Raw genomic sequence first — 288358 nt, 5'->3', positions numbered from 1 at the left:
TGGCATTAAAGAAAATTGAATTATTTTTGTGGTGTAGATTTGTATGTTTAAACAGTAGATTTTGTGTTCTGATTTTTTTAGAGGTGAAATAAGCTGCAAATATTCAGATGATAAAATGACAGTTATAAGAAGAAATACAATATTCAAAATTCAATATAGAATTCAACATTCTAAAATTCAAAACACAGAAAGTAGGCCAGAGATCAAGCATCCGGGTTCCACAGGGAAAAGTAGAGGGTTACAGAAAAGTCGAACGGAGCATTTTGGCCAATCACAGAGCTACTACCTGTACTTTCTGCATTTTGAATTTTAGAATATTGAATTTCTTCACCAGCTGTAATTTTATAATCTTAATATTTACAGCTAATTTCACCTTTAAAAAATTCAGAACAAAATCTCTGCCGTTTAAAAATACAAATCGATAAAATACACCACAAAAACAATTACATTTTGTTAAATGACACGTCTAGAATTCAAATTTACGAAATTCAAATTCAATTTTTGTTCTTCTCATTAGTCTAGCTCTATAGTATCGTAAGTTAACAATGAACAAAACTTTTTACAGCGGTTAATAATCATGGTTAAATTTAATTTAATATATTTTATATTTGTATATATATTTAATATATTCATTGACTTTTTGAGGCTCTTGAAATTCAGACTTCATAAACTTTTAAAAACGACTTTGCTTGCGATGCGTGATGTTGCAACTACACTTATTTTCAGAAAGAGACATGTTTGCGTTCTTTTACTTTTATGCATGTAATAATGATGGTATTTCTCAACAATGGTGAAAGTGTTTTAGTTTATTGTAAGTTTACGTTTTGTGCTAAATCTAGCGATTTCTCAGGGAGCATTATATAAAAATAATAAGTGTCAGGTGTCAACGTTGAACTGCAATATTGATCAAAGTCGACAACATGAGATATTTAAGTCCTATGAGGTATAAAAGAGTCTACATTTCAATTATGAACACAAAAGTCACATCTACTTCTTTTAAAAAATGTTGTTGCTTGCCGTTATATTTACTGTCATTTCTCACTTATCTGTTTAAGCAGGAAGAGGAGGAGGAAGTCGTAGTGCAGTGTCGCGTGCGGTTCCTGTCGTTTATGGGTGTCGGTCGTGACGTCCACACGTTTGCATTCATCATGGACACGGGAAACCAGCACTTCCAGTGTCACGTGTTCTGGTGTGAACCCAATGCAGGGAGCGTGTCAGAGGCCGTGCAGTCAGCATGTGTGGTGAGGCTCTTAAACATAAACATATTTACACAATCCAGCTGCATGACAATGTAAATCACACATATTCTGGTTTAAATACAACTCTCCGTACCGCATCTGTCAGATGTTGTTAATTACCACACACTATAAAGACAGTAAACCTGGTAACTTTCGTACGATAAGCTCAAGGATACCAAAATCATCTGTCTTAACATAAAATCAATGATTTAGACACTTTACAGCTCAATAAAAACACATTTTACTGAGTTCATGAACTATTCCAGGTTCAGTACAAGTTAAGCTCAATCAACAGCATTTGTGGCATAATATCGTTTGTGGCAAAAATGTACTTTTATTGAACCAGGATCATTAATAATGTTTATAATGTAAAACATTAATCTTGAATAAAAATCTGAGCTTCACAATTCTGCTTTTAAACACTCTGGTACACTTGCCCCATAGACTTCTTTTGTAAGCAGGGTCTTAGGAACGAAACTGAAAACAAACTTCACTTTTTGCAAAATGTAACCAAGAATGGGAACAAAGTCCCTTTCAATTGTTCTGGCATGGAAACGTTATTTTTAAATGTTTGTAACTGTTTAATAAGCAGTTCTTGCTAAACGATAGTCTAAAGTCTAAACGATTCCTTCTGAAGAAAACCACTGCATCACACATTTCTTTTTCTTAAAGGAACAGTTCACCCAAAAATGAAAATTCTCTCATTATTCACTTACCCTGATGCCATCCCAGATGTGTATGACTGTCTTTCTTCAGCAGAACACAAATGAAGATTGTTAGAAGAAGATAGAGCTCTGTAGGTCCTTATAATGCAAGTAAACAGGTGCCATCCTTATAATGCAAGTAAACAGGTGCCATCAGGCTGCTGGCTGTTTGACGGTCCAAAAGTCACATTTAGGCAGCATAAAAGTAATCCACACGACTCCAGTCGATCAATTAATGTCTTCTGAAGCAAATCGATACATTAGTGTAAAAAATAAATCAATAATTAAAATATTAATAACTTTTAAAAAGCGCTTCCCGCCGGGGCCTGGGTAGCTCAGCGAGTAAAGACGCTGACTACCACCCCTGGAGTCACGACTTCGAATCCAGGGCGTGCTGAGTGACTCCAGCCAGGTCTCCTAAGCAACCAATTGGCCCGGTTACTAGGGAGGGTAGAGTCACATGGGATAACCTCCTTGTAGTTGCCATAATGTGGTTCTCGTTCTCGGTGGGGTGTGTGGTGAGTTGTGCGTGAATGCCGTGGAGAATAGCGTGAAGTCTCCACACGCACTACATCTCTGTGGTAATTTGGGGTGGATGGGACAAGCCACGTGATAAGATGTGCGGATTGACGGTCTCAGACATGGAGGCAACTGAGATTTGTCCTCCGTCACCCGGATTGAGACGAGTCACTATGCCACCACGAGGACTTAGAGCGCATTGGAAATTGGGCATTCCAAATTGGGGAGAAAAAAAAAAAAAAGCACTTTCTGCCAGCAGTTGACGCATCACGCAGCTGTCGCGTGACGTAAGCGCGTCGGTGATTCCCCGTGCGAATTCATAAGCGCCGCTTATTTACAACAGAAGAATGGACGTCACGCGAGAGTTCAGCCATTTCAAACAGCATCCGAGCCCTGGACGGAAGCATCGATTTAATGTTAAAAACATTTGGATTATAGACTTGTTTCTTACATAAACGTATTGATTTGCTTCTGAAGACATTAATCGATTGACTGGAGTCGTGTGGATTACTTTTATGCTGCCTAAATGTGACTTTTGGACCGTCAAACAGCCAGCAGCCAGATGGCACCTGTTTACTTGCATTATAAGGACCTACAGAGCTCTATCTTCTTCTAACAATCTTCATTTGTGTTCTGCTGAAGAAAGACAGTCATACACATCTGGGATGGCATCAGGGTAAGTAATGAATTTTCATTTTTGGGTGAACTATTCCTTTAATGCACATTGGGGATGAAGCCTTCCATGACATGCTGGAGACCTTTTAGACAACTATACAGTATATAATTACTACCTATACATGCACAGTTAATCCAGAAGCAAGAAACAATATCGATGTACAAATGACATTTCTCAGTTGTTTGCAAGTCTTTATTGAATTACTGTTAAATATGATGCACTAATACAGATTTGATGGTGCCAGGTTCTGACCAAGAAACAGATCTGTAATTAAAACATATAATTAAAATAAAATCATAAAATAATTATTACGTGTTTAAAAAAAAAAAAGATAATTCAGTCCACGTATGATGGCATATAGTCCAAATACACCCAAACAGTGTGTTGTGCATGCATGCACGAGAGAGATAGATTTGAGTTATTAATTGATTTGAGATGGCCAGATGTTTTTGTAGATATATTTAATATTAACAATGCATTTACTGAAAATACATAACTTCATATAGGCTGTTGTATACTTTGCTTGTTTTGATTTCTATGCTGATAATTCCCCCACATGGGGAAAAAATGTAATTGCTTATTATCACTTATTTTTAGAGATGTCCCAATACCGATGGAATCGGGTCCGATACTGCGCTCAAGTGCTCGTCCGTAAAACTGCTCTGATATCAAAAACCGATACCATCTGACATACGAATGTCTTTGCGTAAATATTCAATGAGTAAAAATTAAATGTCCTGGTATGATTATTAAACAGCAAAGGCTGCAATTTAATAAAATAAATATGTAGTGCACATGCAGGGTATATATTTAGTTAATTAAATCGCAGCTTTTTGTGGTTTAAAATCACACTGGGTCCTGCTCTTCCGGAGTGTGAAGCTGTCGTCACAAACCGGCTTCACTCGGTACCAAAATAAAAGCTCCATATAAATGGACAAAAATATGACAGAACTACATCACAATTGTACAGTTACGTAATATTCACTGTATTTGTGTACTGTAATTTCAAATCAGATGACTGCAACACACTCCAAAAAAGTTGAGACAGGGGCAATTTAAGACTAATAACAATTTGACGAGTTGAAATAACAAGGCGATGTGAAACAGGAGATGTTAAACAGGTGAGGCAATCGTGTTATAGTATATAAGGAGCCTCCAAAAACAGCCAAGTCCTTCATGAGCAAGGATCATTCGAGACTTGTTAATTTGCCAACAGCAAATAATCCAGCACTTTGAGAACAATGTTCCCCAAAGACAAATTGGAAGGATTTGGGGCATTTCACATTCTACAGTGCACAGTATAGTTAAAATATTCAAGGAATCTGGTCAAATCTCATTGCGTAAAGGGCCAGACGAAAACCACTTCTGAATGCGCGTGATCTCTGATCCCTCAGATGTCACTGTCTTAAAAAAAATGTCATTCATCTGTAATGGATATCATGAACATGGGCTTGGGATTACTTTAGTAAACCTTTATTAGTCAACACCACTCACCGCTGCATCCACAGATGCAAGTTAAGACTTTACTATGTAAAGGAGAAGCCATACATCAACACTGTCCAGAAGCGCTGCCGACTTCTCTGGGCTCGGTCTCATCTTAGATGGAAAGTAGAACAGTGGAACTGTGTTTTTTGGTCTGAAGAGTCCATATATCAAATAGTTTTTGAAAAATAGCCGTCGTGTTATACGGGCCAAAGAAGAAAACCACTTCTGAATGCGCGTGATCTCTGATCCCTCAGACATCACTGTCTTAAAAACATAATTCATCTGTAATGGATATCATGAACATGGGCTTGGGATTACTTTAGTAAACCTTTATTAGTCAACACCACTCACCGCTGCATCCACAGATGCAAGTTAAGACTTTACTATGTAAAGGAGAAGCCATACATCAACACTGTCCAGAAGCGCTGCCGACTTCTCTGGGCTCGGTCTCATCTTAGATGGAAAGTAGAACAGTGGAACTGTGTTTTTTGGTCTGAAGAGTCCATATATCAAATAGTTTTTGAAAAATAGCCGTCGTGTTATACGGGCCAAAGAAGAAAACCACTTCTGAATGCGCGTGATCTCTGATCCCTCAGACATCACTGTCTTAAAAACATAATTCATCTGTAATGGATATCATGAACATGGGCTTGGGATTACTTTAGTAAACCTTTATTAGTCAACACCACTCACCGCTGCATCCACAGATGCAAGTTAAGACTTTACTATGTAAAGGAGAAGCCATACATCAACACTGTCCAGAAGCGCTGCCGACTTCTCTGGGCTCGGTCTCATCTTAGATGGAAAGTAGAACAGTGGAACTGTGTTTTTTGGTCTGAAGAGTCCATATATCAAATAGTTTTTGAAAAATAGCCGTCGTGTTATACGGGCCAAAGACGAAAACCACTTCTGAATGCGCGTGATCTCTGATCCCTCAGACATCACTGTCTTAAAAAAACATCATTCATCTGTAATGGATATCATGAACATGGGCTTGGGATTACTTTAGTAAACCTTTGTTAGTCAACACCACTCACCGCTGCATCCACAGATGCAAGTTAAGACTTTACTATGCAAAGGAGAAGCCATACATCAACACTGTCCAGAAGCGCTGCCGACTTCTCTGGGCTCGCTCTCATCTTAGATGGAAAGTAGAACAGTGGAACTGTGTTTTTTGGTCTGAAGAGTCCACATTTAAAAAGGTTTTTGAAAAACAAAGCCGTCATGTTATCTGGGCCAAAAAGGAAAAGGACCATCCAAGCTGTTATCAGCGTCAGGTCGAATGGGGGAAAATTCCACTTTCCAAACTTAAACTGGTGTCTTCAGTGCCTAAATACTTAATAAGTGTTATTAGAAGAAATGGTGATGTTTCACACTGGTAAACACTCGACTGTCCCAATATTTTTGGAGGGTGTTGCAATCATCTGATTTGTAATTACTGTACATAAAATAAAATTAAAAAACAATGAAATTCACAAGGTAAAACATCATATAATGTGTAGTTGTAGTGCTTGCAATATAGCAAAGGGTGAATATAATTTACAAATCACTAATTTTTGTTGTTATTAGCATTTTTCATACTGTCCCAACTTTTTCGGAATTGGGGTTGTAATAACAATAATAAAATCACAGTTGTATTATATTTAAGCAATACTTCACATCTGTGATACTCTGTTGTGCAGCACTTTATTTGACACAAATAACATTAATATTGCATTTTGAGGATCTGTATAAAAGCACTTCATATGATTATATAGTAATTACTGGTAATTGTTCTATTTTCATTTGATAACAGTTTTATTGAGTTCAGTTATTTAAAATGGGATTAAACAGTCGAATATGGAATAATTTGAAAATAATAATAATAATATATAAAATAAATGGATTTCATAGGGCTATACATGTTAACATGCAGACATGCTTCTGGTCATGAAAAAGAATCTGTCTCTTAAATTTGCAAAATAATTCTGATTGATATAATCCTTATTAGCTCTATTTGTTGATAATGATAATATTTATAAATATATTTTTTCAGTGAAATTTTATACAGCATTGTAATTTGGAAACTGTAACATTCCCCAAAAAAAGAAAGAAGTATCGGTACTTGTACTCCAAAAATGGTATCGGGACGTCCCTACTTACAGTATTTTGGTTGAGGCAAGTCCCTTATTTTGAGCTGCAACTGGTACATCAGCCACTCTTAGCACAGAGTACTGTCATTTAAAACAAAACAAAAGAACATTATTAACCTTTCTTTAATTTCGCTCTAACCAGTTGGAAAGGAGGCTTCGGAACGCCGGAACCGGAACGCAAAAATACTTTTCCGGCTCAGAACATATCAATATATAAAAAAACATTTCATTTTTAATCCCTGATTGTTAGTGCATTCATTTTGACCAGTTTAGGAATGGGACAAAACCATTAGTCTGCGGCAGTGGACAGTATGCCACAAATGTTGTAGTGAAGTATTTCCAAGTAAATATGCCGTTCTGTAGTTATTTTAGAGTTACTGTATATTAAACCACTGTAATTATCTTTTTCATCAGTTGCGGTATCAGAAGTGTTTGGGGAAGAGCAGCTCCTTGTCTCCGCCCCCTTCTGACTCCGTCACACGCCGTATGACATCCAGCGTGAAGCGCGGCGTCCAATCAATTATAGACACTCTGAAAAAGAAGCCCGCCCCTGAAGTTCCCCACCAATGACAGAACAAAACAGCAGCGATGGACAGCAGGAGGGTGTGTGTACATTTACTGATGCAGCCAAGGAGAAACACACAATCCAACGTAAAGACGGCAACAAAAAATGACAAAAGATTAACGAGGAGCGCTTTACGAGAACACCTTCAGTCATATCAGTGTGCAGAATGAAGCATGCCTCTGCCTTACACCAACACATACATTTTCACAGTATTTTCAAAGTATTTTGGGGTGTCGGAGTGAAATGAAGTTCATGTCTTGCTGTTATCATCATGCTCATATCAATGTTATTTTCATGTGTGACCTGAATTCAGACTTGTGCCATAGTGTGTTTAATTTCAAAGCACTTGCTCATTAAAACGCAATTCACACACTTGGGAAATTGGATCCTTTGAAATTTTTCTGCTCTTTACCAAGAAATCTAGTGGAAATTTTCTGGTGCTGGGTAGCGAGCAGGGGTGGACTGGGAAGAGAAATCGGCCCAGGATTTTACATAGAAACTGGCCCAAAAGTTGTTGAGCAGGGGTGGGGTGGGGGTGGGGGGTTGTCGCTGTCCTTTTCTGCATATCGCTGCCCCCTACGGCATATCGCGGCGCCGTTTTGTGGCCCGTTCTGCATAATGTGGCGGCTCATTTCACCTTATGGAGGCCCATTCGGCCCGTTTCGCGGCAGGCCCAGTTCTCCCGATTTTCCAGTCCACCCATGATTGGCCCCAAAGTGCGTCGGCCAACCGGAAAAATGCCCGGTATGCCAGGTTACCAATCCAGCCCTGGTAGCAAGTGAGGAAAGGTTTGTGTAAAATGTCCAATTTTAGTTACAATTCACAGAGCTCACACATCATGATGATATAGAGATGCATTAATGTATGTTCTGCAGTTGGGAATATCATAATACACTGGAGTTTGTCTGTAATATCTGTGTGCTCAGCTTTATACTGTAACAGAGAACAAAATGGGGAATATGAACGTTTAATCTGATCACACACACACACTCCTTTAGTTAACACCACAGCTAGAAACATATTCTTCACAAGTATTCAATGTTTGCAAGCGCACAGTCCTGTTTTACACACTGAACGTGTGTTCTTGTGTTGCTGGGGCGGTAACACACTTTAGTACTAAGCTATTAAAAAAGATTATTTCAGTGTGATTAACTGCGAAAAAATGTACACAATTAATCATGTCCCTGGACCGTAATAAGGAATATTCCTGCCATCGGAGCAATTGGAGCTTGAGGTAGCGCGTGATTTCAGCAGGGGGCAGTAAGTGAAACTCCAGCTGTATAGACAACAAACACACTCAGACTTGACTGACACCAGCGACAGCACAAGAGGACGCGTTCTTGCATTCAAACATCTGGATGAAGCACAATTCTGAGTGCACGGATCTCCAGACGTTTAACTTGAAACAGTGAACTAAAAACACTGTGTTTATGAAACGACGCAACCAAAGTGAGACGCTCCAAAAAAGCATCCGTCTGCATTGACGCATTGCTTTATTATAAACCTACCACGGACTGACGAATTGAATTGCTAAATGGATTGCTGTGGACTGTAGGTCAATGATAGGTCTGTGATCAATAATATGGAAATAAACAATGTATTGCCTTCTAAAGCCACTTTTTGTATCGTCTAATCAATGCTTTACTTCTCTGCCATAATAATGTTATGCATTTTAATTGTCTGAATTATTATATTTAGAATATATTTTATATTTATAATTATATAAATACAACTATTTCTTATTATTTAATCATTATATATTAAATTATTGTTATTTGAAGGCAAATATTTATATATGTGATTAATTGCAATTTTGATCAATTGACAGCCTGTTATTCAGGTAGCTAACTCTAAACATTGCAGAAACACTTTACAATAAGGTTCCTTTTGTTAACATAAGTAAATGCATTAGGTATCATGGACTAACAATGAACTATATATATATATATATATATATATATATATATATATATATATATATATATATATATATATATATATAAATTACAGCATTTATTAACCTTTGTTAATGTTAAATAATAAAAATACAGTTGTTCATTGTTTGTTCATGTTAGTGCATTAACTGACCCTATTTTATTTTTTAATCAGTTAACATTATTCCAAAGAAAAGGTGTTTGTCTTCATAATCTTTCATCAAAATATAGTAACTTGCTCCGCCTCCGGCTGACGTCATCAAGACTTCTTATTTTTCAACCACCTGTCATTCCTGTTGAAAAGACCAGCATGGCCGTTCACCTACTTATGTTGTGTTTTGTGTCATGGGATGCTGGTTATCATGGTCCACGAGCTAGACCAGCTCCAAACCAGCACTAACCAGTATTAACAAGTTTAGACCACCATGGGAATTGCATGCTGGTTGAGCTGGTCTTTTTATCAGGGATATAGACAGGCATGTGATCGGCTAAGCAGTTACAGAAATACTCAAACCAGCCCGTCTGGCACCAACAATCATCCATGTGATTATCTAATCAGCCAATCGTGTGGCAGCAGTGCAGTGCATAAAATCATGCAGATTCGGGTCAGGAGCTTCAGTTAATGTTCACATCAACCATCAGAATGGGGAAAAAATGTGATCTCAGTGATTTGGATCGTGGCATGTTTGTTAGTGCCAGATGGGCTGGTTTGAGTATTTCTGGGATTTTCACACACAGCAGTCTCTAGAATTTACTCAGAATGGTGCCAAAGATAAAAAACATCCAGTGAGCGGCAGTTCTGTGGACGGAAACACCTTGTTGATGAGAGAGGTCAACAGAGAATGGCCAGACTGGTTCAAACTGACAAAGTCTACGGTAACTCAGATAACCACTCTGTACAATTGTGGTGAGAAGAATATCATCTCTGAATGCTATTCTGAGATGCAGGTTAGTGCTGTTTGGGACCTACACAATATTAGGCAGGTGGTTTTAATGTTGCTGATTGGTGTGTGTATATATATATATATATATACAGTACTGTGCAAAAGTTTTAGGCACTGGTGAAAAATGTTGCATAATGAGGATGTCTTTAAAAATAATGCCATAAATAGTTTTCATTTATCAATTAATATCATGCAAAGTCCAGTAAACATAAAAAAGCTAAATCAATATTTGGTGTGACCACCTTTGCCTTTAACAGCACCAATTCTCCAAGGTACACCTGGACACAGTTTTTCTTGGTTGTTGGCAGATAGGATGTTTCAAGCTTCTTGGAGAATTCACCACAGTTCTTCTGTCTGTTTAGGCTGTCTCAATTGCTCCTGTCTCTTTATGTAATCTCAGACTGACTCGATGTTCAGTGGGGGGCTCTGTGGGGGCAATGCCATCTGTTGCAAGGCTCCCTGTTCTTCTATTCTAATCTATTCAATTTGCAAAAGTAATGTTTGTGAGTCTAAAATAATGTAATGTTTCATTACAACACATTACACAATGCATAATAACAGTTTAAATTAATACACAGATAAATAAATAAAGTATATTAAATGCAGGGATGCCGCGGTGTGAGTTTGTGACAGATTACCATCTGAGAAAAAAAAAAAAAACGCGGTTAAACGGTTTTACGATTATTTGCACATTTTCTTATAATGCATATCATATAGCCTAACAATTGATGTCTAAGTGGACGTATTTCTGGGGGATATGTGGATGCCAAGGGATCCACATATCCAACATCCGTTGTCTTCAGTCAGTCATTTAAATGCTGCCAAACAGCCAATTTAAATCGCTTTTTTGGTGGATATGAGTCTGGTAGATCGAATTCCTCTGTTATATTTTGGAATTCGTGTGTTTAAGCTTCAGTTTCACGTGAATTGAAAGTTCACGTTCAGTTCGTGACACTTGGCAATTAAAGCACCACACGGCCACCGTCCGTATCCATAGCAACAGCTCCAGTACCCACACAGGCACAAGAGTTTTTCCATTTAGGCTTACAAAATCTTACGGAAAACTCTTTTATATTATATATCTATACATTATATATCATAATTTTGCCACATGTAAATTAAGCATTTCACGGTTTTAAACTGTGGATTTTAAATTCTTACGGTTAAATTAACCGTGATATTTTTAAGCACAGTTAATAGTCCCTAATCCCTAATTAAATGTTTCAGAAAAAATTTACCCTTACCTGCTCATCTGAAATGCCTGTCTGCTTTCCTCACCATGAAAAACAACTGATCATTTCTATGGATGCCTGTAACATCTTCACTGACTCCACATATGACTCATGTGATATATTTCATGTTTTCCACATTCATATGAAAGTTTTGTGAGGGTAACAGACCTACAGATCGAAATTGCACATTTTCAGCCACTGACTGTCTTGTGCTTTATTCCTGCAGGGGGCGCTTGACGCTCTGAAAACTGAATCCTCCATGCATCCGCATTTAAATCTAAGATCGCTTTATATCCATTTGGAGACATTTTACACTGTATAGTTATTTTTAATAAAAAAATTAAAATTGCAAGGATTCATACCTGTGAATGAAAATCCGCATTATCCATAAAAGCATTTTTAAAAATCCTCATCCGGGGGCCTGGGTAGCTCAGCAAGTATTGACGCTGACTACCACCCCTGGAGTCCTGCAAACCCTTCGAGTTGTGCGTGGATGCTGCGGGGAATAGCGTGAAGCCTCCGCGGTAACGCGCTCAACAAGACACGTGATAAGATGCGCGGATTGACGGTCTCAGACGCAAAGGGCAACTGAGGTTCGTCCTCCGCCACCCGGATTGAGGCGAGTCACTACGTCACCATGAGGACACAGAAGCAGCTGTGAAGTTTGTGAGTGAAGTTGTTCCGAGGGAAGGTTGAATGACACTTGTTTGTAAGAAAAATGCTGAATGCACCAGACAGGAAATTGTCAATAACATATGAACCCTGTTGAAACCCTTCTGCCTCAGCAAAATCCTCCTCAAACCAAAAAACGATGCCAACCATTGCACCCCTAGTGGCAAATGCTGAGAATGCAACTTGCGTTATGCAAAAAATGTGCAAACATCAGGAAAACTGTCAATAAAATATCCAACACCCAAGTCAATAATAAAAAAAGATTATTGTGACATTATTCTCAGTATACTTAAGCACATTTTACTCCCCAATTCTCATAACTGCAATGCATCTGGATGTTTTACGGTAGCACATTCCCATTGTTTTCAATGATGATCCTCAACTGGATGGTCCCCTTGCCTGCGGCCTCGTGCCTGCGGCCGAATCACAGCAGTGCTGATTTAAGGCCATATAGCACGATTGCGAGTGTGATAATGCTTATATACAACAGATCAATGAACAAGTAAATTTTTAAAAATGTGGAAAAACTGAGTACGGTCATAAAAATGCATTTGTGCATGGAACTACTTTCTTACGCAACAGATCAGAATCTGCCGTTGCTTGTTCAAACCAAATGATGCGTTCAAGCCTCCGTTAGTAATTCAGAAATTTCACTTCAGAAATAGTTTCTAACAAGTTATTGGATAAACAAGGATGGATGTGTGTGTGTGTGTGTGTGTGTGTGTGAGATTGAGAGAGAGAGTGTGAGTGTGTGTGAGAGAGAGAGAGAGAGAGAGAGATAGAGAGTGTGCGATCACCTGTTGCCACTCTCAAGCAGAGATGCAGTCAGCTTTCTGAAGATCAGCTTTCTCAGTGGAAAAACAGCCGTCCAAGTGGGGGTATTTTTTCCTATTTTCCGGTAGCCGGTGCGCAAGAGTCTTTCACTATAGAAACCGCAATCTTCTCCGCCATTTTGTCCTCTCCAATGTGGAAAGTCCGGTAAGAGGTAAGCACCTTGAGTTTGTGTAATTAATCAGTCTGTTGTGTCTCTCAGCTGTGATGAGTCTTAATGCAGAAGTTGTTCATTTAAAGCCGTTTAAAGCTATTTCCTAGCTTTAGTAGTGTAGTAGTAATACAAGCGATCATGGAGCGCTGTTGTATGTAAACACTGACTGATGCGGATTCACTTCACTTCACTTAACTGGCTCAAATTACACACAAAAACGATCTTTTGCCACCACCTGCTGGCTAACATATGTAATGTAAAAAAAATAATAATAATACATGTACAAAAGAGACACATACAGTAGCTCTTAACACATCTGCACTGCTCTTACACTTTAGTTTAGAACGGCATGAACACAAGCGGAGTGATACACACAGTTCAGCGTCCGAGTGCTGATGGTGTGAGACCATCAGTACACATGGAACATCTCTCGTCCAATCAGATTCGAGGACCAGAACTAACTGTTGTATATACAGTGGTGTGAAAAAGTGTTTGCCCCCTTCCTGATTTCTTATTTTTTTGCATGTTTGTCACACTTAAATGTTTCAGATCATCAAACAAGTTTAAATATTAGTCAAAGATAACACAAGTAAACACAAAATGCAGTTTTTAAATGAAGGTTGTTATTATTAAGAGAAAACAAAATCCAAACCTACATGGCCCTGTGTGAAAAAGTGATTGCCCCCTAAACCTAATAACTGGTTGGGCCATCCTTAGCAGCAACAACTGCAATCAAGCATTTGTGATAACTTGCAATGAGTCTTTTACAGCACTGTGGAGGAATTTTGGCCCACTCATCTTTGCAGAATTGTTGTAATTCAGCCACATTGGAGGGTTTTCGAGCATGAACTGCCTTTTTAAGGTCATGCCACAGCATCTCAATAGGATTCAGGTCAGGACTTTGACTAGGCCACTCCAAAGTCTTCATTTTGTTTTTCTTCAGCCATTCAGAGGTGGACTTGCTGGTGTGTTTTGGATCATTGTCCTGCTGCAGAACCCAAGTTTGCTTCAGCTTGAGGTCACGAACAGATGGCCGGACATTCTCCTTCAGGATTTTTTGGTAGACAGCAGAATTCATGGTTCCATTTATCACAGCAAGTCTTCCAGGTCCTGAAGCAGCAAAACAGCCCCAGACCATCACACTACCACCACCATATTTTACTGTTGGTATGATGTTCTTTTTCTGAAATGCGGTGTTACTTTTACGCCAGATGTAATGGGACACACACCTTCCAAAAAGTTCAACTTTTGTCTCGTCAGTCCACAGAGTATTTTCCCAAAAGTCTTGGGGATCATCAAGATGTTTTCTGGCAAAAATGAGACGAGCCTTAATGTTCTCTTTGCTCAGCAGTGGTTTTCGTCTTGGAACTCTGCCATGCAGGCCATTTTTGCCCAGTCTCTTTCTTATGGTGGAGTCATGAACACTGACCTTAACTGAGGCAAGTGAGGCCTGCAGTTCTTTGGATGTTGTTGTGGGGTCTTTTGTGACCTCTTGGATGAGTCGTCACTGCGCTCTTGGGGTAATTTTGGTCGGCCGGCCACTCCTGGGAAGGTTCACCACTGTTCCATGTTTTCGCCATTTGTGGATAATGGCTCTCACTGTGGTTCTCTGGAGTCCCAAAGCTTTAGAAATGGCTTTATAACCTTTTCCAGACTGATAGATTCTCAATTACTTTCTTTCTCATTTGTTCCTGAATTTCTTTGGATCTCGGCATGATGTCTAGCTTTTGAAGATCTTTTGGTCTACTTCAAACCTGCCTTTGTCAGGCAGGTCCTATTTAAGTGATTTCTTGATTGAGAACAGGTGTGGCGGTAATCAGGCCTGGGTGTGGCTAGAGAAATTGAACTCAGGAGTGATAAACCACAGTTAAGTTATGTTTTAACAGGTGGGGCAAACACTTTTTCATAATAATAACAACCTTCATTTAAAAACTGCATTTTGTGTTTACTTGTGCTATCTTTGACTAATATTTAAACTTGTTTGATGATCTGAAACATTTAAGTGTGACAAACATGCAAAAAAATAAGAAATCAGGAAGGGGGCAAACACTTTTTCACACCACTGTATATATATATATATATATATATATATATATATATATATATATATATATATATTACACATAATTATTATCAAGAAACATTTGCTATACTTTTTTGCTGAATGGGACACAGTCCAACTAACTCCACTTGAACATAAGAAGAACATAAGAACAAACACTTCTCAGAAATCACACAGAGTCTGATTCTTGCTGTTATTGTGTGTTGCATGTTAGTTCAGTGTGTGTGCGTGTGTGTGTATGTAGTTTGAGGACAAGAGGATTTGTCCTGTTGACGCTAACGCACTCAGACATGGGGGCTGAATTATTCAATAGATCCTGCCCATCCTGTGCCTCTGATGCAGCACCCGCCCCAGATTACAGTCATTATGTTTGTCCTTCCACTAAACATGAGGACACACACACACACACACCGAAACTGCCTCTCAGTCTACTGCCTCATGTCTCCTCTACAGTTTCAGGAGAGATCTCAACATTGTCTCAAACTGTGCTCTGATTTGCCAAGATAGCAAAGTCTGCAATCAAAAGTCAAAGATCTCAATATGAACTCAACTGACTCATTTGCATCTATTTTTTATTTCTCCTAAGGAATTTAAGAAGAAACATCCTTCAATCAGACATAACTGAGAACTCAATTAAGTGCTCTGAGTGATAAAAGAGCAACCTCTGAGCTTTAACATTTTCCTCTGAAAACTAGAAATCATCAACATGCAGCGATCGGACTGCAATTATAGAATTATAAGGTTAAGTTTATATGGTAGACTCTCCATTAGAGTCGAGGTTTGATTTGATCAGTGAAATGCAGTCGTGCAAATTGTTCTGCTCTCTTTATTGGTCCCAGGTGCAAGCGCACAGATGCATCATAACAGTCTTTACGGGCGAGGGCGGTAATATTCTCCACATGCATCTAATAGCCTTTTTATGAGCACTTCTTCAGCGACACACAATAATGTTTATAAGTGGCTTTTACTGGTGGAGACAGCCATCGAGGCAGAAGATATGGAGGGTTGATTATGTTTTTCTGACTGTCAGAGAAGATGTAAATATGACAGATTACTGTAATCTAACAGAGGAACCATCATCATATCACACACATGTATGAAGGTGAGGTTACATCATTGTTCTCACAGAAGTGTGCTCGAGATAATTTCTTGGGTTGTTTGGAGTTCTGACGTGCTAACCTTCTCATTTACATCTGTCTCGGGTGATCCAATCACAAGTAATATTAATGCGTTTGTGATCACATGTGATCGGACTTTGTCAACAGGCAGGAATCTGATTTTGTGTCTAGTTTAAATATATATGTATTTTTAATTATTAACAAATGTGAGCGAGTGCAACACTAATTTCACGTTATTTTGGTCAAGTGGCTGTATTAACTAAACTTCCAAAAAATAACTAACAACAATTGCATATTTATCATAAATATTTTATATATATATATGTACAGTATATATGATATTTTATTTAAATATTTGAAAATACATAAAAGAAAACACCAAGATGTGAATAAAATCTTCAAAATGCACATAAAAATATATATTAGACACATTAAAATTCATTTTAAAACATTTTTAAAAAACTATATAAAAATACATTTCATAAATATCATAAATAATTTTTTTATATACTGTACATGTAATTGTAGGACATTGAAAAAAATATTTAAAAATACATCAAAGAAAACACCAAAATGCAAATAAAATCTTCAAAATGTGCATAAAAGCGTATATCCTCACTTGAGGCAGATACATTTTATTAAATAAGACGACATGCATAAACTATGATGAAAATACAATTTAACAAAGGTGGACAGAAATTGGATTTTACCGATACCGATAAATAAAGGCCGGTGGTGGGAAATGCCGGTAACCGATGAATCGGCCGATAGTTTTTAAAATCTATTTTTAGAATGCCAAAAAAAAAAAAAAAAAAAAAAAATCGTATTCTTTCCTTACTACGACAGGCACAGACAAAGAGTCCTAAATGAATAAAATCTCAGATGCAGTTTATTGTTCAACCAAAATCCAAACAAATTACCAGAAATATTTGGTGCATAAAGCGGGACTTTTAAGTGTAAACAAGCCCAAAATACACTTATTTTGAAATTAAGAAAAGCTGAAAAATCTATCGGCAACCATCAGCACAGATTTTTGCCGATAATGATATTTCCAAAAAGCAACTATCGGCACCAATTAACCGATTAAAACCGATATATCGGTCTACCTCTACAATATAACACACACACACACACACACACACACACACACACATATATATATATATATATATATATATATATATATATATATATACAGTATATCCTCAATTAATAAATATTTTTTTGTTTTTTTTAGGAATACTGTATGTATATATATATATATATATATATATATATATATATATATATATATATATATAATTTGTACCTTAAATGGAATCTCGACATCTTATAATGTGAAACAATTTAAATTATTTAAAAGAACAGTTCTCACAAAAATGAAAATTCTGTCAACATTTACTCACACTCATGTTGTTCCAAACCCGCATGACTTTCCTTCTTCTGCGTAACATAAAAGGAGATGTTAGGCCCAATGTTAGCCTCATCCACCATTCACTCTCACTGCATCTTCTTTCCATACAATGACACTGAATGGTGTCTGAAGCTGCCATTCTGCCTAACATCTCCTTTTTTTTGGAATGACATGAGGGTGAGTAAATGATAACAGAATTTTCATTATTTGGTGAACTATCCCTTTAAATTGTCAAGTATTTATCCACAATTTAAGTGTTTGTTGTACTGCCTTTAATTTACTCTGATTGACTTTATCTGAAAAAATGTTTTATAATAATTGGAAATGATGATTTTCATTACTGTGTTAAGGGTGATTGATCACATCAGACCCTCATCCCTACAGTATGCCGTTTCAATCTGGACTGTAAAATGGATAAAAAAAAAAAAACATTATCAAGAGTATTCTCTCTCTCTTTCTCTTGACCGAGTTATTTTTAGCGTCAGATGAAAGCAGAGGGAGGGAAAGACGGGATTCCTCAACAGACGAGAGGGAATACTCAATGAGAACATGAATGAGAGAAAGAAACAAAGAGTGTGTAGATCAAACCACAGGAGAAAACTCTTCACAGCATGATTTCAAAAACACAAAAATAACCAATGGAAAAGCACAATATCTGCTCTCTAAGTGTTTAAAGTTTTGGATGTTAAAGTATTTTCTCATGTCCCAGTTTAATGATCAGATTCATCTATACTGTAAGTAAACAATTGGTAGTTTGACTTCCTGAAGAGTGTAAACACAGTGACATTTACGGATTGGCCCCATTCACTTCCATTGTAAGTGCCTCACTGTGACCACTTTATTTAACCACTTAAACTTAAATTTAAATGCTCACCTTAAACACATACAGTGGACTAATTGCAAAAATGGTCTCATTTTTTATTTCTTTTTTTTGTCCTAAATTTGTAAGCATGTAATTCTGGTTCTGTTTGCTCTATCTACCTGCAAAAAGTCTTATTTAATTACACTATATGACAGCAAGTGCTAGGAAAACATCCTTCACAATATACAGATCTGAAATGTAGGTGGCGCTCTAACGCAGCTGAGCACTCACACCATAGACATCCAGTCTATTTTGGATCCCATGCATGTTCCTCACTGTTTCATTGAATATCTCGGCCTCCGAGTGGACTAGAAGCTCAGTCTAGGGGTCACTGAAAAGCTGAGATAATCATTTCATCATCAGTAGTTGCTGATGATGTTTATTATGCTTTTTTAAAATGCTATATTGCATTTTTGTTCTGGACATCTGAGATATTACATTGAATTATTTTACCAAGCAAGCTCACAGACAATTAAACAATGGCTTATGTTAAAGAAAAAAGCCTAAGGTAAGAGTTGATATACAGTTTGTGGGGCTCACAGAAGCAGTGATCAGCAAAGAAATGAGATATTTGTCTTTGTTGTCTTATAGAGGTCATATTTCACTTTGTGATTCTTCGGAACAACACCGGACTACTTATAGACTACAGACTCATTATACAGGTACACACACACACACACACACACACACACAGTATTTCACACAGTAAAAGCTCTTAAACGGAGTTAATTAAAGCATTAAAACTTCTATAACAGCACTTGAGGGACACACACACACACAGTTATCACAAACTATTGTACAGCACTTTGACAAAACTGTAATAATCAGGACAGCAAAAGTGTTATTACATTTAAAGTTAAGTTCCCTGGCTTAATTTTTCTTATATTGTTAATATTTTTCCTGAAGGAAAAAGTCTAAAAAATCCCCTTTAAAAGGTTTCAGCATTATTATTTTTATTTGTGCACAGAGATATGTAGATCTATTACTCAAATCAGCTGACTGTAGCACCTCTTGTTGCAGTATATGCCAATGGCGTGAGTCCAAAAATGGAAAAAAACAATTTTTGCTGTTGTTTTTACAATGTTGGAGTGGCTATAACTCCAGGATTACTGCAGACAAGAGGATGATTATGGGAAACACCCAAAAACCAAGTTTATGATAACTGTGTGTGTGTGTGTGTGTGTGTGTGTGTGTGTGTGTGTGTCCCTCAAGTGCTGTTATTGAAGTTTTAATGTTTTAATTAACTCCGTTCAAGAGCTTTTATTGAGTGAAATCTCTGTGTGTGTGAGTGTGTGTGTACCTGTATAATGAGTCTGAAGTCTGTCGGTAGTCCGGTGTTGGTCAGTTCAGTTTTCACACTGTTGGGAAACACCAGCAGGTCATGACAGTGCGGGTCCTTACAGAAGCACCGCCCTTCCAACTGCCCGACAGATTTAACGCAAGAGAACCCTGATGTGTGTAACACACTGATGACCTCCACCAAACTACACACACAGATTAAATAAAGTGTCAAATGGAAGCCAAGAGCTACTCCGTGTGTGTGTGTGTGTGTGTGTGTGTGTGTGTGTCCTCTAGTGCTGGTGATTGGATCTGTCCTCAACTCAGTGAAATTTACAGCGCACAGTCAAACACACTGTTTGAAATAAGGCTCCAGAATGGAGGTTAAACGGGAGAGACAAAATAATGCAACATCAGAACTATAAATCACATTGGCACACATACACACACACACATCTTTGTACCTCATGAACAAATAATTGCCACTGAAAATCATATACAGAAGCAATATAAGGAAAGGAGATGTGTGTATGTGTGTGTGAGAGCGTTTCAGATTAGTTTTTGCATGACGGCAAGTGTTGTCGATGTATAATCATGCAGTGGCCAGTCTATTCATCTCATCACATTTAGTTCAGACTAGTGAAATATCATTCTGTTTGCCAGGGTACTTTCGATTCAGAATAGCGGTGCAGGAAACACTGATGTGTGTGTGTGTGTGTGTGTGTGTGTGTGCGCACCCGGTTTGGAGCGTGTTGACCCATGCGTATAGAGGCAGATGAGACGCTCTCTCTTGTCTGTGTCGTATGATCTCTGGCAGGATGTTGTCAATGGTCAGCAGATCATGTTTGATTCGACATCGAGCCAAAGATGCAATGAGTTTAGTCCTGCACCTGTCAAACATCAACAGTGAGTGCGGTTACATGCACTTTAACATGTCATGTAAATGCTTTAGTCCTACTGTATACACGTCAATGGGACTGCAACTGGCCTCGGTCTAATGCACAGGTACATTTGCATATTTACCATCCTCTGTGAGAGCTTTGGAGGGCTGAAAGGTTTGGGGCTCAACTGTAACGTTTATTCAGAACTCACCTTTTAATTCATTTTAATTGGAAATTCTGTTTGAAGCAATCTTACAGCATAGCTACTATGACTGTTCTCCCATCGAAGTGCCCTTCGGATGCTGATTTATCCCGTTTGTAAGGCAGGGACACATGGCGAACGCTAGACGCTGTGACTACGTATATGCATACTGGAAAAATAGGATGAGAAGTATGGTAGTATGTTATTTCAAATCCAACTGACCCAACTTTCCAGACACGCCTCCACCTGTCTGACCTCTCTGACCACTTCCTGCTCCTCCTGATTGGCTGGTCGCATACGTGTGAGAAACTTCCTGTCCAGCAGGTCAGTGAGCATGACTGCCACCAGACTCATCCAATCATCTGCCTTCAGGAAGAGAGAGAGAGAGAGAGAGAGAGAGAGAGAGAGAGAGAGAGAGTTTTCGTTCTATATTTTGGCATTGCCCCATGTTTACAACTGGCATAACAGTGTGGTCCACACTGCAGTTTATTCCAGCAAAGAACTGCCCACTTAAGGGGCATTCACAGTAGGCTTTGAGCATGCAATTTAAAAAAAAAAAAGATTTAGCATTGAAAACAAAACAAATAATGGCACAACAGTCTTCCTGAATGGTTGAACAAAAAACATTTAAATAAATAAGTAGCAGAAATGTGTGTAGAATTTGTAATTTCCCTCTTTTAAAAAGTTTAAATCTGGCAGTACTCAATCTTTGATGCTGTCAGTCAGCGTGCATTTTGCTTTCTGTCCGCCGTGCACGAGAATCAACATAAATATAGATTAGGGATGTGAATCTATATATATATATATACATATTTAACAGATTATTTGCACAGTTTTCTGTGATTAATCACAATTAATCATGGTACATTAAAACAAACATTAAAATATAATCATAAATATATTTACTGTATAATTTGTCTCAAAGATCTTGCAAAAACTGGTTAGTCACTTTTATTTATTTAAATATGCACGTTGTTAAAATGTTATTTTTGTGTTTTTTTTTTTTTTTTTTGGCAAATATAATTAATTTGACACTTTTACAGGTATAAATCCTTTTTGTTTGTTTTTTTTGTTTTTTTGGGGAGATTTTTCCCCTTTTTCTCCCAATTTGGAATGCCCAATTCCCAATGCGCTCATGGTCACATAGTGATTCGCCTCAGTCTGGGTGGCGGAGGACGAATCCCAGTTGCCTCCACGTCTGAGACAGTCAATCCACGCATCTTATCACGTGGCTTGTTGAGCACGTTGCCACGGAGACATAGCGCGTGTGGAGGCTTCATTGCATCCACCGCGGCAACCACGCTCAACTCACCACACGCCCCACTGAGAACAAACCACATTATAGTGACCACGAGGAGGTTACCCCATGTGACTCTACCCTCCCTAGCAACTGGGCCAATTTGGTTGCTTAGGAGACCTGGCTGGAGTCACTCAGCACACCCTGGGATTCGAACTGTGATAGCGAACTAGCGAACTCCAGGGGTGGTAGCCAGTGTATTTTACCAGTGAGCTACCCAGGCCCCCACAGGTATAAATCTTTGATAAAAGTACACTCACTGAGCACTTTATTAGGAACACCTACTTATTCATGCGATTATCTAATCAGCCAATAGTGTGGCAGCAGTGCAATGCATAAAGAAGCAGATACGGGTCAGGAGCTTCAGTTAATGTTCACATCAACCCCAGGAGTGGCGATGGTGTTGCTCGCATAACTAGCATTCCCTGCGAAACCAGAAAGTTTTCCTTATTTTCCCTTCTTTTACAGAGTTAACTGCAGTTGCTGAAGGGGTCCCCCCCCTCTCTCTCTCACTATCTCTGTTTCTTGTGTTTATCCTCGATGAATGTCACATTCAGGTCCTGTGAGATTCCTCACATGTCGCAGGGTAACCGTGTTCCTGATGGGCTGCAGAGTTCAGCTCGACAGAAATCTAATGACTGGAAACCATTAGAGAGGAACACACACACACACACACACACACACACACACTCACACACACAGACAGACAGGTTATGTCTGGAATAGCATACTAACATACTACTCTCACTATTTGTGCAGAATATAAAATGTTTGAAATGAAATGTTTATTGTTGCATAGTATATACTATTTCACACACTATTTTTTTTTTTATGTGGACTGTAATAAGGAATATTCCTGCCATCGGAGCAATTGGAGGTTGAGGTAGCACATGTATTCAGCAGGGGGCAGTAAGTGAAACTCCAGCTGTATAGACAACAAACACACTCAGACTTGACTGACACCAGCGACAGCACAAGAGAACGTGTTCTTGTGCTCAGAAACACATCTGGATGAAGCACAATTCTGAGTGCAGGGATCTCCAGATGTGTTTTTGTCATTTTCAAACTTACATTTACTTAACACAGAGACCCAAAAACACTGTGTTTATGACATGGTGTGACCAAAGTGAGACGCTCCAAAAGCGTCCGTCTGACGCAGGTGTACATTGACGTGTCCTTAGAAAAGCCCTTATTATAAATCTCTCTCGGACAGATCGACGGATTCAATTGCAAAATGGGTTGCTGTGGACTGTAGGCCAGTGACAGACTTATGTTCAATAATATGGGAAAAAATATATTATATTTATAATTATTTAATTTTAATTATTTAATCATTATATATTGAATTATTGTTATTTGTGGGGGGGGGGGGCTTTCTCAGCAAATATTTATATACGCAATAAATTTGATAAATTAATTGGCATGTCATGTAATTACTTGATTAATTTTTGTATTTAATTAGCTGTTTGTTTTTAATACGGTTTATCTAATTATATATCAGCAAGTGTTTGAGAAAGACTTGTTGGCGAATTTATTATTTTTAAGTAATTAAAATTGAAGGGCAACAGGAAAAATGGCATTGTTACATATTTTTAAGGTGAGATGAGTTGTTTTTAATTATTTCAGATTTGCATTGACTTGCTTGCATTTGTGTTTCGATACAGTTTGTCAACAGTGTTTTCTGTTCAAGTGACAGTGGCGTAACTACAGGATGGGCAGGGTGGGCAGCTGCCCTAGGGCCAGGGGTGAGATAGGTCCTGCGACGGTTTGACCAAAAGAGAACCATAAAAACAACAGCGTGCCCAACTGGCAATGAAAAACAACAGAGGGGAGCCACTGTGTGTGTGTGTGTGTGTTAATATGCTGATAAGCATTAGTGTCAGCTCATTAGAGGTCACTCTTTGTGTGTGTGTGTGTGTGTGTGTGTGTGTGTGTGTGTGTGTGTATGTGTGTGTTCCTGTGTGCGTTTGTGTGGTTCATTGTGTTCCGAGTTTATAGTCTCTCAGGATTCAGAGTAACGACCTGCCAAACCAGCAGTGCACAGACGATTCATCCTTTACAGCGGCTGTATTTCTCCCCTCTGGTGTGTGTGAAGTAAACGCATAGCTGAGCATTTGAAATGTGACTATTAGTGGCTATCATATTTACAATCTGCAGCGCTTTGGGGGAGATCTTAGTCATTTGGAGACTTTTTGTTTCATTACGAGGTCGTCTAGATAGACAGACAGACAGATATTAGCACACACACAATCAGTCCTCCCCTCATGGAGAAAATCAAGTCCTGGCAGGACAGTATTTTGTCTTGTTGAATATCTAGTTTAACTCAGTAATGCGTCACATTACAGAAGTCAAATTGTTTGTGAACGCTGTTTCTTGTTGACTTTAAAACGAGTCCACATACACAAAGATTAAATGAGTCACACTGAAAAAGACAAGTCTCATTAAAACACTTACTGCCTGCTGTGAAAAATTTTCAATGTTTTCATTAAACCTTAAAGGGGTCATGAAATGCAATTTTTTAAAATAATTTTATTATCTTCCCTGAGGTCCACTGATAATGTCAAAAATGTTTTTTGCAGGGCCTGGGTAGCTCAGCGAGTATTGACGCTGAATACCACCCCTGGAGTTGTGAGTTTGAATCCAGGGCGAGCTGAGTGACTCCAGCCAGGTCTCCTAAGCAACCAAATTGGCCCGGTTGTTAGGGAGGGTAGAGTCACATGGGGTAACATCCTCGCGGTCCTGATTAGTGGTTCTCTCTCTCAATGGGGCGTGTGGTAAGTTGTGCGTTGAGCGCAGAGAGTAGCATGAGCCTCCACATGCTGTGAGTCTCCGCGGTGTCATGCACAACGAGTCACGTGATAAGATGCGTGGATTGACGGTCTCAGAAGCGGAGGCAACTGAGACTTGTCCTCCACCACTCGGATTGAGGTGAGTAACCGCGCCACCATGAGGACCTACTAAGTAGTGTGAATTGGGCATTCCAAATTGGGAGAAAAGGGGATTAAAATTCAATAAAAAAAGAATACATCAAAATATGTTTTTTGCATGAAACTGTCATAGTTTAATAATAAGTGATCATTTTACGGTGTAATTGTATTATGACTGGTTCACAAGCAGTCCACGCTGATATTAGCCGCACATACACAATCCATAGCATGGTGAAACATGACGCACACACATAGTGCACTGAGGCGCAGATCACCAGAAATGTATCCAAACGGTCAAATACGGATTGTGCTTGTTTACATACACCAACAATTAAAAATAGCACAGATGGGTGCAAGAACAGCAAGACGCAGAGCAGCTGAATGAAGCCCAACAGAGTCTCCTTTTCTGAGTTGTAACTGACACTGCGTCTTTTAAAATTGGTGCGATAAACATGACAATGGTCAAAGACGTCTGTGTAATGCATGTTATATGCACAAAAAACTTCACAATTGTCCAGATGGGTCCCCTTTGGTGTTCAGGAATACTTGGTCACACTAGGCCTGTCTCTCTCCCTCTCTGTTTATGATACAAACTGAGCGCCAGTGGGCGGGGCCAAGGGTGTGATAACACATGTTGTGGGGTGTGTAAATACAACTGAGCAATGTCTCGTGATGTCACGAACACACAGTTTTGAAAATGAGACCTTTCAGCAGGGTGGGAACTATAGCTGCTCATTTTAGACGGAGGAAGAAGTTTTTAGTTCTGAAATTTACTGTAGGTTTTTAGTATATGTCTATGTATCAAGGAAAATTAGATTTTCCATTTCATGACTCCTTTAAACACATAACATCTCTCACATATTTAAAGATTCCCTCAGCTGCTGTGAACTGAACCTCAGAACCCTGATAAATTCCTATTTTGGCAAATTTTATTTTTGTGTACCATAAAATGGTTGAAATAAGAGGATGTGCAAATACATTTTATAGCTCGTTTTCCCTGCGTGAGTTAAGATTGTGGGCTTAATTCATTTTTAGTTCATTTCTCTAGAATAGCGCTTGGTTATTACATATCATAAAGAACGCATCTGTCTCCCTGAGTGGCGAGAGCAAGCGCTGGGAGTTTCCTGTATGTTAAAATTACATTGGGGACTTTGTATGTAGCTGTTTTTAACTCCTCCTGTGGGACCAAAATCACTATTACACACTGGAGGGTTTCAGGTTGAACAGCAGGTACAGAAATCTGTTGGAATGTTCTTGCAGTAATCTTGTAAATCATGCATGTGTGTTTGAGGATAAGACTCTTATCTTGATTGACAGGTGCTATCTTCCTCCCTAGCCATCACTGGACGGAGACAAGATGAAAAACAGTTTCCACGACAACTATAAACATCCCATACATCTGCCATGCCAGCGGAACATCAGTATAAAGCAAAGATCTTCTGCGGTGGAGTCCAACGTTTGGCTGAAGCTGTAGTTTTATGTTTTATAATCTGTAATATCTTTAATTTGTTGCGTTCATTTGCATGTTATAGCTTGCATCTTCAAGGAGTAGAACATCATAAGTCTAAACTCACATTTCTCAACAGCAATGCGGTTTATTTTTACACTTTGAAGTTTGTAGTTTGAGTCGTTCATGAGAATAATGACAACATAGACAGGTAAAATACAAAATATCTGAAGTAAAATGTCAAGTCATTTTTATTTGTATAGCGCTTTTCACAACACACATCGTTTCAAAGCAGCTGTACTGAAAATCATGCATGAACAGAAAATGAAACTGTAATATCTATAAAGTCTTCGAAAAGAATTCAAAGGCCTACTTGGCCCAGGAAGTAGAAGCGTTAACAGATTAAAATAATACAAATAATACAAAACAATACAAGACTTTATAGATATTACAGTTTCATTTTCTGTTCATGCAGAGATAGATTATTTTCCTATAATTTATTAAATAATTATAAGTCATCTTGTGGTCCCTTGGAAGATTGCTGAGGCATGAGTAAAGCCCATTCATAGACTTTTGTTTTATACTAGTATTAGGCAGTGCCACAAGGATTTCACTGCACATTGTCTTGATTATTGCGGCCCAAAATGACTGAATTTAATGCTGCTTTTCTCAAAAATGTAATTAAGTAGGATTAAGTGGAATTACCTGCAAATATTGTAGTGCATAATAACTGAATATGCAAAGTAAGCAAAAAATAAGAATGCATACAAAAATGCTACAAGTTATGCATAGCAATTTAAATGTATTTTGACTTGCCGAAAAGTAACACGTTCTACCTTAAGAAAGAGGCATTCCTGTGTTGCAACTGGAGACATTTTAATAGCAAATTCTGGTCATCAGAATGCATCACGAGAATGTAAAGTCAACTATGTGAACTGGTGTTAGAGGTCAAAAGATACACTATATTACCAAAAGTATTCGCTCACCCATCCAAATAATTGAATTCAGGTGTTCCAATCACTTCCATGGCCACAGGTGTATAAAATGAAGCACCTAGGCATGCAGACTGCTTCTACAAACATTTGTGAAAGAATGGGCCGCTCTCAGGAGCTCAGTGAATTCCAGCGTGGTACTGTGATAGGATGCCACCTGTGCAACAAGTCCAGTCATGAAAATTCCTCGCTACTAAATATTCCACAGTCAACTGTCAGTGGTATTATAACAAAGTGGAAACGATTGGGAATGACAGCAACTCAGCCACGAAGTGGTAGACCACGTAAAATGACAGAGCGTGGTCAGCGGATGCTGAGGCGCAGAGGTCGCCAACTTTCTGCAGAGTTAATCACTACAGACCTCCAAAGTTCATGTGGCCTTCAGATTAGCTCAAGAACAGTGCGTAGAGAGCTTCATGGAATGGGTTTCCATGGCCGAGCAGCTGCATCCAAGCCAAACATCACCAAGTGCAATGCAAAGCGTCGGATGCAGTGGTGTAAAGCACGCCACCACTGGACTCTAGAGCAGTGGAGACGCGTTCTCTGGAGTGACGAATCACGCTTCTCCATCTGGCAATCTGATGGACGAGTCTGGGTTTGGCGGTTGCCAGGAGAACGGTACTTGTCTGACTGCATTGTGCCAACTGTGAAGTTTGCTGGAGGGGGGATTATGGTGTGGGGTTGTTTTTCAGGAGCTGGGCTTGGCCCCTTAGTTCCAGTGAAAGGAACTCTGAATGCTTCAGCATACCAAGAGATTTTGGACAATTCCATGCTCCCAACTTTGTGGGAACAGTTTGGGGATGGCCCCTTCCTGTTCCAACATGACTGCGCACCAGTGCACAAAGCAAGGTCCATAAAGACATGGATGAGCGAGTTTGGTGTGGAAGAACTTGACTGGCCTGCACAGAGTCCTGACCTCAACCCGATAGAGCACCTTTGGGATGAATTAGAGCGAAGACTGCGAGCCAGGCCTTCTCGTCCAACATCAGTGTCTGACCTCACAAATGCACTTCTGGAAGAATGGTCAAAAATTCCCATAAACACACTCCTAAACCTTGTGGAAAGCCTTCCCAGAAGAGTTGAAGCTGTTATAGCTGCAAAGGGTGGGCCAACGTCATATTAAACCCTATGGATTAAGAATGGGATGTCACTTAAGTTCATATGTGTCTAAAGGCAGGTGAGCGAATACTTTTGGCAATATAGTGTATATCGGTTTTACTGATATCAGAATCGATAGGGACCCACTTTATATTAAGTGGCCTTAACTACTACTGTATGTACTTAACCATTTGATGCAATGTACTTATTATGTACATACATGTTGTTGCATTGTAATTACATTTAAAGTACCTGCATATAATTACATTTGTAGTTACACTGCTAACTTTACCCCTAACCCAGCCCTTACCTCTAAACCTAACTCTAACCCCTAATCCTAATCCTAACCCTACCCTTACTCCTAAACCTACCTGTACCTCAACCTCAGTAGCAGCAAATGTGGGAATTTTTCAGAACAACATGTAGTTACACAGTCAATACATAGTCTTGTATGTATTTAATGTAATTACATAGTAGTTAAGGCCACCTAATATAAAGTGTTGCTTTTATGAATCTATCAGTTATCATCAAAAATCACTGCTGATAGTTGCTGATTGTTTTATTATTATTCCTTCCTGCTGGAGGAATTTACAATTAAGGCTACATCCATATTAATCTGGATAAATACACTGTTTTCGTTTTAGTAACACTCTCCATCCACACTGCCGTTTTTCAAACGTTTTCCAAAAGTTGCTCGTCCACACTGAAACGTGTGAAAACGCTTAAATCCTCTTACTGCGCATACGAAAACAATGCAAGAAGCACGGCCATGCGTTCATGTATGGTCTGAGACACAATTGTCCTCGTGTTCCGCTGCCAGACAGCAATTCCTGTCACCTTTGAAAGAATGCAATGTGAAGTTTGTACAAAGTAACGTATACCTTTAACAACGCTCTTAAAGTAAATATCAGACACAACAACACCACTACAACGTGTGCCGCCGTTTTGATTGTTTTGTTTATCCACTTGGGAGAGCGTTTTCAAAAAGCTCCATTTTCGCTGGAAAAAAATCTTTGTTTTCCTTACATGAAGGATAATAATAATCATTCCATTCTTATAAAATGGTATACACAGTATATCTTAATTCTGTTTCTCATGTTTAACCCGTTACAATATATTTTCATAATTATTAAAATATCAGTACTGTTAAAAATGGCCATCAAGAATAAAAACGTGTACAGTGTATATTATTGCATCTATTTTTCTTATTTTACCATCTTGACACTCTCCCATCCAAACTTGGCAGCATTTCTGAGCACCGAGAAGACATGACATGTGCGCATAGCGCCCTCATACAACTGTAATACAGTACTAAAGTTATTAATAACAACATCCATTGGGGTCTGGGTATCTCAGCTAGTATAGACGCTGACTACCACACCTGGAGTCGCAAGTTCGAATCCAGCGCGTGCTGAGTGACTCCAGCCAGGTCTCCTAAGCAACCAAATTGACCCGGTTGCTAGGGAGGGTAGAGTCACATGGGATAACCTCCTCGTGGTCACTATAATGTGGTTCTTGCTCTCGGTGAGGTGCGTGGTGAGTTGTAGGAGCGTGTGGAGAATAGCGTGAAGCCTCCACACGCGCTACGTCTCCGCGTTAATGCACTCAACAAGCCACGTGATAAGATGCGTGGATTGACGGTCTCAGATGCGGAGACAACTAGTAAAACACTACAGCCAGCGTGAAATAAATCATTGCAGGAATGAAATGCACATCAGTCCTACCTGCGTTGCATTATGGGCAAGATCGTGTCGGCGAGTTTTCAGAAATCAGATTGCATTGTGGGTAAGAATGAGTGAACAAATGTAAGGAACGAGATGTAAGGAACGAATTCGGACACAACTACAAAATGGCAGACACCCAAAATAGTGCACTATATAGTGGATAGGGGGCGATTTCAGACACAGCAACTGACTCTTGATGAGTTTGATGTGCCACATCATCTGCAGAAAGGAACACTTGCTGACTGAATGATGATCGACTGTTGATGAATTACTGCTATTAGCCCCTATGACGGTGTTTACTTTATAGCGTTTACATTAAATTCATTGTAGATGATTGCTAGAGTGCATGTTTTGTTTTATCTGTTTGTGTGAGCTGGGAGAACAGACATTATAAAATAAGAGTCCCCAGTGTATTTTGGGCTTGTTAAAGGTCCCATGTTATTCACCATATCTTTTTTTTTTCTTTTCTGGTTATTATTATGATTTTAGTTGCACAATAAATTGCACATGGGATTTTAATTCATTTAGGACTCTTGTCATCACAGTAAGGAAAGACTAAGAAAATGTGTTACCATAAAATAAATCGATTTGAAAAACTATTGGCTGATTAATCGGTTATAGACCTTATCCACCAGCTTAGTTACTGGCAACAGGCCTGTGATGATGCAGGTACATTGCCAAATATTAAGTCATGAAATTACCAAAAAGTATGAATAAATTGTGTGTTAGCCGGGACACATTTAAGAGGTGCAAACCTATGTTTGCATTCATTCTTGCGATCGCAAGTTTGCAAAATCCTAGGGGGACTGATTAGGTTTTAATGCATAAATAAATTACGATTCTGTTGTTTATAAGCTCTGAAATTAATCTCTTTCTCTCACACACACCGAGGCTGTTGAATAAGTGTGAATCTGGGGAAATGTTTCTCTTACACTCGCAGCTGGTGTGATATATGACTTGGGTTCCACACCGCACTTTTTCAGTCATTAACCTGCTGATCTGAGACTCATTAAACAATTAATTGTGTTCAGCAGAAACACATACTGAACAGAGGAGAGAAATGACGTCCAGTGGTGCGCAGCCAGTAATAAAGCAATCACATGCACCTGGGCGTGGTCACGGGACAGTTTTAGCCAATAAGAAGAGACCTTAAGATGACGCTGTCACATCATGACAAGCTGAGACAAATGGCCCTGAAACTCCATTCAATAGTCATCACATACACCACTTTATTGCACATCTTCAGCCAAACTCAGTGTAGTAAACAACATCTGACTGTATAAATCTTCAACTCTACTGATGGTTTGGAACTTGAACAGAATGAAAATTGTGCTTCTTGCTTTACTTGTGATGGGCATATCTTTCATTATTACAACTTATTTTGCTTGATAATTCTTTATTGCATTGACAGTTTAATCTTTGTCCTTATGTCATCACTCAGGGTGGAGTCATGAAGCAGGACTGATGATGTCATCACTTTGGGTGGAGACATATGACACAGAGAGTTCAGTGATGGATGAGAGCAGAGAAACCAGCCAACGAATGGAAAAAGAAAAAACTTGACAGATGAACACAATGGATGGAGCTCCATTCCTCTTCTTTATCTCAGAACACACACAAACAAACTCTCTGTGTCACACACACACACACACACACACACACACACACACACACACACACACACACAAACAAACTCTCTGTGTCACACACACACACACTCATATATCAGGGGAGAAAGAGTCCAGCATGAGAAACAGCTAATTTTTGCCCAGCGTTTTAATCAGGTCATTTGGATGTGTCACTTGCTCTTTATCACCTGCAGGCTGACCGGTACTCTATCTGCAGCAGGGGGGTCATTCACCTTCTTAAGGACAAAAATCACAATGAACCCCGTGGATTTTCTGTTCAGCTAAAAGTCTTAATCTCCTCCAGTGAATTGCAGCAACTTGAACCAATTTAGCTGCAATCTCCTCTGGACGTGTTTCAGCGCACTGAAAACTGATCAACACAGATGAATTGACAAAGGAATTATGGGAGAATAATCAGCAGTTGCCCCTTCATGCCAGTAAGAGCAAAGTGAATGCTATCATGCCTCTGGGTGGAAAATGGACAGACTGCATGGTCATCGAACCAATCAAATCTGTGCCCTCTAGACCCACAACCACCTTAATTTGCACTAAGTGGGTTTTATCTGATATTCAGTGAGGAAGAGATATGAATAGAACTGATACCACTACAGAACCAAACCAGATTTACAAAACCAAACCAGATCTACTGAACCAAACCAGATTTACAGAACCAAACCAGATCTAGAGAACCAAACCAGATCTACTGAACCAAACCAGATTTACAGAACCAAACCAGATTTACAGAACCAAACCAGATTTACAGAACCAAACCTGATTTACAGAACCAAACCAGATCTACTAAACCAAACCAGATTTACAGATCCAAACCAGATTTACACATCCAAACCAGATCTACTGAACCAAACCTGATTTACAGATCCAAACCAGATTTAAAGAACCAAACCAGATCTACTGAACCAAACCAGATCTACTAAACCAAACCAGATTTACAGATCCAAACCAGATTTAAAGAACCAAACCAGATCTACTGAACCAAACCAGATCTACTAAACAAAACCAGATATACAAATCCAAACCAGATCTACTGAACCAAACCAGATTTACTGAACCAAACCAGATCTACAGAACCAAACCAGATATACTGAACCAAACCAGATTTACAGATCCAAACCAGATTTAAAGAACCAAACCAGATCTACTGAACCAAACCAGATCTACTAAACCAAACCAGATTTACAGATCCAAACCAGATTTAAAGAACCAAACCAGATCTACTGAACCAAACCAGATCTACTAAACAAAACCAGATATACAAATCCAAACCAGATCTACTGAACCAAACCAGATTTACTGAACCAAACCAGATCTACTGAACCAAACCTGATTTAGAGAACCAAACCAGATCTACTAAACAAAACCAGATTTACAAAACCAAACCAGATCTACTGAACCAAACCTGATTTAGAGAACCAAACCAGATCTACTAAACAAAACCAGATTTACAAAACCAAACCAGATCTACTGAACCAAACCTGATTTACTGAACCAAACCTGATTTACACATCCAAACCAGATCTACTGAACCAAACCTGATTTACAGAACCAAACCAGATCTACTGAACCAAACCTGATTTACAGAACCAAACCAGATCTACTAAACAAAACCAGATTTACAAATCCAAACCAGATCTACTGAACCAAACCTGATTTACAGAACCAAACCTGATTTACTGAACCAAACTTGATCTACTGAACCAAACCAGATTTACAAATCCAAACCAGATTTACTGAACCAAACCTGATTTACACATCCAAACCAGATTTACTGAACCAAACCAGATTTACACATCCAAACCAGATCTACTGAACCAAACCTGATTTACAGAACCAAACCAGATCTACTGAACCAAACCTGATCTACTGAACCAAACCAGATTTACAAATCCAAACCAGATCTACTGAACCAAACCTGATTTACAGAACCAAACCAGATCTATTAAACAAAACCAGATTTACAGATCCAAGCCAGATTTACTGAACCAAACCAGATCTACTAAACCAAACCTGATTTACAGAACCAAACCAGATCTACTAAACAAAACCAGATTTAAAGATCCAAACCAGATTTACTGAACCAAACCTGATTTACAGAACCAAACCAGATCTACTAAACAAAACCAGATTTAAAGATCCAAACCAGATTTACTGAACCAAACCTGATTTAAAGAACCAAACCAGATTTACAGATCCAAACCAGATCTACAGATCCAAACCAGATTTACTGAACCAAACCTGATTTACAGAACCAAACCAGATCTACTAAACAAAACCAGATTTAAAGATCCAAACCAGATTTACTGAACCAAACCTGATTTACAGAACCAAACCAGATCTATTAAACAAAACCAGATTTACAGATCCAAGCCAGATTTACTGAACCAAACCAGATCTACTAAACCAAACCTGATTTACAGAACCAAACCAGATCTACTAAACAAAACCAGATTTAAAGATCCAAACCAGATTTACTGAACCAAACCTGATTTACAGAACCAAACCAGATCTACTAAACAAAACCAGATTTAAAGATCCAAACCAGATTTACTGAACCAAACCTGATTTACAGAACCAAACCAGATTTACAGATCCAAACCAGATCTACAGATCCAAACCAGATTTACACATCAAAACAAGATCAAATCAAATCAAATCACTTTATTGTCACAGAGCCATATGCAATGGTGTGTGAAATTCTTGGGTGCAGTTCTGATTTACAGAAACAAACCAGATCTACTGAACCAAACCAGATTTACAGAACCAAACCAAACCAGATCTACTGAACAAAACCAGATTTAAAGATCCAAACCAGATTTACCATAACCAAACCTGATTTACAGAACCAAACCAGATTTACAGATCCAAACCAGATCTATTGAACAAAACCAGATTTACATATCCAAACCAGATTTACACATCCAAACCAGATTTACAGAACCAAACCAGATCTACAGATCCAAACCAGATTTACCATAACCAAACCTGATTTACAGAACCAAACCAGATTTACAGATCCAAACCAGATCTATTGAACAAAACCAGATTTACATATCCAAACCAGATTTACACATCCAAACCAGATTTACAGAACCAAACCAGATCTACAGATCCAAACCAGATTTACACATCCAAACCAGATTTACAGAAACAAACCAGATCTACTGAACCAAACCAGATTTACAGAACCAAACCAGATTTACACATCCAAACCAGATTTACAGAAACAAACCAGATCTACTGAACCAAACCAGATTTACAGAACCAAACCAGATTTACACATCCAAACCAGATTTACAGAAACAAACCAGATCTACTGAACCAAACCAGATTTACAGAACCAACCCAGATTTACACATCCAAACCAGATCTACAGATCCAAACCAGATTTACAGAACCAAACCAGATTTACACATCCAAACCAGATTTACAGAAACAAACCAGATTTACACATCCAAACCAGATCTACAGATCCAAACCAGATTTACACATCCAAACCAGATCTACAGATCCAAACCAGATCTACTGAACCAAACCAGATTTACAGAACCAACCCAGATTTACACATCCAAACCAGATCTACAGATCCAAACCAGATTTACACATCCAAACCAGATCTACAGATCCAAACCAGATTTACACATCCAAACCAGATCTACAGATCCAAACCAGATCTACAGATCCAAACCAGATTTACACATCCAAACCAGATTTACAGAACCAACCCAGATTTACACATCCAAACCAGATCTACAGATCCAAACCAGATTTACACATCCAAACCAGATTTACAGAACCAAACCAGATCTACAGAACCAAACCAGATCTACTGAACCAAACCAAATAAATTGGATCTGTTTCTGAATTCAATTCAATTTGACTTCATTGAAGCTTCTACACACATTTCCCACATTTATTATGTGACCAACCCCAAAAAATGCATTTAAGATCTTTTGTCTTTGATGTGTGAATACAGCCAAAGTGTGTTTGAGTATGTGAAGGACAACTGGCCAAAAGGGTATAAATCAGCATGAAAAGCAGACTGCGTATGTGAAGTGAAAGAACTAGTGTGTATGTGAGACACGTTTGTGTATGAGTATATTGATTTTGGAGCGTGGTTCTGCCCAGTGCAGAGTAAAGACAGATTAAAGCAGGTTTTCCAAGGAGAGTAATTTTATCTGAAACACACTCACCAAACCAAAACAGCCACATAGATATCACACGTTTTATTCTCATTGACCTCAAACACGAGTGATCTCCCAGCTTCCTCTAACTGTGATGCTCTCAGAAATCACTGATATAAAAATCAGCTTTTAAATATGCACAACCAGAATATTTCCTTAATATTATACAGCCTTCAAGTTGTAAAGTGTGAATATTTAGTGGTGTTTGCCAAGTCAAGCGTGACTATTACTAGCTAATATCTCATAGTGATTTAATCAAACCTCAATACTAAGTATTTAAAGTTCAATGTGTTAGTGGTCCTGCAGAGTTTGTGCTTCAGACATGAATGACAGCTCAAATCATGAGTCATGTTGAGGAGAGTGCTGTTTTTGGCAAGCTGATTTGACTTTTAATAATGTGCAGCATATGAATTATAGATATCTATCATCAAAATACTAAATTATGATATCATTAATAACATTTAAACTAGTAAAAATGTTTATTCCTTATATAAAAATGTGTCATTACTCATGGAAATATCCATTCTTGATATCAAAAATGTAATTTCAACTAATAAAAGCGGTATTTTTTTTTATATTGTACCTATGACATCATTTTCACTAGTATAATTTCACAGTGATCTGTCATTCACTCCTGTTCCAAATACAATTACAGATATCAATAATTTATTTCTCTCTAGCTGAAATTCCAAATACACATATCAGCAATGTACTTCTTACTAGTAAAAACGATCATTTTCTATATCAATAATTACATAGTGTCTAGCGCAGACGTCCATTCCTATGGCAAGCAGTTTTAGCTTTTAATGCTCCCTAACTCATTGTAATTGTATTTTTACTACTAATATTCCAATAAGAGAGCTCTACAATGGATTTTCTACTAGTAAGAAGTCAATGGAAACATATGGCAAGTAAATATTCAATTGTTGAGCTCTTTAATTGTAATTCTTATTTATGATGAGTAATGCTGGGATCATTAAAAGATAATTTGGCCTTCCATACATTCCTGATATCGACAATTGAATTACAACTATTAAAAATGCTCATTTTTAATATCTGGTATTTGGTTTTCAGTAGCTGCAATGATAATTTCAGATACGTATCTGTAATGTGATTGTAACCAGTAAGAAAGCCTTTTAGGATATTGTTACTTATACTTTAATTTAATGATATATGAAATCCATTTCCAGATATCTGAAATTAACATGACCATTTTTACTAGTTTTCTAGCTGACATTTGCTCCATTAAAACAATATTCTTTTATTTTTTATTTTTCATTGCTGAAATGTGCAACTGGAATTCAACTAGTAAGAAATTAATAATAGATATCAGTAATTGTGTTTTGAAAAGGAGTGAATGACAGATCATTGTAAAATTTTACTAGAGAAAATGCAGTTACTGATATCAATAAATATTATTTTTTTTTACCAGCTTTGATAAAGACAGTGTATTTCCACAAGTAATTACTTAGGTTTATATAATGCTCATTGTTTTTATTAGTGCAAGTATCAAAAATGACCATTTTAACTAGTGAAAAGTAAATTCACCTATAATGAATTTCCTGCATGTGATTAAATGCTGAAAGGGCTTGTGATAATGTTACCATACTAAGTAAACAAAGTGTCCAGTGGACGATAACAGTCTTACAACTGTAAATGAATCACAGCAGAATCTTTCTTTGAAATTAACGTTCAGCTTCACTACAAGCAGCTGCATGTCATTATCGTCTCTTTAATTTGTAAACACACAGAGACATTAGCGAGACATCTGTGATCATGTCTTTACACCTAGCGTTCTGCCTAATGAATGCTGATGAAGATCCCACACAGGTCCCTAAAAGCCAAAACGACACCAACACAGAAACTGAGAAAAATGTGCATAATAAAACAGACTCACTCTATTTTCTCTGATTCTGAGCATAGTTGATTCAAACCCAAAACAGCTCAATTTTGGTGCTAAAATCTCCACACAATGCAAACAGTATTACACAAATTTAAAAAACACAATTGATGATACAAACCTAATCTCCATATAGATACAACACAGACTATTTATGAAAAAAAATCCTGTTAAAATATTTTCAGCAAAGGTACAGCTGATACTTCTGATATTGTATCTCAATGACAATTTAGCGTGATTCGTATACACTTACATTTTGAAGGCGAGTTGGTATGCTAATCGCTGAGACGCTTCATCCCTGGTGGCAGGCATGCTGACCTCTGACCTATTCCCATAGCTGATGACCCTGTGAGCGGCGGGCTTCTCCAGGTGTGTGTTCTGGAAGATCGTGGCAGTGTGCAGGTAAACCCGGTCTGGGATGCCATCGGGAATCTCCTCTGGTTCAGAGGGGTTGGTCTGAAGGACTGCAGGTCCTGGAGGGGCCAGATCCAGCAGAGAGAGATGTTTAAGCCCAGAGATCTGAGAGACACTTAGACGAACGCAGGGCAGAACCTTTCCAGACCATTCTGATCACTGACACACACACACACACACACACACACACACACACACACACACATAGATTAAATAATTATTAAAATGCCCTATATACAAAGAACTCAGTGAATCTTAAAATCTGACTGAGCAGAGACTTATCTGTAAATACAGTGGGCCCTAAAATATTTGGACACTTACGTCACACTTAAAATTGTCTGAATGTCATTGCATTAGATCAGGGGCTTTCAAACTGGGGTCCAGGGAACTTCAGAGGGCTGCAAGGGGGTAACAGAGGCTCCACTTAAAATGTGAGAAAAAACGAATTATTTTACAAAATACATAACAGTAAAAAAACATTTATTTTTTAATTTTTAAGTGTTCATATTTCCTTCCTTGCAACGTAAATATGTTCATAAATAGGTATGACATGTATTGTCCATATTGTATATCTCCATGTCCATATTATCTTATAAGAGCTTTTTTCATTGCCACTGCATGTTGTTCTTAGCTTGTTTACTGGTTGAATGGCACTATTTCCAGCATAGTTGCTTTTGAACAATAATTACTGCAACAACAACAACAACAACAAAAAACACTATACAAATACAGCTCTGGAAAAACTTGAGACCACTGCAAAATTATCAGTTTCTCTGGATTTACTATTTATAGGTATATGTTTGAGTAAAATTAACTTTTTTGTTATATTAAAAACAGTGCTAGTAGTACCTCAGAAGTAATTGGAATCAAGAAATAACTACTGACCATGCCAAAAGAATTGAAAAGGAAAGATTTCAGTGAGGAAAAGAAGGGTTCAATTCTGACTTTACTAGCAGAGGGAGACAGTGAGCATCAGACTGCTTCCATCCTTAAAATTTCAAAGATGGAAGTTCATAAGAACAAGGTCAAGCAGCAGACATTGGGGACAACAAAGCTCGCAAAAACGACTCTCCACTGACCGGGATGACCGCCAACTCATGACATCAAGTACAAAAAGAATGGCATACGGCAGCTGGGGTGAAGTGCACGGCGAGGATGGTTCGAAACAGGCTCCTAGGGGCAGCGCTGAAGTCGTGCAAAGCTATAAAAAAGCCCATCATCAATGAGAAGCAAAGAAGAGCCAGGCTGAGGTTTGCAAAAGACCATAAGGAATGAACCGTAGAGGACTGGCGTAAGGTCATCTTCTCTGATGAATCCAATTTTCAGCTTTGCCCAACACCTGGTCATCTAATGGTTAGATGGAGACCTGGAGAGGCCTTCACGCCACAGTGTCTCGCGCCCACTGTGAAATTTGGTGGAGGATCAGTGATGATCCGGGGGTGCTTCAGCAAGGCTGGAATTGTGCAGATTTGTCTTTGTGAAGGACGCATGAATCAAGCCATGTACAAGGTTATCCTGGAAGAAAACTTGCTTCCTTCTGCTCTGACAATGTTCCCCAACTCTGAGGATTGGTTTTTCCGGCAGGACAATGCTCCATGCCACATAGTCAGGTCAATCAAGGTGTGAATGGAGGACCACCGGATCAAGACTCTGTCATGGCCAGCCCAATCTCCAGACCTGAACCCCATTGAAAACCTCTGGAATGTGATCAGGAGGAAGATGGATGGCCACAAACCATCAAACAAAGCCGAGATGCTTGAATTTTTGCTCCAGGAGTGGCATAAAGTCACCCAACAGCAATGTGAAAGACTGGTAGAGAGCAGGCCAAGACGCATGAAAGCTGTGATTGAAAATCAGGGTTATTCCAGCAAATATTGATTTCTGAACTCTTCCTAAGTTAAAACTTTAGTATTGTGCTGCTTAAAATGAATATGAACTTGTTTTCTTTGCATTATTCGAGGTCTGAAAACACGGCATCTTTTATGTTATTTTAACCAGTTGTCATTTTCTGCAAATAAATGCTCTAAATGACAATATTTTTATTTGGAATTTGGGAGAAATGTTGTCAGTACTTTATAGAATAAAACAAAAATGTTCATTTTACTCAAACACATACCTATAAACAGTAAATCCAGAGAAACTGATCATTTTGCAGTGGTCTCTTATTTTTTTCCTGAGCTGTATATATACTGTATATATTAAAAATTCACTAATATTCTTGTAGAGCTGAGAAGGGCGGGGCCGGGCTGGAATGAGACACACCCGGTCCCCAATCAGCCTGATGGGGCGCGCGAGGGATAAAGGCGGCCGGGGACGACAGTTCGAGAGAGAGAGAATTACAGACAGCTGTGCTGTGTTTTTAGTTGTGTGTTTTTGTTTGGGTTTTTGTTTAATAAATTATTATTTAAGTTGTCAAGCCGGTTCTCGCCTCCTCCTTTCCTCGAAACCCCCTTACACTGGTGCCGAAACCCGGGAAGGAGGAGGGATTCCCGTCGCAGAGTCCTCGACACTGCCGTCCACCCAGGGGAGCGCCGCTGCCGTCCGACGGGGGACGGAGTAGCCCGACTACCCGGACGCGGGGAACGGCCGCCGTCCGCGAGGCGAGTGGGGACGGGACTCCACGACCGCCTGGAGCGAGGGAGCCGCTGCCGGGGGCGGAGGAGTGCCCTGCCGTCCCCCGGGAACGCGGAGGGGTCGAGAGAAGACCGCCGTCCGCGGGGGAGGAGGGAAGTGACTCCCCGACCGCCTGGAGTGGTAGGGCCGCTGCCAGGGGCGGAGGAGAGTCTCCACGGGACGCCGGGAACGCGGAGGGGCGTTCTGTCCGCTGGGGGTCGGAGGTCTGACTCCGGTCCGCCCGGGGAGGAGCGGCTGCAGTCCGCCTGAGAGGGTGGAGTAGTGATCGAGGACCACGCGACGGCGCATCAGAGAACCGGTGAGTTTCTTTTTCTCTCTCTCCTCTCTCTCTCTCTGCCGCTCCGTGTTGGCCTTTCCCTCGCCATTTTGTGTTGTTGTTTTTTCTCCTCCCAGGTCGAGGAAGGCGGGGAGGACCCGCCGGCAGTCGGGGCATAAGGCACGCCCCCCCCACCCGGAGAGGAAGGGTGGGGGGGGATGTACGTCATGCCGGGGGCTCCCCGGCCTGAGGCAACGCCGGGAGGAGTGTAGAGCTGAGGAGGGCGGGGCCGGGCTGGAATGAGACACACCCGGTCCCCAATCAGCCTGATGGGGCGCGCGAGGGATAAAGGCGGCCAGGGACGACAGTTCGAGAGAGAGAGAATTACAGACAGCTGTGCTGTGTTTTTAGTTGTGTGTTTTTGTTTGGGTTTTTGTTTAATAAATTATTATTTAAGTTGTCAAGCCGGTTCTCGCCTCCTCCTTTCCTCGAAACCCCCTTACAATTCTATAAATAAATATTCTAATTTCGGAAACAACATTGAGAGTATAAATGGGCCAGTTTACATAAAAATGTTTATTGCAGCTGCCTCTATATTTTAGAAAGCTGGTCCCTCGAAAGGGAAACTTATTTGGGGGTCCTTGGCATTAAAAGTTTGAAAATCCCTGCATTAGGTAAAAGTGTCATTTATTTGGAAGAGATGTGGCACATGCTGTAACGTTGCTGGAAGTGACAGGCAGACGAAGAAGTGTGAAGAACCCAGAAGTGTGAAGTGCAGTTTATTTACAAGATGAGTGATAACCCAAAAACAGGAATCCAAAACAACAACAAACATAAACGACTTGACTTGACTTGACTTGACACAATGTTACATAAACACAATACCTGACAAAATACAATGGCACACATGAGGGCTTAAATTCATGGACATGGGCAAACACATGACAATGACAACCAATAACAAGACTAAACTAATAACAAGATAACAAGACTACCTCATATTACGCAAAAAAAACGAAATTTTTCTGGCTTGTATAGCTAATGCACATTTTAGAGCTGATTGACAGGTGATGTCTGTATCTTTTAACTGTAAGGCGGGACTTCCTATCTACATCCGTTGACCGTTTGGGCGCTCAGAGCTCCTTGGTTGAGCGTTTCAATTTCTCGCAATCATTTAACTAGAAGTGGCCCATCTCGGCTAAATAATCTCTGTTTATAGGTCATTTATTTTATTCGCTACAGTATTTTCAGCGAATGAAAGCGAAACCTTTGCCCTTTAACTTAATATTACGGTCAAAGTAAATGGAAAATATAAATATCTAACAAAACATTTCCCCCGTACCAACCTCGTCAACAGCCAACTGAAATTATAGTGACGTCGAGCACCTGAGCATGTTAGTGAAATTTAAACTAAACGTCTGGTTCTATTGATTTTTATTTATGCAAATGATTCTACAATTCCCTGTATATAACATATTGTTAGAAAGTCACCTTGGCTTCAGGTCGGGCCTGGGTGTTAGATGACAAATCCTCTCATGCAGCCAGGGGCGGTTCTAGAAGGGGGGCCCCTCTGACAGAATCTCCCATGTGCCCCCCCACTCACAGCCCCCCCTCAATCAGACGATATAACAATCGTACCCCGCCCCCCCCCCCACACACACACACACACACACACACACACCCCCTGTCAGATGATATAACATTTGCACCACCACCCCCTCCCACCCCCCGGTCTGACGGAATTTCGGTGCCGCCCCAGACTGATCACGGTATCCTGCCCACCCTGTGAGAAAATCCTGGCAATGCCCCTGCATACAGCAAGTAAGTCCTACAATCATCGGACTCGCGGTTTAATGTTTTGGCGCCAGTATAAAACGTTTGGTTAATGGTGCATGTTCAGATTCATCTGTTGGGGTTTTCTGACCTCTTGTGGACATGATCACAAACTGCATCTCTCATGGAATAAATTTTATAAGCGTTAACTGTGCAGAATCTAATAAATGTAATATCGAGATGTGCCTGAGAACAGCAAAGCCGCCTGGGTTCCGTAAGTATTTCCCCCATTCATTTCTTCCATAGACTTTTAATAAAATCCTTCATAAAAGAGTTGTAAAACATGAACCAAACCAACCAGCTCCAAGGTGAATCACAACATCACGAACTTTGTTTTGAGGCAAAAAAGTGTTTGAAAATTGGACATAAAGACAAAGTTACAAGGCTTTGTACTCATCATGTTTCATGAGGGCACGGACTACAATCCCGCGAATGATGTCATTGAATAAAAAACAATTGGAATATCTAAAACTATGGATTTTAGGTTGTTGATTATTAGTATAGAAGCAATATATTTTACGTTTATTGCAAAATATCCCGAAATGTTCAAATATACTGTATAAGTAGTTTAAGGGTGAAGGGAGACCGACTCGATTACATCTTTGACAGTGCGTCATGGGAGCGTGCGGTCACTCCGAGCCACGTTTCGCGGGTTCAGTTGGAAGCGGTTCTCTGATTGGTGGATCTTTTGATCTGCTGTACCATGGGTAATGTAGTTTTTTACCATGAATTCCACTATCAAACGCAATTTTTAAACAATGAATTTGAGATAACGCAGACGGATGGCTTCAACGGAAGCATGTACCGTCGATGAACAACTTCGGAGCTCATGATAGGTCTGTCTTTAAAGGTTTATACGTTATCGTTGATGGGATACATGAATGGGATTTTTACTTCTAGAACCAGGCTGTTGCACTCTATTGGTCAGGTATCATGCGTATTACATGATTATTCTCCTATTTTGGCTCTTCAGTGTGTATCCTCAATTACATATCTGTTAAAGTTTCTTAATGTCATTATTCAAGTAAAAGTATGTCCAGACTGCTGCTGAAGTGGACGTAGTGGCTGTGTGGTATGTGGGACTTTTCTCAACGCTGGTCAGCATGGACCAATCACAGGCATTTGTGATGACCGGCTGAGGATGTTTATGTAATTATTTCGTAGAGATCAAGTGGGCAAAGTTCCAGTTGTATGTCGGGTAACAGTTGTTTGAATTAATGTATTTAAAAGGTTGTACATTTAAGCATTTAAATGTCTTCAATAAGACAAAATATCCTCATAATATTTGAATGCGGCTTAATTGGGGATTCTGTTTTCTGTGCCGTCCAGCGACCTCTAGAGGACGAGTGCTATAACTTGACTAAATGCTCTGAGAGTTCACATTTACTGTATTTTATGATATGTATTTCATGTATGTACAAGTCCTTTGGTAAAAGAAAAATCATTGTCGCTGTGGGGTTGTCGCTGTCCTTTTCTGCATATCGCGGCCCTCTTCAGCCATTCGCGGCTTGTTCGGCATAACACAGCAGCCCGTTTCAGCTTATCGCCGCTCATTTGACACCGTTTGGCCCCGTTTCATGGCCGGCCTACCGGAAAAAGTCCCGGCTATCCCTAAGGCCAGTCCACCCCTGAGCACATATGAAAAACGCAAGACAAATTAAATATTGTTACATATAAAGTTTATTGTAAAGTGTTAAAGGAACACCATATATTTAGCTAATTTACACTCTTAATCCAAGAAAAAAATAATTCAGTACAAAACAGTACATGAAGTAATACAAAATTCCATTAGGGTGACATACTGTACACACATGCCATAAAACAATAAACAAACATACAGGTTTTGTGTAAGCAAATGTCCCCACAAACATCCCCTTCCATGGTCCCCATGAGAAAAACTGCTTAATAAACATACCAAATAATTTTTCAAAGAAAATTTAAACAACAGAAAGGTTTGTGTGAGGTTTAGGTTTAGGGCTTTGGGATAGAAAATATCATTAGCTCAGTATAAAAACAATAGAAGTCAATGGAAAGTTTCCATCATGGTAGGCAGACTCCATTAATGTACATGGATTGCAGAAGATTTTTTATCAGACAGACTGACATAACTGATGAGCTAATAGTCTGCATTATTCATACTCAGATTACCTTACACACAAGAACACACACACAATACCAACATGATGCATAATGCAGAACATCCTGTCTAAATCAAAAAGAAAATGACCAATCGGATCTGAAACTAAAGTCCTGGAAATTCACTGAGAGAGAGACAATGAAGACTACAGAAAGAGATATGGTGTAGTTTGTGTTGTTCTCTGTTCCTGTTTTTGCTCAAATGTCCTGCCAGTGCTGTTCTTTAAGGCACCAATTGCACACAAAGTAAATGTTGTTTAACATAAAACCTTAAAAATATAAACAGACACACAGACTGTAGTCAAGGTGCTTTGCCGATGATGAGTATACTCATGAGGAAGACCATGATGAAAAATATCCACATGAAAAATCTGTCCATCACCTTGGCGACCTTCTTCCACTCCGCCACTTTCAGGCAGGTCGCTCTTTGCTCCCGAAAGCAGTTTGCGATATATTCAACATTCCCGACAAGCTTTGGGTCGCACCGGAGAATTCCAGTGCTGCCACGGTATCTACAGTAAACACATTTGTCAAATGTCATATTGAAAACAGCAGATTTGTCATCATCAGGGCAACAGGGGGGCGGGGTCTTCTTCAGACAGCCGTTAGAATCGTATCCCCCCACATTTTGGGACGTTTGAGAGACTGGAGCTGAATGAAGGTTCTGCTTCCCAGAGACGGAGGTCGGTTTCTGTTTTGGACTGTGGAAGGGTTCGGAATCTTCCGTCTGTCCAAACGGTGAGGCACAGCTCTCCCCGACCTCATATACAAAGAAGATCTTGGACATGTAGTCGATGATAAGAACTTTGGCCCAGTGGGGTACCGGTTTGGCCTCGGCTCCACAGAAATGAATGTTCATGATGAAGATGGTCAGGGCAGTCGATGCTGTGATCATGGTCATCGTCGCTATGTAGTATTTACCTGATGAAGAGAGACAGAGAGTTCTGTAGCATTCTCTTTCTTGCTATAGAAAGAATGGGGCTAGTTGTCACAGGGGGTTTACCTCCTTATCTGAATACAAGTTAAGCTCAATCGACAGCATTTGTGGCATAATGTTGATTGCCAAAAAAAAAAAAAAAAAAAAAAAGAACATTACTATCAACCAAGTACAAATCTGTGTTCCAGTGAGACACTTACAATGGAAGTCAATGGGGCCAATTTTTGGAGGGTTTAAAGGCAGAAATGTGAAGGGTAACACACATATTATGTCTTGTGTCTATACTTTTGAAACAGTGAGTATTTTACATTTATGCATTTGGCAGACACTTTTATCCAAAGTAAATTACAGTGCCCTTATTACAGGGACAATCCCCCTGGAGCAACCTGGAGTTAAGTGCCTTGCTCAAAGACACAATGGTGGTGGCTGTGGGGATTGAACCAGCAACCTTTTGCTTACCAGTTCAGTGCTTTAGTCCACTACACCACCACTTTAATGTTTACAGATTGACTCCATTGACTTCCATTGTAAGTGTCTCACTTTTTTTTTAAAGAAAAGGAGGGACGAGTCTAAATAAATTTTTGTGGTAATCAACATTATGCCACAAATGCTGTCGATTGAGTTTAACTTGTACTGAACCTGGAACATTATGTTCATGTCATTTTGACCTGGACAAATTTTTTCTTACAAATTATTTAAATCCAATTGGAATAAAATTCCTTGACTTTGTTCAAATATGGAATCTGAAAACACAAAAAACTGGACCATTTTCTTTACATTTTATTGATTTTATTTCACTTTGTTACACTTGTGTTCCAGGTCAAAAATGCTATTGGAAATGAATGGATTAGACTACAAAATACAGAAATATTAAGTGTTCAGGAGCATCCCAGTCTTTTAGATGAGCACATGCATGTGGATGTGTGTTTGCACACACAAAGTCCTCGAACATGTGCACACACACACACACACACACACACACACACACACACACACACACACACACACACACACACACACACACACACACACACACACACACACCCTTTTGTGCATCGTCTTTCCATGTACACTCTTTGGGGAATATATCAAGATCTACTCATCATGTTATGTTGTATTTGGGCTCGTTTGAATCGGGATAGTCTGCTGTAAGTTACAATATGTCATTGTCTATGTTAATGTATGTTTTAGGAAGTAATAAGGAAAAACGTGATAAAAAGCCACTCCTGTGTCAGTGGGAATTTCATACACTAATATTCACTGCAGTTTGGCCTAGTGAAACAAATTTGCTCATTCTACTAATTGAGACCTTTCCAATGATAGATAACACATGGCTTTCTCATCTTTTTATGATTTTACCAACTGTGAATATAATTGTTGTGATATCAAATTTGCAAATGATGATAACAAAACAGTTCTTATATGTCAGCAAATACATAAAAAGCATTATTTAAGAACTGGTAGGATCAGCTATATGCATTGTAAAGTCCAGATTCTAAGCTTTAAAACAACACCTATTTTGTTCAGATCAAACAAGTGGTTAATAATTTATTACATAATTATTATTATTATTTGTTTTCCGCAGGGAGTGCCCTCCACTGGCCCGGTATATGCTCAGTTCAAGTAATCCTTCTATCAATATATATATATATATATATATATATTAAAATATGTTCAAAAAATGAGTCCAAAACCTGTCATAATTACTAAAAAAGAAGTTGATAAAAAATATATAATGCAATATCTTGTGATAATATATGCAGTATGAGAGATTTATAAACAATCTTAGTGGGCCGGTCATTTTTGACCGGGAACACATAATGTGTTAGCACAAAACGAACACAACACAAGGGTTAAATTTAGCTGAAAATCTTATAATAAGCTGTTTAATGGCAAGTTTCAAATGCAACTTGTGATTTTATCAAATATATTTAAAGTGTGAAGTGATATTTATATGTATTTTTATGCATTATATACAGCCTATGTCATTTTAAAGATGTCATTGTTTTACCTTGTAGGGCTTTACTGGTTGTTTAGATCAGTGTTACTGTCAGAAATAATTAATAATTATTTCTTTAGTTATTAAAGAAATTAATAGTGGTAGCTCAGTGGTTAAGGCTCTGGGTTACTGATCAGAAGGTCAGGGGTTCAAGCCCCAGCACTACCAAGATGCCACTGTTGGGCCCTTGAGCAAGGCCCTTGACCCTATCTGCTCCAGGGGTGCTGTATCATGGCTGACCCTGCACTCTGATCCCAGCCTAGCTGGGATATGTGAAAAAAAAGAAGAATTTCACTGTATATGTGCAAATGTGTGATAAATAAAGAAAATTATTAATTATTTTTCCTGAGTAATAAAGGTAGAAATGTTCAGTAGATTTTGGTAGCCAAGACCTGTTTAAGACAAAAAAACCTACTCTGAGAAATATTCACTGGAGTGAATGCATACATGATCAGAGACTTACCGATCAGTGGAACGCTCTCAGAGGGTGGCATACTCTCCGCTACCATCAGCTGAAACACGGTCAGCGCCAGGAGAACAGTCACGCCCAGCGACACCTTCTCGCCCGAGTCAGCGGGTAGGTAGAAGCCCAGTGGCGCGAGGAATGAGATGAGGAAACAGGGCAGCAGCAAGTTAAAGATGTAGAATGAGCTCCGTCTCTGCAGCAGAACCGTGTAGGTGATGTCAGGATACGGATCCGAGCAGCAGCCGTACATGATCACATTTTTAGTGGCCGGCATTCCGTGACATTCCCACTCCACGTTCTCCACAAAGTCTGAAAGATCACCGCTGTCCATCCCCATGATGATGTCCACCTGAAGGAAACAAAGGGGAGGGGTTATGGAAATAGAATATGTGGTAGAATGGCAATTTGCATGACATGGGTGGTACCTTAAAGGGGGTGGGGCTTAGTAGACTGGACGTTTTGTCTAATTGGTCAGAAATGGGTATAATTGTAACGAGCGCTCACCGTCAGTCACCCGCTCTCACTCGCCTGAGTGTTAATCACGCACACCTGCAGCTCATTGTCATCCCGTTTGGATGTGCACTTAAACCCCACACTCACACTCAGTCAGTGCCTGGCCTTGTTGTAGGTACCTTGGACATCCCTTTCGCTCTGTCGCAGTGGAATACTGCTTTTCTGTTTATTACTTACCAGATTGTCAACGATCTGTTCTGGAAATACAAGATAAGTGACTCTGAGAATTCTGAGAATACAGCATACCTACTCACCTGTGTTAACCTCACCTGTTTGTCAACTATCTGCTCCAGACGTGCAAGATAAATGACTTTGTGAAACCTGAGTTTACTGCATATCTACTCACCTGTTTGAAACTTGCCTGTTATACACCGAACCTCTCTGAATGTGCTGGAAACATGACTTTGAGAACTCTGAATGTACTTTATGTCTTGATATACAAACCTGCTCCTCAGTTTATGAAAGTGACTCACCTTTGACCCTGTCTGAAGTTTAAGTTACCTGTTTGGGCACATGTTGCTTTGGAATGAACCATTTGTGGATCTGTGCCTCCTGCCTTAGTTCATTGTATGACCAAAGACGGTGTTCAAAGACTTTGTACCTTATCTGAATACTCACCTCACATTGCTTACTTGCTTTTCCTGTGTTCATTGCAATAAACTCCCGCATCTGGGTTCATCTCAGCTTCCGTGTTGGTGTGTCATTACAGAAAGGCCAGGCCAAAAAGGAAAAGAACCCAGCGGGAGTTATCACCATTATGGATGATGATCCATTCCCGGAGGTTGTGCATCAACTAAGAGCAGCTGTCCTCTGCGCTCCCGACCTTGCACAGCAAGCCACATCTTCCGCACCAGTTGCACTTTGATCCTGCTCTCTCGCCTCAGCCATCCAACACATTCCAGCAGAACTGACCGACAAGAATGGATCTAGAAGCTGTCAAGATTCTCCTCCTGGAGCAAGGGGATCATCCAGTTGAGGATCATGTCCGTGAGTTTCTCCATCTGGTGAATTTAGTGCACTATGATGACCGCGCTCTGGTGAGCTTCTTCAGAGCCGGTCTGAATAGTGCACTAAAGGAACTAATGCATCTGGCTGGTCCTCACTGGATGCTCTGTGAATACATGGAGAAGGCTCTAGAACTTTGTGGTTCCACTTTCACTGTAGGTTATGACGAGAACCCCAGGCCAAAACCTGCACCCAAGCCTTCCACGGCCCCTGTCTCCAAGACTTCCACGGCCCCTGTCTCCAAGCCTTTCACGGCCCCTGTCTCCAAGGTAACTCCTCTTCATACATTTCCTCCATACACTGTGGGTTATGTCTGGAACCCCGTACCACCACCGCTGCCTGCTTCGGGGACCAAGGAGTTTATTGTGTTCGTTACTGACCTCACTTCTAAGTTGAATGATCTCCCACTGATGTCGGTACGTAGGGCCATGAAGACCCTTCCTCACCAATTCTCAGTGCCCATGCCTACCGCAGTTAACGAGCCAGTGCCCATGCCTGCCACGGTTAATGTGCCAGTGCCCATGCCTGCCACGGTTAACAAGCCAGTGCCCATGCCTGCCATGGTTAACGAACCAGTGCCTATGCCTGCCACAGTTAACGAGCCTGAGCCCATGCCTGCCAGGGTTACCATCCCAGAGCCAATGTCAGTAGCCTCGACCATCCCAGAGCCAGTGCCAGTAGCCTCGACCATCCCAGAGAAAGTGCCAGTAGCCTCGACCGTTCCAGAGCCAGCGCCAGTTGCCTCGACCATCCCAGAGCCAGTGCAAGTAGCCTCGACCATCCCAGAGCCAGTGCCAGTAGCCTCGACCATTCCTGTAACAATGCTCCCAGTTGTCCAAAAGAAGAGGAGGAGAAGAAGTGCTCCCACTCCCCAGTCTCTGTTCATGTTCACGACCACGGAGGTCATTCCCAAGTCTCTGTCCATGTTTACGACCACAGAGGTCATTCCCGAGTCTCTGTCCAAGTTTACGACCATGGAGGTCGTTCCAGAGTCCCAACCAGTGTTCACCACCACGGAGGTCATTTCCCAGTCTCTGTCAATGCTCACGACCACGGAGGTCATTCCCAAGTCTTTGTCCATTTTTACGACCACGGAGGTCGTTCCCGAGTCTCTGTCCATGTTTACGACCACGGAGGTCATTCCCGAGTCTCTGTCCATGTTTACGACCACGGAGGTTGTTCCCGAGTCCTTGCCAGTGTTCACGATCACAGAGGTCGTTCCCCAGTCTCTGTCCATGTTTACGGCCATAGAGGTCATTTCCCTGTCTCTACCCCTGTTCACGACCACGGAGGTCGTTTCCCAGTCTCTGCCCACACCCATGACAATGGAGGTTGTTCCCAAGTCTCTGTCCATGTTTACGACCACGGAGATCATTCCAGAGTCCCAGCCAGTGCTCATGACCACGGAGGTCATTCCCCAGTCACCGCCAGTGCTCACAATGACGGAGGTCGTTCCCCAGTCGCCGCCAATGCTCATGACCACAGAGGCCATTTCACAGTCTCTGCCCAAGCCCACGACCATGGAGGTCGTTCCCAAGTCTCTGTCCATGTTTGCAACCATGGAGGTCGTTCCAGAGCTCCTAGCCCCGGACCTCCCACAGCTCCTAGCCCCGGGCCTCCCACGGCCTCATCCATCAAGCCTTCCTTGGCTCCGCCTTCCCTGGCTCTGCCTCCCATGACTCTGCCTTCCATGGCTTCATCCCTCAAGCCTCTCATGGCTCCGCCTTCCATGGCTTCACCCCTCGAGCCTCTCACGGCTCTGCCCTCTGAGTCTTCCACAGCTCCGCCCTCACCCCCTGAAGTTCCACTTCCTGCAGCCAAACAGCCTGACCTTGTCCCTGATCTGTGGCCACCTCCCAGACCTCCTGAACCCATCCCTGCTCTATTTCCGCCTCCCAAGCCTCCTGACCCCTTCCCTGGTCTGTGGCTGCCTCCCAGTCCTCCTGACCCCATCCCTGCTCTGTGGCCACCTCCAAGGCCTCCTGTCCCCGTCCCTGCTCTGTGGCCTCCTCCCAGACCTCCTGACCCTGTCCCTGCTCTGTGGCCACCTCCCAGGCCTCCTGACCCCATCCCTGCTCTGTGGCTGCCTCCCCAGCCTCCCAATCCAGTCCCTGCTCTATGGCCGTCTCCCAAGCTGCCTGACCCAGTCCCTGCCCAATGGTCACCTCCCTGGTCTCCTGATCATTCACAGACTCCTACCTGGCCACCAGATTGTCTGCCAATCCCTCCTGATCGTCCTCCTGGATCCTCCCCTGTCATCTGTGTCCTCCTGCCCTCCCCCATCTTTGTTCGCCCTTTGGGGGGGCGGGGGGCTTCTGTCATGAGCACATCGGGCTCTCCATCACCATCAGTCACCCGCTCTCACTCGCCTGAGTGTTAATCACGCTCACCTGCAGCTCATTATCATCTCGTTTGGATGTGCTCTTAAACCCCACACTCACACTCAGTCAGTGCCTGGCCTTGTTGTAGGTACCTTGGACTTCCCTTTCTCTCTGCTGCAGTGGAATACTGCTTTTCTGATTACTTACCTGATTGTCAATGATCTGTTCTGGATATACAAGATAAGTGACTTTGTGAAACCTGAGTTTACTCCCTATGTACTCACCTGTTTGAAACTTGCCTGTTATACAGTGAACCTCTCTGAATGTGCTGGAAATGTGACTTTGAGAACTCTGAATGTACTTTATGTCTTGATATACAAACCTGCTCCTCAGTTTATGAAAGTGACTGACCTTTAACCCTGTCTGAAGTTTAAGTTACCTGTTTGGGCACATGTTGCTTTGGAATTAACCATTTGTGGATCTGTGCCTACTGCCTTAGTTCACTGTATGGCCAAAGACTGTGTTCAAAGACTTTGTACCTTACCTGAATAATCACCTCACATTGCTTACTTGCTTTTCCTGTGTTCATTGCAATAAACTCCCGCATCTGGGTTCATCTCAGCTCCCGTGTGGGTGTGTCATTACAATAAAAACTTTTTTTTTTTGACTACAAGTCAATGGAGGATTCGCTCACTTTAATGTACATTTATGTTATTTTTTGTGTGTTCTTTTTGGAGCTTGCCACTATGAATCACCATCCACTTTCAATGTATGGAAAAGAGCAGCTTGGACATTCCGCCAAACATCTCAGTTGAGTAATCATTTTCATGAAAAACGTATCTGGTTGAAAATGTCTCAGATTTGCACTTGTGTATGTTTGTGAGTGTGTGTGTGTGTGTGTGTGTGTGTGCGTGTGTGTGTGTGTACCTGGTTACCGTTGTAGGTCCATGAGCCGAAGGTGAGGTTACACTGCTGACTGTCGAATGGAAAGTAAGAGACATCCACCACGCATGAGCTCTTAGTAATCGCCGGAGCATCCCATGTGATCTCACCATTATACCGCAACACCACGTTAGTGTCCACTGGCCCGGAGAAATCATCGTCTGCTCTGTATACACACACATGCACACACATGCATTCACACAATTCAAAAAGTCATGTAATGAATTCCTCTAGGTTTTTTATTTTATTTATTTTTTTTAACATCTGATATATTTATATGCTATATATACTTATATTATACACTTTATTCTAGACCTAGGTGTGCATATTATTAAATGAAATATGCAATGTAATTATTCAGATTGATCATTTGTGTCTGTGAATAGATTAAATTTAAAGCTGAAGTGTGTAATTTGTGCACCACCTAATGGAATTTCAAACAACATGATCACACTGGAAGTCGGCATGTTGTTTCCAAGAGTTCCGTTACCCTAAGATCGGACACATTATGCCGACACACTGACAAGCACCATCTCCCATCAGAGATTTTTCCATTGGCTCAAAAGTGTTTACCTTCCCTTGTGGCATGACTGGAAGTGCACTGCAGCATTGGAGACCTGGGTTCAAATCCCACATTGAAACCAGGAATTAATCGTGTTCGCATGATGGTCACCACAGCGGACCATCCGTGATCCACATATTTGACTTGGCACAGGTTTTACCCCGAATGCCCTTCCTGACGCAACCCCCAGTGGCTGGGGTACTCTCACTTCACACCTACAGAACAATTTAGAGTCTACAATTCACTTAACCTGCATGTTTTTGGACTTGTGGGAGAAACCAGAGCACCCGGAGGAAACCCACATGAACACAGGGAGAACATGTAAACTCCACACAGAAAGGCCCAGTTGATCCTGAACTCAAACCCAGGACCTTCTTGCTGTGAGGTGACAGACTGATTTTACCATTAAGAAAATTCAACCACCTGTTTCCGATTTCACTGTGAGATCAGTCTGTTTCAAACAGCTTTCTGAATACGAAAGCCCTAACCTAACCCTATACAAACAGAAAGCCACGCCCCCAAACTCACACCATTGGTCAAACAAACAGAAAATCCGACCTCCAACTCACACTATTGTGTCGGGCTGGACGGGTCACGAAAAACAAACAGAGGAATTTGTATAGTGCCACAGAGACAGTGTTTACATTTTGAAAGAAAATGTACCCAATAATGGCTTACTTACAGTATAGATGTCTCTGCATATTAAGCTGGGATAGGAGAAAGCATTTTAACTTTCTCCTATTCAAGTAAAAAAAATCAGTTTGCACTCAAAGTAGGAAAAAATCTCACATCGACTTATTTATATAGAGACCCCAACAGAGCAAAAGATGTGCAAAAAATGTGCAAAAAGTGCAGTGGTAAAATTCATCGGTGCTAAACCTGTAAAGAACATACCTGCAATAATTTATAGTACAAGCATTTACCTTAAATATTCTAATATTAGGTATACAACAGGATCAAAATTCAAAAAGGTAAAACTAAAAAGGTAAAAATCAAATATTGCCCCTTAATGCAAAATATAATTTCTGATTACAACACACATATTTGTAAAGATGAGAGACACATTTTTAAATAGGACAAAAAACAACTGGACTAGTTTCTGTGTTACTATAAACATGTAGACAGGCATGCATGCAGCATGTGTGTGTAAACGTACGGGCGTACTTATTATACAGCACCAGGTCTGGTCTCCACACAAGGCTGCTGGGAATCCGGATCACCTCTAGACCGTCATAATCCTCTTTATTCCATTTCAGATAGGCATCATGCCACGTCTGTCTGATCCACAGATATGCGATTAACACCTGATTTCTCTCATCCTACACACATAATGTCAGTACAGTTAGCTAATTTGGTGTTACTGAAGGTCTGTTGAGCAGAGACACTCAGACTGATGTTAATATTACATGCTGACAAGAGAGAGACAGAAAAAGTGACTTCAAGAGAGAGAATTAGGGGATGGATGGATGACATGTGAGCTGTAATGGCAGTTCACCTGCTACTCACTCAGTGTAAACACACACACACACACACACACACACTGACCATGTCTTTGATCTGAGACAGTGTGACCTGCAGCGTGACGTTCAGTGTTTTGTCTGTGTCATCCACTGGTCGCAGAGCAGTGGAGTAATTCTCCATTAGGTCATTCAGGAGTTTCTGTGCAAATTGACCCTGAGCACACTGCACCACTGCAGACAAAAATATACACAGAAGCACACAAACATATAGGCTACACACATGCAAATAGCATGTTCATATTTACATTTTATCTAAACTTCAGCCATTAGAACTTTACAATATCACCAAACTGCTGCAATTCACAATTTACACCTTGCATAAAGTAGTATCTAATACTCTTTAATACATAGCACTCTGGATTACTCAATTCTGATTGGACAATGGCGCCATCTAGTGGTCTGACATTTCTGAGTAACAACCGCACATCCAGGGATAAAGTGATATTCCATACTAGACCGGTCATCCGGGTCTTTCGATTCACCTTTCCTACTTCTCATATCACTCTGTGATCTCTACAAGTAAGCTAATAAAATTATTTCAACTTATATCAATGTTTCATGTGCATTTATTTATTTATTTATTTATTTGTCAATGTGTCTTGTAATAATCTGGATAATGAACGGTCAGATGGTTATTTTCGCAAAATAAACACCAACATAAAAAGAGGTGAAATTCAGCTGTTTCTAGAGCAATTTCTTTTTTCATATTAAATAACATAATTTCAATGCAAATCAATATTAAATGGCCATTTATTCATTTATTTGGCCATTTGTCTTGTAATAAGTGGGATAATGAGCAGGCAGATGGCCATTTTGCAACATTATTACACAGGAAGTCGGCATGTTGTATCCGATAGTTCCGATACCCTCAGACTGGCCTCCAACCAGACATTTTTGCATCGGCTCAAATTTGTTTACCTTCACCTGTGGTGTGACCGGAAGAGTATTGCGTCATAAGCGTGGGAGACCATGGTTAAGATCCCTCGTTGAAACCATGAAGTAATCACATTCGCAAAATCAGTGCCGAGAGTGATTCAAAGGTAGCATTTTCCAATCTAATATTATATTTTTACTCCACTGATGGTTAGACTGGGGGTGGGGGGTGGGGTTGCTCTTCACTGTATTACACAGCCTGTGTGGCTTCACAACTCGCTTTTGGCACCCCTCTGTGGACATTCCAGCTGGAATATGGAGCTTACGCATGCCCATACACTCAACAACACTTATGGCTTTGGTCAATGGGGCAGTGTTTTGCATTTTGGTAAGCACAGACCGATTTCAGCTGAAGAAAAGTCAACCTACTGTTTCCAATTTCACTTTGAGATCAGTCTGCATTTTCGCAAAATACAGAACTCTAACGCAAACTCCAGGTGAAATTCAGCTGTTCATTCATTCTGTCAAAATAGGCTAAATATGGTACATAAATAATGTCTAATATGTCTAAATAACCATACGAGTAACAACCAGGGCTTAAAAGTCATTGATCAGTAAAATAAAATATTCAACAATAGGCTATCGAATGGAATACGCTGAAAGAAAAATAATTGGCTAAGATTCCTTCAAAGTTCTTGCCTTAAATTTGTTGCATGATATTTAATAGTATCCTGCTGAATAAAGACCAGCAGATGCTGTGTTTTGTGATGCTGGCGTGTTTGTCTCCATCAGGCTGTTTAAGCATAGAGAACTGGCCTTCTGAAATCCACAAGACCACCTAGTTGATCAGAAAAACCAAAAAGTACCTGCTGCTGTATTAACACATTGGTCCAGCAACTAGACCATTACAATCCAGCATAAACCAGCCTGGACCAGCATGCAATTTATATTAATTTATAAACTAGTCTTTCTAATGTGTCTAAAGCATGCAAGGTACTCTAAAGTCTCACCTTCAACCAGCAGCAACATAGAGAACACCAGTATCTCCATCCAGCACCGCGTCCTCGCCATCGCCCTCAGCAGAAAGCATTCACCCAGACAGGACAAATATAAAGATCATTCACACTCACGCAGGAAATTTCAGATAATCCCGCACGTAACGGGCCGTGCTGCTCTGTTCTGGCCCGTTACGCACAGGATCTGAAGTGAACCGTGCTGGAAACAGGATCCCCGGGTGTCACATTGCGCTCCGGGTAAACAGATGCACCGTGCGCCGCGCCGCTATTCAGCTGTCAATCATGCGCGCAGTCAGGTAACGGAGATTAAGCGGGGATGGATATGGAAATGGGACCTTTATCGTTATTATGGCCCGGACGAACACGGAAGCGAAATGCATTCTGCCTCATTTGTCTTGGCCAAGATGTTAGATATCTATCTATCTTCAAGCAGGTGTGAGATGTGGTAAGGCTATATGATCGGGCGATGGAGTTAATCCCCTCTTTCAGTACTCATTCATTCACAATGATCACGTAACGCGCTACAGATACGCATCTAGCCAACAGAAACGCGACAAAACGGAACCAGAGGACAGATGAGGTCACCTATACAGACCATTATAGCCATGGAGTAAACAAATAATAAAATAAGATCTTAGTAGGCTGTCTTGCTACTTCTAATTCTAATTTCTATGTTTACATAATGAGACTTTTTCAAAAGTATACCTGAAAAAAATATGTATTACAACTTTAGTTTATTGTAATTCCAACTTTATATTTGGCAAATCGCAGTATCTGTAAACATAAACCAATACAATAATAATCAGCGTAAAACAGTGAAAATATCTTGTCACAAAAACTTCTCATAGTACATATGGATTACAAGACTAATTAAAGAAATAACCAGATGAGTGACAATTAAGTAAATATAAAGGAAAGAAATTATAAAATTGGGAATGTTACTAGGGTAAAGAAAGCAGAGCAAATTGTTCTTAACTCTATACCAACACACACACACAATTTTAGCTGCATCATTTATTAAATTGGCCTGCAGTGCTCTATAATACAGCAAACAGAAAATAGGTAAAAAGCTTGTATTTGCTCCATAGTCTAAACATGAGAAAAATGGCGCCATCTGGTGGATAATATTAAAAATGTAAATTTTGAAGCCAGGGCTCCGGAATGAAAGCATAATATCATAGAATTCATGATTTTATGCTTTAATGGCACTGAGATCAAATATTGCAGTTTTAATGGGTTTCAATGGGGACATTTTTGTCCTGAAGGTCCTGAGTGTAACTATTTTGTGTACACAGTGTATTATAGATGTATTACAGGAACTGAGGTTGAAATATCAAAATTCCACCAAAAATACACACCTTTGGCAAAATGTATGCCATTGGCATTAACACAGCCAAAATGATCGAAAAAATAAAAATGAAAAAGACAAAAATGTCCCGAAGGTCGCACAAGAACTATTCCAGTTTCAATACAAGTTAAAGCCAATCGACAGCATTTGTGGCATAATGTTGATTACCACAAAAAATATTTTCGGCTCATCCCTCTTTTCTTTAAAAAATAAAATAAATAAATAAATCGAGGTTCCAGTGAGGCACTTACAATGGAAGTCAATGGGGCTAATCCATAAATATTAAAATACTCCAAAAGTATCTCCAAAAGTATAGCCGCAAGACGTAAACAATGTGTGTTAACAAGAGTTTAGTGTGATAAATTCACTTACTAACCTCATCTGTGTAAAGTTATATACAATTTTAGTTATTAAGGTTATTGTCCAATTTTACAACTTTGTTGCCATGACAACGTAACACCATAAACCCTATACAACAACCATAAACATTATGATTTAAACAACTTTACAACTCAAACAATACACAAGTTTTAGCAGAAGAATTAATGTAATTGGCTTCACATTTCTATCTTGGAAACCCTCCAAAAATTGGCCCTATTCAGTCACTGTAACTTCGATTTTTGCTTCTTATTTATTTATTTATTTTAAGAAAAAAAGGCACACGTTGAAATAAATGTTTGTGGTAATCAACAATATGCCATAAATGCTTAAGCTGTACATTAATCAGAACGTCCTCTGAACTTGAAACTTGACCTGAAAATTCAAGATATCAATTATCAGGTCTGTTTATCCACAGTTTGAAATTAACATGAATTGTTTATTTTGGATTGTGGAGGAGAGAAAACTACATCTGTATATAAGAACAGAGATGAAACATGTTTTGCTTGCAGGACAGAACTTTATTGAAGATGATTTCAATGCACACAGCAATTCTTGAGTGAAAAATGCGTTAAGATTTTCTGCATATTAGCCAGAGAAAAGAAAAACTCTGGATGCAGAAACTTCACTGGGATCTAAACCTTTACACGCCTCATCTTCATGACAATGGACTTTAGAGATGCCCAGCTGCTCTTCCAGTAATACCAGGTCATTCCAGTATTCATACCACTGTCTTTTCCCCACAAATACAGACCAGTGGGGTTTGTGTAATAAGTAGTTGTGTACCACCACCCTCCATAGTAAACTCTAGCAAGGTTGTTTTCTGAAGTGTCCTGATCTTTGTCATATGTAGTGAACTTCATTCCATTGTGGTATGTCAAAGAATCACCTGTGGAAAAGAAGAGCTTCAGTTAGAAAAACATTTGGAAATCATGGCAAGTGTTTGTGTACTGTTCTTTGAAATCACAACTGAAAGGATAGTTCACCCAAAAATGAAAATTCTCAAAAACTTTCAAGCTCCAAAAGCACATAAAGGCACCATAAAGTTAATCCATACAACTCCAGTGGTTAATCCATGTCTTCTGAAGCGATACGTTTGCTTTGATTGAGAAACTGTTGAACATTTAATCCTTATTCACCACAAGTCTTGACAACCGGCCCAAACGAAACATAGTGCTTCACGTGGTTGCCAGGTCCTCAGTCCTGGTATCATTACACATCAATAATACATTGCATTTTCATTTTAAAAGTATCCTCAAAAAACTCAAACCATGACTTTATCATTTTAACTCACATCTGCAAACAGCAAACCTGGCAACACAGTGTCTGGTTTATGTAAAGTGCTCTATGCAGCTACCACTCACAAGGAAGTGTAATCAAGCATCTCTCATGAGACTGCAGATGTCAAGATTTATAGTGAATGAGGACTTACATTTTGGATCATATTGCTTCAAGAAACATGGATTAAACCACATAGATTACCTTTATGATGCTTTTATTTTTTTAATTTTTTTTTGGAGCATGAAAGTTCTAGACCCCATTGACTTTGTCTGTGTTCCGCAGAAGAAAGTTATACAAGGTGAGTAAATGATGAGAGAATTATCATTATCCACTATTCCTTAAAATAACTGTAGTTTGTCTCTGAAGTTTTTTTACCTGCTCCTCCATTTACTGACAAGCTGCCAACATTCAGTCGGTACCCGTTAGTCTCAGAGCTCACAGAGAACGTCTGGTACAGAGCGTAAGCCTTGTTCCCACTAAAGTCCTCCAAATCTACTCTCAGTTCATACTGATGTCTGTTGGTCAGCAGATGGACATGCTCCAGTCCTGGTATAGTACCAAATAGGAAATAAACAGCTTTATGAAATGGTGCTCTGGAATACTCTAATCGAAATGGTCAAAAATATTTTGAGTATTTATAATACTGATACTATTTCTTTTTCTCTTTGTTTATTCTTTCTCTTTGTTGGAAATGAGGTGTTTTTTAGCCCAATACATCAGGATATCATATATTCAGTTACATTTTCAAGTTAGGGAACTTGCTGCTTCCATAAAATTGTTTAACAAGTGATGATAATGTAATAGTCGGAAACTTGTCATAACAGTAATTCTGACATGTACATAAACAGACTATTAACAATTGTACAAAAGAGGAAACCGGCCAGTAAAAATAATGCACTATAAATATTATGTGAAAGTTATTTATAGTCCACATTTGAGCTTTTTATAAATGTACAAATTCTACATTTATCAATTAATATTATATCATGAAATTGCATATATAATAATTATATGAGCTGTCACTGTTTAAAATAATATGCACAATTTACAAGTATTTACATTGAGTTTACATTCATTTGTAAAACAGTGCTGTCTCTTTAAGACAAGCAGCAGTTCAGATAACTCACAGAAGTGTTTCGGTTCAGTGCACATTAACGAGAGAGTAGTTGCATGGTTTCTTTACCGCATCTGTGCTGTGTGTGATTAAACTTAATGGACCCTATTATAAGAACGCTAGCATTATGCGCAGTGGTATGCCATAAGTCATGCACACAATGTCAGTGGGTATGGCCATGAAGTTTTGGTATTTTTGTGCAAGCATGCGCTAAGTCTAGGCACAAGTGGGTTTGGAGAATTTTCGTGCACAAAACGCTATTGGCTGGATCAAGTGCAATTTACATCTGCCGGGCTTTCAGCTGTTCAGAGCGGATCGGATCGCGGAGTTAACGAGGAAAACGAGAGGCTGTGGAACATGCTTTTACATCAATGAAAGTTGGTGTACAGATGTAACAACGTCAAAGAGGATGTGCTGTCCTAATTTGGAAACGCTCTTTATTAACTGTAAGCCTTTCTACTTGCCGCGGGAGTTTTCCTCGTTTATTCTGGTGAGTGTGTATATAGCACCAAACACGTGTTTGAATGCGGCGCTACAACAGCTGGCTGATCAAATCACAGACATGGAACAAAAATACCCGGACTCAGTTATTATTATTCTTGGGGATTTTAACAAAGCAAATCTCACACGTGAACTGCCCAAATACAAACAGCACATTACATGCCCCACCAGAGACAGGAACATACTGGATCATTGCTACACAACAATAAAGGATGCATATCGCTCTGTCCCTAGAGCAGCTTTGGGACTCTCTGATCACTGTCTGGTTCATCTTCTTCCAACCTACAGGCAGAAATTAAAATCAACCAAGCCAGTAGTAAGGACTGTAAAGAGATGGACCAATGAAGCAGAGCGGGAACTACAAGCCTGCTTCCATTGCACGGATTGGAGTGTTTTTGAGGCTGCAGCCACAGACCTGGACGAGCTCACAGATACTGTTACATCATATATCAGTTTCTGTGAGGATATGTGCATTCCTACTAGGACTTATTTAAAGTTCAACAACGACAAACCGTGGTTTACAGCAGAACTCAGGCAGCTTCGTCAGGCCAAAGAGGATGCTTACAGGTGTGGGGATAAAGTCTTGTACAATCAGGCCAGGAACACACTGAACAAGGAAAACAGAGTGGCTAAAAGAAGATACTCTGAGAAGCTGAAATGCAAGTTTTCAGCTAACGACCCTGCATCAGTGTGGAGTGGCATGAAACAACTGACAAATTACAGGACTCCTACCCCCAACCCTGTGGTAGACCAACAACTGACTGCTGACCTGAATGTGTTCTACTGCAGATTTGAAAGGCCCAATCTCAGACCCCACACCCACTCTGACCTTCACTTCACACAAACACCAACACCTCCTGCAACCCCCCTGCTCCCCCCTCCTACTACTCAACCTGCACTTAAGATCTGTGAAGATGATGTGAGCCGCATCTTTCGGAAACAAAAGACGAGGAAAGCTTCAGGCCCAGATGGTGTATCACCAGCGTGTCTTCGATCATGTGCTAACCAGCTGGCCCCCATCTTCACACAGATCTTCAATAGATCACTGGAGCAGTGTGAAGTTCCATGCTGCTTCAAATGCTCAATCATTATTCCTGTCCCAAAGAAACCAAAAATCACAGGACTTAATGACTACAGACCTGTTGCCCTGACGTCTGTGGTCATGAAATCATTTGAGAGACTGGTGTTGGCCCACCTGAAGAACATCACTGGACCCTTTCTAGATCCCCTTCTATTTTCTTATCGAGCAAACATATCTGTGGATGATGCAGTCAACATAGGATTGCATCATATCCTGCAACATCTGGACAAACCAGGGACATATGCAAGGATTCTTTTTGTGGACTTCAGTTCGGCTTTCAACACCATCATCCCAGCTATTCTCCGGACTAAACTACACCAACTCTCTGTCCCATGTCTATCTGTCAGTGGATTACCAGCTTTCTGATGGACAGGCAGCAGCTTTTGAGACAGGGGAAACTCACTTCCAGCACCTGTACAATCAGCACTGGTGCCCCCCAGGGATGTGTGCTCTCCCCACTACTCTTCTCCCTCTACACCATCGACTGCATCGCCAAGGACCCCTCTGTCAAGGTCCTGAAGTTTGCAGACGACACCACTGTCATCAGCCTCATCCGAGATGATGATGAGTCTACATACAGAAGGGAGGTTGAACAGCTGGCTGTCTGGTGCAGTCAAAACAACCTTGAGCTGAACACACTCAAAATGGTGGAGATGATTGTGGACTTTAGGAGGAACACCCCAACACTGACCCCCCTCACCATTCTAAACAGCACTGTGGCAGCAGTGGAGTCATTCAGGTTCCTGGACACTACCATCTCACAGGACCTGAAGTGGGAGACACACATTGACTCCATTGTGAAAAAGGCCCAGCAGAGGTTGTACTTCCTTTGCCAGTTGAGGAAGTTCAACCTGCCACAGATGCTGCTGATACAGTTCTACTCAGCAGTCACTGAGTCTGTCCTCTGCACTTCAATAACTGTCTGGTTTGGTTCAGCTATGAAATCAGACAACAGAAGACTACAAAGGACAGTTCGGACTGCTGAGAGGATTATTGGTTGCCCCCTGCCTCCCCTTCAAGAACTATACACTTCCAGAGTGAGGAAAAAGGCTGGAAAAATCCCTCTGGACCCCACTCACCCTGCCCATTACCTTTTTGAACTGTTGCCTTCTGGCTGACGCTTCAGAGCTCTGAGCACCAGAGCTGTCAGGCACAGGAACAGTTTTTTCCCCCAGGCTATCCATCTCATGAACAGATAAATTGCCCTATTGAGCAATAACTATGTGCAATATATAATTTAGTCTTTTTTATATTTCTCCAACACATCCAACCTCTTCTGCCATTTCATTCCTCTGAAAAAAAACATTTGCACTGTACATAACAGATTTGTATTTGTATTAGATTGCACTACGTATGTGTATGTGTGTATGTATGTATGTATGTGTGTGTCTGTGTGTGTATGTACCTATGTGTATAACAATTTTTACTTTGTATTATTATCTATGTCTTGCTGCTGTTTTTGTATTGTTGTACACTGGAAGCTCCTGTCACCAAGACAAATTCCTTGTATGTGTAAGCATACTTGGCAATAAAGCTCATTCTGTTTCTGATTTAATTCTGAGGTTCTTCTCCGGTTATTGCAGCATCTGTGTCCTGTTGTATAGTTAATTCCCTCAAACACCAGCGATATAAACAAAGACAGCACATTCATAAGAAGTTGGTAGTGTAAATGGACTGTATAAAATTAATTAAAAGAATAAAACATATGGACAAGCTATTTTTATATGCTTAGAATATGTGGTTCTTGTAAGGATTTGGATGAACGCTCCATTAAATTATAGATAATGTAAGTATTTTTAATAATTTTTATCTACTGACACGCAAATCATGGCTAGTATTAACAGTGATTGTATTGGCACGCACTTCACTTCTAACAGTTGGTTTTGATTTTGAAAAATGTAATTCATTTATTGAAAAATGAAACAATTCAACCAAAAATATTTCTAAATTCAAATTACACTTCAAATGCAATGAAAATATAATCCAAATAACAAATATCTAACATCTTTCACTGGCCGCTTTTGCAGTGACTTAATAATCACTCTACGACAACAGGTGGAAAAATACCAATATGAATTAGATCATAAATATAATTGTTAATATAAACATAATAATAATAACTGAAAAATAAACCATAACCTTTAGATAGTTTAATACAAATCTAATACATTTTTTGTTTAATAAAACGACTACAACTCTGATTGTCAGGGACATAATTTGATGTTACACAATATTTTCAGAGTTTGGACATGAACTTTATCAACACCTGCTGGTGGAATCTCCAAACTGCAAATGCTGGAACTGAATTTAGATATTGCACTGAAAGAGACGTGCCTTTTAAACGTTTTGCAATGACCTATTTCTCAGGAAAATAGCATACTGTTCTCAGCACCACTTCATTAACATATAATACACCCACAGATAGCGCAAACACTCCCACCCATGCCCAATTGCAGTTTGCACTGGTACGAAAATTGCACTTAGAATCAGTGCTCTCAGGAAAAATGGATGAGATGTAGCGCAGTCATTGTGTGTAGCGCTGCGCTTTGCACACTCACGAAAATAGAGCTCAAGGTTTTTAAGTTAATTTTTTTACTTTTTGATTAACAACTGACTGTAAAGAACAGAAAGGATATTTAAAGATACATTATTCAATAAAAGTGGAGTGTTCAGATCTCATCTTTGATGGTCACACATTACAAAGAAGAAGTGCTTTATTGTATCCATACAATATTTTGAGGAAAAAAAAAATATAGCGATTTTAAATATATGATCGTATCGCCACAGCCCTATTTCTTACCCAGCCAGTATTCCTTTGATTTATCACCAAAGCCCATTTTGTATTGGTCCCATGGCCTGTAGAAATTCAAATCGCCATCCGTTCATCTGTGAATCACCTGAAACAATTCATAATCGTCATTATTTTAAGGAAAGAAATCAGTTACAAAATTAAAATGAGTGCTTGTCTTAAAAGTCGACAAGCTTTATTTATCATACCGTCCATTTGCCATCATCATTTTTCTTTCCAGTGGAGACCATCTCGCAGTAAACCTTCACAGCTTCTTCTGTTGGGAAGATGTCGTACACACCGCTGGCATTATATCCACTCGCATAGATGTCATAACAATCAGAAATACTGATGCATTTAAGGTTAGACTCAGCAGCGCCCACCAACAGAGGAGAGACTGCGGCCAAAAACAGCAACACCTGAGAGAAAGATGTATATAGTTCTGCTGTTGAAAAACAAGCGTTAACGTTTAATTTAATCAGTAGAAATTTAGAGAGACGGTCAAAATAAATGGAAGGTTTAAACTTGCATTCATGTTTGTGAAGTTGCGTCTGAGGTTTGCCAGAGAGCTTTACTTTTGAACCTGAAACACATACAATTATTTTTGTCATTAATGTCATTCTTCAATTAGTTTTAGGGTTAGTTTAGAGTAAGGGTTAGGTTAGGGTTCACCCTAACCCCAACCCTAACTCTTACGACTCTTATGAATCTTGGAAAATGAAACTTCATCAATCTATGTTGCATCGGTGTAAAAACATCCATCACATGACCTGGAATAAAGATCTGATCAAGGCCTTAATCAGCCTTAAAATCAGCCAAACTTTTTTTTTTTTTTGTAAAAACTAAAGTGTTCAGTAAACGTTTTGGCACGTTGGTCAGTTTTTGGGACAGGTTATAATTAAACATAAATACCAAATTCATTGAAAATATAATTGTTGAGTTTCTTAGGCAAAAGTGCCAAGTAGGATTTCACTGAGGGGAAGTTTTAAAAGTCTGGGTAGGAGACAAGCACAAAATAAAACAATTCTGGCAAATTTAAAAACCTTTCTACACTCTTACAAATGGGGAAAAAATTGAATTAAAATCCTTAAAATATAACTAAACAGATTTCTTTTTTTAGAAAAGCATTATTTCTTTAAAATCACCCTAGGGAACAGAAAGCATCCTCTAATTGAAGATGTTAAGACGCTATTGCACAGTGTGCTAAAACTGAATGAATTAAAAATGTTGAGTCAGATGAGAAATATAAAACAATAACTCACCGATTCTGTTGAGAAATGTTTCTACTGGCTCCAGTAAAAGACACTTCTTTATCAGGCTCCTCCTCTACATATACAACAGACAAATCCCACAAACCCCAAAATGTTACATTCAACAACAAACTCCCCCCATATTTGAACTGTAATTCATGATTAGGGTATAGTGCTAAAGAACCTCATGAAGGGAAATATGTGTGTGTGTGTGTGTGTGGCAGGCCTAACACAGTCATAAAACCTAACTCAGGCCCACATACCAAGTCATAAATCTTACTGATAAAAACTGCGCCAAAATCAAACAAAGGGAGTCCAAAACAGACTACAAATCCCATGAAGCCTTGCTCACTAAAGGATCGAACTCTCAGCTCCTATTGGATTCCAGCAACTTTGCCTGCCGTGTGTAGACGCAGCTCATCGCTGCTATCAGGTGTAGCCTCGTGGCACAAGGAAGTAACGTCCGACTTGAAACTGTGGCCATACAATCTCCGTCTAGCTGGACGAGTTGAGATTACTCTGTGCTCCACCGAACACTCTAACGGATTCGAAGGAGACCGCCGAGCAATCCGCATCTTCATCCGTTTGCCTGCAGAAGTGAAGAGAGAAAAGATTTCTCTTCCATCTCCAATCAAGTTGACGTCGCTGATTTACCATCCTATTATAGTGTGTTATTCTTGTGTATCAGAGTTATTGCTTGTACCGTTTACGGACCACCAAGTCCACTGATTGTGGCTAATACTCAAGGTATTTAATTATCATGAATGAGATTTGCTGTATTGTAGTCCAACCACATTGGACTGTTGTACATTTCCACCATCGTGGGTGAGACCGGCAAACTGAGTTTATCCATTAAAGAATCAAAGACCGCGGGATGGTTTACGAGTGATAAACTAACAGCTGCTTTCTCTCACACGATCGCGAAACCGGCTTTGGGGCCGTCACTTAATTCTCTCTCTCTCTCGTACTAACCACACACACACACACACACGCGCGACCCCTCAAAAACATTCTCGCACACATTTTTGGCTAGTAGATAGCTTCATGATAAAGCTCAGCTTTGTCCCTAAGCTATCGTACAAGCAGATACACGCGGTAAACTGGTAGACACCATTGACTGGTTTCTCTCCGCCCACATTCGCGGCCATATTCTCTGGTCGGAAGTCTCGTGTGACTTACTCTCCACGAGAGTCATGTCCGCCATTTTGTGCGTGCCCCTCCTTACACGCACACACACACACACACACACACACACACACACACACACACACACACACACACACCTTAAATGTAATAGGATTATATTGGTTTCCATATCTGATCATATCACTGTTTAGTTTGTAGTTGTAAGTCAGAAGTTTATTGACTGCATTGTATTAATTATTAATTGATATTACTGCATAAATAAACTTTGTTATATTACAAAGAGAAGTGTTTTGGTTTGTTTTGCATACACCTGTGTCATGCTGACGGGATGTCAGTGCTCGGATTCAAGCCTTCATTCATTGTTTTTTTTTTTCGAAAATCGATATTCTTCGGATATCGATTTTCCTAAGAAAACAATCTAATATTGAGACTGTTATACTATCTGGTTATTAGCCCCTGATTCCAGGGTGGTGCCCCGGCAATATTAATCCTTATTAATATTCTATTGATTTTTGATAATTGATAATTATCTTTGATGATTGTTGAATTTGAATGATCAATAAGCTAGTGTTAATTTTAATTAATGTTTCATCGATGTTAATGATTAGTGATTATCTTTGATAATTGATGATTTATAGGATTAAAAAAAAGCTAACATTGATTCTCATCAATGTTCTATTGATTTGAATAATTAATAATTATCTTTGATAATTATTAATTATTGCTAATAACCAAACCCACTCCTAAACGTAGCACACTACATTTACTGGAGCCCCATATGAGGTTTTAATGAGTTAGATTCAATTAATTAATTAAAATATTAATTAATAACTAAAGAAATAATTACCAATTATTTCTGATAGTAACACTGATCTAAACAACCAGTAAAGCCCTACAAGAGGCTACGGGCTCCTGTAATAATGTTGCTGTTGGATTCCGAGTCTGACATGAATAGAATGCCAAAAAGACTATTCAGGTGTCTCTAGGCATCCAGTCTGTGGTCAAAACAGTTGACAATATTGTCATTGGCAACATTCAATGTTTCGACTTGAATTTTACAGCTCCCACTGAGGCCTGCATCGCCATCCGTGCTCTTGTCAGCAAAGGTTCTTCTTTTCTTGATTCCTTGGACTTCATGCTTATAGGACTGACATACATCTAAACACTTAAAGTGCCCTGTTCAAAGTGTTCAAATAGTTCTCGCTGAGCTGTTATAAACTCACGCAATGATTTAAGCAGTCGCACCACTGTCAGAAGGTCCATTTCACTTTTCTGTAGACATCAACTGGTTGACTGGAACCGTTCGAATATAGTATTCCAGAACTGTGCCATAAATGCAGTTTCTAGTTTGTCCATCTTTGCACGCAGTCTTGATGCTTTGTTGCTTATTTCCTGTTTTTCGCTCTCATCTGAAGCTATATTGTTTAAGGCCTCTCTTATATTACTGTAATTTTGGCAAAGAGCTTTGGCTAAATCAACCCTAGAGCTCCACTGAGTATTAGACAAATGTTTAAGTCTTAAGTTTGTCTTTCCGAATACTATTCCCCATCGGCGAGTAGATGCAGAATGAATACAATGACTGTAACAGATTAGAGTAATGTTCAACCTCTTGGCTACTGCTGTCTATACTGTTAACACCTACTAAATTCAATGAGTGAGCAGGACACGGTATATAATGGTCAATGGATATCTCCGTTTTAAGTGAGCATGCAGTCCATTGTATTTGCCTGACATATTGCTCACATTATCGTACGATTGGCCTCTACAGTTCAATGTGTCCAAGCCTAAGTCGTTTAACAATGTAATGATGTAATCTGACAAACTCTTACCTGTGTGACTTAAAATGGGCTCGAAAGCTATGAAACATTCCATTACATTCCCTTTCTCACTGATGAGCCTGAATATGTATGTTAAGTGGTCTTTATGGGACAGATCTGGTGTTGCATTTGCTATTACTTGTTTAGGTTTTTCTCCCATTACTTTAATTGACTACTCACATATAGTAGAAGACAAAAAAATAAAAACACTTCCCCTTCCTTTTTGGCGCATTTTGATATGCTTCAATAGAAACAGGTCAAATTCAGATATTAGCTCTAAAATTCCAAGGTAGTTCCCATTGTGAGGTGAACCTAACAGCTCATCCTTCCCCCTGAACGCCAATCCTCTTTCAGCTAAAAACTTTATCACTGCCACAACACGCTTCAGTACTTCTTTCCAGTATTCCTTTTCTCTAGCAATTTGTTTGACCAGAGCTGAGTCCATAGCCTGAGTGTTCTTAGATCTATGCAATAAGGCCAGCCAAAAAAGACAAATGACCAGGGCTCCACTCATGTTCAGAAATCCATTCTGGGTGCTTCCAGTCAATTAATCTATCTGTAAAGGCATGCCTTTTGGATGAGAAAAGTTTGCATGTAAAACAGAACACATAACCTGTTGTTTTCCAGGGGTGCTGTATCATGGCTGACCCTGCACTCTGACCCCAGCTTAGCTGGGATATGTGAAAACACATAAATTTAACTGTATATATGCAAAAATGTATGTATAATGTGTGACCAAAATAAAGGCTTCTATTCTATTCTATTCTATTCTATTCTTGATGGAGAGCATAAAACCCACTCTTGTGAAACAATTTGCCCTTTTGGTAAGCAACTGTGTAATAATTCATTGGTAAGGGAGCGAATCTTACCACCCAGACCACTATCCCTTAGCGTGGCTGCATTCTGAGCTTTGGTTATGAAAAGCGGCAGCTCCTCTGTCATAAGAATACTTTTCACAGAATCCTTTTTTATATCTCCACACAATGCTGGGTCGCTGTTTGTCTCCCAAAACGAGAGGTCATCTTCCTCTTCCTTACCGTGATCATTCTGCGTAAGCTGACCTGGTGGCGCCAGCTGGCTTTGGTAATCAGAGGATCGGTGATGATCTGGGGCTGCTTCAGCAAGACTGGAATCGTGCAGATTCGTCTTTGTGAAGGATACATGAATCAATTCAAATAATTTGATTGTTGAATGTTCGTTGATTATTTGTTAATTACATGTACAAAACAAAAATATTATAGAAAACTTCTAGACAAGCATCAATATTGCTATTGTTCATACGTACAATTAGTGATATATATATATATATATATTTAAATCTGTGGTAATTGACAGCAGACCACAAATGCTGTCCAAATACCCTACAACTGTAAACAACTTAGAATATTATTTTATTCAGTACAGCCCTACTGTGTTCACAGTGAGGATGTACATACTGTGTAGTAAATTAAAGATGCCTAAATCCTATCAGATGACTGTATCATATAAAGATCATGAAATACCTGTTGAACATTACTGAGGCTTATTTGAAGAAAAATTATACTAATTTGAACATTTTTGAATGAACTGGTTTTGGCCTCAACGTATTTTGAAATGTCAAAAAGCTAAACAGAATGATGACCATAAAGTTTCATCATGTCTTATAAGGCATGTTGAGAAATTGGTCGAGAGTTAAAAAATGAATTTTGAAGTTTCAAAACATCTGATATGGAAAAAGCCAATTCATTTTTTGAGACATTGAGCTTGAAGTTAATCAGGTTAAAAATCATGTCATTCATGTGCCAGCTGCCATTTAAGGAGAAGTTGCTCATTTAGCTTTGTTTCGTAACCTGCTCAAGTTCAACACATTGATATCCTCAGAAGAAAAAAAAGGACATTTATTTAATCATATTTATTTATAATAATATATATTTATCTGCTTTATATACATAAATGTGGTGTCAGATCAAAATTTTCAAACAGCAGTGACACACAGTTACCTTGTGTTACGTTTAAACTTCTCAACAGAACGGTCTTTGGCAAGTGTTGAACATTTCAGGTTACTATTACATTTTTTCAGTTTTGTTCCTTTTCTTCTTTAAGGTATTTCTATACTCTTAGAACTATAATTTTTTTTTTTTTTTTGTGTGTGAAATTGAGCTGATTGTACTGTATAGGAGCAATTTAACCTTTACTAAACCACGGTGTATTGTGGTGATACATGGCACTATGCTGAAGTAATAACAGTAAACCTATTTTATTTTTCTCAAACGAGATAACTAGGCCTATATAACTCTCTGGTAGTAGACCAATATTCTGGGTTCAATATAAGTTAAGCTCAATCAACAGTGTTTGTGGCATAATGTTGATTACCACCACAAAAATTAATTTCGACTCGTTCCTCCTTTTCTTTACAAAAAGCAAATATATGTGTTACTGTTAGGGACTCAAGCCACACAAGTTGTAGTTAGTTGAAACCAGGTGCGAAAGCATTTAATGGGACTCACAGGATTTGCACGGTGAGATCGAATACAGATGAGATAACAAAGGAGAGTAAACAGGTAAGTTACGGTAAGTAGCTTTCACAGGCTGATGAAGGAATCACAAGGTGAGTTTCCATGTAAAACATCCATAGAACTGAAGGAGTATCAGGATTTACAATAAACAAACAAATATCAGAATCTACAGGTTTAGCACAACACTAGGTAAACACTGCGTGAGAGCAGCGCGGTCAAAAAAGAGTCCTTTGTTTGACTTGACGGTGAACTGGAGTGAAGGTGAGTTATTTAAGCTGTCCTTGATGAGTGAGCTGATTGAATGCAAGTGTGGTGAATTAGAAGTTGGGAGAAGAGGAGCGGAACACTGAGGGAGGTGGAGAGCCAGGAGGAGGCATGACATTACTACCCCCCCCCGCCACTCCCGAGGACTGATGCCCCTGATGCCGTGGAGCTGGGCAGTCTGGGTTATGCGCATGGAATGTGAAAAGCAGCGAGGGGTCCAGGATGTCATCTTGAGCCACCCAAGATCTTTCTTCTGGGCCGTACACCTCCCAGTCAACCAGGTATTCAAGACAACCCCTCCGGCGACGGGAGTCCAGGATTCCCCACATGGAATACACCGGATCTTCCTCCAGGAGTGGCAGAGGAGCTTCATCACTTCCATCGGGCTCTGTGTGAGAGGGAGACAGTGGAGGATGGTAGGGTTTTAGTAAAGATACGTGAAAGGTAGGTGCAATTCTGTAGTGCAGTGGTAACTGGAGATGATATGTGACAGGATTAACTTGTTCTAAAAGGACCAATAAAACGAGGACTTAGCTTTCTACATGAAAGACGAAGCCTGATGTCCCTAGTAGAGAGCCAGACCTTCTGTCCAGGCTGGTATGGTGGTGGATCTGAGTGGCGGACGTCAGCCTGGCTCGTCTGCCTTTTTACGGCCTGCTGCAGGTGGACATGTGCCACATTCCAGACCCTCTCACTCTCAGTCTTGAACCAATGATCTACCACCAGGACTTCAGAAGGTTCTCCTGACCAGGGGAATAGCGGAGGTTGGAAGCCGAGTACACACTGGAATGGAGTGAGGCCCGTGGTCTGCTGGCGGAGAGAGTTCTGTTCATACTCGGCCCAGGGAAGATAGCGGCTCCAGTGATTCTGGTGGTGATGACAGTAGGTCCAGGGGAAGCGGCCAATCTCCTGGATCTTCCGTTCTGTCTGCCCATTCGTCTGTGGGTGATAACCAGAAGAGAGACTAACTGACACACCCAGGAGTGAAAAGAAAGCTCTCCATACCTTCGAGATGAACTGGGGTCCTCGGTCTGATACTGTGTCCTCAGGGAGTCCGAAGTTCCTGACCACTTGATGGAAAAGGGTCTCCGCCGTTTCGAAGGCAGTTGGTAAACCCTTCAGTGGTACTCCTAGGTGGGACCAGGGTCTTTGAGGAATGGGCAGGAGAAGAAGCTGTCCAGCTGGAAGATGTCGGGGAATTTGAGATAGCACATTTGGGGCAGGCTTGTACAAACTGTCAAACATCTCTGGACATCTGAGGCCACCAGTAACGGTTGCGGAGGAGTGAGAGGGTCTGTGTTATGCCAGGATGGCCAGATCCTAGAGAGGAGTGAGAGGCCTTGAGAAGGGAAGGACAGAGCGAGGCTGGTACATATGTACAGGAGGATCAATCACGGAGGCTTGGACGATTTCAATATCCAGGGCCCACCGGATGGGACTTGCAAAGATGGTAGGAGGCAGGATGGGATCTGCAGTGGTGGTATCAGGTTTTGGAGAGTGTAAATGTGATAGAGCATCGGCTTTGACACTTCTGGACCCTGGGTGGTAGGTTACCGAGAAGCAGAAGCAGGTGAAGAATAGTGCCCATCTTGCCTGATGAGGATTCAACCTCTTTGCCTCCCGGAGATATTCAAGGTTACGGAGATCCGATACCACCTGTAAAGGGCGCTTGGAACCCTCCAGCCAATGGCACCACTCTTCCAGAGCCAACATGATGGCAAGAAGCTCTTGGTTGCCGATGTCATAGTTTCGTTCCACAGATGATAGCTTGAGGGAGAAGAAGGCATAAGGATGGAGCTTGGGAGGTTGGCCCTGGTGTCGAGATAACACCACTCCGACGCCGGTGGTGGAGGCGTCGACTTCCACAACGAAGGGGAGTTCCAGGTCTGGATGGCGAAGTATTGGAGCAGAGGTGAAGGCCAGTTTGAGGGTTTGGAAGGCATGGATGGCATCATATAACCAGGGTAATTTTTTTGGCCTCTTGCGCAGATGGGTGGTTAATGGAGCAGCGATGGAGCTGAAGTTCCTGATAAATCGATGGTAAAAGTTGCCAAATCCAAGAAAGCGCTGGAGTTCCTTTACCGTAGTTGGTGTTGGCCAAGACTGTCCTGCTTCAACTTCCCCTGGTCTATTTGAACCCCCTTCAGTCCAAGGCAGTAGCCTAAAAACTGAACTGACGGAAGATGGAAAGCACAATTTTCAGCTTTCAGATAACGATGGTGTTCTCAGAGACGCTGGAGGACTAACTGTACATGCCGTACGTGCTCACTAGGGGATTTGGAGTAAATGAGGATATCGTTGATGTAGATGATGAGAAAGTGATTCAGGTAATCATGGAAGATCTCATTCATAAACCCCTGGAAGACAGAAAGGGCATTGGCCAATCCATACGGCATCACCAGATATTCATAGTGGCCTGTAGGGGTCACGAACGCAGTCTTCCATTCGTCTCCCTTACGGATACAGATTAGATTGTATGCACTGCAAAGGTCCAGTTTGGTGTAGATGTTGGCTCCTCGCAGCATCTCCAAGGCGGCTGGAACCAGGGGAAGAGGGTACCGGAACTTCACAGTCACTTGGTTGAGGTGCGGTAATCGATACAGGGTCTCAGGTCTCCATCCTTCTTTGCGACGAAGAAGAAACTGGATGCACAGGGTAAAGTGGAAGGGCAAACATATCCTTGCTCAAGGGCTTCCTTGATGTACTCCACCGCACGCTGTTAGGGCAGCGAGAGGGGATAAACTCGTTCTTGTGGAAATGGAGCCCCAGGGAGAAGGTCTATTGCACAATCCCATGGATGATGTGGTGGGAGTTGGGCTGCTTTGAAGACGTCCATGAATTTACTGTAATCAGGAGGAATGGTGACAGACTGATTAAGGTTGGGACTTTCAACTGTTGTTGCATTGATGTGTGCCAGTGAAGAGTTTGTAGCAGGTGGAGGACTTTGTAGAAGAGGTAGAGTTAGACAGTCCTGGAAGTGCTGTGAACCCCAGGATAGGACTTCTCTGGAGGCACAATGGGGGAATGTTGAAGCTGCCATGATCTGCCCAAAACGATGTTAGATGTGGAGCCCTCCAGTACCAAAAGGGATATTTGATCTGAATGACAAGCGCCCACCTTCAGCATTGCATGACCTGTTTGATGGGTGATAACACCTTTTTCTAGGGGTTGTCCCACTACTGAGCAGATAGGGAACACCAAGGAGCAGGTGAAGGTGGTGAGACCGATTTGTTGGCAGAGCATCGAGGAGATGATGTTACCAGCGGAGCCCGAGTCGACAAAGGCCTCTACAGTGAAAGACAAAGAATTGGCAGAGATGGTGACCGTCATACTCAATGGGGAATGAATCACCGGCTTTGCCTGGACAGAACTCACCATCACTCATGGAGGACGAATGGGGTAGTCATTCAGCAGGTGGCTGGAAGCCCCACAGTAAAGGCAAAGCTGGTGTTGGATGTGGCGATGGCGCTGTGTGGAGCTAAGATATGACAAATCTACTTGGGTTTGTTGCTGGGGTAGAAGCAGCTAGACTTTGCTCTGTTGGTGATGTGGGTGAAGTAGTACTTCCACAAGACTGTAGTCGATGAGCCACCTGGATGGAGAGCTGAATGAAATGCTCAAGCCCCATTGCATCGTCGTAGGAGGCAAGTTGTCTCTGGAGCGCATCTGAAAGCCCCTGGCGATATGCGACGAGGAGTGCCACTTCGTTCCACCTGCTGGCTGAGGCGAGGGTGCGGAAGGTTATCGCATAGTCTGTGATGGAGCGACGGCCTTGACGCAGATTATATAATTGTTCTCCCGCATGCACGTTCCCGGCTGGATGTGAGAACACCTCCCTGAAATGAGAAATGAAGGCATCTAGGGAACGAGTGACCAGGCCATTGTTATTCCAGAGGGAGGTTGCCCATTGTAATGCTCGACCAGACAGGAGAGAGATGATGAAAGCGATTTTCGAGCAGTCGGTGGCAAAAAGATGCGGCTGCATCTCCATGGCAACAGAACACTGGAAGAGGAACCCATTACAATCCACCGCAGACCCAGAATATGATGCTGGATTGACTACTGGTCCTGAATGGTGGCTGGTAGGCGAAGGGGGTGCTGGTGTGTTCAGTAAGGAGTCCACTGAAGGGGCTGATGGCATTGGAGGACTGGGCTGTGGTGGACTGGTTGCGGGAGTATCACCGAAGTGCTGTACCAGGGCTTCGAGTATTTCATCAGCACTGGGTGAGTCTGGTCTTGCTGGTTCTATTGCAGGTCAAGTCTTCTGTTAGGGACTCAAGCCACACAAGTTGTAGTTATTTGAAACCAGGTTTGAGAGCATTTAATGGGACTCACAGGATTTACAGTATTTGCACAGTGAGATCAACACAGATGAGATAACACAGGAGAGTAAACAGGTAAGTTACGGTAAGGAGCTTTCACAGGCTGATGAAGGAATCACAAGGTGTGTTTCCAGGTAAAACATCCACAGAACTGAAGAAGAAGGATCAGGATTTACAATAAACAAACAAATAGGAGACTCTACAGGTTTAGCACAACACTAAGTAAACACTGCATGAGAGCAGCACAGTCAATCAAGAGTCCTTTGTGAGGCTTGACGGTGTCTGGAGTGAAGGTGAGTTATTTTAGCAGTCCTTGATGAGTGAGCTGATTGAGTGCAGGTGTGGTGAATTAGAAGTCGGGAGAAGAGGAGCTGAACACTGTGGGAGGTGGAGAGCCTGAGGGAGGCATGACATTTACAGTGAGACACTTACAATGGTAGTCATGGGGCCAATTTTTGGAGGGTTTAAAGGCAGCAATGTGAAGGATATAATTTTATAAAAGCACTTTAATTATTCTGTTATAACACATGTATTAATTAAGATGTAAAGTTGTTTAAATTGTCATTTTCATGTTTGTTTTAGGGTTCACAGCATTACGTCATCATGGCAATGAACGTAAAATTGGCTATAACTTTACACAGATGTGGTTAGTAAGTGATTTTATCACACTAAAATCATGTTAACACACATATTGTTTATGTCTTGTGGCTATACTTTTGAAACAGTGAGTATTTTAACGTTTATTTAACTTTTATAAACTTCACATTATTCAGAAATTTGGGATACAAATGTGAAAATCTCAAATTAATCAATGATAAAAAAAGCATCATGCTGTAATTACTTTTTTTAATTTTATTGTAATTGCAAGTTGGTAACTCAAACTTGCTCATTGTGACATCATGTAAATACATCCAAAACTTGAATCTTTCAATTATATACATATAAAGCAAACATACAAGTGTCACGGTTTTGCAGGAGTAAGGACATGGAATGCAAAAAATAACTACTTTATTAACAAAAATACAAATAGGAAAACAAAACTCTCACATGGGAGAAAAACAGCAAAGAAAGAAAATCCAACAAAGCAGACAGTAAAAACCAACCGAGTAACAAGGACAGACCAGACACGATTCTAACAAAACGATTTGACAAAGACAAGAGGGAAGAAGGCACACTACATAGGAGCAAGGCACATGAGGAACAGGTGAAGACAATTAACACAACAAGGACCAGACAAGGAGGTGTAGCAAAGGGAAACCAGGAAATAGAGTCAGGAGAGAGCATAGCTAACACAAACACAGACTCAACCAATTGCTCATACTGTTGTTGGGCCTCATGTATTCAGATAGAAGACAAAGGCAGGCCTAACAGTCATAAAAAACATTCCTCAAGCCCCCTCCTTTTAAGTCAGATGTTGTACTGATAAAAATCGCGCCAAAATCAAACAAAGGGAGTCCAAAACAGACTACAGATCCATGAAGCCTTGCCTTCTAAAGGATCGAGCTCTCAACTCCTATTGGATGAGGCACACAACAGAACGTCCCTCAAACATGACATCATCAGGACTTCAAATAATTCTGAAATTATTATATAAGTTCACCGAATACGGACGTAGCTTTTTGCTGCTCTCCGGTGCAGCCTCGTGGCATAAGGAAGTAATGTCCGACTTGAAACTGTAGCCATACAATCTCCATCTCGCTGGACGAGCTGAGATTACTCTGTGTTCAACCGAACACTCTAACGGATCCGAAGGAGACCGCCGAGCAATTCGCATCTTCATCCGTTGGCCTACAGAAGTGAAGAGATTAAAGATTTCTCTTCAAGTCGACATTTCTGAGTTCTCCGCCAGCCCGCCGAGAATCAACAGCCGTACCGCCCTCTGAGAATCAACAGCCGTACCGCCTGCCGACAGCGTGTGGAAATGGCCTCTCGTCATCACACGAGCCTCAAGAAACCGGGTCAAAGTTAAAGGACAGAGGAAAACACATTCTACCTGTGTCCTCATGCGATTCAAGTAAGAGGTTTACGTCTGGGCAGAGATAGAATATTATAGTGTGTTATTCTTGTGTTTCAAGGTTTTTGCTTGTACAGTTTACGGACCGCCATGTCCGCTCATTATTAATACTCAGGGTATTAATTATCACGAATTTGTTTTGCTGTATTGTGGTCCAACCAAATTGGACTGTTGTGCATTTTCGCCATCACGGGTGAAACAGCAACTGAGTTCATCCATTAAAGAGTCAAATAACAAGGGACTTTTACGAGCCCCGCTCGTAAAACCGCGTCTCTGAGTGATGAACACGGCTGCTTTATCTCCAGCTATCGCGAAATCAGCTTTCGGGCTGTCACTGAATCATCTCTCTCTCTCTCTCTCTCTCACTAACCACACTGACACACACACACACACACACTGTCACACACACACCTTGTGTTATAGAATTATTTTTATTTCCATATCTAATCATATCACTGTTTAGTTTGTAGTTGTAAGTCAGAAGTTTATTGACTGCATTGTATTAATTATTAATTGATATTACTGCATAAATAAACTTTGTTATATTACAAAGAGAAGTGTTTTGGTTTGTTTTGCATACGCCTGTGTCATGCTGACGGGATGTCAGTGCTCGGATTCAAACCTTCATTCATTGTTTTTTTTCCCGAAAATCGATATTCATCGGATGTCGATTTTCCTAAGAAAACAATCTAATATTGAGACTGTTTTAATATTCGGTTATTAGTGCCTGATTTCAGGGTGGTGCCCCGTCAATGTTAATCCTTATTAATATTCTATTGATTTTTGATAACTGATAATTATCTTTGATTGAATTTGAATGATCAATAAGCTAGTGTTAATTTTAATGTTTCATCGACGTTAACAATTAACGATTATCTTTGATAACTGTTGATTTAAAGGATTAAAAAAAGCTAACATTGATTCTCATCAATGTTCTATTGATTTTAATAATTAATAATTATCTTTGATAATTATTAATTATTGCTAATAACCAAACTTGCTCCTAAACGTAGCACACTACATTTACTGGAGTCCCATATGAGGTTTTAATGAGTTAGATCCAATTAATTAATTTAAATATTGATTAATAACTACAGAAATAATTATTAATTATTTCTGATAGTAACCCTGATCTAAACAACCAGTAAAGCCCTACACTGTACACATGACAAATGCACACAGACAGAAAACAGACAGGGACCAGAAGGCAGACAGAGCAGGATCATGACAATATGTTTCATAAAAGTGGTTCATTTTAAAGCAATATCACACATCCAAGAGTGCTGTATGACCCTGCATCAGCACGGCTGTGATTCTGCCTGTGGATCGGGACGTGTCATGTGTCTGTCACTGAGGAGAGAGGAAGTGGTAAGGACCATCACCTGGTGATTGTTAACACTATACACCTGTGTCTCATCACAGTGACGATGGAGACAAGCTTGAAAAGGCTGCCAAGAATGCCGGAGAGACAGAGTCAGGCATAAAGAAACCTGAAGTTGTGAAGTCGAACTGTATATTTTGTTGTGAAGCTAAAGTGCATCTACTGTTGTGAAGCTGAAAAGCTAATGCTCTCTTGTGAAGCTGAAAAGCCAATGACTGTGTTTGCTAGACTGAAAAATCATTAAATCTTGACTTACCTGGACTGCCACCCCGCTTCCCGTTTCCTCCCTTATCATTGGAACTTCTACACTGCTATATTCAATGAACAAGTAAATGAAAAAATTAGGAGAACTAAGGACTGTCACAAAAAAATTAAAAACACATTTGTGCATGGAACTACTTTCTTAAACCACAGATCAGGATCTGCCGTTGACAAAAGATCTAACAAGTAATTGGAGAAACAATGGTTTGCTGGTATATATGGTTCACAAGCCCAAAATACTGGGTTACTCACTAGCATTGCAAGGATACTCTGGTTAATGGGGACACTTCAGTGTTCTCGTAATTCAAATGTCATATATGATGTTTTCTGACCTCAGTAATGCCCCCTATGAACTTAAATGCCATGATGTGTATGTGTATAAATATAAAGACTGTCCACTTTAACCACAATGGCATTTTACAACAATACAATCTCACGGGAAATTGTAAAACAATTTGCAGGAAAAGTTTGAATAGTGGAAGATGATGCTTGTCGGTGAGTCGGCATAATGTGGCCGATCATAGGGTACCATAACTCTCAAATCAAATCACTTATTATTGTCACACAACCATATACACAAGTGCAATAGTGTGTGAAATTCTTGGGTGCTGTTCTGAGCAACATAGCAGTCATAACAGGGATGAGACATATACCAATTTACAATAAACTTCAGATTTACACAACACAATTTAAAATCTAATAACACATAAATAAACACAACTTAATATACAAATAATAACATACAATGTACAGTATACAATACACACAATATATAGTATATATAAAATGTACACTGGGTTGTATTGTACTGTATTGACAACATGTATTGGCTGTTGGTTGATAGTCAGTTGCCAGTGTGTTGTTAAGAGAGAATATAATTTATGACAGTCCAGTGTGAGATAATAAGAGTAATAAAGTGCAGTGCTGATGTATATTGATCATGAGAGATCAAGAGTTCAAAAGTCTGATTTCTTGGGGGAAGAAGCTGTCATGTAGTCGGTTGGTGCCGGTCCTGATGCTGCGGTACCGCCTGCCTGATGGTAGCAGTGAGAACAGCCCATGGCTCAGGTGGCTGGAGTCTCTGATGATCCTCCAAGCTTTTTTCACACACCACCTGGTATATATGTCCTGGAGGGAGGGAAGCTCACCTCCGATGATGTGTTTGGCAGTTCGCACCACTCTTTGCAGTGCTTTGCAGTTGTGGGCGGTGCTATTGCCGTACCAGGCGGAGATGCAGCCAGTCAGAATGCTCTCTACAGTGCTGGTGTAGAACCGTGTGAGGATGTGGCGGTTCATTCCAAACTTCTTCAGCTGTCTCAGGAAGAAGAGGCGCTGATGAGCCTTCTTCACAATGTCCTCAGTGTGGACAGACCATGTGAGTTCCTCAGTGATGTGGACACAGAGGAACTTGAAGCTGCTGACTCTCTCCACTGGTGCTCCATTGATGGTGATGGGGCTGTGTTCTCTTTCTCTTCTCCTGACATCCACCACAAGCTCCTTTGTCTTGCTGACGTTGAGGGAGAGGTTGTGCTCCTGACATCAGCGTGTCAGAGTGTGCACCTCCTCTCTGTAGACTGTTTCATCATTGTCAGTGATCAGACCTACCACTGTCGTATCATCAGCAAACTTAATGATGGCATTGGAGCTGTGTGTTGCCACACAGTCATGTGTGTACAAGGAATACAGGAGTGGGCTGAGAACAGAGCCCTGCGGGGCTCCAGTGTTGAGGGTCAGTGATGAGGAGATGTTACTGCCCATTCTAACCACCTAGCGTCTGCTTGACAGGAAGTCCAGGATCCAGCTGCATAGTGAGCTGTTTAAGCCCAGAGCCCGGAGTTTCACATCAAGCTTGGAGGGGACTATGGTGTTGAATGCTGAGCTATAGTCTACAAACAACATTCTCACATAAGTGTTCCTTTTTTCCAGGTGGGAGAGAGCAGTGTGTATTGTAGATGCAATGGCATCATCAGTGGAGCGGTTGTTGCGGTAAGCAAACTGCAATGGGTCCAGTGAGGGAGGCAGCACAGAGCAGATGTAATCTCTGATTAGTCTCTCAAAGCAATTGCTGATGATGGGGGTCAGAGTAACAGGACGCCAGTCATTTAAGCAAGTGATTTTGGATTGCTTTGGTACAGAAATTATCTCGGAAATGATATGCCGACTTTCCGTGTGATCATGTTAGATGGAACCCATGGCTCGAAAGTAATAATTGTCTTCCAGATTTTGGACGTGAACAACTCTATAGCAGTACGTTTACACTAAGCCCATTAACCCCACAGTTAAATTACTATCCAACCCCTTCAAAAACATATATAGATGTGCTATCCAGAACAGATCTGAATTGAAGAAAACACACAAATAACAATGGAAAATAAGCGAGGTATAAGAATGTGGAAATGTATGAGAGGTGATTGATGTACAGCAGGTGTAGACAGATACTCAGACATTTGATTGTATAGTAGTTGTGGTAGTTCCAGAGGTGTAAAACCGAGAAAATGTGCAATGACAACATAGTATATCCATTTCTTTTTATTTCACTCCAGGTAAAGTCACAAACTGGTTAACGCCATTATTTTTGAATGTCGTGGTTTAACACTTAATGTCATAAAACCCCATATACTGCAGTGTTACATTAAGATGATGAAATACATGTTACAAAAAATTCTCTTGAAATAAATGTCCTTTTTTTCTTCTGAAGATATCACTGTGTTAATCAGGTTACAAAACAAAGCAAAATGGACAAACATCTCCTTAAATGACAGCTGGCACATGACTGGCATAAAGATTTTAAATTGTGATCACTAGATTTTCAACTTGATTAACTTCGAGCTCGATGACTCAAACAATGAATTGACTTCTTCATTACAGATGTCTTGAAATAGTATCCCTGCATGTTTTGCAAGAGCGTAATGAAACCGTAATTATATTCTGTAGCTCCAGTCAGTTAATTACAGTCTTATCTGTTTATATTCTACAGTATATAGCTGCTGCTGATACTGGTTATTAATTGTTTTTATTTTTGTTTGTTTTGACCATATACAGTATACTGTATATATCAGGGATATGGTTATGAATTTGTAATTAAGTTTTCATTTCTATGTTATTTCAATGGGTCATTCCAATTTAGGATAGTTTTCACACTTTATTAGTTTCAATTTAGTTTCAGTTAGGGTTAGGGTTAGGTTATCTACCCCTAATCCTGAATTAATCCATATGAAATGGGACAACCTTTGCTAAAGTTGTGCCCTAAAGTTTTACCATTCTTCTTTTGTGCAGGCAGAATCACACACACATATTTCTCTTCATTGGGTTCTTTATCACTATCATGAATTACAGTTAAAATATGGGGGCATTTTGTTGTTGAGTGTCCAATTTTGGGGTTTGTGGGATTTGTCTATTGTATATGTAGAGGAGGAGCCTGATAATATGACAGATATTTAAAGAAGTGTCTTTGACCAGAGCCAGTAGAAACAATTCTCAACAGAATCGGTGAGTTATTGTTTTATATTTCTCATCTAATACTGGATATGTTTTAATTCATACAGTTATCAGCACAATGTACAATAGTGTCTCATTCTTCAGGAAACAACAGAATGCATGTTCATGTTCAACACTGATTCTTCAAATAGAGGGGCTTTTTTGTCCTCTGATTTTAAAGAAATAATGTTTTTAAAATTTTGTATTGGTTTACAGTATAATAATACGCTTAGAGATTTTCATTATGTGCTTTTAATTAATTTTTCATCATTTATAAGAGGGTTAAAAGGTTTTCACATTTTTATTACCTTATATTACACCAGAGCTAGCGTCTCACCATGGACCAGTTCAATACAGAACTGAGTCTAAGGTGTTGTAGTCTTTACATGGCTTCAGCTTATCTGTGCCCATCACACCTCCAGACCTCTGAGATCTTTGAGTCAAATGCTCCAGTCTATTCCCCGGTCTCGATTAAAATCTAAAGGTGATCGTGCCTTCTCTGTTGTTGCTCCCAAACTTTGGAACAATTTTGCTCTTAAAGCTACACTATGTAAAAATGTCATTAATGAGTCTTTCTTCCAAACTATGTTTTTGCCTAACCCAGTTACTACCTTGGTCTATTAGCCTGCTAGCTAAGTTATGATAGTTTCCACAGTTTGACTTTATCTTATATGACTACCAGTATTTATGTCTAAAGTCATCATTGCCTAACTTCTGTAACGTTATTTATGTTGAAACAACATAAATAACGTTACAATAAGTCAAAATAACAGCGAAGATATGCTACTTACCTGCTAATAAATTTTTTTTTTTTTCAGATATCCGTCTTTTTCTTCCTTTCATTATTTTTATTTATTTATTTATTTATTTTTTGAGGGGAGTGGGCAAATTGTGTTGTCATTAGTGGCATTCACTCTAAGTTGATCACCTGTAACCATGGTTACACCAGTTCTCCTCAAACCATCAGATTCATCCACGCAGAAGAACAGAGCTGAAGCCCGACTGACGTAATAACCAAAACAATGTTCCTCCGCAAGTAACTTGCAGTTTTATGCTTCAACCACTAAAGGTTACATAGTGTAGCTTTAACTATTAGAGCCTCGCCAAACATAGAGACTTTTTTTTAGAGATTTTTTGGGGCTTTTGAAAGCAGAGCAATGCCAGTGGTTTTAATGAGTCTTCTCAACATATGATGCATGTTGATTTTCTGTTTCTTACATGTATTAAAAGTTTCTTAAATATCTAGAAAACGCTTTGGTCATCTGCAGTTGAGACACTATTACTTTGTACTTAAGCATTGTATACATAGGTGTTGTTGCATTGTACTTACATTTAAAGTACCTGCCTTTAATTATATCTGTAGTTACATTGTTAATCTTATCCCTAACCCTAAACCCTGACCTTAAAACCTAACCCTAACCCCTACTCCTATCCCAAACCGTTTCTCAACCTCAGTTGCAGCAAATGTGAATCTTGTGAGAATTTTGCAGAATAACATGTAGTTACACAATAAATACATTTTATTGTGTGTACTTTAATGTTAGTTCATATTAGTTAAAGACACTTCATGTAAAGAGGGACCAATAATTGTATTTGTCTCAATCAAATGTGTTTCAGGTTCAAAAGTAAAGCTCTCTGGCAAACCTCAGATGCAACTTCACAAACATGAATGCAAGTTTAAACCTTCCATTTATTTTGACCGTCTCTCTGAATTTCTACTGATTAAATTAAACGTTAACGCTTGTTTTTCAACAGCAGAACTATATACATCTTTCTCTCAGGTGTTGCTGTTTTTGGCCGCAGTCTCTCCTCTGTTGGTGGGCGCCGCTTCGTATATCCCTGTCATTGATTCAGACTGTTCTGATGTCTATGCGAGTGGATATAACAAGAGTGGCGTGTATGTCATATTCCTAAAAAATAACGCTTTGCTGGTTTACTGTGAGATGGTCTCCACTGGAAAGAAAAATGATGACGGGAAATGGACGGTATGATAAACAAATCCCATCGACTTTAAAAACAAGTACGCATTTTAATTTTGTACTTGGCTTCTTCCCCTCAAATAATGAATATTATGAATTGTTTCAGGTGATTCACAGACGAATGGATGGCGATTTGAATTTCGACAGGCCATGGGACCAATACAAAATGGGCTTTGGTGATAAATCACGAGAATTCTGGCTGGGTAAGAAATCACAAATTGTCTTTTGGCTAAAAACAGTTTATTTCAAACAAAGAAAAAACAAAGTGGAAGGAAATAATCAGCAGTATATATAATATACAGTTTGACTGTAAGAGTGTACATGAACATGTTTTGTTTCCCTTGTGCGTTTGAAGCACAGACATTTCAAAATAAGTGTCCCCAGTGTATTTCAGGCTTGTTTAGAATTAAAAGTCCCACATGCACCAAATCTTCACATTTTCTGGTTATTATTGGGATTTTGGTTACACAACATATACACATTTGGGATTTTACCTATTTTCGACTCTTGTAGCCTCTGTGTCTGTGCCCGTCACAGTAAGCTAAGACTAAGATTTTTTTTTTTTTCATTCAATAAATCTATTTTAAAAACGATCTGCCGATTAATCTGGCCTTTTCCACCACCTTAGTTATTGGTATCCGCAAAAGCCACTATCAGTCGAACCTCTAATCAAATATTTAGATCAGAGTATTCCAGAGCACCATTTCATAAAGCTGTTTATTTCCTGTTTGGTACTACATCAGGGCTGGAGAATGTCCACCTGCTGACCAACAGACATCAGTATGAACTGAGAGTAGATTTGGAGGACTTTAGTGGGAACAAGGCTTACGCTCTGTACCAGAAGTTTTCTGTGAGCTCTGAGGCTAACGGGTACCGACTGAATATTGGCAGCTTTGTAAATGGAGGAGCAGGTAAGAAAAAAACTTAAAAGACAAACTACACCAGAGGGGTGGTTGTTTTTTTTAATTTTTTTATTAAGAGGGCACTGTGGCCACCCCTGAAAAATCACTGGCCACCCGACTATGAATGCGGGACTGAGTATCTGGAAACCATGCGCAGTGTAAAAGCATCACCGTCATGAACCCTTTACTGTTTTGCACTTGTGCCACATATCAAGATTTATAGTGCATAATGACTTAAATTTGGACTCATTTCAAATCCAATGCGATCGCTTCAGAAGACATCGAAGAGTCGTACGCATTACTTTTATGCTGCCTACCTTGAAAGTTTTGAGAATTTTCATTTTTGGGTGAACTATCCTTTTAATTATGATTTCAAAGAAAAGTAACAAGCACTTGAGTCATGTTGTGCAATGTTTTATTTATTTATTCATAAATTATTTTTTTCTGAAAACATAATTTTTGATAAATGTTTATTAGTTGTCACAATGATCATAGATCAACAGATTGTTACAAAAATGTAACATTAAATCAGTGTTATCTTATATTTTCAGATATAAAATTGGGGGTGGGATGCTGGTTTAGATAATTCTGCAAGATTTTGCACCATTAATAGTAGAGTTTGAGAAACTCTGCTGTGGTCAACAAATAGCACAATGGATCTTCATATTGTTATCTTCATATTTATTTAAGATGTCAGTAAGATTTAGAAAATGAAAGTCTCTCTATAATTAAAGGTCCTTCATTCCACAGGTGATTCTTTGAATTTACACAATGGAATGAAGTTCACCACCTATGACAAAGACCAGGACAATTCGGAAAAAAATTGTGCTGTCTCATACCCTGGAGGGTGGTGGTACAACAATTGTTATCACACAAACCCCACTGGTCCGTATTTGTGGGGGAAAAAAGAAGGTAATATTGGAATTGCCTGGTATCACTGGAAGAACAGCTGGGTGTCTCTAAAGTCCATCATCATGAAGATCAGGCGTGTAAAAATTTAGCTCCCAGCGGAGTTACTGTATCCAGAGCAAACACCTGATGAAATTTCAGCTCGCTGTACCACGAATTTGACCTTTTTCTCTGGCTATTGTGCAGAAAATCTTAGCGCATTCTCTCCTTTTCTCACTCAAGAATTGCTGTGTGCATTGAAATCATCTTCAATAAAGTTCTGACCTGCAAGCAAAACATCTTTCATCTCTGTTTTTATATACAATACAGATGTGGTTATCTCTTCTCCAGAAACCAAAATAAGCAATTTATGCTAATTTCAAACTGTAAACTAACAAATCAAAGAATTTTGTTTCCAGCTGGTGTGGCGACCTCATCATGGATAACCCCCACCCCACCCACCAGCAGGTGAACAGCCCTGCTTGAGGTTCACTTATCATTTTAATAAAGGTTTCTCCACAAAAACAGTTTTAATGATGTATTGCATTACATTATTCCACCGTCTCAGGCTCTCTGTCTGAAACACTCTGTTTCTGTGCTACTTCCCCTTTAAGACTTCAATATACATACACGTCCAATGTTATGATTGACTAACATCTTTTTTTTAACATGTGTGGCTCATTATGAAGCACACAATATGGCAACAAAGGCCCCATATAATTGAGCAGACAAAATTGTGTCTTCAGTGCCCAAACGCTTACTAAGTTTTATTAGAACAAATGGTGATGTTACACAGTGGTAAACACTCGACTTGTTTGGAGCATGTTGCAATCATCAGGTTAGAAATGATTGCATATTTAAAACAAACAATTAAATTCACATGGTAAAACTTGGCTTTCAAACTAGCACTGGGTGAACAGAAATTACACATCACTCCTTTTTGTTTTTATTATCATTTCCCATTCTGTCCCAACTTTTTTAGAATTTGGGTTGTATATACAGTGCATTCAGAAAGTTTTCAGACCCTTCATTTTTTCACATTTTATGTTGCAGCCTTTTACTAAAATGCTTTAAATTATTTTTTTCACATCAATCTACCAAAAACCAAGCCATGAGGTCAAAGGAACTGTCTGCAGAGCTCAGAGACAGGATTACATCAAGACACAGATCTGGGGAAGGCTACAAAAAACTTTCGGCTGCATTGAAGGTTCCCAAGAGCACAGTGGCCTCCATAATTCTTAACTGGAAGAAGTTTGGAACAACCAGGACTCTTCCTAGAGCTGGCCACCCAGCCAAACTGAGCAATCAGTGGAGAAGTGCCTAAGTAAGAGACGTGACCAAGAACCCGATGGTCACTCTGATTGAGCTCCAGAGATCATGTGTGGAGAAGGGAGAAACTTGCAGAAGGACAATCATCACCACAACACTCCACCGATCTGGGCTTTATGGCAGATTCACCAGACGGAAGCCCCTCCTCAGTGCAAGACACATAAAAGCACCTAAATGACTCTCAAACTATGAGAAACAAGATTCTCTGGTCTGATAAAATGAAGATTGAACTGTTTGGCCTCAATTCCAAGCGTCATGTCTGGAGGAAATCGGGCACCACTCATCACCTGCACAATACCATCCCATTGGTGAAGCATGGTGGTGGTAGCATCATGCTGTAGGGGGGTTTTCAGCGGCAGGGACTGGGGGACTGGTCAGGGATGAAGGAAAGCTGAACACAGCAAAATACAGAGATATCCTTAATGAAAACCTGGTCCAGAGCGCTCAGGACCTCAGACTGGGCTGAAGGTTCACCTTCCAACAGGACAATGACACACACTGAAAAAAAATGAAGGGGTCTGAATACTTTCTGAATGCACTGTATATATTAAAGATTCCAAAATAAACGCGTTTATGCATGCAATTAATTTAAAAAGTTTCATGCGTTAATTTTTCTTTATTGTGATTAACTATCACTACTTTATCACTAAAACGCAGAAAGAGACGTTTTTGTCTGCAAGCGCTTTTCATGTGGAGTTCAAAGTGCCGTTGACGCTGGTGTTCATGCCACAGTTTGCCGGCAGAGAAATATTGTGGAGGATGAGAGTTTATGAGAATTAATGTCCATTGCAATGAATACTCAATCTATGTAGACTAATTATTTCAATTAGTCAACCTCCCAATTAGACTTTAGGAAATGTTTAATGTCACTAAAATTGGTGCTATTTTAGTGCATTTCTATCTTAATACCGTGGAAGGCTTTGTTTGGAAAATGTTAATAAAGCATTATGACAATAAAAGTGATTTGATTTGATTTGACAGGAAGAGAAGTATATATAGTCTCAAATTTCAGCACTTTCAAAATCTGAGATTAATCACGAATTAACATTTTAATTGACTGACAGCACTAATATGTGTGTATACATACATTAGAGCTGTCGATTTAATGCGTTCATTCAGTGCGGTTAATGCTATAAAAAATAACGTGTTAAAAAAATAACGCAATTAATTAAGCCCCCAGATGCATATGTAAATTCCGTAATAAAACAGACTTTCCTTCCATTAGAGCAATTCAAGCTTGAAGTACGTGTGTTTTTACGAGCCACACCAATAGGTGGCAGCGCACCTCAACAAACCTCACAAGCAGCCCAGCCACAGAATGAGAAAGCTCACTGAAGAAGTACAACAGAATACAGGAATCTTGAGATGGGATTTTCAAAGTTTCCTCTACTTTTAACATAACACAGCATCCTAGAAATGCAGCGTTTATGACATTTCATACAGCAAATGTCTAAATGTGTAAATGCAAAAGTTAAAATTCACTGGTCAATCGTGCAATTAATTCAATAATAAAAAAAAAAAAATCAATCCATTGAGAGCCTTAAAAATGTATATAAATCTGTTTTTTTGCTTTTTAGATCTTGTAACCAACACAATTTCAAATACAGATCATCAAAACATCACATGATCAGCCATGAAACTGGTGTTTATTTCAATTGTCCACAAAGCAATAATAAATAAAGGCATTGCCACATTGCTTTAATTTATACAGACTTTAATAGCTTTATTTACAGATGAACTCTTTTCTTTCGTATATTTCAGTGGATGTTTTCTTCCCGTCTTGATTGTTTGAGATAACATCTATGAGTGTGTCGCATTTCACGTCTGTGTGTAGTTTTAAAAATGGAACCCGAATGTTTTCGGATAAAAGGGCGGCGGCTTCAGATTTGCAGTGCTGATTGGGTGGGTGTGTGAGAGGGGGCGGGGCTACAGCCGGGGCTGGACTGTTCTGAAGGTGATCATGAAGACGGAGAGAAAAAAGGCACATAAAAAAGTAAACCAAAAAAAAATGGAGAGAAAAAGAGTGTGCTTCTGAGAGAGGAATGAGTAGAAATCTGACATTAAAGGAATAGTTCACCAACAAATTAACATTCTGATAGCATTTACTTACCCTCATGTCGTTCCAAAGCCATATGACTTTCTTTCATACAGGTGTGGAACAACATCATGGCAGATTATTAATTTTTAGGTGAACTATTCCTTTAAGGAATGGCAAAAGATGGAGACAGAGGGGATGTGGCAGAGCACAGGTGGGCTGGGTGTCAGATAAGGTGCTTTGGCCCCTCAGGTTGGACTCAGTTGCTAAGCAACAGTTCTGTTGCTGTTTCCACGTCCCAGGATTTTGACGACAACGCCACTATTACTGCATTCTGCAGGGAAGAGAAGTTCGATATCAGTGACGCAGAAGAGAGGAAATACACAGCTGTATAAATGCCATCTTTCATTATACAAATTATAGACAGTGTCCCAATTCACATACTATCCATTTTAACCTCTTCAACTCTGGTGCATTTTTTGGCTGCCAAAATTCAAACGCTCACCTTACACACACATAGTTGACTAACAGCAAAAATATTCCAATAATTCATAAATATAGTTGTATATTGTTTACTGTCTTTTTTTTGTTTTTAATTATCTCTCTTTTTTTTGTTGTCCTATTTTGTAAGCATGTAATTCTGGTTCTGTTTGCTCTATCTACCTGCAAAAAGTCTTATTTCATTCCACTATATGACAGCAAGTGCTAGGAAAAGCACTTTCATTACAATATGCAGATCTGAAATGTAGGTGGCGCTCTAACACAGCTGAGCACTCACACCATAGACATCCAGTCTATTTTGGATCCCATGCATGTTCCTCACTGTTTCATTGAATATCTCTGCCTCCGAGTGGACTAGAAGCTCAATCACTCACATATGAGTCTACATTTCACGCTATGTGACTAAAATATGTCTGTTATTAGCCACTGGCTAGTAAATTCATATTTTACCTGCCAGTGATTGAGTTGTGAAGTGTTGAAAAACTTAAGCACCGCGATCCTTTTACTGAATAAGAAGCTGGCGATTAAGAAGCTGGATTCAGCCTCGTCTTTTACTGCTTGTGTCTCATTAATTCTAATCTTACACTGCAAGGATGTAGGAAAAACCACTGTGCAACTTCTCTCTCGTTAATCCTTTAATCTCTGTAAATGTTCACTGTGCTCATTCAACTGTAAGATTTGCTTAATGAGCAGCCGTTCTCTTAAAGAGACAGTACCAGTTTAGTGCTTGTTATACATATCAATGTAAAAGTGCATTTAAACAAACATGTAACGAAATGTAGTTCACGTAAAAAAATGTATAAATATATACATATTTAAAGCCACAATCATACATTATGAAATATTTTAACTTCAGAACTTCACTGTAAATATTCAAGAATTTAATTTATAGACTTATGCCGCATCTATGCAAGGGTCTGGTAAAAACATTTTTTTTTTTTTTTTTTTTTTTTGCATAGCAGTTTTGATATAGTAGCACTTAAAGTATTATTTTATAATATCATTATTAAATAATTGTTATATGTGTTATTTTATTTTTATTATTAGGTACCAACTTGTGAATATTTTGCTAAAAGTATGTATTACAATTCAAACGGTGACAACAGCTTTCATCATTATTAAAAATGCAATTACATGACATCATATAACTTGATAGAATGTGAAATGCACAAGCTGAAATGTGATAAAATTGATCAAAACCGAAATATGAAAATAACATTTACAATATTGCATTTCATATATATGAATACTACATATATATGTGAGGATGCCACCTTCTCAGTTTGCCAAATATCTTTTTTCAGTTTTCTGTTGCATGACACTTACATGTCGTCAAAAGTCTGGCGAGTAAAACAAAGATTTAATAGCCAATGGTGATTCTTTCTCCAATGTGTCTGTAGAGGGTTGTTTTCGATCGTTCACAAAGAACCTAAATATTTCACTAAATAAAATACTTCTTCACTATAATCCATAAATATACCATCATAATCACTGTTATCAACATTAACAAACATTATTAAATTATATAATGCTTAAATGATTATTAAAACTGCAGCACTGCTCATATCCACCATTAAAGCTGCTGCTCAAAACAACCAGGAAGCGTGGACGCCTGCAGTGTGATGTCACGGTAATTTAATCTATAGAGCTGTTCATTTATGCAGGTGTTTTTGTAAATGTGTGTTTGAGTGTGTGTGTGTTCTACTCACTTTATCAAAGCCCATAGAGCAGAGTTTGTCTATTTTGCATGTTTAGACTGGACTGGAGACCGGAGCTCCTGCGTAAACGTGAGACCAGAGTTGAGCCGTCTGTTTGAACATCTCTGGGTTTTGTTTATACTGAGAGGCAGGAAACAGACAGAGTGAAAAGAGGAAATGAGCACATCAGCTTGTAAGTGGTTGTCCGTATTTATTGAAAAATAAGAGAGCTTGATGAAGGAACGTCATTTCAGAGGTGGAGCAAGTGCAATGTATAATTTGATTTCAAGTTGATGTCAAATATTAACTGTAAATGTACGGAAGATTATCACATAATCAAGACAAACCTGATTGGCAACTACTGCGTCTTGTGGATCATCTGGCTCTGCAGCCACCAGAAGAGCCTGTAGGGACAATAACACTGTTCTGACGGTCATCGCCGCTGCCCTGAAACACACACACACACACATACAAACACACATAGAGCGATGAGTCTCAGGCTCATTAGCATCACAGCACTATTTAATGTGAAAGTAAAATCTCACCATTGGTCCTTCAGGATGTCCAAACAAATGGCACCTGTGACTGAGCTGATATTGGGATGCCAGATCTTTGTGATAAACCGAACCTGAGACACAAGTGAAACCAACATGTGATTTCCCAACAGTGCCAATTAATCTCTGAATATAAAATAATCCTCACATTTAAAGGAACAGTTCACCTAATATCAAAATGCTTCAACTCTTTACAAAACTGTGTTACGCCATTCCCGTATGACAGCATACAAAGCTACAGTACGGTTTAAGACTTGGACATACAGCAGTGCCAATTCCACTAATGGATTACTTTTATGTTTTTTTTTTCTTGTTTTTTTCGTCCTTTTAGGAGCTTGAGAGACGTGGTTTCTATGAACCATTTTATTAACCTTGTGCAACCCCGCATCCACATGTGAGGAAGTTGTATTTTGGCTACACTATATGCAACACATAATTTAAATGAATAAAACCGACTAAATACTGTTCACAAGACTCTACACTGTTATTTAAGGATTACATTTCTGGCACACCGCATTACGTGACGTAACAGCATGACGTTGATTTCTGCGAAGAGCTTCTACTGGCACAGCGGCAACAAAAGTGCCAAAAGTGTCCACATATGTGGAAATTAGGACCATATTACCTCAAAAGTTGAAAAAACATGTCAGTTATTTTGAATACATTTCAACTATAACACATCTGTGGGTCATTTTAATATAAATGTTTTCATATTTTTGTAACAAAGTTCAATGATGGGATGTGAGGAGGAAGTGGAAGACGGCGAAATCCAACAAAAAAGGTCTTTTATTTTCTCAACATTTCAGTCTTAACATAAAAGGTTTGCTTTTCAGCACTGCACTCTAACGAGTCTCTCCCACACTGATGCCTGGCTTGCTCTTTTAAACTGTCTCCACTCTCACTGCAATGAGAAACAGCTGTTAGAGACAATTAATGACAGGTGATGATCTTTACCGTTCACATCTCCTGATCTTGCTCTCCATTCAAAAATCAGTGCTCAACCACGCCCCCACCACCACAATTTTATTCTGTTATAAAGTGGTAGGCACGATCACTCAGGCCAGGGTTCCCTCTACGAGGCAGCTTTATGCCTTGAAGTGGCATTTGTTCACGAATTGGAGTTCTTCCCGAGGTGAAGACCCCCAGAGATGCGCAGTCTGGTCAGTGCTTTCCTTCCTGCAGGAGAGGTTTGAGGGGTGGCTGTCCCCCTCCACATAGAAGGTGGATGTGGCCGCTATAGCGGCGCACCACGATGCGGTGGATGGTAAGTCCCTGGGGAAGCACGACCTGATCATCAGGTTCCTTAGAGGCACTAGAAGGTTGAATCCTCCTAGGCCGTGCCTCAATCCCTCGTGGGATCTCTCCATGGTCCTGCGGAGAGCCCCGTTTGAGCCCCTAGAGTCAGTTGAGCTAAAGGCTCTTTTGTTGAAGACTGCCTTCCTGACTGTGCTCACGTCCATCAAGAGGGTTGGAGTTCGGTCCGGCGTACTCTCACGTGGTCTTGAGACCCCGACCGGGCTATGTGTCCAAGGTTCCCATGACCCCTTTTAGGGATCAGGTGGTGAGCCTGCAAGGGCTGCCCCGGGAGGAGGCAGACCCAGCCTTGTCATTGCTGTGTCCGGTGCGTGCTTTGCGCATCTATTTGGACTGCACACAGAGCTTTAGATGCTCTGAGCAGCTCTTTGTCTGCTTTGGGGGACAGTGGAAAGGGAGGGCTGTCTCCAAACAGAGGATTGCCCATTGGATCATGGATGCCATCACTTTGGCATACCAGGCCCTGGACGTGCCGCCCCCTTTGGGACTACAAGCACACTCCACTAGGAGTGTGGCAGCCTCCTGGGCCTTGACCAACGGCACCTCTCTAGCAGACATCTGTAGAGCAGCGGGCTGGGCGACACCCAATACCTTTGTGAGTTTTTATAATCTCCGGGTTAAACCGGTTTCATCCCATGTGTTGTCAGGTACGAACAGGTAAGTATGCGGGACAGCTGGCTGGGTGTACCGCTTGTGTACAGCGCCTTTCCCCTCACTGAGGGAAGACGTGCACTTTTTTCCCCCATGTGAGTTCCCGAGACCGGTGAACCCTGGATGTCTCTCCTCCTCAGCCCTGTGGCAGGTGAATTCGTTGGAGAGATTCGATGCCGGGCCCAGTACGTGCACTAGTATGCCCTGTACTGGGGTAGGTGCTCCACATGTGCTGATTGTAGTAACTCCTCCCCCATTGGGCAGGATCTACCTTGAAGACTCTCCACATTGTTGGAAAAACCATGTGACGTATTTTTCCACTTAAATATCCCCCCCTCTCTTTGGGCGAGGTGTGGTCTCCCCTGTGTCTTCCCCTTGGGAGGGACACCCCCCCGACTAGACCTGGCGGTCCAGTCGGATAATCCCCCTTCTTTTTTGGGGAGTGGAAAAAAAGAAGGGGAAAAGAGGCCACGACTGGGTTAATCTTTTGGGTAGTCGACTTGTCCCCAAAAAGGGCCGTTCGACACTCATAACTATGTTGGGGGAGATGGAGGGAACGAGACGTTGTGTCCCTGCTGCCACAATGCTGAACTACCCGCTGAAATGGCCGGACCTTATATCGGCTCCTCAGCATAAAACCTGAATGAGTGGTTGCATACCAGCTCCTTTTATACCCATATGTCCGGGGGAGTGGCATGCAAATACCACTCGCCAATTTTCATTGGCCTTTTATCAAAGACCAGAGGTGTCTCGGGCTCCCAAGAGTGACCCCTAGTGTCACTACATCGACACAACATCTCGTTCCCTCCATCAGGTAATGGAGGTTACACAAGTAACCATGACGTTCCAGTGAGGCACTTACAACGGAAGTAAATGGGGCTAATCCGTTAACGTTAAAATACTCCAAAAGTATCTCCAAAAGTATAGCCACAAGACGTAAACAATGTGTGTTAACAAGAGTTTAGTGTGATAAAATCACTTACTAACCTCATCTGTGTAAAGTTATATACAATTTTAGTTATTAAGGTTATTGTCCAATTTTACAACTTTGTTGCCATGACAACGTAACACCACTATACAACAACCATAAAAATGGCGATTTAAACAACTTTACAACTCAAACAATACACAAGTTTTAGCAGAAGAATTAATGTAATTGTTTTTTTATAAAATTGTAGGCTTCACATTTCTATCTTGGAAACCCTCCAAAAACTGGCCCCATTCAGTCACTGTAACTTCGATTTTTGCTTCTTATTTATTTATTTATTTTAAGAAAAAAAGGCACACGTTGAAATAAATGTTTGTGGTAATCAACAATATGCCATAAATGCTTAAGCTGTACATTAATCAGAACGTCCTCTGAACTTGAAACTTGACCTGAAAATTCAAGATATCAATTATCAAGTCTGTTTATCCACAGTTTGAAATTAACATGAATTGTTTATTTTGGATTGTGGAGGAGAGAAAACTACATCTGTATATAAGAACAGAGATGAAACATGTTTTGCTTGCAGGACAGAACTTTATTGAAGATGATTTCAATGCACACAGCAATTCTTGAGTGAAAAATGCATTAAGATTTTCTGCATATTAGCCAGAGAAAAGAAAAACTCTGACTGCAGAAACTTCATTGGGATCTAAACCTTTACACTCCTCATCTTCATGACGATGGACTTTAGAGATGCCCAGCTGCTCTTCCAGTAATACCAGGTCATTCCAGTATTCATACCACTGTCTTTTCCCCACAAATACAGACCAGTGGGGTTTGTGTAATAAGTAGTTGTGTACCACCACCCTCCATAGTAAACTCTAGCAAGGTTGTTTTCTGAAGTGTCCTGATCTTTGTCATATGTAGTGAACTTCATTCCATTGTGGTATGTCAAAGAATCACCTGTGGAAAAGAAGAGCTTCAGTTAGAAAAACATTTGGAAATCATGGCAAGTGTTTGTGTACTGTTCTTTGAAATCACAATTAAAAGGATAGTTCACCCAAAAATGAAAATTCTCAAAAACTTTCAAGCTCCAAAAGCACATAAAGGCACCATAAAGTTAATCCATACAACTCCAGTGGTTAATCCATGTCTTCTGAAGCGATACGTTTGCTTTGATTGAGAAACTGTTGAACATTTAATCCTTATTCACCACAAGTCTTGACAACCGGCCCAAACGAAACATAGTGCTTCACGTGGTTGCCAGGTCCTCAGTCCTGGTATCATTACACATCAATAATACATTGCATTTTCATTTTAAAAGTATCCTCAAAAAACTCAAACCATGACTTTATCATTTTAACTCACATCTGCAAACAGCAAACCTGGCAACACAGTGTCTGGTTTATGTAAAGTGCTCTATGCAGCTACCACTCACAAGGAAGTGTAATCAAGCATCTCTCATGAGACTGCAGATGTCAAGATTTATAGTGAATGAGGACTTACATTTTGGATCATATTGCTTCAAGAAACATGGATTAAACCACATAGATTACCTTTATGATGCTTTTATTTATTTTTATTTTTTTTGGAGCATGAAAGTTCTAGACCCCATTGACTTTGTCTGTGTTCCGCAGAAGAAGGTGAGTAAATGATGAGAGAATTATCATTATCCACTATTCCTTAAAACAACTGTAGTTTGTCTCTTAAGTTTTTTTACCTGCTCCTCCATTTACTGCCAAGCTGCCAACATTCAGTGAGTACCAGTTAGCCTCAGAGTTCACAGAGAACATCTGGTACAGAGCGTAAGCCTTGTTCCCACTAAAGTCCTCCAAATCTACTCTCAGTTCATACTGATGTCTGTTGGTCAGCAGATGGACATGCTCCATTCCTGGTATAGTACCAAATAGGAAATAAACAGCTTTATGAAATGGTGCTCTGGAACACTCTGATCTAAATGGTCAAAAATATTTTGAGTATTTATAATACTGATACTGTTTATTTTTCTCTTTTTTATTCTTTCTCTTTGTTGGAAATGAGGTGTTTTTTAGCCCAATACATCAGGATATCATATATTCAGTTACAGTTACAGTTAGGGACCTTGCTGCTTCCATAAAATTGTTTAACAAGTGATGATAATGTAATAGTCGGAAACTTGTCATAACAGTAATTCTGACATGTACATAAACAGACTATTAACAATTGTACAAAAGAGGTAACCAGCCAGTAAAAATAATGCACTATAAATATTATGTGAAAGTTCCCTATCTGTCACTCACTCGACGTTGTGTCGATGTAGTGACACTAGGGGTCACTCTTGGAAGCCCGAGACACCTCTGGTCTTTGATAAAAAGCCAATGAAAATTGGCGAGTGGTATTTGCATGCCACTCCCCCGGATATACGGGTATAAAAGGAGCTGGTATGCAACCACTCATTCAGATTTTCTCTTCAGAGCCGAACGGTCATGCTCACTGAGCTGAATACTACTGTTCATTCACCTCTGCTGGATCTGATGGCGCGTTTCAGCGGCTTCTCCCCCCTCTGCACTGCAGAGAATGCCCCTGGGCGCTTCGGCAGAAATAAAAGAGTATATTTTTCTAAAAGAGCGGCACACACGGAACGTCTTTTTAAAGATGCTTTTCCAATTGTGTGTTATTCCTGGTTGCGCTCATTATCTCTCGCCTTCTGACGGTCACGATCACACGCAGAGACAGCGTTCGTGGTTGTCATGTTCTCATTGCGAGAATATGTCCATGGCAACGTTGCGGTCGCGGCTCGCCTTCGTAAGAAAGCAAGCCACCCCAGAGGCTCCCCGCCTCGGTCCTTTTACCCACGGGTATGACTGGGGCGATTTGGGGACCCCAATGGGACCGCCTCTGCCGGGTATCCCCCCGCGGACCTCCCATTCCCCAGCACGCTCATCTGCCCTGATCGGGCTTCAGGATGAGTCCGCCGGCTCGTCTCACGGCGAGTTCGACCTCTTATTAGGAGCCCGCAGAAGTGATGAGCTCTCGAGCGCAGCATCGGAGAGCGGGCTTGTCCAGTCGGAAGCCTCAGCTGGGCTCCTCCCTTCGGGGTCGATTGCCCAGTCACATGCTGATGCGGAGATGACGACATGCTTTCCGGGGCAGCCGTGAGCATCGGCTAGAGTGGAACTCACTGCTCTTCCCTGAACCCTTGCGGCTCGGTGATTGATTCCTGGGCTCGCGGCGCCTCTCAAAGCCACGCCCCGCCCCCGTTCCTTTCTTCCCGGAAGTGCATGAAGAGCTGACAAGGTCATGGGAGGCACTTTTTACTGCCCGGTCCCGATCTTTTCAGCTTCCCCACCCTCACTACCCTCGATGGTGGGGCGGCCAAGGGCTATTCGGCAATCCCACGGTGGATAAAGGCACTCGCGGTGCACCTATGCCCGCAGAGTGCCGCCACCTGGCGTGGGTGCCCAAAGCCCCCATCCAAGACCTGTAGGTTTACGTCGTCTCTGACGGCCAAGGCCTATGGTGCCACTGGACAAGCTGCCTCCACCCTGCATGCCATGGCTCTACTGCAAGTCTGCCAAGGCGCTAAAGGAACTGCACGAGGGTAGCTCCACCCTGGGATTGATGCAGGAACTGTGCTCAGCGACCAACCTCGCTCTCCGAGCGATGGAGGTCACGGCGCAGTCTCTTGGGAGGATGATGGCCACACTAGTGGTCCAGGAGCACCACCATTGGCTCAACCTGGTTGAGATGGGTGAGGCCAACAAGACACGATTCCTTGCTGCCCCCATTTCCCAGACGGGCCTATTCGGCGACACCGTCGAGGACTTTGCCCAGCAGTTTTCGATGGTAGAGCAGTAGATGGATGCTAGCCGGCATATCCTGCCCTGGCGCGGCTCAAGATCCCGCACCCCGTCTACTCATCGCCAAGGGCGTCCCCCTGCGGTGACTGCACCAGCTCCACCGCAGCCCGCCCCTTCAGCCTGGCCCCGGCGTGGAGCCCACCGCAGGAAGCAGACGCCACCTGTCTCACGGCCACCCAGAACCCGTGAAAGGCTTCAAAGCGCCCTTGAGACGGGTGACCCAGGGACAATGAAACCCACTGCTCTGGAGCTGGTAAGCAGATCTCCATCTTTTTTTACCCTTTGCATTTAATTGCGCTGCATGCCCAAGTGGCTGCAGTACTCAAGAGCTCAGCAAGAGCGGTTTCCTTGTTCCCTGGGTCATGTATCCGGTGTGCACGGCCATCATCATGACCACCGTCCACCACACTATTTGGCAGGTTTGGCGCTCCAGCGGCAGTTTCCCGCCCCTGAGCGCCCAGCTCTGGCAAAAATCCGCCCCCGATGTGACAGTCTCCACGGGTTATGAGGACAGGCCTCTTCCTCCCCCGTCCCAGGCTGTTCCGGGGATGGTCACAAGGAGCCAGGTAAGTGCTTCGATGTCCTTAGACTTAGCATGGCCACGACGTGGTGTGGCACCTCGAGCTCCACCCCGCTGCGAGGGCCCACCTGCCGGTACGTCCGATGACGTTGTCCCTTTGGTCCCCCTTGCGCGGAACTTGGACGCATGCCTTGCGCTTTCCAGTCCGTCGTGAGGGCTTGTCCGGACCGTCCGACTCGGCTGCACGATTCAATTCGCCGGGCGTCCGCCCAGGTTCAGCGGTGTCCACTTCACCTTGGTGAAGGATGAAAACGCTGCTACCTTGTGTGGAGATTGCTACCCTCCTACCGAAGGGCACGATAGAACCTGTCCCTCCAGCTTGGATGAGAAGGGGTTTTTCAACCTCTACTTCGTCATACCAAAAAAGGCGGTGGGTTGCGGCCAATCTTGGACCTGTGAGTTCTGAACTAGTCTTTACACAGACTCCCATTCAAGATGCTGATGCAAAAACGCATTCTGGCGAGCGTCTGGAATCAAGATTGGTTCGCGGCGGTAGACCTGCAGGATGTGTACTTCCATGTCTCGATCCTTCCTTGACACAGACCCTTCCTGTGGTTTGTGTCCGAGAGTCAGGCGTATCAGTACAAAGTCCTCACTTTCGGCCTGTCTCTGTCTGCTCGCGTCTTTACGAAGGTCGCAGAGGTTGTCCTTGCCCCGTTAAGGGAGGTGGGCATTCGCGTTCTCAACTATCTTGACGACTGGCTAATCCTAGCTCATTCTCGAGACATGTTGTGCGCACGCAGGGACCTGGTGCTCTCACACCTCAGCTGACTAGGACTTTGGGTCAACTAGGAAAAGAGCAAGCTCCTCCCGGTTCAGAGCATCTCTTTTCTCGGTTTGGAGTTGGACTCAGTCTCCTTGATGGCGCGCCTTATGAACGAGCGTGCCCAGTCGGTGCTGGCCTGTTTGAAGGCGTTCAAACAGAAAACAACAGTTCCACTGAAACTTTTTCAGAGGCTCCTGGGGCATATGCATCCTCGGCGGTGGCCACTCCACTCGGGTTGATGCATATGAGGCCGCTTCAGCACTGCCTCCAGACTCGAGTCCTGAGATGGGCATGGCGCCACGGGAGACATCGTGTGGTCATCACACCGGTCTGTCACCGTCTTTTCAGCCCTTGGACCGACCTCTCGTTTCTATGGGCAGGTGTTCCTCTAGAACTGGTCTCCAGGTGCGTCGTGGTCACGACAGACGCCTCCAAAATGGGCTGGGGCGCTCTTTACAATGGGCACGCAGCCGCCGGCCTCTGGATGGGTCTGCGACTGCATTGGCACGTCAACTGCCTTGAGTTGTTGGCAATTCTGCCGCCCTGCGGAGGTTTCGGCCGTTGATCCAGGGCAAGCACGTGTTAGTTCAGACAGACAACACGACAACGGTGGCATATGTCAACCGCCAAGGTGGTTTGCGCTCTCATTGTATGTCACAACTCGCCCGCCGTCTCCTCCTCTGGAGTCAGCAGCACTTCAAGTTGCTGCAAGCCACTCACATGCCGGGAAACCTCAACACTACAGCGGACGCGCTGTCACAACAGGTTACCCTCAGGGGAGAGTGGAGACTCCACCCTCAGGTGGTCCAGCTGATTTGGAGTCGATTCAACAGGCACAGGTGCACCTGTTTGCCTCCCAAGAATCCTCCCCACTGCCCGCTCTGGTACGCCCTGACCGAGGCCCCCCTCGGCATAGACGCACTGGCACACAGCTGGCCCCCTGGCATGTGCAAATATGTGTTTTCCCCAGTGAGCCTGCTTGCACAGACCCTGGAGGATGAGGAGCAGGTCGTCCTGGTAGCACCCTACCTCGTGACAGCTCCCCCCTGGCGAATTCCCCTGAGGAAGGACCTTCTTTCTCAGGGACGGGGCACCATCTGGCACCAGCGCCCAGACCTCTGGAATCTCCATGTCTGGCCCCTGGACGGGACGCGGAAGACCTAAGCGGTCTACCATCTGCGGTGGTAGACACGATCACTCAGGCTAGGGCCCCCTCTACGAGGCGCCTGTATGCCTTTAAGTGGCATCTGTTCGCTAAGTGGTGTTCTTCCCATCGGGAGGACCCCCAGTGATGCGCAGTCGGATCAGTGCTTTCCTTCCTGCAGGAGAGGTTGGAAGGGAGGCTGTCCCCTTCCACCTTGAAGGTGTACGTTGCCGCCATAGCAGCACACCACGACGCAGTTGACGGTAAGTCCTTAGGGAAGCACGACCTGATCATCAGGTTCCTAAGAGGCACCAGGAGGTTGAATCCCTCCAGACCGTGCCTCGTTCCCTCATCGGACCTCTGTAGTTCTTCAGGGTCTTTCAGAGAACCCCCTTTGAGCCTTTGCATTCAGCCGAGCTTAAGGCACTCTCCTTGAAAACTGCCCTCCTGACTGCGCTCACTTCCATCAAGAGGGTAGGTGACCTGCAAGCGTTCTCTGTCAGTGAAACGTGCCTGGAGTTCGGTCCAGGTTTCTCTCACGTGATCCTGAGACCCTGACCGGGCTATATGCCCAAGGATCCCACCACCCCTTTAGGGACAAGGTGGTGAACCTGCAAGCGCTGCCCCAGGAGGAGGCAGACCCAGCCCTGTCGTCACTGTGTCCGGTGCGCGCTTTACGCATCTAATTGGATCACACGCAGAGCTTTAGAATCTCTGAGCAGCTCTTTGTCTGCTTTGGTGCACAGCGGAAAGGAAGCGCTGTCTCCAAGCAGAGGATCACCCACTGGCTCATTGACGCCATAACTATGGCATATGTCGCCTAGGACATGCCGCCACCAGTAGGGCTACCAGCCCATTCTACCAGAGGTGTAGCGGCTCCCTGGGCCCTGGCCAGGGGTGCCTCTCTAACAGACATATTCAGAGCAGCGGCTGGGCAACACCCAACACCTGTGCAAGGTCCTACAACCTCCGGGTGGGACCGGTTTCGTCCCAGGTAGTGGCACGCAACACAAGCGGATAAGCCCGGGATAGCTGGCTGGGTGTATCGCTTGCACATAGCGCCTTCCACCTCCCTTGGAGCTGAAGACATGTGCCATTAATTCCCAGTAGTGTTCACAAACTTTGTTCCCTGGTTGACTTCCTCTGAGCCCTGTGGCAGCTGAGTTTTCAGAGAGACTCGCTGCCGGCCCAGTACACGCGCTAACTAAGAGCCCTGTTCTGGGGTAGGTGTCCGCATGTGGCGGTTCCCTGTAAGGCTAACCCCATGCGATATATATCTTCCACTATTTCGTTTCCCTGCTGGCAAACTGCATCTTCCTTGGGCAGAACCCCTCTGCCCCAGTCTCCATGTTTGTAGTAACTCCTCCCCCATTGGGCAGGATCTACCTTGAAGGCTCTCTACATGGTTGGAAAGACCATGTGACATATTCTTCCACTTAAATATCCCCCCTCTCTTTGGGCGAGGTGTGGTCTCCACGGTGTCTTGCCCTTGGGAGGGACACCCCCCGACTAGACCTGGCGGCCCAGTCGGATAATCCCCCTTCTTTTTTAGGGAGTGGAAAAAAAGAGGGGAAAGGAGGCCACGGCTGGGTTAAGCCTGTCTCTATCTTTGGGTAGTCGACTTGTCCCCAAAAAGGGCCGTTTGACACTCATAACTATGTTGGGGGAGGTTACGTGTCGACCTGGTGTGCTGACTATGAGGCACACAGCAGTCTGCCCACCACACACCGTCAGTTCACATAACACAGTTCAGCCAGTTGTGGCATTTTGTATAGGGACCCCTAGTGTCACTACATCGACACAACGTCAAGTGAGTGACAGATAGGGAACATCATGGTTACTGGTGTAACCTCCATTCCCTGATGGAGGACAGAGACGTTGTGCCTCTCCTGCCACAACGCTGAACTACCCGCTGAAATGGCCGGACCTTATATCGGCTCCACAGCATAAAACCTGAATAAGTGTTTGCATACCAGCTCCTTTTATACCCGTATGTCCAGGAGAGTGGCATGCAAATACCACTTGCCAATTTTCATTGGCCTTTTATCAAAGACCAGAGGTGTCTCGGGCTCCCAAGAGTGACCCCTAGTGTCACTACATCGAAACAATGTCTCGTTCCCTCCATCAGGGAACGGAGGTTACACCAGTAACCATGACGTTATTTATAGTCCTCATTTGAGCTTTTTAAAAATGTACAAATTCTACATTTATCAATTAATATTATGTCATGAAATTGCATAATAATGATATGAGCTGTCACTGTTTAAACTAATATGCACAATTTACAAGTATTTACTTGGAGTTTACATTCATTTGTAAAACAGTACTGTCTCTTTAAGACAAGCGGCAGCTCAGTTAGCATCTCACAGAAGTGTTTCGGTTCAGTGCACATTAACGAGAGAGGAGTTGCATGGTTTCTTTACCGCATCTGTGCTATGAGTGATTAAACTTAATGGACCCTATTATAAGAACGCTAGCATTATGCGCAGTGGTATGCAATAAGTCATGCACACAAAGTCAGTGGGCATGGCCATTAAGTTTTGGTATTTTTGAGCAAGCATGAGCTAAGTCAAGGGGCAAGTGGGTTTGGAGAATTTTCATGCACAAAGCGATAATGGCTAGATCAAGTGCAATTTATTTCTGAGGTTCTGCTCCTGTTATTGCACCATCTGCATCCTATTATATAGTTAATTCCCCCAAACACCAGTGATATAAACAAAGAAAGCACATTCATAAGAAGTTGGTTGTATAAATGGACTATATAAAATTTATTAAAAGAATAAAACATATGGACAAGCTCCTTTTATATGCTTAGAATATGTGGTTCTTGTCAGGATTTGGATGAATGCTCCGTTAAATTATAGATAATGTATGTATTTTTAATAAAGTTCATCTACTGACACGTAAATCATGTATTAACAGTGATTGTATCGGCACACACTTCACTTCTAACAGTCGGTTTTGATTTTGAAAAATGTAATTAATTTATTGAAAAATGAAACAATTCAACCAAAAATATTTCTAAATTCAAATTACACTTCAAATGCAATGAAAATATAATCCAAATAACAAATATCTAACATCTTTCACCGGCCACTTTTGCAGTGACTTAATAATCACTCTACAACAACAGGTGGAAAAATGCCAATATGAATTAGATCATAAATATAATTTTTAATATAAACATAATAATAATAACTGAAAAATAAACCATAAACTTTAGATAGTTTAACACAAATCTAATAGTTTTTTGTTTCATAAAACGGCTAAAACTCTGATCATCAGGGACATAATTTGATATTCCACAATATTTTCAGAGTTTGGACATGAACTTTATCAACACCTGCTGGTGGAATCTCCAAACTGCAAATGCCGGAACTGAATTTGACTTTGCACTGAGAGAGACATGTCTTTGAAATGTCTTGCGATGACCTATTTCTCAGGAATATAGCATATTGTGCTCAGCACCACTTCATTAGCATGTAATACACTCACACTCACACCCTCAGATAGCGCAAACGCTCCCACCCATGCCCACTTGCGGTTTGCACTGGTATGAAAATTGCACTTAGAAGTAGCGCTCTCAGGAAAAATGGATAAGATGTAGCGCAGTCATTGTGTGTAGCACTGCGCTTTGCACACTCACAAAAATAGAGCTCAATGTTTTTAAGTTAATTTTTTTTACTTTTTGATTAACAACTGACTGTAAAGAACAGAAAGGATATTTAAAGATACATTATTCAATAAAAGTGGAGTGTGCAGATCTCATCTTTGATGGTCACACATTACACAGAAGAAGTGCTTTATTGTATCCATACAATATTTTGAGGGGAAAAAAATAGCGATTTTAAATATATGATCGTATCGCCACAGCCCTATTTCTTACCCAGCCAGTATTCCTTTGATTTATCACCAAAGCCCATTTTGTATTGGTCCCATGGCCTGTAGAAATTCAAATCGCCATCCGTTCATCTGTGAATCACCTGAAACAATTCATAATCGTCATTATTTTAAGGAAAGAAATCAGTTACAAAATTAAAATGAGTGCTTGTCTTAAAAGTCGACAAGCTTTATTTATCATACCGTCCATTTGCCATCATCATTTTTCTGTCCAGTGGTTGTCAGAGTTTTTTGCTTTAATGTTTTATTTTGGCCACTAGAGGCCCTCATTGTGTTTCATTTCAGTTTCCCGCCATTTTATCATGTGTTATTGTTTTCACCTGTGCCTCGTTCTGGACTGTGTATTTAAGTTGATCACTTCCTTTGTTTCTTTGCTTGGTTATTGATGTTCCTAGCCAGTTACTGCCGTAAGTCTGCTCTAGTTCCAAGTACTAAACTTTGTAAGCCTTTTGGATTGTTCTTTCCCCGTGTTTATTTTTGCTGTTTTTTGGTGTCTTTTTCCTGAATTTTTTGGAGATTATTTTTTCCTCCTTTCGGATCCCTTCCTGGACTAAAGATTTTTCAGTTTTTTTGTGGTTGTCAGTAAGAAATTGCTTTTTGTACTCTTTTGCTATTTTTGTTAATAAACTCTTCTGAGTTTTAAGAACGCGTCTGACTATTGGGTTCAACTCCCTTCTGTGGCTCAGTGGTAGAAATTAAGACTCTTGCGCCAGAGACCCAAGTTTGATTCCCAGCTCTGACAGAATAACCAAGCCACATTATGAACCCAGAGACGCCTAACACTCAAGAACTCCTGGCCACAATTGCTCAGCAGGAGTCCACAATCCAATGCCATGAGTCAGCACTAGTCCAGCAGGAGACTGTGATGGCTAAACACTCACAAGTGCTGTCTGATCTCATGATTTCTGTCTGTCAGATCCTGGACCACCTGCCCTCTACTTCAGCTACTGCTGCCTCGGTACCCCTTCCGGATTCTCGAGTGCTCTCTCCTCTGAGTGAACCTTGCCTACCTCCACCACAACATTTCTCAGGTGATCCCAGTGCATGTGATGGGTTCCTGACTCAATGCTCTCTCACATTTGAATTGCAACCATCTTCCTTCCCCTCAGATCGGGCCAAGATCGCATATGTTATCACCCTCCTTTCTGGCAAGGCTCTTTCTTGGGCAACAGCGGTCTGGAAGGCACAGGAACCCTTCTGTTAAAGTTATTCTGTGTTTGAAAAGGAGTTCAAGCGAGTCTTTGACCACCCCCTCAGTGGCCGGCAAGCCTCTAAGAGACTTCTCACCCTCCGACAAGGTAACGGCAGTGCGGCTGAATATGCCATACAGTTTCGGACAGTTGCAGCAGGGAGCGGCTGGAACGACGAGGCCCTCATGGTGTGTTTCCTGAATGGTCTGTCTGAGGCAATCCAGGATGATATGGCTACCAGAAAACCTGCTCGTGATCTCGAGACCCTCATGGATCAAGCAATCCGGCTGGATAATCGCCTGAGGGAGAGAAGACCGAACCGGCCATCTGTTTCCACATTGTCTGCCAGTCCAGCACTTGCTCAAGTGCTATCAGTGCCCCACGAGTCCTCGGAACCCATGCAATTGGGAAGGACTATACTTTCCCCATCAGAATGAGACTGTCGCATGAGAGAGCGCTGTTGTCTATATTGTGGATTGTATGGTCATTTTCGCTCCGCCTGCCCCGAGCTTTCGGGAAGCACCCAGTCCCGTACAGGCGAGGAAGGACTGTAACAGGAGTTACACACACAACTTCACCTTCCAACTCTGGATTGTTCCTTCCCATCACACTCACTTGTGGAGATCAAAAACACCAACTCCAGGCATTGATTGATTCTGGTGCTGCCGGGAATTTCATGGATATTTCCTTTGCCACAAGTCTCCAGATTCCTATTAATTCCCTTCCTGCCCCCCTAACTGTGACAGCCTTGGATGGAAGACCATTAGCTCCAGGGAAAATAACCCACCTCAACTCTCTCCTTGGTCTCATCACTTACCAGCACCAGGAGAGAATGTGCTTTCACCTTATACAGACTCCAGAGTTTCCTATTATCCTCGGTCACCCCTGGCTCCTCCAGCATAACCCACACTTTGACTGGTCCACTGGCGCTGTTCTCAGTTGGGGTCCCACCTGTCAGACTACATGCTTGGCCAATAATTCCCCTGATCTTGTTCTCGAGTCCCAAGTAACCCTAGATCTGTCTCAAGTCCCTGCTCAGTACCACCACCTCAAAGCAGTGTTCAGCAAAAGGAAGGCCACCTCCTTACCTCCTCATCGCCCCTATGATTGCGCCATTGAGCTGCTCCCAGGAACCTGCCCCCCCAGAGGTCGTATATTCTCTTTGTCTCCCCCCGAATGAACTGCTATGGACAAATACATTAACGAATCCCTTGCGGCTGGTATCATCCAACCATCCACTTCCCCTGCTGGAGCTGGATTCTTTTTCGTTGGGAAGAAGGATGGCGGATTCCGGCCATGTATTGATTACAGGGGCCTTAATAAGATCACTATTCGAAACCGCTATCCCTTGCCACTAATGACCACTGCTTTCACTGAAATTCTGCAAGAAGCCTCCATCTTCACTAAGCTTGACTTGCGCAATGCCTACCATCTCGTGCGCATCAGGCAAGGAGATGAATGGAAGACCGCCTTCAACATGCCCCCTGGGCACTATGAATATTTAGTTATGCCCTTTGGTCTCACCAATGCTCCTGCAGTATTTCAAGCTCTCATTAATGATGTTCTCAGAGACATGCTCAACCAATTTGTGTTTGTCTACTTGGACGATATCCTCATCTTCTTGAGTTCCCTCCAAGAACATGTAAAACACATCAGCAAGGTTCTCAGACGTCTTCTTGATAACCATCTTTATGTTAAACCTGAGAAATGCGAGTTCCATGTGACCAAAGTTCAGTTCCTGGGGTTCATTATCAAGCCTGGCCAGATACAAATGGACCCTCAAAAGGTTCAAGCAGTTGTGGATTGGCCCTCCCCCTTGTCGGTAAAGGAAGTACAGCATTTCCTTGGTTTTGCCAGTTTTTATCGCAAGTTCATCCGGAACTTCAGTACTGTGGTGGCTCCTTTATCTGCCATCACCAAGGGGAACACAACCAGCTTTAATTGGGGACATGAAGCAGAGTTGGCCTTCAGCAAACTCAAAAGCCATTTTACCTCTGCACCTATTCTCATTCTCCCTAACCCAGATAAACCCTTCATCGTGGAGGTCGATGCTTCGGACGTAGGGGTTGGAGCTGTGCTGTCCCAAAGAGGGGAGGACAACAAGTTGCATCCATGTGCATTCCTTTCCCACCGCCTTACACCGACTGAGACGAACTATCATGTAGGGGATCGAGAGTTACTGGCAGTTAAGCTAGCGCTTGAAGAGTGGAGGCATTGGCTTGAGGGGGCCAAACACCCATTCTAAGTATTCACGGACCACAAAAATCTGGAATACATTCAGCAGGCAAAGCGACTCAACCCCCGGCAGGCACGTTGGTCCTTATTCTTCAACCATTTCCAGTTCATCTTATCCTACCGCCCCGGCTCTAAAAACCTAAAACCTGATGCTTTGTCCCGAGTATATGTAAACACTCCTCAGGAAGATTCTATTGCATCAATTATCCCCAGTTCCAAAATAATAGCTCCAATCAGGTGGGATCTGGAAAATACTGTAAAACAAGCCCAAGCCCAAGAACCTGACCCAGGAGGCAGGCCAACCCACTGCCTGTTTGTCCCTAAAGCTGTCCGCTCCCAGATCCTCCAGTGGGGACACTCCTCTCATCTCACTTGTCATCCTGGTACCTCTCGCACTCTTGAGTTCCTCCAAAGACGATTTTGGTGGCCAACTATCAAGGAGGATGTGACAACATTTGTAAACACATGTCCCACGTGCAACCAAAGTAAGGTCCCTCACCGCTCTCCACAGGGGCTATTGCATCCTCTCTCCATACCTCATAGACCTTGGTCTCATCTTTCTATGGATTTTATCACTGGACTTCTGCTATCACGAGGCAACACCACTGTCATGGTCATAGTTGATAGATTCTCCAAGGCGCCCGATTTATTCCTCTGTCCAAACTACCCACCACTAAAGAAACTGCTGAATTGGTTATAAACCACGTCTTCCGAGTCTTTGGCATCCCACAAGACATCGTCTCTGATCGAGGACCCCAATTTTCCTCCCGATTCTGGCGGACATTTTGTCAATCTCTGGGGGCTACAGTGAGTCTATCTTCTGGGTTCCACCCGGAGTTCAATGGGCAAACAGCGAGGCTTAACCAAGATCTTGAGACTACACTGAGGTGTATGGCAGCTAACAACCCATCCTCTTGGTCTTCCTTCATCATGTGGGCAGAATACGCTCACAATACCCTACGCTCCTCAGCTACAGGCATGTCCCCTTTCGAGTGCCAGTTGGGATACACCCCTCCTCTATTCCCTGAGCAAGAAGTGGAGGTTGCAGTTCCCTCTGCTCAACAGTTCGTTAAACGTTGCCGCCAGACATGGAAAAAAGCCTGACTCAAGCTCTTGAAGGTTTCTCAGCAGTATCAGCACCAGGCCAATCGTAGATGCAGACCTGCCCCCACTCTCCGCCCCGGCCAAAGAGTCTGGCTCTCCACCAAGAACATTCCCTTGCGGGTGGAATCCCATAAACTTTCCCAGAGGTTCATTGGCCCCTTCAGGATTGCCAGGAAAGTAAACCCAGTTACTTACCGTTTATATTTGCCTAGGTCTTTGAAGATAAATCCCACTTTTCATGTCTCACTGTTAAAACCTGTTTTGTCTTCTCCTTTTCTTGCGACAGGTAAACCTCCCCCTCCTCGTATCATTGGTGGCCAGCCAGCTTACACAGTCCACAGAATACTGGATGCCCAGTTGAGTACGTGGGTCCCGGCAGTATCTTGTGGACTGGGAAGGATATGGCCCTGAGGAGTGCTCCTGGGTTCCTGCCAAGGACATCTTGGACCCCAAACTAATTCAAGAATTTCATGCTCGCAAGTCCAGTCGTCCAGGAGGGAACGTCAGGAGTCGTTCCTAGAGGGAGGGGTCCTGTCAGAGTTTTTTGCTTTAATGTTTTATTTTGGCCACTAGAGGCCCTCATTGTATTTCATTTCAGTTTCCCGCCATTTTATCATGTGTTATTGTTTTCACCTGTGCCTCGTTCTGGACTGTGTATTTAAGTTGATCACTTCCTTTTGTTTCTTTGCTTGGTTATTGATGTTCCTAGTCAGTTACTGCCGTAAATCTGCTTTAGTTCCAAGTACTAAACTTTGTAAGCCTTTTGGATTGTTCTTTCCCCGTGTTTATTTTTGCTGTTTTTTGGTGTCTTTTTCCTGAGTTTTTTGGAGGTTATTTTTTCCTCCTTTCAGATCCCTTTCTGGACTAAAGATTTTTCAGTTTTTTGTGGTTGTCAGTAAGAAATTGCTTTTTGTACTCTTTTGCTATTTTTGTTAATAAACTCTTCTGAGTTCTTTTAAGAACGCGTCTGACTATTGGGTTGGACTCCCTCCTGTGGCTCAGTGGTAGAAATTAAGATTCTTGTGCCAGAGACCCAAGTTTGATTCCTGGCTCTGACAGTGGTGACCATCTTGCAGTAAACCTTCACAGCCTCTTCTATTGGGAAGATGTCGTACACACCGCTGGCATTATATCCACTCACATAGACATCATAACAATCAGAAACACTGATGCATTTAGGGTTAGACTCAGCAGCGCCCACCAACAGAGGAGAGACTGTGGCCAAAAACAGCAACACCTGAGAGAAAGATGTATATAGTTCTGCTGTTGAAAAACAAGCATTAACGTTTAATTTAATCAGTAGAAATTCAGAGAGACAGACAAAATAAATGGAAGGTTTAAACTTGCATTCATGTTTGTGAAGTTTCATCTGAGGTTTGCCAGAGAGCTTTACTTTTGAACCTGAAACACATTTGATTGAGACAAATACAATAATTTTTGTCATTAGTGTCATTCTTCAATTAGTTTTAGGGTTAGTTTAGACTAAGGGTTAGGTTAGGGTTCACCCTAACCCCAACCCTAACTCTTACGACTCTAATGAATCTTGGAAAATGAAACTTCATCAATCTATGTTGCATCGGTGTAAAAACATCCATCACATGACCTGGAATAAAGATCTGATCAAGGCCTTAATCAGCCTTAAAATCAGCCAAACTTTTTTTGTTGTTGTAAAAACTAAAGTGTTCAGTAAACGTTTTGGCACGTTGGTCAGTTTTTGGGACAGGTTATAATTAAACATAAATACCAAATTCATTGAAAATATAATTGTTGAGTTTCTTAGGCAAAAGTGCCAAGTAGGATTTCACTGAGGGGAAGTTTTAAAAGTCTGGGTAGGAGACAAGCGCAAAATAAAACAATCCTGGCAAATTTAAAAACCTTTCTACACTCTTACAAATGGGGAAAAAAATTGAATTAAAATCCTTAAAATATAACTAAACAGATTTCTTTTTTTAGAAAAGCATTATTTCTTTAAAATCACCCTAGGGAACAGAAAGCATCCTCTAACTGAAGATGTTAAGACGCTATTGCACAGTGTGCTAAAACTGAATGAATTAAAAATGTTGAGTCAGATGAGAAATATAAAAGAATAACTCACCGATTCTGTTGAGAATTGTTTCTACTGGCTCCAGTAAAAGACACTTCTTTATCAGGCTCCTCCTCTACATCTACAATGGACAAATCCCGCAAACCCCAAAATGTTACATTCAACAACAAACTGCCCCCATAATTTAACTGTAATTCATGATTAGGGTATAGTGCTAAAGAACCCCATTAAGGGAAATGTGTGTGTGTGTGTGTGTGTGTGTGCGTGTGTGTGTGTGTGTTTCTGCCTCCAAAAGAAGAATGGTAAAACTTTAGGGCACAACTTTAGCAAAGGTTGTCCCATTTCCTGTATATCAGGGATGGATTATGATGTCGACGTGCCCATGGTTTACCCAATGTAGCACACAGTATTCTGTACGGTCACACAACAAATCAGCAAATTTAAATCTCACCAGTATCTATTCACACCTTAAAAGGTTTCCAACCTTTTCAAATAATACTATTTTATATTCCATGCATTAAAAACACAAGCAACAATATCATCACCAAAGGCATATACGTAGATTAATAAAATTGATTTTACATTAGCGGAGAGGGATATTCCTGGATTTCCTCCGCGAAAACTCTTCCACAATGTCATCAAAATCCAGTTCTCTCATCAGTTCACATTCAAAGGCCGTTAAAGACAACGAGTTGAGACGTCCTTGGCACATTTTGCTACTTAATTTGTTTTTGACTCTTGCCATGAGAGAAAATGAATGTTCTCCTTCACGGTTGCTGACTGGCAGTGTAAGGAAAAGCTTAAGTGCAACAAACACATTGGCGAAAACCAATGGTAGTCCATAATCTATAATTGTCTTGAGCATCTTTGATGGTGATCTGTCCGGCTCCATCAAAATGAAAGATCTGAACTGAAATAACTCATCAGCAAGGCAGTTGTTCAAGTGACCAGGGTAAGCAGAAGAGAGTGTTGGGCCTCATGTATTCAGATAGAAGACAAAGGCAGGCCTAACACAGTCGTAAAACCTAACTCAGGCCCACATACCAAGTCATAAATCTTACTGATAAAAACCGTGCCAAAATCAAACAAAGGGAGTCCAAAACAGACTACAAATCCCATGAAGCCTTGCTCACTAAAGGATCGAACTCTCAGCTCCTATTGGATGAGGCACACAACAGAACGTCCCTCAACCATGACATCATCAGGAGTAGAAATACCTCTGAAATGCTTCTGGGATTTGCTTCCAGCAACTTTGCCTGCCGTGTGTAGATGCAGATCATCGCTGCTCTCAGGTGTAGCCTCGTGGCACAAGGAAGTAACGTCCGACTTAAAACTGTGGCCATACAATCTCCGTCTCGCTGGATGAGTTGAGATTACTCTGTGCTCCACCGAACACTCTAAAGGATCCGAAGGAGACCGCCTAGCAATCCGCATCTTCATCCGTTTGCCTGCAGAAGTGAAGAGAGAAAAGATTTCTCTTCCATCTCCAATCAAGTTGACGTCGCTGATTTCTCCGCCAGCCCGCCGAGAATCAGCAGCCGTACCGCCCGCCGACAGAGCGAGGAAACGGCCTCCCGTCATCACCCGAGCCTCAAGGAACCGAGTCGGAGTTAAAAGACGGATGAACACACATTCGTACCTGCGTCCTCATACGATTCAAGTAAGAGGTTTACGTCTGGGCAGAGATAGAATATTATAGTGTATTCTTGTGTATCAGAGTTATTGCTTGTACAGTTTACGGACCACCAAGTCCGCTCATTGTGGCTAATACTCAAGGTATTTAATTATTATGAATGAGATTTGCTGTATTGTAGTCCAACCACATTGGACTGTTGTACATTTCCACCATCGCTGGTGAGACCGGCAAACTGAGTTTATCCATTAAAGAATCAAAGACCGCGGGATGGTTTACGAGCCGTCCACCGCATCTCTGAGTGATAAACTAACAACTGCTTTCTCTCCCACGATCGCGAAACCGGCTTTGGGGCCGTCACTTAATTCTCTCTCTCTCTCGTACTAACCACACACACACACACACACACACACACACGCGACCCCTCAAAAACATTCTCGCACACATTTTTGGCTAGTAGATAGCTTTGTGGTAAAGTTCAGCTTTGTCCCTAAGCTATCGTACAAGCAGATACACGCGGTAAACTGGTAGACACCATTGACTGGTTTCTCTCCGCCCACATTCGCGGCCATATTATCTGGTCGGAAGTCTCGCGTGACTTACTCTCCACGAGAGTCATGTCCGCCATTTTGTGCGCGCCCCTCCTTACACACACACACACACACACACACCTTAAGTGTAATAGGATTATTTTGGTTTCCATATCTAATCATATCACTGTTTAGTTTGTAGTTGTAAGTCGGAAGTTTATTGACTGCATTGTATTAATTATTAATTGATATTACTGCATAAATAAACTTTGTTATATTACAAAGAGAAGTGTTTTGGTTTGTTTTGCATACACCTGTGTCATGCTGACAGGATGTCAGTGCAATCTAATATTGAGACTGTTATACTATCTGGTTATTAGTCCCTGACTCCAGGTTGGTGCCCCGGCAATATTAATCCTTATTAATATTCTATTGATTTTTGATAATTGATAATTATCTTTGATGATTGTTGAATTTGAATGATCAATAAGCTAGTGTTAATTTTAATTAATGTTTCATCGATGTTAATGATTAGTGATTATCTTTGATAATTGTTGATTTAAAGGATTAAAAAACGCTAACATTGATTCTCATCAATGTTCTATTGATTTGAATAGTTAATAATTATCTTTGATAATTATTAATTATTGCTAATAACCAAACCCGCTCCTAAACATAGTGCACTACATTTACTGGAGCCCCATATGAGGTTTTAATGAGTTAGATTCAATTAATTAATTTAAATATTAATTAATAACTAAAGAAATAATTACCAATTATTTCTGATAGTAACACTGATCTAAACAACCAGTAAAGCCCTACAAGAGACTATGGGCTCCTGTAATAATGTTGCTGTTGGATTCCGAGTCTGACATGAATAGAATGCCAAAAAGACTATTCAGGTGTCTCTAGGCATCCAGTCTGTGGTCAAAACAGTTGACAATATTGTCATTGGCAACATTCAATGTTTCGACTTGAATTTTACAGCTCCCACTGAGGCCTGCATCGCCATCCGTGCTCTTGTCAGCAAAGGTTCTTCTTTTCTTGATTCCTTGGACTTCATGCTTATAGGACTCACATACATCTAAACACTTAAAGTGCCCCGCTCAAAGTGTTCAAATAGTTCTCGCTGAGCTGTTATAAACTCATGCAATGATTTAAGCAGTCGCACCGCTGTCAGAAGGTCCATTTCACTTTTCTGTAGACATCAACTGGTTGACTGGAACCATTCGAATATAGTATTCCAGAACTGTGCCATAAATGCAGTTTCTAGTTTGTCCATCTTTGCACGCAGTCTTGATGCTTTGTTGCGTATTTCCTGTTTTTCACTCTCATCTGAAGCTATATTGTTTAAGGCCTCTCTTATGTTACTGTAATTTTGGCAAAGAGCTTTGGCTGAATCAACCCTAGAGCTCCACTGAGTATTAGACAAATGTTTAAGTCTTAAGTTTGTCTTTCCGAATACTATTCCCCATCGGCGAGTAGATGCAGAATGAATACAATGACTGTAACAGATTAGAGTAATGTTCAACCTCTTGGCTACTGCTGTCTATACTGTTAACACCTACTAAATTCAATGAGTGAGCAGGACACGGTATATAATGGTCAATGGATATCTCCGTTTTAAGTGAGCATGCAGTCCATTGTATTTGCCTGACATATTGCTCACATTATCGTACGATTGGCCTCTACAGTTCAATGTGTCCAAGCCTAAGTCGTTTAACAATGTAATGATGTAACCTGACAAACTCTTACCTGTGTGACTTAAAATGGGCTCGAAAGCTATGAAACATTCCATTACATTCCCTTTCTCACTGATGAGCCTGAATATGTATGTTAAGTGGTCTCTATGGGACAGATCTGGTGTTGCATTTGCTATTACTTGTTTAGGTTTTTCTCCCATTACTTTAATTGACTACTCACATATAGTAGAAGACAAAAAAATAAAAACACTTCCCCTTCCTTTTTGGCGCATTTTGATATACTTCAATAGAAACAGGTCAAATTCAGATATTAGCTCTAAAATCCCAAGGTAGTTCCCATTGCGAGGTGAACCTAACAGCTCATCCTTCCCCCTGAACGCCAATCCTCTTTCAGCTAAAAACTTTATCACTGCCACAACACGCTTCAGTACTTCTTTCCAGTATTCCTTTTCTCTAGCAATTTGTTTGACCAGAGCTGAGTCCATAGCCTGAGTGTTCTTAGATCTATGCAATAAGGCCAGCCAAAAAAGACAAATGACCAGGGCTCCACTCATGTTCAGAAATCCATTCTGGGTGCTTCCAGTCAATTAACCTATCTGTAAAGGCATGCCTTTTGGATGAGAAAAGTTTGCATGTAAAACAGAACACATAACCTGTTGTTTTCTAGGGGTGCTGTATCATGGCTGACCCTGCACTCTGACCCCAGCTTAGCTGGGATATGTGAAAACAAATAAATTTCACTGTATATATGCAAAAATATATATTCATATTCATATTCATTGTTTTCCAGGGGTGCTGTATCATGGCTGACCCTGCACTCTGACCCCAGCTTAGCTGGGATATGCGAAAACAAATAAATTTCACTGTATATATGCAAAAATGTATGTATAATGTGTGACCAAAATAAAGGCTTCTATTCTATTCTATTCTATTCTTGATGGAGAGCATAAAACCCACTCTTGTGAAACAATTTGCCCTTTTGGTAAGCAACTGTGTAATAATTCATTGGTAAGGGAGCGAATCTTACCACCCAGACCACTATCCCTTAGCGAGGCTGCATTCTGAGCTTTGGTTATGAAAAGCGGCAGCTCCTCTGTCATAAGAATACTTTTCACAGAATCCTTTTTTATATCTCCACACAATGCTGGGTCGTTGTTTGTCTCCCAGAACGAGAGGTCATCTTCCTCTTCCTTACCGTGATCATCCTGCGTAAGCTGACCTGGTGGCGCCAGCTGGCTTTGGTAATCAGAGGATCGGTGATGATCTGGGGCTGCTTCAGCAAGACTGGAATCGTGCAGATTCGTCTTTGTGAAGGATGCATGAATCAATTCAAATAATTTGATTGTTGAATGTTCGTTGATTATTTGTTAATTACATGTACAAAACAAAAATATTATAGAAAACTTCTAGACAAGCATCAATATTGCTATTGTTCATACGTACAATTAGTGATATATATATATATTTAAATCTGTGGTAATTGACAGCAGACCACAAATGCTGTCCAAATACCCTACAACTGTAAACAACTTAGAATATTATTTTATTCAGTACAGCCCTACTGTGTTCACAGTGAGGATGTACATACTGTGTAGTAAATTAAAGATGCCTAAATCCTATCAGATGACTGTATCATATAAAGATCATGAAATACCTGTTGAACATTATTGAGGCTTATTTGAAGAAAAATTATACTAATTTGAACATTTTTGAATGAACTGGTTTTGGCCTCAACGTATTTTGAAATGTCAAAAAGCTAAACAGAATGATGACCATAAAGTTTCATCATGTCTTATAAGGCATGTTGAGAAATTGGTCGAGAGTTAAAAAATTAATTTTGAAGTTTCAAAACATCTGATATGGAAAAAGCCAATTCATTTTTTGAGACATTGAGCTTGAAGTTAATCAGGTTAAAAATCATATCAGTCATGTGCCAGCTGCCATTTAAGGAGAAGTTGCTCATTTAGCTTTGTTTCGTAACCTGCTCAAGTTCAACACATTGATATCCTCAGAAGAAAAAAAAAAGGACATTTATTTAATAATATTTATTTATAATAATATTTATTTATCTGCTTTATATATGTAAATGTGGTGTCAGATCAAAATTTTCAAACAGCAGTGACACACAGTTACCTTGTGTTACATTTAAACTTCTCAACAGAACGGTCTTTGGCAAGTGTTGAACATTTCAGGTTACTATTACATTTTTTCAGTTTTGTTCCTTTTCTTCTTTAAGGTATTTCTATACTCTTTGAACTATAATTTTTTTTGTGTAAAATTGAGCTGATTGTACTGTATAGGAGCAATTTAACCTTTACTAAACCACGGTGTATTGTGGTGATACATGGCACTATGCTGAAGTAATAACAGTAAACCTATTTTATTTTTCTCAAACGAGATAACTAGGCCTATATAACTCTCTGGTAGTAGACCAATATTCTGGGTTCAATATAAGTTAAGCTCAATCAACAGTGTTTGTGGCATAATGTTGATTACCACCACAAAAATTAATTTCGACTCGTTCCTCCTTTTCTTTAAAAAAGAGCAAATATCTGTGTTACTGTTAGGGACTCAAGCCACACAAGTTGTAGTTAGTTGAAACCAGGTGCGAAAGCATTTAATGGGACTCACAGGATTTGCACGGTGAGATCGAACACAGATGAGATAACAAAGGAGAGTAAACAGGTAAGTTACGGTAAGTAGCTTTCACAGGCTGATGAAGGAATCACAAGGTGAGTTTACAGGTAAAACATCCACAGAACTGAAGGAGTATCAGGATTTACAATAAACAAACAAATAGGAGAATCTACAGGTTTAGCACAACACTAGGTAAACACTGCGTGAGAGCAGCGCGGTCAAAAAAAGAGTCCTTTGTGAGACTTGACGGTGAACTGGAGTGAAGGTGAGTTATTTAAGCTGTCCTTGATGAGTGAGCTGATTGAATGCAAGTGTGGTGAATTAGAAGTTGGGAGAAGAGGAGCGGAACACTGAGGGAGGTGGAGAGCCAGGGGGAGGCATGACATTACTACCCACCCCCCCCCCCCCGCCCCCGCCCCCGCCACTCCCGAGGACTGATGCCCCTGATGCCATGGAGCTGGGCAGTCTGGGTAATGCGCATGGAATGTGAAAAGCAGGGAGGGTTCCAGGATGTCATCTTGAGCCACCCAAGACCTTTCTTCTGGGCCGTACACCTCCCAGTCAACCAGGTATTCAAGACGACCCCTCCGGCGACGGGAGTCCAGGATTCCCCACATGGAATACACCGGATCTTCCTCTAGGAGTGGCAGAGGGGCTTCATCACTTCCATTGGGCTCTGTGTGAGAGGGAGACAGTGGAGGATGGTAGGGTTTTAGTAAAGATACGTGAAAGGTAGGTGCAATTCTGTAGTGCAGTGGTAACTGGAGATGATATGTGACAGGATTAACTTGTTCTAAAAGGACCAATAAAACAAGGACTTAGCTTTCTACATGAAAGACGAAGCCTGATGTCCCTAGTAGAGAGCCAGACCTTCTGTCCGGGCTGGTATGGTGGTGGATCTGAGCGGCGGACGTCAGCCTGGCTCTTCTGCCTTCTTATGGCCTGCTGCAGGTGGACATGTGCCACATTCCAGACCCTCTCACTCTCAGTCTTGAACCAATGATCTACCACCAGGACTTCAGAAGGTTCTCCTGACCAGGGGAATAGCGGAGGTTGGAAGCCGAGTACACACTGGAATGGAGTGAGGCCCGTGGTCTGCTGGCGGAGAGAGTTCTGTGCATACTCGGCCCAAGGAAGATAGTGGCTCCAGTGATTCTGGTGGTGATGACAATAGGTCCAGGGGAAGCGGCCAATCTCCTGGATCTTCCGTTCTGTCTGCCCATTCGTCTGTGGGTGATAACCAGAAGAGAGACTAACTGACACACCCAGGAGTGAAAAGAAAGCTCTCCATACCTTCGAGATGAACTGGGGTCCTCGGTCTGATACTGTGTCCTCAGGGAGTCCGAAGTCCCTGAACACTTGATGGAAAAGGGTCTCCGCCGTTTCGAAGGCAGTTGGTAAAACCTTCAGTGGTACTCCTAGGTGGGACCAGGGTCTTTGAGGAATGGGCAGGAGAAGAAGCTGTCCAGCTGGAAGATGTCGGGGAATTTGAGATAGCACATTTGGGGCAGGCTTGTACAAACTGTCAAACATCTCTGGACATCTGAGGCCACCAGTAACGGTTGCGGAGGAGTGAGAGGGTCTGTGCTATGCCAGGATGGCCAGATCCTAGAGAGGAGTGAGAGGCCTTGAGAAGGGAAGGACAGAGCGAGGCTGGTACATATGTACAGGAGGATCAATCACGGAGGCTTGGACGATTTCAATATCCAGGGCCCACCGGATGGGACTTGCAAAGATGGTAGGAGGCAGGATGGGATCTGCAGTGGTGGTATCAGGTTTTGGAGAGTGTAAATGTGATAGAGCATCGGCTTTGACATTTCTGGACCCTGGGTGGTAGGTTACCGAGAAGCAGAAGCAGGTGAAGAATAGTGCCTATCTTGCCTGATGAGGATTCAACCTCTTTGCCTCCCGGAGATATTCAAGGTTACGGAGATCCGATACCACCTGTAAAGGGCGCTTGGAACCCTCCAGCCAATGGCACCACTCTTCCAGAGCCAACATGATGGCAAGAAGCTCTTGGTTGCCGATGTCATAGTTTTGTTCCACAGATGATAGCTTGAGGGAGAAGAAGGCATAAGGATGGAGCTTGGGAGGTTGGCCCTGGTGTTGAGATAACACCACTCCGACGCCGGTGGTGGAGGCGTCGACTTCCACAACGAAGGGGAGTTCCAGGTCTGGATGGCGAAGTATTGGAGCAGAGGTGAAGGCCAGTTTGAGGGTTTGGAAGGCATGGGTGGCATCATGTAACCAGGGTAATTTTTTTGGCCTCTTGCGCAGATGGGTGGTTAATGGAGCAGCGATGGAGCTGAAGTTCCTGATAAATCGATGGTAAAAGTTGCCAAATCCAAGAAAGCGCTGGAGTTAATTTACCGTAGTTGGTGTTGGCCAAGACTGTCCTGCTTCAACTTCCCCTGGTCTATTTGAACCCCCTTCAGTCCAAGGCAGTAGCCTAAAAACTGAACTGACGGAAGATGGAAAGCACACTTTTCAGCTTTCAGATAACAATGGTGTTCTCAGAGACGCTGGAGGACTAACTGTACATGCCGTACGTGCTCACTAGGGGATTTGGAGTAAATGAGGATATCGTTGATGTAGATGATGAGAAAGCGATTCAGGTAATCATGGAAGATCTCAAGTTACGGTAAGGAGCTTTCACAGGCTGATGAAGGAATCACAAGGTGTGTTTCCAGGTAAAACATCCACAGAACTGAAGAAGAAGGATCAGGATTTACAATAAACAAACAAATAGGAGACTCTACAGGTTTAGCACAACACTAAGTAAACACTGCGTGAGAGCAGCACAGTCAATCAAGAGTCCTTTGTGAGGCTTGACGGTGTCTGGAGTGAAGGTGAGTTATTTTAGCAGTCCTTGATGAGTGAGCTGATTGAGTGCAGGTGTGGTGAATTAGAAGTCGGGAGAAGAGGAGCTGAACACAGAGGGAGGTGGAGAGCCTGAGGGAGGCATGACATTTACAGTGAGACACTTACAATGGTAGTCATGGGGCCAATTTTTGGAGGGTTTAAAGGCAGCAATGTGAAGGTTATAATTTTATAAAAGCACTTTAATTCTTCTGTTATAACACGTATTAATTAAGATGTAAAGTTGTTTAAATTGTCATTTTTATGTTTGTTTTAGGGTTCACAGCATTACGTCATCATGGCAATGAACATGAAAAATTGGCTATAACTTTACACAGATGTGGTTAGTAAGTGATTTTATCACACTAAAATCATGTTAACACACATACTGTTTATGTCTTGTGGCTATACTTTTGAAACAGTGAGTATTTTAACGTTTATTTAACTTTTATAAACGTCACATTATTCAGAAATTTAGGATACAAATGTGAAAATCTCAAAGTAATCAATGATAAAAACAGCATCATGTTGTAATTACTTTTTTTATTTTATTTTATTGTAATTGCAAGTCGGTAACTCAAACTGGCCCATTGTGACATCATGTAAATACATCCAAAACTTGAATCTTTCAATTATATATATATAAAGCAAACATACAAGTGTCACGGTTTTGCAGGAGTAAGGACATGGAATGCAAAAAATAACTACTTTATTAACAAAAATACAAATAGGAAAACAAAACTCTCACATGGGAGAAAAACAGCAAAGAAAGAAAATCCAACAAAGCAGACAGTAAAAACCAACCGAGTAACAAAGATAGACCAGACACGATTCTAACAAAACGATCTGACAAAGACAAGAGGGAAGAAGGCACACTATATAGGAGCAAGGCACATGAGGAACAGGTGAAGACAATTAACACAACGAGGACCAGACAAGGAGGTGTAGCAAAGGGAAACCAGGAAATGGAGTCAGGAGAGAGCATAGCTAACACAAACACAGACTCAACCAATTGCTCATACTGTACACATGACAAATGCACACAGACAGAAAACAGACAGGGACCAGAAGGCAGACAGAGCAGGATCATGACAATATGTTTCATAAAAGTGGTTCATTTTAAAGCAATATCACACATCCAAGAGTGCTGTATGACCCTGCATCAGCACGGCTGTGATTCTGCCTGTGGATCGGGACGTGTCATGTGTCTGTCACTGAGGAGAGAGGAAGTGGTAAGGACCATCACCTGGTGATTGTTAACACTATACACCTGTGTCTCATCACAGTGACGATGGAGACAAGCTTGAAAAGGCTGCCAAGAATGCCGGAGAGACAGAGTCAGGCATAAAGAAACCTGAAGTTGTGAAGTTGAACTGTATATTTTGTTGTGAAGCTAAAGTGCATCTACTGTTGTGAAGCTGAAAAGCTAATGCTCTCTTGTGAAGCTGAAAAGCCAATGACTGTGTTTGCTAGACTGAAAAATCATTAAATCTTGACTTACCTGGACTGCCACCCCGCTTCCCGTTTCCTCCCTTATCATTGGAACTTCTACACTGCTATATTCAATGAACAAGTAAATGAAAAAATTAGGAGAACTAAGGACTGTCACAAAAAAATTTAAAACACATTTGTGCATGTAACTACTTTCTTAAACCACAGATCAGGATCTGCCGTTGACAAAAGATCTAACAAGTAATTGGAGAAACAATGGTTTGCAGGTATATATGGTTCACAAGCCCAAAATACTGGGTTACTCACTAGCATTGCAAGGATACTCTGGATAATGGGGACACTTCAGTGTTCTCGTAATTCAAATGTCATATATGATGTTTTCTGACCTCAGTAATGCCCCCTATGAACTTAAATGCCATGATGTGTATGTGTATAAATATAAAGACTGTCCATTTTAACCACAATGGCATTTAACAACAATACAATCTCACGGGAAACTGTAAAACAATTTGCAGGAAAAGTTTGAATAGTGGAAGATGATGCTTGTCGGTGAGTCGGCATAATGTGGCCGATCATAGGGTACCATAACTCTCAAATCAAATCACTTTTATTGTCACACAACCATATACACAAGTGCAATTGTGTGTGAAATTCTTGGGTGCTGTTCTGAGCAACATAGCAGTCATAACAGTGATGAGACATATACCAATTTACAATAAACTTCAGATTTACACAACACAATTTTAAATCTAATAACACATAAATAAACACAACTTAATATACAAATAATAACATACAATGTACAGTATACAATACACACAATATATAGTATATATAAAATGTACAGTGGGTTGTATTGTACTGTATTGACAACATGTATTGGCTGTTGGTTGATAGTCAGTTGCCAGTGTGTTGTTAAGAGAGAATATAATTTATGACAGTCCAGTGTGAGATAATAAGAGTGATAAAGTGCAGTGCTGATGTATATTGATCATGAGAGATCAAGAGTTCAAAAGTCTGATTTCTTGGGGGAAGAAGCTGTCATGTAGTCGGCTGGTGCGGGTCCTGATGCTGCGGTACCGCCTGCCTGATGGTAGCAGTGAGAACAGCCCATGGCTCAGGTGGCTGGAGTCTCCAATCCTCCAAGCTTTTTTCACACACCACCTGGTATATATGTCCTGGAGGGAGGGAAGCTCACCTCCGATGATGTGTCTGGCAGTTCGCACCACTCTTTGCAGTGCTTTGCAGTTGTGGGCGGTGCTATTGCCGTACCAGGCGGAGATGCAGCCAGTCAGGATGCTCTCTACAGTGCTGGTGTAGAACCGTGTGAGGATGTGGCGGTTCATTCCAAACTTCTTCAGCTGTCTCAGGAAGAAGAGGTGCTGATGAGCCTTCTTCACAATGTCCTCAGTGTGGACAGACCATGTGAGTTCCTCAGTGATGTGGACACAGAGGAACTTGAAGCTGCTGACTCTCTCCACTGGTGCTCCATTGATGGTGATGGGGCTGTGTTCTCTTTCTCTTCTCCTGACATCCACCACAAGCTCCTTTGTCTTGCTGACGTTGAGGGAGAGGTTGTGCTCCTGACATCAGCGTGTCAGAGTGTGCACCTCCTCTCTGTAGACTGTTTCATCATTGTCAGTGATCAGACCTACCACTGTCGTATCATCAGCAAACTTAATGATGGCATTGGAGCTGTGTGTTGCCACACAGTCATGTGTGTACAAGGAATACAGGAGTGGGCTGGGAACAGAGCCCTGCGGGGCTCCAGTGTTGAGGGTCAGTGATGAGGAGATGTTACTGCCCATTCTAACCACCTAGCGTCTGCTTGACAGGAAGTCCAGGATCCAGCTGCATAGTGAGCTGTTTAAGCCCAGAGCCTGGAGTTTCACATCAAGCTTGGAGGGGACTATGGTGTTGGATGCTGAGCTATAGTCTACAAACAACATTCTCACATAAGTGTTCCTTTTTTCCAGGTGGGAGAGAGCAGTGTGTATTGTAGATGCAATGGCATCATCAGTGGAGCGGTTGTTGTGGTAAGCAAACTGCAATGGGTCCAGTGAGGGAGGCAGCACAGAGCAGATGTAATCTCTGATTAGTCTCTCAAAGCAATTGCTGATGATGGGGGTCAGAGTAACAGGACGCCAGTCATTTAAGCAAGTGATTTTGGATTGCTTTGGTACAGAAATTATCTCGGAAATGATATGCTGACTTTCCGTGTGATCATGTTAGATGGAACCCATGGCTCGAAAGTAATAATTGTCTTCCAGATTTTGGACGTGAACAACTCTATAGCAGTACGTTTACACTAAGCCCATTAACCCCACAGTTAAATTACTATCCAACCCCTTCAAAAACATATATAGATGTGCTATTCAGAACAGATCTGAATTGAAGAAAACACACAAATAACAATGGAAAATAAGCGAGGTATAAGAATGTGGAAATGTATGAGAGGTGATTGATGTACAGCAGGTGTAGACAGATACTCAGACATTTGATTGTATAGTAGTTGTGGTAGTTCCAGAGGTGTAAAACCAAGAAAATGTGCAATGACAGCATAGTATATCCATTTCTTTTTATTTCACTCCAGGTAAAGTCACAAACTGGTTAACGCCATTATTTTTGAATGTCGTGGTTTAACACTTAATGTCATAAAACCCCATATACTGCAGTGTTACATTAAGATGATGAAATACATGTTACAAAAAATTCTCTTGAAATAAATGTCCTTTTTTTCTTCTGAAGATATCACTGTGTTAATCAGGTTACAAAACAAAGCAAAATGGACAAACATCTCCTTAAATGACAGCTGGCACATGACTGGCATAAAGATTTTAAATTGTGATCACTAGATTTTCAACTTGATTAACTTCGAGCTCGATGACTCAAACAATGAATTGACTTCTTCATTACAGATGTCTTGAAATAGTATCCCTGCATGTTTTGCAAGAGCGTAATGAAACCGTAATTATATTCTGTAGCTCCAGTCAGTTAATTACAGTCTTATCTGTTTATATTCTACAGTGTATAGCTGCTGCTGATACTGGTTATTAATTGTTTTTATTTTTGTTTGTTTTGACCATATACAGTATACTGTATATATCAGGGATATGGTTATGAATTTGTAATTAAGTTTTCATTTCTATGTTATTTCAATGGGTCATTCCAATTTAGGATAGTTTTCACACTTTATTAGTTTCAATTTAGTTTCAGTTAGGGTTAGGGTTAGGTTATCTACCCCTAATCCTGAATTAATCCATATGAAATGGGACAACCTTTGCTAAAGTTGTGCCCTAAAGTTTTACCATTCTTCTTTTGTGCAGGCAGAATCACACACACATATTTCTCTTCATTGGGTTCTTTATCACTATCATGAATTACAGTTAAAATATGGGGGCATTTTGTTGTTGAGTGTCCAATTTTGGGGTTTGTGGGATTTGTCTATTGTATATGTAGAGGAGGAGCCTGATAATCTGACAGATATTTAAAGAAGTGTCTTTGACCAGAGCCAGTAGAAACAATTCTCAACAGAATCGGTGAGTTATTGTTTTATATTTCTCATCTAATACTGGGTATGTTTTAATTCATACAGTTATCAGCACAATGTACAATAGTGTCTCATTCTTCAGGAAACAACAGAATGCATGTTCATGTTCAACACTGATTCTTCAAATAGAGGGGCTTTTTTGTCCTCTGATTTTAAAGAAATAATGTTTTTAAAATTTTGTATTGGTTTACAGTATAATAATACGCTTAGAGATTTTCATTATGTGCTTTTAATTAATTTTTCATCATTTATAAGAGGGTTAAAAGGTTTTCACATTTTTATTACCTTATATTACACCAGAGCTAGCGTCTCACCATGGACCAGTTCAATACAGAACTGAGTCTAAGGTGTTGTAGTCTTTACATGGCTTCAGCTTATCTGTGCCCATCACACCTCCAGACCTCTGAGATCTTTGAGTCAAATGCTCCAGTCTATTCCCCGGTCTCGATTAAAATCTAAAGGTGATCGTGCCTTCTCTGTTGTTGCTCCCAAACTTTGGAACAATTTTGCTCTTAAAGCTACACTATGTAAAAATGTCATTAATGAGTCTTTCTTCCAAACTATGTTTTTGCCTAACCCAGTTACTACCTTGGTCTATTAGCCTGCTAGCTAAGTTATGATAGTTTCCACAGTTTGACTTTATCTTATATGACTACCAATATTTATGTCTAAAGTCATCATTGCCTAACTTCTGTAACGTTATTTATGTTGAAACAACATAAATAACGTTACAATAAGTCAAAATAACAGTGAAGATATGCTACTTTTTTTTTTCAGATATCTGTCTTTTTCTTCCTTTCATTATTTTTATTTATTTATTTATTTATTTTTTGAGGGGAGTGGGCAAATTTTGTTGTCATTAGTGGCATTCACTCTAAGTTGATCACCTGTAACCATGGTTACACCAGTTCTCCTCAAACCATCAGATTCATCCACGCAGAAGAACAGAGCTGAAGCCCGACTGACGTAATAACCAAAACAATGTTCCTCCGCAAGTAACTTGCAGTTTTATGCTTCAACCACTAAAGGTTACATAGTGTAGCTTTAACTATTAGAGCCTCGCCAAACATAGAGACTTTTTTTTAGAGATTTTTTGGGGCTTTTGAAAGCAGAGCAATGCCAGTGGTTTTAATGAGTCTTCTCAACATATGATGCATGTTGATTTTCTGTTTCTTACATGTATTAAAAGTTTCTTAAATCTCTAGAAAACGCTTTGGTCATCTGCAGTTGAGACACTATTACTTTGTACTTAAGCATTGTATACATAGGTGTTGTTGCATTGTACTTACATTTAAAGTACCTGCCTTTAATTATATCTGTAGTTACATTGTTAATCTTATCCCTAACCCTAAACCCTGACCTTAAAACCTAACCCTAACCCCTACTCCTATCCCAAACCGTTTCTCAACCTCAGTTGCAGCAAATGTGAATCTTGTGAGAATTTTGCAGAATAACATGTAGTTACACAATAAATACATTTTATTGTGTGTACTTTAATGTTAGTTCATATTAGTTAAAGACACTTCATGTAAAGAGGGACCAATAATTGTATTTGTCTCAATCAAATGTGTTTCAGGTTCAAAAGTAAACACTCTGGCAAACCTCAGATGCAACTTCACAAACATGAATGCAAGTTTAAACCTTCCATTTATTTTGACCGTCTCTCTGAATTTCTACTGATTAAATTAAACGTTAACGCTTGTTTTTCAACAGCAGAACTATATACATCTTTCTCTCAGGTGTTGCTGTTTTTGGCCGCAGTCTCTCCTCTGTTGGTGGGCGCTGCTGAGTCTAACCTTAAATGCATCAGTATTTCTGATTGTTATGACATCTATGCGAGTGGATATAATGCCAGCGGTGTGTACGACATCTTCCCAACAGAAGAAGCTGTGAAGGTTTACTGCGAGATGGTCTCCACTGGAAAGAAAAATGATGACGGGAAATGGACGGTATGATAAACAAATCCCATCGACTTTAAAAACAAGTACGCATTTTAATTTTGTACTTGGCTTCTTCCCCTCAAATAATGAATATTATGAATTGTTTCAGGTGATTCACAGACGAATGGATGGCGATTTGAATTTCGACAGGCCATGGGACCAATACAAAATGGGCTTTGGTGATAAATCACGAGAATTCTGGCTGGGTAAGAAATCACAAATTGTCTTTTGGCTAAAAACAGTTTATTTCAAACAAAGAAAAAACAAAGTGGAAGGAAATAATCAGCAGTATATATAATATACAGTTTGACTGTAAGAGTGTACATGAACATGTTTTGTTTCCCTTGTGCGTTTGAAGCACAGACATTTCAAAATAAGTGTCCCCAGTGTATTTCAGGCTTGTTTAGAATTAAAAGTCCCACGTTATGCATCAAATCTTCACATTTTCTGGTTATTATTGGGATTTTGGTTACACAACATATACACATTTGGGATTTTACCTATTTTCGACTCTTGTAGCCTCTGTGTCTGTGCCCGTCACAGTAAGCTAAGACTAAGATTTTTTTTTTTTCATTCAATAAATCTATTTTAAAAACGATCTGCCGATTAATCTGGCCTTTTCCACCACCTTAGTTATTGGTATCCGCAAAAGCCACTATCAGTTGAACCTCTAATCAAATATTTAGATCAGAGTATTCCAGAGCACCATTTCATAAAGCTGTTTATTTCCTGTTTGGTACTACATCAGGGCTGGAGTATGTCCACCTGCTGACCAACAGACATCAGAATGAACTGAGAGTAGATTTGGAGGACTTTAGTGGGAACAAGGCTTACGCTCTGTACCAGAAGTTTTCTGTGAGCTCTGAGGCTAACGGGTACCGACTGAATATTGGCAGCTTTGTAAATGGAGGAGCAGGTAAGAAAAAAACTTAAAAGACAAACTACACCAGAGGGGTGGTTGTTTTTTAAAAGATTTTATTAAGAGGGCACTGTGGCCACCCCTGAAAAATCACTGGCCACCCGACTATGAATGCGGGACTGAGTATCTGGAAACCATGTGCAGTGTAAAAGCATCACCGTCATGAACCCTTTACTGTTTTGCACTTGTGCCACATATCAAGATTTATAGTGCATAATGACTTAAATTTGGACTCATTTCAAATCCAATGCGATCGCTTCAGAAGACATCGAAGAGTCGTACGCATTACTTTTATGCTGCCTACCTTGAAAGTTTTGAGAATTTTCATTTTTGGGTGAACTATCCTTTTAATTATGATTTCAAAGAAACGTAACAAGCACTTGAGTCATGTTGTGCAATGTTTTATTTATTTATTCATAAATTATTTTTTTCTGAAAACATAATTTTTGATAAATGTTTATTAGTTGTCACAATGATCATAGATCAACAGATTGTTACAAAAATGTAACATTAAATCAGTGTTATCTTATATTTTCAGATATAAAATTGGGGGTGGGATGCTGGTTTAGATAATTCTGCAAGATTTTGCACCATTAATAGTAGAGTTTGAGAAACTCTGCTGTGGTCAACAAATAGCACAATGGATCTTCATATTGTTATCTTCATATTTATTTAAGATGTCAGTAAGATTTAGAAAATGAAAGTCTCTCTATAATTAAAGGTCCTTCATTCCACAGGTGATTCTTTGAATTTACACAATGGAATGAAGTTCACCACCTATGACAAAGACCAGGACAATTCGGAAAAAAATTGTGCTGTCTCATACCCTGGAGGGTGGTGGTACAACAGTTGTTATCAAACAAACCCCACTGGTCCGTATTTGTGGGGGAAAAAAGAAGGTAATATTGGAATTGCCTGGTATCACTGGAAGAACAGCTGGGTGTCTCTAAAATCCATCATCATGAAGATCAGGCGTGTAAAAACTTAGCTCCCAGTGGAGTTACTGTATCCAGAGCAAACACCTGATGAAATTTCAGCTCGCTGTACCACAAATTTGACGTTTTTCTCTGGCTATTGTGCAGAAAATCTTAGCGCATTCTCTCCTTTTCTCACTCAAGAATTGCTGTGTGCATTGAAATCATCTTCAATAAAGTTCTGACCTGCAAGCAAAACATCTTTCATCTCTGTTTTTATATACAATACAGATGTGGTTATCTCTTCTCCAGAAACCAAAATAAGCAATTTATGCTAATTTCAAACTGTAAACTAACAAATCAAAGAATTTTGTTTCCAGCTGGTGTGGCGACCTCATCATGGATAACCCCCACCCCACCCACCAGCAGGTGAACAGCCCTGCTTGAGGTTCACTTATCATTTTAATAAAGGATTCTCCACAAAAACAGTTTTAATGATGTATTGCATTACATTATTCCACCGTCTCAGGCTCTCTGTCTGAAACACTCTGTTTCTGTGCTACTTCCCCTTTAAGACTTCAATATACATACACGTCCAATGTTATGATTGACTAACATCTTTTTTTTAACATGTGTGGCTCATTATGAAGCACACAATATGGCAACAAAGGCCCCATATAATTGAGCAGACAAAATTGTGTCTTCAGTGCCCAAACGCTTACTAAGTTTTATTAGAACAAATGGTGATGTTACACAGTGGTAAACACTCGACTGTCCCAACTTGTTTGGAGCGTGTTGCAATCATCAGGTTAGAAATTATTGCATATTTAAAACAAACAATTAAATTCACATGGTAAAACTTGGCTTTCAAACTAGCACTGGGTGAACAGAATTTACACATCACTCCTTTTTGTTTTTATTATCATTTCCCATTCTGTCCCAACTTTTTTAGAATTTGGGTTGTATATACAGTGCATTCAGAAAGTTTTCAGACCCTTCATTTTTTCACATTTTATGTTGCAGCCTTTTACTAAAATGCTTTAAATTATTTTTTTCACATCAATCTACCAAAAACCAAGCCATGAGGTCAAAGGAACTGTCTGCAGAGCTCAGAGACAGGATTACATCAAGACACAGATCTGGGGAAGGCTACAAAAAACTTTTGGCTGCATTGAAGATTCCCAAGAGCACAGTGGCCTCCATAATTCTTAACTGGAAGAAGTTTGGAACAACCAGGACTCTTCCTAGAGCTGGCCACCTGGCCAAACTGAGCAATCAGTGGAGAAGTGCCTTAGTAAGAGACGTGACCAAGAACCCGATGGTCACTCTGATTGAGCTCCAGAGATCATGTGTGGAGAAGGGAGAAACTTGCAGAAGGACAATCATCACCACAACACTCCACCGATCTGGGCTTTATGGCAGATTCACCAGACGGAAGCCCCTCCTCAGTGCAAGACACATAAAAGCACCTAAATGACTCTCAAACTATGAGAAACAAGATTCTCTGGTCTGATAAAATGAAGATTGAACTGTTTGGCCTCAATTCCAAGCGTCATGTCTGGAGGAAATCGGGCACCACTCATCACCTGCACAATACCATCCCATTGGTGAAGCATGGTGGTGGTAGCATCATGCTGTAGGGGGGTTTTCAGCAGCAGGGACTGGGGGACTGGTCAGGGATGAAGGAAAGCTGAACACAGCAAAATACAGAGATATCCTTAATGAAAACCTGGTCCAGAGCACTCAGGACCTCAGACTGGGCTGAAGGTTCACCTTCCAACAGGACAATGACACACACTGAAAAAAATGAAGGGGTCTGAATACTTTCTGAATGCACTGTATATATTAAAGATTCCAAAATAAACGCGTTTATGCATGCAATTAATTTAAAAAGTTTCATGCGTTAATTTTTCTTTATTGTGATTAACTATCACTACTTTATCACTAAAATGCAGAAAGAGACGTTTTTGTCTGCAAGCGCTTTTCATGTGGAGTTCAAAGTGCCGTTGACGCTGGTGTTCATGCCACAGTTTGCCGGCAGAGAAATATTGTGGAGGATGAGAGTTTATGAGAATTAATGTCCATTGCAATGAATACTCAATCTATGTAGACTAATTATTTCAATTAGTCAACCTCCCAATTAGACTTTAGGAAATGTTTAATGTCACTAAAATTGGTGCTATTTTAGTGCATTTCTATCTTAATACCGTGGAAGGCTTTGTTTGGAAAATGTTAATAAAGCATTATGACAATAAAAGTGATTTGATTTGATTTGACAGGAAGAGAAGTATATATAGTCTCAAATTTCAGCACTTTCAAAATCTGAGATTAATCACGAATTAACATTTTAATTGACTGACAGCACTAATATGTGTGTATACATACATTAGAGCTGTCGATTTAATGCGTTCATTCAGTGCGGTTAATGCTATAAAAAATAACGTGTTAAAAAAATAACGCAATTAATTAAGCCCCCAGATGCATTTGTAAATTCCGTAATAAAACAGACTTTCCTTCCATTCGAGCAATACAAGCTTGAAGTACGTGTGTTTTTACGAGCCACACCAATAGGTGGCAGCGCACCTCAACAAACCTCACAAGCAGCCCAGCCACAGAATGAGAACGCTCACTGAAGAAGTACAACAGAATACAGGAATCTTGAGATGGGATTTTCAAAGTTTCCTCTACTTTTAACATAACACAGCATCCTAAAAATGCAGCGTTTATGACATTTCATACAGCAAATGTCTAAATGTGTAAATGCAAAAGTTAAAATTCACTGGTCAATCGTGCAATTAATTCAACAATAAAAAAAAAAATAAATCCATTGAGAGCCTTAAAAATGTATATAAATCTGTTTTTTTGCTTTTTAGATCTTGTAACCAACACAATTTCAGATACAGATCATCAAAACATCACATGATCAGCCATGAAACTGGTGTTTATTTCAATTGTCCACAAAGCAATAATAAATAAAGGCATTGCCACATTGCTTTAATTTATACAGACTTTAATAGCTTTATTTACAGATGAACTCTTTTCTTTCGTATATTTCAGTGGATGTTTTCTTCCCGTCTTGATTGTTTGAGATAACATCTATGAGTGTGTCGCATTTCACGTCTGTGTGTAGTTTTAAAAATGGAACCCGAATGTTTTCGGATAAAAGGGCGGCGGCTTCAGATTTGCAGTGCTGATTGGGTGGGTGTGTGAGAGGGGGCGGGGCTACAGCCGGGGCTGGACTGTTCTGAAGGTGATCATGAAGACGGAGAGAAAAAAGGCACATAAAAAAGTAAACCAAAAAAAAATGGAGAGAAAAAGAGTGTGCTTCTGAGAGAGGAATGAGTAGAAATCTGACATTAAAGGAATAGTTCACCAACAAATTAACATTCTGATAGCATTTACTTACCCTCATGTCGTTCCAAAGCCATATGACTTTCTTTCATACAGGTGTGGAACAACATCATGGCAGATTATTAATTTTTAGGTGAACTATTCCTTTAAGGAATGGCAAAAGATGGAGACAGAGGGGATGTGGCAGAGCACAGGTGGGCTGGGTGTCAGATAAGGTGCTTTGGCCCCTCAGGTTGGACTCAGTTGCTAAGCAACAGTTCTGTTGCTGTTTCCACGTCCCAGGATTTTGACGACAACGCCACTATTACTGCATTCTGCAGGGAAGAGAAGTTCGATATCAGTGACGCAGAAGAGAGGAAATACACAGCTGTATAAATGCCATCTTTCATTATACAAATTATAGACAGTGTCCCAATTCACATACTATCCATTTTAACCTCTTCAACTCTGGTGCATTTTTTGGCTGCCAAAATTCAAACGCTCACCTTACACACACATAGTTGACTAACAGCAAAAATATTCCAATAATTCATAAATATAGTTGTATATTGTTTACTGTCTTTTTTTTGTTTTTAATTATCTCTCTTTTTTTTGTTGTCCTATTTTGTAAGCATGTAATTCTGGTTCTGTTTGCTCTATCTACCTGCAAAAAGTCTTATTTCATTCCACTATATGACAGCAAGTGCTAGGAAAAGCACTTTCATTACAATATGCAGATCTGAAATGTAGGTGGCGCTCTAACACAGCTGAGCACTCACACCATAGACATCCAGTCTATTTTGGATCCCATGCATGTTCCTCACTGTTTCATTGAATATCTCTGCCTCCGAGTGGACTAGAAGCTCAATCACTCACATATGAGTCTACATTTCACGCTATGTGACTAAAATATGTCTGTTATTAGCCACTGGCTAGTAAATTCATATTTTACCTGCCAGTGATTGAGTTGTGAAGTGTTGAAAAACTTAAGCACCGCGATCCTTTTACTGAATAAGAAGCTGGCGATTAAGAAGCTGGATTCAGCCTCGTCTTTTACTGCTTGTGTCTCATTAATTCTAATCTTACCTTGCAAGGATGTAGGAAAAACCACTGTGCAACTTCTCTCTCGTTAATCCTTTAATCTCTGTAAATGTTCACTGTGCTCATTCAACTGTAAGATTTGCTTAATGAGCAGCCGTTCTCTTAAAGAGACAGTACCAGTTTAGTGCTTGTTATACATATCAATGTAAAAGTGCATTTAAACAAACATGTAACGAAATGTAGTACGTGTAATAAATGTATAAATATATAAATATTTAAAGCCCCAATCATACATTATGAAATATTTTAACTTCAGACCTTCACTGTAAATATTAAAGAATTTAACAAATAGACTCATGCCGCATCTATGCAAGGGTTTGTTAAAAAAAACATTTTTTTTTTTTTTGCATTGTAGTTTTGATATAGTAGCACTTAAATTATTGTTTTATAATATCATTATTAAATAATTGTTATATGTGTAATTTTCTTTTTATTACAAGATACCAAATTGTGAATATTTTGTTAAAAATGTGTATTAAATTTCAAATGGTGACAACAGCTTTTATCATTATTAAAAATGCAATTTCATGACATCATATAAATTGATAGAATGAGAAATGCACAAACTGAAATGTGATACAATTGATCAAAACCGAAATATGAAAATAACATTTACAATATTGCATTTCATATATATGAATACTACATATATATATGTGTGTGTGTGTGTGTGTGTGTGTGTGAGGATGCCCCCTTCTCAGTTTGCCTAATATCTTTTTTCAGTTTTCTGTTGCATGACACTTACATGTCGTCAAAAGTCTGGCAAGTAAAAACAAAGATTTAATAGCCAATGGTGATTCTTTCTCCAACATGTCTGTTGAGGGTTGTTTTCGATCGTAAGATCCTAAATATACAGTGCATCCGAAAAGTATTCACAGCGCTTCACTTTTTCCACATTTTGTTATGTTGCAGCCTTATTCCAAAATGGATTAAATTCATTATTTTCCTCAAAATTCTACAAACAATACCCCATAATGACAACGTGAAAGAAGTTAGTTTGAAATCTTTGCAAATTTATTACAAATAAAAAACGAAATAAATCACATGTACATAAAGTATTCACAGCCTTTGCCATGACACTCAAAATTGAGCTCAGGTGCATCCTGTTTCCACTGATCATCCTTGAGATGTTTCTACAACTTGATTGGAGTCCACCTGTGGTAAATTCAGTTGATTGGACATGATTTGGAAAGACACACTCCTGTCTATATAAGGTCCCACAGTTAAGAGTGCATGTCAGAGCACAAACCAAGCCATGAAGTCCAAGGAATTGTCTGTAGACCTCTGAGACAGGATTGTATCGAGGCACAGATCTGGGGAAGGGTACAGAAACATTTCTGCAGCATTGAAGGTCCCAATGAGCACAGTGGCCTCCATCATCCGTAAATGGAAGAAGTTTGGAACCACCAGGACTCTTCCTAGAGCTGGCGCCCGGCCAAACTGAGCGAGGAATGGGCCTTAGTCAGGGAGGTGACCAAGAACCCGATGGTCACTCTGACAGAGCTCCAGCATTTCTCTGTGGAGAGAGGAGAACCTTCCAGAAGAACAACCATCTCTGCAGCACTCCACTAATCAGACCTGTTTGGTCGAGTGGCCAGACGGAAGCCACTCCTCAGTAAAAGGCACATGACAGCCCGCCTGGAGTTTGCCAAAAGGCACCTGAAGGACTCTCAGACCATGAGAAACAAAGATTGAACTCTTTGACCTGAATGGCAAGCGTCATGTCTGGAGGAAACCAGGCACCGCTCATCACCTGGCCAATACCATCCCTACAGTGAAGCATGGTGGTGGCAGCATCATGCTGTGGGGATGTTTTTCAGCGGCAGGAACTGGGAGACTAGTCAGGATTGAGGGAAAGATGAATGCAGCAATGTACAGAGACATTCTTGATGAAAACCTGCTCCAGAGCGCTCTGGACCTCAGACTGGGGCGAAGGTTCATCTTCCAACAGGACAATGACCCTAAGCACACAGCCAATGTAACAAAGGAGTGGCTCCGGGACAACTCTTTGAATGTCCTTGAGTGGCCCAGCCAGAGCCCAGACTTGAAGCCGACTGAACATCTCCGGAGAGATCTAAAAATGGCTGTGCACCAACGCTCCCCATCCAACCTGATGGAGCTTGAGAGGTCCTGCAAAGAAGAATGGGAGAAACTGCCCAACAATAGGTGTGCCAGGCTTGTAGCATCATACTCAAAAAGACTTGAGGCTGTAATTGGTGCCAAAGGTGCTTCAACAAAGTATTGAGCAAAGGCTGTGAATACTTATGTACATGTGATTTTGTTTTTTTCCATTTTTTATTTTTAATAAATTTGCAAAGATTTCAAACAAACTTCTTTCACGTTGTCATTATGGGGTATTGTTTGTAGAATTTTGAGGAAAATAATGAATTTAATCCATTTTGGAATAAGGCCGTAACATAACAAAATGTGGAAAAAGTGAAGCGCTGTGAATACTTTCCAGATGCACTGTACTTCTTAAATATAACCCATAAATATACCATCATAATAACTGTTATCAACATTAATAAACATTATTAAATTATATAATGCTTAAATGATTATTAAAACTGCAGCACTGCTCATATCCACCATTAAAGCTGCTGCTCAAAACAACCAGGAAGCGTGGGCGCCTGCAGTGTGATGTCATAGTAATTTAATTTATAGAGCTGTTCAATCATGACGTCAATTTGCCAACCTGGGAAGCTAATTCATTCCAATGGGATTTTCGAATCGTTTTTTTGGACTTGAGTAAAGTAAGTTCTGTAGTTAACATTACTTGTAGTGGAGTCATTCCTCAATTTTGATGCCACTGTGTTTTTTAAAAACGCAAGTTGCTACTAAAGGACTACATATAAGAGTCCAGAAACATGCAGGTGTTTTTGTAAATGTGTGTGAGAGTGTGTGTGTGTGTGTTCTGCTCACTTTATCAAAGCCCATAGAACAGAGTTTGTCTATTTTGCGCGTGTAGTCTGGACTGGAGACCGGAGCTTCTGCGTAAACATGAGACCAGAGTCGAGCCGTCTGTTTGAACATCTCTGGGTTTTGTTTATACTGAGAGGCAGGAAACAGACAGAGTGAAAAGAGGAAATAAGCACATCAGCTTGTAAGTGGTTGTCCGTATTTATTGAAAAATAAGAGAGCTTGATGAAGGAATGCCATTTCAGAGGTGGAGCAAGTGCAATGAATAATTTTATTTCAAGTTGATGTCAAATATTAACTGTAAATGTACAGATGATTATCACGTGATCAAGACAAACCTGATTGGCAACTACTGCGTCTTGTGGATCATCTGGTTCTGCAGCCGCCAGAAGAGCCTGTAGGGACAATAACACTGTTCTGAGGGTCATCGCCGCTGCCCTGAAACACACACACACACACAAACACACACACACACACACACACACACACACACACACACACATAGAGTGATGAGTCTCAGGCTCATTAGCATCACAGCACTATTTAATGTGAAAGTAAAATCTCACCACTGGTCCTTCAGGATGTCCAAACAAATGGCACCTGTGACTGAACTGATATTGGGATGCCAGATCTTTGTGATAAACCGAACCTGAGACACAACAAGTGAAATCAACATGTCATTTCCCAACAGCGCCAATTAATCTCTGAATATAAAATAATCCTCACATTTAAAGGAACAGTTCAACTAAATAACTGTGTTACACCATCAGTGCTCAACCACGCCCCCACCACCACAATTTTATTCTGTTATCACTGTACAATACGGTTCTATTCATTAACATTAGTAAATGCATTTCTATATTTACTGTGCATTATCACATTGAGAATAAATGTATTCATGCAAAAGCTGAAAAATGTGTCTTTCAGAGACTTTATATGGAGTTAGGATGAAAATAAGGTGCATTTTGAACTGTTCTGAGACCAGTGCAGACAGACAGCACACTGGAGGTTAAGTCATTCACTAAATAGGGAGCAAGGGAGCATCCTATAGCTCTCTATGCAGTTAAGTGCATTCACTCCTAAAATCTGATCAAAAGTTCAGTTTCAGGCTGCAGATGATGTTTGGATCACTCAACATGTTTGACAGACATGTGACAATGATAATCAGTACATAGATTCAGAATTTATAATGTATCATTTTATTTTAACATGGTTGGCCGTGATTGGATGATGCTGGACATTAATCAGAATTATTTAGAAAATCAGCTGTAATGTCTGTAACGTCTCAAAAACATGAATAATCAACACTCCTGAACACATAATAAACTATTAGATGAAAATAAATCAGACTTTCTATAGCTTGGTATTATTTAAAATTTCACAACTTAGTCCCGCTGTCCACATATGTGTACATACATTTTTAGGAAAACTATTTGCTCTAGGAAAGTTTTTTTTTTTTTGCTTGTTTATTAGGTGCTACTAGTTGCAAATCAAAAAGGGAAATGGAAAATGTAGTGACGCTTGGACCTCAGGAGGTTTAAAAACTGGCACAGACATTTCATTTTTAGTTGAACTATTCCTTTAATTCCCATATCAATTATTTTGAGAAGGCCATTGCAATAAATGATCATCAACTTTTTTTCTATTCTTACAATGCAACTAAAATAAGTGTATTGTGAGTGCCAGTAAGTTCCCTAAAGAGTGTCATTAGCCTACTTTCACAGTTCGATTAATTTCTGTCAGTTTCAATGAATCATTCAAAAATTCATTTGCATTATCGCTCAAAATGTTCAAGTCTCCACGTGCCATTTTTTATTTATTTTATTTTTTATTAAAATGCTTTAGGAGAAAAATATGTAGGTCAACACTGCTGTCTAATTCTATGTATTGTTCTATTAATGCATAAATATGTAAATGATCAAATATAATTATTCTTGTGTTCATTTATCATGTTTAAATAGATTTTTACTGTGTTTTATTTTTTACATTAAACATTTTGAATGTCCATGGCAACAATGGCTGTTAGGCTGAAATAAAGAATCCTTTGTTTCAAATAAAACAACAACAACAACAACAACAACAACAACAACAACAACAACAACAATGACCTTTAAAGACTTTTCAAAGCAAATGCAAGATAAATATTGAATAGTGTCAAAAGGTATATTGATATATCCTGTATATTTAGGGCTATAAATCAGTGCGTTACATCATATAAAAAAATAACACATTAAACAAATGAATGCAATAAATGTATTCAGACTGCAATTCTGACTGCACGGATCTCGAGTGTTTTTCTACGTTTCAAACTTACGTTTAATTGACAGAGCAACCTAAAAACAGTACCTTTATGATGCGACACAATCAAAGTGAGACGACCCAAAAACGTTCGTCAGCTTGTATTATCACAATGCAGACTGACAGATCATCCTCTGATTGGACGTCAAATGTTTTCAGTGTGATCATAGTAGCTGTTTTTCATGTGATCCAACCAGGGGCTGATCTGCACGTCTGCAGCGGGACGCCCCTCACGCGCTGCTCTCACTACTCACCTTTGGTGGATTAAAAGGGTATGTCTCCGGAATTTTAATTTCTAGCTGATATCTGCCCCCTGCGAAGCAAGAAAAAACAGAAAGTGACAAAACAGTAGAGCCAAAATTAAAGCAATATACCAACTCTACAACAAATTAAAGTACATAAAACATTAGTGTTAATAGTAAGCACACATACAGTATGTTGCTACGATGTCTGTTAAACATCTAGAGAGCATCAAGCTCTAGTTATTTGTACAAACATCTGATAAACATCTTAAAACAACTGCAATGACATCTGACATGAAACATACTGCCAGGGTCCAAAATTAATGTTCCAAGTGCCAAATACAAGTCACATTATTAGGAACTGCAACATAATGCATTGTTTTAGCGAACTGTTTAATGATAACCTAATCGCCGATGTCTGTGCGCGATTCTAAAACAGAACCTGTCTACTGCAGATGAGAAACTGCTCTTAATATTACACCTTCCACATTATATGCATTCATCAAGTAGACATCTGGGTGACTAGTGATGTTTCATTGTGAACTAAACTGTCTTTATGAACAAGTGGAATTGTAGTAGAATTGTAGCAAATCTTAATTAAGAATCATTAGACTTGTTCTGGTCGTGAATGACTGTGCTTTTGGTTCAGTGCAATTACTCGTTTAAAGACGGTTATTTGGGCGTACAAAGGCGCACATGCAGAAATTGTCAATGAACGAATCTGAACAAATCTTTTTGGTGAACAGATTCAAAAGACTCGAGTCACTGGGATTAAACCCCAACAATATGGGTGACTTGTGTGTACCAGCTGGTTCTCACCGTTCCTTCATTTTCTAACAACTCAAGCTAATTAAACACCTGAAAGGACAGCCAAAACTTTCAGCCACTAGATAACAACAATACAGTTTCTCTCACCTTCATACGGTGTGTCTGGTGGTCCTGCAATCTCCCCCTTCAGTTCTGTGAAATTCTCGTCCACTAAATCCACCTTGATCTGGTTTTTACTTGTCTGTGTGAATAAAAAGATAAAGCAATTTTAGCGGAATGTCCAGCCGGGTCTCACGAACATTACGTGACCATGCGAAAATTTTTGCAAAATGAAATTACATGCCTTATTACACGTTTGGCTGCAGTTTCCCAGTGAAATGTCCAGTGGGGGGCGCCAAAAGCGAGTGAAATTGTGTCGTAATCAGACGAGGTTAAGGTGAATATTAGATGGAGGTTTTAATGAGTAAAACATACCTCCCCAACCTAAAACTTTAACCCAATAGTGTCCTAAAAGATAAATGCAAAATGAAAAGCACATTTTCTAAAGCAACCACGTCATATCGTGTCGCTTGCTACTTTCATCTCACATTTCAGCTTGCCAGTTTTTCTGGGCTTAAACTGCAGACTTCTAAATCCAAAGTGAACAGTCTATCAGGTGAGCTTCGGCACAAGTTAATCACGTTGGAATAAGTGTGTAAATGTAGGTAAGTCTGTAATACACGTGTTAAAATGTGTCATTTTTCAAATTATGCGTAAAAGTGCTTTGATATCATAACATCGCAGTGTGTGAGTAATAGTTCGAAAAATAAGTGTTTATAAAGTCATAATCAGCCGTTGTACTCATGATTTGTGTGAAAGTGAATAAAATGCACAGTTGTTGTAGCACCTCAAGTGTTCATTTCACCAGTAAACTGCAACGAAACATAGAACGGCACATAAAAGTCAATTTGCAAAAATTTAGTTATCCACAGGTTTCCTGAGCAACCGCTCGGCAGCACCATGATGATTCTAATTGCCCGTTTACTATTTCTGGTCTCGAGACGCCAAGTAAAAACTGCCAAAACAAGTGATCCAGAGGAGAACGAAAACCATTTAAGTGTTCCATGGAGTAAAAATGAATTTCAGGCTGAACTTGTGCAGTTGTTAACTGTCACAACGACTCCAAATAATTAATGATATAATGATATCAACGTAACTAACCTCGGATCATCTCTTCATGTCATCTAAACACTCAAGTAAGGCACTGTCAATAAAACTTTTTTTTTTAAACGGTCATCTCAACTCTGTGGCGCATCGGCATGTTCTTTGACAAATTTTACAAACGTCTTATTTTTTTATTTTTTTTAATGAATTTTCTCCCCAATTTGGGATGCCCAATTCCCAATGCGCTCCAAGTCCTCGTGGTGGCGTAGTGACTCGCCTCAATCCGGGTGGCGGAGGACGAATCTCAGTTGCCTCCACGTCTGAGACCGTCAATCCGCGCATCTTATCACGTGGCTTGTTGAGCGCGTTACCGTGGAGACGTAGCGCGTGTGGAGACTCACGCTATTCCCTGCGGCATCCGTGCACAACTCATCACGCCCCCCACCGAGAGCGAACCACACTATAGCGACCACGAGGAGGTTACCCCATGTGACTCTACCCTCCCTAGCAACCGGGCCAATTGGTTGCTTAGGAAGCCTGACTGGAATCACTCAGCACATTACATTACCCGCTAAGAATATAGTCAGATGTGAGTGAAAACACTGGAGACCAGAAACTAGAAACAGTCGAATCGTGGAACACTTCCGCGTTCAGGAAAATGGTGGATAGTAACGTTCATTTCATTCTATTAGACTAGGTTGGGAATGTCAACGTGGAGTTTAAAACTTGAAGCCGAAATCTCAAACCCAAACTTTAAAACCCAACCTAAACCAAAATTCAAAACCCCAACACGTAATGGTCCGTGTACCTTCGGATAAGTCGTTTTCTCGTTTTTGTCTTCAAAACGAAATAACCAACAAACCGCTCATTTATCACATTTCCCGTTATCTGTCTTTATGACATCACAACAATTTACATTGTATCCGCTTGTTTTTAAATAAATAAAAAATAGCCAATAACAAGAAAACATATTTTTCATTCATGCATATAAACCGAGTTTATAACTTGAATATTTGTTTTGCACAAATTACAAGCAAATTACCTCCCTGTAGTTTTTCATTGATGCTTACATATATTTAACAATCCTCTTCTGTTATAGTCGTATTGCATTGATTTTCCCATTGTCTTAACATACGTGGTGGATTCTGATCTACATTTCTGGAGAGACTGATATAATTTAGAAATGACTTTACTAATCACAGTAAACTTGTGAGCTGACAAACACATCTTAACTAAATCGTTCTCAGACCAATTCCCCTTCTTAAGTATTGTTAAATTAAAGTGGTGTCTTATTTGAAAATAAGATGTAAATCAAGTCCTTGATTCTCAAGTCCAAACTGATCTTTTAATTCTTAAGAGCTTAAATTATTATTATCCATAATAGTTTAATATAATGCAACTCCTTTCATGGTCCATCTCTTAAAGGTTTCACCCAGTGTTTGGAGTAAAATCTGAGTCATAAGCATCACACATTGTTTTTATTAAGTGGGCCGAACAGATTTATGAAAAATGCTCAAAGTGGGCTCACATTGACTGATCCAAACACAGAGATTTATTTGTTTATGGAATACTTAATAGATGTGATGAAATACCAAATGTGATTGAAATCAAAAGGAAATGGCGCACTCTTTTCTGAAGTGGTTATTTTGTAAAAGCATTTTCTTAATTTGTTACTCAAAATAGCATCTGGCTGTCTCAAAATGTTTTCCATTAGTTATAATATTGAAATAAGTATCATATACCATGGTATTTAAATTGTTCTTCGTAATGTTTGTGACAGATGTGCCTCAAACTTCACAAACTCACTTCAAAAGCTAGTGTCTTAAACCCAAATTTAAGTTTTAAATAAACTGCAGAGTCATTCAAACACACTCTTTATTTATGGCACTTCAACCAAAGTCTTTCTAGTGAGTCAGTCCACTGTCGGTCATCTTTGGAACGCCCTCGGGACGCTATTTCCAGTCATGCCAGTGCAGCTCCTATCTACTTGAATGGAGAAAGACCAAAATCTCATAAACGGTTGGTCAAGATTACGATCAAAGAACATATTTCAAATCAGCAATAAAATCTGACAATAGTGGTATCATAAATTGTGATTCTTTGCCTCATATTGCGCTAAAAACGCAATTTTCCCGTCTTGTATCCCTAATGCGCATGCGCATTCTAAAGTTGATTGACAGACAATGTCCGCAACTAAAAGGTGATTGGCTCTTTTAACTGTTAGGCGGAACTTCCTTTACCTCGTTGAGCGTTCTAATTTCTCCTATTTATTTTAATACAAGTGGCCCGTCTCTGCTATAATCGCTGCTTATATGCAGTGGTTTTGTAATTTGTGGAGTTTTATACTCGTTCAGATTAACCCAACACTCAATATGAAAGCAGATACAGTACACACATAAACACATAACTGCACATATTTACAGAATAAACATGTATCAGGAGCCATAAATTACCATATTTATAGTTTTACCGTCGTGACTATCGATGCTACACAGCTAACAGACCAAAACCGCATCAAAACTACCTTAAAAGTTTGAAAGCCAGTGGCATTTTACAGGTTAAACCAAATAGAACCTCTCATTATGTCTAAACGTTTTTTTATTATTATTATTATTATTATTATTATTATTTTTATGTAAAATGAGGTGTTCATAACAGTGAATGTATGTGATTATCGAGCATCGGCCTTCGGCTAGCAGATGGCTAACCACATACACAGGCCTTAAAACACCATAAAACACAAACAATTCCACTCAAGCCGCGAATAACACAATAATCCCGCAGAAACGGTTAAATAAACATATTTAAGGCCCACAGCTCTGATGCGACTCGGTTCGTCTGGTTTTGCACTCGTTTTATCAGCGGTTCGGCCTGGACGGGACAAACATCCCATAATAGTCCAATTAAATGCCCATCTGAAATGTGCAAAAACACATTAAACTGCTTTATTTTGATGCACGACACGATTCACTGCTGTTTTTACATGCACGGCTTCGGTCCGGATCAGATGTACGTGTCCGCATGTCTGATTCACACCTGATCTGTCCATCAACATGTATGATTAAATGCACACAAGTACATCGTACAGCATGATTGACAGCTGTCAGGTGAAATGCATAAGAGTGTGTGTGAAAGGTTGAACGCACCTCTTCGCTTTTCAGAACCTCTTTAAACTCCCGTTTGATTCGCTGGACCGCGATGTTGGCCATGCTGTTCGTGCACCTCTCTCTCTCTCTCTCTCTCTCTCTCTCTCTCTCTCTCTCTCTCTCTCTCTCTCTCTCTCTCGCATGATTGTTTTACATAAAATATTGCCAAAGCATCAATACAAACAACAAAAGTAGACAAGAAAAATAAAATTATAATTATAATAATATAAAGATACAATTAGGTGCCATTTAATAATAATAATATTAGCAATAGCAATATACAATAATATAGAATAAACATTCCATATAATAATAAAAAAATTATATAAAAGAATGTTAGATGGGTTTTGGACATTATCAGTACCTAGGAGTACAATGTAAAAAACATGATAAATAATTAGATATTCAGTATTTACCACACAAGACCGGATAGTCACATTATTATTCCTTTTACATTTTCACCATTTTAATCATCTTTTACCTTAAATAGTTTATTTTTAATAGTCCTGCAGTGTGACAAATAGATTTTTTAAAGTACAAATATTCCATGTCTGTCAATTATAAAATATTTTAGCATATTTTTAATATCAAATTTCTATCAAATTAATGTAATCCCTGTTAACTGTGATGAGTGCAAAAGGAATGCGGCCAATGATTTTATACATTGGCAATTCACTAATATGTACTGTATGATACATCTGGATATATCAAGTTTAATTTGACATAAAATACATTAAACCTGCCATGGAGAAAATTGACTTTGATACGCAAAAAGCAATTTTTCGCATAAATAAGCGTGTTATTTTTCTTATGTGCATATTTCACTCACAGGCAGTATATGATGGGCACTTTCTAAATATATGGTCGTACAGTTGTGCTCAAAAGTTTGCATACCCTGGCAGAAATTGTGAAATTTTGGCATTGATTTTGAAAATATGACTGATCATACAAAAAAACTGTCTTTTATTTAAGGATAGTGATCATATGAAGCCGTTTATCATCACATAGTTGTTTGGCTCCTTTTATCATAATGGTAACAGAAATCACCCAAATGGCCCTGATCAAAAGTTTACACACCCTTGAATGTTTGGCCTTCTTACAGACACACAAGGTGACACACACAGGTTTAAATGGCAATTAAAGGTTAATTTCCCACACCTGTGGCTTTTTAAATTGCAATTAGTGTCTGTGTATAAATAGTCAGTGAGTTTGTTAGCTCTCACGTGGATGCACTGAGCAGGCTAGATACTGAGCCATGGGGAGCAGAAAAGAACTGTCAAAAGACCTGCGTAACAAGGTAATGGAACTTTATAAAGATGGAAAAGGATATAAAAAGATATCCAAAGCCTTAAAAATGCCAGTCAGTACAGTTCAATCACTTATTAAGAAGTGGAAAATTCGGGGATCTCTTGATACCAAGCCAAGGTCAGGTAGACCAAGAAAGATTTCAGCCACAACTGCCAGAAGAATTGTTCAGGATACAAAGAAAAACCCACAGGTAACCTCAGGAGAAATACAGGCTGCTCTGGAAAAAGACGGTGTGGTTGTTTCAAGGAGCACAATACGACGATACTTGAACAAAAATGAGCTGCATGGTCGAGTTGCCAGAAAGAAGCCTTCACTGCGCCAATGCCACAAAAAAGCCCGGTTACAATATGCCCGACAACACCTTGACACGCCTCACAGCTTCTGGCACACTGTAATTTGGAGTGATGAGACCAAAATAGAGCTTTATGGTCACAACCATAAGCGCTATGTTTGGAGAGGGGTCAACAAGGCCTATAGTGAAAAGAATACCATCCCCACTGTGAAGCATGGCGGTGGCTCACTGATGTTTTGGGGGGGTGTGAGTTCTAAAGGCACGGGGAATATTGTGAAAATTGATGGCAAGATGAATGCAGCATGTTATCAGAAATACAATTTACATTCTTCTGCACGAAAGCTGCACATGGGACACTCTTGGACTTTCCAGCATGACAGTGACCCTAAGCACAAGGCCAAGTTGACCCTCCAGTGGTTACAGCAGAAAAAGGTGAATGTTCTGGAGTGACCATCACAGTCTCCTGACCTTAATATCATCGAGCCACTCTGGGGTGATCTCAAACGTGCGGTTCATGCATGACGACCAAAGACTTTGCATGATCTGGAGGCATTTTGCCAAGACGAATGGGCAGCTATACCACCTGCAAGAATCTGGGGCCTCATAGACAACTATTACAAAAGACTGCACGCTGTCATTGATGCTAAAGGGGGCAATACACAGTATTAAGAACTAAGGGTATGCAGACTTTTGAACAGGGGTCGTTTCATTTTTTTCTTTGTTGCCATTTTCTGAGTATTTATGTCTTAATTTCTGGTAAAAATATGTGAACATCTTTAAAACAAGAAAACATTACTTGAGAAGCAAAATGACATCAGATAATTTGTCTTGCTTTCTGATAAATCTAGTAAACAAAATTTGGTAACATATATGCTTCTAAAAAAATATTTTCCAATGTAAAAAAACTTAAATGTGAAACCAGTTTATTTATGTCTCAGTTTAAACATAAACATCACTAAATTTTGTGAGATTTATCTGAAAAGAAGACTTAATATTTTGTAATTTTGCATCTCAAGTAAATATCTCTTGTTTCAAAGACATTTCAACATTTTAACTAGAATCAATTCAAAAATACTAATTAAAGTGATTTTTCAGCACGGGTTGCTCAAACAAACAGAGCAATGCATTAAAAGGGCCGTAGATTCGCAGTGTTTTACGTTTTGAGGGGAAATCACCCTGCATTTTTACTGTATTTTTGTCTTAGTTTCCAGTAAAAATTTATAAACATCCTTAAAACAAGAACAATTTACTTAAAGGTGCTGTAAGCGATTTTAGTGTTCTGAACCTTTCACGTGACTGAGCCGTTGAATTAGCCATGCCCCCTCCTTCCAAAACTCCGCCCTCCAAAGATAATTTTGAGACCAAAACTGAGCAAAAGAGCAGCTTTGTTTGTTCCTGTTGCTGTCAAATTCAACAGTGGCACAATAGCGCCCTCAGCTGACAAACATTATGAATCATAGCCTCAATGATCCGCTTCAAATAAGAATGAGCAAAATAATTGACAGGTGAAAAGCGTCAATGTCCACAGTCCGTGAACACATTTTTGTCTGCTGTTTACAAAGTCTACAGCTGTCACAGAGTGAGCATACCTTTCCATGAAAAAAATCGCTTACAGCACCTTTAAAAAGAGCAGAATGACATAATATTTTACCTCTCAAGTAAATTTATAATTGTTTTAAAAATGTTTATATAATTTTACTGGAAAACAATACTTTTTTGCAGTGAATTGTGTGTTTTATTTTTAGTTAATTTTATTGTTTTTATCCCCTTTTTCTCCCTAATCTGGAATGCCCAATTCCCACTACTTAGTAGGTCCTCATGGTGGCGCGGTTACTCACCTCAGTCCAGGTGGTGGAGGACAAGTCTCAGTTGCCTCTGCTTCTGAGACCGTCAATCCGTGCATCTTATTACGTGACTCGTTGTGCATGACACCGCAGAGACTCACAGCATGTGGAGGCTCATGCTACTCTGCACGATCCACGCACAACTTACCACACGCCCCATTGAGAGCGAGAACCACTAATCACAACCACGAGGAGGTTACCACATGTGACTCTACCCTCCCTAGCAACCGGGCCAATTTGGTTGCTTAGCAGACCTGGCTGGAGTCACTCAGCACGAGCTTCGAACTCACGACCCCAGGGGTGGTAGTCAGCGTCAATACTCGCTGAACTACCCAGGCCCCCGTGAATTGCTTATTTGTAATTGTCTACATATTAAGCAGAAATAATTCCATCTTCCATACATCCAAAAAATGACACACTTCAGCGTTAAAACCAGGTACAAATGGGCTTGAAAGACATGTATGAAGACACACACACCTTGCAGCACCTGTATGACGAATCTCTTGATCAGATAAATCGCCACAGTGTCCTCCACTCCTACAGATGCCTCTGAGAACCAGCCGCTCTCTGTCACTAGCACCTGTGGATCCCTGTATGCCTGCTGAATCCAGACCAGAACACTTCTCAAGTCCAGCGTCACCAGCTGCCCGAACCGTGCCAGTCCTTGACCCACCCTCAGAGTCTTTGACCCAAACGCTAAAGAGAAGAAGTCTGCGGTGCTCCTTACCCAAACCCTCTCCTCTGGGGTAAACTCGGGGTTCACACCACGGTTTGACACCTTCAGGGATGCTGGACAATCACCGTTTCCATGTTTGGGCTCTGCGAACCAGCCAATCACAGCTTCCATGGACTTCTGACAGAATTTCACATTGGCTGGCGTCACCTGACTGTGAAGAGGTTCCACCCAATGAGAGCCGAGCGGGATGGAGACTTTGCCGTGCTAGTGGCGTCTAAAGTGTTCGTCGTAAACATGCAGGAAGGCAGGCTAAAAGAGCATTGCAGTAGTCCAGTCTAGATATGACAAGAGACTGAACAAGGTGTGTGGCATGTTCAGAGAGGAAGGGTCTTATCTTCCTTCATGTTGACATTTAAACAGCATCATTATCAGTCACATGACAACCAAGAATCATTGGCTTTGGGCGTCACTGATGTCAAATCTTCATGCAGGTTTTCATGCAACACATTTGTATAAATACGTCCGTGAATGAGATTTGAGAGCTGCAGAGAAGGGAAGGCTTTTCAGTGAATCGACTTAAATTTGGGTCTTTTCATCACAAATCAAATCATCCATTCATCAATCATATGACTTCAGAAGGTGACAAGAGGGTGAGTATAGGATGACAGAATAGTCATTTTTGAATGAAACTCATGTAACACCGTACAAGTGTGTTCCATGCAAAAATATGAACAATCATTGAATAAGTAGAATCTGAGCTCTAACACTAACATAACCAATCAGTCTGTGGACAGTACACACAGTATTTAAAAATACTGAACAGACTTAGTTTACTAACGGCATAATTTGCCAAAGTATGTGGTAATGAAGAGCATTTTTGAAAAAGCTCAGTTTTTGGTGAAGGAAAAATGCTGTTTCAGTATGGATGAGAGGCATAAACGCAGCAAAATCAATGCATTAACAAAAACATATTAGTGTGGACATTGCATATTTTTCATGCTGACAGCGTTTTCAGAGAGGCTCCAAATATCCTAAGTCTTTAATGTCTCATTACACACAGCTGTATGTTTGCAGTACAATGAGAAAATGGTGATCACAGTCCATTTAGCAAAAATCTGGCTGCACTATTTCTGTATTTACTCTTAACAACTGAGGGATGAAAATTGAACCCTACTGCTGACCTCTGACCTCTTGATCCCAAACTCACCCTGATGAGGATGTGTGCGGTGATGAAGTGGTCAGTGCGGTCTCCGGCCACCCCTGGAGCGTGAGCCCCCGTTCCGTACCCCTGGACAGCAAGCAGAAAAGGGTTTTGCATCGTAAGACAGTATCGAACTTCTCCACCAAAGAGAAAAAAATGTGGCGTAGTCGGCAAAAATGTCCACCATATTTTGGTTCAGCCAGCCTCCGAAGCGCTCCTGCAAGACTTGCAGTAAATCCCAATGAAACAGTCACCACAGGCTCCACATGAAGCTCTTTTAATTTGCCAATCAAACGACAGTAATGTTGGACTCCTGCCTCATTGGGTTCTCCGTTGCATTGCCATCTGGAAAAAGTTGTGGCCACGTGAGAGGAAAAGCGTAGAATTTCACACCCTGGTACTGAACTGATTTGACATCCTCTTCCCACTGAACGTAACTGTCACTGGCAGTGTCCGCCATATCCATCCGAGTGCCCTCATCGCCTGTTTGGAAATGATGGGTAAAGTGGTCCCACACAGACTCTCCCTTCCCATCTGCATCCCAGGACCCTTCGGTAGGGAAAGCCGAGGTGCCTACACCGCAAAGGAATCCATTGGGGAAGTTGCCAAACTACAAGTGAGTCCAGTTAAGTGGTTGAAGCTACAGTTTTTGTCCTTTTCCATGCAGGGAACACTCTGTTGTGCCCCTCAAACCCAATACTGGAAGAATGAGGGACAAAGTACGAGACACAGATGAGTGGACACAAAACACTGCGAGTAACCAGTCGGAGCAAAATCCATTCAATGCACAAGCACAGCTGATACGGAGACATCGGACACTTGGCCAGCACTGGAGCTCATGCTAAACAGCATACAAAATGGAGGCAAAACATCAGAGATAAATGAAAAAGAGGTAAAATACATAGAGAAAGCTGCAGCTAGCCAGACTGCCTTCGCTCAGACTCATATAAACACTGAAGATCTATGACTGCAGGAAGATGGACCTTTGATCACTGATTAACATGAACTCTGATCTTCTCTCATGACAGTCTGAGAAGAGAGAGAGTGATGATGTTGGATGGAAAACAAGAAGCAGAAAGAATGAAGGCCGTTTTATATGGCAGATCGGTGGTATAAACTGAATTTGGCTTGTACTGAAACAGACACAGATGGGCATTTCTTCGGATATAGGCACTTTTGGCCCTGTGGACTTTCAAAAAACAAAATCTAAACTCTTTTCACACTCACTAGTTTATTTAATTTCTCTGTTAACAATATCGAACAGTCAAGGACGTAGATTTGGCTTGAATATGAGTGGGGGTGGTGTAGTGGGCTAAAGCACATAACTGGTAATCAGAAGGTTGCTGGTTCAATCCCCACAGCCACCACCATTGTGTCCTTGAGCAAGACACTTAACTCCAGGTTGCTCTGGGGGGATTGTCCCTGTAATAAGTACATTGTAAGTCACTTTGGATAAAAGCATCTGCCAAATGCTTAAATGCAAATATTGAGGGGGTTGCAGCGTGAAGCATCTACATGTTTCCATTGATCATGGTATAATATTGGGAGGGTTGTACTTGCTTGTTTTGATTATTGGGTTTTGTTTTTTAATATTGGTTTTGTAAACGAATAATGAAATGTCATTTTTTTGTTTTTCCGATTTTGAATTCCTTATTGAATATGAAATGGATTCTACACTATGATTATTATTAATAATAATAATGAGAAAAACATGGTTAAAAAAAAAAAAAAAAAAAAAAAACATTCCCTTACGAAAATGAACCATGGTTTCACTATGGTAAATCTGCAATAACCACGGTAGTAACCATTTTTGCGGTAAACCATATACTGTATGTTCCACAAATTAAGCACAGTGTTACTATAATAAAACATACCTGTTTTTTGCAGAACGATTATGATTTTTAATATCATTGTTTCTGTTTTCCTGTGTTAGTACTGGTTAAAATATCGTCACTGCAGTAAAACCATGGACAATTTAGTGGTTACTAGTTTTACTACAAATAGTTCAGTTTTGGTTTATTGGTCCTGCTTTATATGAGGTGTCATTAACTACTGTGAACTAGCATTAAAACTCATACAATACAATGTATTTATTGTGTAACTACTTGTTGTTTTGCAAAATTCAGGTTTAGGAGTAGGGTTAGGGGTAAGGTTAACAGTGTAACTACATATATAATTAAATGCATGTACTTTAATTGTAAGTACAATACAACAACATATGTACTTAAGTACATTGTATCAAATTCTTAAATACATAGTAGTTAAAAGACACCTAATATAAAGTGGGTAATTTTTGAAAAATGTTAACATAAGGCATGGATAAAATATTTCAGTATTTTAAGATGAAAAAATCTGGGTCCTTGACAAGCAACCATTTAATATACGTAGCAAAAATACATGATGAAGGCATGTTAAAACTGTGACATTAATTTAACAAATAATAACAAAGTTGAAATCTGTTATTTTTAATAAAAATACACATAAAAGCACCCAAAGCTGACAGATACAGATATGTACAGTATGTGTTTTTTTTTAAAAAAAATTATATCAGTCTCTAATGCATTTGATGTTGAAGAACGTCTTACAATCACTTCTGCTTGTCACTGCCGAAAAACTGCTTCAATATCCCTTTAAACAATTTATGCTGCTTTTTTTATTTTTAATTTTTTACATCATTCAAGTCCAATTTCAGACAGACTCACAAACAAACATCTGCAATGAATGCGACAAAAAACCTTTGCTGCAGATTCATGGTTGAAGATACATCTTAACTGATGTCGGATGACAGTTTGAGGACAGCGATGATTATAGTTTTATTGAGCTATTTTATTTATACAGAAGTTTACATACACTTAGGTTGAAGTCATTAAAACTCATTTTTTAACCACTCCACAGATTTAATATTAGCAAACTATAGTTTTGGCAAGTCGTTTAGGACATCTACTTTGTGGATAACACGAGTAATTTTTCCAACAATTGTTTACAGACTGTTTGTTTCACTTTTAATTGACTATATCACAATTCCAGTGGGTCAGAAGTTTACATACACTAAGTTAACTGTGCCTTTAAGCAGTTTGGAAAATCCAGAAAATGATGTCAAGCCTTTAGACAATTAGCTTCTTATAGGAGGTGTACTGAATTGGAGGTGTACCTGTGGATGTATTTTAAGGCCTACCTTCAAACTCAGTGCCTCTTTGCTTGACATCATGGGAAAATCAATAGAAATCAGCCAAGACCTCAGAAAAAAAAATTGTGGACCTCCACAAGTCTGGTTCATCCTTGGGAGCAATTTCCAAATGCCTGAAGGTACCACATTCATCTGTACAAACAATAGTATGCAAGTATAAACACTATGGGACCACGCATCCATCATGCCGCTCAGGAAGGAAATGCATTCTGTCTCCTAGAGATGAACGTAGTTTGGTGCGAAAAGTGCAAATCAATCCCAGAACGACAGCAAAGGACCTTGTGAATATGCTGGAGGAAACAGGTAGACAAGTATCTATATCCACAGTAAAACAATCCTATATCGACATAACCTGAAAGGCTGCTCAGCAAGGAAGAAGCCACTGCTCCAAAACTGCCATAAAAAATCCAGACTACAGTGTGCAAGTGCACATGGGGACAAAGATCTTACTTTTTGGAGAAATGTCCTCTGGTCTAATGAAACAAAAATGGAACTGTTTGGCCATAATGACCATCATTATGTTTGGAGGAAAAAGGGTGAGGCTTGCAAGCCGAAGAACATCATCCCAACCGTGAAGCATGGGGGTGGCAGCATCATGTTGTGGGGGTGCTTTGCTGCAGGAGGGACTGGTGCACTTCACAAAATAGATGGCATCATGAGGAAGGACATTGATGTGGATATATTGAAGCAACATCTCAAGACATCAGTCAGGAAGTTAAAGCTCGGTCGCAAATGATTCTTCCAAATGGACAATGACCGCAAGCATACCAAAAGTTGTGGCAAAATGGCTTAAGGACAACAAAGTCAAGGTATTGGAGTGGCCATCACAAAGCCCTGACCTCAATCTGATGGAAAATTTGTGGTCAGAACTGAAAAAGCGTGTGCGAGCAAGGAGGCCTACAAACCTGACTCAGTTACACCAGTTCTGTCTGGAGGAATGGGACAAAATTCCAGCAACTTATTGTGAGAAGCTTGTGGAAGGATACCCAAAACATTTGACCCAAGTTAAACAATTTAAAGGCAATGCTACCAAATACTAACAAAGAGTACGTAAACTTCTGACCCACTGGGAATGTGATGAAAGAAATAAAAGCTGAAATAAATCATTCTCTCTCTATTATTCTGACATTTCACATTCTTAAAATAAAGTAGTGATCCTAACTGTCCTAAGACAGGGAAAGTTTTCTACGATTAAATGTCAAGAATTGTGAAAAACTGAGTTTAAATGTATTTGGCTAAGTTGTATGTAGACTTCTGACTTCAACTGTATAACACCCTCAGTAATGGGTGTGATTGGGATTGGAGACACAATCTGATTGCCATGACACATTTGATTAGATCACAGAGGATGCAAAATTGGGCCTGATGAGGAACAAACAAGTGCAACAGAAAACGACTTGGCCGCCCAATGTGTCAGAGTTTAGTCGGATACTTTCAATGGCCAGACTTAAAAATGTTTACAGCAGAGCATAACTAAGATTATATTTGCCATCTTTCAGGAATAGAAATCAAGATGTCAAAAGCTTTTCTTAACATGGGAACCCTGTTCATTAAAGTAGTTCACTCAAAGTGAAAATACTGTCACCCTTTTAAGTTCTAAAAACTAAAATGTCATCTTGACTTTAGAAGAGCACATACAGCACATGGGTCACACAGATATCTTTGCAGGGTTTTTTCTTGGTGTTTTTGGTCCTTTTTGGACAGCTACACTCAGTAATAACTCTCATTGTATGGAGTGTATCTATACTGCAGAAATAGTAACAGTATTATGGTTGTATGCTATTCCAAACATTAAAAAAGCTAAATATTACGAATTACATGCACTACGACATGGATTGGCCTGTCTGATAATGCCAGATGCCTGCCCGCAATACCAAAGTATTACTTCAATGTGCAGTCTCATATGTCAGAGTAAATTACTGGGTTACTGTCATTAAATGTCTCACATTTGAAGAAGTGAAACGGGCAAAAGCAGAAGTTCAGGAACAATTTGACTCTGATCACCAGTTTCCTAAGACACTAAACATCCACCTCTCAGCTAAACTCAACAGCAGACAGGTAAGCCGGTAAAATTACATTTTCTATTAATAGATATCTATGAAAACGTACATGCTAATTTTACAGACTTATGTGCATATGACTTTGTGCATGCATATCAACTCTTATAAAAGACCTTATTTGCATGCGTAGCTTTTCACGTAACATTTTCTTTCAGTCACCCACGTATTTCACAGCCCATACAACAGTCTCCGAATCACTCTTGTATAGACAATGTAAAAGTCCTAACAGCCCAATTTTTCTTTTTCCCAAAAAGCCTGAATTTACATTTATTTTTAATTCTCTTCTCCTTTTTTAGTAACTGTTGTGCAACTGCAATGCAAAATAAAACTAGAGAATGGCTGATATACAATTTTTGCTCCTAAGTTTACATATCCCTTGCAGAATCTGTAAAACATTAAACGTTTACACACATTCGGTACTTAATATCGTGTGTTGCCTCCTGAAACATCAAATGACTGCTTGCTGAATTTTGTAGCCGGTTGTGTATGATATTGTGTCGTACACTGTACACATCTGGCGGATGACACAAAGTTTTAATATTCAAAACTATTGTTTTCTATGAATGTATGCACAACGCCATCCCTCAATGTTTGTTGGCAGCACCCAGCTACAACTTTGAGAGCTGCTTAAAATTCTGCCATGCCATGTAAGTGGTGCTTATTGTCTGATGTGTGACCAGCAAGAGTCTCCCAATTGTCCTGAGTGGCAAAGCTGGATCTGAACATTATTGAGTTACAAAAGGGGAGAACTCAACAGTGCAAAATACTCAAGAAACCCTAAGAACTTCAAGTAACTGGAGGCTTTTTGTCAAGAAACATGGACAGCTTCACTGCTCAGGACTAACAAATAGTCAAATAACTTTATAAGCAAATGCCCAAAATGCCATTTTTATTAATTCACTCATATTTGAAATAGTCATAAACATCTTGCAGACTCTGCAAGGGAAGTGTAAACCTATAAGCAGAACTATAAAATGGGAAATGAAATCAAATAATCACTTTCTCCCCTTTAGATTCACTCATGTGAGAAAGATGATGGCATCAGGTGGGTGGTTGGTGGCAGTTTATCTTACATGTTTCCTCCCATCTAACATTCTGGCCATTGAGAGAGTCATAGTGATTTATTCATCTCAGAACCTGTCCTCGGTTCCCGATGACCTCAAGTTCTTTACAGAGGATTTAGATCTGTCCCTGAATTACATCCAGGTGTTGAGGAGCCAAGACTTCAGCAAAACCCCTAGACTCCATTTCCTAAATCTGTCCTGGAATATACTGGAGGATATAGACAGCAACACGTTTACCTCGACCCCTGCTTTAGAAATTTTGGACTTGTCACACAACAGACTCCAAAACCTCTCCAATCAGCTGTACTTACTTCATGCAGGAAATCTGCAGTTTTTGGACCTGTCGTACAACATGTTTTCTGTTATGGCACTAGGGAGGGAATTTTCTACCCTCAGAAACCTGCAGTGGCTGGGCCTGAGTGCGCAATCAATCCATAATGAAGACTTTGCCAACATCGCTAATCTTACCCTCAAAACCTTCTTTATTAATGTTGGCGAGACAAAGACCTATGAGGAGAGCAGTCTAAAGGGTGTAAATGCAGATAAGGCAGTTATTGCTCTGTCCAAAAGGGAGCTTGATCATGCAATCGCTGCCGACGCCTTCGCAACTTTTCAAGAGCTGGAATTCACTGAAGTTGACAGCGAGATGAAGTTCCTCCAGCCGCTATACCAGTGAGGAACCATACGCACCGTTAACCTGGAATTCTCCAAGGTGATTAGTACCTGGAAAGAGTTGACAAGTTGTATGAATACAGTGCTAATGTCTTCAATTCGACAGCTTTCTTTATCAGACATTACCATCACTAACATGAACGATGGTACGCCTGTGTTCCAGGGAAACGGATTAGATTTATTTTCGGCAAGAAAAGCGTCAGTTACTGTATTCATCTTCAACCAAGAGGAGCTCTATGACTTCTTCATAAACATGCCATCAAGGAATCTCAGCTTTACACAAACGCCCATCGTCCATATGACCTGTCCAAAGGCTGTTAGCAAGATCGAGGCTTTGGATTTGTCTGATTGTGCCCTTACAGAAAACGTCTTCTCTCTCGGTCCAGATAACGAATGCGGTACACTGACAAACCTTGAAACGCTGGTTCTGAGGGGCAATAATCTCAGACATCTTAGACCACTGACCTTAAGAATTAATCTCATGAACTTGCTGAAATATGTTGACTTTAGCCAGAATACACTTACCTATGCAGAGGAACAGGGCAGGTGTGTCTGGCCTTCCCAACTAGTCCATGTGGATTTATCATCCAATGGGTTTGACCAGAACGTGTTTAAGTGTTTGCCCAGGTCCATAAGAATTCTTAACCTCCGGAATAACCATGTCACCACAGTACCTGCAGATACACCTCTTTTATACAAGTTGAGCATTCTGGACCTAACGGGGAATCGCTTATTGGACCTTCCCACCTGTCAAACATTCCCGAACCTGCAGAAGCTCTTGGTAAGATCAAACTCCCTCCACTCACCTTTACCAGGAGTCCTCAAGACTTGTCCACAACTTCAAGCTCTGGATGCAAGTCGTAACCCCTTCATATGCACTTGTGCTTTGCGTGAATTCTCAGGCCTCATCAATGACCAAGCTACGCAGCATGAAAGAGAGAATCCTGGCCTGATTCTGGGGCACTGGCCAGACAGCTACCTATGCAGTTATCCAGAATCCTGGAGCAATACCATGTTAAAAGACTTCTACCTCCCAGAGATCTCTTGCAATGTGTGGATTCTGGCCATTTCTATTTTGATCCCAACCATCACTTTGGTAATTGCTGTCAGCCTTCTTTGCCATCAGTTGGACGCCCCATGGTACCTCAAGATGATGTGGAAATGGACTCGAGCCAAGCACCATGCAATAACATCTCAGGAAAGAGCAGAGGACATGGAAGGGGTGTGCTTCCATGCTTTTGTATCATACAGCCAGAAGAATTCTGAGTGGGTAAAGGGTCAACTATTGCCCAAACTTGAGGGCGAGGACCCGAACACAATCCACAGTGGGTTGCGACTGTGCCACCACGAACGGGACTTCATCCCAGGTAAGACAATTGTTCAGAACATTCTGCGTTGCATTGAGCAGAGTAGAAGATGTGTCTTCGTGCTGTCATCTCACTTCGTCCAGAGTGAATGGTGCCATTATGAGCTCTACTTTGCCAATCACCAGAGGGTAACTCGAGGGTTGGACAGCATCATTCTTATTCTGCTGGAACCTCTGCCAGTATATCTTATTCCCTCCAAGTACTACCAGCTCAAGGCCATGATGTCCAGACGTACGTACTTAGAGTGGCCACAGGAAGGCACCAAACAGAAACTCTTTTGGGCAAACCTCAGAGCAGTCCTGCAGGCCGACCTTCCCATACCACCAGAGACAGAAGAGGAGTGAGGAAAGAGAAAGATAGAAACAGGGTTCCCAAGGTTCTTTTGATCACCTCCTTAAGGAAGAGCACTTTTTGTCCCAAAAGATTATATTCTATTAATATTGGCCGCCCAATGAGTCATAGACTATAGTCGGTTACTTTCAATGGCCAGACTTAAAAATGTTTAGAGCAGAGCATAACTAAGATTATACTTGCCATCTTCCAGGAATAGAAATCAAGATGTCAAAAGGTTTTTGGACAGCTACGCTCAGTTATAACTCTTGTTGTATGGAAAAAAACTATTCTCGTTTTGTGTTCCACAGAAAAATGAAATTAGGTTAAATAATGGGTTGTAAATAATGACACAATTTTCATTTTTAGGTTAACTATCACTTTAGTAATCCTGCACAAGCAAAAGCAAAAGCTGACAATTTATGTGTCGAGACTACATTTTTAATGGAAAGGCAAATGTCCACAAATAGAAAACCAAGCAGAACACTGTTTTATTTCTTAAGAGCTGGCAGCAAAACATTTTCTACAACAAAACAGTCCAGAGTCTATCATTTTATAATAATACAATATGAAAAACAAATTGCCTTTGCTTTCTACAGTGTAATCTGTATTTCAATAGCACAGAATGAGCAAATGCTGAATCTATTCTATGTTTGTTAATTAATACCTGAAATAAAACCATGTTTTTGATCAGATATACTGGGTGAACTTGTGCAGCTTCACATACGATGCACTTCAATTGTCCTTACATGTTTTCTTCTTTATTATGTTGAGTGGAATGTAGATTTTCTTCTGTTTCCTTGCAACTGCAGTTGGACACTTTAGGATGAGGTTACTCTATGTGAAGCAGGACTGAAAGAGCTGTCTGAAACAATGTTTTCCGTGAATCTTAGGTCACAGGTTATTTAGGGTAACGACTGGATTAGGATGATCTTTTCGTTAATGCAGAAACGGTGCAGCACCATGAGCAGGTTCTCACCACAACGTGACACCTGACGCTCCATTGCCAGTCGGAAATCCTCTTTCACGCCTTTGGTGATGCCTCGAGTTATGGTGTGATGTCTAAAAAAACAGACACACAAAGTGTGTGAAAAACCAGACAGCATGTCAAATAATTAAGACAATTATGAATCACAAAAAACAAACAGTATGAACTTGAAATTTCGACCCATACAGGAAACAAAATCTGACACGTCCAAAACGCAGCAGTTTCCCAGAATTCAGACTGATAAGAGCAGACAGCTCTTCCGACAAAAACATGAACGTACACGCACCAATACAATTGCATAAAAAACAACGCATAAGGGTGAATCTCTCAAAGAAATTTGAGAAGAGTCATTTCACTGCAAAAAAATAAGAATTGACGACAATTAAGTCTATTTTTAGGATCATAAAGATATTTTTGCAATATTTTCATTACAATTAAAACACATTTTCCCCACAATTTATTTTTTATTGTAATACAGTAATACTGGATACATTGTAAATTAAAATAACATTTAGCACAACAAAAACTAACATGAAGACTACTTACTTACAATTGTAATTTTACATACACTATATTGCCAAAAGTATTCGCTCACCCATCCAAATAATTGAATTCAGGTGTTCCAATCACTTCCATGGCCACAGGTGTATAAAATGAAGCACCTAGGCATGCAGACTGCTTCTACAAACATTTGTGAAAGAATGGGCCGCTCTCAGGAGCTCAGTGAATTCCAGCGTGGTACTGTGATAGGATGCCACCTGTGCAACAAGTCCAGTCGTGAAATTTCCTCACTACTAAATATTCCACAGTCAACTGTCAGTGGTATTATAACAAAGTGGAAGCGATTGGGAATGACAGCAACTCAGCCACGAAGTGGTAGGCCACGTAAAATGACAGAGCGGGGTCAGCGGATGCTGAGGCGCATAGTGCGCAGAGGTCGCCAACTTTCTGCAGAGTCAATCGCTACAGACCTCCAAAGTTCATGTGGCCTTCAGATTAGCTCAAGAACAGTGCGTAGAGAGCTTCATGGAATGGGTTTCCATGGCCGAGCAGCTGCATCCAAGCCATACATCACCAAGTGCAATGCAAAGCGTCAGATGCAGTGGTGTAAAGCACGCCGCCACTGGACTCTAGAGCAGTGGAGACACGTTCTCTGGAGTGACGAATCACGCTTCTCCATCTGGCAATCTGATGGATGAGTCTGGGTTTGGCGGTTGCCAGGAGAACTGTACTTGTCTGACTGCATTGTGCCAACTGTGAAGTTTGGTGGAGGGGGGATTATGGTGTGGGGTTGTTTTTCAGGAGCTGGGCTTGGCCCCTTAGTTCCAGTGAAAGGAAATCTGAATGCTTCAGCATACCAAGAGATTTTGGACAATTCCACGCTCCCAACTGTGTGGAACAGTTTGGGGATAGCCCCTTCCTGTTCCAACATGACTGCGCACCAGTGCACAAAGCAAGGTCCATAAAGACATGGATGAGCGAGTTTGATGTGGAAGAACTTGACTGGCCTGCACAGAGTCCTGACCTCAACCCGATAGAGCACCTTTGGGATGAATTTGAGCGAAGACTGTGAGCCAGGCCTTCTCGTCCAACATCAGTGTCTGACCTCACAAATGCACTTCTGGAAGAATGGTCAAAAATTCCATTAAACACACTCCTAAAACCTTGTGGAAAGCCTTCCCAGAAGAGTTGAAGCTGTTATAGCTGCAAAGGGTGGGCCGACGTCATATTAAACCCTATGGATTAAGAATGGGATGTCACTTAAGTTCATATGCGTCTAAAGGCAGATGAGCGAATACTTTTGGCAATATAGTGTATGTACTTTAAAAAAAAAAAAATAATGAATTCATATTATAGTAATAATAATAATTTTTTTTTTTGCATTTTGCATTACAGTTATGTGCTTAATTTTCATGGAAAAACTGCAAAAACTCGTAATGGTCCTAAATGGTCCCTTTTTATGCAAAATACAAATTCTTATTTTTTCTTTTAATTCTGGGGTGAAATACGACCTGTTCTTGATAGTTTCCATGACATTCACCCATTAATGTAAAAACGTTGTAATTCAATGAACAAACACAATGTAATAAAGAAAAAAAGTATCACATTCTTTGAAGACTTTACAACAATTTGAGTTCAACACAACAGAATGGAGCCGTATGAAAACAGGAACAATCTTGCAAAATGAAAATGCTTGAACTGAATGAAGAATACCAAAAGAAAAAGAGTAAAAGGTAAACACATGAGCAGGCTGGGAGGAGTTTGGGTGGGGTTGGGGGCGGGGTTTCGGTGATGGGGGTGGGGTACCTGTCAGCCTTCTGAGCCCCTGGAAGCAGCAGGGTGTTTAACTCCACCCCCAGGGCGGGGCTGGGGTTCCTAAGGACAGCAAACACCATTTCATCAGCACCCTGAATGACAGGGCTCAACTCAAACGCACCGCCAACACTACAAAAGCCCAGAAATGCAAATTCTGTCATCAGTTATTCACCCTCACGTTGTTCTGAACCCATATGACTTTCTTCTGCGGAATACAAAATGAGATCTACTTTCATTCCATACAATAAAAGTAGACAGTGATATATACAGTCAAGCTCAAAACAACAACAAAAAACATCAAAAGAAGTCCATATGACTTCTGAAGTCATACGGGTTTGGAACATCATGAGGGCAAGTAAATATTAGGGCTGCAACTAACGATTATTTTGATAATCGATTAATCTAACGATTATTCGACTATTCGGGCGATTATTGCAACGATTAATCAGTAGCTCTTAACCGATTGTTCAGCTTGTTCCCTGACTTAAAAGGTTGTATTAAACATGCTTACTAACAATAAAGAGGACAAAATCATCTTTTAAAATACCTCTAAATGACATTCACTGAATTAAAGGAAAAAATACTCTATTAAGTTTAATTCAGTAAAGAAATTCACAGCAAAAAGTCCTATTATTATCAAGTATTTTTGTCTTGTTTTCCATTTAAAATGATCTAAAAATCATATAAGATATGATAGAAATCATATAAGATATTTAGAGTTGCTTTCAGAGAATGTATCTTAAATATAAGTGTATTTTGTATATAAGTGTATTTTTCACTTGTTATACTTCTGCGAGTGCAGTAAACACAAAATATACTTTTATTCAATTTTATTATATTTTCTTATATGCTGCTTCTCAGGTTTTTTCGATATTTTAAAATATTTGTATTTTTAATATTACATTCAACATTCTCAGATACATTTTTTCTTCTGCAGTATAGCTGTAAAAGTAAATGCACGTCGCTTTAAATAAGTTTTAGATATTTCTATTGGAAAACAAGCCAAAACAAAAACAAATCATACGTATTCTGTTGCCGTGTATAATGGGGCAAAGACTACCCTCTCTCACCTTTCTGTTCACTTCAGTCCATCTTTAACTCACAAAAAAACTCTCTCTTATTAATAAAGCTGCATATTGACAATGTTTTTCACGATAAGAAATGCACAGTGACACATATATTATGATACAATAAGTCTCGAGTCATCACGTTATAATCTAGCTGCATTAAGCGTGTGCGCTCGAGGGATGAGCGTCCCGTGACAGGGTGTGCATCAGCTGGTGTTGTTTCAATCTCTCCCCTTTAGATCGGGACATTCACACAACTCATAGAAGAGGTGCTGACCACACAGAGAATGCCAGTTTCAGAGTTTGTAGTTATTTACATGATCTGCTTCCATATTATTTGAACTTTAATAAAGATATAATGCATTAAATATAACTGCATTAAAGATGTAACGCCGGGGTGTTTCCTTTAAAGAGCTCCGTCTTCGCTTATTCCACAGCGAGAGTGCTTCTGTATGTACTTATTTTGTATTCTTGTATAATTCCCTCATACTTTGTGATCTACATCAGCTGAAGCTGTTTGGAAAGTTTGGAGTGCGTCTGGACTGTGATCTGTGTATTCTTCCTCTCCTCAGTCAGTCGTGAACTGCAGTGCTGCTCTCATTAGAGTTTAATGTAATCTCATGATACGTTAAATGAGATCAAACAACTATTCGACAACAAACATTTTCTCGACAATGTTTTATTGTAATAAACTAATCGTTTCAGCCCTAGTAAATATTGACAGAATTTTCATTTTTTGGGTGAACTACAACTTTAAATTCTAAATTTAATTCCCTGACACAATGCCACTGTAGATGTGTTCAGCAAAAAACAATTGCCTAATTAAAAAAGTAAAACCCTAAAAGAATGTATTTTCCAACCAATCAAAGAAACTAAACAGCGTCTTTCATAAGTAACCGCCCAGCAATAAACAAGCCAATAACAGAGCGCTTCAGATGCCACCAGAAATATATGAGCCAATCAGAGAGCAGGGTAAAAATAACACACTCAGCAAAGCATCTTCCCATCAGGGGTGTTAGTCTGAACCGAAGCCTATTCATTATATCCAAAACAAATGGAGAGAGGAAACAGGAAGGAGGGAGAAACCATCAGTAAGTGATGTGGGCGGGACTTACTTGATGAGCATCCCCTGATTGGGCAGCAGCTCTAGCTGGACCCGCCCTCCTTCTGTTGTGCGGAGGTAAGCAAACTCCTCTAACATGTCAATGTCTGAGAGAAAATGCTGGTGAAGGACAAATATTCATACAAAAATGTTCTTTTTATAATGAATTATGATTAGAGGTGGGCAGTACGACCAAAAACGTATTTCACGCTACGAGTCATTTTAAATCACTGTAACAATATACAGTATATCATAAGTTATTTTTGATTGAAATTCAATGGAACAATGTTTTTTAAATATTAAATAACCATGGCTACTTTTTGAATAATCCAGTGAATTTTTATTTTATTTTATTTTTTGGATTTTTCCCCTTTTTCTCCCAATTTGGAATGCCCAATTCCCAATGTGCTTTTAAGTCCTCGTGGTGGCATAGTGACTCGCCTCAATCCGGGTGGTGGAGGATGAATCCCAGTTGCCTCCGTGTCTGAGACCGTCAGCCTGCGCATCTTATCACGTGGCTTGTTGAGTGCATTACCGCGGAGACGTAGCGCGTGTGGAGGCTTCACGCCATCCACCGCGGCATCCGCGCTCAACTCACCACGCACCCCACCCGAGAACGAACCACATATAGCGACCACGAGGAGGTTACCCCATGTGACTCTACCCTCCCTAGCAACCGGGCCAAATTGGTTGCTTAGGAGACCTGGCTGGAGTCACTCAGCACACCCTGGGATTCGAACTAGCGAACTCCAGGGGTGGTAGTCTGCGTCTTTACCACTGAGCTACCCAGGCCCCCTTGAATAATCCAGTGAATTAAATATTTTACAATGGAAACACCATATCATTTTATGATTTTTTTTGTTAAAACTAGAAATCGATGTTCAAACCCAATTCCAAAAAGTATATACATATATATACACTCATTTCAAATCAGATGATTGCAACACGCGCCAAAAAAGTTGGGACAGCCGAGTGTTTACCACTGTCTAACATCACCATTTCTTACAATAACACTTATTAAGCATTTGGGCACTGAAGACACAAGTTTGTAATTGTTAATGATTGGATGATTTCACTATTCTACTTTAAATCTCAGATGAAACCGAGCCCAGAGAAGTTGGCGGCGCTTCTGGACAGTGTTGATGTATGGCTTCTCCTTTGCATAGTAAAGCCTTAACTTGCATCTGTGGATGCAGCAGCGAGTGGTGTTGACTAACAAACATCATAATATCCATTAAAAACGAATTACAGTTTTTAAGAGAGTTAAGAGTTTTTGGCCTTGCCCTTTACGCACTGAGATTTGACCTGATTCCATGAATCTTTTATTTTAACTATATTGTGCCCTGTAGAGAGTGAAATGCCCAAAACGCTTCCAATTTGTCTTTGGGGAACATAGCTTTTAAAAGTATTGTATTGCAATCATCTGATCTGTTATGAGTGTGTATTTAACAAAACAAAAACTAATAAATTCACAAGGTAAAACATCAAATAATGTGTTGTTGTAGTGCTTTCAATATGACACAGTGTGAATCGAATTTACAAATCACTTAGCGTTTTCCATACTGTCCCACTTTTTTTGAATTGGGGACGTAAATTAAAAAATCTGATTATTTATAACATATAAAACCATCTGGCATCAGTAGAAAAACAGCTTCTCATTATATAATAATTATAAATTAATTATAATTATTATAAATTATTATTATTATTATAACACGAGTTAAAAACAAAGGAATCAAAACAGTAAAACTAATATATTACAAAAGTGATAGATACAAATTTTAATTATATTTTCTTTTTAACTTGTCATTCCAATTTAGTTTTGTTATTTTCATCTTTAATGAAAGCAAAATGTTTAAAATTTTATAATATACTGTATATCAAAAACTAAAATTAATTTGAGGTCTTTATTTTATTATTTTATAATAAATTGTATTTAATTATTTTAGTAAGTTATAAAGTTATGAAAGTATTTTTTTCAATCAGTTTTTATTTTTATTGCTCTTAATTAATTTAAGCTAATTTTATTATTAGTCAAGTTAATTTATTATATTAACTAAGTTAATTAAAAACAATTATTCAAGGCCATTTTTAAAATTTAATTTATTTTAGTTAGTTGTGGAGTTATGAAGAAGTATTTTAGTTTAGTTTTTTCCAACCAGTTTTTATTTTTTATTTCTCTTAAAGATAATTTTATTATTAGTCAAGTTAATTTATTATATTAACTAATTTAAGTTAATTAAAAAAATAATTAGAGGTCATTTTCTTAATTTTATTTTAGTTAGTTTTGAAATTATGAAAAAGTATTTGTTTAATTTTAGTTTTTTCCAACCAGTTTTTATTTTTTATTTCTCTTAATTAAAGATAATTTTATGATTAGTCAAGTTAATTTATTATATTAACTAATTAAGTTAATTAAAAAAAATAATTCGAGGTCATTTTTAAAATTGTATTTTATTTAGTTTTGAAATTATGAAAAAGTATTTTAGTTTTTGTTTTTATTTCAATTAAATCATTTTTATTTTATTTATTTTATTTTTTTAAATGTTTTAGTTTTTGTTAAACAAAATATCATTGGTTCATGATCTAAATTCTGATTTAATGAGCCACATTTAAATTTGTTGTAAAACTCTCATGTAAATAAAGTAGTCCTGCCCACTGATGACCGTGTAAATATCTACCAGAGTTAACCAGCACAGTTTTACAATTGCATGATATATACCATCATCCCACCCAGCCCCAACTGAAATCAAGCAGGTAGGACAAAATAAAGCACACTCATCCAAAACAAACAACAGAACACCAGAAGGATTGCTCTAGATGAAGGATACTGGTGACATAGTTGAAAAAGTTCTCGTATTGGAAGCTGCCCTGTTGACAGATCTTATCCACTGCTTTCAGGAAGAGATTCTCACCCTGCGGCCAATCATGTTGCAGGAGCACGATCACATGACCAAGAGCCAGGTCATCTCTGTTGTCTGTGAAAGCCCTCAGCTTAGAGAGCGAGCGAGAGAGAATGAGACAGTAAGACTGAGTGTGAATTCGAGGGAAGTATTGACCTTTGGTGAAACGTTCAGCTCTGGTACCTTAAAGCACGCCAGCATCAGCTGAAGACAGAACGGAAGAATGGATTTACTGGTGCAGGGGACGAGTCTCAGGTCGTTACCTAGCAACAGAAGAGAGAAAGTCAGTCAAATCCATATCCCAAACACTAGTCGTAACGCAGAAGAGTTCCAGTGGACGAAGCGACACATCCTGTAAGACTTCCGTGTCCTATCAAGACAGACGCACCTTTCCTGGTTTTGTTCCGAGGTTTACACTGCTCCTCGCTGCTCTTCATCATTTCCTGATTCTGTGGCATCAGACCGCTGACCACCTCTAGAAGTTTTTCACATGCCATCTGACAAAACCACAGTACAAATATGAACGAGGCATGCTAAACATATGCAATCTAACATATGTCAGCTGTGTGCGTGTGTTACCCTGTACTCTCCCAGTGCGTAGTGACAGGACGCCTGCTGTATAACGGCTCTGTGGATCTCCAGGTTTGCAGTGGCTGAAAGAGGGTTCTGGTTCTGCTGGAGCTGTAAAGATGACATCAGAGCCAGACTGGACAGAGCCTTTCTGTACTGACCCTGAGTTAAAGACAGTGATGGGGATGTTACTCCGAAAAGGTCAACAGTTACTAATTACATTGTCTAAACAGTAAATAAATTACATTACTGAGGAATTAATTTCTAAAACACGTATCAACCTTTATTAGATGGCCAATTCGACGACTGACACACTCAAAAATATATTTTTGCCTATTTTTAAGATTTATGCATTTTAATTTCATAACAAAATTCTATCAAATTGAACTGTGTAATGTTTAACTAAATTAATAAAACTTAAAATGTTTATATTTTCTATTATTATTATTTTATTAAAGATTACTCTGAAATTGAAATGCGTACATTTTAAAATTATTATTATATTATTTGGGAGTGCAAGATTGTAGATGCAGTTTATTGTCCAACCAAAATCCCAATAATAACCAGAAAAAAATGAAGATATGGTGTATAATATGGGACTTTTAACTATAAATAAGCCCGAAATACACCAGGGATGCTTATTTTGATATGACAGAGACTTGCATACATTACAATGATCTACAGTTAAAGGGACAGTTCACCCACAAATGAAAATTCTCTCATCATTTACTCACCCTCATGCCATCCCAGATGTGTATAACTTTCTTTCTTCTGCAGAACACAAATGAAGATTTTTAAAAGAATATTTCAGCTCTGTAGGTCCATACAATACAAGTGAATGGTGACCAGAACTTTGAAGCTCCAAAAAGCACATAAAGGCAGCATAAAGGTAATCCACACGACTACAGTGGTTTAATCCATGTCTTCTGAAGTGATATGATAGACGTGGTTGAAAATCAGATCAATAGTTAAAATCTACACTTTCACCTTCACATTCTGCCACCTACTGGTCAGAGCTGGTCAAAGGTGGATATTGATAGTAAAAAAGGCCTTAAATATTGATCTGTTTCTCACTCACACCTATCATATCACTTCAGAAGACATGGATTAAACCACTGGAGTTGCATGGATTACTTTTATTCTGCCTTTATGTGCTTTTTGGAGCTTCAAAGTTCTGGTCACCATTCACTTGCATTGTATGGACCTACAGAGCTGAAATATTCTTCTAAAAATCTTCATTTGTGTTCTGCAGAAGAAAGAAAGTCATACACATCTGGGATGGTATGAGGGTGAGTAAATGATGACAGAATTTACATTTTTGTGTGAACTACCCCTTTAACTATTTGCAAAAGCAAATGAAGCTTTTTATAGCAAATACAGTATATTCACCAGATGACGAGTTTTGTTTGTGTGCATATATACATATACTGTATATATATATATATATATATATATATATATATATATAGTGCTGTGAAAAAGTATTTGCCCCATCCTGATTTCTTCTGTTTTGTGTATATCTCATACTAATTAGTTTCAAAAATTCAAATGAAATCTAACATAAAACAAAGGCAATCTAAGTAAACACAAAATACAGTTTTTAAATTATAATGTTATTGATTGAAGCAAAAAAAGTTACCCAATACCAACTGGGCCTGTGTGAAAAAGTATTTGCCCCCCAAATCTAATGGGGTCCATCTGGACTAGACACACCCAGACCTGATTACTGCCAGCCCTGTTCAATCAAATCAACACCTAAATAGAACTTTTACAGGAGCATGCAGTTGGCTAAAAGGTCTCACACAGTAGGCACCCAAGTATGCATTTTAAAGAGGATAACTATTGTCAATGAAGAAAGATTTACATACAGCAAAACCCCTCATGACTGTTTTTAATTCACCTCTAGAGGCCGCTGTTTTACTGCAGACTCCTCCAGTTTCCCCAAAGGGGAACGTGAAAAAAATAAATAAATAAATAAATAAAAAAAAGAAGGGCAACAATCGGCATACATTTTTCCAGATGATACCAAAAAGCAACTCTCTGCACAGATTAATTGGTAAAACTGATGTATTGTCTACCTCTGATTTAGACTAAGTATGTTTTCACATTTGATTTTGAGGCTTTTGTCACTTCTTACATCAACAGAGCAATAAATGATACACAAACCAGCAAACCTGATAAATGATCATATCTGAGAGAAAGATCCGGAACCATAACCACATCTCAGTTTTCCATGCTGTACAGATCTTTATGAACTCTGGAACAAACAGAGAATTCCTCATTTACACTTTAGAATGACACATTCAACTAGTTGCTGGTACTAGTAAAAGTCCGGATACAGGGAATTCACCATTCCAGTTCCCTTTCATAACTTGCTTGCGTTTATTTGTGCTGCTTAAGAATGAAAATACATTGTTGTCCTGCTGTTTATCTCAGAAAATTGTAGGCAAGATCATAGTTTCAACACACGCATGTTTTCAAGAATACAGAGAGACAGACAGTGAGTACCTGTCTCCAGGCTCTGATGAGAATGCAGAAGCTCCCAACTCTCTCTCGCTGTGCGGAAGTGCTCTAAAGTCTCCGCCCAATTCGTCATCTCTGATTTATTCATTATAATGTGTCTCCCTCTGAATTTATTCAACACATCCTCATCATCAGAGCTCTACACACACACACACACACACAGTCAGGTGCCACAAACTTTGCCGCTGATAAAACATTATGTTGTCACTAGTTCACCCAAAACTTTTGATCTTAATAATAATGTATTAAAATGATGAGCCATGACCTATAACCTTTGACCTCACCATGGTTTTCTCTCGTCCGTCGGCCAGTTTGCGTTTCTTGTGTGCGTGTTTTCGCTCCACTTCTACATCAGTGTAAACACTGGACAGATCCTCCAGCAGAACCCACGGACACGAGCTCACAGAACTGTGACCTGTAACACAAACACACTCAAGTTATATATGACGTAAATGTATATGACGGGTAAATATATATTATCTGTGCATACTGGGGGTCTGGGTATCTCAGTGAGTACTGACTCTGAGTCCAAGGCGTGATGAGTGACTCCAGCCAGGTCTCCTAAGCAACCAAACTGGCCCGGTTGCTAGGGAGGGTAGAGTCACATGGGGTAACCTCCTCATGGTCACGATTAGTGGTTCTCACTCTCAATGGGGCGTGTGGTAAATTGTGCGTGGATTGTGGAGAGTAGCATGAGCCTCCACATGCTGTGAGTCTCCGCGGTGTCATGCACAACGAGTCACGTGATAAGATGCACGGATTGACGGTCTCAGAAGCGGAGGCAACTGAGACTTGTCCTCCGCCACCCGGATTGAGGTGAGTAACCGCGTCACCACGAGGACCTACTAAGTAGTGGGAATTGGGCATTCCAAATTGGGATTAAAAAAAAAATACTGGCATTACCAAAATCTGACTAAATTCACTTCCCGTGCACTGTTTGCTTACAGCCGGCTGCTTTCAAACGCTCACATGCATTTTTTTGTTTTGTTCTCATTTTGCTTTTTTACTTAGCATGTGAGAAACAGGTTCAATCTGTTTTTTTTTTATTTTATTATCATTATTATGCAGTTTTTTTTTTACAGGATTTTTTTTTTTTGCAATAATCATCACAGGGTGCTGTTTGGTTTATAATGTATTCGTTGCATCCTCTTGTGTACTTAGGACATTTATATTTATATAAATCTAATGTATATATTTGATTTACAACTTTATTGCATTTTTGCACAGATTGAAGCAGAGAACATTTTGTCAGAACCTCTAGTAAATTGTTACTTTGTTTAATACCCTTGTGTCCAGGTTTTGTAAATGACTGAAATAAGCATTTTTTTCTTCAGAATCGTGATCTTTATTCTGAGCAAAAAAATTCTCAATTTATCCAGAATCGTGCAGCTCTATGTTACAGGTACCGCAAAACATGTATGGAGGACTCCAAACACTTTGCGCAAGTAGCCTACTATTTAATTACAATTTAAAATATATCAGAAATGCAAGTATTGGTATTCTGCCCTAATTACATTGAGTCCACTGTATTTTAAAGGGGTCATGGCATGAATTTAATTTACTGTTAATAATAACAACTTTTTTCAGAAAACACAGATAACACTCATTCAACAGCATTGACACTAATCGTCCCATTTTGACAAGTTTGACTATAGTCGTCACTAGACTTTGATCGATGAAATGTTTTGAAGTCATGCAGTTACTTTGTTTTCACCTCGGAGTATTCTTGCCAATCTCTAGTTTGTCCTCAGATTTGTGCACTGACTTGTTTACGTTCTCATGTTGATAAATGAACCTTACTGTGCTCCTCCAACCCAGAAAAAGCGTTTCAGATCTGCACGAATCATGCAAGAACATCACGCTTTTTGTGTCACAGTGAACTCACCCTGAAAGAGTGACGGCTGCACTGCAGAGACGTAGTGAAAAGCGCTGTGAAACAACACCAGTGTGCAGCATGTGACGATCTGACCACAGCAGCGCACAAACCCTTCTCCATCCGCTGCCAACATGAATCGACACAACTCTGTTGTACGCTGCAGGAGCTCAGAGTATGACCTACAACACCACACACACACACACATACACACACACACACACACACACAGAGAGAGAGAGTGAGAGCTGATCATAAATATCAATCATGTTTACGTCAATTCACAGCTCAGATTCTCACCTGCTTCCTTTCTCTCCCTGCCAATCACAGAGCGAGCCGACCACGCCCACCATCTCCAGCAGTCGCTCCCACGGCTCCGTCACCACTGACGACTTCTCCGACAGCCCGTCAATCACATGACGCTGACCACGCCCCCGGCCTGGAGACTTCAGACCGCCCACTTCCTGCGAGGCTGATATTATGATATCATTTTTGACTAAATATAAAGGATTAAATATGCTAAATAACCATATTTAGTTGAGAAATGATAACTGGACGCGACTCACTGAATTAGCTCACTGTAATGTGATGAGGTCATGTGACAACAGTGTAGCACACTACTGTTCATTTAAAATGTTTACTGTTGCATATTGCACACTGTTCCAGATATTTTTTTAAATAGTATGCATGTAGTATGCAATAAGTAGCATGCTAGTACTTCATTCTGAAGCAAGCCACTGAAATATAAATGTGTATCTAGTAAATCCCTGCACTGTTATTGTTGCTCATTATTCATTTATTCACTAATCACAAAATTACTAGCGTTTATTTACCCTGTATCTGTCCGTCAGCTGACGGCTCCCGTGTGACGTAACATATATAAAACTCTGCTGCTTTATGCATATATTTATACAGCAGACTGGCAGGAAGACACATTTCTGGATTGTTCAGGATCAATGGTAGAACATCACATACTGAAAGAGAGAGAGAGAGAGAGAATAAAATAAAGCAATACACTTCTGGCTGCATGATATTATCCCACAGGTACAGAGTGTTCTCAGGCACACAGGTAAAATCTGTGGTAAAATCATGGTAACACACAACCTTCAGCAGTTGCTTTCATAAAACAGCAGCTGATATTCCAGGTTCAGTACAAATTAATCTCAATCGACAGCATTTGTGTCAATGTTGAGTAACACAAAAAATAATTTTGACTCGTTCCTCCTTTTCTTTAAAAAAAGCACAAATGTGTGTTCCAGGGAGACACTTACAATGGAAGTCAATGGGGTCAATTTTTGGAGGGTTTAAAGGCAGAAATGTGACACTTATAATTTTATAAAAGCACTTACATTAATTCTTCTGATAAAACTAAAAGTTTTTTGAGTTTGAGGGTTTACGACGATATATCGCCATGGCAACGAAGTTGTAAAATTGTCTCTAACTTTCCACAGATGCGGTTAGTAAGTGATGTTATCACAGTTAAATCATGTTAACACACATATTGTTTATGTCTTGTGTTTATACTTTTGAAACAAATGTTTACAGATTGACCCCATTGACTTCCATTGTAAGTGTCTCACTGGAACACACATTTAAAGAAAAGGAGGGACGAGTCGAAATTAATTTTTGTGGTAATCAACATTATGACACAAATGCTGTCGATTGAGCTCAACTTGTATTGAACCCGGAATATTCCTTTAATCATTCTTTCACCAAGTAATGTAGTTTACTAGTCTAAAAATAGGATACTGATGTTATATTTATGGGTGATTCTCCTGAAAGCTGTTAAGAAAATGTCCCTAAACATCAAATAATTTTCAGGACACTTAAGCACATTTTACCCCTAAGTTCTCATCACCAATGGAAATATATTAATGACAAATGTCTTTGAAACAAAAAGTACCCTGAATTGCATTATATTACAAATACATGCATTGCATTAAAAGTGATTGCGTTTCATGGCGATGCAATTTCATATGCTTGTATATTTAAGCGGTGAAAATGTCATTTAAAAACATTTCGCAGAAAATTTCACCATTAAAAATTAAACAATAGATAGTCACCTTCAAAGTTCAGTTCCAATTTTGTTCCAAGCACTGTGTTTACTTTTCAATTAGTGCAATTCAGCATGTTTCTTTTTTTGTTTTGTTTTTCAAATACTTTTGTCACTAATATACTTCCATACACACACACACACACACACTGTTTTAAGAAAAAAGCATACAAATATAGACATGAAAACTGTGTACCAAACAACTTCCTGAAACAGTTGACCGGTGTGTCCAAATTCTCCATAGACTCCGTCTCTAACAGTGACTCTCCTAAACTGACCTGAAGGAGTGATAAAGGGGTCAGAAGTCATACAAGGTGTGCATTTATTGAAAGAGGTGATTGTATAGTGATTAGCGTGTAACTCACTCCGTGTTGAACTACAGACTCTGGGAATCTCTTCAATAACAGCAGCAGCATCTCAGCTTTCTCCAGAGTGTTGAAACACTGTTCTGTGGCCTTCAAGAGCATCTTACACTGGACAGGACCAGGAAGAGTCTCAAAAACACCTACAAACACACAAGAATCCAATAACTGAGGAACCTATGATGCACACATGGATTTAACACAACAACAGTAAATAATGAACACAAAAACATATTAGCGCATATCTTTCACCTTTGAGAAACTGTGCATGTTTGTCCTGACTGTCGTTTCGTAACGCAGCCGTTATCACAGCAATCTCACGCCAAACCACCGGCTGGTCGGGGAAATTCATGAATCTGTGCACCAGGAAGCACCAATAAAAACATAATTAGAATCAATTAAAACATCAATGCACAGTGAATTCATCAGTGCACTCACATGTCATAGAGAAGTCTGCCAGCAGAAGCCTTCCTCTCTGCATTCCGCTCAATGCTGTACATCTCATACTGCACACAAGAACATGGCATCACACACATCAGACACTAAAACACCTGCAAACACAATGTTGATGATGCACAAATCCCTCAGTACTGACTGCACACAGCAGAAACAGTTCTAGTGCATCCGGCCCTCTGCACGTCCTGGGATAGGCATTAGGACTGTTATCTGTATGCAAATATTAATATGCACCAACACTGTCACCTGAATGATGAGATTTATATGCAAACTGACCTTCATATGCATGAGGGCAGATAGTTGCATGCATACAGAGAGTCATGCATGAGGACTGACGTCATGCATTTGAAGTATGTGTGCAGTAGGGTCATATGCATGACTGTTATCTGTATGCAAATACTCATATGCACCAACACTGTCACTTGTATGATGAGGTTTATATGCAAACTGACCTTCATATGCATGAGGGCAGATAGGTGCATGCATACAGAGAGTCATGCATTAGGACTGACGTCATGCATATGAAGTATGTGTGCAGTAGGATCATATGCATGACTGTTATTTATATAATAAAGTATGTGGAGTAGAGAATGCATGTATATGATAAAAATACATATATGCAGAATGTATTTGTTGTCTGTATTTTGAAGTCTGTGGTGTACAGGTGTATATGTATGCTGCATAATGCATGTTTTACCTGTATACAGAAGGGATAGATATATGTATGTTTAAATATCGATGTAAAATGTTTGTTTTTACCTGTATGTTGAAGTCTGTGGGGTAGAGTGTGCGCGCGGTGATGAGCCAGGCTTTTGCGCCATACGGATCCTGTGTCACGAGCTCCCGCGCGCGTTTCACCAAAAACTCACAGTCGCCCTGCGCGGACATCTGCTCCGGTGAACGAGTTTAAAATAAAAACACTTCAAACGAACAATTACATAAACACACTAACGGAGAAACACCGGAGACCGATGGCAGGGTAACAACATCACACTCAAGGTGTTTCACTTCCGGGAGGAAACGAAATGTTTTCAAAATAGGAGGCTGTGTGTCGTTTGGAAGGCTGTGTCATCCGGAGGTCGCAGTTTGAGCTTTGTCAGGATCTTGAAGCATTGGAGGGTGTAAGGAACACCAAAGCAAAAAAGACTATAGATTGTTGTAAAGCCTTAAAATATTATCCTTTTTAAGGTTTTTTGTATTAATTTTCAATTAGAGATATGGACTTGATTTCAATACTCCTATGTATATAGTTCTTAATTTTTTTTTATTATTTTGTTGTTATTTTATTTATTTGTATTATGTTATTTTTTTTACTGATTTTTTACTGAACTTCTAATTATTATTGTTATTTTGTATTAAAAAAAATAATTAAAAAATACAACAAAAAAAAAAAGTCACGTTTGTCGGCCGCATACGTCATCGAGGCTGTCTCGTTTCATTTTTTTTTTTTTTTTTTTTTTTGGTCTTTCTTTTTCTTATTTTTTATATATTGTCAATGCCTTTTATGTATATTCACTTACATTTATACAATTGTTAACCTTTTTTGCATATCCAATAAAAAAATAAAATAAAAAATATAAAACGAGACAGCCTCGATGACGTATGCGGTAGCGACAGCCCCAGAGTCGCTTCTTCTTCTTCTTCTTCTTCTTCTTCTTCTTCTTCTTCTTCTTCTTCTGTTTATATGGCAGTTGGCAAACCAACTAGAAGGTGCATTTCCGCCACCTCCTGGACTGAAGTATGCAGCGCAACTCGGTTGAAGAGAGAGAGAGAGAGAGAGAGAGAGAGAGAGAGAGAGAGAAATAAATAAATAACTACTATTAAATCCTATTTACCAATCCTGTAATATTCAAAAATCTAAATAATTCCCTATGAAAATAATCTGTTTCTTCTCCTAATATATCCTTGAGTGAATAATTACTTACTCCCCGTTCTTTAAGTGCTTGGAATAATTGCAATCTTTCTCTATTCTATGCAGTACATTCAATACATGTTTTACTGTCTCTGGCTGGCCACACTTTCCACATTCACCCGTTTCATGTTTCCCTATTATAAATAAACTTTGATTTAGTGTTTTATGCCCAATTTGCAATCTAGTCATTGTCACATCCTTTTTCCTGTTATTAATTGTTCTTCTATCCACCCCTACATTTCCTTGTATACTATACATATGCCTTTCTCTTATTTCGTTGACCCATATTCTCTGCCAGTTCTTTTTTACTTCTGTTAAAATCAGTCCCTTAGTTTCCGCTTTACTCATCTTTACCCTGAGATAATATCAGGATCCTTCAATGCCTCCTTGGCCATTTTATCTGCTTCCTCATTCCCTTTAACTACAACATGCGCTGGAACCCACAAAAAACTAACTCCCAATTGCTTAATATTAAATAACCTCTGTAGGATTTCATATAAAATGTCTTGTCTTGCTGAAGATAATCCACTCGCTAAACGTATTAGTGCTGATTGTGTATCTGTACATATCACATAACTTTCAGGCTGTTTATCTTCCACCCAGTGTAATGCCACGGATAAAGCTATCAATTCTGTCGTAAATACCGATATATGATCCGTCACTCTTTTTGCTATTTTAACTTTGTGCTGAGGAATATATACTGCTGCTGCTGTTCTACCAGATTTAGGGTCTTTTGATCCATCTGTATATATTTGAGTCATGTTGTTATATGCTTGATTAATGTACTGGTGGACAATTATTTTCAATGGCATATTTTGTCCCTTATTGTGTATCTCTTTATGTAAATATAGATCTGTTTCTGGCATTGGGTATAGCCATGGGGGTATAGTTGGAATTATCACAGAAGGAGCTACTTCTATCTCATTCAGCCCCATTCCCCATTTTATTGACTATCCAACCAAAACTTGTTAATCTTCCATATTCATATTCCCAACAATTTTCCAGTCCCTTTTTAACTGGATGACTTACTTCATGCCCTTTAACACTGATCCAATATCTTATTCTCAATTTTCTCCTACGAATTTCTAGAGGCATTTTCCCCCATCTCCACTTGAATCGATGACACTGGAGATGTTCTAAATGCTCCGCAACTTATCCTTAGAGTTTGAGTCCGAACTACTTCGATCCGATTGTTGTGGATGCAGAACTGTATATCAAACTCCCATAATCCATTGCAGATCTAATCAATGCATTGTAAATTCTTCTCAGTGATTGTCTACTAGCTCCCCACTCGGCACCAGCCAAACACCTCATTACATTTATTCCTTTTTTGCATTTGTCTACCAACTTTTGAATGTGTACACCAAATGTCAATTTTGAGTCCATACACATACCTAAAAATCGAATTACTGCTACTTGTTCCAGCTCTTGTCCATACATTTTAACACTCACTTTAGGGTTTTTCCTCTTTTTTGTGAAACAAATGATCTGCGTTTTCGCTACCTGAGACCCGAAAACCCCACGTATTTGCCCAATTCTCAACCTTGTTTACTGCCCCCTGCAGGAAGAGTTTCTTCAATGACACAATGATTATTTCTCTTTACAGCAGACACCACTGTTAATAAACAGTGTCTCAAACTCATAAACCCATTTAACCCTTGTGCGACCTTCGAGACATTTTTGTCTTTTTCATTTTTGTTTTTTCGATCATTTTGGCTGTTAATGCCAACGGTATAAATTTTGCCAGAGGTGTGTATTTTTTGGGGAATTTTGATATTTCAACCTCAGTTCCTGTAATACATCTATAATACACTGTGTACACAAAATAGTTACACTCAGGACCTTCAGGACAAAAATGTCCCCATTGAAACCCATTAAAACTGCAATATTTGATCCCAGTGCCATTAAAGCATAAAATCATGAATTCTATGATATTATGTATTCATTTCCGGAGCCCTGGCTTCAAAATGTACATGTTGTAATATTTTCCACCAGATGGCACCATTTATCTCATGTTTAGCTTATGGAGCAACTACATGCTTTTCCCTTATTTTCTGTTTGCTGTATTACAGAGCACTGCAGGCCAACTGAATAAATGATGCAGCTAAAATTGTGTGTGTGTGTTGGTATGGATGTCTGTGTGTGTGTGTGTGTGTGTGTGTGTGTATGTGTCGGTGTGTGTGGGCAGGTTTAGGTGGTTTATGAGGACTTTTTTTAGGTTATAAACTGGTAATTACAAGGGTATTATGTTATAAATGTGGTTTATGAGGACATTTCTAGTGTCCCCATAATTCAAATCACTTAATAAACATACTAAATTATGTTTTATTGAAAAGGTAAAAATGCAGAAAGTTTTTTGTGAGGGTTAGGTTTAGGGGTAGGGTTAGGGTTAGGGGATAGAATCTATAGTTTGTACAGTATAAAAATCATTATGTCTATGGAGAGTCCTCAAAATGATAGCTGCACCAACATGTGTGTTTGTGTGTGTGTGTAAAAACAACAGTGGCATTATGTAAACAAACTGGCATTTAAAGGGTTAAAATCCTCAAAATGAATGAATATTTGGTAGTTATGATCAAGACTGATGTTGGTTAAAAAAAAAAAACTAAATATATATATAATATTATTATGGCAGTTTTTTGACACAGACATTTTTGTCCTCTAAGGACCTCCGAGTAACTTTTTTAAATTGATGCACAAGAGTTAAGCTAAGCTAAAAGCTACACTTTAGAGAAAGTAGCAAGTTACACTACAAGTTACACACCAAAAGTAGCTTGCTACATTTAAGCTACATATTTTTTTCAACCGCAGATACACGGAGCATACTGTCATAGACAAAGCATCTAAAATACTTAAATTATTGTTTATCAAAGCCTTGGTAAATCATAGTACAGTATAGTGCAATACAGTATACAAGTATACAGTAGCTGCAATATAATATGCATGTAAAAAACATGTAAATTCATATTTATGCATGCTACCTATACAAACCCATGTGTTCAACATGAAAAAAAAATCACTATTTTTACACTTTATTTTTCATACACATTTGGTTTCCATTTATTGTAGATTCACTGCAACCAGCGTTATCTTTATTTTCCGTATTTAAAATATTCTGCGAGCATGTTGGCAAGTGAGAGCATGCACGTGCGTGAGCTTTCTGAGTCATTCAGATTGAATCGCGAACCGATTCAGACAGCTTTGCTATAAAGTGTGACCAATTCATTGAAAAGAACCGACTCAGTTGAGCGATTCATTTGTGAGTCTTACATCTTTAGTTCTGATTCAAAACTGTGAAGTGTTCCACTAGTCATATCAGTAACCTTATAAAAGCTGTTTTATTCTACATAGGGCAGGGGCACCTCATGGGGGCTGCCATGTAAGCATCACATGACCAGCTGAAAACTACTCGCTTAATCTCACTAACTGCCCTGTTATTGGACACTTTCACGCTTGGATTAAATTAATCATGGCTGGTTATGAAATTTCTGCAGTGACATTTGTAACTGAAAACTATTGATTTTGAATGATGCTGCATCCACACCACTAGGTGTCACTGTAAATCCAAGATGATCCGACGTAAAAGTTACTGAGTGAACCTATAAACTCACTCACACTGCCGACAATTTCTGGTACATTTTACAATCTACATAATCTCAGCTCTGGAAGCGTCCATTACATCACGTCGTGCTGACAGTAAATGGATGTCTTGTCCCACCTTGTGCTGCAGACGAATTATGTCTGTCTACAATGACATCGGTAACAGAAAACGATCATGTTTAAATGACGCTGCATCCACACTGCTAGGTGTCAGTGTATGTCCAAGTCTACAGATTCCTCAAATTACTGAGTGCACCTTTAAAAAAACAGGCAAAGCAAGAAAATCGCATTTACGTGAGATTTGAAATAATCTGTTATTCTCTGCTTTTGATGTCAAACCATTAAGAGGCATGTTCACAACACTTGCATATATTGAATTAACCAGTAAGAACGCCGGCAGAAGTGTTTACATGCAACTCTACTCGTGTCGACTGGTTTATTCTTAAGCGGTTTTTGAACTTACACATGACAAGACACATTGTTGGCTTATTAAGCATAATCGTCATAAGAACGTGCATGTAAATTGATTCTTTAAAAGAAACTGAGTCATTCACGACCGAAACAATGGAAGTGAATGAGAACAATCTGTTCACATAAAAGATTTGTTCAGGAAAAAACACTGCTAGTGTTCAGGCATTTACTGTACTTAAGTGCGTCAATTTAAAAAAGTTACTTTTTTTAGGTCCTTAGTCGGCGTCAAAAAACTGCCATAATAATATTATATATTAATATTATTTTCCACTTTTATTGACTTAGATTTTTTAACCAACATCAGTCCTGATCATAACTACCAAATATTTATTCATTTTCAGGATTTTAACCCATTAAATGCCAGTTTGTTTACATAATGCCACTGTTGTTTTTTACACACACACACACACACACACACATACACATATCATGTTTTTATATCATTCTGGGGACTCTCCATAGACTTCCATGCATTTTTTGGATTTTATACAGATCTAACGATAATTTCTATCCCCTAACCCTAACCCTACCCCTAAACCTAACCCTCACGGAAAACTTTTTGCATTTTTACATTTTCAATAAAAACATCGTTTAGTATGTTGAACAAGCCATTTCCCTCGTGGGGACTGCTGGCTGGTCCCCACAATGTAGGTGATCTCAGGTTTTACTATCCTTGTGGGGACATTTGGTCCCCACAATGTAGTATAAACATGTACACACACACACACACACATTTCTCAATACACACAAACAAAACACACTCTGACATCCTTACCAACACACCCACACACAATTTTAGCTGCATCATTTATTCAATTGGCCTGCAGTGCTCTATAATACAGCAAACAGAAAATAGGTAAAAAGCTTGTATTTGCTCCATAGGCTATACATGAGATAAATGGCGCCATCCGGTGGAAAATATTACAAATGTAAATTTTGAAGCCAGTGCTCCGGAATGAAAGCACAATATCATAGAATTCATGGCTTTAGCCCTGTTGCATCATTTAAACAGAATTAAAACTATTTTCATATTTATTTAATATTCCTCATATGGCCATTCAAATAACGTGCTTTTAAACTTAAAAATAAAAATAAAATATATAATAATTTCATGAATCCTAAAAATACATTTTGATGATGTTTTGAGGGTACATTACATAAAGAAAACGTACCAGGTACATATTTTTACAACGTTTCCACAACATTTTATTTAGGTTGTTAAAGAATGAAGGCGTTCATTCTCAAAGGCGCAGTTTGGTCTGTTATTTGGTAGCTATTCTAAACATAAGAATGTCATGTCTCTGTTACGCATTGGCATATCTTAGGTGTGGTTTCAAGAGGGTTTTTACAGAGATGTAACCAGAATGTAAACTGTAAAATGGCTCACACTTTCCAATGCCAATTTGTTGCATAGCCAACAGCCTACATTACGCCCTTGAAGTTAAATCATTAGATGTGTTCTCTTGTTTCTGGTATTAAATGTCTGTTAGCAAGTTCTTTTAAAATAAATGTGGTTAGTGACACATCTGTTCTTAGCTTCTGCTTGTGCAGTGTATATGCTCAGTGGTTTTTGCAAGGCATAAAAACTATACATGTACAGTACAAATCATTTATTTATAAGTTATTTAATAAATCTACAAATCTACAAGCAACATTTGTTACTTTTGTACTTTCTAGCAAAAATGTAAACTGTTAACTCTCTTTGTCATCCTCCTTTATGAGGAAACTTCCTCTTTTCTGTGTGAAACTGTGAAATATTTGTTGATGTGTGAGTCCAGTGTCAGTAGAAGTTTGTGTCTGTCAGAGTGAAGATGCCCATGAGACTCAGAACACAGACTGACAGAACTCCAAACACTCATAACACAATCTGAAGCAGCATTCACACTCGACTCTTCTGGAAACTGGACATCAGAGAAATGCTGTTCATCTTTGGACTGCTGCTGCTGCTGATACCAACATGTGAGTCAACTTTCAGATCAAACTCATGTTATGAAAGGAGATATAAAATCATATAAAAGCCCACAAACACTTTATGGCCTAAATGATGTGGACTCCAGAACACCATATCCGTATGTGCTTGTTGAGCATTTAATTTCAAAATATTACATTTGAGAGTTTTTCATACAGGATAAGTATACTGTATACAATAAAATGTGAGAGAAATATGTGTGTAGGAGAGTTGAGCATCTGCGTTTATATTTAAGATTATTTGTGAGTCATGAACATAAGATCAGATGTTTCATGGACATCAGATTAAGTGTGATCTGTAAAACATACTTCTGTGAATTCTTGTGTAACACATTACTAAGAAGAACTGCCTGCACATACAGGAAGGAGCCATCTGACCAGCACATTTAAATGACAAATAACAAGACTGGCATGCAACAAAGTATGAGAAGCTTTCCAATTGTCAACAAGAAATACACTAGCAGTGCGCTTATCCAAAAGGGAAAATAGTGCAGTAATCTCACACTATGATCATCCACTTGAGCAGATAGCTGTTTGGGTGTCTAGATGGACTGATAATTGAGTCGACCATTGGTGGTCACACAGACAAACAAGGATTTCTAACTAATAAATGTAGAAATTAGTTAATTAGTAATAAAATGCCATGAATATTTAACCTATACATTTTCCACAAATGTCTGAAAACTCTAAAATAAGAGACAGATATAGAGAACAATATAACCAAATGTTTTAGCATTGCTGTTGGTATATTTCAGTGTTTGTGTTTGTGTTCTTCAGGTGTGGAGATGTTCTGCAGGTTTAATCAGACAGATCCCTGTTACGCAGCTCTGGGTCACAAACTCTATCTGCAGATGGTGACGGATGCTCGAGATCAAGACCTGGAGTTATATAAGTGGATCGATAATGGGAAAGAGAAAGTTTTTAGAGTAAAGAATAACAAAGAGAAGAAGAATGAAACACATAAGTCCATTATAAACAGATCTGAGTTTATCTTTAATAATGGGACTCTGATTATAAACAGTGTGATCAGAACAGATTCAGGGACATACACATTAGAGCTCTATAACTCAACCGGCACACAGACACATGCTGTAAATCTTACAGTGATTGTTGAAGGTACAGTAACTCTTATCAGAATAATTCATCATTGTCTAAAACCACTGTATGATTGTTGTTGTTATAAACTTTCAATGGCATTTTTTGTGTTGAAGTTGTCATGCTCTTGTGCTTTATCTTCTATAGTTTCAGCAGTTGCTACAAGTCTTATTGTGTTGGGTTCTATTGCTGTGATCCTGATTCTTCTGTTCATCACAGCATATCACTTTTACAAGAAGAAACAGCTCAAGCCGACAGCAGGTGAGTTCATGTTAAGTTCATAAATCTAGATCTGTATTATTCTGGTTTAGTCTTCAGTACCGCAGCACTGCTTATACTGTGTGTTCCTTTATACTGTAATTAATCATTTGTGTTTTACTCATTGTAAGTCAGTTTGGATAAAACAGGCTACTAAAGGATCAATCAAGGGTGGGTCTAGGGTCTGTGGATGTTCAAGGTTAAGCCCAGACTTCAGTAATTACGTATGAGGCCATCCTTTGATGAATTATCAAAATATAATACACTTTATAAAAAAGTTGTTAAAATGTTCCATCTGTGGGGTGTCACTTATAAAGTAAATCTTTAAATATTACTGAAACTAAAATGACTGTAAAAAGATCCCATTTACTTTTGTCTCAGCTTCAGATAAACTTAAAGATCAGAAATCGCGTGTACATATTTTAAAACATGATTTAAAAAAGACACTATGTTTTTGTCCCTTTTGGCTTTCCGTAGTTTGATGCACATTGTGTACAATTGACAGTTTTATTTCATTGATTCGTCAGGTGCTTTAAGTTGGTTTAGAAGATAACAGGCTGTAAATAATTGCTAGATTTTCCAGATTTTGCCAGGTTTATGACATCATGTCTTAATATAAAGAGTTTTGCATTAAACGCAAAAGTACCTAAGCTTTGCAAATTCCTCAAGCACATTTGTAAATATTACTCATTGTTTTCAGGGTTATATATATATATATATATATATATATATATATATATATATATATATATATATATATATATATATTAATATTTAGTACTTCCTGCATCTGGATGGAGTCACTCAACTGAGTTTCTAATATCTCACCAGGACACTTTACTAATATCTCACTTTACACAGCCGCAAACGCGAGTGCATTTCTTGCCTGCAGTGCATTCACATTCGCATTGAGTGCTGGAAAGCAGCTGCCCAACAAGAAAGCACTTGGTCTGGAACTATGTCGGTATCATATCGATTCTGTGTAGAAAGACTGGTAGTATTTATTTACACTGGCAGCCAAAAGTTTGGAATGATGTAAAGATTTTGCTCTTATGGAAAGGAATTGGCACTTTTACTCACCAAAGTGTCATTCAACTGATCACTATGTATAGTCAGGACATTAATAACATGAATAATTACTATTATAATTTGAAATTCTTAAACTACTTCAAAGAGTTCTCATCCAAAAAATCCTCCACGTGCAGCAATGACAGCTTTGCAGATCCTTGTTATTCTAGCTGTCAGTTTGTCCAGATACTCAGGTGACATTTCACCCCACACTTCCTGTAGCACTTGCCATAGATGTGGCTGTCTAGTCGGGCATTTCTCACGCACCTTACAGTCTAGCTGATCCCACAAAAGCTCAATGGGGTTAAGATCCAGAACACTCTTTTCCAATTATCTGTTGTCCAATGTCTGTGTTTCTTTGCCCACTCTAACCTTTTCTTTTTGTGTTTCTGTTTCAAAAGTGGCTTTTTCTTGGCAATTCTTCCCATAAGGCCTGCACCCCTGAGTCTTCTCTTTACTGTTGTACATGAAACTGGTGTTGAGCGGGTAGAATTCAATGAAGCTGTCAGCTGAGGACATGTGAGGTGTCTATTTCTCAGAGTCTCTGATGTACTTATCCTCTTGTTTAGTTGTACATCTGGTCTTCCACATCTCTTTCTGTCCTTGTTAGAGCCAGTTGTCCTTTGTCTTTGAAGACTGTAGTGTACACCTTTGTATGAAATCTTCAAGCATTGTATAGCCTTCATTCCTCAAAACAATGATTGACTGATGAGTTTCTAGAGAAAGCTGTTTCTTTTTTGCCATTTTGACCTAATATTGACCTTAAGACATGCCAGTCTATTGCATACTGTGGCAACTCAAAAACAAACACAAAGACAATGTTAATCTTCATTTAATGAACCAAATATCTTTCAGCTGTGTTTGATATAATGGCAAGTGATTTTCTAGTACCAAATGATCAATGTAGCATGATTACTCAAGGATAAGGTGTTGGAGTGATGGCTGCTGTCTAGATTTGATCAAAAATGACTTTTTTCAAACAGTGATGGTGCTGTTTTTTACATCAGTAATGTCCTGACTATAATTGTGATCAGTTGAATGCCACTTTGGAGAATTAAAGTACCAATTTCCTTCCGAAACAGCAAAATCTGTAAATTATTCCAAACGTTTGGCCGCCAGTGTATATATATATACGTACATATCTTAATATTAAAATATATTTATATTTAATATAACTTGATACTAAAGCACTGGTACTTTTGACATCATTATAAGACTAAGAACTTTTGGGTCCTTACTGAAAACATTCAGGGCTTAAGCCCCGGAAGCCTACCCCTTGCACCGCCCATGCAGACAATCCCATTCTTCATTGTCTTGTTTTCCAGTAAAAATACAGTATATTTAAATATGCTTGAAACAATGTAAATTCACCCAAGAAGCAAAATTGTATAACATTTTAAGACTTGTTTTCAAAATATATGTGTGCATGTCAAGAATACAGTATATGTCAATATACTGTAAGTGCAGGGGAGATCAGTGAGTTATAACACCATCTGTTTAACCAATTAGAAATCAGCTACAGGAGTGAAATCACTACCGTACATGACCACCAACCTCCTGGGGTTACAGTAGAAGTCGCTGTGTAGAAATATAAAGGATTTACGCAGGACAAAAAACTATTTTGAGGAAAGAAACTATAATTTATTGTCTGGTTTATTATTTGATTTGCGATCATGTTCATGAATGCTAAATGACAGAACTGGTATCTGAATCAGGCACTGTTTTTATTTATTTATTTATTTTTTATTCCACTCAAGATTTGCATCCAAAGTACATGTTAATATGTATCCTGTATATATCATGGCTGACCAAACTGGGGGGGTTGTAACTACTTTTTAATTCACTTCTAATTGACCCACAAGGAATTTGCCATTAATTTACACCATTTAGGGATAAGTAGTAGACTACTTAACTACTTCAACTAGAAGCAGATAAGTATGGGAATACTATATCAATGTTTGAGACAGTGCTGAAATCCCTGACACAAAATGTTGATGCAGCACTCCCTGATCTTCTCTATTTTGTCTTGTGCTGTTGTTCTTTTTTTAAATGCCAATGTTTTCTCAGCAGCAGTTGTTGGTGTTGGCACAGAAACCGTGGATTCCCAAATCACTCATAAGAAACTCAACAGAGAGGATGAACAGAAGGGATTAGGTAATAAATTGATGCTTGCATCATGAAAACAGTCTAGACAGAATTTAGAGAACTGAATGAAGACCAAAGGGTCATTGACAGGGCCAAACTAAGTTCATAATGTGGCAGTAAAAGTAAACTTATCAGTTTGGGGAATCAATTACAGAGTTGCTGGCATTTTTTTTCGGTAGCTAAGCAGAATGCAATTTTTAATCTGTAGACTGTCAAGTGTCTTCTAACAACTTAATCGCAGTGATAAGCATTTTTTTCTTTTGTTGTAACGAAAATGAGTATATGAGGAAAATGAATCATGATGTGCCTTAAAATCTTTGTGAGAGGTGATATTTGATTGACAGAATGACCTTATTGTGCAAGTGTCACAATGGCCTATGCTGACTGTGAAAAATAGCTTTGCCATTAGTACCAAAATTCTTGTAATGAAATGAAGCGGCTAGTCCAGAAAATGTTCTCAATTCGTCCACATTTTTGCCGCCAGATTATACCTTTACGATTCAAATTTGAGGTTAAGGCAAAAAGTCATTCACTATCCACATTAACTCAACCATATTCTCTCAGCCTGTGTGTTTACCAGTCTGATCTTTTCATCTTTTCATCTTCCTGTCTGTAGAGTTGCCCCAGGCTGTGGATGTGGAGTATGCTGTGGTCAGTTCTCACACACCAGCGAGGAAGGAGAAGAAGAGGAAGATGAATGAGGAAGAGGTTCAGTATGGAGATTTGACGTTCACGCCGACCGTCTCAAACAATCAACATCAGTATCAAAAGCAAGAAGATTGTGTGTACTCGCAGATAAATGCACACTAGAAAGAAAAGTTAAATTGGTACTAGATCACGTTTCTAGTGGTGTCTACTGTCCTGAGAACACAAGCAACCCAGAATATTAATCAAAATAAGTCCAGTTACTAATGATAAACTTTTTGCAATGACCTGGGTGAATGAAAACCTTCATAGAATTAACCTGTAGGTTTTCAGACAGGGCTGAAGAGTGATAATGCATCTGCTGCTGCATATTATCATCTGTCTCTTGTCCTATATTTGTCATGTGTTATACATTGCACATACTGTAGATCCAGTTTTTAAACTCTGTATGTCACTGTCACGTTGCATGTTTTAAAGTCAAGTGAAATAATGAGAGAATTTTCATTTTTGGGTGAACTATCCCTTTAACATTATCCAAATTGCCGCAAGACCAATGTGACGTCAGTGGTCAAGGGAAGTTGTTTCAGAGGCGGAGCACGTTATTACATTTTCTTTAGAATAGCATGCACTTACAACAAGACAAGGAATGTGCATTTTATTTCATGTTAACTTTAACTGCACCATTTCTAACCGCCTTGGTCAAATAAAGATTTTGCATGCTTCACTTTAGCTGTGCTGCTGTAGTACAAATATACTGTTCAAGAATTGGATTGGAAGTTTAATTGCTTTTTCGTGACTTGTTAAATGATCACTTCTTGTGTTCTTTCAATGCCATTACAGTGTGTGTATGTGTGTGTGTTATGAGTAATGGGTCACTGGAATACTCGATTCTGATTGGTCAATGGTGCCATCTAGCGTTCTGATATTTCTGAGTTACAACCGCACATCTGGGGAAAATCAGACCGGTCATCCAGGTATTGCAAGTCATCTTTCCTACTTCTCGTATTACTGTGCGATCTCTACAAATATGCTAATAAAATCATTTCAACTCAAATCAATATTTTATGTCCATTTATTTATTTATTTGGTTAGTAGTCATGTAAAAAGCGGGATAATGTACAGTCAACCAGTTGTTATTGCAAAATATACCCCTTAAGGGTGACAACATGTCCTAACCAGATGCAACGCGACGCTGCGACACGCGATTAAAGGTATCTTTTCCATGTTAATCAGAGTTTTTGTCCTAACCAGCCACAACACATGACAAGTGACAGCGACAGGGCTATCTATATTTGGAATGGTTTCTACTTCTGCGATGTCGCGCCGACCAGCACAGTCACCAAATGGGTCTACAATCATTCTCATTGCAGTATACTAAAGTCGGCATCTCACTAGCCGGTTCACAACAACTTGATTTTGGCTGAGGGTGTCACACACCTACCGAATGTTGTGCTTAAAGTCTAGCTCTCTTTGGCCGGCACTGTCACACACAAACACACACCAGTTAAGATTCAGAATGGCAGAGGGGAGACATCCTGGCTCATTTAAACTTTCTCTCATCTTCCCTGTTATGTGGAGATCGACAAAATAACAACAGGAGTACCGTGTAAACATAAACAATTGTAACAGACTGAATAAGGATGCGATTCATAAAGTAACTGTGGCCTGTGTATGTGTGTGATTGTGTATTTATCCCCTCTGGGTTTGCCATAGAAAGCGAATGCCCATACGGAACTTCAGTGAGTAAATGAGTTGCGTTCAATAAACAGACTGTTTTGTCTGTGAATCCTCTGTTTTCTGCATTTTATTGTCAATTATCCTTATTTTAGTGTATTAATATCACAGTGTCGTGTCGTGCCTGGTGTGGACAGACCGATTGCGTGTCGCTGGAATCTTATCACATTGCATCTGGTTAGGACGAGGTGTGATACAAGATCACCCAGTCCTGATCACCCTGTCGGGTTTATTTTGCGATAACAACTGGCTGACTGTACATTATCCCTTAGTTTACACTGGATATTCTGTGATACTGTGGTGTCATTTACATTTATTTCTCAGGCAGCACTTTTTATCCATTGGTTGGTAAGAAAACTGGAGTGACGCTTTTCCCCCTTATTCAGCATATCCATTACATAAGCTGAGGAAAAGGTTAAGTAGTAGGTATGAAGAAAAGAGAAGGCTACTTGTATGTTTGTCAGTGGCTTTGACCCATTAGAACAAGCTGGGAACGCCATGCAGAATAAAAGAGCTTTTATAAGGTTACTGATATGACTAGAGTCCTCATCTCACATGAGTGGTCAGGATTTTATAGATATGTTTCAATATTAATATTTATTCTTTAGAATAAAATCTTTTTAAATGAGGAACAAAATTACTGAGTGCACCTTTAAGTAAACTGTCTGTTGTAAGTTTCAGTACAATCTAACAAATGCTGGGTTATTTTTGTTTTGTTTTAAGACACATAAACCACAGGTTAATTTCAATACAAATTAAAACAAAAGTTAGCCCTAAAATAAAATTCTGTCATTATTTACTCACCCTTACATCATTCCAAACTCCAATGCTGTTAGTTTTTCAGTGGAACACAAAAGAAGAAATTATTAACTAGTCTTCACGCAGCTCTTGAAGCTCTAGTTAGGGTTTAGTTTGCGATATCAGACTGACTGTTCATTATATCCATTATAGCATATGTATATCACCCAGACATCTATTTGATGAGTGTGTTTACATCTGGAATAATTTTTGTGTGTGTGTGTGTGTGTGCGTGTGTGTGGATTTTCTCCCCTTTTCTCCCCAATTTGGAATGCCCAATTCCCAATGCGCTCCAAGTCCTCGTGGTGGCATAGTGACTCTTCTCAATCCGGGTGGCGGAGGACAAATCTCAGTTGCCTCCGCGTCTGAGACTGTCAATCCGTGCATCTTATCACATGGCTTGTTGAGCGTGTTACCGCAGAGATGTAGCGTGTGTGGAGGCTCACACTATTCTCCGCGGCATCCACAACTCACCACGTGCCCCACCGAGAGCACACCACATTACAGCGACCACGAGGAGGTTACCCCATGTGACTCTACCCACTAGGGTGACCATACATCCTCTTTTTCCTGGACAGGTCAAAAGTGCAAATTTACAGAAGATTTGCACAAACAATTCCCATGCTTTCGTCCAGGTCAAGATCCATGGGAAGCAGAATGTATGACATGTAAATCTGGCATTTATGTGTCAATTGCTAATAAAGGTGCAAGTGATTTTAGAAGCACACATTAGCTCTGCGAAGCATAAAGGGTCAGCAAAAGGTGAAAGTTCATCAGGAAAATGAACGGATTACTTTTTGCGACCAGGTAAAATTGTTATCACATTGCTTCATTTTCCATGTCCATTTAAAATAATAGTAATAGTAAATGTAGGTACACTCATGGCATCAAATATTTTATTTTAGTACATGGACATTCAAAAGAATGGAAATTTTTATTTATTTATATATATTTATGTTATGCTAACAGAGTGTCTTTTTCACTGTATTAAAGTTTGCATTAATAGTAACACTGTTTTGAACCCTATTATTCCATCCCCCCCAAAAAAGGTGTCCTCTTTTTGGAAAACCAGAATATGGTCACCCTACTACCCTCCCTAGCAACTGGGCCAATTGGTTGCTTAGGAAGCCTGACTGGAGTCACTCAGCACACCCTGGATTTGAACATCGTGACTCCAGGTGTGATCGTCAGTGTCTTTACTTGCTGAGCGACCCAGTCCCCTGATTTTAAGAAGTTTAGCAGATGCTGATTAGATGTTGATGTTTACCAGATGTAAAGATCTAAAACAGACATCTCAGAGATGTACGTGTGCTATCTGTGGGCGCTTCAGTTTGGTAAGTCGAAGCAAAAGTATTTTTTTAATCTGGACACACATGTAAAATAGACATTTTGTTTTCAAGTTTGAGTTTATGTGTAGTTTGTGAGGCGTTATAGACACTTTAGCCTCCTTCACTGTTCACACCACCCTATTTGCATACATGGTGTGTTTCCTCTTTTCTAACGGAAATAGTGGAATATATATTCATTTTCTTAGCTCAGATGACAGAAGTGCCCATTTCTGAGTCTGAAGCAGCATTCACACTCGACTCTTCTGGAAACTGGACATCAGAGAAATGCTGTTCATCTTTGGACTGCTGCTGCTGATACCAACATGTGAGTCAACTTTCAGATCAAACTCATGTTATGTTGCCATAACATTTCTGTTTAACAAAATTAGCGCCATGTTAATAGATGAAATGTTTCATGGATTTCTGATCAGAGTATGCAAAGAGAAGAGCATTATTCTGTTTGGTATTATTCACAGCAAGTCGGTCAGTTGGTTTGGTTTATGTTGTTTTCATAAACATGCTGAAAGGAGATATAAAATCATATAAAAGCCCACAAACACTTTATGACCTAAATGATGTGGACTCCAGAACATCACACCCGTATGTGCTTGGGCAATGCTTTGTATATTTTAAAATTAAAACATATATTGTAAAATAATAATAATAATAATAATAATAAACCAAAACAAACAAACAAACAAACAAACAAACAAACAAAAAATGTTTTTGGATAATTTTCTTGCCTCGTAAATTTGGTAATACACTCAATCTAATTAAAAATATTTATTTCAACAGTGTAGTTTGCAACATATATTTACAATATGTTTAAATTATATTTTGACCAGAACATTATTCAAATTATTATTATTATTTTATTTTTTTGCTGTATGGTATGGTGCCTGCCTGGTGTTCAAATTCTTTCATTCATAAAAAAGAAAAGAAAAAAAAAATGATGTGTCTTCACTGGAACTAAGGGGCCTAGACAAATGAGTAACAGTAAATAGAAGGAAGTGTTCAGAAACATTTGAATTTATCTCTCTAAATTTTCAGAGTGAGTAAGTGTGGAAGGGAATCTATAAACTTGATACTACATACTAGAAACATGCTGAAAATGATGAAAGATTTTGGTGTGTTTGTGTTCTTCAGGTGTGGAGATGTTCTGCTGGTTTAATCAGACAGATCCCTGTTACGCAGCTCTGGGACACAAACTCTATCTGCAGATGGTGACGGATGATCATTATCACGAGCTGAATTTATATAAGTGGATCGGTAATGAGAAAGAGAACATTTTTAAAGTAAAGAATAAGAAAGAGAAGAAGAATGAATCCATTAGAAACAGATCTGAGTTTATCTTTAATAATGGGACTCTGATTATAAACAATGTGAACAGAACAGATTCAGGGACATACAGATTAGAGCTCTATAACTCAAACGGCTTACAGACACATGCTGTAAATCTTACAGTGATTGTTGAAGGTACAGTAAATCTCTCATCAGAATAATTACAATCTCACTTTCTCCACAGATCTCATTATATAAATGAAAAGTTGTATGTCTGTGATGGTTTTCATTCATGCTGAAAGCTTCTTTATTTTCATTTATTAAGATATTATTTCAAAGCAAGCAGTGTTTGTGTGTTTGTCATGTGACTGTACTGTGTCCCTCCCTCCAGCTCCTATTGGCTCAGTGGAAGTGTCAATCAAATGCTGGTCCAGTGTGGAGAAGCGAGCGTCCTGCTCCTCTGAGGGGGATCAGCTCATCTTCAGCTGGACTCTGAATGGACAAAAACTGAAGGATGGAAATAACACCATTCATCTGGATGAGGAAACTTCTGGAAACATCACCTGCACTGTGAACAACCACGTCAGTCATGGACAGAACACCATTAGTGTAAACCGATGTCCTGGTGAGATCTATTAATGTCCACAGATTTATTAAAACAGCAACAGAAACAATAATGATGCAGGTTGACTGTCTTTAGTTTAATACTGTACATTACATGATGTCAGCAGTAAATTGTGTTGATGTGTTTTGTGTAAATGTGTTCAGAGAGAGAATGCTGCTGATTCTACAGTGATGTGTTATTACAGAAACAACTACTGCAACTGTGACCTCACATCTGACCTCTACAGTGACCAATAGCACACAGACATCAGGACATGGGACGAGTTTAACAGATCACATTACAGCTTGTAACTCAACAGAAAGTTTCTCATCATCTGGTCAAAATCTCACCCACATTCACAGTGCTGGAGCGTTTCCTCAATGGATGTGTGAGTGTTGTACTGAAAAACAACAAACTGCATAGAAATTGCATGCAGTTGTTGTTGCATTTGATGTGAATGAATATTTAATAACTGTTTTTCAAAGCATTTTTTCATTAAAAGTTTTTGTGTTTATCTTGTAATGTGTAGTGTCACCAGTCACTCTGATTGTGTTGGGCTCTACTACTGTAATCTTTATTCTGCTGGTCATCTCAGTTTATCACATTTACAAGAAGAAGAAACAGCTCAAACCAACAGCAGGTCAGTTCATAATGAGTTCATAATTCTGCAGTCAATAGTCAGAGTTTATTCTAATCTTATCATCATCTGTTCTTCCTGTCTGTAGAGTCGAACTCGACAGCTGATGTGGAGTATGCTGTGGTCAGTTCTCACAAAAAGATGAAGATAAAGGAGGAAGATGTTCAGTATGGAGAGGTGACGTTCACTCCAGCTGTATCAAACATTCGACATCAGTATAAAGAACAGGAAGACTGTGTGTACTCTCAAGTACTGACAAACTAGTAATCAAACACCCTTTAAAACATTTGCAGTGATTAATTCGTCCAGATTACGGTTTTCAAGTAAGATAACAATAAACTCATGTAAATGCATATAACTGTAATATAAACATTTGTATAATACATCCTCATGTATTTTTATATAATATATATTTTTATATATTGAATTATTGAATATATATTCCTCCAGGTTCATATCCTGTGAGTTAATGACTGTTTAATAATAATAATAATAATAATAATAATAATAATAATAATAATAAATGTTATTTGGTCATTTTATAACATGTGTGTCTTCTTAACTGACTTAAATGTCATGTTAATAGCTGTAACAGTCGCATCTCATGTGCTTTACTCTCATGCACAACTGCATAGAAAACACACCTGAATTGAGCTAAATTAAAGGGATAGTTCACCCAAAAATGAAAATTATCTCATCATTTACTCATACTCATGCCATCCCAAATGTGTATGACTTTCTTTCTTCATCAGAACACAAATGAAGATTTTTAGAAGAATATTTCAGCTCTGTAGGTCCATACAATACAAGTGTATGGTGACCAGAACTTTGAATCTTCAAAAATCACATAAAGGCAGCATAAAATGAATCCATAAGACTCCAGTGGGACTCTAAAAAATGAGTCGCTGATTAAATATGGGACAGAACACACGTTGGGATAATCTAACCCAGCAAATTGGGCTGTTAATTTTAACCCAGCAAAATGGGTTATTTATTCAACCCAAATGCTGGTTAATTTTATCTCATAAATGGATTAATATATATATATATATATATATATATATATATATATATATATATATATATATATATATATTATTATTATTATTATTTTTATTTATTCTTTAAAAATATTGTATAATAAACCACACCATAATCAAAAGTGTTAACATGGTACTTCCTTTATTTTGGTTAAATATTAATAATAACATTTAATCTCATTTTACAAAACTTTTAATAAAGAGCTTGTAGAACAATAAACAATAAACAAAACAAAAAATTTGTGATTTTTCACACAAGCATTTGCCTGACTGATGGAAAACCCAGACTTTATACATTATTGAATGTCTCATAATTTCTTTTTATTCATTCATAGTTACCTTATTGTTTACGAGCATCCTAAGACTTCAGTTTTTAAACTCACCTCAAGCATCCCAGGACGTTCAACGAATGCTCTTTAACACTTTCAGCAATGAATGAAGCAATGGCCACAATTTTTTTCTTCTGAAAACTCAAATACATGTTTTTATTTTTACCGTGTCATGCACACCAATGCTTTTTAAACGGAGGTCACAGCTCTGCATGATGCTTGCGTTGAGTGGTGTGTTGAAGTCCTGAAGCTCATGACACGAGTGATGTAAAATGGCCTTTATGTCTACAAAGTCTCCGCCGACGCTCGTGTCCGGTTTTGACAAGGGGCTCTATTTTCGTAAGCGTGCAAAGCGCAGCGCTACATGCAACGACCGTGCGCAACGTCTTATCAAATTTTCTTGAGAGCACTAATTCTAATCGCAATTTTTGTGCCACAAAGCATAAGTGGCCGTGGGTGGGAGTGTTTGTGCTGTCTGTGGGTGTATGCGCACAAACTGTGGGTGTATTGTATGTTAATGTAGTGGTAATGCAAAGCACAGTTCGCTATTTTCTTGAGAAATAGGTTGTTGCGCTAAGACGTTTGAAGACCTCAGCGCAATGTTTGAACTTAGTTCCTACATTTGCAGTTTGGAGATTCCACCAGCAGGTGGTAATAAAGTTCATGTCCAAACTTTGATTGTCAGGGACATAATTTGATGTTCTACTTTATTTTCAGTGTTCTGTGTGTCTTATATGAACAAAAAAAGAGATTTGTGTTAAACTATCTATAGGTCATGGTTTATTTTTCAATTATTATTATTTTGTTTAAATTTACAATTGTATTTATGGTCTAATTTGTAAGTCTAAATGTATTTTTCCACCTGTTGTCGAGGAGTGATTTTAAGTCACTGCAAAAGGTGCCGGAGGAAGAAGATGGAGAGAGTAAAATATTTGGAATTGGTATATGATTTTTTGACCACTTCCTTATTTTAATTATATTTTTGTTTCGTTTGAAGTGTAATTTCAATTTAGAAATATTTGTGATTTATTTTTATCGTGTTTTAATAAATTAATTTATTTGATCAAAATCGACCGGTAGAAGTGAAGTGCGTGCCGATTCAATCACTGTTAATACTAGCCATGATTTGTGTGTCAGAAGATGAATATGATGAATAATACTTAAATTCTCTGTAATGTAACGTACATCCAAATCCTGACGAGAATCACATTTTTCATGTGTATAAAATGAGTGTGTCACTGTCATAGAAATATGACTGACAATCATCAAGGACACATTTTAATGCACAAAAGAACGTAATTTTCAATTCTACTAATTCATTGCTTACAGTCCATTTACACTACCAACTTGTTATGAATGTGCTGTCTTTGTTTATATTGCTGGTGCTTGAGGGAATAAACTATACTATAGGATGCAGACGGTGGAATAATAACTGGAGAAAACCTCAGAATTAAATTACACTTAATCCAGCCCATTTGCTCTGTGCGTGTGCGATTTCGCCAAACGATTTCGTGTGTGCGATTTCGACTTTGTGCTTATGACTTAAAGCATAGAGCTACACTTAATGCTAGCGCTCTTAAATTAGGGCCCAAGGTGTTATGTTATAGGCTATGAATAAACTAAATGAATCACATTGGTGATCTATTTTGGATTCAGACTGGTAAATTTTGCCTGAATGCGATGATTGCATAACTCAAAATTCAGAAAAAGTGAATCACAAGCTTATTAACAATCCAGTGGGCATTATAGGCTAGCAAAGCCGACACTGCATGGCGTCTAATAACAGTTATGTCATAAGAGCTGTCCTGTTCTTATTATGAAATGGTATCTTTGCATTTTCTAGTAAACAGTAATTATTTTAATAGATAAAACACTGATACAACTCTTATTTCACCAAATTAATCCACCAGTTTGTCCGCGCTGAGAACCGCTCACTCCTGAAGATGACCCAAAAAGAAAAAAAAGGGTCCCTTTTTACTATAAATCTACACATTTGACCATCCCCGACCAGTAGGTGGCGATATGCACAAAGAATGCGAATCACCAAAAAACAAAAGAAGAATGTTGTTGTGAAAGTGAAAGTGGAGATTTATAGTAAAAAAGCACTTAAATATTGATCTGTTTCTCACCCACACCTATCATATCGCTTCAGAAGACATGGATTAAACCACTGAAGTCCCTCTTTTATTCTGCCTTTATGTGCTTTTTGGAGATTCAAAGTTCTGGTCACCATTCACTTGCATTGTATAGACCTATAGAGCTCAAATATTCTTATAAAAATCTTCATTTGTGTTCTGCAGAAGAAAGAAAGTCATACGCATCTGGGATGGCATGAGGGCGAGTAAATGATGAGAGAATTTTAATTTTGGGGGTGAACTATCCCTTTAAATCCCTTTATTAAGGTAGTTCACAATGACAGGTGGGTACATTTTCCTCTCCGCTTCCTGTGAAGTGATGTATCACTTTGAGTTAATCACGCTAAATAAATGCCTCAATTAAGCAAATGTTAGACTAAATTTTAAAGTTGGACAGAAAGGTACAAGATTGTTTCATTGATGCTGATTTATTGTAATTTACCCATATGTAGTATACTGTAGTAACCACTAGATGTCGCTATGTATACTGAGTATTGTGTTCTTACCTTATTAAGGCAGTTGAAGAGGAGATCCCTTGATAAGTGTCTGTATATTAAAACTGGAAAATAACAAGTAAAGTGTTAACTTCAACTCTAAGGATGTAGTAGTGTGATTAATATACACGATACTAAACCATACATGTGTAAGAGAAAACGCTTTGTATCTAGAACAGAATATACTGTACAATAGATTTTCATAAAACTAATATTGAATGTCATGACTTATGCTTCAAGATAAATAAATAATTTGTTCTTTAAAAAAAATTGTTTTGTTTATATGTAAAATATATATAATATTTACTATACATATCCATGTATATCCAGTATATATATATAGATATATATACTGGAAACCTCAGAACTGCAGGAAATATTGACCAAAGTGCCAGTTTTATATCAAAATATCTAGAAAGTGAAACAGGTGTACTGTAAATACAGCAACAGATTCTGAACTGTGGTGTATGATGGCCCCAAATCAAAATCAAATCACTTTTATTGTCACACAGCCATATACACAAGTCCAATGGTGTGTGAAATTCTTGGGTGCAGTTCCGATCAACATAGCAGTCGTGACAGTGATGAGACATATACCAATTTACAATAACATCAGATTAACACAGCACAATTTAAAGTCTAATATACACATAATTACAAACACAATATACAAATAATAACATACACTGTACAGTATACAATACACACAATATAGATACACATTATTCAATAAAAAAAAGTAGATATAGTATAAATAGAATGTACAGTAGGTTGTATTGTACTGTATTGACATTCAGGCTGTTGGTTGATAGTAAGTTGTTAAGAGAGAATATAATATAATAATAATATAATTTATGACAGTCCGGTGTGAGATATAAGAGTAAGAGTAATAAAGTGCAGTGCAGATGTATTTTGATCGTGGGAGATCAAGAGTTCAAAAGTCTGATTGCTTGGGGGAAGAAGCTATCGTGGAGTCGGCTGGTGCGGGTCCTGATGCTGCGATACCGCCTGCCTGATGGTAGCAGTGAGAACAGCCCATGGCTCGGGTGGCTGGAGTCTCTGATGATCCTCTGAGCTTTTTTCACACACTGCCTGGTATATATGTCCTGGAGGGAGGGAGGCTCACCTCCGATGATGTGTCTGGCAGTTCGCACCACCCTTTGCAGTGCTTTGCGGTTGTGGGCGGTGCTATTGCCGTACCAGGCGGAGATGAAGCCATTCAGGATGCTCTCTACAGTGCAGGTGTAGAACCGTGTGAGGATGTGGCGGTTCATTCCAAACTTCCTCAGCCGTCTCAGGAAGAAGAGGCGTTGATGAGCCTTCTTCACAACAACTTCAGTGTGGATGGACCATGTGAGTTCCTCAGTGATGTGGACACCCAGGAAGTTGAAGCTGCTGACTCTCTCCACTGGTGCTCCACTGATGGTGATGGGACTGTGTTCTCTGTCTTTTCTTCTGAAGTCCACCACAAGCTCCTTTGTCTTGCTGACGTTGAGAGAGGTTATGCTCCTGACACCAGTGTGTCAGAGTGTGCACCTCCTCTCTGTAGGCTGTTTCATCATTGTCAGTGATCAGACCTACCACCGTCGTGTCATCAGCAAACTTAATGATGGCATTGGAGCTATGTGTTGCCACACAGTCATGTGTGTACAAGGAATACAAGAGTGGGCTGAGAACACAGCCCTGTGGGGCTCCAGTGTTGAGGGTCAGTGATGAGGAGATGTTGCTGGCTATTCTAACCACCTGGCGTCTGCTTGACAGGGAAGTTCAGGATCCAGCTGCACAGCGGGCTGTTTAAGCCCAGAGCCCGGAGTTTCACATCAAGCTTGGAGGGCACTATGGTGTTGAATGCTGAGCTGTAGTCTACAAACAACATTCTCACATAAGTGTTCTTTTTTTCCAGGTGGGAGAGAGCAGTGTGTATTGTAGATGCAATGGCATCATCAGTGGAGCGGTTGTTGCGGTAAGCAAACTGCAATGGGTCTAGTGATGGAGGCAGCACAGAGCAGATGTAATCTTTGATTAGTCTCTCAAAGCATTTGCTGATGATGGGGGTCAGAGCAACAGGACGCCAGTCATTTAAGCAAGTGATTTTTGATTGCTTTGGAACAGGCACAATGGTGGATGTTTTAAAGCATGTGGGGACTACAGACAAATTGAGGGAAAGGTTGAAAATGTCCATAAAAACACCAGCCAGCTGGTTCGCACACACTCTGATGACGCAGCCCGGAATGCCGTCTGGGCCCGCGACTTTGCGGATATTCACCCGTCGGAAGGATCGGGTTACATCCGCTACAGAGACGGAGAGTGAACTAACCTCTGTAGCTTCGGCCACGAGAGCTCTCTCCGCGAGGGCGGTGTTATTTCCCTCGAAACGAGCATAAAAAGTATTTAGCTCATCTGGGAGAGAAGCAGCGGTGTTCACGGCAGAGTTTTTATTCCCTTTAAAGTCCGTGATGATGTTAATTCCCTGCCACATTCTTCTAGAGTTGGTGGTGTTAAACTGTCCTTCAATCTTTTTCCTGTACTGGCGTTTTGCTGTTTTTCAGAGGGCATAACTGGCTTGTTTATGCTCCTCCACGTTCCCGGAATTAAAAGCGGAGGTCCGCACATTAAGTGCCGCGCGAACATCGCTATTAATCCATGGCTTCTGGTTCGGATAGATCCGTGTTGTTCTGGTCGGAACGACGTCCTCTACGCACTTTCTGATGAAACACATTACGCTATCAGCGTAAAGCTCAATGTCGTCATCAGAGGCAGACCGGAACATCTCCCAGTCCGTGTGATCAAAACAGTCCTGTATCGTAGAGTCTGATTGGTCTGACCAGCGCTGGATCGTTCTGAGAGTGGGTGCTTCCTGTTTCAGTTTCTGCCTGTAAACGGGCAGAAGCAGAATGGAAGAGTGGTCCGATTTGCCAAATGGTGGGCGGGGGAGGGATTTGTAGCCATCCCGGAAGGGAGAGTAGCAATGGTCCAAAACCCAGTCCCCTCGTGTGTTGAAACTAATGCGCTGGTGGTATTTTGGTGCGACTGATTTGAAACTGGCTTTATTAAAGTCCCCGGTCACAATGAACACGGCCTCAGGGTGCGCGGTTTCCTGCTTGCTTATAATCCCGTACAGTTCCTTGAGTGCCCGGTCTGTATCGGCTTGTGGTGGGATGTATACAGCAGTGATAATGACCGCTGTGAATTCCCTCAGTAGCCAGAATGGTTGACACAGACGCATGAGAAATTCCAGATCAGGAGAGCAGAAAGACTTGATAGAATCTAGGTTCCTCTGATCACACCAGGATTAGTTGATCATAAAATATACACCACCACCTCTGCTTTTAACTGAGAGGTCTTTCGCTCTCTCCGTGTGGTGCACGGAGAACCCTGCGGGTTCAATGGCTGAGTCTGGAATTTCCGCAGACATCCAAGTTTCCGTAAAGCAGATAATGCAGCAGTCCCTCGTCTCTCGTTGGAAAGAGATCCACACTTTCAGCTCAAAGAGCTTGTTATCCAGAGACTGAACATTTGCCAGTAGAATACTAGGTAGCGGGGGTCGATTTGCACGGCATCTTACTCTGATGAGAACGCCGGCTCTGTTTCCCCTTTTCCTCCTGTGTTTCCGTGGCCATGCAGCCCAGACAAAGGGCTCCGCTTGCATGTTTGTAAACAGCGGGTCGGCATTGAGGAATCTGAAGTCTGGTTTACGGTGTGCAATTGCTGAACCAATGTCCAAAAGTGTTTGTCTGTTGTAGACAATAAGGCAGACAATATCCAAGACAAAAAACACAAGAATTGCAAACAAAACAAACAAAACACTACCATGTTGTGTTGGAGCTCGCAACGCAGCAGCCATACTCTGCACCATCTTGAGTCCTATGAACGCTCGTGTGGTGAAGTTGAGTATTGACAGTAACAGATCTCTATGAAGTGTTTCAGTACAACAAACAGATACTGGGTTATTTTATTTTAATTTTATTTTTTTTACCTCAAAGCTTGTGTTGCCAGTTGAGTCATTGTTAATCCAGCCACTTTTAGAATGTAATTAGACACAAGTTACAGGTTAATTTCAGGGGAAAAAATGTTTCAACAAAAAACGTCCTGGTTACTTGCGTAACCGACGTTGTGACCGATATAGTGACACTAGGGGTCACTCTTGGGGGCCCGAGACACCTCTGGTCTTTGATAAAAGGCCAATGAAAATTGGCGAGTGGTATTTGCATACCACTCCCCTGGACATACGGGTATTAAAGAGCTGGTATGCAACCACTCATTCAGGTTTTATGCTGAGGAGCCGAGACAAGGTCCCAGCCATTTCAGTGGGTAGTTCAGTGTTGTGGCAGGAGGGACACAACGTCTTGTTCCCTCCATCAGGGACCGGAGGTTAGGCAAGTAACCAGGATGTTCCCTATCTGTCACTCACTCGACATTGTGTTGATGTAGTGACACAAGCGGTCCCTATACAAAACGCAGCAACTGGCTGAACTGTGTTATGTGAACTGGCGATGTGTGACGGGCAGACCACTGTGTGCCTCATAGCCAGCGCACCAGGCCAACACGTAACCTTCCACAACACTGTTATGAGTATCAAACGGCCCTTTGGGGACAAGTCGACTACCCAAAAGATAGAGACGGGCTAGCCCAGTCGTGGCCTCTTATCCCCCTTTTTTTTCCGATCCCCCCAAAAAAGGGGGATTAACCGACTGGGCCGACCAGGTCTAGTCGGGGGGGTGTCCCTCCCAAGTGGAAGACACCGCGGAGACCACACCCCACCCGGGGGGGGGGGGGATTTAAGTGGAAAATGTCACATGGTCTTGCCGACCTATGTCGGAAGTATGCCATGTGGAGAAGTCCCATGGTAGGTCCTACCCTACGGGGGAGGAGTTACTACAAGCATGGTGACTGGGACAGAGGGGCCTCTGCCCAAGAAAGATGCAGTTTGCCAACAGGGAAACGAATTAGCGGAAGATATACGTCACATGGGGTTACCTATGGGGAACCGCCACATGCGGAGCACCAGCAGGTGTACTGAGCTGGCAGTGAGTCTCTCCACAAACTCGTCTGCCACAGGACTTGGAGGAAATCAACCAGGGAACACCACTGGGAGTTAATGGCGCACATCTTCAGCTCAGGGGAGGTGAAAGGCACTATGCACAAGCGATACACCCGGCCGGCTGTCCTGGACGTACCTGCTTGTGCGTGCCACTACACGGGACAAAACCGGTTCCACCCAGACAGTGTAGAACCTCGCAAAGGTGTTGGATGTTGCCCAGCCCACTGCTCTGCAAATGTCTGTTAGAGAGGCGCCCCTGGTCAAGGCCCAGGAGGCCGCTACACCCCTGGTAGAATGGGCCTGAAGCCCTACCGGGACAGCCGCCCTTCCAACCTCTCCTGCAGGAAGGAAAGCACCGATCCGACTGCACATCTCTGGGGGTCTTCACGTCGGGAAGAACACCACTTAGCGAACAGACGCCACTTAAAGGCATACAACGCCTAGTAGAGGGGACCCTAGCCTGAGTGATCGTGTCTACCACCGCGGGTGGTAGACCGCTTAGATCTTCCGCATTCCATCCAGGGGCCAGACATGGAGATTCCAGAGGTCTGGTCGAGGGTACCCCGTCCCTGATAAAGAAGGTCCTTCCTCAGGGGAATTCGCCGGGGGGGGGGGGGCTGTCGATAGGAGAGTGAGGTCTGAGAACCACGTCTGGGTGGGCCCGTAGGGTGCAACCGGGACGACCTGCTCCTCGTCCTCCGTGACCATGCACAGGGTCTGTGCAAGTAGACTCACTGGGGGAAACGCATATTTGCGAAGTCCAGGGGGCCAGCTGTGTGCCAGCGTGTCTATACCAAGAGGTGCCTCGGTCAGGGCATACCAGAGTGGGCAGTTGGAGGATTCTTGGGATGCGAGCAGGTCTTCCTGTGCCTGTCCGAATCGACTCCAGATCAGCTGGACCACCTGAGGGTGGAGTCTCCACTCTCCCCGGAGGGTAACCTGCCGTGACAGTGTGTCTGCTGCAGTGTTGAGGTCACCCGGGATGTGAGTGGCTCGCAGAGACTTGAGGTGCTGCTGACTCCAGAGGAGGAGATGGCGGGCGAGTTGTGACATACAACGGGAGCGCAGACTGCCTTGACGGTTGACATATGCTACCATTGCCATGTTGTCTGTCCCAACTAACACATGCTTGCCCTGGATCAACGGCCGGAACCTCTGTAGGGCGAGCAGAATTGCCAGCAACTCGAGGCAGTTGATGTGCCAACACAGCCGCGGGCCCATCCATAAGCCGGCAGCTGTGTGCCCATTGCAAACTGCACCCCAGCCCCTTTTGGAGGCTTCTGTAGTAATCTCGTACTCGGTGTCTCGAGTCTGAAGCCAGTGCTGAAGCGGTCTCATATGCATCAACCCGACAGCAGTGGCCACTGCTGAGGATGCTATATGCCCCAGGAGCCTCTGAAAGAGTTTCAGTGGAACCGCTGTTTTCTGTTTGAACACCTTCAAACAGGTCAGCACTGACTGTGCACACTTGTTCATTAGGCACGCTGTCAACAAGACTGAGTCCAACTCCAAACCGAGAAAAGAGATGCTCTGAACCAGGAGGAGCTTGCTCTTTTCCCAGTTGACCCAAAGCCCTAGTCGGCTGAGGTACGAGAGCACCAGGTCCTTGTGTGCACACAACATATCCTGAGAGTGAGCTAGGATTAGCCAGTCATCGAGATAGTTGAGAATGCGAATGCCCACTTCCCTTAATGGGGCAAGAGCTGCCTCTGCGACCTTCGTGAAGACACGAGGGGACAAAGACAGACCGAAAGGGAGGACCTTGTACTGATACGCCTGACCCTCAAATGAAAACCGCAGGAAGGGTCTGTGTCAAGGTAGAATCGAGACGTGGAAGTACACGTCCTTCAGGTCTACCGCCGTGAACCAATCTTGATGCCGGATGCTCGCCAGTATGCATTTTTGCGTCAGCATCTTGAACGGGAGTCTGTGTAAAGCCCGGTTCAGTACCGTAGGTCCAAGATTGGCCTCAACCCACCGCCTTTTTTCAGTACAATGAAGTAGGGGCCGTAAAACCTTTAAATAAAAATAACTAGACAATGAACATAGAAACTGTATATATATATATAATATATTAAAAGGGATAGTTTACCCAAAAATGAAAATTCTCTCATCATTTACTCACCCTCATGCAATTCCAGAGACATTTCTTTCTTTTGCAGAATAGAAATGAATATTTTTAGAAGAATATTTCAATATTGCATAAATTTGATGCATATCCAGTGCCTCGTATTGATGAACTGCTTGATCAGTTAGGGGCAGCTCGCTTTTATTCAACACCGTGTGCCTTACACCAATTTGTCACCATTCCTTTTGGTTTGTTCGGGGCCCCGGCTATGTTTCAGCGGCTCGGACAGAATCCTCAGACCGCACGCTGCTTATGCCGCTGCCTATCTGGACGATATCGTTGTTTACAGTAATGACTGACAGTGGCACCTGCAGCATCTGAGGGCTGTCCTGATGTCGTTGAGATGGGCGGGACTCACGGCAAACCCTAAGAAGTGTGCAGTTGGACAGGTGGAAGTATGATATCTGGGCTTCCATTTGGGTCATGGACAGGTGCGGCCCCAAATTGATAAGACCGCAGTGACTGCAGCCTGTCTGAGGCCTAAGACCAAAAAGGAGGTGAGACAATTCCTGGGGCTGGCTGGCTGGCTATTATTGTAGATTTGTGCCTAACTATTAGACTGTCACCAGCCTGCTGACTGATCTTACTAAAAAGGGGGCACCAGATCCAGTCCAGTGGACAGAGCCATGTCAGCAGGCATTCATGCAAAGTGAAAGCTGCACTCTACACAGAATCTAAAAACATCAACCTGCTGTCTTGACACACTACAGCAGATGGAGTTCTTAAATGTAAGTTCGGGAGGATCTTGTTCATCTAATCTGCCAATCAACCTGCAGGCTGCAGAGTATATAAACCGCCATTTACCTCACTCTAGCGACAGTCTTTAAGGCATCCCTCCAACTCCCCATCTCCATCCTCAATCCTCCAAGAGTTCCTGCCCTATAGCTTCCTCAAAATATTAAGTAGTCATTTTATAATTTCTTTGTAAAGCATTTTGAATTACCATTCTGTGTGAAACATGATATATGAATAAATTTGCCTTGCCTTTATGATTTGAATGAACTCAATTTCATTATGCAAAGTCACATCTGTTCACCCATGATAACATTCTTGTCAGATGGACTTCTTTGTATCAGTCCTGTGGATTTATTTACATTAGAGTTTTGGTCCTTTTGTTGTAGTATGTCTGTTGGTTTCTCTCTCTCTCTCTCTCTCTCTCTCTCTCTCTCTCTCTCTCTCTCTCTCTCTCTCTTCCTATTTTAATTGTGTCAGTTGTGGAGGGTCTGCTGTTCTGCTGTCTTTTCTGTGGTGTTGAACTCATTTTTAGCACAGGAAGATGTTTCTATATGACTCATGATGTGTATAGTGTCACCTTCTCTTCACCACAAGATCTACTGCTGATGCTCTTTAGCACCTCGGTCTAACTCAATCTTATTGTAGAGCCAAGGAGGGTGGGGCCAGGCTGGAATGACGCACGCCCGGTCCCCAATCAGCCTGATGGGGCGCGCAAGGGATAAATGTGGCCAGGGACGACAGTTTGAGAGAGAGAGAATTACAGGCAGCTGTACTGTGTGTGTGTTTATGACTGTGTGTTTTGTTTAAGTTGTTCATTAAATTATTATTTAAGTTGTCAAGCCAGTTCTCGCCTCCTCCTTTCCTCGAACCCCCTTACACTGGTGCCGAAACCCGGGAAGGAGGAGGGATTCCCGTCGCAGAGTCCTCGACACTGCCGTCCACCCAGGGGAGTGCCGCTGCCATCCGATGGGGGACGGAGTAACCCGACCACCCGGATGCGGGGAATGGCCGCCGTCCGTGAGGCGAGTGGGGACGGGACTCCCCGACCGCCTGGAGCAAGGGAGCCGCTGCCGGGGGCGGAGGAGTGCCCTGCCGTCCCCTGGGAACACGGAGGGGTCGAGAGAAGACCGCCGTCCGTGGGGGGAGGAGGGAAGCAACTCCCCGACCGCCTGGAGTGGTAGGGCCGCTGCTAGGGGCGGAGGATTGTCCCCACGGGACGGCGGGAACGCGGAGGGGCGTTCTGTCCACTGGGGGTCGGAGGTCTGACTCCAGTCCGCCCGGGGAGGAGCGGCTGCCGTCCGCCTGAGAGGGTGGAGGAGTGATCGAGGACCACGCGACGGTGCATCAGAGAACCGGTGAGTTTCTTTTTCTCTCTCTCTCTCTCTCTCTCTCTCTGTCGCTCTGTGTTGGCCTTTCCCTCGCCTATTTTATTTTGTTGTTGTTTTTCCCCTCCTGTCTCCTCCCAGGTCGAGGAAGGCGGGGATGACCCGCCAGCAGTCGGGGCGCAAGGCACGCCCCCCGGAGAGGAAGAGGGGATATACGTCATGCCGGGGGCTCCCCGGCCTGAGGCAATGCCGGGAGGAGTGTAGAGCCAAGGAGGGTGGGGTCAGACTGGAATGACGCACGCCCGGTCCCCAATCAGCCTGATGGGGCGCGCGAGGGATAAAGGCGGCAGGGGATGACAGTTCGAGAGAAAGAATTACAGGCAGCTGTACTGTATGTGTGTTTATGATTGTGTGTTTTTAAGTTGTTCATTAAATTATTATTTAAGTTGTCAAGCCGGTTCTCGCCTCCTCTTTTCCTCGAACCCCCTTACACTTATATATATTTGTAAAAACTTTTCATGACTTTTTGCTCAAAATATAGCGCTTTCACTTTTACTTTAATTGGTTTGCAAAACATTAATAAACCAACCATAATTTTAGAATTGTAAAACTATCAGTATTGTTCAAACTGATAAGATGAAATTTTTATAATCTACATTTCATTCCTTCAGAAACAGTCAGTATAAATACCAGCATCACTGTTTTAATTCAAAATGCACATCATTCTGATTGAGAATTTAACCAACCTGATCTTGGTTTTAAAATATAACTAGCTAACTTTAAGTGCAAACTTAAACACGCCTCATTTCTAAATTCATTATAGATTGCACTTCATTGAGAAAACTCTGTTCTGTTTGCCCTGGCACAATGTATCTACACTGCGCTATCAACAGGCGGTAAAACTAATTTTACTTAAAATGTGATGTTTACATTTTCTATCAATCATATCAGCATTAATTCATCAAATAATGATCAAATTATGGAAAAGAACATTATAACCTCTCGTATATCCAGATGCTTGGTGTGTTCAAGCACACTGTTGGCATGTTAATAAAGATATAATAAAGATATCTTGATCACAGTATGCTGAGAGTGTGTCAGATCGTGTTGGTCTGCTGCATCTCCCACTAATAGCGCTCAGAATCAGTCCGCAAGATTGGAAATGCACATATAAACTGTGTTCAGGAGAGATTTTGTGGCCATGTTTGCACTGTTGCCTGATCTGCATAATTCCTTTAGTGAACTGAGCACTAAACCAGCAAATAAATGTGACACAATTCATTCATAGTGAATTCACTCCTCAGAGTAGATTACCATCCTCAGATTTTAAATATAACATGATCAGATCTCTATGATCAGTGTGGCTTTAGCTCCAATGTGTTTCTGCGCTACACTAAGGCCAGTGTCATATATCTGTCATGCAAATATCTTATGCAATAAATTGCTGATAATTTTCTAGTAAATATGAGCTTTTAAAACTATTTTTCTTTGACTCAAATTTAAGGGTTTTGGACAACAAACTCAAGACACTTGTCATCAGCCCACTTCCTGTTTGTTTAGTGCAGCTGAAAAATTATTCTAACCTTAGATGAGTGATAGTGCTTCTCTCAGAGTGAGGATCGTACATGTGAACTGGAAACCAGGATTCAGTCCTGCAGATCCAGAGACTCATTTCACAATCTCAAGCAGCATTCACACTCTCCTGCTGGGATTCGACTCTTCTGGAAACTGGACATCAGAGAAATGCTGTTCACCTTTGGACTGCTGATGCTGCTGATACCAACATGTGAGTCAACTTTCAGATCAAACTCATGATTATTGCTCAAAGCTTTGACATTTGCAGATAAAACTGAAAGTTCTGAATGTTGGTAGATTTGAGTGTGTTTGTGTTCTTCAGGTGTGGAGATGTTCTGCAGGTTTAATCAGACAGATCCCTGTTACGCAGCTCTGGGACACAAACTCTATCTGCAGATGGTGACGGATGCTCGAGATCAAGACCTGGAGTTATATAAGTGGATCGATAATGAGAAAGAGAAAGTTTTTAGAGTAAAGAATAAGAAAGAGAAGAAGAATGAAACACATAAGTCCATTAGAAACAGATCTGAGTTTATCTTTAATAACGGGACTCTGATTATAAACAGTGTAAAGAGAACAGATTCAGGGACATACACATTAGAGCTCTATGATTCAACCGGCAGAGTAACACATGCAGTAGATTTTCCAGTGAACATTGAAGGTACAGTAACTCTTTCTTAAATTTAAAAGGTTGTCCAACCAAAGTTGTGTAAAATAATTATTGAACTGATTACCCAGCCTGAAGAAATATACAACTCAAATCGCATGTCTAACAACTCTTGATGACAGTATAATCTCAGGATATAACATAAACAGCTCTAAATTACTTTTCAGTTTGTTCAGTCACTTTCAGTTCTCTTGGCTAATCAGATATTAGATTTTCCACATCAAACAATTCCTAAAATGTAAATCCTGTTCATCAATTGAGCATCATTTCAGATAATTCAATGCTTTGTTTGTGATTGTGCTTGTCATTAACAATGTTGGTGAAGCGACGTATTTTAAAACTGAAACTTGTCAAGCAACAAGCTACTCATAATTTAAAGTAGTGAACTACTCAACCTATACTGTTGAAAAAGTGGCTACTTCAATCTACACTGAAGCTATATGCATGAAGCTAAAATGAATGAATGAATGAATAAATTAATAAGCTTCACTGTTTTGAAACTACACAATGTCAGAATCCTGTCCTGAAAGCCCTGTTATTTTTGTGTATATCTGTGTTTGAATACACACTGTAGGTTATTGTGTGTTTGTTTGCCATGTGCTCTCCTTATACACCCCCTTTTAGCCTTTTTTATGTATTAGTCTTTCTCACCTGTCTCTCATCATCGTGCCCTGTGTATATACAGTATATTTTTGTCTTGTTTCTTGATTTTGGCTGCTGAATTGTTTTTATCTCTTACCTGATTCAAGATATTTTGGTTGTTCCTCAGTCAGTCTGTTGTTTTTTGTCATTTTATTTCTTGTTTGTAACTTCATATCAGTTTTTTGATAAAAGATTCCCTCACACATCCCTACCCTGCTTTTGAGTCCTTCTGCAAAACCCGACACACGATACTGAAAAAACAAAGTTAAAGCTTCTGTGCCACCGCACAGAATTGCAAAAATAAACATTGTTTTCAAACAGCTTTGCGAATACGCCCCTGTCGGCTGTTGATCGAACATTTAGTTATGCCCCTAACTCACACCATAGGTTAGGTTAAGTCAATGTTGTCGCTTAGGCTGGATGTTTCATTCCAAATAATCCGGTAGTTTTGATATAGCACCACAGAGACACAGTGTTTACAGTTTTCAAGAACATGTATTGTAAACATATTAAGCTGCGATAGAAGAAAGTATTTTTACACTGAAAAGTTACACAGTTCAACTTTAGGATTGTAGCCTTCCTACATAAACAATGCCTTGAACTGTACTGTGTCCCTCCCTCCAGCTCCTATTGGCTCAGTGAAAGTGTCAATCAAATGCTGGTCCAGTGGGGAGAAGCGAGCGTCCTGCTCCTCTGAGGGGGATCAGCTCATCTTCATCTGGACTCTGAATGGACAAAAACTAGAGGATGGCAATAACATCATTCATCTGGATGAGGAAACTTCTGGAAGCATCACCTGCACTGTGAACAACCACGTCAGTCAAGGACAGAACACCATTAGTGTAAACCGATGTCCTGGTGAGATCTATTAATGTCCACAGATTTATTAAAACAGCAACAGAAACAATAATGATGCAGGTTGACTGTCTTTAGTTTAATACTGTACATTACATGATGTCAGCAGTAAATTGTGTTGATGTGTTTTGTGTAAATGTGTTCAGAGAGAGAATGCTGCTGATTCTACAGTGATGTGTTATTACAGGAACAACTACTGCAACTGTGACCTCACATCTGACCTCTGCAGTGACCAATAGCACACAGACATCAGGACATGGGACGAGTTCTTTTATAGTTGCAGTGGTTGTTGTTTTAGCACTGGGCTTTGCCACTTTGATCCTTAATCTGCTGGTCATCTCAGTTTATCACATTTACAAGAAGAAGAAACAGCTCAAACCGGCAGCAGGTGAGTTAATATTGATTTCAAGAATCTGCATTCAAAATAATATGGTTACAATGACATATTATTGGTCTTTAAGATACGCTAAATATAATCGTTTCTTACTAGCAACAACTGGTGATGATACAGAACTCATGTACACTTGCATCACTCATAAGAAACTCAACAAAGAGGATGAACACAAGAGATCAGGTGAGAAAGTGACATTTAAATCATGAGTTTAGAAAACTGAATGAAGCTCAAAGGTTTGTTGGCAAGTTATAAAATTAACATTCAGCCAGCACCAGTAAAACATAAACTAAACAGTGAAATTTGGCTCTGGCAAGTATGTGAATACCACAGAACTTTTTTTAGGAATTTAACATAATGCATGGTTACAGTGGTGCCTGAGCTGTACAGGTGTACGCACTGTGCATACCATGAGCGCTCCGACTGACCTGAGAAATATTTACTCTCGGAATATTTCATCAATCATGAAATGTGTCCCGTATTTCTGTTGGCTGTTTAAAAGAACTAGCAATGCCCAATTTGCGAATTAATAATTCTTTTGAGTCTGTTCTTTTCAGTGAATTGGCCAAACAGGCTTGCAAAACCGTCTGATTAGATTCACGATTCAGTACATTTCATTCAGTCTGCTTTCTCACTGAATCTGAGGGGCTGTTCAAACTGAATGTGTTTTTGCATCAGCTCACGCTGTTTTTCAATCATTTTCCATTGAAACATTCGCTAGATAGATGTCTTTTGAAAACTGCATCACGTTTCACTGTGTTTTTAGCATCACTCATGGGAGCGCTGCATTTTTAGATGCTGTTTCAAGTTAAAAAGAACTTCAACTGATAAAAACACGTCTCGAGACACCTGCGTTCTGCTCAATCTGTTGTGATCCGTTTAGCTTTTTTAGCTCGAAAACAAGATATGTTTTTATGTCTGTCTGAACGGTTACTGGAAGAAATGTTTTAGCCAATAGATACATAAATGCTACTCATCCTCAAGAAAATAAAACAAATGCTTATCTCAAAGTCACCAGAATTGAACACTTTGGTGTTGTTTTTTTGCACACACACACAAATAAAAATCTCCTGGGAGAGCATGCCCCCGGACCCCCATACATATATGGTTTATTAGGCAGATTTCTGTGCGTACCCTCAGATTAAATCCTGCAGGCACCCTGCATGGTTAAAACAGCAATGTAAGAACAAAAACCTTACTCTAAATTATCTGCAGAATAGAATGTGCATAAGAAATATTTATAGCATTAAATGTGGCTTATTCTATACTCTATGAATTTGTAAACTGAATGATTTCGATACATCATCATTTACATTCAAAATTAATACAACAACAATCTCTCATTGTTATTTATTAGTCTCGTTTGTTCATCTTCTTTTCTTCTTGTGTGCAGAGTTGAGCCTGACTGTAGGTGTAGAATATGCTGCAGTTAATCCTCAGACAAAGATGAAGATGGAGGAAGACATTCAGTATGGAGAGGGGACATTTACTGCAGAGATTAAATGACAAAGACTCAAGGATGATTGAAGAAACATCTATGAGGTAAACCTGCAGACTATCTGAAAGGACCGAACAGTGTGGACTATGGGTGGACTGGGAAGAGTAATCGGCCCTCTTCAGCCAGTTGCCGCCCGTTCGGCAACATTCGGCCCCGTTTCGGGGCTGGCCCACCGGGAAAAGTCCCGGTTCTGCCGATGGCCATTCCGCAATTCCAGTCTGCAATTATTAAGTGTGTGAAGATGATGATAATGTAATGCTTTTATGAAGGAAAAAGAGGAAATCGCTCTATAGATCAAAACTGAGAATGGCAAGATTTAGACAATGACATCAACACAGAAGATTCATGAGAGCAGCAGCAGATTTCATCACAGATATGTACAGCCCCCACACAACAACTTCTGAAATTAGTCACTATATCTGATTCCGAGGAAACTGATGGCAAAACTCTGAAAGAAACAGTACAGAATCTAAAAACATCAACCTGCTGTCTTGACACACTACAGCAGATGGAGTTCTTAAATGTAAGTTCGGGAGGATCTTGCTCATCTAATCTGCCAATCAACCTGCAGGCTGCAGAGTATATAAACCGCCATTTACCTCACTCTAGCGACAGTCTTTAAGGCATCCCTCCAACTCCCCATCTCCATCCTCAATCCTCCAAGAGTTCCTGCCCTATAGCTTCCTCAAAATATTAAGTAGTCATTTTATCATTTCTTTGTAAAGCACTTTTACACGATTTTGTGTGAAACATGATATATGAATAAACTTGCCTTGCCTTTATGATTTGAATGAACTCAATTTCATTATGCGAAGTCACTTCTGTTCACCCATGATAATATTCTTGTCAGTCTGTTCTTTTCAGTGAATTGGCCAAACAGGCTTGCAAAACCATCTGAATAGATTCACGATTCAGTATATTTCGTTTGGTCCGCTCTCTCACTGAATCATTTGGAGCGGGTTCTCACACAGTAGAACAGTTTCTGGATATTTACGAATACAAAGAACAAACAGCGCTGGATACAGTGGAAATGTACCAACAATCAACTGAAACAAAAGTCTGTCTTTTTGAGATGTAACTTTGAGAAACTTGAGCTAGTGCTGTGTCATGTGAACAAGGGGCTGCTCAAACTGAACGTGTTTTTGCATCTGCTCGTGCTGTTTTTCAATCATTTTCCATTGAAACATTCGCTAGGACTTCTTTGTATCAGTCCTGTGGATTTATTTACATTAGAGTTTTGGTCCTTTTGTTGTAGTATGTCTGTTGGTTTCTCTCTCTCTCTCTCTCTCTCTCTCTCTCTCTTTTCCTATTTTAAGTGTGTCAGTTGTGGAGGGTCTGCTGTTCTGCTGTCTTTTCTGTGGTATTGAATTCATATTTAGCACAAGAAGACGTTTTTATGTGACTCAAGATGTGTATAGTGACACCTTATCTTCACCACAAGATCTGCTGTTGACGCTCTTTAGCACCTCGGTCTAACTCAATCTTTTATATCTTTATAAAAACTTTTTGTGACTTTTTGCTCAACATATAGTGCTTTCACTTTTAATTTAATTGGTTTGCAGAACACTAATAAACCAACCATAGTTTTAGAATTGTAAAAACTGTCAGTATTGTTCAAATTGTTAAGGTGAAATGTTTATAATCTACATTTCATTCCTTCAGAAACAGTCAGTATTAATACCAGCACAACTTTTTTAATTAAGAATGCACTTCATTCTGATTTAAGGTTTTAATCAACCTGATCTTGGTTTTAACATATAACTAGCTAACTTTAAGTGCAAACACGCCTCATTTCTAAATTCATTATAGATTGCACTTCATTGAGAAAACTCTATGCTGTTTGCCCTGGTGCAATTTAGCTACACTGCGCTATCAACAGGCAGTAAAACAAATTTTATTTAAAATGTGATGTTTACATTTTCTATCAATCATATCAGCATTAATTCATCAAATAATGATCAAATTATGGAAAAGAACATTATAACCTCTCGTATATCCAGATGCTTGGTGTGTTCAAGCACACTGTTGGCATGTTAATAAAGATATAATAAAGATATCTTGATCACAGTATGCTGAGAGTGTGTCAGATCGTGTTGGTCTGCTGCATCTCCCACTAAATAACACTCAGAATCAGTCCGCAAGATTGGAAATGCACATATAAACTGTGTTCAGGAGAGATTTTGTGGCCATGTTTGCACTGTTGCCTGATCTGCATAATTCCTTTAGTGAACTGAGCACTAAACCAGCAAATAAATGTGACACAATTCATTCATAGTGAATTCACTCCTCAGAGTAGATTACCATCCTCAGATTTTAAATATAACATGATCAGATCTCTATGATCAATGTGGCTTTAGCTCCAATGTGTTTCTGCGCTACACTAAGGCCAGTGTCATATATCTGTCATGCAAATATCTTATGCAAATAAATTTCTGATAATTTTCTAGTAAATATGAGCTTTTCAGACTATTTTTCTTTGACTTAAATTTAAGACTTTTCAACAACAAGCTCAAGACACTTGTCATCAGCTCACATCCTGTTTGTTTAGTGAAGCTGAAAAATTATTCTAACCTTAGATGAGTGATAGTGCTTCTCTCAGAGTGAGGATCGTACATGTGAACTGGAAACCAGGATTCAGTCCTGCAGATCCAGAGACTCATTTCACAATCTCAAGCAGCATTCACTTTCTTCTGCTGGAATTCGACTCTTCTGGAAACTGGACGTCTGTCACGAATGCTGGTGAAGATTCCTCAGTCGACTACCGGAGGTCTCACTCATCTGAATATTAACACTGAACTACACTTCCCAAGTGCCCACATGCCTGGACTGATTACCATACACCTGCCTCATATCACTCAGACTATTTAAGCCCGATGTGTGTGTTCATTCATTGCGAAGTCTTGTTAGCCCCGGCTACATTTCTGAGTGTTATTACTTACTCTGTTGATATAGCAGTGTTTGACTCTGCTTTGGATTTACCTTGTACGATTCTCTGCTGCCATGCCTGTTTGTACTCTGAACTTGTTGTGTTAATAAACTGCACATGGATCCCACTCAGCCTGAGCCATTGTTACAAAATCAGAGAAATGTTGTTCATCTTTGGACTGCTGCTGATACCAACTGATACATGTGAGTCAATTTTCAGATCAAACTCATGATTATTGCTCAAAGCTTTGACATTTGCAGATAAAACTGAAAGTTCTGAATGTTGGTAGATTTGAGTGTATGTTTGTGTTCTTCAGGTGTGGAGATGTTCTGCTGGTTTAATCAGACAGATCCCTGTTACGCAGCTCTGGGACACAAACTCTATCTGCAGATGGTGACGAACCCTCGAGATCAACAGCTGGAGTTTAGAAAATGGAAAAACCAAACAGATGGAGTTTTTACAGTAAAGAATAACAAGATAAAGGAACAAGTGGAATATGAATCCATTAGAAACAGATTGTCATGGTTACTTGTGTAACCTCCGTTCCCTGATGGAGGGAACGAGACGTTGTGTCGATGTAGTGACACTAGGGGTCACTCTCGGGAGCCCGAGACACCTCTGGTCTTTGATAAAAGGCCAATGAAAATTGGCGAATGGTATTTGCATGCCACTCCCCCGGACATATGGGTATAAAAGGAGCTGGTATGCAACCACTTATTCAGGTTTTATGCTGTGGAGCCGATATAAGGTCAGGCCATTTCAGCGGGTAGTTCAGCGTTGTGGCAGGAGGGACACAACATGTAACCAGTAACCATGACGCTCCCTATCTGTCACTCACTCGACGTTGTGTCGATGTAGTGACACTAGGGGTCCCTATACGAAACGCCACAACTGGCTGAACTGTGTTACGTAAACTGGCGGTGTGTGGTGGGCAGACTACTGTGTGCCTCATAGCCAGCGCACCAGGTCGACATGTAACCTCCCCCAACATAGTTATGAGTGTCGAACGGCCCTTTTTTGGGGACAAGTCGACTACCCAAAGCTAGAGACAGGCTTAACCCAGTCGTGGCCTCTTTTCCCCTTCTCTTTTTCCACTGCCTAAAAAAGAAGGGGGATTATCCAACTGGGCCGCCAGGTCTAGTCGGGGGGGTGTCCCTCCCAAGGGGAAGACACCGCAGAGACCACACCTCGCCCAAAGAGAGGGGGGATATTTAAGTGGAAGAATACATCACATGGTCTTTCCAACCATGTGGAGAGCCTTCAAGGTATATCCTGCCCAATGGGGGAGGAGTTACTACAAATATGGAGACTGGGGCAGAGGGGCTCTGCCCAAGGAAGACGCAGTTTGCCAGCAGGGAAACGAACTAGCGGAAGATATATATCGCATGGAGTTAGCCTTACAGGGAACCGCCACATACGGAGCACCTACCCCAGAACAGGGCTCTTAGTTAGCACGTGTACTGGGCCGGCAGCGTGTCTCTCCGAAAACTCGACTGTCACAGGGCTCGGAGGAAGTCAACCAGGGAACAAAGTTTGTGAACACTACTGGGAATTAATGGCGCATGTCTTCAGCTCCAAGGGAGGTGGAAGGCGCTATGTGCAAGCGATACACCTGGCCGGCTATCCTGGGCTTATCCGCTTGTTTTGCATGCCACTACCTGGGACGAAACCGGTTCCACCCGGAGGTTGTAGAACCTTGCAAAGGTGTTGGGTGTTGCCCAGCCCACTGCTCTGCAGATGTCTGTTAGAGAGGCACCTCTGGCCAGGGCCCAGGAAGCCACTACACCTCGGGTAGAATGGGCTCATAGCCCTACCGGGTGCAGCATGTTCTGGGCGAGATATGCCATAGTTATGGCGTCAACGAGCCAGTGGGCGATGCTCTGCTTGGAGACAGCGCTTCCTTTCCGCTGTGCACCAAAGCAGACAAAGAGCTGCTCAAAGATTCTAAAGCTCTGCATGTGATCCCAATAGATGCGTAAAGCGCGCACCGGACACAGCAACGACAGGGCTGGGTCTGCCTCCTCCTGGGGCAGCACCTGCAGGTTCACCACCTGGTCCCTAAAAGGGGTGGTGGGAACCTTGGGCACATAGCCCGGTCGGGGTCTCAGGGTCACGTGAGAGTAACCCAGACTGAACTCCAGGCACGTTTCGCTGACAGAGAATGCTTGCAGGTCACCTACCCTCTTGATAGAAGTGAGCGCAGTCAGGAGGGCAGTCTTCAAGGAGAGTGCCTTAAGCTCGGCTGACTACAAAGGCTCAAATGGGGCTCTTTGTAGACCCTGAAGAACTACGGAGAGATCCCATGAGGGAACAAGGCATGGTCTGGAGGGATTCAGCATCCTGGAGCCTTTCAGGAACCTGATGATCAGGTCATGCTTCCCTAAGGACTTACCGTCGACTGCGTCATGGTGTGCTGCTATGGCGGCAACGTACACCTTCAAGGTGGAAGGGGACAGCCTCCCTTCCAACCTCTCCTGCAGGAAGGAAAGCACTGATCCGACTGCGCATCTCTGGGGGTCTTCACGTCGGATAGAGCACCACTTAGCAAATAGACGCCACTTAAAGGCATACAGGCACCTCGTAGAGGGGGCCCTAGCCTGAGTGATCGTGTCTACCACTGCGTCCCATCCAGGTACCAGACATGGAGATTCCAGAGGTCTGGGCATGGGTGCCAGAGAGTGCCCCGTCCCTGAGAAAGAAGGTCCTTCCTCAGGGGAATTCGCCAGGGGGGAGCTGTTGCGAGGAGCATGAGGTCCGAGAACCAGGTCTGGGTGGGCCAGTAGGGTGCTACCAGGACGACCTGCTCCTTGTCCTCCCTGACCTTGCACAGGGTCTGTGCAAGCAGGGTCACTGGGGGAAACGCATATTTGCGTATGCCAGGGGGCCAGCTGTGTGCCAGCGCGTCTATGCCGAGGGGAGCCTCGGTGAGGGCGTACCAGATCGGGCAGTGGGAAGATTCTTGGGAGGCAAACAGGTCCACCTGTGCCCGTCCGAATCGACTCCAAATCAGCTGGACCACCTGAGGCCACCCGACAGACCGACGTAATGGCCACACGGTGTGTCCTGTGGCGCCATGCCCGTATCGGGACTCGAGTCTGGAGCCAGTGCTGAAGCGGCCTCATATGCATCAACCCGAGCGGGGTGGCCACCGCCGAGGATGCCATATGCCCCAGGAGCCTCTGAAAAAGTTTCAGTGGAACCGCTGTTCCCTGTTTGAGTCCAACTCCAAACCGAGAAAAAAGATGCTCTGAACCGGGAGGAGCTTGCTCTTTTCCCAGTTGACCCGAAGCCCTAGTCGGCTGAGGTGTGAGAGCACCAAGTCCCTGTGTGCGCACAACACGTCTCGAGAGTGAGCTAGGATTAGCCAGTCATCGAGATAGTTGAGAATGCGAATGCCCACCTCCCTTAGCGGGGCAAGGGCAGCCTCTGCGATCTTCGTAAAGATGCGAGGAGACAGGGACAGGCCGAAAGGGAGGACTTTGTACTGATACGCCTGACCCTCGAACGCAAACCGCAGGAAGGGTCTGTGTCGAGGAAGGATTGAGATGTGGAAGTACGCATCCTTCAGGTCTACCGCCGCGAACCAATCTTGATGCCGGACGCTCGCCAGAATGCGTCTTTGCGTCAGCATCTTGAACGAGAGTCTGTGTAAAGCCCAGTTCAGTACTCGCAGGTCCAAGATTGGCCGCAACCCACCGCCTTTTTTTGGTACGATGAAGTAGGGGCTGTAAAACCCTTTCTTCATCTCAGCTGGAGAGACAGGTTCTATCGCGTCCTTCCGTAGGAGGGTAGCGATCTCCGCGTGCAGAGTGGCGGTGTTTTCACCCTTGACCAAGGTGAAGTGTTTACCACTGAACCTGGGCGGGCGCCTGGTGAACTGAATCACGTAGCCGAGTCGGACGGTCCAGATCAGCCACCGCGATGGATTGGAATGCGCGAGCCACGCGTCCAAATTCTGCGCGAGGGGGACCAAGGGGACAACGTCGTCAGACGTACCGGCAGGTGGGGCCTCACGGGGGGGGGCGGAGCGAGAGGTGCCACAGCACGTCATGGCCGTGCTGAGGCTAGGGACATCGAAGCACTTACCTGGCTCCTTGTGACCACCCCGGAACAGCCTCGTCCTTGGGTTGCCTGTCTCAGGGGTGCTTCAAGGACCTCCGTGGGTTCTTTGGCGCCTGCTGTGAGACGGGTGGCGTCGGCTATCTGCGGTGGGCTCCACACCGGGGCCGGGCCGAAGGGGTGGGCTGCGGCGTAGCCGGTGCAGTCACCGCAGGGGGACGCCCTTGGCAACGAGCACACGGGGTGCGGGGCAGGATGTGCCGGATTGCCTCCGTCTGCTGCTTCACCATCGAGAACTGCTGGGCAAAATCCTCGACGGTGTCGCTGAATAGGCCCGCCTGGGAAATGGGGGCAGCAAGGAACCATGTCTTGTCGGCCTTGCCCATCTCAACTAGGTTGAGCCAAAAGTGGTGCTCCTGCACCATTAGTGTGGCCATCGTCTGTCCGAGAGACCTCGCCATGACCTTCTTCGCCCGGAGGGCGAGGTCAATCGCCGAGCGCAGATCCTGCATCAAATCTGGGGTGGAACTACCCTCGTGCAGTTCTTTCAGTGCCTTGGCTTGTTGGACCTGCAGGAGAGCCATAGCGTGCAGGGCAGAGGCGAGTTGTCCAGCAGCACAGTAGGCTTTAGCCGTCAGGGACGACGTGAGCCTACAGGGCTTGGACGGGAGCTTAGGGCGTCCATGCCAGGTGGTTGCGCTCTGCGGGCATAGGTGCACCGCGAGCGCCTTATCCACCGTAGGAATCTCCATATAGCCCTTGGCCGCCCCGCCATCGAGGGTAGTGAGAGCGGGGGAACTGCGGAGTCGGGGCCGGGCAGTGAAAGGTGCCTCCCATGACTTCGTCAGCTCCTCATGCACTTCCGGGAAGAATGGTACTGGAGCAGGGCGTGGCTGCTTTGAGCGGCGCCGCGAGCCCAGAAACCAATCATCAAGCTGTGAGGGTTCAGGGGAGAGTGGAGGGTTCCACTCTAACCCAACGCTCGCAGCCGCCCGGGAAAGCATGTCCGTCATTTCGGCATTGGCCTGTGACTGGGCGATCGTCCCCGAAGGGGGAAGCCCAGCTGAGGCTTCTGCGTCCGACTGGACAAGCCCGCTCTCCGATGCTGCGCTCAAGCGCTCATCATCTTCGCGAGCTCCGAACAAGAAGCCAGACTCGCCATGAGACAAGCCGGCGAGCTCATCTGGAAGCCCGATTAGGGCAGACGAGCGTGCTGGGGAATGGGAGGTCCGCGGGGGATACCCGACGGAGACGGTCCCATTGGGGTCCCCAAATTGCCCCCTGTGCTAGCCGCGCTGGCCTCATACCCATAGGTAGAAGGACCAAGGCAAGGAGCTGCTGGGGTGGCTTGCTTTCTTATGAAAGCAAGCCGCGACCACAACGTTGCCATGGTCATGTTCTCGCAGTGAGAACATTAACCATTCAGAAATGCTGCTTCCGTGTGGGTCACGCCCAGACACGAAAGACAGCGATCATGACCATCCGAAGTTGAGAGATAACGACCGCAACCAGAAATAACACACAATCGGAAAGGCATCTTTAAAAAGACATGTCTTTAAAAAGACGTTCCGTGTGTGCACTCTTTTAGAGAAATATATACTCTTTTAGAGGGGAAAAATGCTCTTTCAGAAAATATACTCTCTAGTTTTTCTGCCAAAGAGCCCAGGGGCGTTCTCTGCAGTGCACCAGTGCAGAGGAGGGAGAAGCCGCTGAAATGCGCTGTCAGATCCAGCAGAGGTAAATAAACAGTGATATTCAGCTCAATGAGCATGACCGTTTGGCTCCAAAGAGAAAATCTGAATGAGTGGTTGCAAACCAGCTCTTTTTATACCCGTATGTCCGGGGGAGTGGCATGCAAATACCACTCGCCAATTTTCATTGGCCTTTTATCAAAGACCAGAGGTGTCTCGGGCTCCCAAGAGTGACCCCTAGTGTCACTACATCGACACAACGTCGAGTGAGTGACAGATAGGGAAACATGGTTACTACAGTCGTGGTTACTAGTCATGGTTAATACACTATTACTACAGTAAATCCATGGGTAGTTTTCATGAGGGTATCATTTATTAACGAGGATTAAAGATCATTATCAATGTTTTAAAAACTCTGAATTTAAATAAACCTGTAAAAATTGTCACACAAGCCCATTATAAAACATGTCACATCTAGATTTGTCATTACTTAGTGTGAATAACTCCAGATGCTGTTTTTCTGTCATTACTTCAGGAAAGCACTGCTCCCTCTTTGAATGAGTGCTATGATTGAAAGGGTGAGCGCTGTCTGACTGCTAGTGTATTTTAGCATTTCTGTGCATCAAGATGAGCGGAAGAAAAAAATAATTCTGGTGCCATGCAACTATTCACTAATATAATTTTTTTTTTCCACTTCAAAGCTTATGAGATGCATTAATACTCATGTTATCTAAATAATAATATCACTACTTAAAAATACTTCAGAATCGATGTTTTTATGTGAGGATGAATATTCTTGATTACCACATCAGTATCGGAAGTATTGATACTTTTGTATCGATCCACCCATCCCTAATACACGGTCAAAACACATTCAAATAAAGCCATGTGTAAGCGCATATAGCTGATTCACATTTTATTCAATTAAATAATAATAATAATAATAATCTTGGATAAGTTTCCTACATTCAAGTTTTTCAATTTAAGCACCGAAAAAGGCAATGATGTGAAAACGCGGATGTTTTAGCTACATGTCTGTGGCGCGGAGGAGCGTGGGGCCGGGCCGGAATGGTGCACGCCCGGACCCCAATCAGTCTGATGAGGCAAGCGAGGGATAAAGGCGACCGGAGACGGCAGTTCGAGAGAGAGAGAGAACTACAGGCAGCTGCCCTTTTTTATTACGTTTATTATTAAACTTTATTTATATTGTCAAACCGGTTCTCGCCTCATCCTTTCCCTTTTAACCCCTTTACAATGTCTATAGTATATAAAGTAAAAAAGTCTTCTTAATCAACTCAAATTTTCACAGAGACCATGAGAAACCATAAAGAAACTTACATTTCGCCCCCTCGTTCAAGTCATCAGTTTACGTATGCTCGTTATCAGCAGCTCATCGGTTCTCAGAGGACATGTCTGAGACACCGAGTCCGAACTGTTTTCTCAGTTCAGTGTACTGGTGACTCATCGGTTCTTCAGACACATCCGAAAGAGACGGTTCTCAGTTCAGTGTGTACTGGATCGCAAGCTGTCAGAGACTCACGACTGTCAATGTAATGTTGATGTGAATGTTTGTGACCAGATAATCATAAATAAAACTATGAAAATTATGTCACAACATATTTCCAGAATGTTTTATGTGTTATTATCCTTATATGCTGCTCTGTACATAAGAAGCTTTAATTTCGTCCCCAAACACTTCAACCATTGGTACACACATGCTCAATTTCAGGCAGCAGCTCGAGATACTGTTCTCAGTTCAGTGTGTACTGTTGGAGTAACTGGAGCTCTGATAATAAGAAGAGTTGGTAAAAACCGGCATCATAGGATTATACTCCGGAATATTTACATTTCGAGTGGGAGTGACTGTCTTGTCTGAGTTTTGATTGAGTAATTGTGGATCAGTGTTGACTCGATCCACGAACTGTTTCAGATGATTCAGTGTGATTTGGTGAACTGGTTCATCCAGTGGCATTAGTAGATTGAAAAAGGTCCTGGTCAAAAGCCTTCTCGTTGTTCTGGCGTCCATACGTATCATCACTTATTTTAGGTGGGCATACACAAAATCCTAAGGAAGATACTTTAGGTGGGCATACGGCGTATCCCTGCGTATGCCCTAGACTACACTACTGATTAGTGGAGTATTACAGTAATATGTGAGTGAAAGTGTGTTAGTGTTGAGTGTCTGTGTTTATGGTGAAGATTATTTGAGAGGAATGAACTGAGATCAGATCTTTTATTCAGATCAGATAAACTGTCTGTCTGAAATGTTTCTTCTGTACAACTTTAATTCTGTGAATATTTTTGTAATATGTGATTTCTTATATGAGTAAATGTGATATTCATTTATGATGAGAGTTATTTATAACCAGTAAGAGTCACACACATAATCCTTACAGTGTTTTTGTTAAAATAATGTTCAGATGTTGATGATGTTGGTATATTTCAGCATTTGTGTTTGTGTTCTTCAGGTGTGGAGATGTTCTGCAGGTTTAATCAGACAGATCCCTGTTACGCAGCTCTGGGACACAAACTCTATCTGCAGATGGTGACGGATGATCATTATCACGAGCTGAATTTATATAAGAGCATCGATACTGTTAAAGAGATTGTTTTGAGAGTAAAAAAGAATGAAACACATAAGTCCATTAGAAACAGATCTGAGTTTATCTTTAATAATGGGACTCTGATTATAAACAGTGTGATCAGAACAGATTCAGGGACATACACATTAGAGCTCTATCACTCAGACGGCTCACAGACACATGCTGTAAATCTTCCAGTGATTGTTGAAGGTACAGTAAATCTCTCATCAGAATAATTACAATCTCACTTTCTCCACAGATCTCACTCTTATTCACATAAAATAGTGTCATATTTGTGAGTTTTCATTCATGTAGTTCTCTGTGGAATGTTTGTACTCCATTGATTAAGACGATCTTCAAAATAAAATACTAGTGTACTGCTTACTATATACTGCACAGTGTACACTGTATTCTATTTAAACAAAAAATAGAATGTGAAACAGAATGCAATATTTAACATTACATTTCACCAACTTCTGGAAACATCACCTGCACTGTGAACAACCACGTCAGTCATGGACAGAAGAACACTAGTGTAAACCGATGTCCTGGTGAGATCTATTAATGTCCACAGATTTATTAAAACAGCAACAGAAACAATAATGATGCAGGTTGACTGTCTTTAGTTTAATACTGTACATTACATGATGTCAGCAGTAAATTGTGTTGATGTGTTTTGTGTAAATGTGTTCAGAGAGAGAATGCTGCTGATTCTACAGTGATGTGTTATTACAGAAACAACTACTGCAACTGTGACCTCACATCTGACCTCTACAGTGACCAATAGCACACAGACATCAGGACATGGTACGAGTTTAACAGATCACATTACAGACGTTTATGATATACGGGTCTTGTTTAATTCTGAGTTTTGTTGAGCGTTTAGTGTCTGTGGTGTTTGTGGTGGTGTTGAGTTTGGAGATGATGCTTCTGTTGACTCTGTTAGGAGGTTTTCACATCTACATCACATACTGCAGCACACACACATCAGGTGAGACACATTTATCATCATCATGATGCATTTCACATGCAAATATTAACAGAGTGAAGATGATGATAATGTGATGTTTTTAGGAAGGAAACAGGAAGAGGAAATCGCTCTATAGATCAAAACTGAGAATGACAAGATTTAGACAACGACATCAACACAGAACAGAAGATTCATGAGAGAAACAGCAGATTTCATCACAGATATGAGAAATCATGTCATATGCAGTCTTTAGTTTTGAAAATGTCTGGATTTTGTATCGAATTGAGACTCATTTTATTTTTGTGTTGAATGAACTATCTGTGTTTTATTTCATTATATTCATCTGCTTCTGTTCAGTCATGATGATTCACTTGTCAGAATGATTCCTCTGAATCAAATGTGGCAGTATCATCATGTTGTTTCCTTTTGGGTTCATTTTTCACACCATTTTAACTATATATCACATATTAGTCTTGTTGCTTTAATCTGTCTGTTGGTTCATGTTTGTTAATATTTTGTCTTCATTTATAGTTTTGATATTTTATCTGTGTGATTTTGGAGAGTTTGGTGTTTTGTCTCATTTGATTATTTCATCTTCAGAATATATTTGCAGTGTTTACAGAATATTAATAAACCATTGCTTCAGGATTAGTCAGTGTTCAAGTTGTAATGCTGAACTTGATTTTAAATAAAAATTAATTTGTTTTCACCAATTTGTCATTTTATTGCAAGTGAAAATTATTCTGAACTTTTTCATTAAAAAAAGGTCTTGAACGAACACAAAGAGTGTGTGGAGACATCACTGATACACTTGAAAGATTATCATCCACTTTCAAAATATAATGCCTTTGAACTTTGATGCCTCCAAACTTATTTCAAACTTTTTTTATTTGTACATATCAAATAAAACAAGATTGAATTTGCAACTCAACTATTTCGTGTAACAGGTTGACAAATACATGACATATACTGTATATTGATGTTGATAATTGTTTGTGCTATTTGCTCAAAAATTACATAAAAGTTATTTTAAATCATAATTTTTAATTCATCCTAACATCGATTGTAGCCAAGTACATTCAAAATGTTTAGTGAAATAAAAATATACTTAAGAATAATGAATGCATGTTCCCTATCTGTCACTCACTCGACGTTGTGTCGATGTAGTGACACTAGGGGTCACACTTGGGAGCCTGAGGCACCTCTGGTCTTTGATAAAAGGCCAATGAAAATTGGCGAATGGTATTTGCATACCACTCCCTCGGACATACAGGTATAAAAGGAGGTGGTATGCAGCCACTTATTCAGATTTTCTCTTCGGAGCTGAACAGTCTTGCTCACTGAGCTGAATTCCCACGACTGTTCATTCACCTCTACTGGATCTGACGGCGCATTTCAGCGGATTCTCCCTCCCCTGCACTGGTGCACTGCAGAGAACGCCCCTGGGCACTTCGGCAGAAAAACTAGAGAGTATATTTTCTGAAAGAGCATTTTTCCTCTCTAAAATAGTATATATCTCTAAAAGAGCGGCACACACGGAACGTCTTTTTAAAGACGCATCTTTTTAAAGATGCCTTTCCGTTTGTGTATTATTCCTGGTTGCACTCATTATCTCTCGCCTTCTGACGGTCACGATCACTGTCTTTCGTGTCTGGGCACTGCTCACGTGGAGACAGCGTTCGTGGATGGGTCATGTACTCATTGCGAGAACATGTCCATGGACACGATGCGGTCGCGGCTTACCATTGTAAGAAAGCAAGCCACCCCAGAGGCTCCCCGCCTCGGTCCTTCTACCCACGGGTATGAGGCCAGCGCGGCTAGCACTGGGGGCGATTTGGGGAAACCAATGGGACCACCTCCACTGGGTATCCCCCCATGGACCTCCCATTCCCCAGCACGCTCGTCTTCCCCGATCGGGCTTCCGGTTGAGTCCGCCGGCTCGTCTCACGGCGAGTTCGACCTCTTATTCGGAGCCCGTGAAAGTGATGAGCTCTCGAGCGCAGCATCGGAGAGCGGGCTCGTCCAGTCGGAAGCCTCAGCTGGGCTCCTCCCTTCGGGGTCGATCGCCCAGTCACAGGCTGACGCGGAGATGACGACATGCTTTCCCGGGCAGCCGTGAGCGTCGGTTAGAGTGGATTTCACTGCTCTTCCCTGAACCCTCGCGGCTCGGTGATTGGTTCCTGGGCTTGCGGTGCCGCTCAAAGCCACAACCCGCCCCGTTCCTTTCTTCCCTGAAGTGCATGAAGAGCTGACAAGGTCACGGGAGGCACTTTTTACTGCCCGGTCCCGATCTTTTCAGCTTCCCCGCTCTCACTACCCTCGATGGTGTGGCAGCCAGGGGCTATTCTGCGATTCTCCCGGTGGATAAGGCACTCGCGGTGCATCTATGCCAGCAGAGCGCCACCACCTGACACGGGCACCCAAAGCTCCCGTCCAAGGCCTGTAGGTTTACGTAGTCCCTGACGGCCAAAGCCTACAGTACCGCTGGACAAGCCACCTCCGCCCTGCACGCCATGGCTGTCCTGCAAGTCCACCAAGCCAAGGCGCTAAAGGAACTGCACAATGGTAGTTCCGCCCTGGGATTGATGCAGGAACTGCGCTTGGCGACTGACCTCGCTCTCCGGGCGACGAAGGTCACGGCGTGGTCTCTCGGGCGGCCGATGTCCACGTTAGTGGTCCAGGAGCGCCACCTTTGGCTCAACCTGGTTGAGATGGGTGAGGCCAACAAGGCACAATTCCTTGCTGCCCCCATTTCCCAGGTTGGCCTATTCGGCGACACCATCGAGGACTTTGCCCAGCAGTTCTCGATGGTGAAGCAACAGACGGAGGCTATCCAGCACATCCTGCCCCGGCGAGGCTCAAGATCCCACACCCCACCTGCCTGTCCCCAAGGGCGTCCCCCTGCTCGTCCCCAAGGGCCAGCCCCAGCGTGGAGCCCACTGCAGGAAGCAGACACCAGCCATCTCATGGCCGGCCGCCAAGAACCCGCAAAAGGCTTCGAATCGCCCCTGAGACGGGCGATCCAGGGATGATGAAACCCACTGCTTTGGAGCTGGTAAACAGACCACTCCATCCCCTGGTGGAGGGCCAGGAGGAGAATCTTTTGTTGCCTTTTCGCTGCATGCCCAAGTGGCTGCGGTACCCAACAGTTCAGCAAAAGAGCGGTTTTCTTGTTCCCTGGGTCACATGCCCGGTGTGCACGGCCGTCATAACACCCAGCGTCCACCATTCCATTTTGGCAGGTTTGGCACTTCAGCCGCGGTCTCCCTGCCCCTGCGTGCCCAGCTGTGGCACAAATCCGCCCCCGATGTGACAGTCTCCATGGGTCATGAGGACAGGCCTCTTCGTCCCCCATCCCAGGCTGTTCCGGGGGTGGTCACAAGGAGCCAGGTAAGTGCTTCGATGTCCCTGATATCAACATGGCCACAACATGGTGTGGCACCTCAGGCTCCACCCCACCGTGAGGCCCCACCCACCGGTATGTCCAACGAGATTTTCCACTTGGTCCCCCTCCCCCGGAACTTGGACACGTGGCTTGCGCTTTCCAATCCGTTACGATGGCTGATACGGACTGTCCGACTCGGCTACGCAATTCAGTTCGCCAGGTGACCGCCCAGATTCAGTGGTATCCACTTCACCTTGGTGAAGGGTGAGAACACTGCTACCTTGCGCACAGAGATTGCTACCCTCCTACGAAAGGATGCGATAGAGCCTATCCCTCCGGCTGAGATGAAGAAGGGTTTTTACATCCCCTACTTCATTGCACCGTAAAAAGGCGGTGGGTTGCGGCCAATCTTGGACCTGCGAGTACTAACGGGCTTTTTTCACAGACTCCCATTCAAGATGCTAAAGCAAAAATGCATTCTAGCGAGAGTCCGGCATCAAAATTGGTTCGCAGCGGTAGACCTGAAGGATGCGTACTTCCAAGTCTCGATTCTACCTCAACACAGACCCTTCCTGCGGTTTGCATTCGAGGGTTGGGCGTATCAGTACAAGGTCCTCCCTTTCGGCCTGTCCTTGTCCCCTTGCATCTTCACGAAGGTCACAGAGGCAGCCCTTGCCCCTCTAAGGAAAGTGGGCATTCGCATCCTCAGCTATCTCAATGATTGGCAAATCCTAGCTCACTCTCAGGATGTGTTGTGCACACAGGGACCTGGAGCTCTTGCATCTCAGCCAATTAGGGCTTCGGGTCAACTGCGAAAAGAGCAAGCTCCTCCCAGTTCAGAACATCTCTTTTCTCGGCTTGGAGTTGGACTCCTCATGAACGAGCGTGCACAGTTCGTGCTGACCTGTTTGAAGGCATTCAGACAGAAGACAGCGTTTCCACTGAAACTGTTTCAGAGGCTTCTGGAGCATATGGCATCCACAGCGGTGGCCACTCCGCTCGGGTTGATGCATATGAGACCGCTTCAGCACTGGCTTCAGACTCGAGTCCCAAGATGGGCATGGCACCGCGGGACACATCGTGTGGCCATCATGCTGATCAGTCACCGCCTCTTCAGCTCTTGGACTGACCTCACATTTCTATGGGCAGGCGTTCCCCTAGAGCAGGTCTCCAGGGGCGTCGTGGTTACGACAAACACCTCCAAAATGGGCTGGGGCACTGTATGCAACGGGCACGCAGCCGCCAGATCATGGACAGGCCCGTAGCTGTGTTGGCACATCAACTGCCTCGAGTTACTGGCAATTCTGCTCGCCCTGCGGAGGTTTCGGCCATTGATCCGGGGCAAGCATGTGTTAGATCAGACAGACAACACAGCAACGGTAGCATATGTCAACTGTCAAGGCGGTCTACGCTCCCATTGTATGTCACAACTCGCCCGCCCTCTCCTCCTCTGGAGTCAACAGCACCTCAAGTCGCTGCGAGCCACTCACATCCCGGGCGACCTCAACACTGCAGCAGACACGCTGTCACAGCAGGTTACCCTCAGGGGAGAGTGGAGACTCCACCCTCAGGTGGTCCAGCTGATTTGGAGTCGATTCAGGCAGGCACAGGTAGACTTGTTCACCATGACCGAGGCACCCCTCGGTATAGACATGCTGGCACATAGCTGGCCCCCTGGACTTCGCAAATAAGCATTTCCCCCAGTGAGGCTACTTGCACAGACCTTGTGCAAGGTCAGGGAGGACGAGGAGCAGGTCGTCCTGGTAGCACCCTACTGGCCCACCCAGACGTGGTTCTCGGACCTCACGCTCCTTGCGACAGCCCCCCCTTCTTGAATTCCCTTGAAGGTAGGACCTTCTTGATTCCTCTGAAATCTCCATGTCTGGCCCCTGGACGGGACGCGGAAGACTTAAGCAGCCTACCACCCGCGATGGTAGACACGACCACTCAGACTAGGTCCCCCTCTATGAGGTGCCTGTATGCCTTTAAGTGGCATCTGTTCGCTGAGTGGTGTTCTTCCCAACACGAAGACCCCCAGAGATGTGCAGTCAGATCGGTGCTTTCCTTCCTGCAGGAGAGGTTGGAAGGGCGGCTGTCCCCCTCCACCTTGAAGGTTTATGTAGTCTAAGATGTTCATATAATACTTTACACGATTGATGAGACACACTAAACATGTTAGACATGACACTGTCAATAACACCAGACCACATTTAAATCAAGCTGTAGTTCTTGTTTTTGTTTTTTTTCCTGCAGATCTCACTGTAATCCAACATCTCTTTATGAGCTCTAAACAGTTGGAGATCCCATACGTTTTTTCGTTTTTGTTTTGTTTGTTTGTTTGTTTGTTTAATGCAAACAATAGAAGAAAAATGCCAGAGGTATGCACAGGAAAACATTCAAATATGCATTATAAATGTCTAAAAACAGTTTAAAGATTACAGAGTGAAATGGTTTTTAGGGTTTTGGAGTTGTTGGAGATAGCAAGAGCGTCCAGATAGGATTTTAAATCCTTAAAAAATAGCAAAATAGGGCTTGACGTGTGTTGAGAACTCATGAGTGATGGCAATAGTTAGTGTCCCTATCTCTCTCTCTCTCTCTCTCTATTCTTGGAGTGTTTGTTTGTGTGAGGGTGAGGGTGCTCACGGGGAGAGGTGAAGTGGTAGAGGTGAAAGATTTTTTTCCAGATGTGGAAAAGTTCATTGTTTCGGTAAAAGTACTGATGCGTACAGTGAGGTATGAGGTATTGAGCAAACAGAAGAGGTTTAGATTAAATACATTTCTAACGAAGCTGCAGAAAAATAAAGAGCCTTTCTCTTTTAAAAAGTAATGGTTAAAACGCACAGGGTGACTTTCATGCTATGTTGTCTCTTTATCTTTCTGTCTCTATCCACTTCATATTTCAACCTATTTATGGAGAACTTAAGAATATGCTCTCTAAATATAAATAGAGGAAGATACATTAGTAAATTGGCAGTGGTATCAGGGTTTTTAAATATACATCAGGTTAATGTTGTTTTTACAAGAGACTCATAGCAATGATGAAAATGAAATTGAATGGAGTAGGTGGTTGGAGGGACAATTGGTATTAAGTCATGGAACAAATACTAGTGCGGGAGTAGCTATATTATTTTATAAAAATGTAAATGTCAATATTTTATCTACTGAAGAAATTTAAAAAGGAAGGATACTATTAATAAAAATAGAGTATGGGGAACATGTGTTTGTTCTAGTAAATGTGTATGCTCCAAATAGTGGGTTGGAAAGAGTTAGAGTATTTGATAAATTAGATAAAGCTCTTCAAAAATGTGATGATGATGCTTGGTTAGTGTTAGGAGGGGACTGGAACTGTACTATTAATTTTTTAATTGATAGAAATGGTGAGGTGCCACATAGTCATTCTGGTGAAGCACTGTCCAATATAGCTGGTAAATATGATTTAATAGATGTGTGGAGAAGAAGGAATATAGGAGTGAGGCGATATACTTGGATTAAAGTAGCAGAAAATATGGTTAGGCTGGATAGATTTTATTTAAGTAAAATGGTGGAAAATAGTGTGATGAGTGCATCAATATTGCCTAATGGTTTTTCTGACCATCATTTGATTATTTTTTATTTTAACATAAAGCAAACATCAAGCCCTAAGTATTATTGGCATTTTAATAAAAACAAATATGCTAAAAGGCATGTTTTTTTTGTGATAGTTTTAAACTGTTTAGGAATAAATGGGAAAAAAAAAAAGTGATTTTGACAATCTTGGTCAATGGTGGGATGTGGGCAAGGTAGAAATGAAAGAGTTTTGTCAAAAATGTTCTGCTCATACCTTGGCAAATGTGAAGAAAAGTAGACAAAATTTGCAAAAAGAAACTGAGTGTTTGGAAGAGGACTTGACAAATAACAAAGGAGTACAGAACAAAGGTACAATTTTAAACAAGAAAAATGAAAGAACTTGGAACTCTGTTACAAGAACAAGTGAAAGGGTAACTCATAAGAGTAAGGATTTGTTCCATTAAGGACCTGGATGCCCGAACTTCATATTTCTTTAACCTGGAAAAAAGGACGATTCAATATAAAGAGATGCATCATCTTCGATGTCCAAATGGAAATTTAACAACAGATCCGGTTGAAATGAGGAAGTTGGTGGTGGACTTTTTTACTATGTTATATAGTGCTGAGAGATGTGATCCTGATAGTGCAAAGGATTTTCTTAAAGATCTACCACAGTTGGAGCAAGGAAAAAAAGCCTTGGATGATATAATTACATATGGAGAATTAACAGAAGCAGTGCAGCAGTTGTCTATGGGTCGTTCTCCAGAGTTAGATGGTTTAACAGAGTTCTACAAACATTTTTGGGGAATAGTAAGGGAAGATTTTTATGAAGATGTATTAGAATTATTTAAAAAATAAAGTACTTCCTGTTAGTTGTAGGCAGAATGTACTTTCCCTGTTACCAAATAAAAAAAAGGAGATTTAGGATTTTTTTTATTTTTATTGTAGGCCAGTGTCCTTATTATGTTTGGATTATAAAATATTATCAGAATCTATAGCAAGTAGGCTTAAAAATGGTTTAAACATGTTGATTCAGAAAGATCAAACATATTGTATACCAAAGTGATCAATAATGGACAATTTGTTTTTATTAAGAGATGTAATTGATTTTAGCTGTATAAGTGATTCTAATTTGGGTGTCCTGTCAATAGATCAAGAAAAAGCATTTGATATGGTGGACCATGAATATCTTTTTAAGGTTTTAAAGAGTTTTAGAATTGGTTATCAATTTATTTCATATGTTAAATTGTTATATTCTGATGTATCAGTTATGATTAAGGTTGGTGGAGGTTAAGTACCCCAGTAACAGTCACAAGAGGTATTAGACAGGGTTGTCCTCTTTATGGGCAATTATATAGTCTTGTAATTGAACCTTTTTTGTGTAAGCTAAGGTGAGATCTTGGTGGTTTTTCAATTGCAGGTGTAAAGAAAATTTTTAAAGTGTATATTTCTGCCTATGCTGATGATATAACTGTTTTTATTTCAGAACAAAAAGATGTACCAGCTCTTGAAACAAGCATTAGGCATTATGAGAAGGCTTCCTCAGCTAAAGTTAACTGGGAGAAAAGTGAGGGGTTTATTATTGGTAGGTGGAAAGACACCGGGCCTCTGAAACTTCCAGGAGGATTGATTTGGGGGACAGAGGGTATAAAATTGTTGGGTGTTTTTTTTAGGAAAGGAAAGTTTTAAAAAGTAGAATTGGGAGGGAGTGCTGGAGATGGTAGTAGCTCAATTGTCTACATGGAAATGGCTATTACCACAATTGTCCTACAGAGGAAGATTTTTAGTGGCAAATAATCTGGCAGCTTCCACATTGTGGCACAGAGTCATTGTTCTGGAACCACCCAGTGAACTGATCTGTAACATACAGAGGACAATTGGAGATTTTTTCTGGAGTGGAGAACATTGGACTTTACAGCAGTACACAAAGGAGGACAAGGTCTGGTGGATGTAAAGAGTCGTATTTTTGCTTTCAGACTGCAAGCGGTACAGAAACTGCTTTATCAAGAGGATTTAGCATGGACATAGACGGCATGCACATTCCTGCACAAGGTAAAAAGTTTTGGACTAGATAAACACCTATTGTTATTGAGAATGGATGGGTTGAGTCTGGACAATCTCACTTCTTTTTATAAATCAATGTTACTAGCTTGTGGATAGAAATTTGAATGAACTTGGAGACTGGATTAATGAGTGTAACGTGAGGAAGGAGGTCATGGGATGCTGGATCTAAGTGCAGCAAACTTTAATAATAAATAAATAAACAAAGTACAAAATAACGGGGTATTTTACATAGCCCCCCTCTAATGGGCGGCTCCTGGTAAGAGAGGCAGGGCCGAGATGAAGTCAGGGACCAAAGAGACCAGATCGGACCAGGTGAAGAGCCGGAAAACCAGGCAGACCAGAGCAGATTGGGCGGACAGCCGATAGACCAAGGAGACCAGAGAAGATCAGGCGGACAGCCGAGAGACCAAGAAGACCAGAGCAGATCAGGCGGATGGCCGAGAGACCAAGGAGACCAGGGCAGATCAGACGGACGGCCAGGAGACCAGGGAGACCAGGGTAGATCAGGTGGGCAGCCATGAGACCAGAGCAGATCAGGTGGATGACCAGGAGATTCAGAAGACCAGAGTAGATTAGGTGGATGGCCATGAGACCAGGGAGACCAGAGCAGATCAGGTGGATGGCCAGAAGACCCACGAGACCAGAGTATATCAGGCGGATGGCCAGGAGACTCAGAAGACCAGAGCATATCAGGTGGACGGCCAGGGGACTCAGAAGATCAGTGCAGATCAGGTGGATGGCCATGAGACCAGGGAGACCAGAGCAGATCAAGTGGATGGCCAGGGGACTCAGAAGACCAGAGCAGGTCAGGTGGATGGCCAGAAGACCCAGGAGAGCAGAGTACAGTGCATCCGGAAAGTATTCACAGCGCTTCACTTTTTCCACATTTTGTTATGTTACAGCCTTATTCCAAAATGGATTAAATTCATTATTTTCCTCAAAATTCTACAAACAATACCCCATAATGACAACGTGAAAGAAGTTTAAAAAAAATGGAAAAAAAAAAAAAAATCACATGTACATAAGTATTCACAGCCTTTGCTCAATACTTTGTTGAAGCACCTTTGGCACCAATTATGGCCTCAAGTCTTTTTGAGTATGATGCTACAAGCTTGGCACACCTATTTTTGGGCAGTTTCTCCCATTCTTCTTTGCAGGACCTCTCAAGCTCCATCAGGTTGGATGGGGAGTGTTGGTGCACAGCCATTTTCAAAACCTTCGCCCCAGTCTGAGGTCCAGAGCGCTCTGGAGCAGTTTTCATCAAGGATGTCTCTGTACATTGCTGCATTCATCTTTCCCTCAATCCTGACTTGTCTCCCAGTTCCTGCAGCTGAAAAACTTCCCCACAGCATGATGCCGCCACCACCATGCTTCACTGTAGGGATGGTATTGGCCAGGTGATGAGCGGTGCCTGGTTTCCTCCAGACATGACGCTTGCCATTCAGGCCAAAGAGTTCAATCTTTGCTTCTCATGGTCTGAGAGTCCTTCAGGTGCCTTTTGGCAAACTCCAGGCAGGCTGTCATTTGCCTTTTACTGAGGAGTGGCTTCCGTCTGGCCACTCTACCATAGGCCTGATTGGTGGAGTGCTGCAGAGATGGTTGTTCTTCTGGAAGGTTCTCCTTTCTCCACAGAGAAATGCTGGAGCTCTGTCAGAGTGACCATCGGGTTCTTGGTCACCTCCCTGACTAAGTCCCTTCTCCCTCGATCTCTCAGTTTGGCCAGGTGGCCAGCTCTAGGAAGAGTCCTGGTGGTTCCAAACTTCTTCCATTTATGGATGATGGAGGCCACTGTGCTCATTGGGACCTTCAATGCTGCAGAAATTTTTCTATACCCTTCCCCAGATCTGTGCCTCGATACAATCCTGTCTCGGAGGTCCACAGACAATTCCTTGGACTTCATGGCTTGGTTTGTGCTCTGACATACACTGTTAACTGTGGGACCTTATATAGACAGGTGTGTGCATCTCCAAATCATGTCCAATCAACTGAATTTACCACAGGTGGACACCAATCAAGTTGTAGAAACGTCTCAAGGATGATCAGTGGAAACAGGATGCACCAATTTTGAGTGTCATGGCAAAGGCTCTGAATACTTATGTACATGTGATTTTTATTTATTTATTTATTTATTTTTAATAAATTTGCAAAGATTTCAAACAAATTTCTTTCACATTGTCATTATGGGGTATTGTTTGTAGAATTTTGAGGAAAATAATGAATTTAATCCATTTTGGAATAAGGCTGTAACATAACAAAATGTTTAAAAAGTGAAGCGCTGTGAATACTTTCCGGATGCACTGTATATCAGGCGGACGGCCAGGAGACCCAGAAGACCAGAGCAGATCAGGTGGACAGCCACGAGACCACCTCAGGGTAGGGACTGGATCAGGAGGCCTGGTTGGTGGCCACAGGGCTGAAACAGGGTCAGGAGGCCTGGGTGGCAACCACAGGGTAGAGACTGGAGCTGTGGAAGACTCTGAGGGTGGAGCCGTGGTAGGTGGAGCCATGGGAGGCTCGAGGGGCAAGCCGTGGAAGGAGGAGCCATAGGAGGCTCGAGGGGCAGAGCCATGGAAGGCAGAGCTGTTGAAGGCTCGAGGGGCGAAGCCATGGAAGGCAGAGCCATGGCAGGCGGAGACTGGGAGGTGACCTCAGTGGTATGAACATGAGTAGAGTCTAAAGAGCTACTTCTGTGGTCATGGGCATGGACAGAGACTTGGGAATGACCTCTGTGGTCGTGAACATGGGCTGAGACTTGGAAACGACCTCCATGGTCGTGTACATGAGCAGAGACTTGGAAGCAACCTCCGTGGTCGTGTACATGGGCAGAGACTTGTAAACATCCTCTGTTGTTGTGTGCAGAGACTTGGAAAGGACCTCCATGGTCGTGAACATGGGCAGAGACTCGGAGACGACCTCTATGGTCGTGTACGTGGGCAAAGACTTGGAAACAACCTCTGTGGTCATGTACATGGGCAGAGAATTGGAAACGATCTCCGTGGTCGTGTACATGGGCAAAGACTCGGAGATGACCTCCGTGGATGTGGGCATGGGCTGAGACTTGGAAACGACATCTGTGGTCGTGTACATGGGCAGAGACATGGAGACGACCTACGTGGTCGTGTACATGGGCAGAGACTCGGAGACGATCCCTGTGGTCATGAACATGGGCTAAGACTTGGAAATGGAAGCCTTTCTCCTCCTCCTCCTCCAGAAGGCCAAAGTTGGCAATGCAGGCTCTGGGATGGATGAGGCTGGCAACGCTGGCTCTGGGACGGACGAGACTGGTAACGCTGGCTCTGGGACGGTTGAGGCTTCTGGCTCATTGGCCGTGGCAGGCGTGGGCATTGGCTCGTTGGCCGTGGCAGGCGTGGGCGTTGGCTCGTTGGCCATGGCAGGCATGACTGTGAAGTGACGTGGAGCAGACTCAGGCTTGGCTGTGACGTGGCATGAAGCTGACTGTGGCATGACTGTGACAGGGTACGGAGCAGACGGAGGAGTGGCTGTGACATGGCTTGGAGCAGGCTGAGGTTTGGCTGTGACATAGCATGGAGAAGGCTGAGGCGTGGCTGAGACATGGCATGGAGCAGACTCAGACGTGGCTGTGACATGAATGTGGGGCAGGCTGAGGTTTGACTGTGACAGGGTATGGAGCAGGCTGAGGCATTGTTGTGACATGGCATGGAGCAGGCTTAGCCGTGGCTGTGACATGGCATGGAGCAGGCTGAGGTGTGGCTGTGACATGGCATGTAGCAGACTCAGGCATGGCTGTGACATGGTATGGAGCATACTCAGGTGTGGAAGACTCAGAAACCGGAACCAGGATTGAGAGAGGAGGATCCTCTGAAGTGAGTGTCTCTAAGATTAGCCTTACATATTCCTCCCACGTGTAGTCTCCGGTCTCCGGCAATTCCCTCCACCCGTGTGTTGGGAGTCCAATTCTGTAAATGGATTTCAGGTTTTCATCATCAAATCCTGTGTGAACGGCAACGGTGGAGAAGAAATTAGAATACTCCCTTATAGATAATTCCGCTCGGAGTTCTTTTTAGTCTGCTTGATGCTTGGTTTCAGGGTTTTGGTGAAGAGTTTTTATTTGGGGACTCAAACACAAAGTGTTAGAAAGAGGAAAAGTGTGTTTATTAAATTATTCAATTGGTACAGCAAAGCTTGCAATGTGGAAAACAAGAAAAAATAAGGGGTTAGGATTTGGTTCAACAGATGTGGAAATAATGTTAAAGTGTATGGTAAAAGGAAGGATAAAAATTGAATTTTCATATTATAAACTGTGTTTATCAGAAATTTGGTGTTTTAATAAGGTTTTATGTGTTATCGATGGAGTTTTATTTTTTTACTTTTAATTGTTGTTGATGTAAAATGATATAGGTAACATAATGTTGTTGTAATTCCTGCTTTTAATGTAACATTAAAGATCTGTTCAACCTCTCTCTCTCTCTCTCTCTCTCTCTCTCTCTCTCTCTCTCTCTCTCTCTCTCTCTCTCTGAGTGCATGTGCGTGAGTGGCGAGTGAGTGGAGCATGGCTGTGAGAGCGATTGGCATACACTGGTTTTTATTTTCTCCTTAATTGTTTGTGTTGTATTGATTCGTTTTTGACAGTTTTCAATTGCTGATTCCCTGAGCGATACAAATCCATTTTTGTTTTGGGAAGCCATGGTGTTTCCCTCAGGTGAGGGTATGTCAGTGTTCTCTTATCAAAAATAGATGCAAGTGTTTTTCTGGATGTTCTGTTGGTTATGGGTGGCAATGTAGGTTATGAAAAAATCATTTCGGCTTCTAGAATGAATAAAGCTATTGTCGTTTTTCTGAAAGAAGAAAAACTAGTGAATACGCTTGTTGAGAATGGGCTAGTAATATCGGACACTTTTGTGTCAGTGATGCCTTTGCGAGCACCTGCTACTAGAGTGACGATTTCAAATGTGTCTCCCTTCATCACTAATGAAGAAATTTTGAAAGAGCTTAGCCGATTTGGCAAATTTGCTAGTAATATTAAAGTAGTTCCGCTTGGCTGCAAAAATGCCACATTGAAACATGTTGTCTTTTCAAAGACAAGTGTTTATGTTTTTAAATGTGCCCTCCAAGTTCTTGGAAGTTTCTTTTCGGATTATAACATGGAGACAGCTCGTACATGATTTTAACAACTACAGATAGCATGCGTTGCTTTGAGTGCAGAGATTTAGGCCATAAAACATTTTTCTGCCCGCACAAAAAACAGACGGAAGGTGAAAATGCAGAGAATAATGGCACTAATGAGGAGCACTTAGATCAAATTGACATTACGGAACATTCTGAACCTGAAAAGATATCTGCATTTTGCCCCGCCAAAGCAAAAGGTTCAACGTGAAGTTCAAGGTGAAGAGATGAGAGAAGGATCAACAAAAATTGAAGTTTCTCTACCCGTTGAGACCTCTCATGTTGTTACGCCAGTTGAGCAGAGTGCTTCTGATGAGAGTTCAAAATCAGAGGTGAGTGCACTTAATCTAAGCGAGATGGTGAATCTAAAATAGGCCTAACTGTGCAGGACGAAGTTCTGTTACTGAGAATGGAGATGGTACAAATGGTGAGACAGCTAATGTCAGTGGTTTGCAGTCTGATTTATTGTTAGAGAAAGAAGAAAGTGTTGGAGAACTGATGGAAGATTGTGATAGTTGTTCAGATTTTTCTGAATTTGATTGCAGTCAGTCAATGGAAGATGTTTATTCTGTTGAAGAAATAAATGAGTTTTTGGATCAAACCAAAGGGAAAAAGGTTGATGTTCTTAAATACTTTCCTGATGCTATCAAATTTGTAAAGTTGGTATTGATTGCTCAAAAGACTGTTGGCTATGATGTGATTTCGAAGCAAAAACGTTTTCATTTGAAAACATTTCTGATGGCTGCTCGCAAGGCTCCGAATGAGCAAGGGCTTGTAAAATTGTCAAAATGAAAAAAATGTATGCACGTGTGTGGGTTCTAGTTTTATTTATTTATTTGTTTGTTTGTTTTGTTTTTTGTTTTCCTTTCTCCTTTCCCTCTCTCCTAAGATGCAGTTTTTAAGAATCGGGTCTTTAAATGTTAATGGGATGAGGGATGCGGGAAAATGAGGTTTATTGATTGAGTATCTTAAGCTTAAGGACAATCATGTAGTGTTTCTGCAAGAGACTCATAGCGATATAAAAATGAATCAGAGTGGGGTTTGTGGTGGAAGGGTGGATGTTTTCTAAGCCCTACAAACTTAAGTGCAGGGGTAGCTATTTTGTTTTCATCCCATATTAATGCAAACATTTTATCTAAAATGGAATTAGAAAAAGGTCGTCTTCTGATTGTAAAAGTTGAAATGAATAATCAAGTGATTGTATTTATAAATATTTATGCTCCGAATAGAGGGGTAGATAGAATTTCTTTGTTTAAGAAGTTAGGAGATTTTTTTTAAAAAAAAGTTCTGCTTCTGATGATTTCTTAATTGTCGGTGGTGATTGGAACTGTACTCTTGATTTTAATCTGGATAGAAACAGTGAGGAGCCAGACTTTTCATCATTTTCTCTCTTGAAAAGCATTCTTATTCAGCATGACTTTAAAGATGTGTGGAGAGATAGAAATAGTGATGTTAAACAATAAACTTGGAAAAAGTCTCACAGGGGAGGATTAGTGCAGCAAGACTTGATCGGTTCTATATTAAGAGTCGTAGATTCTAAAATATTTCCATGCTGCATATCAGATCATCATTTTATTACAGTGAATATTATTTTGTCACAGTGTCAATCAAAGAGTCCTTACTAGAAGTTTAATGTGAGGTTATTAAAAGAGAAGGATTTTCAGGAAAAATTCAAATTATTTTGGAGTGTTTGGGTTTCTCAAAAGGATGAATTTGACAATTTAATACAATGGTGGGAAATAAGAAAAACACAAATAAAAATCTTTTGTCAGCAGTTCACTTCTTTTTCTACTATAAAGATCAAACAAAATATATTTGAAATTGAACAAGAGATCTTTCAGATTATGTCAAATATGCATCAGCATTCTGAAGCTTCTATAGCTAGAAATGTATCCGAGATAAAACAAGATCTTAAAGCTTTATTGCAGGTTCGGGCAAAGGGTGCACTTATAAGATCTTGTTTTATGTCTGTGAATGATGTGGATGTGCCCACTGCTTATTTCTTTAATTTAGAAAAGGTTTCAAAGCAACAAAGTGCAATAAAAAGCAGAGTCAAAACCTGGACTGCACTATTTCTTTTAAGGAGTTATCTGATGCTGTCACACAGATGATGCCTGGGTAGGTACCTGGAATAGACGGTTTGCCAGTGCTAACCAGGTGAAGGTGCAGAGTGATACCAACACAAAGGTAAGAGCAAATGTGGCTGAGATTAATGCTAATGTGGCTGAGATTATGGAGAATGTTGCTGATAATAATGTGAAGGGTGCTGATAATATAGAGAATGTTGCTGAGAACATGGTTAATGTGGCTGAGAACAATGTGCATGTTGCTGATAATGAGAAGCCAGGCTGCAGTAATGCTGGAAAGCATGTGATTCAGAGTAATAACTCCTCTGTCTGTAGTGAGGCTGACTTGGAAGCTAGAATGAATGAAGGACAGTGTGATGAAATGGACACAGTTTCAGAAGCAACTGAAGAAAGTGTCTGTGATGATGATTTGGGTACTGATGATGATGCAGATAAAGGTTGTGATAGTGATTTATACACAGTGAATCAGATTAATGCCTTTCTGTGTGAAACTAAGGGGAAAAGTGTTGATCTAGTAAAGTTTTATCCAGACTTAGACAAATTTATGCTATCGGTTAGGAAAATACATAAAGAAAGCAGCTTAGATGAGTTATCACTACAGAAAAGATTCAGACTAAAAAAATACATAACAGCAATCAGAAAAAAAGAATAAATCAGTAAAGACTAAATGTTTCAGAGTACACCTAAATAAGCGCACATGGGGATCTTTTTCTTTCTTTTCTGCTTCCTATCACGACCATCATCTTACCCTCTTGGATCGCTTTTATATGAGTAACACACTGCTCAACAGAGTCACAAGTGCGTGTATTATGCCTTGTGTGCTTTCTGATCATCACCTTATCACAGCACATGTAACTGTGTCACAAACAAAACCTCTACTGATGTTTTAATATAAAGTTAAAGACTTGGATTATTATGAGAATTTTACGGTTTTTTTGGGGGGGGGGGGGGGTGGAGCTCAGATAAAGCTCTTCTGCCAACAGTTTATGTCACATACTTCAGTTAAGATGAAACAAGCTGTGTCTAATCTAGAACTGGATTACAGGTATCCAAAACATCTTAATTGATCAAAACAATGTAAATGTGCAAAATGATCTTATTCAGAAGAGACAAGTTTTAAGAAGTGTTTTACGAGAAAAGGCCAAAGGAGCAATTATTAGAGCACGTTTTTTCTCTGTGCGTGATATGGATGCTCCTACAGCCTACTTTTTTAATCTGGAAAAAAAGAGCGTTATTAATAATTTAATGCATGTTTTATGTAGGTCTGATGGAAGTGTTACCTCAGACCCGGTGGAGATGAGAAGACTAGCTGTTGACTTTTACTCAGCCTTATATGCTAAATAGCTCACGGAAAAACAATGCTCAGATGAACTTTTTAAAAACCTGCCTGTGCTGGATAAAAAACACAAAAAGTTTCTGGACTCGACACTGACTTTTGAGGAAGTTACAACAGCAGTGCATCAGCTGTCCTCGGCTGCACCAGGAGTCGATGGACTACCCATCGAATTCTACATGATTTTTATGAAGTTTTACAAGAATGTTTTAAAACTAAAATACTCCTCAAAAGCTGTCAACGTGCTGTTCTCTCCCTACTCCCAAAAAAAGGAGACCTGTGTTTGCATAAAACTGGAGACCAGTCGCTGTTTTATGTTCTGATTACAAGATTCTGTCCAAGGTTCTAGCAAACAGACTTAAAGGGGTTCTTGATGTGCTAATACACAAAAACCAATTGTACTGCATACCAAAAAGGTCTATGATAATTTGTTTTTAATATGGGACATTTTTGACTACAGTGAAGCATGCAGTGTTGATGTGGGACTGCTTTCACTTGACCAGGAGAAAGCTTTTGACCGTGTGGATCATCAGTATTTATTTAAAGCACTGGAGTGTTATGGGTTTGGCAGCTATTTTTTATCATGGGTAAAAATGTTGTACACAGATACTATGTGCATGGTCAAAGTTGGAAGAGGGCTTAGTGTCCCAATTCAAATGAAGAGAGGGATCAGACAAGGTTGTCCATTGTCTGGTCAACTATACAGTCTAGCAATAGAACCCCTGCTTTGTTTACTGAGAAAAAATCTAATAGGGATGTTTATCAGAGGGAGTATGGGATCTGAAGCCATTAAGCTTTCGGTTTACGCTGATGACATCACTGTGATAATCCAGAAACAACAGGATATCCAAGCTTTGAGTAATGCTTTGAGAGTTTACAAGCGAGCCTCATCAGCTAAACTCAGCTGGCAGAAAACAGAGGCACTGTGGTATGGCCCTAAAGGAAGCAACCTACCTGAACTCCCAGAAAACATTCAGTGGATAACGACATGTATGAAGTGCCTTGGAGTATACCTCGTTAAACCTGAATACAAAACAAAAAATTGGGAGGGCCTGATCGAAACAGTGCGTGCCAAGTTGCTTAATTGGACATGGCTACTACCACAGCTATCGTGTAGGGGAAGAGCCCTGGTAGTACACAACCTCATTGCCTCAATGCTTTGGCATAGATTCATGGTTTTAGATCCACCAAGATCTCTGATGGATGAAATTCAAAGGGCTATTGTGGACTTTTTTTGGTCAGGACAGTACTGGCTGTGAGCTGCTGTCCTTTACCTCTCAGTTCATGGAGGACAAGGGCTGATTGACATCTTCACTAGGGTGGCTGTTTTCTGTCTACAAGCAGTACAGCGCCTTCTGTACTATCAACATCACCAGTGGATAGATGTGGCATGTGCACTGTTGCACAAAGCCGGGAGATTGGGTCTAGATAATCAAACAACTTTTTACCCTGTGTCTAGAGAGAATGGACTTGGAAGGACTTACAGAATTCTATCAGAACATTCTGAGCATGGCAGACCCTCTCTTTTTCGAGGGAATGGGAAAAACCCTCCCGGTGGCTGTTTGAAGAGCCTTTGTTTATCAACCCGCCCATCACCACTGAGATGCTGTGCTCAACTATCATCATAACTGCATTGTTGGAAGCAGGCTTCTCCAAGATAGGTAATCTGATGGAAGGACTTGAGCTGGTGGACACCCGAGGAATTAGCTGCGAAGGCAGGCTTTAAATAAGTGCGTCTCACTCAGCGTATGCTTGATGACTTGGAGGCTGGTCTTCCTGCTCCAGTAAAGGATTTTCTGAATAACACACCAGTTGAGAACATGAATGAATTTCCTCACTTTCCTGAACTGCGAGTCTCTTTGAATAAAGAGGGCTGGCAAGAGGATGCTGGAAAATTACTGTCCATGTATATCCCTAGATTACAACTTCTCACCGACCTGAGCAAAAAAAAACTCTTTACATAGCTTGTGTAAAGTCTATCAATCATCAACGCCTCAAGGATGTAAGAAACATGAGATGGACAGAGATGCTGGATCCAGGCTCTTCCCCGAAGGGTAGCTGGAGATCCCTGTATAAAAGACCCATTGAACAGAAGGTTGGAGATCTTCAGTGGAGAACATTACACGGGATATTAGCCACAAATAGACATTTAGCACCCCTGAATCCTTCGTATGAGGAGGATTGTCCCTTTTGTGGTGTCTCTGAAACTGTTTTTCATGTTTTTATTGAGTGTCCACGTTTAGATTGGATTTTAGATTTAGTGAAAACTTAGGGTTTACAGCTCACAGGCAGTTTTAGTCGAGCATTATTTAATTTTAGTCCAAAGTACTGTGTGAAAAACAGACGAAGAGTAATTTTACTTAATTTTTTATATGGTATTGTAAAGTTAGTTATATGGTGCACAAGCAAGAATAAAGTACAAGGAAGAGGAGGGGTTGATCCTGTACAAATGGCGATGGGTTTTATAAAGCAGAGATGAACTATAGAAGATTTTATCAACTTGTAAAAGATGTGAATTCTTTTTTCTATGTTTGGGGTGTTGATGATCTTTTATGTGAACCAGATGATGAGGGTTTTAAACTAAATATCTGTTTTTACTTTTTCTTTGGTAATTGGTTTTTATAGAACTGTATTTTATTTTTTCTAATTTAAATCTATTTTTATTCTTTTTCATTTCTTTTCTTTTTAATTATCATGTAAATGACAAGTTTTGTTTATGATGACAATCATATATGTTTTTTGTTCTCATAATAATGTGGGTCTCTGTTTTGCATTGTTTTAATAAAAGAGACCTTAAAAGTCAAGTCTCTCTCTCTCTCTCTCTCTCTCTCTCTCTCTCTCTCTCTCTCTCTCTCTCTCTCTCTTTCTGCAGATGTTTTGACTGAATCAGAAAAAAATAATAATGGAAACATCATCACAAACGTACTGAATTAGAGCAAGCTATTATAAACCAGTCCACTTTCATACTGTAACAGTGACAATATTTATACCCGAACTGCCAATAAAATGTTTAAATGTCTTGATGATTTAATCAATAAAGAACACACTTTTGCACATTTGCATGTTTTTGAAAAAGTATGAGAAATACAACTTGCTGCTTCTGCCTCTCATTTTGTAAAAGTCTATAAGGGTGAACCTTAACTCTGTCTTCCTTCTTTATGAGGAAACTTCCTCTTTTCTGTGTGAAACTGTGAGATATTTGCTGATGTGTGAGTCCAGTGTCAGTAGAAGTCTGTGTCTGTCAGAGTGAAGACGCTCCATGAGACTCAGAACACAGACTGACAGAACTCCAAACACTCATAACACAATCTGAAGCAGCATTCACACTCGACTCTTCTAGAAACTGAACATCAGAGAAATGCTGTTCATCTTTGGACTGCTGCTGCTTCTGATACCAACATGTGAGTCAACTTTCAGATCAAACTCATGATGATTTTAAATCACAGATGAATTTCAGACAAAGAAACGTTATTATTACATTTGCAGTTGTTGGGGCTTCGTTCAGGTGCGGGTTTGGTTATTAGCAATAATGAATAATTATCATAGATAATTATTAATGATTAAAATCAATAGAACATTGATTAGAATCAACATTAGCTTATTAATCCTTCAAATCAAAAATCATCAAAGTTAACTATCAATTATCAAAATCAATAGAATATTAATCAGGATTAATATTGCCGGGGCACCAACCTGGAATCAGGGACTAATAACCAGACAGTATAACAGTCTCAATATAAGATTGTTCTCTTATGAAAGTTGACGTCCAGAGAAAATCGACATTCAAATGGTAAACAATGAAGGCTTGAATCTGAGCACTAACATCCCCTGCCAGCCCTTGGCACAGGTGCATGCATAACAATACTAAAACATGTCTCTTTAAAGTAGAACAAAGTTTATTGATGCAGTAATATCAATTAATAATCAATACAATGCAGTCGATAAACTTCCAACTTCCAGCTACAAACTAAACAGTAACATGATTATATAAGGTAACAAATAAGCCTATAATATATGAGAGGAAGGTGTGTGTGCGTATGTGTGTGTGTGTGTGTGTGTGTGTGTGTGTGTGTGTGTGTTTGTGTGTGTGTGTGTGTGAAGGAGAGACAGAGTGCACAAAATGGCGGACGTGGCTATCATGGAGAGTACGTCACACAAGGTTTCCGGCTAGAATGTGGCCACGAATGTGGGTGGAGAGACTGGTTAATGGCGTCTGCCCGTTTAACACGTGCCTCCGATGGTACAGTAACTTTGGGAGAAAGCTGGGCTCTACCGCCAAGTTATCTGTTCGCCAAATGTGTGTGCGGGTATTTTTGTGAGGGGTCATGTGTGTGTGCGATTAGTATGAGAGAGAAAGAACAGGGCGACGTTGTTTAATTTTGGTGCCGTTTGTCTTTGAGTGTACCTACAGGCCTCAGTCAGGCTTACGACCGTGTGTAGGTCTGCCTTTGTCTCCTATCTGAGCACATGAGGCCCAACACAGTGATGTAGTAATAGTGTTTTCTAGTCCTATCAGTGTATATTAGTGGCAGTGGTGTAGTAGTGTCTGAAGAGGTGGGCATACTGTGAATTTATGAAGGACCCCTTCTTAAATTTCTTGAAGAAATATATTTTTCCCATAAAAAAAAGTTCCACATGAACTTACAAAATGAATATTAGGGTAAGTTTCTTGCTGACATGGTGTACAGTACACTACTAAGAACCATGGTATGGTAACTTGATGTTCAATATGTATTTAAATTAATAAGTGTCATTAATGTTCCTTTCATTAGGCTACTATGAACATTTTTTAAACTTTATAATTACTTTAATTAATAAACTAATACATTCATAATACAAAATAAACTGTTAAGCATTGTATTGCTAATATGAGTGTAGTAATGTTCACGTTAACATGTTATCTTGTATTACCATATAAAGCCGACATAAGGATTAATGTTTATTTGTTTTATTTGTAAGAGACCACTGCAAAATTATCAGTTTCTCTGGATTTACTATTTATAGGTATGTGTTTGAGTAAAATAAACATTTTTTTTTCCCAAATTCTAAATAAAAATATGATCATGAATCACGGCCCCTAACCACATCCTCCACAATTTTATCAATAAATGCATTGAGTTAATATGTGTTATTAATTATCCTTTCTTATATGCTAAAATGAGAACTTTCCTGACCCATGACTTATTAAAAAAAATACACAATTTATATGTTAAAAATTTATTTATTTTAATTTTTCTGATTATTTGTCTTCTTTGTCTTATTTATGTATACATTTTGGATGGTTTATACACACACACACATATGTATATATATATATATATATATATATATATATATATATATATATATATATATATATTTTTTTTTTTTTTAATTTAATTTGTTTATTTTTTTCCTTCACTTTATGATTGTATTCATACATTGTTTGATCTTATTGAACATTTATATAGAAAAAACTCCACAATTTTACCACCATTTGTGGACTTTTCAGACGGTCCCTTACCACACCCTCCATAGTATTAGCATGTTTTAGCACAATATGTGGACTTTTCAGATGGTCCCTTACCCACCGAAGGCAAATTTTCCAACTTATGTCAATGTTAAATTGGCGATCTGGAACGATTTCACTGTGACGCCATCTGACCAGCTTAAATATGGGACAAATCATCATTTTATCTTTAAATACAGGACGATCCCATATTTTATGGGATGGGTGGCAACCCTAGGTCCTACATCTACACCTTGATTGATCTGGCCGTGTGGCATGAAGCATTGTCCTGCTGGAAAATCAAATTCTCAGAGTTGGGGAACATTGTCAGAGCAGAAGGAAGCAAGTTTTCTTCCAGGATAACCTTATACGTGGCTTGATTCATGTGTCCTTCACAAAGACGAATCTGCCCGATTCCAGCCTTGCTGAAGCACCTCCAGATCATCACGATCCTCCACCAAATTTCACAGTGGGTGCGAGACACTGTGGCTTGAAGGCTTCTCCAGGTCTCCGTTAGACAACCAGCCAGGTCAATCAAGGTGTGGGTGGAGGACCACCAGATCAACTTTATAGAATAAGACAAAAATGTTATTTTTACTCAAACACATACCTATAAATTGTAAATCCACAGAAACTGATAATTTTGCAGTGGTCTCTTATTTTTTCCAGAGCTGTATATATATATAAACGTTTAGCAGGGAAATAAAATTTCAGCGCAAATTATGGTAACTCCAGGGTTCCTTGTGCATCAGCATTAGATGCTGGAAATGTCCCGCCCCTTACTGAAACAGAAAATATGATTGGCAAGCAAATATCCAACCGCATCTGAAATGAACGTTCTGATTGGTGGATCAGTTTAGTCGGACTGTCTGTCTTGCCCGTGCCGTCAGTTGCACTCCCGTTGCTCTGTGCATGTGTAGAGAGGATTAGAGATGGGAAGTCCGATTCAACCCTTGGTACACACATGCTCAGTTTCAGGCAGAAGCTCGAGATACTGTTCTCGGTTCAGTGTGTACTGCTGGAGTAACTGGAGCTCTGATAATAAGAAGAGTTGGCAAAAACCGAGATCATAGGATTATACTCCGGGATATTGGCTCATTTCGAGTGGGAGTGACTGTCTTGTCTGAGTTTTGATTGAGTAATTGTGGATCAGTGTTGACTCGAGCCGCGAACTGTTCCAGACGATTCAGTGTGATTTGGTGAACTGGTTCATCCAGTGGCATTAGTAGACTGAAAAAGGTCCTGGTCAAAAGCCTACCCGTTGTTCTGGTGTCCATATGTATCATCACTTATTTTAGGTGGGCATACACAAAATCCTAAGGAAGATACTTTAGGTGGGCATACGGCATATCCCTGCGTATGCCCTAGACTACACTACTGATTAGTGGAGTATTACAGTAATATGTGAGTGAAAGTGTGTTAGTGTTGAGTGTCTGTGTTTATGGTGAAGATTATTTGAGAGGAATGAACTGAGATCAGATCTTTTATTCAGATCAGATAAACTGTCTGTCTGAAATGTTTCTTCTGTACAACTTTAATTCTGTGAATATTTTTGTAATATGTGATTTCTTATATGAGTAAATGTGATATTCATTTATGATGAGAGTTATTTATAACCAGTAAGAGTCACACACATAATCCTTACAGTGTTTTTTGTTTAAATAATGTTCAGATGTTGATGATGTTGGTATATTTCAGTGTTTGTGTTTGTGTTCTTCAGGTGTGGAGATGTTCTGCAGGTTTAATCAGACAGATCCCTGTTACGCAGCTCTGGGACACAAACTCTATCTGCAGATGGTGACGGATGCTCGAGATCAAGACCTGGAGTTATATAAGTGGATCGATAATGAGAAAGAGAAAGTTTTTAGAGTAAAGAATAAGAAAGAGAAGAAGAATGAAACACATAAGTCCATTATAAACAGATCTGAGTTTGTCTTTAATAATGGGACTCTGATTATAAACAGTGTGATCAGAACAGATTCAGGGACATACACATTAGAGCTCTATCACTCAACCGGCTCACAGACACATGCTGTAAATCTTCCAGTGATTGTTGAAGGTACAGTAAATCTCTCATCAGAATAATTACAATCTCACTTTCTCCACAGATCTCACTCTTATTCACATAAAATAGTGTCATATTTGTGAGTTTTCATTCATGTAGTTCTCTGTGGAATGTTTGTACTCCATTGATTAAGACGATCTTCAAAATAAAATACTAGTGTACTGCTTACTATATACTGCACAGTGTACACTGTATTCTATTTAAACAAAAAATAGAATGTGAAACAGAATGTAATATTTCACGTTTCAAACAGTAGTACTGTACGCTACACTGTTGTCACATGACCTCACTATGTCACATGTTTAATTCAGCAAGTGACATCCAGTTATTATCTCAGAAAATAATTATAGTTATTTTGATATTTAATCCAATTTTGTGTGAAAATGCCTTAACTCTTGTCTGATCAATTAATGATTCTAGAGAATGATCAAATCATGATTGATATTTCTCCTGACTGATTCATCAGAATGGAAATGAAATCTCAAGTCGAGATAATCGTATTGTTTCATTCTGCACATATTGACAAATGTAGCAGATCATCAGGGTTTTCATCATATAGGAAATTGTTCAGAAGAGAACACATAATGCACATTATAAAAATAGTTTGAGTAGTACAGACGTTATTCTGAACTTTGTGTTTGTCATGTGACTGTACTGTGTCCCTCCCTCCAGCTCCTATTGGCTCAGTGGAAGTGTCAATCAAATGCTGGTCCAGTGGGGAGAAGCGAGCGTCCTGCTCCTCTGAGGGGGATCAGCTCATCTTCAGCTGGACTCTGAATGGACAAAAACTGGAGGATGGAAATAACACCATTAATCTGGATGAGGAAACTTCTGGAAACATCATCTGCACTGTGAACAACCACGTCAGTCAAGGACAGAAAAACACTAGTGTAAACTGTCCTTATGGTGAGTTTAATTTTGTTAATCAATAGATATATCTATGAATAGATAAACATTTTAGTACCGTGATTCTTTCTCAAGAAATGTTCTGTTTAATCAAAATATCAAATTAGTCAAAAAACGATTTTATTTGAATTTACTCATTCAGCATTTCAGAGACCACTTAGATAGATAAGTGATTGATTGATTGATTGATTGATTGTGTATCTTGTGTTTGTGTAGTTGAGCGTTCAGTGTTTGTGGTGGTGTGGAGTTTGGAGATGATGCTTCTGTTGACTCTGTTTGGAGGTTTTCACATCTACATCACATACTGTAACACACACACATCAGGTGAGACACATTTATCATCATCATGATGCATTTCACATGCAAATATTAACAGAGTGAAGATGATGATAATGTGATGTTTTTAGGAAGGAAACAGGAAGAGGAAATCGCTCTATAGATCAAAACTGAGAATGACAAGATTTAGACAACGACATCAACACAGAACAGAAGATTCATGAGAGAAACAGCAGATTTCATCACAGATATGAGAAATCATGAAAATGTCTTGATTTTGTATCGACTTGAGACTCATTTTATTTTTGTGTTGAATGAACTATCTGTGTTTTATTTCATTATATTCATCTGCTTCTGTTCAGTCATGATGATTCACTTGTCAGAATGATTCCTCTGAATGGGAATGGGTAATGAAAGATTATCATCCACTTCAAAATGTAATGCCTTTAAACTTTGATGCCTCCAAACTTATTTCAAACAATTTTTATTTGTGTATAATTTTTAATTCATCCTAACAGCCATTGTAGCCAAGTACATTCAAAATGTTTAATGAAATAAAAATATACTTTAGAATAATGAATTCTTGTTTTCCATGTTTTTTCCACTAATTGAACACAAGGAAGAATGACATTTAATTTATTCTATAATAAATATCATTTCTATGCACCAATACAGTAATAAAATGCAATATTTACCTTCATGTATTTAAAAAAAAAGAGGTCTTTTTTGTGAATGAACAGGGTGTGTCAAAGTAAAACTTCACTCACTTATATTTGGGAACACAGTTGTTCTTGTCATTTTTATGACCCAACAATTATTAACTGTTTTCCAGTTCAGTTTATTATTATAATATAATACTGAATTATTATAATTATTTTAATTTGTTTTATTCAACAGTAATTTATTTCTCTCGTACTTCACCTAAAACATTTATTTTGACAGCTGATAGTGCACTGCAGTGTCAATGTAATTTGTTCATCAAGATCCTCATTACAAAATCTGGTGAAACACTATCACCGCCTCTATTTCTGTGATACTGTGTCACATTTTTAGATTTGAATATTAACTTTAAGCAGCATCAAATGTTTAGAATATCGTGAATACCTTCATAATGCACGTGAACCGCTGAAAACAGTGTATCTGCACGTGAACAGTGAACAAAGCATCACCCATCACCCCTTGAGCATTTCACGTGCTCAATGTGATGTTTTTAGGAAGGAAACACGAAACAGGAAGAGGAAATCGCTCTATATATCAAAACTGAGAATGACAAGATTTAGACAATGACATCAACAGAGAACAGAAGATTCATGAGAGAAACAGCAGATTTCATCACAGATATGAGAAATCATTTCATAATGTCAAAGATTTTCATGTGGATAAAACTTTCACCTGTGACCACAGCAAGACATCTCATGCAGAATTCAACTCCACGAGAAATTCAGTAAAGATATGAGAGCAGTGTTAGTTTTGAAAACAGCCTTTTGATTATAAATTGACAGAATGTTTCTTTTATTTTAAAAACAGTGACATGGGATGTCTGATGAAGGCCCTGAGGATGGCCGAAACATCACTGTTTTTAAACAAATAAAGCTAAGACCTATTTCTATAGAGTGAGTGTTGCACCTTCTTCCTAAAAAGCATGAACATTTAAATTTTGGTTGAACCTCCTCTTCAGTTGGTTGAGCATCTTTTTCAACTCTTTGTGGATTTTATGTATGTTCTAAATTTACTAAATGATAATTTTCCACCCTGTCTCTGGTCCTCTGTCTCAGTTTTGGCCTTTAAACTTCAATGTAAACGCCCACTGTTCTGATTGGCTAACATCGTGCAGCCCTCGAATGCAGCCTGTGTCAGCGGGGGCGTGGTCAAGCATCTCTCCGGAGAGAGAGAAAGCGGTAAGGGCGCTTACACCTGAGCTAAATTATGTCTAACACCCATCTCTAATTTCAGTGAGCACGGGGAGAGCGGCATAAATAGGGCCACGCAGCACTCAGACGAGAGAGAGAGACTGGACACGAAAAAGCCAAGCCAGAACCAAGATTTTGGAATATGAATGTTTACTTGTGAAACAGTGTGTGATAGTGTTTAGCTTAGTGTTTTAGGAAAGACTGTGTATCGGTGTTGTGTAGAGGGAATAATAAAGCCTCACCCTAAGAAGGAAAGCTGCTTCTCACCTCCTATTTTACACTGGTGCCGAAACCCGGGAGATAAAGTTTGGGTCGAAGATGGATGGTGGACGTCCCGTAGAGTCCTCCCAGTTGGCAGAGATCCTCCAAGCCCTCGCCAGCCTACATCAGAACCCCCAACAGACGCTGCTTGAGCTCCGACAAGATCAAGACCGTCGGTTTGTCGAGCTCCTGTATGCTCAAGCCGAGGACCGGCAGGCGATCCGGAGCCTCCTCACCCAGGGGGCATCCTCAGCCATGACCCTGGACACTCCCACGCCCTTACCCCCGCCAGCATTACAGAAAATGGGGGCGGCGGACGACCCTGAGGCCTTCCTGGATTTGTTTGAGCGGACCGCCGAGATCTGGGGCTGGCCGCTTGGCCAATGGGCAGCCCGATTGATCCCACTATTGTCAGGGAAGCCCAGCTCGCGGCTCAACAACTGCCAGCGTCGAGCCTCCTGGCCTACGGAGATTTAAAAAGAGCCATCTTGCAACGGGTTGGTCGCACTCCGGAGGAAAGTCGTCAACTCTTCCGGAGCTTGAAGTTGGAGAGCTCTGACTGCCCGTTTACCTTTGCCCAGCGGCTCCGTGATGCCTGCCGAAGATGGCTGCTAGCGGGGGATCGCGACGTCCAGGGAATTATCGACTAGGTGGTACTGAAACAGTTCATAGTTCGACTGCCAAAAGGGACGGCGGAGTGGGTCCAGTGCCACCGCCCGGCGTCGTTGGAAGAAGCTATCCGACTTGCGGAGGACCACATGGCGGCGATCCCGAGGGCGGAAGAGCCCTCCTACACTTTCTCTCCTCCTTCTGTTTCTTCCCCCTCCCCTCTCTCCTCTCGTTCTGCTCTCTCCCGTTCCTGCCCCACGCAGACGAGGAGGACTTTAGCCCCTGAGACCAGTTCCCCGGGTGTGGGAGGCGACACCTTCCCCTACTCCAATGCCCTGCCGCTCTCCCCCTCAGGGGGGGTGCCCGCCAACGCAAGTGTGGGCGTAGTGCCTGGGCCGGCCTGCTGGAGGTGCTGAGACCCGAGCCACTTCCGAGATCAGTGCCCTCTGATGGAGCTGGGGACGGTATTGCGGGTCTCTGACCTCCCACAGGCTGCCCCCGACCAGGCCGGAGCGTACTAGATACCAGTAAGTGTCAAGGGGGGTACTCACCAAGCGTTGGTGGATACCGGTTGTAATCAAACCACTATCCACCAACGCCTGGTTCAACCCGAGGCATTGGTCACAACTAAAACGGTGAAGGTGAAATGTGTACACGGGGATATTCACAAGTATCCGGTGGTGACCCTGACAATTAAATTTCGGGGGAAAAAGCATAGAGTGGAGGCTGCGGTTAGTTCCCGCCTCACCCATCTGCTGATTTTGGGGACTGATTGGCCTGATTTTAGAGTTTTATTAAAGGGAATTTGCGCGGATGGGTCCTGTATGAAAATAGGGAGATGTGTGATGTGCGATGCTCTGGCAGGGGAGGCGGAGCTGGGGCCATCCTCGACAGCTCCACGTCATGATGACGAGAGAGGGGGAGAGGCTGCAGCCCCTCCCCTTCTCAGGGAATTCCTTGACAGGGATTTCCCTTTGGAGCAGTCACGAGACAAAACCCTCAAACACGCCTTTGACCAAGTGAGAGTCATCGATGGTCAACGACTCCAGCCTGACATCGCACTTTCGTACCCCTATTTTGCAATTATAAATGAGCGGTTGTATCGAGTGACACAGGACACTCGGACCAAAGAGGATACAACCCAACTTTTGATTCCAAGGAGCCGTCAGGAAATGGTATTCCAGGCGGCTCATTATAATCCCATGGCAGGTCACCTAGGAGAAAGGAAAACACTGAACCGTCTAATAGCCTGTTTCTATTGGCCGGGCATTGGCGGCGATGTCCGCAGGTGGTGTGCGGCATGCCACGAATGTCAGCTGGTTAACCCACCGGCCACCCCAAAGGCGCCATTGCGCCCTCTCCCTCTGATCGAGGTCCCCTTTGAGAGAATTGGAATGGACCTCGTCGGGCCATTAGAACGGTCAGCATGCGGACATCGCTTTGTATTGGTCCTAGTGGACTATGCAATGCCATATCCGGAAGCAGTGCCTCTTAGCAACATCTCAGCATGCAGTGTTGCGGAGGCACTCTTCAAAATAATCTCCCGGGTGGGGATTCCGAAAGAAATCCTCACCGATCAGGGCACAACATTTATGTCACGAACACTACGTGAACTGTACAAGTTGTTAAATATTAAATCGATTCGCACCAGTGTATACCATCCTCAAACGGATGGCCTGGTGGAACGATTTAATAAAACCCTCAAAAACATGATTCGTAAGTTCGTGCATGATGATTCTAGAAATTGGGATAAATGGCTCGACCCCGTGTTATTTGCAGTACGAGACGTCCCGCAAGCCTCCACTGGCTTCTCCCCATTCGAGCTGCTGTATGGGCGACGCCCACGCGGCGTGCTTGATGTATTGCGAGAGGCTTGGGAGGAAGGACCTTCAAACAGTAAAAATGAAATTCAGTACGTTCTTGATCTTAGAGCAAAACTCCACACCTTGGGGCAACTAACACAGGAGAATTTGCTCCAAGCTCAAGAACGACAGCGCCGACTGTATGACAGGGGAACTCAGCTAAGGGAATTTGCACCGGGAGATAAAGTGCTTGTATTGCTTCCCACATCGAGCTCTAAATTACTCGCCAAGTGGCAAGGACCCTTTGAGGTCACACGACGAGTGGGAAATCTCGATTATGAGGTTAAACGAACCGATAGAGGGGATGCACGTCAAATATACCACCTCAATCTCCTGAAATTGTGGAGGGAGGCGGTTCCCGTGACGTTGACTACGGTAGTTCCCGAGAAGGCGGAGCTCGGACCGGAGGTGAGTTCAAAACATAATCAGTTCACCCCGGTCATTTGCGGAGACCACCTCTCACCGAGCCAACTCGCGGAGGTTGCTAGGTTGCAACAGGAGTTCGCAGATGTGTTCTCCCCTCTACCGGGACGTACAAATCTCATCCATCACCACATCGAGACCGAGCCGGGGGTCGTGGTACGTAGCCGCCCCTATCGATTACCCGAACACAAGAAGAAAATCGTTCGGGAAGAATTGGATGCGATGCTTGATATGGGGGTAATAGAAGGATCCCACAGTGATTGGTCCAGCCCAGTTGTTCTGGTGCCTAAGAGCGACGGGTCTGTGCGATTCTGTGTGGATTATAGAAAAGTCAACGCGGTGTCTAAATTTTATGCATATCCAACGCCTCAATCGGTTGGGCACTGCTCGTTTTTATTTGACATTGGATTTGACGAAGGGTTATTGGCAGATCCCCTTGACACCAATTTCCCGTGAGAAAACCACCTTCTCCACACGTTTGGATTACACCAATTTGTGACTCTTCCGTTCGGTTTGTTTGGAGCCCTGGTAACATTTCAGCATCTCATGGACCGAATCCTCAGACCGCATTCAGCTTACGCCGCTGCCTATTTAGATGACATCATTATTTATAGCAATGATTGGCAGCGGCACATGCAACATCTGAGGGCGGTTCTGAGATCGCTGTGCCGAGCGGGACTCACAGCGAATCTGAAGAAGTGCGCGATTGGACGGGTGGAGGTACGGTATCTGGGGTTCCACTTGGGCCACGGGCAGGTGCGTCCCCAAATTGACAAGACAGCGGCGATTGCGACCTGCCCGAGACCCAAGACCAAAAAGGGGGTGAGACAGTTCCTGGGGCTGGCTGGCTATTATAGAAGGTTCGTACCTAATTATTCGGACATCACCAGCCCGCTGACTGATCTCACTAAAAAGGGAGCTCCAGATCCGGTCCAGTGGACGGAGCAGTGTCAACAGGCGTTCACGCAAGTTAAAGCTGCACTTTGCGGGGGGCCGCTTTTACATTCACCTGACTTCTCTCTCCCTTTTGTTTTACAGACAGATGCTTCAGACAGGGGGCTGGGGTCCGTATTCTCGCAGGTGGTGGAGGGGGAGGAGCGCCCGGTGCTGTACATTAGCCGTAAGCTCTCGTTAAGGGAAACTAAGTACAGCACCGTGGAAAAGGAGTGTCTCGCCATCAAGTGGGCGGTCCTCACACTCCGATACTACCTGCTGGGGCGGGCCTTCACCCTCTGCTCGGATCACGGCCCACTCCAGTGTCTCCACCACATGAAAAATACTAATGCCCGGATCACCCGTTGGTATCTAGCTCTTCAGCCGTTTAAGTTCAAGGTGGTCCACAGACCGGGGGCGCAGATGGCTGTCGCTGACTTCCTTTCTAGGAATGGGGGGGAGTGGTAGGCAGGCCGGATGCCGCCCCGGCCTGAGTCGGGCGGTGGGGATGTGTGGCAGCAGGGGCTGCCACACATCCCCAGGAAAGACTGTGTATTGGTGTTTTGTAGAGGGAATAATAAAGCCTCACCCTAAGAAGAAAAGCTGCTTCTCGCCTCCTCTTTTACACAGCCATATTTGAAACTCAATTGGGAGAGAATAAACTAGCGCTCCACAACATTATAAAACTACATTTCAGAGTTGACACATAACGCACATCGCATCCAATATTAAACTATTCACTCAAGCAGCAACATAAACTATCAAACAGTCATAACATAAACTATTCATAAATGAAACTATTTACTCACAGTTTTGCTGTCAAGTCCAAGAGTTTTTAACTGCCCCATTCTTCAATAACAGTTCCTTTTCAAAGCTTGAATCGTATTACGACTGGTTCACAAGAAGTCCACGCTGATATTAACTGCACAAACACAGCCCATAGCACGGTGAAATATGACGCACACACATAGTGCAATGAGGCGCAGATCACCAGAAATTTATCCAAATGGTCAAATACATCCAGCTAGTGCTTGTTTACATACACAAACAATTAAAAATAGCACAGATGGGTGCAAGAACAGCAAGACGCAGAGCAGCTGAATGAAGCCCAACAGAGTCTCCTTTTCTGAGTTGTAACTGAAACTGCGTCTTTTAAAATTGGTGCGATAAACATGACAATGGTCAAAGACGTCTGTGTAATGCATGTTATATGCACAAAAAACTTCACAATTGTCCAGATGGGTCCCCTTTGGTGTTCAGGAATACTTGGTCACACTAGGCCTGTCTCTCTCCCTCTCTGTTTATGATACAAACTGAGCGCCAGTGGGCGGGGCCAAGGGTGCGATAACACATGTTGTGGGGCGTGTAAATACAACTGAGCTATGTCTTGTGACGTCACAAACACGCAGTTTTCAAAACAAGACGTTTCAGAAAAGTGGGAACTATAACTGCTCATTTTAGACTGGGGAGGAAATTATGAGTTCTGGTTTTTATAGTGTAAAGAGGAGACGAGAAGCAGTTTTCCTGGTTCAGGTTATAGTTTATTTTCTCTCTCTCTGCAGCACAAAGTTAATTATCACTCGCACACCGCTTCACAAAAATAAACTCTCAACGTTTGTAAAGAAACTCCTAGCTTCTTGCTCGGGTCTGTCGTGCCCAGGCTCTCTCTCCCTCCTATTTGCGGTGTGTCTCTATTTATGCCGCTCTCCCCGTGCTCACTGAAATTAGAGACAGGTGTTATACATAATTTAGCTCAGGTGTAAGCGCCCTTACCGCTTTTTCTCTCTCCGGAGAGATGCTTGACCACGCCCCCGCTGCCACATATCCCCACCGCCCGACTCAGGCCGGGGCGACATCCGGCCTGCCTACCACTCCCCCCATTCCTGGAAAGGAAGTCGGCGACAGCCATCTGCGCCCCCGGTCTGTGGACCACCTTGAACTTAAACGGCTGAAGAGCCAGATACCAACGGGTGATTCGGGCGTTAGTATCTTTCATGCGGTGGAGCCACTGGAGTGGGGCGTGATCCGAGCAGAGGGTGAAGGCCCGCCCCAACAGGTAGTATCGGAGAGTGAGGACCGCCCACTTGATGGCGAGACACTCCTTTTCCACGGTGCTGTACTTAGTTTCCCTTAACGAGAGCTTACGGCTAATGTACAGCACCGGGCGCTCCTCCCCTCCCACCACCTGCGAGAGCACAGCCCCCAGCCCCCTGTCTGAAGCATCTGTCTGTAAAACAAAAGGGAGAGAGAAGTCAGGTGAATGTAACAGCGGCCCCCCGCAAAGTGCGGCTTTAACTTGCGTGAACGCCTGTTGACACTGCTCCGTCCACTGGACCGGGTCTGGAGCTCCCTTTTAGTGAGATCAGTCAGCGGGCTGGTGACGTCCGAATAGTTAGGCACAAACCTCCTATAGTAGCCAGCCAGCCCCAGGAACTGCCTCACCCCCTTTTTGGTCTTGGGTCTTGGGCAGGTCGCAATCGCCGCTGTCTTGTCAATTTGGGGCCGCACCTGCCCGTGGCCCAAGTGGAACCCCAGATACCGTACCTCCACCCGCCCAATCGCACACTTCTTCGGGTTCGCTGTGAGTCCCGCTCGGCGCAGCGATCTCAGAACCGCCCTCAGATGTTGCATATGCCGCTGCCAATCATTGCTATAAATGATGATGTCATCTAAATAGGCAGCGGCGTAAGCTGAATGCGGCCTGAGGATTCGGTCCATGAGACGCTGAAACGTAGCCGGGGCCCCAAACAAACCGAACGGAAGTGTCACAAATTGGTGTAATCCAAACGGTGTGGAGAAGGCGGTTTTCTCACGGGAAATTGGTGTCAAGGGGATCTGCCAATAACCCTTCGTCAAATCCAATGTCGAATAAAAACGAGCAGTGCCCAACCGATCAAGCAACTCATCAACGCGAGGCATTGGATATGCATCAAATTTAGACACCGCGTTGACTTTTCTATAATCCACACAGAATCGCACAGATCCGTCGCTCTTAGGCACTAGAACAACTGGGCTGGACCAATCACTGTGGGATTCTTCTATTACCCCCATATCAAGCATCGCATCCAATTCCTCCCGAACAATTTTCTTTTTGTGTTCGGGTAGTCGATAGGGGCGGCTACGTACCACCACCCCCGGCTCGGTCTCGATGTGGTGATGGATGAGGTTTGTACGTCCCGGTAGAGGGGAAAACACGTCTGCAAACTCCTGTTGCAACCTGGCAACCTCCGCGAGTTGGCTCGGTGAGAGGTGGTCTCCGCAAGTGACCGGGGTGAACTGTTTATGTTTCGAGCTCACCTCCGGTCCGAGCTCCGCCTTCTCGGGAACCACCGTAGCCAACGTCACGGGGACCGCCTCTCTCCACAATTTTAGGAGATTGAGGTGGTATATTTGACGTGCGTCCCCTCTATCGGATCGTTTAACCTCATAATCGAGATCTCCCACTCGTCGTGTGACCTCAAAGGGTCCTTGCCACTTGGCGAGTAATTTAGAGCTCGATGTGGGGAGCAATACAAGCACTTTATCTCCCGGTGTAAATTCCCTTAGCTGAGTTCCCCTGTCATACAGTCGGCGCTGTCGTTCTTGAGCTTGGAGCAAATTCTCCTGTGTTAGTTGCCCCAAGGTGTGGAGTTTTGCTCTAAGATCAAGAACGTACTGAATTTCATTTTTACTGTTCGAAGGTCCTTCCTCCCAGGCTTCTCGCAATACATCAAGCACGCCGCGTGGGCGTCGCCCATACAGCAGCTCGAATGGGGAGAAGCCAGTGGAGGCTTGCGGGACCTCTCGTACTGCAAATAACAGGGGGTCGAGCCATTTATCCCAATTTCTAGCATCGTCGTGCACGAACTTACGAATCATGTTTTTGAGGGTTTTATTAAATCGTTCCACCAGGCCATCCGTTTGAGGATGGTATACACTGGTGCGAATCGATTTAATATTTAATAACTCGTACAGTTCGCGTAGTGTCCGTGACATAAACGTTGTGCCTTGATCGGTGAGGATTTCTTTCGGAATCCCCACCCGGGAGATTATTTTGAAGAGTGCCTCCGCAACACTGCGTGCTGAGATGTTGCGAAGAGGCACTGCTTCCGGATATCGCGTTGCATAGTCCACTAGGACCAATACAAAGCGATGTCCGTGAGCTGACCGTTCTAATGGCCCGACGAGGTCCATTCCAATTCTCTCAAAGGGGACCTCGATCAAAGGGAGAGGGCGCAATGGCGCTTTTGGGGTGGCCGGTGGGTTAACCAGCTGGCATTCTCGGCATGCCGCACACCACCTGCGGACATCGCCGCCAATGCCCGGCCAATAGAAACGGGCTATTAGACGGTTCAGTGTTTTCCTTTCTCCTAGGTGACCTGCCATAGGATTATAATGAGCCGTCTGGAATACCATTTCCCGACGGCTCCTTGGAATCAAAAGTTGGGTTGTATCCTCTTTGGTTCGAGTGTCCTGTGTCACTCGATACAACCGCTCATTTATAATTGCAAAATAGGGATATGAGAGTGCGATGTCAGGCTGGAGTCGTTGACCATCGATAACTCTCACTTGGTCAAAGGCGTGTTTGAGGGTTTCGTCTCGCGACTGCTCCAAAGGGAAATCCCCCTCAGGGAATTCCCTGAGAAGGGGAGGGGCCGCGGCCTCTCCCTCTCTCTCGTCATCATGACGTGGAGCTGTCGAGGACGGCCCCGGCTCCGCCTCCCCTGCCAGAGCATCGCACATCACACATCTCCCTATTCTCACACAGGACCCATCCGCACAAATTCCCTTTAATAAAGCTTTAAAATCAGGCCAATCAGTCCCCAAAATCAGCGGATGGGTGAGGCGGGAGCTAACCGCAGCCTCCACTCTATGCTTTTTACCCCGAAATTTAATTGTCAGGGTCACCACTGGATACTTGTGAATATCCCCGTGTACACACTTCACCTTCACCGTTTTGGATGTGACCAATGCCTCGGGTTGAACCAGGCGTTGGTGGATAGTGGTTTGATTACACCCGGTATCCACCAACGCTTGGTGAGTACCCCCTTGACACTTACCGGTATCCGGTACGCTCCGGCCCGGTCGGGGGCAGCCTGTGGGAGGTCAGAGACCCGCACCACCGTCCCCAGCTCCATCAGAGGGCACTGATCTCGGAAGTGGCTCGGGTCTCCGCACCTCCAGCAGGCCGGCCCAGGCGCCACGCCCGCACTTGCGTCGGCGGGCGCCCCCCCTGAGGGGGAGAGCGGCGGGGTACTGGAGTAGGGGAAGGTGTCGCCTCCCACACCCGGGAAACTGGTCTCAAGGGCTGGGTTCCTCCTCGTCTGCGTGGGGCAGGAACGGGACCTGGAGAGAAAGCAGACGAGAGAGAGAGAGGGGAGGGGGAAGAAACAGAGGGAGGAGAGAGAAGGTAGGAGGGATCTTCTGTCCTCGGGATCGCCGCCATGTGGTCCTCCGCAAGTCGGATAGCTTCCTCCAACGACGCCGGGCGGTGGCACTGGACCCACTCCGCCGTTCCTTTTGGCAGTCGAACTATGAACTGTTCCAGTACCACCTGGTCGATAATTCCCTGGACGTCGCGATCCCCCGCTAACAGCCATCTTCGGCAGGCGTCACGGAGCCGCTGGGCAAAGGCAAACGGGCGGTCAGAGCTTTCCAACTTCAAGCTCCGGAAGAGTTGACGACTTTCCTCCGGAGTGCGACCAACCCGTTGCAAGATGGCTCTTTTAAGATCTCCGTAGGCCAGGAGGCTCGACGCTGGCAGTTGTTGAGCCGCGAGCTGGGCTTCCCCGGACAGTAGTGGGATCAGTCGGGCTGCCCATTGGCCGAGCGGCCAGCCCCAGATCTCGGCGGTCCGCTCAAACAAATCCAGGAAAGCCTCGGGGTCGTCCGCCGCCCCCATTTTCTGTAATGCTGGCGGGGGTAACGGCGTGGGTGTGTCCGGGGTCGCGGCTGAGGATGCCCCCTGGCTGAGGAGGCTCCGGATCGCCTGCCGGTCCTCCGTTTGAGCATGCATGAGCTCGACAAACCGGCGGTCTTGATCTTGCCGGAGCTCAAGCAGCGTTTGTTGGTGGTTCCGATGTAGGCTGGCGAGGGCTTGGAGGATCTCCGCCAACTGGGAGGACTCTACGGGACGACCTCCATCCATCTTCTACCCAAAACTTCAGTTCCCGGGTTTTCGGCACCAGTGTAAAGAGGAGACGAGAAGCAGTTTTCCTGGTTCAGGTTATAGTTTATTTTCTCTCTCTCTGCAGCACAAAGTTAATTATCACTCGCACACCGCTTCACAAAAATAAACTCTCAACGTTTGTAAAGAAACTCCTAGCTTCTTGCTCGGGTCTGTCGTGCCCAGGCTCTCTCTCCCTCCTATTTGCGGTGTGTCTCTATTTATGCCGCTCTCCCCGTGCTCACTGAAATTAGAGACAGGTGTTATACATAATTTAGCTCAGGTGTAAGCGCCCTTACCGCTTTTTCTCTCTCCGGAGAGATGCTTGACCACGCCCCCGCTGCCACATATAGGTTTTTATAGAACAGATACCTCTTATATGTCTAAAAATCAAGGACATTTTGATTTTCCATTTCATGAGTATGTAATTTCAGAGCCACTAGTGTCACCAAACAGAATTACAAAAATAATCACTGTGTTCAAACAGATTCCAAAAAACGCCTGTCTTCCATTGGTTACAAAAAGTTAGTCACTCCCCAAACACACTCCATTGATCAAGACAGATTTGTTATGTCAAGCTGGATGGGTCACTCAAACAAACCCTCAAAAGCTGTTTCTCTGAAAAAAAATTAAAAAAAATAAATTCTCCAATATATGTAAATATGTATGTCTGTTATTCTGGTGGCCTTGACTGAGGGCGAGACCGTTTTTGTAGGCTCAGCTCATATTTACTTCCTGACCCTAACAGACCCTTTAAACTTATTTTAAATTTCACAACTCTTAATGACATGCACACTTCATTTCCTCTTCTCAGTCTCTCTGCTCTCTTCACTTTAACTGTGAAATAAGCATTCATTTGCATCGCTCAGATGACAGTAGTGCTCATCTCTCAGAGTGACCCAGAACACAGATTTCAGTCCAACAATCTCCAGCAATCTGATCATCACAGTTTATCACATTTATCATGCAGGTCAGTTCATATTGAACATATCAGAGTTTATTAAATTGAACTGAAGCTGAAAGGGTTGTTATCAGGGTACAAAATGAACATAAGTCCAGATATGGGTAAATATTGTCTTTGGAGAGTAAATTACACAAAGTTACTCCTGTTTTAGCCTCTGACGTCATGCCCACTGTACAAGTGTCTGATGCATATTGTACAAAAAAGCTTGAAAGCACTTTCTCAGTCTGGCAAGCTCTAGTCTGATTGGCTGGTTTTATGCAGATTGAGAAGAAGAAGATAAAGGAGGAAGATGTTCAGTATGGAGAGGTGACGTTCACTCCAGCTGTATCGAACATTCAGCATCAGTATAAAGAACAGGAAGACTGTGTGTACTCTCAAGTACTGACAAACTAGTAAGCAAACACTCACTAGTGAGAGAAAAAGTAAAATAAAGTGTCTCATGTATCCAGAACAGAACAGAATGTACAACATGTCTTCATATAACAACATGTAATGACTTTCCAAGAAATCCACTGATGTCATTAGATACTGTTGTGAACAAGTAATGATTTGTGCAAGTAAAATGTATTCTAAAGTCTGTTGTCCTTAAAAAAAATAAATAAAAATGAAAAGACATTGACTGGAACCATCAGAACTGATTGATGTATTGACCAAACTTTAAAACTAATGAGTGAACAGCAGGTTATACTGTATATATCTAATCAACTAGAGCGTGAAACATGTGTACACATGTTAACTGTGCAGTTTGGCGACCTTGTGTGGTTGACTTGTGTGTTGACAGTAACAGTTCTCTGAGAAGTATAAGAAAATGGTCTGTAGAGATCAGTGTTGTGTGTTTCAGTACAACAAACAGATGCTGGGTTATTTTGAACCCAAACACTGTGTTGCCAGTTGAGTCATTTTAAACCAGCCACTTTAAGAGTGCAATGACACATAAATCAGATATACTGACAGCGAAAATTGCTTTATATATACTGCATAAATACAAATGAAATATATTAAATTTCATTGATGCTGTTTTCCAGTCTTGCTCACTAGGGGGTGCTTCTGCACCCTCAGCACCCCCTTTCTCGTGCCTTTGCTTGAACTTGAAGTACTTTTGTTTCACAATGCATGTACAATTTCTCTGAGAGCTGAAAACATCATGATCCTTGCACATGCACAGAACAGCACGTCACCCGATTATTCTGAAGTGCACACAGACCATATTTATCTGTCTTTAATTGCAGCCTTTTGCGCTCTAATAACAACAAATGACCATATCACCATTTTGATGTTATTTTGATTCATTGTGCAGTGAAATTAATCTACTTATGCACTCTTTATGAAACTTAGTCGCCATAAAAGCACTTCTGACCAATCCTGTCTTAGCAACCGTTGCCCTGCTGCCATTACTCTGACAAGTGTTTGCTGTTTTCCATTGACAGCCTATGCAAGTAATGTGTGTTTGAGTACTTTTAAGTGGGATTTTATTAAAATAATCCAAACATGTAAAACACGTTGTTTCCATGTCTTTTGTAATAGTGACATGAGTTCCCCAGAGAGGATACACAAAGTGTTTTTCTTTCTTTTAAAAAAATAATTTTTAAATAAATCTGGAGAAGAGCATGTTACAGATTAAACTGTATCAGCCCTCATTCCCAAATGAACATATAACATCTGCAACGACACTTACATTTACTCCAAGATAAATTAAAGCTAATAACTGAATGTTAATGTATTCATTTAAGTCATAGCAAAAGTGATAGTAAATAAACAGTTCACAGCATCAACATGAGTGTGTTATGAGAAGTTATAAACAGCTCTGTTCACTTACGCTAATATGCGTAATCGCTATTAAATGAAGTTTTTCTCTTTTCAAGTGACTGTAATAATAGTTTGTCTTGATTCTGATTCACAGTCTCCACAGTTTTTAATAAAATGACTGTAATTTAACTCTTTCTCTTACAAAAAACTTAAGATCAATATGCATTACAATGTCATTCTTCATACCAGCCCACGTAATAAATATTATCCATTCCGTTTATCGAATATTTTGCCAAAAACCGTGCCGTTCATGGCAATCTCCCATTCATCCTAATGGGGAGTTCTGCAGAGCTTGTCAGAGCAAGCCACTGTAACCAAGGGGGCGGAGCTTAGTGAAGGGTCGAACTCTGTCTTTTCTTTGTAGCACAATCAGATTTGACTATGGCGGCAAGGTCAGGTTTGACAGCATAGTGGAGAATCATTGCAAAATCTGACACTTCAACAGTTTACAAAAAAATGCATAACTTGTGATTATATCTAGAAATTAACTTTGTTACAACATTGGCTTATAGAGATCAGCCATTGTGTGGAGCACTGGAGCCATCTACTGGACATAGTTGTTATTTCATTTCAATGCATGACAAATTGTGATGTTTTGACACTCTTTCAATTTACTCAAATTAAGGTTTTTATTGAAGTGATGATAACATAAAATGTGCTTATTTTATATGAAAATGAATGGTGCAATTTAGTAATTAGAGAAAAAATAAGGTCTAAATACCATAACCAATAATCATTTCAAAAATGCACAAAAAATGTAAAATATTACATATGTATGTTCGGGTCATTTTTGACCCGTGAACACCATGAGAGTGACTCACAAACGAATCTCACTTTCTCCATTTGTCTGTTTGTAAAGAAAAAGTTTCTGCAAAATTAATAAAAAATTCAAATGTCAGATATACAGGTCACTCTGGATTGTCTGCAGTAGTGCAGTCTGATTCTTGCGCATACGCAAGCATTTGCTGTATGCTTACCTAAAATGAACGATCAGGGGAAGTTTTAGGTTCCTGTCAGTGGATCTTTGAGGCTTAGCCCAGACCTCTGTGGATATGTATAGGGCCATCATTTGATGAAATATCGGAATATAATACACTTTATGATAAAAGTTTAAATGTTACAACGGTGAGGTGTCAAATACATATAATTAATCTTTAAATATTACTGGAACTAAAACTAAAATGTTTTAATATTTTTGGTCTCAGCCTCAGAAAAGCTCAAAGATCAGAAGTTGCATGATTTAAAAATAAGTATGCTAAAACACTATTTTGTCCCTTTCAGCCTTCCGTGGTTCAGCGCCCTCTGTGTGCAATTTATAGTTTTATAGTCTATTATTGATTCCTCAGGGGTTTTAAGTTAGTATAAAAGACAGCAGGCTGTAAATAGGCAAAAATAGTGCTAATGGGGAAAAAAATAGACACTAGATTTGCTACATTTTGCAAGGTTCATGGTATTGTGTCTTAATGAAAGAGTTATACAAAAAAAGAAAATGTCCCGACTCGTGACATCAAGTTTGCAAATTCCTTTTGCACATCTGTATATATTACTCTTTATTTTAGTGTTATATCTAATTATGTGGTAGCCTACTTACTGTATCTGAAATTTGGCATTATCTATACAGTAAAAAGACAGATCAGTTATATATGTACAGTATATTACAAATATATATTGCACGGCACTCTGGAATACTCGACTCTGATTGGTCAATGGCACCATCTAGCGGTCTGATATTTCTGATAAAGAGCCCATCTATGTATCAGACCGCTCATCCGGGTACTGCGAGTCATCGTTCCTGCTTCAGTGTTTCATGTGCATTTCTTTCTTTCTTTGGCAAGTTGTCTTGTAATAAGATGTATAATAAGCAATCAGACAATCATTTATTACAAATTAACACTAACAGATCTCCGTAGCAAACCGGAGGTTGAATTCAGCTGTTTAGCGATTTCTTTCTTCTCACAAAATTACATAATTTCAATGCAAATCAGTATTTTATGTCCATGTTTTTATTGACTTTGTTAGTAGCCATGTAATTAGCGCGATAATATACAGTCAGCCAGTTGTTATCGCAAAATAAAATAAATCCCTTCAGGCTGATACGTGTGTCCTCTGCTTCACGTCAGTGTCCTGATCAACCTGTCAGGGTTTATTCTGCTTTAGCAACTGGCTGACTGTATATTATCCCATACATTATATATATATATATATATATATATATATATATATATATATATATATATATATATATACACATACATACATACATACATACAGTATATACTACCAAGTAGATGCCAAAGCAATGGTACTTTTGACATTACTACAAGATTTTAAAAACTTTTCGGTTAATATGCGCTTTTAATATACATTATATGGCCAAAAATATGTGGACACCCCCTTCTAATTATAGAGTTTGGTTACTCCGTTAATACCAGTGAAGATAAATCATAATTCTACTCCAAACAATGGCATTCTAGGGCATTCGGTGCTTCCAACCTTATGGCAACAGTTTGGGGAGAGCCCTTTTCTATTCCAGCATGAAAATGTCCCTGTGCACAAAGCAAATTCCATATAGAAATGGTTTACTGTGTCTGATGTGGAAGAAATGAACTGGCTTGCACAAAGCCCAGACCTGAATCCCACTGAACACCTTTGGGGTGAATTGGAATGCCAACTGAAAGCCAGGCCCAATTGCCCAACATCAGTGCCGGACCTCAGTGATGCACTTGTGTCTGGATGGGAGCAAATCCCTGCAGCCATGTCACTACATACAGTATAGTGGAAAGACTTCCCAGAAGAGTGGAAGTTGTTATTGCACCAAAGGGTTAAATTGATGCCTATGGTTTTGAAATTGAAGGTTCATCTAGCACATATGGTGTCCACAAACTTTTGGCCATATAGTGTACTTTGCTGCCAAACGCAATTAAAAAAAAAACATATATTTATGCATTTAAACGCAACTTATGCTTTTAAACTAAAATAGTGACTGCACCCATGCTGGCCAAGTTAACTGAGTTGTCCTGTAATTATTTATTAGTAATATAACGTTTTTGACAATGGTGCTTTTTCTCTTACTCTCAAATACTGACACACTAGTAATCAAACACCCTTTAAAACATTTGCAGTGATTAATTCGTCCAGATTACGGTTTTCAAGTAAAATAACAATAAACTCATGTAAATGCATATAACTGTAATATAAACATTTGTATAATACATCCTCATGTATTTTTATATAATATATATTTTTATATATTGAAATATTGAATATATATTTCTCCAGATTCATATCCTGTGAGTTAATGACTGTTTAATAATAATAATAATAATAATAGTAATAATAATAATAATAAATGTTATTTGGTCATTTTATAGCATGTGTGTCTTCTTAACTGACTTAAATGTCATAATAATAGCTGTAACAGAATTTTATAACACTTAATCCAGCACATTTGCGCTCTGTGTGTGCGATTTCGCCAAACCTACATGCGCCTAGACTTAGCACATGCTTGCACGAAAATACAAAACTTTTATGGCCATGCCCAATATCTTTGCACTTATGACTTGAAGGATAGCGCTGCGCTAAATGCTAGCGCTCTTAAATTAGGGCCCAAGGTGTTATGTTATAGGCTATGAATGAACTAAATGAATCACGTTGGTGATATATTTGGGATTCAGAACGGAGAATTTTGCCTAAAGGTGACATTTGCATAACTCAGATATTAAGAAAAAGTGAATCATAAGCATATTAACAATCCAGCGGGCATTATAGTCTATCAAAGCTGACGCTGCGTGGCATCTAATAACAGTTATGTCATAAGACCTGTCCTGTTCTTATTATGAAACAGTATCTTTGCATTTTCTAGTAAACAGTGATTATTTTAATAGATAAAACACTGATACAACCCTTATTTCACCCTAATTAATCCACCAATTTGTCCACGCTGAGAACCGCTCACTCCTGAAGACATTTTTTTACTATAAATCTACACCTTTGACCAGCCCCAACCAGTAGGTGGCGATATGCACGAAGAATGTGAATCACCAAAAAGCAAAAGAAGAATGTTGTTGTGAAAGTGAAAATGAAAGTGGAGATTTATAGTAAAAAAAGCACTTAAATATGAATCTGTTTCTCACCCACACTTTTCATATTGCTTCAGAAGACATGGATTAAACCACTGGGGTCATATGGATTACTTTTATTCTGCCTTTATGTGCTATTTGGAGATTCAAAGTTCTGGTCACCATTCACTTGCATTTTGAAGACCTACAGAACTGAAATATTCTTATAAAAATCTTCATTTGTGTTCTGCAGAAGAAAGAAAGTCATACACATCTGGGATGGCATGAGAGCGAGTAAATGATGAGAGAATTTTAATTTTGGGGGTGAACTATCCCTTTAAATCCCTTTATTAAGGTAGTTCACAATGACAGGTAGGTATATTTTCCTCTCCACTTCCTGTGAAGTGATGTATCTCTATGAGTTAATCATGCTAAATAAATGCCTCAATTAAGCAAATGTTAGACTAAATGTTAAAGTTGGACAGAAAGATACAAGATTGTTTCATTGATGCTGATTTAATGTAATTTACACATATGTAGTATCCTATAGTAACCACTAGAGGTTGCTATGTATACTGAGTATTGTGTTCTTACCTTATTAAGGCAGTTGAAGAAGAGATCCCTTGATAAGTGTCTGTATATTAAAACTGGAAAATAACAAGTAAAGTGTTAACTTCATCTCTATGGATGTAGTAGTGTGATTAATATACATGATACTATATTTTTAGTGACGAGGATGGGATTGGTAAATTCTGGATGTCAACAGATTTATGAAACGAAAGTGAGCAACATGCTGATAACTTATCTGGGGGGGAAGAAAAGAGAGAAGAAAGGAGCCATGGCTACAGGAACCATTGGCTCATTAGCAGCATGTGATGGAAAACTCAAACATGGGAAGAGTGTTGCGAAATATTGGGGCAATTTTTCATGGCTAATGGAATTGAGGATGAGGGCAAGAAAAGAGCTGAGTCATTCTATGAAACGGGTGCCATTTGTGTCCGCAACATTTGATGAGATGCATAAGGCACAAAAAATGTCCCAAAGTGTGTTTCCAAAGCTTAAAGTTATTAATTCAAGTGTTCTTGTTAACATGATATATGATAAAAAATACTCTTCTTAAAGAGTAACATACTATTTTTAATCATTTTTCATTAGTACATAGCCAATTTCACATGTCCATGTTGACCAACATGACATTTGCATCTAAAATATCACCAAATAAGTTATATATTTTTTTCAAACATTTATTATTTTCAGGATTATATGTGTGTCCCTGTTTACATAAGATATATTTATTCAAAATAAACCTTATATTTTTGTAAATATTTTATGATTTGTGTGCGTCCCTCAGTTTGACTTACCACCCCGTCACACTAACTTGTTTTATCTATAAATAATGTACTGTTGCTTTAAATGACATCACAAAGCGGAAGTGACATCATTTGAGCCTTGTAGCCACCAAGAACAAAAGCAGGCAAGTACTGACATTCTTTTACATTGTTTATTTGTTGCTTTTTCATGTTAGGCAGGGTCCGTCAAGCTCAAACCAGCCACCCCGTCATGCAAAATAGATATGGAAAACTGTTTTTTATTAAAAAATTTTACATTATCAATGCAAAGAAAATTATATTTCAGATTGAATGCATTTAAGCTAGGTGAGGAACTTGACCACATGTGAGATCTGCGGCCATTCTGGCATGAAATTTACCACCCTGTCACATACTACCCCGTCACATGTTTTATTGTGACGAGGTGGTAAGGGATGTGATGGGGTGGTTCTGCTTCCCGTTTGTGAGGATGTGTGAAATCAAGGATTCTAATATAGGCTAATCAATTTATTTTCCGTTAACTTAACCCTGTTTGGTTCACTCACTCACTCACTCACTCACTCACTCTCGGTGTTTAATGAAGAATGTTACATTTTATAACATTTGCAGATAGATCTGTCTCCATCATGGCTCCATTAAGCGCTGCTGAGAGACAACGGCGATGCCGTGCACGTCGGGATGCTGATCCTGAGAGTAGGCAAAAATATCTAGAGTGTATGAGTGAGCGTCAGAGATGGAGACGGGATGTTGTGCAAGGAAAACAGAAGAAGATTAGTGATCTAAGTGAGCGAGGGAAGCGTCAGCTGCGTAAAAAGTGAAGGAAGCAGAACAAGAAGAGAAAAGAGAAAGCAGAGGCTAGGAAGCACAGTCTGGACACCTTTCCTCTGAGTCCAGATCCTGTCCAACAATCAAAGCAGCAGTTAGGATTTTCAAGGTCAGGGTACTGTGCAGTTAGGATTATAAATAAATGGACAATTGAAAAACTAAAGAATCGCTAGAGAAGGAAAGAAAATGCGCTGACAAATACAGAAAAAGATATAAGCGCTTAAATAAGAATGACTCTCCTCGTTCAAAATTAAATGAATTAACTAAGACAGGAAGAGTAAGCTCCAAAATCAGAAAAACACTACTCTATCATGAAGCCTTGATTGAAGACATAAAGAATAAGTATTGTAAAGCAAGAAAAGAAAAAGAAAAACAACTAATAGCAAAGGTAACAGCGGGGAGGATTGTGAAGAAGGACAGGCTATGAGGATTTGCCGAAAATGCCCTCGGATTTTCAAAGAAGCGTCGCAGTGTTCAAAGTGAAGACCTCTGTTCCACCAACAGAAATCCAACAAACAGGTTCATTGCTGCTTTCCAAAGTCCAAAGTCAAAAACTTCTTCACCCGAGATGACAACAGTCATTTAACGACTGGACGAAAACAAACAATTACCAGAAACAAGGTGAAGAAGCAGAAAAGGTTTCTGGTTGACACAATGAAAAATCTTCACAAAATATTTCTTACTGAAAACACAAACAACATATCATCCTCCCTTTTCTGTAAGCTTCACCCATTTTGGGTTGTACATCCCACTCTCTCTGAACGGAACACATGTGCAAGATCCATGAAAATCTCAGATTTATCGTTGAGAAGCTGCATAATTTGAGGCTCACAGATACTTCAGATCTCGAGAGTTTGACTAAAATGATAACCTGTGACACCTCCAGGAAAATGTGCATGTATGATGAGTGCGAGGAATGCAAAGACAAGGCTGTTCAGCTCTCCAGATTTGATGACTCAGCAAAGGTTGCATTCACTCAATGGGCCACAGCAGAGAAAGCAAGGGAAGATGCGAGGGAGGGTCCTACCACTGTTAAGATCACAGTGAAGAAAACAATGGAGGACACACAAGACAATCTTGTGGAGTTATTCCACACTCTTCTTCATAAATTCAAAAGACACACATTCAACATAAATCAACAGTACTCTTACTGCAGAGAGTTGAAAAAGAACCTGTCAAAAATGGAGGCAGTGATCCACATTGACTTCTCTGAAAATTACACATGCAAATACAGCTCAGAGATTCAAGCTGTCCACTTTGGTTGCTCGCACCAACAAGCAACTCTGCACACTGGTGTTTTGTACATAGGTGGTGAAAAGAGCCCATCTGTTTTAGCACAGTGTCACCCTCCAAACACAAAAGCCCCCCAGCTATATGGGAACACATGAATCCGGTGCTGAATTATCTACAAGCCACATACCCACATGTATCTGTTCTACACTTTCTGAATGATGGACCATGTACCCAATACAAACAGAAAGGGAATTTCTTCCTTTTCAGCACAGAGCTTGCAAGATGAGGTCTGAAAGGTGGAACATAGAACTTTTTTGAGGCAAGCCATGGCAAGGGGGCCCCTGACGGTGTTGGGGGAACCTTGAAAAGAACAGCGGACAAGCTGGTGACCAACGACCGCGACATACCCGATGCCCATGAGCTACATAAGGCCCTCACAGAAACATCTACAACTGTTAAGTTGTTTTATGTAGCATCTGAAGCAGTGGAGCAGACAATGGAAAAGATGCCAGGCCAGATTCCACCAGTGCCATCCACAATGAAAACCCACCAAGTGGTCACATTCACTCCAGGAGAAATCCTTTACCGGGAAGTTAGTTGCATGTGCTCCACGCAAAAGCAGCTGAGATGTCAGTGCTTCACCACACAGCCTTTCATTTTTAACAAGACAGCCCAAAAGGTGCCAACAGAAGCAATTGCTTGGGAAAGTGAAGATCTCATTGGGAAGTGGTGCGTGCTTAAATATGACAATGACCTTTATCCTGGGATCCAGATGAAACGCATGCCCTTGTAAAATGTATGCACCGTGTTGGTACTAACAGGTTCTTCTGGCCTCCAAGAGATGACTTCCTGTGGTATCTCTTTGATGATGTGCTCGAAATCATTCAAGAACACAGCCCGTGACATCCCGCCACATGGAAATCCAGAGGGATGTGTGGATGCGACTCTCCCAGTCACTGTTATGATGCTCTTTTCAGTTTTTCAGAGCATGACCAAAGTTTTCCATTACATCTCCAATTTTAATGTTTCCCCTCCCCCAGTTTTATAAAGTTTGAAACCAGCAGATAATATAGAGAAACACTTTGTCCATACCACCCTGTCACAGTGAACCACCCCGCCACATCAGTTACCACCCCGTCACAGGGTCATTTTGTTAAAATTTTATGGAAAGGAAATGAAATGTTACATAAATTAATGTTGAATGATGTTCTTGTTGTGTGGACTAATCAAATAAATGTAACTTTATTTGTATTTTTTTAAGTGAATTCGTTTTTTCAGTACAAACAATGAGGCCACTGAAATGTCGAATTCATATTTCAAGATTAAAAATCTAAGAATAAAAAAAAAAAATGATTAAATTACAGACTTTCTATTGATGGTTTCCAAAAAAGGGAAATTTTACTATTAGGAAAACATTCGATTTTAAAAATCTATTTCTTGTTTTACTGCTCTAATGGCGTACATATTGTCCGTAACGGGGTGGTACAAGAAAGGCTCCCTTGCCTGAATAAAAAGGATAATATTAATAAGGATTTTGTGCCTGAGGTGGGAAAATATGTTTTTTGGAGGATTAACATATCTTTCAAGTTGTGAGTTTAAAAAAAAAAAAAACGTTTATTCTTAATGAAAATTTTGAAAATTGCAAAGTGGAAATGGCACCCGTTTCATAGAATGACTCAGCTATTCTCAAAAGTGTTGTGGGACCACAAACTTACAGTGTACTGTGAAATCTTCTCAGCCCTACAAAACCAAGTGAAAAGAGTTATCAACAGCTAGTTACAATGCTCAAAGATCATTTTAATCCCCAGCCGAGTGAGATTGTACAGAGATTTAAATTTGATTAAAGAATGAAAAAGACCACAGAAACTGTGTATGAGTATGTAGAAACAAATCTGACATTTGAGAATGCATTCAAAATCGCATTGGCTGCAGAAATGTGCAAGATTTGCAAAATAAATCCAGCATGCAGACATGTAACAGAGTGATGTACAACACAAGGAACCCTAATCTAAGAAAAAAAGAAAGAGACAGGGGAACAAAGAGAGATCAGAGAATGCTACAGATGTAAAGGAAGAAACCACAAAGCAAATAGGATAAATGTTACATTTGTGTAAAGGTAGGCCATATTGCCAAAGCATGTCACAATAAAGGCAGACAGAGTGAAAGTGATGTAAGAGAAAAAAAGAGGAAGAGGAAAAAATATGCATCCTCATTGAGCATTCAGTGTAAGTGAAAAGAATAATGAGAGTGATGAATCTGAAGAAACATTCACTTTAGCATGTGTGAAAACGGATGCACTGAAAAAAGTGAAACCGCTGACTGTTGAGATAAATGTTGATGGCAGACATGTAAACTTTGAAATTGATACTGGATGTAGTGTCAGCCTTATGAAAAAGGAAATGTTCAAAGACACTTGGATAAATGCTGAAGCTCCCAAGGTGAGACCTTCAAAAATCAAATTAAGGCTGAAGCGTGGTAAATGTGTGTCCCTTGAGGATGAGGCGGAGTATTTAGGTCACAAAGTAAATGCACAGGGTCTGCATCCTATAGAATCTAAAGTGAAAGCCATTGAAGAAGCACCCTGAACCAAAGAACGTCACAGAGCTTAAAGCATCTTGGGGTTGTTTTACTATTATAATAAGTTCCTTCCAAATCTGGCAAAGCTTTTAGCCCCTCTTCACATGCTGCTGAGAAAAGATGTCAAATGGGAATGGAAAAAGCTGGAACAGGAAGCTTTTAAGGAATCTAAAGTCTTACTGAAATCAGCAGATGTATTAGTGCATTATTCATCAGTCTCAGAACTGATTCTGGCATGCGACGCCTCACCCTATTGGGTTGGTGCTGTGCTCTCGCAGTGCACAAAAGGAGAGAGTATGGAGAAACCTCTTGGTTTCATGTCACGAACATTAACAACTGCAGAAAAGTGTTATTCTCAGTTAGACAAGGAAGGTTTAGCTGTGATGTTCGGCATTCAGAGGTTTCATAAGTACTTGTATGGTCGTACGTTCACAATTTGCACAGATCATAAGCTCTTGATTAATTTGTTCAATGACAGAAGACAGTTCCCCAAATGGGATCACCTAGAGTGCAGAGGTGGGCTGTGATGTTACAAGCATATCAGTACAACATTGTGTACAAACCAGGGAAGTACAACACCAATGCTGATGCACTGAGTAGACTCCCAATTCAAGGTAATGGAGAACCTGATGACACTAATGATCAAGTTCTAATGATGGAGCTAATGGATGACTCTCCTGTCAGTTCAGCACAAAGTGCACGAGTACATATTAAAGGGTTGGCCTGAGGAAGTAGAGCCACAGTTCTTACCTTTCTATCACAGGAGGGATGCACTAAGTGTAAAAGATGGATGTGTGACATGGGGAGCGAGAATCATCTCACAATCACAAGGTAGAAATGCTTTATTGAGACAGTTACACCAAACCCATTCTGGTATGTCAAGAATGAAAGGCTTGGCAAGATCATACATGTGGTGGCCAGGTATGGACCAGGACGTGGAGAGAGTGGTACAGACATGTGAGGTGTGTCAAAGTTTCAAAAAAGCACCTGCTCGAGCTCCCTTACACCCGTGGGAGTGGCCTGGATCACCCTGGGAGAAACTTCATGTAGACTACGCAGAGCCCTTCCTAGGAAAAATGTTCCTTATTCTCGTTGATTCTCATTCCAAGTGGATGGAGGCTTATCCTGTCACAAATGCTACTTCACATATCACCACTGAGAAGTTAAGAATGTGTTTCTGTACACATGGATTACCTAAAATGTTGGTGTCTGACAAAGGAACGTGTTTCATGAGTGAGGAATTTGAAACTTTCATGAAGAAAAATGGTATCCAGCATGTAACTTCAGCTCCATACCATCCTTCTTCAAATGGTCTAGCTGAATGTGCTGTTCAAACTTTCAAGGAGGGGATGAAAAAGATGAAAGGTATAATGTAGAGACGAGTAGCCAGATTCTTGTTTAATTATAGGATTACCCCTCATGCAACAACTGGGTTGTCACCTGCTCAGATGTTAATGTCAAGGAAGTTGAGACCTTCATTTGATTTACTCCTTCCTGATGTGAAGACCAAAGTTCTGAAAAGAGAACAGAAACAAAAAGAAAGCCATGTCAAAAACTGCAAACAGAAGTTTTGACATAGGAGATTCTGTGTATGTACAGAACTACATCAGTGGACTCCTGCAGTAGTAGAAAGTTGTACAGAACCTCTTTCATACAAGACAGCTCTGGGAAATGGACAAACTATGAAAAGACATGTGGACCAAATGAGAGTTTGCAGTGCAGAAAAGATCACAGAGGCTGTGCCACCAAAAGAGAATGATCCTTGTGGTGAAACTTCTGCAAATACACCATTTCAGATGGCTGAGGTTGTCAAAGTGCCTGCAGATAAGGAAATGTCTGTACTAGAGGAAGGACAATCGCTGGAATTGGCTGTTGCTGGAAAAGAGACTAGCCAAACGTCATGGTTACTGGTGTAACCTCCGTTCCCTGATGGAGGGAACGAGACGTTGGTGTCGATGTAGTGACACTAGGGGTCACTCTTGGGAGCCCGAGACACCTCTGGTCTTTGATAAAAGGCCAATGAAAATTGGCGAGTGGTATTTGCATGCCACTCCCCCGAACATACGGGTATAAAAGGAGCTGGTATGCAACCACTCATTCAGGTTTTACGCTGAGGAGCCGATATAAGGTCCGGCTATTTCAGCGGGTAGTTCAGCGTTGTAGCAGGAGGGACCAACATCTCGTTCCCTCCATCAGGGAACGGAGGTTACACCAGTAACCATGACGTTCCCTCTCTGTCACTCACTCGACATTGGTGTCGATGTAGTGACACTAGGGGTCCCTATACAAAACGCCACAAGGCTGAACTGTGTTACGTGAACTGGCGGTGTGTGGTGGGCAGACTTGCTGTGTGCCTCATAGCCAGCACACCAGGTCGACACGTAACCTCCCCCAACACAGTTATGAGTGTCGAACGGCCCTTTTTGGGGACAAGTCGACTACCCAGAGATAGAGACAGGCTTAACCCAGCCGTGGCCTCTTTCCCCTTCTCTTTTTCCACTCCCTAAAAAAGAAGGGGGATTATCCGACTGGGCCGCCAGGTCTAGTCGGGGGGTGTCCCTCCCAAGGGGAGGACACCGCGGAGACCACACCTCGCCCCAAGAGAGGGGGGGATATTTAAGTGGAAGAATACATCACATGGTCTTTCCAACCATGTGGAGAGCCTTCAAGGTAGATCCTGCCCAATGGGGGAGGAGTCACTACCACATGGAGACTGGGGCAGAGGGGCTCTGCCCAAGGAAGACGCAGTTTGCCAGCAGGGAAATGAATTAGCAGAAGATATAGATCGCATGGGGTTAGGGGAACCGCCACATGCGGAGCACCTACCCCAGAACCGGGCTCTTAGTTAGTGCATGTACTGGGCCAGCAGCGAGTCTCTCCAAAAACTCGACTGCCACAGGGCTTGGAGGAAGTCAACCAGGGAACAACTTTTGTGAACACTACTGGGAATTAACAGCGCACGTCTTCAGCTCAAAAGGAGGTGGAAGGTGCTATGTGCAAGCGATACACCCGGCCGGCTATCCCGGGCTTATCCGCTTGTGTTGCGTGCCACTACCTGGGACGAAACCGGTTCCACCCGGAGGTTGTAGAACCTTGCAAAGGTGTTGGGTGTTGCCCAGCCCGCTGCTCTGCAAATGTCTGTTAGAGAGGCACCTCTGGCCAGGGCCCAAGAAGCTGCTACACCACGGGTAGAATGGGCTCATAGCCCTACCGGGGGTGGCATGTTTTGGGCGAGATATGCCATAGTTATGGCGTCAATGAGCCAGTGGGCGATCCTCTGCTTGGAGACAGCGCTTCCTTTCCGCTGTGCACCAAAGCAGACAAAGAGCTGCTCAGAGATTCTAAGCTCTGCGTGCGATCCAAATAGATGCGTATTCGGACACAGCAACGACAGGGCTGGGTCTGCCTCCTCCTGGGGCAGCGCTTGCAGGTTCACCACTTGGTCCCTAAAAGGAGTGGTGGGAACCTTGGGCACATAGCCCGGTCGGGGTCTCAGGATCACGTGAGAATAGCCCGGACCGAACTCCAGGCACGTTCCGCTGACAGAGAACGCTTGCAGGTCACCTACCCTCTTGATGGAGGTGAGCGCAGTCAGGAGGGCAGTCTTCAAGGAGAGTGCCTTAAGCTCGGCTGACTGCAAAGCTCAAAGGGGGCTCTCTGTAGACCCTGAAAAACTACAGAGGTCCGATGAGGGAACGAGGTGCAGCCTGGAGGGATTCAGCCTCCTGGCGCCTCTTAGGAACCTGATGATCAGATCATGCTTCCCTAAGGACTTACCATCGACTGCGTCGTGGTGTGCTGCTATGGCAGCAACGTACACCTTCAGGGTGGAAGGGGACAGCCTCCCTTCCAATCTCTCTTGCAGGAAGGAAAGCACTGATCTGACTGCGTATCTCTGGGGGTCTTCGTGTCGAGAAGAACACCACTTAGCGAACAGACGCCACTTCAAGGCATACAGGCGCCTCATAGAGGGGGCCCTAGCCTGAGTGATCGTGTCTACCACAGCGGGTGGTAGGCCACCTAGGTCTTCCATGTCCCGTCCAGGGACCAGACATGGAGATTCCAGAGGTCTTGGCGCGGGTGCCAGAGGGTGCCCCGTCCCTGAGAAAGAAGGTCCTTCCTCAGGGGAATTTGCCAGGGGGGAGCTGTCGCGAGGAGTGTGAGGTCCGAGAACCATGTCTGGGTGGGCCAGTAGGGTGCTACCAGGATGACCTGCTCCTCGTCCTCCCTGACCTTGCACAGAGTCTGTGCAAGTAGGCTCACTGGGGGAAACGCGTATTTGTGAATGCCAGGGGGCCAGCTGTGTGCCAGCGCGTCTATGCCGAGGGGAGCCTCGGTGAGGGTGTACCAGAGCGGGCAGTGGGAGGATTCTTGGGAGGCGAACAGGTCCACCTGTGCCTGACCGAATCGACTCCAAATCAGCTGGACCACCTGGGGGTGGAGTCTCCACTCTCCCCTGTGGGAAACCTGCCGTGACAGCGCATCCACTGTAGCATTGAGGTTGCCCGGGATATGAGTGGCTCGCAGTGACTTGAGGTGCTGCTGACTCCGGAGGAGGAGACGGCGGGCGAGTTGTGACATACAGCGGGAGCGCAGACCGCCTTGGCGGTTGACATATGCTACCGCTGCCGTGCTGTCTGTCCGAACTAGCACGTGCTTGCCCTGGATCAGTGGCCGGAACCTCCGCAGGGCGAGCAGAATTGGCAGTAACTCGAGGCAGTTGATGTGCCAACGCAGCCGCGGACCCGTCCAGAGGCCGGTGGCCATTGCAAACAGCGCCCCAGCCCGTTTTGGAGGTGTCTGTCATGACCACGACGTGCCTGGAGACAAGTTCTAGGGGAACACCTGCTCATAGAAACGAGAGGTCGGTCCAAGGGCTGAAAAGACGGTGACAGACCGACGTAATGGCCACGCGGTGTGTCCCGTGGTGCCATGCCCATCTCGGGAATTGAGTCTGGAGCCAGTGCTGAAGCGGCCTCATATGCATCAACCTGAGCGGGGTGGCCACCGCCGAGGATGCCATATGCCCCAGGAGCCTCTGAAAAAGTTTCAGTGGAACCGCTGTTTTCTGTTTGAATGCCTTCAAACAGGTCAGCACCGACTGGGCACGCTCGTTCGTAAGGTGCGCCGTCAGGGAGACTGAGTCCAACTCCAAACCGAGAAAAGAGATGCTCTGAACCGGGAGGAGCTTGCTCTTTTCCCAGTTGACCCGTAGCCCTAGTCGGCTGAGGTGCGAGAGCACCAGGTCCCTGTGTGCGCATAACACGTCTCAAGAGTGAGCTAAGATTAGCCAGTCGTCGAGATAGTTGAGAATGCGAATGCCCACCTCCCTTAACAGGGCAAGGGCAGCCTCTGCGATCTTCGTAAAGATGCGAGGAGACAGGGACAGGCCGAAAGGGAGGACTTTGTACTGATATGCCCGACCCTCGAACGCGAACCGCAGGAAGGGTCTGTGTCGAGGAAGGATCGAGACGTGAAAGTACGCGTCCTTCAGGTCTACCGCCGCGAACCAATCTTGATGCCGGACGCTCACTAAAATGCGTCTTTGCGTCGGCATCTTGAAAGGGAGTCTGTGTAAAGCCCGGTTCAGTACTCGCAGGTCCAAGATTGGCCGCAACCCACCGCCTTTATTTGGTACGATGAAGAAGGGGCTGTAAAACCCTTTCTTCATCTCGGCTGGAGGGACGGGGTTCTATCGCGCCCTTCCGTTGGAGGGTAGCGATTTCCGCGCGCAGGGTAACAACGTTTTCGCCCTTGACGAAGGTGAAGTGAATACCGCTAAACCAGGGCGGGCGCCTGGCGAACTGAATCACGTAGCCAAGTCGGACAGTCCGGATCAACCACCGCGATGGATTGGGAAGCGCAAGCCATGCGTCCAAATTCCGTGTGAGGGGGACCAAGGGGACAACATCGTCGGACGTACCGGCAGGTGGGGCCTCGCGGCGAGGCGGAGCGCAAGGTGCCACAGCACGTCGTGGCCGTGCTGAGTCTAGGGACATCGAAGCACTTACCTGGCTCCTTGTGACCACCCCCGGAACAGCCTGGGAAGGGGGAGGAAGAGGCCTGTCCCCGTGACCCGTGGAGGCTGTCACATCGGGGGTAGATTTGTGCCACAGCTGGGCACTCAGGGGCGGAAAGGGCACCGCTGGAGCACCAATCCTGCAAGATAAAGCCCGTGGACAGTAGTCGTGGTGACGACCGTACACACCGGGTGTGTTCAAACAAAAAGGCAACAAAAGATTTGCCACCTGGCCCTCCACCGGGGGATGGAGTGGTCTTTCTACCAGCTCCACATGAGTGGGTTCCCTTGTCCCTGGGTTGCCCATCTCAGGGGCGCTTCGAAGCCCTCCGTGGGTTCTTCGGTGCCGGCTGTGAGATGGGTGGCGTCGGCTTCCTGCGGTGGGCTCCACGCCAGGGCCGGGCCGGAGGGGCGGGCTGCGGCGGAGCCGGTGCAGTCACCGCAGGGGGACGCCCTTGGCGATGAGCAGATGGGGTGCGGGGTCTTGAGCCGCGCCGGGGCAGGATGTGCCGGATTGCTTCCGTCTGCTGCTTTACCGTCGAGAACTGCTGGGCAAAGTCCTCAACGGTGTCGCCGAATAGGCCCCCCTGGGAAATGGGGGCAGCAAGGAACCGTGTCTTGTTTGCTTCGCCCATCTCGACCAGTTGCCCGGAGAGCGAGGTCGGTCGCTGAGTGCAGTTCCTGCATCAATCCCGGGGCGGAACTACCCTCGTGCAGTTCCTTTAGCGCCTTGGCGGACTTGCAGGAGAGCCATGGCGTGCAGGGCGGAGGCGGCTTGTCCAGCGGCACCATAGGCCTTGGCCGTCAGAGACGACGTAAACCTACAGGCCTTGGACGGGGGCTTTGGGCACCCGCGCCAGGTGGCAGCGCTCTGCGGGCGTAGGTGCACCGCGAGCGCCTTTATCCACCGGGGATTGCCGAATAACCCTTGGCCGCCCCACCATCGAGGGTAGTGAGAGCGGGGAAGCTGAAAAGATCGGGACCGGGCAGTAAAAAGTGCCTCCCATGACCTTGTCAGCTCTTCATGCACTTCAAGGAAGAAAGGAACGGGGCGGGGTGTGGCTTTGAGTGGCACCGCAAGCCCAGGAACCAATCACCGAGCCGCGAGGGTTCAGGGAAGAGCAGTGAAATCCACTCTAACCGACGCTCACGGCTGCCCGGGAAAGCATGTCGTCATCTCCGCGTCAGCCTGTGACTGGGCGATCGACCCCGAAGGGAGGAGCCCAGCTGAGGCTTCCAACTGGACAAGCCCGCTCTCCGATGCTGCGCTCGAGAGCTCATCACTTTCACGGGCTCCGAATAAGAGGTCGAACTCGCCGTGAGACGAGCCGGCGGACTCAACCGGAAGCCCGATCGGAGCAGACGAGCGTGCTGGGGAATGGGAGGTCCGCGGGGGGATACCCGGCGGAGGCGGTCCCATTGGGGTCCCCAAATCGCCCCCAGTGCTAGCCGCGCTGGCCTCAAACCCGTGGGTAAAAGGACCGAGGCGGGAGCCTCTGGGGTGGCTCGCTTTCTTACGAAGGCGAGCCGCGACCGCAACGTTGCCATGGACATGTTCTCGCAATGAGAACATGACCATCCACGAACGCTGTCTCCGCGTGAGCAGTGCCCAGACACGAAAGACAGTGATCATGACCGTTAGAAGGCGAGTGATAACGAGCACAACCAGGAATAACACACAATCGGAAAAGCATCTTTAAAAAGACGCGTCTTTAAAAAGACGTTCCGTGTGTGCGCTCTTTTAGAGAAATATATACTCTTTTAGAGGGGAAAAATACTCTTTCAGAAAATATACTCTCTAGTTTTTCTGCCGAAGCGCCCAGGGGCGTTCTCTGCAGTGCACCAGTGCAGGGGAGGGAGAAGCCGCTGAAATGCGCCGTCAGATCCAGCAGAGGTGAATGAACAGTAGTATTCAGCTCAATGAGCATGACCGTTTGGTTCCGAAGAGAAAATCTGAATGAGTGGTTGCATACCAGCTGCAAATACCACTCGCCAATTTTCATTGGCCTTTTATCAAAGACCAGAGGTGTCTCGGGCTCCCAAGAGTGACCCCTAGTGTCACTACATCGACACCAACGTCGAGTGAGTGACAGATAGGGAATTACAAATCTGAGAAGATCTGCAAGAGAGAGACGTTCTCCTGCTCATTTGAAAGACTTTGTTTCATAGGTTATGTCAATAAAGAAAAGATAAGTGCAATATCTTTGACGGAGTGGTAAAGTTCTTCTTGATAAAATATATATATATATATATATACAGGTGCATCTCAATAAATTAGAATGTCGTGGAAAAGTTCATTTATTTCAGTAATTCAACTCAAATTGTGAAACTCGTGTATTAAATAAATTCAGTGCACACAGACTGAAGTAGTTTAAGTCTTTGGTTCTTTTAATTGTGATGATTTTGGCTCACATTTAACAAAAACCCACCAATTCACTATCTCAAAAAATTAGAATACATCATAAGACCAATAAAAAAAAACATTTTTAGTGAATTGTTGGCCTTCTGGAAAGTATGTTCATTTACTGTATATGTACTCAATACTTGGTAGGGGCTCCTTTTGCTTTAATTACTGCCTCAATTCGGCGTGGCATGGAGGTGATCAGTTTGTGGCACTGCTGAGGTGGTATGGAAGCCCAGGTTTCTTTGACAGTGGCCTTCAGCTCATCTGCATTTTTTGGTCTCTTGTTTCTCATTTTCCTCTTGACAATACCCCATAGATTCTCTATGGGGTTCAGGTCTGGTGAGTTTGCTGGCCAGTCAAGCACACCAACACCATGGTCATTTAACCAACTTTTGGTGCTTTTGGCAGTGTGGGCAAGTGCCAAATCCTGCTGGAAAATGAAATCAGCATCTTTAAAAAGCTGGTCAGCAGAAGGAAGCATGAAGATGAAATACGAAACTTGCTCTCATCTGAAAAGAGGACTTTGGAACACTGGGCAACAGTCCAGTTCTTCTTCTCCTTAGCCCAGGTAAGACGCCTCTGACGTTGTCTGTGGTTCAGGAGTGGCTTAACAAGAGGAATACGACAACTGTAGCCAAATTCCTTGACACGTCTGTGTGTGGTGGCTCTTGATGCCTTGACCCCAGCCTCAGTCCATTCCTTGTGAATTTCACCCAAATTCTTGAATCGATTTTGCTTGAC

General features: G+C 41.3%; 8 protein-coding genes and 2 pseudogenes across 17 annotated transcripts in view; 5 read left to right on the top strand and 5 right to left on the bottom strand.

The window, feature by feature from the left end:
- LOC127418078 (amyloid beta precursor protein binding family B member 2-like) overlaps nt 1-8929 on the top strand; it is a 39873-nt gene extending 30944 nt beyond the window's left edge. For 2 of the 4 annotated variants that reach the window (XM_051658459.1, XM_051658457.1), the window contains exons 13-14: nt 1059-1241; nt 7169-8929. In XM_051658459.1, the coding sequence (XP_051514419.1) occupies nt 1059-1241; nt 7169-7324 (339 nt within the window). In that variant the 3' untranslated portion in view covers nt 7325-8929. Of the gene's footprint in view, nt 1-1055; nt 1242-7168 lie in introns of all 4 variants that reach the window. The other 2 variants (XM_051658458.1, XM_051658456.1) reach the window with 1 other exon arrangement.
- A 36760-nt stretch (nt 8930-45689) lies between these two features.
- LOC127418091 (neuronal acetylcholine receptor subunit alpha-9-II) lies at nt 45690-57597 on the bottom strand. The gene is made up of 7 exons (XM_051658477.1): nt 57537-57597; nt 55679-55824; nt 55298-55452; nt 53557-53737; nt 48788-49139; nt 46068-46309; nt 45690-45977 (listed from the first exon to the last, which is right to left on the bottom strand). Exons 1-7 carry the CDS (start codon nt 57595-57597, stop codon nt 45690-45692), a joined length of 1425 nt encoding a protein of 474 aa, XP_051514437.1.
- A 2306-nt stretch (nt 57598-59903) lies between these two features.
- LOC127417864 (microfibril-associated glycoprotein 4-like) lies at nt 59904-67306 on the bottom strand (annotated as a pseudogene).
- Nucleotides 67307-86076: 18770 nt separating this feature from the next.
- Nucleotides 86077-89011, top strand: LOC127418107 (microfibril-associated glycoprotein 4-like). The gene is made up of 5 exons (XM_051658495.1): nt 86077-86131; nt 86242-86445; nt 86546-86642; nt 87183-87350; nt 88092-89011. Exons 1-5 carry the CDS (start codon nt 86126-86128, stop codon nt 88340-88342), a joined length of 726 nt encoding a protein of 241 aa, XP_051514455.1. The 5' UTR covers nt 86077-86125; the 3' UTR covers nt 88343-89011.
- Nucleotides 89012-91443: 2432 nt separating this feature from the next.
- On the bottom strand, nt 91444-147244 carry LOC127418117 (ubiquitin-conjugating enzyme E2 K-like). 6 transcript variants are annotated; one of them, XR_007893364.1, is made up of 8 exons: nt 147125-147244; nt 142983-143076; nt 142080-142138; nt 140094-140176; nt 139866-139965; nt 139531-139659; nt 135584-135842; nt 91444-91506 (listed from the first exon to the last, which is right to left on the bottom strand). XR_007893364.1 is itself a non-coding variant. In XM_051658512.1 (7 exons), the coding sequence occupies exons 1-7, from the start codon at nt 147185-147187 to the stop codon at nt 91853-91855; spliced, it is 603 nt and encodes a 200-aa protein (XP_051514472.1). In that variant the 5' UTR covers nt 147188-147244; the 3' UTR covers nt 91444-91852. The 6 variants fall into 6 exon arrangements, 3 of the variants coding, with proteins under 3 accessions (XP_051514472.1, XP_051514473.1, XP_051514470.1); XR_007893365.1 differs by lacking the exon at nt 135584-135842 and adding an exon at nt 91669-91927; XR_007893363.1 differs by lacking the exon at nt 91444-91506 and adding an exon at nt 135359-135421.
- On the top strand, nt 129986-132447 carry LOC127418105 (microfibril-associated glycoprotein 4-like). Its single transcript, XM_051658493.1, has 5 exons — nt 129986-130033; nt 130144-130353; nt 130454-130550; nt 131093-131260; nt 132001-132447. The coding sequence occupies exons 1-5, from the start codon at nt 130028-130030 to the stop codon at nt 132249-132251; spliced, it is 732 nt and encodes a 243-aa protein (XP_051514453.1). The 5' UTR covers nt 129986-130027; the 3' UTR covers nt 132252-132447.
- Nucleotides 147245-150919: 3675 nt separating the features above from the next.
- On the bottom strand, nt 150920-153285 carry LOC127417863 (beta-klotho-like; annotated as a pseudogene).
- Nucleotides 153286-154975: 1690 nt separating this feature from the next.
- On the top strand, nt 154976-161461 carry LOC127418080 (toll-like receptor 1). Its single transcript, XM_051658461.1, is given in 2 exon segments — nt 154976-157690; nt 158706-161461. A coding segment is annotated over 1 exon segment (2415 nt). The 5' UTR covers nt 154976-157690; nt 158706-158724; the 3' UTR covers nt 161140-161461.
- A 138-nt stretch (nt 161462-161599) lies between these two features.
- Nucleotides 161600-178354, bottom strand: LOC127418083 (integrator complex subunit 10). 2 transcript variants are annotated; one of them, XM_051658463.1, is made up of 18 exons: nt 178098-178354; nt 177321-177388; nt 177135-177238; nt 176886-177025; nt 176717-176798; nt 175301-175441; nt 174768-174939; nt 174480-174649; nt 172879-173009; nt 172580-172733; nt 172246-172328; nt 170081-170233; nt 169890-169998; nt 169685-169764; nt 169430-169592; nt 166612-166705; nt 164421-164489; nt 161600-162187 (listed from the first exon to the last, which is right to left on the bottom strand). In XM_051658463.1, the coding sequence occupies exons 1-18, from the start codon at nt 178224-178226 to the stop codon at nt 162031-162033; spliced, it is 2199 nt and encodes a 732-aa protein (XP_051514423.1). In that variant the 5' UTR covers nt 178227-178354; the 3' UTR covers nt 161600-162030. The 2 variants fall into 2 exon arrangements, with proteins under 2 accessions (XP_051514423.1, XP_051514424.1); XM_051658464.1 differs by lacking the exon at nt 164421-164489.
- A 6716-nt stretch (nt 178355-185070) lies between these two features.
- The window catches only part of LOC127417862 (uncharacterized), a 197992-nt gene continuing 94704 nt past the window's right edge, over nt 185071-288358 (top strand). Inside the window, exons 1-4 of the mRNA XM_051658098.1 lie at nt 185071-185280; nt 186067-186405; nt 196033-196266; nt 252734-253072. Coding sequence (XP_051514058.1) covers nt 185238-185280; nt 186067-186405; nt 196033-196266; nt 252734-253072 — 955 coding nt within the window. The 5' untranslated portion in view covers nt 185071-185237. The remainder of the gene's footprint in view (nt 185281-186066; nt 186406-196032; nt 196267-252733; nt 253073-288358) is intronic.

This window comes from Myxocyprinus asiaticus, chromosome 27 (genome assembly GCF_019703515.2).
Source record: "Myxocyprinus asiaticus isolate MX2 ecotype Aquarium Trade chromosome 27, UBuf_Myxa_2, whole genome shotgun sequence".
Classification (NCBI taxonomy): Eukaryota; Metazoa; Chordata; class Actinopteri; order Cypriniformes; family Catostomidae; genus Myxocyprinus; species Myxocyprinus asiaticus.
This window is presented reverse-complemented; position numbering and strand designations above follow the sequence as displayed.

Coding starts and splice junctions, on each gene's coding strand:
- LOC127418091 (XM_051658477.1), bottom strand. CDS start 57,597: ATGGCGAGGACGCGGTGCTGGATGGAGATACTGGTGTTCTCTATGTTG. Junction 55,825..57,536: donor TATGTTGCTGCTGGTTGAAG/GTGAGACTTTAG, acceptor TTTTGTCTGCAG/TGGTGCAGTGTGCTCAGGGT. Junction 45,978..46,067: donor CAAAACAGAAACCGACCTCC/GTCTCTGGGAAG, acceptor TGTCTGAAGAAG/ACCCCGCCCCCCTGTTGCCC.
- LOC127418107 (XM_051658495.1), top strand. Junction 86,446..86,545: donor ATGATGACGGGAAATGGACG/GTATGATAAACA, acceptor GAATTGTTTCAG/GTGATTCACAGACGAATGGA. Junction 86,643..87,182: donor ATCACGAGAATTCTGGCTGG/GTAAGAAATCAC, acceptor GTACTACATCAG/GGCTGGAGAATGTCCACCTG.
- LOC127418105 (XM_051658493.1), top strand. Junction 130,551..131,092: donor ATCACGAGAATTCTGGCTGG/GTAAGAAATCAC, acceptor GTACTACATCAG/GGCTGGAGTATGTCCACCTG. Junction 131,261..132,000: donor CTTTGTAAATGGAGGAGCAG/GTAAGAAAAAAA, acceptor TTCATTCCACAG/GTGATTCTTTGAATTTACAC.
- LOC127418117 (XM_051658512.1), bottom strand. CDS start 147,187: ATGGCCAACATCGCGGTCCAGCGAATCAAACGGGAGTTTAAAGAGGTT. Junction 139,660..139,865: donor ACGCAGTAGTTGCCAATCAG/GTTTGTCTTGAT, acceptor CCTGCCTCTCAG/TATAAACAAAACCCAGAGAT. Junction 91,928..139,530: donor GTTCTATGGGCTTTGATAAA/GTGAGCAGAACA, acceptor TCTTCCCTGCAG/AATGCAGTAATAGTGGCGTT.
- LOC127418083 (XM_051658463.1), bottom strand. CDS start 178,226: ATGTCCGCGCAGGGCGACTGTGAGTTTTTGGTGAAACGCGCGCGGGAG. Junction 177,389..178,097: donor CCACAGACTTCAACATACAG/GTAAAAACAAAC, acceptor TCTTGTGTGCAG/TATGAGATGTACAGCATTGA. Junction 166,706..169,429: donor CTTTTTCAACTATGTCACCA/GTATCCTTCATC, acceptor ATTTTCTCTCAG/ACATTGACATGTTAGAGGAG.